We start from the raw sequence: 270,000 nt of genomic DNA on the forward strand, positions 1-270,000 counted from the left end.
ACTGATAAACAGCACAATAAGTTTCCAAGAGCTTTTGTGCTTCTGAAGGGTTATGGAGCATTTTCCCCCGCTGTCCCTGTGTTCAGTTTTCTTATTTTTTTTTCTGTTCACCAGTTTCTAGGTCAAGGGCTCCCCCTATGGCAGACTGCCAGTTGTAACCCAGTCTCACATAATTCAGCACAATAAATCAAGCCTGCAGCCCTACCCTAGCAACCTGAACTTGACACATAGTGTAGGCACACACTTTATTACTCGTAACTGCTAATAGATAAAGAATGTGTGTGTGTGTGTGTGTGTGTGTGTGTGTGTGTGTGTGTGTGTGTGTGTGTGTGTGTGTGTATTTACAATGCATGTCTTTCTCCTTGCCCTCTGGCGAGTTGCATAATGTGGTTGCTCACCGTCTGGTTGAGTAACTGGTTTAACTTACGACTGGATTCTCTTCAGGGAATTTGTGAGTGCTTATGTCAGATGTTTGTTGAACAATAGGTAAATAAACAAGAGGCAGATTGAATCCAGTGTGATTACTTGGGCCGTTCTATGAGGCGGGTGTATTTTTTGAATTTTAAACGGTTTTCTTTTTTTTCTTTTTTTTTTTTTTTGTATATTTTATGATTTTTAAACAATTCTTTTAACATTGATACTATAATCAGAAATGTTTCTTTGGAGTCATGACTACTGAAAATTCAACTTCAGGCCATCACAGGAATATTTATATTTGTAATAATTACATTTGAAAACATATTAGGATAGAAAATAGTTATTTTACATGATATTAATAGTACACATAAAAGTCTACATCTAGACAAATATTACTATTTTACTATTTTTATATCAGGAGAGTTTGACTCCTAACCCTAGGGTTATGGGTTCAAGTCTTGAGCTGGCAACACCACGACTTAGGTGCCCTTGAGCAAGTCATCGACCCCCAACTGCTCCCGGGCACCACAGCATAAATGGCTGCCCACTGCTCCGGGTGTGTGTTCACAGTGTGTGTGTGTCTGTGTGTTCACTGCTGTGTGTGTGTGTGTGTGTGTGTGTGTGTTCACTGCTGTGTGTGTGTGTGTGCACTTTGTATGGGTTAAATGCAGAGTACGAATTCTGAGTATGGGTAACCATACTTGGCTGAATGTCACATCACTTTCACTTTCAAATGTTTGAATGTCTGTCTTAAATACGTATGGCATATAGCATTGAAAATACAATTTTAATCCTTTTTTTTAACACCTTTTATTTCAATAAATTTATCCATAAATCTGGATTATAGAGGCAGATCATGATGAAAAAAGTAAGCATGAAAATAAGAGTTTTGTTTGTATTGAAAATAAACAACACAGTAAAAGTTGCAATCAGCTATTCACTGTTAAAGTCATTTTTTTTCTCATGTTCCCATTTAGGCCCTTTATGAGGATGAAGCATCTGTGAGACAGAGAGCAGAGAATAAACAAGGCTTGGAACTACAGCTGAGCGCAATGAAGAGATGTGGACTGACACTGTCCTCGCAGAGGTCACACACAGACATGCTCGCTCACACGCGCACACACACTACTGCTCCCCTGAGATGTACAGTTAATGTGTGTGAATGCCATCTGAACAACTACCGATTCTTTCAAGCCCCTGTCAGGCCTGTTCTCACCAGTTGCTTTCCCTTCTCCCCCAGAGACTCCTGACATTCTGCTGTGTACTTGTGTCCAGTCAGCCGTTCACCTCACACTCACCTTAAACCACACACACACACACACACACACACACTCTCTCTCTCTCCCAAATAACAGCATCTGCTGAATAATGCTCTGTGAGGAAAAACAGCGCTAATTAAGCAAACTAAGCTGCTATCGTTCCTGTCGTCAGACAGAGTAGAGACTACGGTCCTACAGGCCTTCTGTGGCGCTGCAGTTTGCACTTTAGATCAGTGTTTTTAATGGTTTCTTGTAGTGAATCTCTAGTCATCTACAACACAGGCGTGACATTTATGGCTATTATATCTCCAAAGACGTGACTGAAAGTGATTTCAAAGCTATTTTAATCTAAATATGCTGAGTGTAAGCTGTAGCATTTATCATTATCTTGAATGAGCTTTGAAGCTCGCATTAGACAACACTGTCATGACTATTTTTAGTGGTGTGTAATCACCTCTGCTGGGTTACACTATAAAACCTAGTGCTTCTAGAGATACATCTCTGCATGTTCTACCCCCTTTAAAGGGACAGTCCACGAAAAAACCTTTTTGTCATTGCTGACCCGCATTATTCATGTAAAACGAAAGCTGCAGTCTATATATTATCTATTTATTTTACGTTTATGTGTTTAATGAAATAAAGATGCAAAAAATAAATAAATAGATACTGACCAAGATTACAATTATTTGTGAATAAACTCTTTTTCCTTTACATTAAGTATAAAATGAAAACATTCCGTCAGAAATAATCATGTCACTTTGGCTGCACTGGAGACGCAAGTTTTTCACAAGTTTTCAATAAAACCAATTCAAATTTAATATATAAAAATAAAAACATATATTAATACCATAAAAGTATATAAAAGGATAATAGCTTTATTTTGATATATATATAAGAACTTATGGGAACAAACATGACAAATTAAGAGAAAAATACATTGTTGAAAAATTACTGTTTGACTTTTAAAGTTAAAGTTACTGAATTTTTGTTGATTTGTAGAAAAATGGCTATACGATATGTGTTATTATATATGTATAATAACACATTTCAATAATAAATTATATTCATATATTAAATCAGTTTAAGGGGGAAATAAAAATTAAATAAGATATGTCAGTGCAGGCTGTTAGATACTACAACCGTTGGTGAAATAGCAAATCTTTTCCTGGTTAAATATTCCTTTAACAAAAACTCCCAGCATCACCATTAGATAAATCTGTGATGTGTGCAGAGCTATTATTGGTAAATGTACACTATTAAGGTGCAGTTTCTCTTATTACAGCTGGGAGCCATGAGTCAGAGTAACTACTGCATCCTTCAAATGACTTCTGCCACACGTTGCAGAGCCAGGGTTACAGAGACAAGACAACACTCCCACACCAACTCATACAGCCACACACAGATGGCTGGCCTCTGCTGGGGTGTATTGTTTGTGTGATCCCTCAGTCCATCTTTGCCGGGCTATTTTTAAAAACCCTAGCAGCGCGTGGCCATGCTTAAATGCATGCTGTCAGTCAGCAGGTTCACAGATTAGGCTGTTTTTCTACCATCTGTGGCTGTATCTCATGTCACGTATACAGTATCATCTTGTGCTGCATGAATCCGGGGGCAAGAACACTAGGTTGTGTTGTGAGGAAAGCGGTGGGCAGCGCCAGTAAAGTCATGAAGCTGTGGGTTATCAAATTAAAAACATATGGCTATTGATCATGTAGACACGAAGCATATCATATTTATACTAATACATAATGATACACAATATATTGATAATGGTGACCCTATAGGCACTTGCCAAAACTGTATGTATGTTTGTACTGTTTGTTTGTATTTTCTGTTCCACATTTAAAAAGAACTAAACAGTGATATCGCTTTTCTATTTAGTATTTACATTATCCAAATTCAGAGTATCTATTTACACGAAGTGCCTTGTTGGCAGTGGCTATTTACACTAACTCCGCCCACCAACGTGTGATTGGGCTAGTCAATATAACAGAAGATGGTTAGTTGTCAGTTTTAGGAGATGGTAAAACCTGTGCTGTGCTGTTTTTGATGTGATTGACCCGGGTTCAAATCCACCTTTTGGCTAAATGTTTTCTCCCTTATCAAATTTCAAATCACATCAGAAAAGCATTTATTTTCAATAAAAATGAAGGAAAAAATCAAAAAGTTGAAAATAAAGTAACATGTAGGATTAGGGTACAGTAGGTGTAGGGAGGGCTTTATTGTCCCAATATGGTGGCATTCATTTAAAAATGTTTAATTAAAATGTACACTCAATAAGTTATTATTGCATACTGTTTTATAAAAATACTGAGGTGCAGATAATTGCCACTATTTGCAATTAGTAGTAGCTATAATTAGCAGAAAATTCTGCTATTTTTACAGTATAAATAGAATCGATAACACTTAGTGTAAATAGCATTTTCGCATTTTCATTTAGTGTAATTATCATCTATTGCTAGGAAAATATGCTATTTTCAATTAGAGTAAATAGCATCTAATTGCTATTTACACTTAGGGTTAATAGTATCCATTGCTATTTGGGCTTAGTGTAAATAGCCTCTATCACTATTTGCACTTAGTGCAAATAGCCGCTGCCTTATAAATTAGCTGCCTGATTTCATCTGAAGAATATGAAATTCTACATTGCTGCATAAGTGCATAAATAAATGAATGAATAAAATTAAATATAACTGCAAGAAAGTTTACAGAGTAGATGAAGAATGTTACTGTCATGGTTCAGGGTGCTTCATCTGCTTCCCTGTTGTCTGTGTTGTCCTGTCTGTGTTTTATTTTTTTTTATATATATATGTCTATATAGTTTTTATAAATTTTTATATCAGTTTTATTTTTAGTTATCTTAGTACAAGGTAAATTAAAATGTGAAATGTTGCTTTTGATACCTAGCTTTATGAGCTAGGTACCAAAAGCAACATTTCACTTTTAAAAATACTTTTTTTTTACATTTTTTTTTTCAGTTAATGATTATTTTAATGCAAGTAAAAAGTTTTTTTATATATATTTAGTTACAGTTAATATTAACACTACTTTTTAAAGATGCTCTTCTTTCCATTGAAGCACAAGCTCTTTGGATCTTCTCAAATCATGCCAAAGAACATGGTCAACAAAGCTATGAAAAAAATAAAAACAATTTATTAAATTAATTTTCAATTAAATTAATTATTTTCACTTAAATTGTTATGTAATTCATATAATGTGTCATTAATAAAATTGTATATAATCAGAAAAAAGCTAAACAAAAGGTGTTCTTTTTTTTTTTTTTACTATAGGTCTCAGACTATTGTAGCCCATTGTATACACACACATACAGTAGTTATTCAAACATTCAAAACACATAGTAACTGAATTACACACAGGAATGTGTGAGCACACAGACGGAGCTACTGAAGGTCAGCTGCAATAATGTATGTTGTATGTGAAGCATGTCTCTTTAAACCTGCTCCTACTGCTGGTGATTATTTTGGAGGTATGAGCCCAGGCCTCTCGGCATACAGTACATACCTCATCCGGCTGGACTAGGTACACTGCCTGCTGAGGCCCCATTGTGGGCACTTGTCCTGGGGTAAAGCAGCAGTATGTGTCTCCCTGAGCCTGGGTCGCATGCCAGAACATCCAGCTTAAGTTGTTCATTAACTGGTCTAAACTGGTTATTAAATGGCCTAAGTCAGAGTTATTAAAGCTCTGCATTTTAATTTCATGTTTGTTTAAAGTTTGTATTTTCAGGGCTGCCAAAGCTGAACTAAATATACTAACTGTGTTTTTTTCATATTATTGATATACGAAAGTTGTGGTTATTATTCAATTTTATTTTAAATTTAAAGTTTTGGTGTTTTTTTTTATTTCGTAGTAACAAATATAAATAGTTTTAGTTTTGGTTAGTTATATTTGTACTTCAGCTTAAACAACAATAAGAAATTATGTATTTGCATCTAGCTGAAATAAAATAGGTTTTGTATATTAATTTTTTTTTATTGCATCTAATGTTTATTTTATTTCATGGTTTAGTTTTAGTTGTAGTGACAAAAAGGGGACAAAGTGTTATCATTTTAGATCATCTTGGACCAGCTAGGAACCAGCTATATTCTAACCATTATATCATCTTATGCTGGGTTTTCCAAAAGGGAAGTTCAGCAATTGTTACACAGGTGGGGAGATTTCATGCAGTCTCTGCTTTGATGTTTAGTAATTCCCAGGGTCACTTAAGCCTTACAGAGGGGGGTTGTGCCTGGGTACATGGCCTGTGAGTCCCCAGCACTTGTCTTTTCCCACACAGAGAGCGTTGTGTTTGTGCAGAGAGACACAATCACGAGAAGTTGGGCTATAGCCCATACTTTTATAGGGAGTGAAGGAGAGGCCAGCCAAGCCAGCAGAGAAGCTTTGAGTGAGGGGCTCTAATGGCTATGTAAACAAGATTATCGGTAGCTGAGCTTGTTCCAGTAATATGATACCAGTTACCACACACCCGCACACACATACATATATCCAATGCTAAATCTCAGACATACATTCATTCTTTAGATACACACATAAAGCAACTGCAAAAGGTCATGCTTGGTCAGACAAACAGAAATACAGACTGAAATACTGGTCTGTTTTCTGTATTTTTCACATGTGGTTAAAGCTATGACACACAGAACTCAGAGTTGGTCACTGTCTACTGTCTGCTTGTCTCATCTAGCCAGTCTAGAGCAACAGGTGCCTTTAACGAGTTACATCAATGTGTGTGATGTTGAAAAACATGAACAGGAATTTTCCATCGACTCACTAACACAGGTAAACAACAACAAAACTGAACAAATTAATAGATATGTTTATACATCGCCAACTAGTCAGACAAGTAGATAGAAAGACAGATGTACAGATAATTGGACAGAGAGACAGACGAACCAGATGACCTGCTCTTATCACCTAATTGTGGTTGTATCTCACTATTAGTGCTACTGGATCTTAACGCTGCGTTTGACACTATCAACCACAACATTCTTTTAAATGGACTAGAAAATGATGTTGGCATTAGTGGAATTGCATTGGTATGGTTCAAATCATACTTATCTGACCATTATCAATTCGAAGCAGTATATGAAGACATATCGAATAATTTACAAGTGCAGTATGGAGTACCATTAGGCTCAGTTCTAGGACCGTTGCTTTTCACTCTTTACATGACACTTTTGGGAGATATCATCAGGAAACATTATGTTAGCTTTCACTGCTATGCTGACAACACTCAGCTCTTTATTTCTTCGAGGCTTAATGAAACATACCAATTTGTGAAACTAACGAAATGCATAGCTGATATAAAAAAAATAACTGGATGACTAGTCATTTCCTACTGCTAAATTCTGAAGAAGAAAAAAAAGTGTTATTTTTGGGCCAAAGACCTCTACATGTAATAGTCTAGAACACTGTCTAACACTTGAAGGCTGTGCTGTAAATTCTTTGTCATCATTTAGAAACCTAGGTGTGCTATTTGATAGCGACCTTCCTTTTAAAGTCATGCTTTTAGCATTTGTAAAATCACATTTATTTTTGTCACTCTGTACAAAATTTCGATACCCTAATGTGTTAATCAGGCTGTGCAGACTAATCGGTGAATGACATCAAAGTACCATGAGAGCAAATCGAAAGTTTTCGGAGCAGTCTGCTGTCCAGAGGCGTCGTGCCCATTCGAAGTGAGGGGGCACGTGCCCCCTCAGATTTCTGAGCCAATTGGATTTTAAATGCAGCTTCCAAACGAAAAAAAAAATTGCAGAATAATATTTTTTATATATTTGATACAATCACAGCGGTGTAATTAGATCGTTCAGTGCACAGCATCAGCTGCTAAATTCAAATCTGCGTTCGCTGGCTGGCGCTGAGCCAGAGACAGACGCGTTAGTAACAACGCTTCATGATAACCAATCAGAAACTATTCTGTTGCGCTTATGGATGCAATGGCCAAACAGAGACGTCCAGAAGAGTCATCACTGAAACGCAGTGTTTTGTTCACTTGCTCGCTGACTGAATTATTTAGCGAATTCTCTCATCAGAAACAACAAAAAGTGCAGATGTGCGTAAGAATGTAAGTAAGATATTCGTTTCATAATGTAAAGTGCTTCAGTGATTTTAATGGGAGTTTTTGAGAGTGCCTGAACTCTGGCTAGACTGAATGAAAATGTTTTTTGATAATGTAAATGTTCTTTACTCTCTGTAAAATGAAAGTGTTAAAATAAGTATCTTACAATATTGTTATTAAAATTTACATTAAATGCAAATTCAGTCGTATTAAAAATATTTTATGGCATGATATGGCACTTAAGTAAAAAGTCAGGTTCCCTTTCGAGAGTACTCTCGTACTGCGTAAGCTAGCTTACGCTATGGGAAAAGGTCCCCTTTTCTCGAGAATATGAAGCCAAAAATTATCCTTAATTTTTAAATAATGTAAAACGCAGTGCTGCAGCACAGCAGACCCAAGCGAAGCGGCTCGCGCGCTTATTGGCTGTGCTGCGGCAACTGCAGCAACCTATGGTGAGGCGGCGGAGAGTAACGAACCAATGGGGGCGCTTCGCGCCCATTGGACGTCAGAGCGCGCCAAAATAGGCGTGGCTGGAACTATATAAGCCACCGCTTCACCATAGGGATCAGATTTCATCTCCTTCAGCGATCTCACCTGCACTTCGCTGTCTTCTCCGGAGAAGCCTCTACACGCCGTCGAAAAGCCTCTCAGCGGGATAGCACTGCAACGCAGATCTGAGGTCTTCATCTCGACGCCGCCTTCAGCACTCGCTTCCTGCTGCGCCATCCGGCGTGACTATATCCTTTTCAAAGCTAGTGTGTTTGCCGCTGCATCACACTTTTTTCCTCCAGAATTCGAGGCGTTGTTTCAAATGCCTCGGGCCTGCGCTTCCTGCCGAGGCCCTCTGCCCAGCGAGGACCGCCACATCATCTGTGTCTTCTGCCTGGGCCGCGAGCATGCTGAGAGCGCACTCTTCAAGGGCGGCTGCCCTGAGTGCGACGACATGGCTATATCGACCCTGCGGGCTCGATTAGCTCAAACCAGCCACGATGCTCCACCCGCTCCGCCTCTTCTCTCTCAAGTGCCGCGTTAGAAACGCCGCGATCAGAGAATGCCTGAGCATACTGTTACACGCGAGCTCACGCCGGAACACTCCCCGCGTGCCTCGCCCGCTCTCGCTCCTTCGCCTGTCCTCTTCGTGGACGAGCAGCGCCAGTCCCTGCTCACCAGCGCCCCCTTCTCCTTCGGAGCGCCTGAGGCGGAAGAGGACAGACACGACAGCCTTTCTCTCGCCGCGTCCAGTAGTGAGGAATGGTCGGGCTCCATTGCGGACCCCCCCCCCTCTACAGCACCCAGCTGCACCGGACAACGCGCCGATATCGACGCGGAGCTTACTCGCGTGCTTACAAGGGCTGTCAGCGACCTTCAGCTCGACTGGTCTCCTCCAGACGAGCCCGCTAAAAGCAGGCTGGATGAATGGTTCCTGCAGGGGCGCCCTTCGGCCCCTCCGCAAAGAAACGCCCCCTTCTTCCCGGAAGTTCACAATGAACTCACGAAGTCGTGGAAAGCCCCATTCTCCGCACGCTTGAAGACTTCTGTCTCGTCAGCGCTCTCCTCTGTCGACGGCGCCCGAGACCACGGTTACGAGAGCCTCCCCCCTCTCGAGGAGGCTATTGCTGCACACCTCTGCCCGCCCTCTGCCGAAACGCTCTAGCTCTGCTGCGGGACGCCGTAGAAACGCGCCGCCCCCTCAGACCTCGAAGCCATCGCAGCCAGACTTACAGTCTCGCCCAGCGACCAAAACCCAGCACCGCTCTCGCTCTACGAGCCGCAAACCGCCAGAGAGACGGGGACCTCGGCCCAGGATTGTGCTGAACCCCGAGCCTCCGAAGCCCTCCTGACCTTCGGGCTGAAAAGACCGTGGTTAAGTCCCGCTGCGGCCGGACCACCACACAAGAAACCTCACATGCTTCCTCCAATCCCCTCACTAAAGGCGGTTGGAGATGTCTATACTGCAGTAAACGAGCCTGTTACAATGCACGCACGCCTGCACACAAACGCCGTTTTTACGGCGACCTCAATAAAGCACAAAAAGAGCTTTTTCTATGTAGGCAGTGTGCCCACTACACAGTACGCACCCCTACATGTATACACACTCCCCCAAGTGTCACAAAGACTCACTCGGGTATCCTTTCATGCCCACCTTCCCGCTCGCGCCGGAGGTGCTCTAAATGTAGCGCGCGTGCCCACTTCTCAGTGCGCAACCCTACAAATAAGCACTGTCACCACAGTGTCACAAGCACAGCATACTCGAGCTACTGGTCCCCTCATAACAGGCGGCCAGTGCCCGAAGCACATTCAACCCATAGCCGCACGAGCCGCTGCATGGCAGGCCATCCCCGGCATATCAGATTGGGTTTTGAATATAATAAAACGAGGTTACTCGCTCCGGTTCGCTCGCAGACCGCCGCGCTTTCGCGCCGTGGTCGAAACGAAAGTGAAATGCGAAATGACACACGTCCTTCGCGCCGAACTGATAAACCTTCTTGCAAAAGGGGCGATAGAAACTGTCCCCCCTGCGCAGCACGAGTCAGGCTTTTACAGCCGCTACTTCCTCGTACCAAAAAAGGATGGCGGTCTCAGACCCATCCTAGATCTCAGACGTTTGAACAAAGCGCTTATGACGCGATCGTTCAAAATGTTAACTACCAAACAAATACTCGCGCAAATTCGCCCGAGGGATTGGTTTTTCTCAGTGGATCTGAAAGACGCTTACTTTCACATTCAAATAGCACCCCATCACAGGCCATTCTTGAGATTCGCCTTCGAGGGGCAGACTTATCAGTACATGGTTCTTCCATTCGGCCTCTCCGTAGCGCCCCGTACGTTTACGCGGTGCATGGATGCCGCTCTCGCACCTCTGAGAATGCGGGGAGTGCGAGTATTGAACTACCTCGACGACTGGCTAGTTTTAGCCCATTCCGAGGAACTACTGACGACACACAGATCCTGGATCCTCAGCCATTTAGAATGCCTGGGTCTCACGATCAACACTGTCAAGAGCGCTCTGTCTCCCAGCCAAAGGATTTCCTTTTTGGGGATAGACATAGACTCTGTGACATGTACAGCGCGTCTGACGTCACAGCGCGCTCTCACTATTCAGCATTTAGCCGTGTCGTTCAAAGACGGGTCTCTTTACCCGCTCAAACGATTTCAGGAAATGCTAGGTCTGATGGCATCAGCCTCTGCGGTTCTCAAACTGGGCCTGCTGCGCATGCGCCCACTACAGCGCTGGCTGAGAGACCGTGTTCCAGCGCGCGCCTGGATTTCCGGCCGCGCGCGCATCAGGGTGACCCACGGCTGCATCGCAGCTCTGGCCCCTTGGAAAATAGCCAACTGGTATCAGTTAGGCGTAAGCACGGGCGCTGTCTCGAAATGGAAAGTAGTCTCGACAGATGCATCCAACCTCGGTTGGGGCGCCCTGTACGAGGGCAGGTCTGCCTCCGGCCTCTGGTCGAGCCCGGAGCGACAGTTACACATAAACTGTCTGGAGATGATAGCGGTCGAACTATCCCTGAAAGCTTTCCTCCCATTTTTAAAGGGCCATCACGTTCTAGTCAGATCAGACAGCATGTCAGTGGTGGCCTACATAAATCGCCAGGGTGGTGTCAGGTCAGAAACCTTGCACACCCTGACCGAGCGTCTTCTGACATGGGCACATTGCAATCTGCGCTCGCTAAAGGCAGCGCATGTACCTGGCATCCTGAACCGGGGCCCGGACATGCTTTCCAGGGCGAATGTTCCCCCTGGGGAGTGGTCTCTTCACCCACAGACGGTTCAGTTGATGTGGAGCATCTTCGGCAGGGCAGAGGTCGACCTCTTCGCCTCAGAAGACAACGCTCATTGCCCAATATATTTTTCAAAGAGCAGGGACGCGTTGGCCCTCGATTGGCCCAGACGCCCGCTTTATGCCTTCCCACCGGTCGCGATGCTGCCGCAGGTCATCGATCGGGTCAGGAAGAGCAGATGTGCTATGCTGCTAGTAGCCCCACTCTGGACGACCCAACCTTGGTTCTCCGAGCTGATGCAGCTGTCCAGTACAGCCCCATGGCCAATACCGCTGCGGAAAGATCTCCTCACGCAGCTGAAGGGCGCGCTCTGGCATCCCCACCCCGAACTTTGGGCCCTTCATGTATGGCCCCTCAACGGGTACCCGGGAACCTCCCTGAGGGAGTGTTAAAGACCATTACGGAAGCCAGAGCGCCCTCAACCAGGCGCCTATACGCGCAGAAATGGTCAGTGTTCTCCACCTGGTGCGGGACACGGAACCTAGACCCTCACTTATGTGACGTGTCGGAGATACTCTCCTTCCTACAGGAGCGTTTAGATGCGGGCAGATCCCCGCAAAGCGACGAAAGCAACGCGAGCTTCATCTGCCCCGTCAGGGCTCTTAAAACCTATATTGCGTGCTCCGCCTTATTCAGGAGGTCGGACCAGCTCTTCATATGCTTTGGTGGGCGCACCCGAGGTCTCGCCACCACGAAGCAAAGCCTATTGCGATGGATAGTAGACACTATCTCGCTGGCTTACAAATCTAAGGGCCTTCACTGCCCGTTCGGCATCAGAGCCCATTCCACCCGAGGTATGGCCTCGTCATGGGCGTGGTCCTGCGGGATACCACTGGATGATATCTGTGCGGCGGCAGGCTGGGCCTCTCCGTCCACATTTATTAGATTCTATAATCTGCAAGTCCCTGCCCTGCAGGCCAGGGTACTTTCTATATAGACGTGCTAAGCCTTATCACGTCCCCCTTTTTTCGTTCCCTATATAAAGCTCACTAAGGTTGGCTGTTGGGACTGGGATTTCTCCTGCTATAAAGCCCCGAGCTCTCGCCTTGGGCTGTGACAGGTCGAAGTTCCCGAGCACGCACGGCGTTTTACATTGTGTTCCCATAGCGTAAGCTAGCTTACGCAGTACGAGAGTACTCTCGAAAGGGAACGTACTCGGTTACTGACGTAACCTCGGTTCCCTGAGATGAGGGAACGAGTACTGCGTAACCTGCCGTGCTATGTGCTCGGACCGGGTGATCGCTTCAGTCGATTTAAAACCTGATCCCTATGGTGAAGCGGTGGCTTATATAGTTCCAGCCACGCCTATTTTGGCGCGCTCTGACGTCCAATGGTTCGTTACTCTCCGCCGCCTCACCATAGGTTGCTGCAGTTGCCGCAGCACAGCCAATAAGCGCGCGAGCCGCTTCGCTTGGGTCTGCTGTGCTGCAGCACTGCGTTTTACATTATTTAAAAATTAAGGATAATTTTTGGCTTCATATTCTCGAGAAAAGGGGACCTTTTCCCATAGCGTAAGCTAGCTTACGCAGTACTCGTTCCCTCATCTCAGGGAACCGAGGTTACGTTAGTAACCGAGTACGTTTTTATGTGTAGTTAATAGATTACACTACATTTCCATATATTGATCAAATAACAATCTATCATATTTGAGAAACTAGATATTTCCTGATATATTAAGCATGTATGGAATTGTTTTGAATAAAAAGGAAAAAAATATATATCAGTTATACAGTGCTTTCGTAGAATGACTTATACCCCCGACCGCCACCCCCCCCCCCCAAAATGAGCCCCCTAAAAAATCATGAATGCATGACGCCCCTGCTGCTGTCTATAGCTCTCGAGGTACTTTGATTTCAAACACCTGCATCAAGTCGAACACACCTACAAGTTTACACCAATGCACAGAGACATGGCTGACAAGTGTCCGACTCCCATAGACATAAGGCTACATTTACACTAGTTCGGTTTGTTTTAAAACAGCTTTTTAAATTAAAGTGTTCCTTGTCCAGTCTGGCATTTCCACTAATGTTGTGTTTCAGAAAAGATCTCCGTCCACACTACATGACCTAAAACCACCATCGAGTGTTTCTAAAAACTTACCCGGTTTCTAAAACTTAAATAACTGTAATAACTGTAAACTAACCGATTGCGATCTGATGTACTCTTTGGCCATATAATGTTGCTGAAATATGTTAATTATAGCTTATATCAAGCTAATCCGCATCAGGCTTCACCTGCTTAGCTTTTCTCATGTAAACACCCTGTATTGGTATGAAAATAGGCAGAATCTCACGAATTTTGCAAATACAAATCATATACTGTCTTAACTGTGTGTTTATTAGGATCAAGTTTCATCTGTAATGTTTTTCTGGGTTTCCTTTGTACAGAACTTAATGGGGTAGTGTAATGGACATTCATCTCGGAAGACAGGACATGTTATAAACACGTTATGTATTTGACATATGAGCAGTGAATGAGCTTCCTCTGAGTCAAAACAGAGATCACAAAAGAGAAAACACAGGCAGACAGCACTAGAAGCAGGTAGCTAATGCTCATTAACGCTCATTAATACAAATTATGATTCTGTCTGAGCTATTCATTTTAAAAGGGAAACTCACTAGTGTAAACGAACCCTAAAATATGTGGGAACTGAAAACTATTTGAACTTTAAAACTATTTGCACTGATTTATTGTGTTGGTTACAGTTTGTGCTTTTTTTGTTCCTTTGTGCAGTGGCTCAGGAGATTAGTCTTTGAATCTGTCAACAAGCTGAAAAAATAAAAGGTTTTTCTTAATTAATTTATTTATTTTTTTGAGGTAATGTGCAATGTAATCTTGTTAAAACAAATTTCATAAAATTGGTATCGAAAAAATTAATTGTTCAGGAACTAGTCTCGAAGGTATCAATATCGGTATCAATACTGACAATTTTTGAATAATACCCAGCCCAAATGATTACATCACTGAATCAATGATGAAATAACTTTAACAGAAAAACTGAATGTTTTCTATTGTCCTTTTGCATTATCAGCAAACTTTTTTTCCCTGTTTAACACTGTAAATGTAACGTGGGAGGCGTGACAACAGAGTTCTGGATCCAAATGCAGCTTTTATTCACAAGAGTGGTCAAAACAGGCAAGGTTAAACACCAGCAAAGAGGTACAATCCAGGGCGAGACAAGAGTAATCCGATAAACAGTCAAAGGTCAAACAACAAGAAGGCAAAGCAAGGCAAGGAAACACTGAGACAAGGAACAGGATACAGGCTAAACAGTAATCAGCAATGTGTGTGTGGATAAGTGTAACCTTTATAGTGTCACTGATGGGAACCAGGTGTGGTGTGATAATGAGTTCCTAGGCAGGGGTTATGGGAAATGGAGTCCGGAGAAAACAAAGAAGAGACCCACTATCATGAACGAAACCAAGCAGTTTGTAAGCAGACTGTTGAAAACACACACAGTTGGACACCTATTCAGTGCTAAACTCTTTAGATTTAGTGGAGGCTGTTCCGTCACTTTATGCATTACTGTAATAATAGTACACCTGAAGAACCCAAGTGCAGCTTTTATTTTGTCCCAAAAGTGAGCAGGTACAGAAGACAAAGAAACAGCATGGCTTGGCATGGCGTAGCTTAACCTGAATTGACTGAACGTAACTAAACAAGAATTCAGACATGAATAAACTCACCAACACAGTAAATTACATGAACAATACACAACCAGATACAAAGGCAACATAAGGGCTACTCATACCAAACAATAAGGGTCACATGGCACAAACCATCCAATGGGGAACAAGACACATGAATAAACCAACCAATCAGAACTTGACACATTGAACAAAGGAACCAATAGCAGGATCACATGAGGGCAAGGGAACCACATGACCAGACTACTAGACACAGTTGTTATTCACTGACAGGCTGCACAAAATATGAATGCACAGCGTATCAGTGAACAACGGCTCTGTATAGTAAATTCTGCTCAATATCAAGTCAAGTCACCTTTATTTATATAGTCCTTTAGACAAAAAAAGATTGTGTCAAAGCAACTGAACAACATTCATTAGGAAAACAGTGTGTCAATAATGCAAAATGACAGTTAAAGGCATCATCATTGAATTCAGTGATGTCATCATCTCAATTCAGTTTAAATAGTATCTGTGCAATAATTTGGAATCAAGTCAACGATATCGCTGTAAATGAAGTGACCCCAACTAAGCAAGCCAGAGGCGACAGCGGCAAGGAACCGAAACTCCATCGGTGACAGAATGGAGAAAAAACCTTGGGAGAAACCAGGCTCAGTCAGGGGGCCAGTTGTTGCCACCACCTCCATGTCGTACAGATACTGTGTGTTTGGTGGAGAAAAGAGAGAAAGCGAAACTACCTTGTTTGGCCTTCCAAAAGAGGAATTTGTCATGTCTGGAGCTGATCCGTGCTGGTCACTGAAGAAATACATCAACTTTACACTGTGGATCGCCAGATTGGCTTTCATCGTGGGCGAAGAGGAGTCCAGCCCAGGGTCGTCAGGGTTGCTGCAAGCCCAACGAACACTCCTTTCGTAGAATCTCACTCTAGGCCTCCAGCCTTCGGTCACTCAAGGCCACGGTGTGTGATGCTGTTTTGTTGAGAAAGTGAAACTACTTTGTTTGGTCTTCCAAAAGTGGTCATGACTAGAAATCATGTTTATTTCGTTTATAATGAGTTTTAAAGTTTATGTCTCGTCACTCCGGCTAAGGGGAGTAACATTTCAGTCACATGCTTGAGGTATTCGGCCAATCACAACACACTGGATAGGTGGCCAATCACAGCACACCTCACTTTCTTTTCAAACCGATGAGCTTTGTAAAAATCTACGTTTCAGAAGGCTTCATAGAGGAGATACAATAATGAACATTATGTGGAAAATAATGTGTTTTTGGAACCCTAAACTGCATAAAAACATTTCATTACACCAAATACACAAAATAATTTTCTTTTTAGCAGCATATATGACCCCTTTAAACAATAGGTCTACATAATATTCACATATGCAGTTTATAGGGGACATTTTGTATTAGCCCTACAGTTACAGCATGAAATAGTCAACTATTTAAACCTAACGTTTACCTATTTTATCTCACAATTCTGACTTTTTTATATCGCAAATGCAAGTTTACATCTCCTAGTTCGACTTTAGAACTCAATTTAACCCTTTAACAATTGCGAGTTTTTCAATTCTGAGGGGAAAAACCCCCAAGAAGAGTGAGATTATAAACTCATGATTCTGAGCTGAGGGCAAAAGAGAAAATAACGAGTTGATTTTACTTATCAGAATAGTAAAATATAATTTCGCAATTGCAAAAAAAACCCCCCAAAGAATTGTGAAATACAAACTCAAAATTACCTTTTTTTATTCTTTTATTCCATGGCTTGACCACTACTTTAAAACGGTAATTTTCTGCCACCATATAGACTCCACCCACAAAAAAACATCATCACTGTTTACAAACTTGGTCTATTAGTAATGTAAACATTATTTGTTTAGTTATGTTTTGTGTATTTTTTTCCGCCAACTGAAATATTTCCAGTTAACGCAGACTACAACTACAGACAATAATTTAAATTAGTTAAGTTGTTTATTTGCTTCACATAGGCACTATATTTTTATTATTAACTATATCCCTCTTATTAAAATAATGCTTTGTCTGACTGTACACCTTAACCGTAATAAACAAATCGGTAACACTTTAAAATAAGGTTCATTAGTTGACTACATTAATTAACATGAACTAACAATGAACTGCACTTAAACAGCAATTGTTCATGTTTGTTCATGTTAATTTCCACATTTAATAACACTTTATTAAAATCTTGTTATTAATGAACCGTGAACTAACATGAACAAACAATGAACAGCTTTATTTCTATTAACTAACATTAACAAAGATTAATAAATACTGTAACAAATGTATTACTACTCATTGTTAGTTCATGTGTTGCCAACAAATCATACCATAACATAATTCATTAACATTTTAAACATTATTTCTTAACAAATAGGCAACCTATGAAATCTAATGTAATCAACCAGAAAAAGATTGAGGTGATAAAAAAAACTGGAAAAAAACTGCCTCAGGAGATGATTGAGTTCTCCCGAGGCATGCTGTCGCATATTTGACAAGCCACCGTGCGCAACAGAGAACACTCGCCGACAAATTGACCCGCCCTCCTCTGACTCTGATTGGCCGTGAACCTGAAACAAACCAATCAATCCAACGATGGCAGCGAGTCTTACCCAATCAGGTGCAGAATAGGACGATTCTTCTCAGAATGCCGGTAGGATGATTTGTATGGGATGCTGCATTGAAGACAACTCCGAAATACGGACAAACCCCGTGCCGTATTGATTCAAAACGGGACGCGCTATTTTATTCTCAAATACGGGACGATTCCGTAATTTAAGGAACGGGTGTGGCAACCCTATATAAATATATGTATATATATATGTATATATATATATGTATCACTAATATAATATAATAAAACAAAAAATATTATCTTTAAAGAAATAGTTAAGATGTAAATGAGTTTGTTTCCTCATTGGAACAGATTCTGAGAAATAGAATGACATCACTTGCTCACCAATGAATCCTATGCAGTGAATGGGTGCCGTAAGAATGAGAGTCCAATATTATCCTTATCCATATTACATTCTCTCGTGAAGAGAGAAATATGCACAAATCAAGCAATGTTTACAAGCAAAAACAGTACATGCTAAATTTCTCCAGATATGTTCCTGATGAAGAAACAAACTCATTTACATCTTTAGTGACCTGAGGGTAAGGATATCTTTAGTGAATTAAAATTTTTGGTTGAACTACTCCTTCAGCTACATGTTACAACAACAGGATAACTTTGTGTCAAAACTGGGTTTATGGCCCTTATAGAGCAGATAGCATTAAATAAGTGTCTTATATGTAACTCCAGGCTTAGTAAAAGTCTGAATCTTAATGGATTCCTGCAGGAAATTTTCATTAACCAAATTCCATGTCTAAACATCAGAAAGAATATGCAATGATTCTGCAATTCTCCTTTCAATTTGCATTCGGCCCACTCGAGACTCAGTTCCGATTAAAACCTTTACGTATCTCATTGTGCAGAAGACAACAACTGCAGATCCTCCTCTCCAGGAACTTCACAGAGCTCAGTGGGACCTCATGAATATCAAACTTGAATAAAGCTGTTTAGCACACCACATGTGTCTTGGGAAAATACTGACTCTCACCGGTTTGGAAAATCACACTAAATAAGGTCACTCAATTCAAACTTCACCACAGCTGTGTCAGCATACAGCAGCAGTGCGGTTCTTTCAGACACAGCATGACTCCTGTTTGAAAGACTCTCTAATTCTCCTTCTGTCCCACTGTAGGAAACCCGATTAGACCTCATCTTAACAACTCTTGCCTTTCAGTTTCTGCAAAAGATGGGCTGCTTGTAATTTATGGCTTTGACTTCATTGGTGATTGCAACTTTTAAGAGTGATAAAATAGCAGAGAGCTGATGATTATGTATGCATAAGGATTAATGGAGGCTATTTAAAGACTCCACGCAGAGCAGAGAAGACAGGGACACAATTTTCCATTCTGAAAGGAATCCATGGATTATCCTCAAAATGACTGTGCTGTGTTGTTCATTCATCAAACTTGGAACTATGCCACAGTACTGATACCAGAGGAAGCTTTTTACTCCACTGTGGTTGTTGGATATTGATCAGTCATTGGTTGGTTGGTAGTAGCAGCTGGTGGTGAACCGGAATGAATGCAACCAGGGTCATAAACCCTCTTTGCCTGGGACTGTGCATTACATATTGGTTTTCAGGAGCAGCACCATTTCTAACAATGAACTCAATACATGCTTGTGTATATAAATGTACACTACTGTTCAAAAGTTAGTGACAGTGAGAGAGAGAGTTAGAGAGAGGGAGATTGATATTTTTTATTTAGCAAGGACATTTCATTATATTGAAATAAATGCTGCTCTTCTGAACTTTCTTTTCATCAAAGAATCCTGACAAAAATGTATCACTGTTTTGACAAAAACACTGAGAAACTGTTTTCAGCATTTTTTTAATGATAACAAATGTGACACTAAAGACTGCATTAATGACTGCTGAGAATACCGCTTTGCTTTGATTGTTGTAATTAAAATATATTATGTGTGTTTTAAGCCTGTGAGATATCTCTGCACAAAGACAAAGAACTAACATAACTAAAAGTAAGAAATATGGTTTCTTTTACACTGAAACTACTTAACACTACTGCATGTTTTTGTATGTATATTGTATATGCATATCTATATGTATATGCACATAATGTGCATATCACACATACATTATTAAATGAATCCTTATGCAAAACCACTTAATTAAATTGAGTGTAGTAACGTTTTACAACCTTGTGCTCTGTTTCGGCAGATATGCACTTGTCAATAAGAGTGTGATTAAAAATGATACTTTGTGCACTTTTTGAATCAGAAGAAAGCAGCTAAATGTAACCTATTGTAAACAAAGGTGGTTGTTCTGTATTACTCCCCAAACAGGCCTCATTAAGTCAAGGCATTAATACTTTGCTGTGCTTTCAGTGCTGTGGATCACTGTGGGATCAGCTCAGGAGAGGTCCTTCCTGTCGACAGGGCTCTTTATTGTCACATGGATCCTCACTAGCTCCTCTCACTGTGAAGTCCCTAATTAGTCACCTCACCGCAGCGCTCGTTTCTCCTGATTCACAGAGAGAAGCACACAATACACAAAGCACAAAAGCAGTCATTTTAATAAGGCCGTTTTTTTCAGGTGTACTAGAGATTTAATAAAGTAATTTTGTTTCACAGGTAGTGGGTCACATTAAAACAATGATTCTTGGTTACTGGGATAAAAACAGAATGCAAAAATGAGACACATGAAAGTTTGTGTAGCAAGAAATGATTTCGGATTATTCTGTTCAACATCAGAGACATTCACCTTTGTTAGAGCGCATCTGCTTTTTCTCACAAAATGTGTGTATGTGTGCATTCAAGTACACCACCAGACACAAAATTATTTTTCAAATATTTATTATAACGGGTCTTTAAATTGTAGTTCAGTTTAATGTTTCAAACTGATTTTCAGCTTTACCTATGTCAGAGTTTTCTTGTTAATTGTCAGTACTGTAGCTACCAACAGGACCTTTTTATTATGAATCAACATATCTAAAAAATCCCCAAAACTTTTTTTTTCCAATTTATTTGAAATCGGACTTAAAAAAAAAAAGACTTCCTTCTAAACCATGAAAAATTGTACTGATCCCAAGCTTCTAGATGGTAATGTTTTATATAATAAATAATGGTTAAATTCGTCAGAGACTGTGTGATGTTTTTGAATCATTATAATTTCAGCTGAAGAATCACAGAAAACCAAAACACATTCATAGTAATCAAGGCCAAGGTCAAGGTCAACTTTGTTATCCCCGAAGGGCAATTTAATTCACAGCCAACAGTTAACCATATGCAAACAACGAAACAAGCAACCGCAACACACAAACAAAAACAACAAAAACAATGACTACCATTAATAATGTACATACAATTATTTGTAATTTATAGAAAGAATGGCAGCTGGTATAAAATAATTTTTAAATCTATTGGTCCTACATAAAGGCAAATAATATCTGAGAGTAGAAGGAAGCAACTTAAAAACATTCTGCAAGGGATGACTGGGATCATTCATAATTATCTCAGCCTTCTTCAAAGTCCTAGCCTCATACAAGTCGTTCAAATTATTTAAAGTGGTTCCAACAATCTTACCACACACTTTAACAATACCCTGCAATCTGTTTCTGACCCATACCAACACATAAATGAGAAAGTAATGACAGATTCAATACAACAAGAGTAAAACATCTTCATGAAAGTACAGTCCATTTAAAAAATGGACAGCTTCTGCAGGTAGAACATGCGCTGGTGGGCTTGATGATCAAGATCTTCACTTTTTAAAAGGGAAACATTCACTGAATTATCCGCAAACTTGATAATATGACACCTCTCTAGTTGTGTTTGACACTCATTCATATAAAGCACAAATAAAAGAGGTGAAAGAACTCATCCTTGTGTTGTCCCAGTCGAAGAAAAAAGATACATGGATGGATACAGTTAAAGTCAGATAAAAAATCAATAAAAACTAATTGTACAGAAATCTTTGCACCCTCAAGATGTGCTAAAACCATGTTTAATAGAGTGCCTATCACATCATTAACTCCCCAACAGAACAGTTGGTAAACTGAAATGGATTAAAAATTTCATGTACCATGTTCAAAAACGTATCCTTCACAACCATCTCAAATGTTTTCATAATCAAAGAGGTAAGTGCTACTGGCTGTAACTCATTTAAACATTGTGGAACATTATTCTCAGGCACAGGTGCAATAACAGATTCCTTCCAGAGACAAGGATCCTTATGAAGGTGCAGTGACATACTAAAAATGAAACAAAAAAAAATCTGCCAATTGATCTGCACAATTTTTAATAACACGGCATCCAATACCATCAGGGCCTGGACTTTTCCTCTCTTTAACACCCCGGAAAATTTTTAAGACTGTATCCCTATCAACCTTTACGCTATTTTGCTCAGAGGAAGCTGCCAATTCCTGACTAAAATTATACAAGTTAAAACGATTATAAAACTATAAAAAGAAATTTTTTAGAATGCATCTCCATCACAGACTTGCCCTCCCATGCAGAACGAGAATTTCCAGTATTAAATAAATACTCAAGTTTGTCCTTATAATTAAGCCTTGCCAATTTAAGATCCTTCTTAACTTGTTTTTGTAAAGGGTTGGCAACCTACGGCACGCGTGCCAACAGTGGCACGCAGAGGGATAATCGCTGGCACGCAAGCAATAAGGAAAACTGTATAATGACGTACAGTTTGATGTAATAACTTCTCATAGTCACACAGCCTGTTAGGAGCTACAAATACTATTAAAGTGTGAGAATTAACTTGCATGGATGCACGTGCAAACACTGCACATACTAGGTGCTTCAGATCAAAGCCTCGGTCTAACAGCACTCGTCAATGTCAAAATGACTGAGATGGCCAATCAGATCAAAGTAGGCGGGGTTGACTGTTCACAGAAGCAGAGCGCGAAGCGTCAGTTTAACGTTAAAGAGAGTGAGGTAAGATGAAGCTGCAAATCAATTAACATTAGTCAACTTTTAATAATACGTTTTACCATAGAAATGTTAAATGACCTAAAGCTATATCCAGTGATGAAAAATTTTCTGAAATATGGCCATTTACAGAGAAAGAAAGTGGGGGGGGGGGGGGGGGGGGTAAATTGTCTCTCTCTGCAGACAATGAAGCGATTTTGCCTCTTTGTTGTTGAGAAATATAATGTAGCGATTCAGTATCGATTAATAAAAGTAGCGTGACAACACTCTGAATGCTACTTTTTGCACAGCACGATGGTGTGTGTTGTGTGTGTGTGTGTGTGTGTGTCTGTGTGTGCACGTTCATCAATTAAAGCAGTGCATTAACGTTGATTAAACGTTAAAAAACTTTTTTTTTATCGTATAATAAAAAATTGTGTATGTACCGTTTAAATACAGAATTATATCGGGGTGTGTGGGGGGCTGTGTTGGCACAGTGGTTAACCATAAAAATAAAAAATGGCACGTCATGCCGAAAAGGTTGCTGATCCCTGCCTTATACAAAATAGTGAGCTATAACTCTTTATTGCTATCCTATGTTAATATGACTCTCATATAACATTCTCACTGAGAAATCAGCTTTTTAATATGCCATATGCTACAAGTAAGGTTCAAATCAGCAGTGGAAACCCCAGTCAGTTCCAGGCTGGGCCACGCTGAGGCTCAGTGGCAAACAAAACAACCGTATCAAGTTGTCTTGGGCCAATCATTCCTCTCAGCAGGGTGAAGCACTATCCATGGGGACTGCTTCACCAGAATCCCGGCTGAAGAGGATGTGGGAAGAGCCAGCAGCTGTGAACCCAGTGGCCTTGCCAAGCACTGCTGGACAGCCAAACCAGATGTGCAACCCAGTAAAATTCATATTAGAGATGAAGGGCAGACAGATGGGTGGTGCTGTGGGTGAGTAAAGATACGTTGTCTCTGAGGAAAGCTGGCAAACCGCACAAAAAATAACAGCGAGATATTCTCTTAAATGAAACACAGAATACCGCATGCTTCCGATGATATTTACATTTTTTATATTTATTTTTTTTAACTGTGAAAGTACGTAAAAGCATGGTGTGTGTCTGTGATCCTGAGTTTGACTTAAACTGACACCTAGTGGTGTGGATGCATCTTTGTGAAAAAGTGATTTGGTTGTAAACATCCACCGAACTACCAATTTATAGTGTATTTTCAGATTAACTTGTATCATCTCGTGGTATTTGTTCAAAACCAGCCAAAACTTTGGTTTATCATTAAATGTGTGAAGTTGGGTTGTACATTCATGTCCTAAGACAACCCTTGTCTGTTTTCAGGTTTTGATTAGAGGAACTGCCCCTGGGACTCCAAGACCTCCAGAGACCAGAAAGGGCAAGCAACAAAAAATAAATTTAAAAAAAAAACAGAAACTATTGCTATAGATGTAATATTTATTTCAAAGAACTAAATCAATGAGGAGTTATTCTTACCAGAACAGTGCAATCTCGCAGTTTTTGCCTGATTGACATGTGATCAGCTTAAAAACATTTTCTGCTTGTGAGAATGTCACTAGTATCTGTGGAATGTGATTGTGTAACTGAAGCGTTTCGAAAAACTCACCACTGTGATTGTCAAATTAGGGTTTCAACTTGCGTTTACGAACACGTATCACCACCTAGTGTTTATCAAGAAGTGTTTTTTTTTTTTTATTATGCAAGGGTCCATACTTAACCCATTATATCATGCTTAACCCTATACTGAGATGATACGAGCAGTTATTATATTAACTATATATGACTAAAACCAATAAAAAAAAAAACTTTAGTTACTCGAAATAAAATAAATGTTAAGATAAATAACAAAACTTTATTTCAGCTACAACCCGAATTCCGGAAAAGTTGGGAAGTTTTTTAAATTTTAATAAAATGAAAACTAAAGGAATTTCAAATCACATGAGCCAATATTTTATTCACAATAGAACATAGATAACGTAGCAAATGTTTAAACTGAGAAATTTTACACTTTCATCCACTTAATTAGCTCATTTAAAATTTAATGCCTGCTACAGGTCTCAAAAAAGTTGGCACGGGGGCAACAAATGGCTAAAAAAGCAAGCAGTTTTGAAAAGATTCAGCTGGGAGAACATCTAGTGATTAATTAAGTTAATTGATATCAGGTCTGTAACATGATTAGCTATAAAAGCTTTGTCTTAGAGAAGCAGAGTCTCTCAGAAGTAAAGATGGGCAGAGGCTCTCCAATCTGTGAAAGACTGCGTAAAAAAATTGTTGAAAACTTAAAAAAACAATGTTCCTCAACGTCAAATTGCAAAGGCTTTGCAAATCTCATCATCTACAGTGCATAACATCATCAAAAGATTCAGAGAAACTGGAGAAATCTCTGTGCGTAAGGGACAAGGCCGGAGACCTTTATTGGATGCCCGTGGTCTTCGGGCTCTCAGACGACACTGCATCACTCATCGGCATGATTGTGTCAATGACATTACTAAATGGGCCCAGGAATACTTTCAGAAACCACTGTCGGTAAACACAATCCGCCGTGCCATCAGCAGATGCCAACTAAAGCTCTATCATGCAAAAAGGAAGCCATATGTGAACATGGTCCAGAAGCGCCGTCGTGTCCTGTGGGCCAAGGCTCATTTAATCACGGACGCCGTGTCCTCCGGGCTAAAGAGGAGGGAGACCTTCCAGCATGTTATCAGCGTTCAGTTCAAAAGCCAGCATCTCTGATGGTATGGGGGTGCATAAGTGCATACGGTATGGGCAGCTTGCATGTTTTGGAAGGCTCTGTGAATGCTGAAAGGTATATAAAGGTTTTAGAGCAACATATGCTTCCCTCCAAACAACGTCTATTTCAGGGAAGGCCTTGTTTATTTCAGCAGGACAATGCAAAACCACATACTGCAGCTATAACAACAGCATGGCTTCGTCGTAGAAGAGTCCGGGTGCTAACCTGGCCTGCCTGCAGTCCAGATCTTTCACCTATAGAGAACATTTGGCGCATCATTAAACGAAAACTACGTCAAAGACGACCACGAACTCTTCAGCAGCTGGAAATCTATATAAGGCAAGAATGGGACCAAATTCCAACAGCAAAACTCCAGCAACTCATAGCCTCAATGCCCAGACGTCTTCAAACTGTTTTGAAAAGAAAAGGAGATGCTACACCATGGTAAACATGCCCCGTCCCAACTATTTTGAGACCTGTAGCAGAAATCAAAATTGAAATGAGCTCATTTTGTGCATAAAATTGTAAACTTTCTCAGTTTAAACATTTGCTACGTTATCTATGTTCTATTGTGAATAAAATATTGGCTCATGTGATTTGAAAGTCTTTTAGTTTTCATTTTATTAAAATTTAAAAAACGTCCCAACTTTTCCGGAATTCGGGTTGTAGTTGCCAAGGCAACATTTTTCATTTTCATTTAGATTAATGTGATGCGTGAAAATAACTAAAGTTGAAATAAACATTTAATACTACAGACATATTTGTTAAAAATAAATAAATTACTAAAAAACAATAATTAATACAATGACAAAAATAACAAACTAAAATGAAAACAAAACTGGGGGGAAAAAAACTAATTCAAAATATTAATGATAAATATAACAGTATCTAAAATAACACTAGTTAGAACATGAGAAAGATAATGTATCTCAGAGAAGTTCATTTAATTTAGCCACAGACCAGATAAATTTGATAATATTTGTGCATAAAATACATGTGATACCAAATCTGGTTTTAAAATTATTTGAATTTATGAACCATGCACAATGATGATTTTAGCATGCTGAATGATGTGAATTTCAAAATACAGTTCTTAACGCTTTGCATATACAAGATCAGAACTGAAACATACGCCACATAAAACAGGTTTTTTAAGAAATCCTGAGAAATGTAGTGAGGCATATCAGCCTCTGACTGAATTGACAAAAGGAATGGAACATTCCGGACGTCTGTGTGCATGTGTGGAAGGATACGCAGTGAATGCCGAGCTCAATTCCCTGCCTTTAGTAAGATTAATAACAGACCCATCTGGGCCGTAAAGGTTGAATCTGAGGAGAAGTTGATGAAATTTCCAAGTATGTCTAGATAAAACACATGTCTTGAGCTTGATATCACTCATCATTCAACATTAAATACTGTCTGTTGAAGGATCATTTTTCTAAGAAGGTAGATATTTCTCAGTGCTGTAAACAATATCTATGTGATCAGACTTTAATACATGGATCATTAGTGCAAATCTGCAGGAAATACTATATGGATATCATTAGAAAAAAGTACTGAGAACATTTGAAAGCACTTGATGCTTGACAGGAGCTGCTTTCACATGATTTTGACACACGCAGGCTGGTCATCTAGCTCTTCTCCTCTGAACCACGATGGTTCCAGCCACAACGTCATAAACAGTTCTGTTGTGCTGGAAAAATAGTAACGTGATAAAGATAGGGAACAGGAAGGCGATGGAGAGGTTTTTGTTTAAAGCCCGTACAGTGGAGCTGCAAAAAAAAAAAAACATTTGCATTATTATACTACCTATGAAACTGTTATATATATATATATATATGCTTCTTTTTCTCTCTCTCTCTCTGTCTCTCCAGGTGATTTTAAGGCTGATGATACACAGGGCAACTTTTTGAGCAATGTTTCTGGGCAAACCGGTGAGACACAGGACCCCCTGGACCGATTTAAATTATTCAGATAGAAATTTGATACCCATTCTCAATGGGAAAGTGCCCGAGCAACATTGCTCAAAAAAAGTTGCCCTGGGTATCATCAGTTTTAATTTTAGTTTTAGTATAACATTATAATAACATGGATATATATATATATATATTTCTTTTTTTTATATATAAGAAACCAATCTAATGTATAGCTGACATTTGAAGCTTGATACCATAGAAAAGCAATAAAAGTTTTTCAGTTAGTGTTTTCAGTTTGTTTATTTCCATATAATTTAAAGGAAATTTTGTCCTAATTGTTCAGCCATTATATATATATATATATATATATATATATATATACATACATATATATATATATATACATACATATATATATATATATACATACATATATATATATATATACATACATATATATATACATACATATATATATATATACATACATACAGTACAGACCAAAAGTTTGGAAACATTACTATTTTTAATGTTTTTGAAAGAAGTTTCTTCTGCTCATCAAGCCTGCATTTATTTGATCAAAAATACAGAAAAAAATGTAATATTGTGAAATATTATTACAACTTAAAATATTAGTTTTCTATTTGAACATACTTTTAAAAAAATAATTTATTCCTGTGATGCAAAGCTGAATTTTCCGCATCATTACTCCAGCCTTCAGTGTCACATGTAACATCCAGTCTATCACATGATCATTTAGAAATCATTCTAATATTCTGATTTATTATGAGTGTTGGAAACAGTTCTGCTGTCTAATATATTTGATGAATAAAAGGTTAAAAAGAACTGCATTTATTCAAAATAAAAAAAAATTCTAATAATTTATATTCCAATAATATATTTTCTTTACTATCACTTTTTATCAATTTAACACATCCTTGCTGAATAAAAGTATTGATTTTATTTAAAAAAAAAGAAAAAAAAATTACTGACCCCAAATTGACCAGTAGTGTATATTGTTATTACAAAATATTTATATTTTAAAAACATAGCTTCTTTTTTTCTTTTTACTTTTTATTCATCAAAGTATCCTAAAAAGTATCACATGTTCTGAAAAAATATTAAGCAGCAGAACTGTTTCCAACTTTGATAATGAATCATCATATTAGAATAATTTCTAAAGGATCATGTGATAATGATCCTAAAAATTCAGCTTTGCATCACAGAAATAAATGATAATTTAAAATTATTTTAAATTGTAATAATATTTCACAATATTACATTTTTTTCTGTATTTTTGATCAAATAAATGCAGGCTTGATGAGCAGAAGAAACTTCTTTCAAAAACATAAAAAATAGTAATGTTTCCAAACTTTTGGTCTGTACTGTATATATATATATATATACCGGTATATACACAGTATATACAGTGCCCTCCATAAGTAAACAGAAGACAAAATAGTTCTGTTTGCTTTGGAGTCAAGACATCTGTAAATATGATTCAAATATGAATATGAGACAAAACTACAGGGTGTCACATTTTATTATTGGGTGATTCAACACAAAATTCTAAGTCTTGGATTTGACAATGACACACACAAACCAGGATGAAGACGAGGAAGCCGACTCTGAAAGAAAAGCAAGCAATTTGGATGCTAAAAGAAAAGAGGAAGTCAATAAGAACTATAAGAAAAACAAAGGGCATGGAGAAATCAAGAGTTTGGAAACTACCGGCGATATCAGCAACCAACATTTGTCTTGATGACAGACAAATCATAAAAGCTGTGAAAATGAACCATAAAATACATGCCTGTTAAATCACCAACAACCTCCAGAAAGCTGGGGTGGTGCTCTGTCAATCTACAGTCCGCAGGAGAATTTGACACAATTACAGAAGCTACACAGCAAGATGGAAACCTCTGATCAGCACCAAAAATAGAAAGGCAAGATTCTTAATAAATGTGAGCCAGTAGAGTTTTGGAACTGAGTTGATGGACAGATGAGACAAAGATTAACCTTTATCTAAGTGATTGGAAAGCAAAAGTGTGGAGAAAAAGAAGAACTGCAAATGATCCTAAGCATACAGCCTCATCTGTAAAGATTGGTGGAGGTGGTGTCATGGCATGGGCATGCATGGCTGTCAATAGAACAGGACATCTTTATTTTAATGAGGACTTAATGTATGATGGCAATAGCAGAATGAATTTGGAAGGGTACAAATTAAATCATCTTGGCTACCAATATTCAAGAAAATGTCACCAAACTCATTAGAAGGCACTTAAGATTGGATCAGGACAATGACCCAAAACACCCTGCCAGTTCAGTCAAGGACTTTATCAGGGCAAAGAAATGTAAGTCTTAGATCGCCCAAATCAATCTCCAGATTTAAATCTGACTGAACATTAATTTCACCAGCTGAAGAGGAGACTAAAGTCTCCAAAACAAGAAACAGTTGGAATTGGATGCATTAAAGGCTGGAGAAAAGCATTTCAAAGCATAAGACCAAGGGTCTGGTGATGTCTATGGGTTGCAGACTCACTGCTCTGACTGCATGCAAGGGATCTGCTACTGAATATTAGCTTTTACTCTTTTACATCTGCCTTAATTTCAACTGTTCCAATACAATGCTGACATCAAAGAGTGGGATGAACTCTGAAAGTGCTGTCCTCTTTATTTGGTTAAACATGTATATGTCAAAAGACCTAATAATAAAATGTGACATTCTGTAGTTTTGTCGCATATTCATCTTTTAATCATATTTACAAATGTCTTGACCCCACAGCAGAGAAAGCAATTTTGTCTTTACTGTTCCAATACTTATGGTGGAAACTGTACATATATATGTATATATAGGCACAGCATTATAAATATACAGATAACTCACGAAGATAAGCTGACATTGGATGCCGGTACCACAAAAACCCGATTCGGCTGCACTAGGACTGTCGTATCACATGTGACGACTCGAAGCCCCAGCAGGAACTTTCCAGGAGTGGCACCACCAGCTCCCCAAATACAGATGATCTGCAGATGAAGACAGAACATAAAAACATAAACTCATATAGCATTCATATCACTTTTTCTTCCAAATGCTGCTACTAAGTGAAAATATGACATGGCTAAAATTACTGATTATTTTTTTGATTAATTATTTTTTCTGATTAAACTGATCTAAAAATGTCAATTAAAAACAGACTGAGAGACAAGGCTTGTGATTGTGGCTTTCACAACATGAAAGATGTTCACTCACTTCATAGACACACACTAGGACTCTGTATGCTAAAGCCACGGCCATCATCTTCTGCAGGTCCTCCAGTGATGTGTTCTCATCAATCTCTTCCACGATAAACTGCATCATGAACTTGGAGACATCTCTGTTCACAAGATCAAAGTTACACAAGCTGTCATACGATATACTTTTTATACACCATGTTCAAAAGTATGGATTCTGTAAGATTTTTTGATGGTTATGAAAGAAGTCTCTTTTTACAAGAATACAGTAAAAATAGTAAAACTATGTGAAAGTATTTGCATTTAATAAAAAAAATTATAGTTTATTGTAATTTTTTCAGCATCAATAAACCAGTCTTTAGTGTCACATGATCCTTCAGAAATAATTCTTATATGCTGAACTGAAAAAAACATCAATGTTGTGTTACTTAATATCTTGTGGAAACTGTGATATTATATATACAAAAGTACATCTATAACTGTACATGATTCAAGAAGAAGAATTCATACTGGATCAATTCCTTTCTTGTTCTCAGCGCATTCTTGACTCACTTTATTCCACTGAGATGCATGATCCACAACACTATGGTTGCCTTAACACAGAAGAGAATGAAGAAATCCACAGTTTCAGCCAGAAATCTACGGAGAGGGGAGGGGATGGTGTACTCTCTACCTGAAAGAACAAAAGATGAAGTCAGGACCATGAAGTTAAAGGCACAGAAGAGCTTCTAAACTGGCAGTTAGGTGTCTTTAAAGACTATCCGCTGCTGCTCAGAGGTGGGATAAATGCATTTACACTGCAAATTTCCATATATTTCAGGAATGAATATATAATACTAATAGTACAGAGATGTGGGATTATGGAGATACATAATACTAAAGTGTCATAAAAGTAAATTAATTTAGCCAATTTCTTTATTAGCGTTTGTTAACGTGTGTAATGAGCAAAGTACTCCGTCTCCTCGGAGCAGTGGATTGACAGCTACCTGCAGGCTGTGCTGGGCCTCGGTCAGCAGTGCTGGGTGAGGCAGGGGCTGCTGGGCTGCTCGTCTGGTTAAACCAAGCGGCGATATCAGCGGGCGTCGCGGCACACACAGATGTGGAGCTGCCGCCGGGTGTCTGACACCCGAGCTGAGGAGGAAAGAGCGGCGCGGACATGAGCACCCAGCTCTGCCAGCTCACATAACCACTGTGATAGCGCCACATCCACTGCTGCAGCCGCTGGCAGTACTCTGTCGTTGTCATGTTGTCTTTGTCATGTGACCCTTGACTGTTTTCGACCGTTTCTTCCGCACTGTTCTTCGTCGCCATGTTTACTTATTTACTTATACAAGCCTTATTTAGAGTTCCACTTGTTCCGGGGAATTCAGTTCCCCTGTTTGTGCTTCAGTGCGTCTGCGCCGCATCGTCCTCATGATTTCGCGCATGCTCTGTCCGTCGAGCTGATCGTGTGCTTCTGCCGTCGCGTGTCTTCTTTTGAATTTTTGGCGTATTCCGCATCATATAGGCACGTACCGCCACCGACTGTTTGATAGTGCCGCCCTCATCATCGAGTGTCAGTTTATAGTTAATAGTACCTTTATACAGTCTATAGTTTATACCTTTATCTCCGTCAGCATAGTGAATTCATTTGAGCTTATACATTTTTACATAACGTATTTTTTATTTTATTTTTTTGTGAAACAAAATTTAAATGTGTCCGGATCTACTTACTAATCTCATATAACTGTGATGTTCTACAAAACATTTTTTTTTCTTACTGCTGACAACAGAAATGTATCTTGACTTATGTAGTTATTTTGCAAAAACAGTAGGGGGCATTTTACCCCAAGGGGAAGTTTTCCTCCACTCTACCCATATGTTAATGTGATCCCTCTTTTTTGTTCCAGTAAGGAGCATCGCTGTAGCATTTTGGACAATTTGCGGACGAGCCAAATTGTGGCAGGCCACAGTAAAGGGAATTACAGTCTCCAGATCTTTGTGACGCAAAATCTGTTTCAGTTTAGCAATTGATCTCAGATGGAAGAAGCTGCCCTTTACCACTGTGCTAATTTGTTTCACAAAGTTGAGTAACGAATCAAATGTAACACCAAGATTTCTTACATAGGTTTGAATATTGGCGGAAAGAGACACTAAATTAATAACAGATGAAGTCCTAGAGTGGCCTAAAATCAGAATTGCGCTTTTGCTGTCATTTAATTGCAAACAATTATTTGCCATCCAACCTTTTATCTCCTCAAAACAGTCATAGTGCACATCTAAAAAAATCACTGCAGTCAGTTTTTGCTGGAAGATAGAACTGTGTATCGTCAGCATAGCAGTTGTATGAAATCTTATATTTCTTTAAAGTGGCACCCAGGGGAAGCATGTAAAGTGGAAAAAGAAGAGGGCCTAAAATGGACCCTTGGGGCACTCCGCATGACGAAGGAGCTGATGAAGAAGAAAACTTCCCATTGCTCACTGAGAAGGTGCTGTTTTTAAGATAAGAGACCAAACACTGCAGAGCGACACCCTGAATAGCCACCAACTTTTCCAACAGATGTAACAGAATACTATGATCAACTGTATCGAAAGCCGCACTTAAATTCAACAAAATAAGCACCATATATGAACCAGTATCAAACACTTGCAAAAGGTCATTGATTACTTTCAACGGGTGCAGTTTCTATGCTGTGCTGTGATCTAAAACCCAACTGAAAAGTATCTAAAACATTGGCCATACTGATATAGGAATTCAACTGACAATAAACAACTCTCTTCTAATAACTTTGAGATAAAAGGCTTCTTATAAATTTAAATTAATATAAATACAATTTGTCTTGATTGTAATGAGTCTACACATTATTCCTCAAAAACCATTTACATGTTTTAAAGCGAAACCTGTCGAGACTCATCACTAGGTGGCGACAATGTCTTTCACATGATTTTGGTTATGGCAATGAACTGATTTATTCTCAATAAGATAATATTGAGTTCGGAATGTTCAAATAAAGACAAAAATAAACGTAATTACACAAATTTTCAAACTTAAACGTTCTTTATTTTAAATGGGGGGTCGAGAAATACAAAGGAATTGTAAACACTTGAGTAGCAGTCTCAAATTCAGTTTCTGCATGTAAGCAGGTGTACTGAAATAAATTGTGCTTATTTAGACATCCACATCAGTGCAAAAGGACTTCAAAAACTGCCCACCAGAAACAACCCTGTTTTGTCCCTGGATGCTTGTTGTGGTGGCCAGCTGTTAAAAACTGTGATGTATTTATGTCTCTGTGTTGCTCTCATTCTCTTTTGATGCTGTATTTGCTGACTGGGCTGCCCTGAGCCTGTGAGTAAGGTCTGGCCGGCCTAGTGACTGTGCTGGGCCCTGAATGGAGGCCCCCAGGCGGAACAGAATCAGCCAATGTGAGGATGATCACCTCTGACAGGACGAGAGGTGACTTGCACACCAATAATCAGGGGCAAATAAAAGCTGTGTCTAGCAAACGCTGACCTGCATGGAACTTGCCACCAGCTGAGGATTACAAGCTAGGTGTCGAAATGAAATCACAAATTCAGAGAACACACTAATACACTTTAATTCTATCTAAATTGTCTTACGCTTGAACTGTTACTATTGCATTTGTGTCAGGATTCTGTGCCGCATCTGTTCAGGGAGGGTGGAGGCGAAAATTGACTCAAAACCTTAGCTGACCTCTGTGTCATACACATTGTCAAATAATCTGTGAATTAAAGAACATTTAAATGTAAAATGCCAATTTTGGATTATTATTTCATGGTTAATTCAAAGCATGCCCTAAAGAAATCCCTACCATAACAAGCCTCGTCACGGCCCATACAAGCTAAGAGAAAACAAAGAGGAATTAAATAGAGGAATCAACTTTCCTGCATGTAATAACAACACAAACCCTCCCAATCTTCAGCTGCCGTCTCAAAACTAACTTTTTTTTTAAATGAAAATGTATTAATTCTGTACTACAATGGTATAATGAATTTAAAAACCTGAGTAAATGATTTCAGATGACTTTAAGGTTAAAAGTTCATCCTGCGGTGATATGCATACATCTTTACTTTGCTGATTTGATATCTTATAAGCTCATATCTCTATAAAGTCTAACTGTTTATTGAATAAAAGCCAGTCTTCAGTGTTGATGTTAAGAAAATGTGATGACAGCACACTGACTCATAGGGCAGGAAATCATGTGATACCAGCACACTCACACAGAGATTTAACCTCAGAGATGTAACACGAGACTAACACATTTAGACATGGTATTTACTTCAGAAACATCTAATATCATTGTATTACTTTTTTTAAATGACAAACTATTTCCCTGATAAACACTTTATTGTTAAATCTGGGTATGGGTAGTAGATGCATAACATATCCATAAGCCTTAATATGAAAGTTGTTTAAAACTGATAAATAAGGAAAAGTAATAAAAGTCACCTGTTTCTACATGTTCCTTCTTTTAAGCTTTCGTTTCATTTTAAATGGTCTGACGGTGTGACAAATTATTTATTTATTTATAAAAAGTCATGACGTGTTTGTATTTTATTTATTTATCTGTTCTCTTTAGTTTTTTTCTGTGTTTAGTTTTGTTTAAAAATATAAAAATTCCATTTATTTATTTTTGTTTGTTTTATTTTGTTATCTTCTGTTTTGTTCTGTTTTGTTTAAAAGTACAACAATTCTGTGTACTGTTTTGTTTGTTTGTTTGTTTGTTTGTTTTTGTTGCTCTCCCCACCCTGTTTTTGTTTTTGTTTTGCTTAAAAGTACAAAAATTCTGTATTTTGTTTTGTTTTGTTTTGTTTTGTCACACAGTCTCTCAACTGACTCAAAAGTGTTTAATGACTTCTCCCCATATATCATAAAAAGAAAACGAATCTAAAGGGGCTCTGGGATTTGTTCCTTTACTTCTTCCTTGTACGTCGACTGCTTATGTACTTTAGTACCTTAACTGAGTACGAAGATCTAGCAAATCATTTTTTCATAAAATTTTTGACCATTTGTTGACACAGAAACCCTATTAAGTTAATTATGCCAGCTTCCCAACATTTCAGAGTTGATCACTGATGTGAGGGGACGGCGTCATGCGGTCAGAGCTCATATACATCCCACCTCCTCCCTTTCTGTGACCCATTCAGAGCACCTCTCAGCCCTATATGTGGCCCTGTCTGTCTGATCACATGAGCCACTTCCCCCTCTGCTTTACTGGATCAAAAGTTAGCTGTGGGAAAATACATAAAGCATTCCAGAACATCTAACCCATTGGAAATGTTTGTTTGCTATACTTGCAGGTGTGTGAAGACAAAGCCTATAAGCGGCCATCACTTCAAAGCTGCTTTGTATTCCACATTTAGACAATGTATTGAGCACTGAGCAACAATTGTAACGGGTTAAATTTGTCATTCTTGAAATAGCACTGGTCTGAGGTGTGACTTGGTGGTGATATCTTGGTGAATTTTTTACTAAATTACCCCAAATCCTGTGTGGTGTTTCAAATAAATCTCAATCCTTGAGGTTTCAGGGGTTAAATACAAGTACAATCATAAGTGGTTTGTTTACAAGCAGTAAGAAGAAAGGTCAGTGAAAGACTTATTGCTTCCCTTTCCTCAGAGCCATCACAAACCGGTGTTATCTCAAAGCGTGGAAGTACGTGTTTGAAAGTAATTAAAGGGTGTTCACAGATCTATTGTTCTCCAGACTCATGCTCTTAGACATATTTTTTTATATATAAACTAGGATTAAACACAAGATAGTACTAATGACGCTCAAACGTCAAATCCTCTCACTCCCCTTCAACAGGAAAAAAGTACTTTTTCATTGCTTGACATGCATTGAAATTGATCAGCTGAAAACAAAGACGCTGACAGAAAGAGTTTAGAGAACTTTGTTCATTCAGAAAATAAGTTTTAATCTAACTTACAATTAACATACTGTAGCTTAAAAATGTATCTCATTATAAACACACTGAAAGCACCTTTTGATTTTGGCAACTCAGTTGTAACCTATTTTATTTAAATTCATTCAATGTGATTTGAAATGTTGAAAGAACAAAAACAAAGGAAAACTAATGGGCTAATTAACTGAACTTCCTTTCATGCTTTATCTGGTCCCAAATTTGAAGATTCACAGTTTTCCCTGCTGAGCAACAGTTTCAAACACAAAAACATTTCTCAAATTTCCACGTAGCGTTAAAGACAGTCATAGATATGATGGCATGCTGAACAGAAATTGTGATGGGGAACTTTACATTGTGGATTCAGCATTCAATAATCAAGAGTTTAAGGTCACAATTGTGCTCTGTTACCATTGTGCCCTTGAGAAACCCCTGTACAGTCATGTAGGATGAACATCTGTGACTGTTTTGACTGGCCCCTTTTTTGATGTTGTACTATAAAGGCTCCATACTGAGCAGGGCTCTGCCTGGGAATACAGATCACATGCCCTCACTGAATCCAGAGGAGGAGGAAGGAACTCAGCTGAAACAGTCTTCAAGGCGCATCCCACCTTATTAAGGTTAAAAGGGTAGTTTGGACAGGTTGGAGTGTTCTTAAATACAGCTGAGCTCATGCTTTATCCTGCTTGAGTGATGATGGAAAATGCAAGAAAGTTTTTTTTTAAATCCAAAAGCAAATGTAACATATAAGTCAATATTAACAAATAAACATAAATATTAATGAAATGATCTGTGTTTGATTTAAAAAAAAATAAAAAAAAAAAAAAATAAATAAATATATATATATATATATATATATATATATATATATATATATATATATATATATATATATATATATATATATATATATATATATATATATATATATATATATACACTTTTTTTAAATTAAAAACCATAAGGGACAGAGTTTTCATTTATTTGTCCTATTTAATTCATTTTAAATGTTTGTTTGTTTGTTTAGTTAGAAAGCTATTTAGTTAGATTAGTTTAATTAGTTAGATTAGTTCATAGCTAGTAATTTAGATTATTTTAGTTTTATAGTTTTTAGTTTAACATGTATTCTGTCTCATTTAGTTCAGTATTTAATATTTATTATTCTCAACAATATTCTTTTGCAAAAAAATGTTTTCCTGAAACACAAAAGGAGAATCATATATCACAGTTCACACATTGTGCAAAATGTCTAATTTTCTGTTCTATAGATACCATGTTCCAGTGTTTATACACACACACACACACGGGAAATAAAATAATTATAGAATCTTTCTTTATTTCTCTTTATGCATTCAATCTTTTTTTATAAAACAGAATAATTTCATGAATGGTCTCACTATTACCATGCACTCTTTCTCAATCTTGTTTTGTAATTTATTGTTGGACTATAAGAGGAAGTTTTCTTGAATTTGCAGCCATTTCTCAAGACTGCTAATGCATGAGATTAGCTGTGCACTCCAATCTTCCTGCCCAGTTTCTTACAAACATGTAATACTGGACTCTTTAGCCACAGACGTCCCTCCTTCAGTGAACATTGTAGCTCTTTATGTTTCAAACTGGATTTGGAGCCCAATAGGCTATAGTTGCATAGCAACATGCTTCCCAGAAGCCCCTGCTGATATCAGCCCTGACTCAACTGACACATAGCAACCCTGATTCCCGCCAGGCAACCGGATGAACCCAAAACCCTTTTAGCTGCCATGTCGACAGATTGATTTGCATATCAAAGCATTTTGCAATAACATATCAGCTACTGTTGTGCAGGCATAAATTGACAAATTAAAACACTGAGGTCATGGTAGGCCTCAGGAAGAATAACACTGATAAACTATAAAACATTACAAACATGCCAAACATGCAATGACTATTATTGGATTAGCGTGTAGGTCTCTTTAGGTTTTTTAACCTTGAGAGTGTGTAAGAGGCTCTACTGATATGTGAATAAGAGAGGAAACTGTTTTATTGCAGTTTGAGGGACTGTAACCTTGGCTCCGGTCTCAGACACAGGCCCATACTGATGTACACCAGCATTGTCCGTTCCAGTGAAGGAAAGTGAGCGGAAGGGAGCGATCCCTGTCCTGCAGTGCAGCTTTCCAGATGTTACTCAAAGGATATGATTTCATTCCTGCAGTGTTATCTGCACAAGCAAAACAGTCTGTGGGTCAACATACTGAGACAGGACCCCTGTGAATATGACACACAATACTGAAACATCCCGCAAGCAGTGCACACCCATAATGCATTACACAGACACGCACAAGATCTTCTGCTCTAGCCAGTCAATAATGACCAGTTTACAGGTTACATCGCTACTCGCCATGTTGCCAATTAAAAATGATCAATCTTTGGACATACAATATGATTTTTTTTATCTGAAATTTTTTTAAAAGCTTACTTGTAGTATATGAGCTGAGTTGTATGTCCGAATTCATAGTGTTCATAAAACAGAAGGCATAAAGTGATCAACTATTTTTGGTGAGACTATATGAAATGCTCATCTGATGGACACTTTGTGAATGACAGTGAAGCAACCCAACTGACACCAGAGGTCACATGATAGTTACAACATGGTGGATGTACTGTTGTATATCTGAATTTCATTCATGCTACACACATTCATATATTAAACATATTTTAAGTCACAAAGCAAGTTTCAAAACAAATAGTACATGCTATACATTATTTTATTTCAGATAGAGCATAGCCTATGCCTTAAACATGGGAGATTGACCAGGTTTTTTTTTTTTTTTTTTTTTTTTAGAGGGTGGTGGTGGGGGGTGGTAATGGTCTTTAAAGTATTTAAACAATTAAATGGTTTTAGTTTATTTAAGGGAATAAAGGATTAAAAAGAAGAACAGTGAAAGAACAATATTTTTTCTAATCAAAGTTAACTTTTTGCGCTATTTGGCTCACATATATTCGTATGCTTGATATGTAGAAATTTTTTTTTTTTTTCATTAACATCAGTTATGAATTAAATGAATAGTGTAAAACTTTTTATGTTTTTTGGCCATTCATTTACAGTTTTGAGGACCTTAAAAAAGTAAAACTTTTGAAAATGGGTTTCAAAGCGCATGTTTGTGAAAACAATACCATTATCACAAATTTTAAATTCATTTTAAGTCTTTTAAATAAATGTTTTAATCACTTTCAAAGTTTTAAAATTCCTTGTTTTATTGTTGTGATCATTTTTTTTATTATTATTATTTTCTTTTCTTTTATGTACAGCACTTTGAATTACCATTATATCAAATGTGCTTTATAAATAAACATGCCTTGCCTATCATCTCCGTGTAAACTACGAAGACTCAAATGAGTGAAAATGTTAACGTCATGTGCATATCTATTACGTGTTCAGTATATAGGCGCCTAGTGTTTCTTTAAAAAGTTACATCACCAACCAATAGCCTGAGATGAATAGTAATACAGCATTTTTAGTTGTTTTTGCAGATCCGGATCATTCTCACAACGTTGAAGACTGTACGTGAAATCGTTCAAAAATGCAAAGGAAAAACTTTTCTGTTTTTAGTATATCATTGTAGTCATGTAATTACTGTTAAGTGTTTCTATGAGGCAGTACCAATCTGGGGCGGTCAGGTGGTACAGTGGTTACATGGCATGGTAAACCGTGGCTCACAGTATTCACAGTTTACAAATTGTACTTTCAAATTCTATGAGGATGTGAATGCTTTTTACAAGTTGTAATCTCATAATGATGGTAATGGCGTGAATGCACATTTAAGCTCCAACTCTAATTAAACGCACCTGAACCGGCTAGTCAAGGTCTTCAAGATCATTTGAAAACTAAAGGTAGCTGTGTTGGAGCAGGTTGAAGCTAAACTCTGCAGGACTGTAATGTTTTAATCTTCCAACTCTTACATAAAACTGAAGCAACAGCACTTTTCTCTAAACTCTGTAGCTAATAACAAACATGAAACCTATTGCTTGTAATCTAACTTCCCTGAGCTCTGGCTCCTTCATTATGATAATAAACATCTTTTTATGAAGTAAATCATTCCATATGCTCAACTCTTCTGATCTCAGCATGGCAATGACAGCGCATCAGACCAACTCAAGTCAGACGAGATAGGAACGGCTGTGTTAGAATTAGAATGTGATAGTATGTATCTGAAAAATAGCCCATGATAAAATCTACATGCATGCAAAGCATATTTTCAGTACCACCTTTCTCCTTATAAACTTTGTTCAGGTTGGGTAATAGGAAAATGCATTGTTTTTATTGAATAGGCTGTACAGAGAGAGCTGACCTGTAACCCACCTGTTTCAGCTGTTTTTGCAGTCAATTTCAATCAGTGTATCTCTACACTTTCCTGTTCTGGGAAAGTAGCCACTGGTGGAACATTCTCTACTCTTTGTGTAGGTCAGAAGGAATGACTCTGGGGACCCGCTGTGTTCCAGTTTCGTTACACATGCTAAAACTATGTTCAGAAAGGGAAATGTTCTACTAAAAGGAGGAAAGAAATACATATCCTCTGTAACCTTGAACACAGTCCACCGTAACAGTTTAACTCTTGTTGTCTTCATTCTACTGAGGTGAAGTGCTAAAGACATGGGCACGCAAAAGCTATTTTGAATAGTTTAATGAAGATAAATGACATGATCAGCTGAGTTCACCAAGATGTTAATTTTTAGAGAAGCGTGTTTCAAAAAGACAGAACAGTTACAGTTAGATATCACAACCTTGTTTATTGATTTCCAGAGATTAACAATGGCCAGAAACATCATATCATGAAGTAACAGACTCTACATAATTTATTGCCGTGAGAAAATACTTTCTTTGTTGCTCCTTAAGGAGGGCTTTATCCTTTTGATTCATAGCCAAGATCTTAAAAAATGTGAGTAATTAAACCGTTATTAATATTTTATCATGTTTTGAGAAATGTTAACAAATGTAAGTGTTCCAAAAGATGGAAGACTATGCTTGCAGGGAAACTCAAGGGTTAATTTAGGGAGATCTTGGATGTTTTTATGGATGTGATATATTTGACAGTTCAGAAAACATCATCATGTTATTCGTTAGAAGGAGTGGCCTTACCCTCTCACGCCTTGTATTATGTGATATATCTTTCATAGCAAACACACCTTAATGTGAACGTTAAATCTCTGGCCTTGATTTTTTGAAACTGTTCACACATGCGTTTTGACAAAGCAAATGTTAAAACAGAAGGGATCAACAAACCACAACTCAGCTGAAGGCAAATAAAAACAACTTTATTCAAAGCACCATAAAGACTGATAATAAATGCATTTTCAAATGGTCAGCACGCATTTGCTTTGGTGTCAAAAATAAGAGATTTTCAGTAGAGGAATAACGTTTCACTTTGGCTTTATGCTCATTGAACTGAGCCTGGCATCTTCAAATCCAGATCGGATAACTTCATGCCTCCTTCACATATGTCCTCACAGCCACTACATCACCCATTATACATTTCTGTGAAAAAAGAGGAATATGGTTATAACAATTAACTGAGAAAGCACTCAAATAATGGTTAAAACCTAACATTCTGTACATTTACACATCATTTACAACTATATTATATTGCTGACTTTAATTTAAGGCTAACAGCCTTAAAATTTCTATATTTGAACAATTGAGAAAATTATAATTTGATGATAACCTTAAAAAAAAGTCAGATTCATGTTCAGTTATATATTCAGGGATTTTCCATTATATATTTAATTGTAAATTCTGCTAATTCTATCATAAGAAATCATTTAAAATGAAGAATATATATATATATATATATATACATACAATGCAGAAGCTTCTATTACCTTTCTGCCCTGATATCTCACCATTTAAAATATTGTTTTTGCTGAATATTATTAATAGTATTATAATAATAATTAGAAATTAATAAAAGTATCGTTGTTCTTCTTGTTGATATAAAATATAATACTATATTTAAAAATATTTTTTATTTCATTACAATCTTAATAAAAGTGCAAACTGTAATTTCCATAGAATTAGAATCAAATTTAAAAAATGAAATATGAAGATCACTTTCTGTCCAATATTCTGTGAATATTGCAAAAATGCGTTTAGTTTAACAATAACACATTTGAATGTGCATGGGCAGTTATCTTATCAGCCTTACATGATGTAATGACATTTGTATGATGAAAATATTATTACATTATTTTATTATAAATAAAAGAGCATCCTTACAGCTATTAATTTCCCATCCGTCACCTCCCTCTCTATCGTCGACTCTTTGCCATCCCAGGTCTGTTTCTGCACAAGTTTGCCGTTCTCTAGAGTAATGACAGTCTGCAGATAAAGAGAGAGAAGAGCCCGTTAACTTAATAAGATAAACCGCTTCACACCCGCATGCAGCCGTCTATTTCACCACAAACCGTAGTCTTTCTGTCATCCGCCGTGATCTCCTCGAATGACTCGCTGAGTTTGAATTTGACCTCAGTAGTTTTGAAGGTGCTCTGCGACTTCATGCATATTTGCCCCTGATCATCCACACACACGATCAGGTTTGGCTTGGTCCGGTTTCCCACCTGACGAGTGGCGAAACCCACACCTGAGAAAACAGATGCCATTCTTTCAGTCACGAAACACCTTTGATTAATGACCATCAAAAACAGTATGAGACGCCTAAACAAATGATGCGTATGTTAAATCTTCATAAAAAATTATATTAAAAAAGTTTGCTTTTAGCAAATTGAAGAGATTTGCTAAATAGAATCCACTTGCATTGTTAATAAGTTTTAAATGATTAAGAATGGTACCTAGAGCCTTCATGTACTCGTCAAAGTTTTCGCTGGCGGTCATCTTCCATGTTCCCACGAATTTGTCAACCATTTTTCCGGACGAGGATCGTTGTCATTCAAGCAACAGATTTGCTCTGATCTGATCGAATGACTGCGGGCTTTTTCAACAGCTCGTCCAGCACGTGAATGTCCACAGCAGCCAATCAGATGACGAGCAGCGTCACTGCGCGGAGATGCTCAACCTCCCGCCCGCTAACGCATCTGAGGAAGGCTTCGCATTTCTCGGACCACAAAAAAAGGTAAAAAAAAAAAAAAAAAAAAAAAAATTTTTGATATATATATATATATATATATATATATATATATATATAAATAAAAATAAAATAAAAACCTTTCAGAGGACAGAAATCAGAAAACAGCAATCGCACATGCTTAGAGTCAATTTTTTACAATTACGTGTTTGACCAAATATGAGACAAAACCTTCCCTGAATGAAATGAAGGCCTTTCCTCACAGTCACAGTGTCTGAATGAACACACGAGATGTGTTTTTACGTTAATAACTACGAAATAATGTAATTAGCCCATAACTAGGAAAATAGGCTCTGAATTTTACCTTCAAAATGTTTTAAGAAAAACAAGCATCCGAGAATAATTTTATAGCAAATTAATTCATAGGCATATTTTCCCACGTAAATATATAATATAATCATATATTTATATATCATATAATATGATTTGGATATTTTAACTTCTCTCAAGTGGCTACAAGTGAACTATGGGATAAAATATAAACTCTTTTGTATGTTTTTAAAGCAGTGCATGGGATGTCTGAGCTCACTGATGTTCGTCAAGTACCTAGGTCTCTAAGATCCAATAAGTTATTGCTTACTGTCCCTCGCACTCATTTAAAGTTAAAAGGGGATCAGGCCTTAGCGGTTGCTCAGGAACTAGAGAGCTCTCATCTTTAAATGTTTTTAAAGTTCGAGTCAAAAACTACTTCTTGTCTTTAGCCTTTGAGAGGTTGGGCTAGTCTTTGTTGTTAAATAGGATTTGTGTTGTTTTAAGTTGTGTGTTTTAATTAAGTGTTTCTTGATTGTACAGCACTTTGGTCTGCAGGTATATTTGTGAAGTGCTCTATAAATAAAAGTGGGGGGAAAAATATTGGACCAGAAACCTATGAGTTCAGCTTCAAATACTACGCATATCTGAACACATTCAGAATGTAATATGAACATCCTATTTACTAGATACTGTGTGGATACTATTCTTTAAAAGTAATGAAAGGTATGTAATAATAACATATCAGTTAGCATCCTTTCAGCATTTTGCAGGTTTTACAAAATCCAGCAGCAGAAAATCTTCAACACTAAATGTTATGCATTAACTACCTGAATAACCTACAGATGTGTTTGCTCAAATCTTCATTTTCACACAAAATTTGTCATATTGGGATTGAGCATAAATAGAGATTTTCCTGTGTGTGAATATAGAGGCCTGTTGATTTACTTCAGACATCCCACCAAAACTGTTGAGGACAAAGTGAGTCGACTCACAAAGACATGACAGATAACAATTTTATTACGCATACACAGACATATTAATACATAATACAGAACAGATTACTTCTTGTCTGCTGTTTTAGCTTGAGGATGTTTAGCACTGCATCGGGTCTGTAAGGCTGAGAGCATTTCTTGTGTGGTTATTTTGGATCCCTTCATCACCAGCCTCTCTCCATCCACTGCAAGAGACCTCAAAAACATGCATTATACGTCATAAAATGACACTATGTACATGTATGCTCCTCTGCAATATTGGATTTACAGTTCAGAAACTCACTAAATGTGATGTCAATCACAGGCTCTGATCGGTCATGCTTTACTTCTGTGATAACTTCACAGTTCATATTAGTGGCTCTGGCTTTTTCAGACCCGACCAGGATGAGAAACTCTCTGCAGAAAGGAAGCGGGTATAAGAAATGCAAGAGATGTGATGGAATGAAGATCTGACAGTTATACAGTGTTGCTGACTTCTAATACTTTCATTAATTCACATTTCATTCCTAAAACTAACACTTGAGGAATGAGGGATAAGAACCACTGTCGTGACAGCTCACAATAAATATGTCATCGATACGAAGTGAGCAGTTTGTCATCAAAAACAGATCAAAGAGTCATTTCGGATAGCTTTCCACAATCTTTTAGAATAATTTCATGGCACATGATTATACTGACATAATTGCACACTAAATCACTATTTGGAGCCAGAAAAGAAAATCTGGAATTGCTATGAATCAGATATTATGCATATTTGGAACGGCATACTAGCTTGCAATTTAAAAAAGCAATATACAGAATAAACTATATGCTGTATTCTTCTTAGTATAAAGCAAGTAAAACATTTAAAGCATTAGTAGGCTACGCGTCATCATCACATTATTTGCAAATGGAATATATCAATTTCAATACAATTGGCAAACTGTTCAGAGGTTACAAAGTATATTTTGCAAAAATAGTACGAAAACTCTAGTCCGACCGGTGGATGAAGTTCAAAACAGTTTGACAGCCTTCTGCAATTACCGCGTTCAGTCTGACGGGGGCGCCAGAAGACAAGAGCTCACATTAGACTACATTTATGCTGTTTCTAAGCAGTATCATTAGCGCGTTCGTAGAACGTTTAACAACTATTTTGCGTTTTATCGCACATAATCTGCGTATGCTGGTGCATAATAAATGCACGAGTGTTGCACGCATGTTAAATTTCGAGTGAGGAGAACAGTGGAAGCACAGAAGTGGAAACACAGTGCTGCTGTGAACGCTGAAAGCAAATGTCTAAAATCCTAAAAAGTGTAATGTGGATTATATACATAGTCCTTATGACAGTTACAGGATAAAACTGCTCCTGAAGTCATGGTCAGGCACAAGATTTAAGTTACTTTACCAGACAGACCCGTTCAACATCACTAAAAGTACCTCGAGGTATGTACGGTAGTCTTACCTTGTGGAGCGAACATTAGAATAAAAGGGGCAAAACTGTACAATTATTTTCTTAACTGTCTTTAACACTACTGCTCCCCCGGACGCCGCCATTTTTCCCTACATGACCTTTCACCTGCTGATGACGTATGCAGCCGAGCTCGTCAACATAAAATATGAAAAATATAAAAACTATGACAAAATACGAAGCATTGTGTCAGAGGGGAATGTGTTCATTTTCGCTAAAGCAATAGATTTTTTCCCAAGGAAAAAATAAAAATAAAAAAGTTTCAAAATTAAGTATATGCTTTCACATATACTTTTTGTAATTGATTTTCTATTATGTTTTCTATGACATTTAATATTTTACGTAATTTAATCATTTATTTATCTATTTACATGTTTAAATTATTATATAAATGTTTTAAAAATATATAAAACATTCTTTTTCCGTCAGTATAACATCTACATATAGTATGTACTTTTCTATTAAAAGCAGCTGTGTCTATTAAATCAAATGCATTAAAATGATTTCATTAAATTATCTGAAATTCTAGGTTCCCTTTCGAGAGTACTCTCGTACTGCGTAAGCTAGCTTACGCTATGGGAAAAGGTCCCCTCTTCTCGAGAATATGAAGCCAAAAATTATCCTTAATTTTTAAATAATGTAAAACGCAGTGCTGCAGCACAGCAGACCCAAGCGAAGCGGCTCGCGCGCTTATTGGCTGTGCTGCGGCAACTGCAGCAACCTATGGTGAGGCGGCGGAGAGTAACGAACCAATGGGGGCGCTTCGCGCCCATTGGACGTCAGAGCGCGCCAAAATAGGCGTGGCTGGAACTATATAAGCCACCGCTTCACCATAGGGATCAGATTTCATCTCCTTCAGCGATCTCACCTGCACTTCGCTGTCTATTCCGGAGAAGCCTCTACACGCCGTCGAAAAGCCTCTCAGCGGGATAGCACTGCAACGCAGATCTGAGGACGCCGGCTCGTGCTTCGTCTCGACGCCGCCTTCAGCACTCGCTTCCTGCTGCGCCATCCGGCGTGACTATATCCTTTTCAAAGCTAGTGTGTTTGCCGCTGCATCACACTTTTTTTCCTCCAGAATTCGAGGCGTTGTTTCAAATGCCTCGGGCCTGCGCTTCCTGCCGAGGCCCTCTGCCCAGCGAGGACCGCCACATCATCTGTGTCTCCTGCCTGGGCCGCGAGCATGCTGAGAGCGCACTCTTCAAGGGCGGCTGCCCTGAGTGCGACGACATGGCTATATCGACCCTGCGGGCTCGATTAGCTCAAACCAGCCACGATGCTCCTCCCGCTCCGCCTCTTCTCTCTCAAGTGCCGCGTAAGAAACGCCGCGATCAGAGAATGCCTGAGCATACTGCTACACGCGAGCTCACGCCGGAAACACTCCCCGCGTGCCTCGCCCGCTCTCTCTCCTTTGCCTGTCCTCTTCGTGGACGAGCAGTGCCAGTCCCTGCTCACCAGCGCCCCCTTCTCCTTCGGAGCGCCTGAGGCGGAAGAGGACAGACACGACAGCCTTTCTCTCACCGCGTCCAGTAGTGAGGAATGGTCGGGCTCCATTGCGGACCCCCCCCCCTCTACAGCACCCAGCTGCACCGGACAACGCGCCGATATCGACGCGGAGCTTACTCGCGTGCTTACAAGGGCTGTCAGCGACCTTCAGCTCGACTGGTCTCCTCCAGACGAGCCCGCTAAAAGCAGGCTGGATGAATGGTTCCTGCAGGGGCGCCCTTCGGCCCCTCCGCAAAGAAACGCCCCCTTCTTCCCGGAAGTTCACAATGAACTCACGAAGTCGTGGAAAGCCCCATTCTCCGCACCCTTGAAGACTTCTGTCTCGTCAGCGCTCTCCTCTGTCGACGGCGCCCGAGACCACGGTTACGAGAGCCTCCCCCCTCTCGAGGAGGCTATTGCTGCACACCTCTGCCCGCCCTCAGCCGCTGGATGGCGGTCGAAGCCTGTGCATCCATCCAAGCCGTGCCGCACCACCTCAGCTCTCGCTGGCCGAGCTTACACCTCCGCTGGTCAAGCTGCTTCGGCTCTACACACCATGGCTGTGCTGCAGGTTTTTCAGGCCAGACTTCTCCGTAACCTGGACGAGTCTGCCCCAGATACCTATGACTTTAAAGATCTCCGCAGCGCTACTTATCTTGCCCTGCGTGCGACAAAGACCACAGCACAAGCGATCGGCCGAAGCATGGCAAGCCTCGCTGTTTTAGAGCGACACCTCTGGCTCACGCTCACGGAGATGAAAGACGCCGACAAATCCGCCTTTCTCGACTCTCCTATCTCGCCTTCCGGCCTCTTTGGCCAGTCGGTTAAGGGTTTCGCTGAACGCTTCACTGAGGCTCAGAAAACGTCACAGGCAATGAGACACTTCCTGCCGAAACGCTCTAGCTCTGCTGCGGGACGCCGTAGAAATGCGCCGCCCCCTCAGAACTCGAAGCCATCGCAGCCAGACTTACAGTCTCGCCCAGCGACCAAAACCCAGCACCGCTCTCGCTCTACGAGCCGCAAACTGCCAGAGAGACGGGGACCTCGGCCCAGGATTGTGCTGAACCCCGAGCCTCCGAAGCCCTCCTGACCTTCGGGCTGAAAAGACCGTGGTTAAGTCCCGCTGCGGCCGGACCACCACACAAGAAACCTCACATGCTTCCTCCAATCCCCTCACTAAAGGCGGTTGGAGATGTCTATACTGCAGTAAACGAGCCTGTTACAATGCACGCACGCCTGCACACAAACGCCGTTTTCACGGCGACCTCAATAAAGCACAAAAAGAGCTTTTTCTATGTAGGGAGTGTGCCCACTACTCAGTACGCACCCCTACATGTATACACACTCCCCCAAGTGTCACAAAGACTCACTCGGGTCTCCTTTCATGCCCACCTTCCCGCTCGCGCCGGAGGTGCTCTAAATGTAGCGCGCGTGCCCACTTCTCAGTGCGCAACCCTACAAATAAGCGCTGTCACCACAGTGTCACAAGCACAGCATACTCGAGCTACTGGTCCCCTTTATAACCGGCGGCCAGTGCCCGAAGCACATTCAACCCATAGCCGCACGAGCCGCTGCATGGCAGGCCATCCCCGGCATATCAAATTGGGTTTTGAATATAATAAAACGAGGTTACTCGCTCCAGTTCGCTCGCAGACCGCCGCGCTTTCGCGCCGTGGTCAAAACGAAAGTGAAAAGCGAAATGACACACGTCCTTCGCGCCGAACTGATAAACCTTCTTGCAAAAGGGGCGATAGAAACTGTCCCCCCTGCGCAGCGCGAGTCAGGCTTTTACAGCCGCTACTTCCTCGTACCAAAAAAGGATGGCGGTCTCAGACCCATCCTAGATCTCAGACGTTTGAACAAAGCGCTTATGACGCGATCGTTCAAAATGTTAACTACCAAACAAATACTCGCGCAAATTCGCCCGAGGGATTGGTTTTTCTCAGTGGATCTGAAAGACGCTTACTTTCACATTCAAATAGCACCCCATCACAGGCCATTCTTGAGATTCGCCTTCGAGGGGCAGACTTATCAGTACATGGTTCTTCCATTCGGCCTCTCCGTAGCGCCCCGTACGTTTGCATTTAGCCGTGTCGTTCAAAGCCGGGTCTCTTTACCCGCTCAAACGATTTCAGGAAATGCTAGGTCTGATGGCATCAGCCTATGCGGTTCTCAAACTGGGCCTGCTGCGCATGCGCCCACTACAGCGCTGGCTGAGAGACCGTGTTCCAGCGCGCGCCTGGATTTCCGGCCGCGCGCGCATCAGGGTGACCCACGGCTGCATCACAGCTCTGGCCCCTTGGAAAATAGCCAACTGGTATCAGTTAGGCGTAAGCACGGGCGCTGTCTCGAAATGGAAAGTAGTCTCGACAGATGCATCCAACCTCGGTTGGGGCGCCCTGTACGAGGGCAGGTCTGCCTCCGGCCTCTGGTCGAGCCCGGAGCGACTGTTACACATAAACTGTCTGGAGATGATAGCGGTCGAACTATCCCTGAAAGCTTTCCTCCCATTTTTAAAGGGCCACCACGTTCTGGTCAGATCAGACAGCATGTCAGTGGTGGCCTACATAAATCGCCAGGGTGGTGTCAGGTCAGAAACCTTGCACACCCTGACCGAGCGTCTTCTGACATGGGCACATTACAATCTGCGCTCGCTAAAGGCAGCGCATGTACCTGGCATCCTGAACCGGGGCCCGGACATGCTTTCCAGGGCGAATGTTCCCCCTGGGGAGTGGTCTCTTCACCCACAGACGGTTCAGTTGATGTGGAGCATCTTCGGCAGGGCAGAGGTCGACCTCTTCGCCTCAGAAGACAACGCTCATTGCCCAATATATTTTTCAAAGAGCAGGGACGCGCTGGCCCTCGATTGGCCCAGACGCCCGCTTTATGCCTTCCCACCGGTCGCGATGCTACCGCAGGTCATCGATCGGGTCAGGAAGAGCAGATGTGCTATGCTGCTAGTAGCCCCACTCTGGACGACCCAACCTTGGTTCTCCGAGCTGATGCAGCTGTCCAGTACAGCCCCATGGCCAATACCGCTGTGGAAAGATCTCCTCACGCAGCTGAAGGGCGCGCTCTGGCATCCCCACCCCGAACTTTGGGCCCTTCATGTATGGCCCCTCAACGGGTACCCGGGAACCTCCCTGAGGGAGTGTTAAAGACCATTACGGAAGCCAGAGCGCCCTCAACCAGGCGCCTATAGGCGCAGAAATGGTCAGTGTTCTCCACCTGGTGCGGGACACGGAACCTAGACCCTCACTTATGTGACGTGACGGAGATACTCTCCTTCCTACAGGAGCGTTTAGATGCGGGCAGATCCCCGTCTACGCTCAAAGTGTATGTGGCAGCCATTGCAGCTTCTCATGCTCCGGTGGCCGGCCTATCACTGGGAAAAAACGAACTGGTCATTCGTTTCCTTAAGGGAGCTCGTCGGATGAACCCTCCCCGACCCCCTTCAATCCCTTCCTGGGACCTGTCTACGGTCCTGGAGGCCTTAAAGGGCCCCCCTTTTGAACCGCTTCAGTCTGTCGATATGAAGCTTCTTTCGTTCAAAACCGCTTTTCTACTGGCTCTGGCCTCAGTCAAGCGAGTGGGGGATTTACATGCGCTATCTGTAAGCGCTGACTGTTTCGAGTTTGGGCCTAATGACTCCAGAGTCATTCTCAGACCAAGACACGGCTATGTCCCCAAGGTGCTCTCAACACCGTTCAGAGCGCAGGTCATCTCGCTGTCAGCCCTTTCCTCGCAAAGCGACGAAAGCAACGCGAGCTTCATCTGCCCCGTCAGGGCTCTTAAAACCTATATTGCGCGCTCCGCCTTATTCAGGAGGTCGGACCAGCTCTTCATATGCTTTGGTGGGCGCACCCGAGGTCTCGCCACCACGAAGCAAAGCCTATCGCGATGGATAGTAGACACTATCTCGCTGGCTTACAAATCTAAGGGCCTTCACTGCCCGTTCGGCATCAGAGCCCATTCCACCCGAGGTATGGCCTCGTCATGGGCGTGGTCCTGCGGGATACCACTGGATGATATCTGTGCGGCGGCAGGCTGGGCCTCTCCGTCCACATTTATTAGATTCTATAATCTGCAAGTCCCTGCCCTGCAGGCCAGGGTACTTTCTATATAGACGTGCTAAGCCTTATCACGTCCCCCTTTTTTCGTTCCCTATATAAAGCTCACTAAGGTTGGCTGTTGGGACTGGGATTTCTCCTGCTATAAAGCCCCGAGCTCTCGCCTCGGGCTGTGACAGGTCGAAGTTCCCGAGCACGCACGGCGTTTTACATTGTGTTCCCATAGCGTAAGCTAGCTTACGCAGTACGAGAGTACTCTCGAAAGGGAACGTACTCGGTTACTAGCGTAACCTCGGTTCCCTGAGATGAGGGAACGAGTACTGCGTAACCTGCCGTGCTATGTGCTCGGACCGGGTGATCGCTTCAGTCGATTTAAAACCTGATCCCTATGGTGAAGCGGTGGCTTATATAGTTCCAGCCACGCCTATTTTGGCGCGCTCTGACGTCCAATGGGCGCGAAGCGCCCCCATTGGTTCGTTACTCTCCGCCGCCTCACCATAGGTTGCTGCAGTTGCCGCAGCACAGCCAATAAGCGCGCGAGCCGCTTCGCTTGGGTCTGCTGTGCTGCAGCACTGCGTCTTACATTATTTAAAAATTAAGGATAATTTTTGGCTTCATATTCTCGAGAAAAGGGGACCTTTTCCCATAGCGTAAGCTAGCTTACGCAGTACTCGTTCCCTCATCTCAGGGAACCGAGGTTACGCTAGTAACCGAGTACGATTTCTGCTTGCTAAACATGTTGACAAAACACGGAACACATCCAGTAGATGGCGCACGCGGATAGTGTATTATTTAGAATGCCACTTGGAAGGTTCCTTCCATATCATTTTCTATTAAGTTCATTCAGTTCATTTCCATAGATCTATCTTGCTAAATCTTCTTTCACACCCATGCATAATCTGTTGTGCAGTCGTCAATATTAATTTGTTAAAATGCACTTTCAGGAAGAAATCATGTTGATCCTGTCATATCAATAATCAACCAAACAGCCTAATGTAGTATCAAGATGATATCCACAACCTTTTGCAATTACGTGCAATCAATAATTGCTTTTTACAGAACATACTCTTACTGTGACATTTTGTACACTCCCACTGAGATGTTGTAAGAACAGAAACATGACAGAGTTGAAACTGAATGCCCTGTCCTTTTGAATTGATTGCTATAGGGGTTTGAAAACTCAAACCAAGGAGCACAACAAAATACTTGTAGCTATTTCTGACACAGATGGGTAGTTAAAGTTACATCATGCTGAAGACCATCTAAGCTGAGCTAAATTTCAGAAGTATATATAGATATAAGCTGTGTATGCCCTAAAACTTAAGTTATGAATATTTTATTATGCTCATACGACTATGAGTGTTTACTTATCAATTCTAACAGTAAAATTAACAATATTTCAACCAGCACACACATATGAAACAAATTTAACAGAGATAATTTATATATATATAGTATATTAATACTTTTATTTACAGGCCTACACAACTTCTATATATTCGTCCAATATAAATTATGTACTTTATCATGAACAATGTAAATATTTGTGCCTTAGGGCTATTTATTATTGTGACACTTCTGCAGCTAATAAATAAATGTGCACACTAGAGATAAATATGTGTATATCGTCAGCACTGAGTCAGCATGCAGTTTTTCAAGTAACAAATCAATGTTAATGTTTGAGGAACTAACAAGTCGACTTCTGGTGGTGCCAAAAATGTCTTGTCTCTTTCATATGCACCAGTGTTTACTAAGCCCCCCCTCTCACACTTCTGATGACCAAAGCGTTTCTTTCCTGAACAACTAAGCACACAGTTCTGCTCACACATTAGAACTATATTTAGGCTCTAGCTTGAAGGGTGAACTTCCTATCAAGCCCTTTCTAAAAACAAGTTTCTCTTTTCCTTACTGAAACAATGACAATGAATACTCCTGCCACCCTTTAATCAAAAATAAAGAAAGCTACAAGCACCGAAACACAAACAATAAGGTAGAATGCTCAAGGGAGGGGAATGCATGTTAAAAGTAATTTTGGTATTGCTTTTCATTGCTTCTTGTTCTAAGTATAATTGTGGATATTTTCCAGGAAGTCAGACAACAAGTATTGGGTACCTTGTTTAGAAAACAAGCACTAAATGAACTGAATAACAATGTATAATTATTATTACTATTATTATTATTATTATCCTATAACCCCATACTTTCCTGCAATCCTATTCCTTTTGAACTGTTCAAACTATATATTTTAAAAAATATGCTAAATCTATTATATAAAACACAATATGCAATAAATTATAATATACAATATGAAGTTAACTGTTCAGGTAAATGTTTCTCTTTTCTTATTAACATATACTAAGTCAAGTTAACATGTAATGTACAAGGGCAGGCGTAATTTCACCAAGTACAGCATGTTCCTGGATCAGCATCCCTCAGAATTGAGATGTAACTTTTCAGAAAATATCAGTTTTAGGCTTACAATCAGGATTAGGTGCTTCTACAGCCTTGTTAATCAGCTATAATTTCACACTGATTTTAGGAATAAATTATCATGGTCATATGATGCTTTTTTAAAAATCATTATTTTGTGTATTTGGTGTAAAAAATAAATAAATAAAACATTATTTTTTAAATACTGTACACTATTGTAGGTCCTCTATACCCAGCCTCTCTCAAACGCAGCATTGTCTACAAAGTCCCTCCTTCTGACAAGCACAGTCTGCTCTGATTGGCCAACTGACCCATTGCATTGTGATTGGCCGAACACTGCAAGCACTAGTTGGAAATGTAATTCCCCTTTCCATAATCGTGAGCTTCATCTTTCAAAATAAATGTAAAGACAGTTAATAATGTCCTTAGTTTTACCATCAGTTCAAGCCTGAAAGGGGAACAGAGTCGCGTGACCGACACAGTGATGAAGCTCCTATGTATTTGCAGTACACTAGCCACCGATAAGACGGCTGACTCCTCTGTGAATTGACAAAGCTGCAACCTCCCGCTCTCTCTCGTGAAGCCCATATGGAAGTTAGTGATGTCCGGTTGGCAAACGAATACATATACAGTACAGACCAAAAGGTTGGAAATTACTATTTTTAATGTTTTTGAAAGAAGTTTCTTCCGCTCATCAAGCCTGCATTTATTTGATCAAAAATACAGAAAAAAATGAAATATTGTGATATATTATTAGGGGTGTAACGGTATGTGTATTCGTACCGGACCGTTTTGGTACAGGGCTTTCGGTACGATGCACGTGTGTACCGAATGACCGAATGCAATATTTTGTGTGTGGAACATAACTACATTTTCGTGTTTCCAAACTAACATATTCAGGGGCGCTGCACAAGATCCCGGGCCCTAGTCCCAGTCCTAATGCCCCCCCCTGAAAATATGTATTACAGACTTTTCAAGGGCCCTCTCTTCCTTTGGGGCCCTGGTAATCAGTACTGGTGTTACCCCCATTCCGACGCCCCTGAACATATTAAGTGGTGGAAGTCTCCGCGTTCAGAGCAAATCCCGCCCTGCAGCTGATTCTAAGGCCGGTGACACACTGGCTGCGTGGCGCGTTTCTGCTGCGTGTGAGTTACGTGACGGCTGCTTCGCGTTTTCTGTGTCTTTACACACCAGAATCGTGCCTGACGCGGCGCTGGCGTGCTGCTGCTACTGTAGGTGACATAGAGGGAGGCCGCCGACAGCAACACAACAACAATATCTATACTTCATGTTGAGCATAAATATAAAGCCTACTGATAAAGGACACCGTCAACAGTATTGACGGCAAAATAGACTATGTTTGACAGGTGCAATATGCCAGTGTGTCACCGGCCTAAGGTTTTCAAAAGGCATCACGCGAGTGTGAACATCACTACAACTAGGAAAAAAACTATTGTAATTCAAACGCAGCTCCCGTTGGCCTTTAAACAGACCTTTGCTCTTAATTCCGATCGGTCCAACGCAATAACGAAATCTGAGCAGGTCTAAAAACTGAAACTGTTGATGCTGCACTTTACACTTTGGAAAAGTTATATATATTTTTATAATATGAGCAGGCCTACAAGCTGGGATTGATAATGCTGCACTGTAATCATAGTTATTTATTTATATTTTTCATTATATTTTATTATATGATATTGGTTTGAGACTGAAAGTATTTTATTTAGTGGAGAACTTTGCAGCAGTATTTCATTTCTTATTCTTTTTTTATTTAATATATATTTTATTAAAAAGTATTTAAAAAAGAGTGTAAACAAGTGGTAAAAAAAAAAAGTTTATAGTAATAAACAACCTGCAGTTTAATGTTTGCATTTCTTTCCCTTACTGTACCGAAAATTGACCGAACAATGACTTTAAAACCGCGGTATGTACCGAACCATGATTTTTGCATACCGTTACACCCCTAATATATATATATATATATATATATATTCAAAGATGAATGTATCTAATCTGTATATTTTGTTAAATTGTAGATTATGTTAGATTAAAGGCCAAAGGTGTAATGAGTGTGGAGAGAAAGATGACCCAAGAGTGATATGCAGCAATACAGTCTTAAAGTTAAAGACTGTTAAAGTTTAATTAACAGAATTAACAGAATCTGAAGTCCAGAGGTAAGAACAGAAATCCTCAGAAATGACAACGAAAAGCTTCCGGTTAAACAGCTGCCGGGAAACTTAACATAAATCCTCCGTCTAGGCAGCGGAGCGTCTCTGGTAGTCGAGGGAACCTGCCAGCCAACTCCGAGATCGCCAGGTGATCAGAAGGCAAAGGGCGCAGTCACAGGTACTCTGTAACAAGCAAAGCTTAGAAGCAAATCACTGTGGTAGGTCAATTCCCCTTACGTGCTCAGGACAGGACTAGACAAGACAAGACAGGAGAGGGTATATCGCAGAGAATTCGTAAGCATAGCTTCTGAAATAATCTGGCAAAGAGACAGGGGAAAAGCAGGGCTACAAGAAGTAGTGATAATTAGGGAAAGTGATAACAGGTGTGGAACTGATGATGAGGATAACAAGTAAAGAGTGGGAACACCTGGGGATGAGAGCGATGTATGTGTGTAATGACAGATGCAGTAATCAGGGGTGTGTGTGCGAACATATGAGTGTGTGTGTGTGTGACAGAGTGAGGCCAGAGGAGGGAGACAAAGGAAAGGGAGAAACAGGATCATTACAGTACCCCTCCCTCAACGAGCGCCCCCTGGCGCTCCCGAGGAAGGAGACTGACGAGACCGGAGAAAATCATCAACCAGCAAATGGTCCAGGATGTCCCGGGTAGATACCCAACTCCTCTCCTCCAGGCCGTATCCCTCCCAGTCCACTAAAAATTGATGTCCACGGCCTCGGCGGCGCATGTCTAAGAGCCGGCGGACCCTGTACACAGGAGACACTTCGACACGAATAGAAGGAATAGAGGGGCACGAGAGCGCGCAAATCGCCGGTTTAATGCAAGAGACATGGAAAATGGGGGAAGTGACAGCTTGACCGCGACTGGATTAATGACTTTACAAATGCGGAATGGTCCGATGAAACGAGGGACCAATTTACGAGACTCAGAGTGAAGTGGCAAGTTAGATGAAGAGAGCCAAACCCTTTGGCCGCGAACGTAGCGGGGGCTCTTAACGCGACGCTTGTTGGCAGTGGCGCTCATGCGTCTCCTCAAACGACAAAGAGCTGACGGACTTAGAAAAACGATCGACGACCGTTAGGATGACCGTGTTCCACGCGGAAGGGGGAAGACCGGTGATAAAGTCAAGTCCAATATGGGACCACGGATGCCTCAAAGAGGCGAGAAAGAGCGTCAGGCTTAAGATTCTTTGACCCGGGGCGATACAAGATGGAGAAATTAAAACGTGTAAAAAACAGAGCCCAGCGAGCCTGACGAGCATTTAATCTCTTAGCAGAACGAATGTATTCTAAATTTCTGTGATCAGTCCAGACTATGAATGGAACCGGAGCTCCCTCTAACCATTGACGCCACTCCCCCAGTGCCAAACGAATGGCGAGTAGTTCACGGTTACCGACGTCATAGTTGCGTTCAGAGGGAGGGAGACGATGAGAGAAGAAGGCACAGGGGTGTACCTTCTCATCAGCAGGTGAGCGCTGAGAAAGAACAGCCCCGACCACCACCTCCGAGGCGTCGACCTCGACGACAAATTGTCTCGAGATGTCCGGAGTGAGTAAAATAGGAGCCGTAGTGAATAGAGACTTAAGGCGATCAAAGGCGCGTTGAGCGGAATCGGACCATTTGAATTTAGACTTGATAGAGGTTAGGTCGGTGAGAGGGGCGGCCACCTGGCTAAAGTTGTGTATAAAGCGGCGGTAAAATTTTGCGAAACCAAGAAATCACTGGAGCGCGACACGAGAGTCGGGGATGGGCCAATCGGTAACTGCCAGGACCTTATTAAGATCCATAGTGACCCCCTCAGCAGAAACGATCGAACCGAGAAATGAGACAGAGGGGACGTGAAACGAGCACTTCTCAGCTTTAACAAAGAGTCGATTCTCCAGTAAGCGTTGGAGGACTTGTCGAACGTGTTGGACATGCACTTGGAGAGAGGGAGAAAAGATCAGAATGTCGTCGAGATAGACGAAGACGAAAACATTGAGCATGTCCCGGAGGACATCATTTACGAGGGCCTGAAACACGGCAGGTGCGTTGACTAGACCGAACGGGAGAACACGGTATTCAAAGTGACCGAGGGGCGTATTAAAAGCGGTTTTCCACTCGTCACCCTTCTTGATGCGCACGAGATGGTAGGCATTACGGAGATCGAGTTTAGTTAAAATCTTTGCTCCCTGCAATAATTCAAAGGCAGATGACATCAGTGGTAGGGGATAGCGATTCTTAACTGTGATGTCATTCAGCCCTCGATAGTCTATGCAGGGACGCAAAGAACCGTCCTTCTTTTTAACAAAGAAAAAACCAGCGCCGGCTGGAGATGAAGATGGAACAATAGTCCCCGCATTTAAAGATTCAGAGAGATAATTCTCAAGTGCTTCGCGTTCAGGGGCTGACAGGGAATAGAGTCTGCCGCGCGGAGGAGTGGTACCTGGGAGGAGGTCTATGCTACAGTCATACGGCCGATGAGGAGGGAGAGAGGTTGCCCAGGACCGACTGAAAACCTCCTGCAGATCAAGATACTCCTCCGGGACTCCAGACAAATCACCTGGCTCGACCTGTGAAACAGAGACAGAAGAGACAGGAGGGATGGCAGAGGTTAAACAATCAACATGACAAGACAATTTCCATGATAGAATCGAATTATTAGACCAATCAATAAGGGGATTATGTTTGACCAGCCAGGGGTGTCCTAAGACCACCGGACAAAAAGGGGAAGAGAAAATTAAAAAAGAAATAGTCTCCTTATGGTTCCCCGAGACAGTGAGAGAGAGGGGGATAGTCTTCCTTTGTATCCTAGGAAGTGAACTTCCATCTAAGGCAAACAGGGGGGTGGAGTCTCTTAAGTCTATCAGGGGAATACCTTGTTCTAGAGCCCACGTCTCGTCGAGGAAGTTCCCTTCAGCGCCAGAGTCTATAAGGGCAGAACAAAAGACTGAAGAGTCAGGCCAGCGGATAGAGATAGGGAGAGAGGTACATGATCCTGATGGAGAGTCCTTGGAGTAAGCGCCCGCCAGTAGCCCTCAGTTCACTGGCGAGTCCTGGCTTTTACTGGACATTTGCTGACGAAGTGGTTAGGGGAGGCACAGTACATACACAGGCGATTAATAATTCTGCGCTCTCGTTCCCTTGCAGAGATGCACAGTCCTCCGAGCTGCATCGCCTCCGGCTCCGGACCAGCAGGGGGCGAAGTAGTGAAGTCAGGCGGAGCAGATAGCCGGGACGCTTCCCAGTGGCGCGCCCGGTGGCGTAATTCAAGGCGCTTCTCTATGCGGATCGCCAGATCGATAAGGGAGTCGAGACGAGCAGGCACTTCCCGAGCGAAGATCTCGTCCTTGAGTTCCGGACAGAGCCCCTCCAGGAAGCGGGCCACCAAAGCTGGCTCATTCCAGCCACTAGTGGTAGCTAGAGTGCGGAATTCGATCGAGAAGTCCGCTGCGGAGCGCCCTCCCTGGCGAAGGATGGAAAGTAATCATGAAGCCTCCTCTCCATAAGCCGAGCGATCGAAAACTCGGATCATCTCAGCCTTAAACTGGGGAAAATTAAACACACAGTCCGTGTCGACCTCCCAGTTAGCAGCTCCCCATTTCTCGGGCACGTCCGGCAAGGTGTGAAATGACAAAGGCGACTCGAGCTCGATCAGTGGCGTAGGTCGAGGGCTGCAGAGAGAAGACAACTTCACATTGCATCAGGAAGGCGCGACATTGAGTAGGCTCACCGGAGTAGCACAGGGGGGTTGTTAATCCGGGGTTCCGGCCTCTCATGGTGATCTTGGGGAACAGGTGCTTCAGGGCGCAGACGATGAAAACGGGTGGAGAGGTCCGATACCTGAGAAGACAGGGACTCGACAGCCTGTCTAGCAGCAGAGAGTTCCTCCTGATGTCGGCCCAGCATCGCACCCTGGAGTTCAACAGCTGCCTGAAAGGGGTTGCTGCTCGCTGGGTCCATTTGGCCAGATTATTCTGTAATGAGTGTGGAGAGAAAGATGACCCAAGAGCGATATGCAGCAATACAGTCTTTAATTAACAGAATCTGAAGTCCAGAGGTAAGAACATAAATCCTCAGAAATGACAATGAAAATCTTCCGGTTAAACAGCTGCCGGGAAACTTAACATAAATCCTCCGTCTAGGCAGCGGAGCGTCTCTGGTAGTCGAGGGAACCTGCCAGCCAACTCCGAGATCGCCAGGTGATCAGAAGGCAACGGGCGCAGTCACAGGTACTCTGTAACAAGCAAAGCTTAGAAGCAAATCACTGTGGTAGGTCAATTCCCCTTACGTGCTCAGGACAGGACTAGACAAGACAAGACAGGAGAGGGTATATCGCAGAGAATTCGTAAGCATAGCTTCTGAAATAATCTGGCAAAGAGACAGGGGAAAAGCAGGACTAGAAGAAGTAGTGATAATTAGGGAAAGCGATAACAGGTGTGGAACTGATGATGAGGATAACAAGTAAAGAGTGGGAACACCTGGGGATGAGAGCGATGTATGTGTGTAATGACAGATGCAGTAATCAGGGGTGTGTGTGCAAACATATGAGTGAGTGTGTGTGTGTGTGTGTGTGTGTGTGTGTGACAGAGTGAGGCCAGAGGAGGGAGACAAAGGAAAGGGAGAAACAGGATCATGACAAAAGGGGTTTTCAGGGAAGTTGGACAATAATTAAGACTCTAAAGACTCTATGTTTAATAGGAATAAGGGATGATTTATGAAATATCTGTACTGTATTTATAGTTAATGATGACACATTCACAAATTGAGTTTGTAGTAAACAGAACATGAACACGAGTAGAGCAGCTGATGAAACTGAACTGCAGCTCGTGCCGGTTAGAGCAGTTCTCGTTCTCGAGTCAAGAACCGGTTGCATCGGTTTTCGAATCAGCAGTACATTGAACCAAAAACCGTTTCTTTCGGACGCATCCGATTCGAGAACCGAGGAGCTGATGATACTGCGCATGTGTGATTCAGCGTGAAGCAGACTGACACACAGAGCATCTGAACCAAACTGATTCTTTTGGTGATTGATTCTGAACTTATTCCGTGCTAATGTTATGAGCGCGGGTAAACCAAGGGCTTGAATGAAGGGCAATCTGGTGAAACGTAAGTTCATTTAATAACAAATACATCGCAATGGATTATGTATAGTAAGTGGATCATGGTTTCTGCGCTGATGACACCTAATTTATTTACTTTATATCTTCAAGACTTAAATCCTCCTATGCACATTATTGCTGTTACTGTATTTGGGCGCATTGTTGCAAAACTTAATTGTGAACTTTTCATGATTATGAGGTTTTTAACTGACTAAAGTTATGATTACTGACTTTATATATTTGAATTTTTGATAGACTTAACGTCATTACGTCATCAGCAAAGACGTCATTACGTTGAGCATAAAAGAACCAGTGACCCGGTCTTTTCAACCAGTTTATTGAATCGAACCGTCCGAAAGAACCAGTTCACGGAAAAGAACCGAACTTCCCATCACTAATGGAAGTAACTTAAACTGTAATTCATCGACTGGCCGCTAGAGGCTGGCTGCAAAAGGGAGTTAATCCCATAGACCCCCCCATGTTAAAATGCCCAACTTTACAGCAGAAAAAAATGTTTACAGCCTGGTTCAAAACATGATTTTGGTCTATAAAGCTAATTTTGTCCTTCAATGCCACTGTGAGGGGGGTGAATTATTTTTTTATAACTCATCCGTTTAAATTATATTAAGCCTTAAAGTTCTGCATAATTAAGGGCACGGCTACTTGAGTGACAGGTCGATTGCCGCCGCTGTCACCGCCGTCGAGCTAGGTGGGCGTGGTTTCAGCAACAAGCTCCCACATTTTTGCCCATTTTCCATTATCTGGGAGTGACGCACTGCCAAGATGGTGATGGCCGGCTCGGCCTACTTTAAGCTTCAAAAATGCTTTTCGAAAACCTATGGATGACATCACGAACACTACGTCCATGTTTTTATACAGTCTATGAATTTGATATTATCTCTCTCTCTTTCTCTCTCTCTAACACACACACACAAGTGTGCGCACGTCATGCAAAACTCTGCATTTGAACATTCAATAGCAAATACTTAATCTAATAACAAAACATACATACAGTAGCTGATTCAGAAGTGCCAGATTGTCGTAGTAAAGTCAGAATAACCTCTTCTCCTAGGTTCATGAAACGGTCGTCCATAAAATGCATTGTTGTTCTGTTGTAAGTAATCTTAAAGATTTCTAAATGCATCTAATAAGGCCAAATAAAGTGCTTTTGCTTTTGTCTATACACATAGCATCTCCCTGACATGGCTGCTTCAACACTAACTGCGTTTACTGAAACCACACCTTCTTTCTTTGCGTAGTGATATATACATAGTGATGTAGATGTGGGGGCGTGGCAAAATCTTAATTTTGATAAAGAATATCTCTTTGAATTTGAGATTTTAATCTGTGCAATTTTACAGATCTTCTTCATGCACCAAGAGCTTGTAACACTCCAAAGAGAAAGGAAAAATTTTAATCGCTTCATATGACCCCTTTAATGGCCTTGCAGTGTAAGCAATTAAGTATGAAAATAAATTAATAAATCAAAATTTGCTGAAAATGTACTCACCCTCATGACATTCAAGAAGTAGATGAGTTTGTTTCATCATCAGAACAGATTTGGAGAAATGTACTGTAGCATTACATCACTTGTTCAACAATAGTGAAGTGAGTGAAGTGACATTCAGCCAAGTATGGTGACCCATACTCAGAATTTGTGCTCTGCATTTAACCAGAGGTGGGTACCCAGCAAACACAGAACGTTGTGAGGACGTCGCCAGTTAGTCGTCATTTGGTCAGCGCGACATTATGGCGACGTTGTGAGGACGTCGTGGTAAAGTTCCATTTTTTGGAATCTCGGCTAACTTCCCAGAAACGTCGTGGGCACGTCCTCAAAAGACGTCGCTAGTTAGTTCCTTTGGGGACGTTGTAGCGACGTGGTCAGTTGGTCTTCAGATAACTTTTAATATTATTGCACTACATGTATTATTATTATTAAGATACCATTTGAACAGCCTATTTTTTGGGAAATAAGTTATACAAAAAATTCATCAAGCTTGTTAAAAGATGGCATGAATTAATATATATATATATATATATATATATATATATATATATATATATATATATATATATATATATATATATATATATATGCCATTAGTTTTAAGAACAAAAAAAAATTTACTTAGCGAATGGTGATAATGTTTGTTAATGAAAGAGTACAGGACAAATGAACATTTAAACCTTAAACTAGCAGCGCACGTCACTTTCTAAATGAAGTGCGCGACGTGCGCGTGCCCGTCATTTTGTAACGGTCAACTTCCAGCGGACGGACACGGAGGAAAGGTAAGCGCTATAAATCTACTTTTATTCATAGATTTTAACTGATATAACGTTAAATGCCATCAAAGAGGAGTAGTGTTTTGTATTTTTGTAGGTTTTCTTATTCAATTTAATAAATAAATGCTCTGTTTCGTTAATTAGCTAAAAATCAGTCTCAGAGGTGGTCTAAGGTAACGTTAACTGTTAAAATCTAGTATAACCTTTCCTGTTTTAAATTATTTGAAATTTAACACGATAAACTATACAGTATTCACTTTCTAATTATATATATTTTTTTAACGTAGTAACTTAACGTTAATTAGTTTGTTTGAATGTCTGCTGCTCGCTCTTGATGATGCTCATGCTAGCCATGCTGTGAACTTGAATATAAACCGCTGTATGAAGTTTAACGTTAATTAGACCGAGGCTGCCGAAATCATGTTCAGTGTATGTGGGATTAATAATTTCCCCTTTTCTCCCTCAAGTGGCAGGCTTGTAAATTCTGTCATCTGTTCATTATTGGTGTTGATGGTGTTTTTCACATGCACGCTTTTTAATGCTAGTTTAATTCTCAAATAGATCTGATACTTTCGTTTCACAAAAAGTAAACAAATTGTTCACTTTTTTAGGGCCTGGCTGCCACCAGTTGAGTCAATGATTCAGTGAGTTCCTTATGGGGAAATATATTTGTTACCACCTAGTAATTTAAATGTATTACTTATTGCTTTAAAATGAACACATATATTTATCATCAGGTGAAGAGACAGTTTGGGCAGCAGCAACAAGACAACTATTACAAGTAGAGATGGGTTTCAAGAACTGGTACTAATTTGGTTCCTGACTTGTTCGGTACTGAAAACATTTATATAAGTTACAGGATCAATAGTGCTGGTATCAGTATTCTTGTAACATTGATTCATTACCCTTTAGACACAACCACATATCATGTAAATCATCTCAGAGTGGATGGCAGCAAGGATCCAGGATCAAGAGATCATTCATCATGGAGACTGTTCCACAGGAAGCAGTTTATCCTGGGTGAAAAACTAAACCTGGTTGTTTCAGCATCACTCAGGCAAGACTAAATACATTTAAATTGATTTCAGTTGGTTATGTGTTTCAGGTCATCCTGACCATTCTGCTGTTCTGGATGTAAGGCCGTGCTGGATATACATTTCTCATGGGTGAAAGATTTGTGCAGCGGTATCCAGACATATAACGCCCCATTCACACGGGGAGTCAACGCCTCTCGTTTACTTTTAAATGGAGTGACGTCAAGCATGGTGAAATTAGTTCTGGGTCCGTTGGTCGTGGCAGAAGTTGAAAACTTTCAAGCGCCAATGCAGCCGTCCTCCAGTCAGAACGTCTTATGCAAATACCCTAGCGCAGACGCAAGCCAATCGAGTGCATGCAATACCAGAAAACTAATGTGATTGGCTGTCACTATGAGAAGAGACAGTAATTCCGATCCGATATCAGTGTCGTTTTTTTGCATTTTTTTTTTTAAATCAATGTAGAATTTCTATACTTCATTGTAGGGATGTCAATTTTCATCGTTTAAATTAACGATCAATTAATCGATTAATCGTTAACCTTAATGCTGCAAAATGAGTCTATTGCAGCAACATCCAGTCACTGGTATGACAGGATGTGCAAAAGTGTGTGTGTGTTTATTTATGTATATATATATATATATGTATGTGTGTGTGTGTAAAATACATTTCTTTTAAATGTATAGCACAGTAATGAAGGCAGCAACGTGTGGTAGATGGGACAGAACAAGAAAGACTTAATAATCTTTCATTGTGCTAATGTATTATAATACGAAAGGGTATGGCTCTTATACAGTGCGCAGTGCTTATACACAACCAGTGCGCAGAATGATGCACTTGAAGCAACACAGAGTCACAGCGTGTAGCATTACTCATAGAAATGTTCAAAATGCCAAGGGAAGAGATATTGATGTTGTGTATTATATGTGTGCAATATTTTGAGCATTTTCTTTTAACAGTTTTAAATCTTAGTTATTGTGCGCTCTTGAAGAGAGTTTCATTGTTTTGACTATAGTAACTAGAGCTGGAATGATATGCTAATCTGCCAATTCAATACTATCCCGATACTTGGGATTTAATATATATTTATAATTATTATATATATAATTGAGTATTGTGATTATAGTTATATAACTATTGCAATTCGTGACTTATCCAAATTGTCTATAAAATTATTTGTTTGTTTCTGTAGATTTGAGGGAAAGATTAAAAACAAGGAGGTCTGGGAATGACTGAAGGGAACTGACAGCAGTGAGGGAAGGAAGTAATCACCAGAATGTAAGTTCTTTGAGAATGTGTGCATTGTTTATTACAAGTTGAGTTTTCATTTAAATGTAGCAATGTACACAATGGTCAAACGTTTTAAAAGTATAGTTTATTTCTATAATGCACAGCTATATTTTCAGCATTAATTAGTCCAGTCTTCAGTGTCACATGATCTTCAGAAATCATTCTAATATGATGATTTACTGCTCAATAAATTTTTCTGATTATTATCAGTGTTGAAAACAGTTATGCTGCCCAAAATTTTTGTCTAAACTACAGTTACATTTATTTATTTATTTTTTTTTGGGGGGGGGGGGGGCAATAAAAAAAATTGAATACCAGTGGTAAAGAAGACTTTTGTAATTTTACAAAAGATTACCTTTTTTTTTTTCCAATGTTTTGAACTTTGTCATGTAATCATGAAGAAAAAATTTGACTCTCCAGAAGTTTTCTTCCCCATCATTTCTATTATGGGGAGCGTTTCCCAAAACAAAATATTGGTCACAAGTTCCATCGTTACCAATAGAGTTCAGCGGACCTAATGACCGTAGTAAGCTAACTGCAGATGTGATTCACATCATGTACGTCATGAGCAGATGTACACTTTGATCAAAATGTTTTTACCCTTTTGAGTAAAGTTACTGAAAAATTCAGCTTTGCCTCATAATTATTTCGATAAATAAATTTTAAAGTATATTTCGAAAAAGAGTATGAAAACTGTTATTTGTTTTTACAATTTTTTTTTTTGTAATTTTGATTAAATTAATTTTTAAGCAGAAGAGCAGAAGAGACTTGTCTTGAAAACCATAAAGAAAAGATTCCAGATTTTGACTGGTTGTGAACATACATGAGCAACATTAACAAGATGATTCTTCCTTTCAGCTGCCAGAGAAGGATATTGACCGTGCAGGCCCAGGATGAAGAAGAGGAGGAAGAAAACATTTAACAATTTTCTCATAAACTTTCCATGTGTTATAATAAAAACAATGAACATGACTACAATAATATGCTAAATGTTATTAAAAGATTCCAGTTTGCAAGAAATATGAGTGTCTGACTCTACACTAGAGGAACTCTTTTCTGAAGAACATCAGGTGCTGAGAAGAAGCATTGTTATTACAGCAAAACACTGCATCAAGCCTCCTGTCCTTCCCTCAGAAGAGCCTGTCTTCTGCTGCTGGGGTAAGACACTCTTCCTCGTCTCTATCGGCTGTCCAACACCTAACTCTGCCTCCTCAGCTCTGTCTGAAAGAGTCTCCTCCACAGTCAGTAATCAGAGATCACAGATTCTTCTGAGAAAGTCAATACGCTCATTCTCTTAAAAAACTTTGTTTTTTCGGGTGGGACAAATAATACAGGAGAGATGCTAGAAATCTCTATATTGTTCATTTTTCATATCTTTATGCTTTATGAATGTTTTTCTTCTGAGAAACTCAAAAATTATGGTTCTTTGGTAATTGCTATATTGTTTAGGTTTATCCTCTGATAGTGAGCACAGAGCCCTGATCATGACATAAAAGAAAAAAAATAATGTCCATGATTTACTAATTTGTTCCCTCGATGTACTAAAACGTGCATGATTACTTTTACATTTCATTGATTTGCTTAATCTTATGCACAATTTACTAATTCGTTCTCTTGATGTATAAATAGTGTACATGATTTAGCAAATCGAGGGAATGAAATAGAAAATCGTGCGCATGAATTAGCCTATATTTTTTCCTGCATGCCGTGTAATTAAAGCACATCACCACCAGACATTTATACCAGGAGCCTCATATACGACGCTCACTGCAGTATCTGCTGAATTGTTTCATATCTATTTATCATGTATTTTTTTGTTGCACCAAATTATGTAGAGTTGTATCAATAAGTGTACTGATAATTATATATCATTTTCACTGATAACGTCATTAACTATCCCCATCCTTAATAAGACAAACATTTTCTATTGTTTATATTGTGTAATCTGTGAATTGATGTGTTTTCTGTGCTCATGACTTAGAAACACTTTGCATGGTTAAAGAACAGGTGCAATGTTCAAAATGTTTTGGCTTAGTATTTGTAGAACATACTGCTGAATAAATGTTGATTTGTGAATGAATGCAGTGTGTTTTTTTATATTAGAATGTAATGTTTTTGTATTGGTTTGCATTTCATGTATGTAATTGATGTATTTACTATGAATCCCCTATAATTAGATTACGGTTCGATTTCATAAGGTTTATTTTTTGCACCAGAGATGGATTGAGTTTATTAGTTTTTTATGTATTTCAAGGTAATGGTGAGGTGAAAATACGTTGCTGCGACCAATATGATCCGGTAATGTCACGTCCTCATAACGTGCCAGTTTGGTCGTTAGGACATACTCATAACGTCCCAGCGACGTTCCACTATAACGTCCCCACGACGGATATGGGAATCACAAAGTTACGTCACTGGAACGTTATTTGGTATGTCGCTGCGACCGATATGGTACTTTATAGTAACGTTCTCATAACGTGCCAGTTTGGTCGTTAGGACGTACTCATCACGTTCCAGCGACGTTCCACTATAACGTCGCCACGACGGATATGGGAATCACAAAGTTACGTCGCTGGAACGTTATTTGGGACGTCTCTGCGACGAATATGGTCTGGTCCAGTTACGTCGTCACGACGTAACTGTGTTAGCTGGGTAGTAACGAGTTACATTTACTTCGTTACATTTACTTGAGTAATTATTTGGGGTAACTAATACTTTTCGGAGTATATTTAAAGATGGGTACTTTATACTCTTACTTGAGTAAATTTTTTGGGGAAAATCTGTACTTTTACTCCGTTACTGTGGGCGACGCTCCTCTCGTTACTTTATCTTAATGCAATAAATGTTATAAATGCTTCAGTTTATTCCAAGCGTGCCGTCTACTTTTCTCTGGGCAATGAGCGATGCCCAGTCGCGAATGATTCATTCTTTTGAGTCAATTCTGTTCAAAGGCTTGATCAAACCAATTGGCAAACGAGTGAATTGGTTCATGAATCAGTTTGAATGAGTTGTTCAGTTCCCTGCCGCACGCGCTGAGCATCAGCGGTTCACTCAGAGTTGTAACGTGTCTGGAACTGCACTGAATTGAAAGCAAATCTGCAAAGGCTATTATTTGCTAGCGATGGAGATCCTTATAAGATGAACACCGCGTGTGCTGTCTACTGTTTAACAGGTAATAACTTGGGCTACATTCGATTACAGTACACGATAGCACTGTGACATTAGTTTGTTGTACGTGTGTGGCTTATAACAGAGGGGAGTCAAGTTGAATGCAGATTCTAAAAGAGAAAAAATAGCCGATGAAGATTTTATTAATTTTAATACAATCACACCGGTGCAAGTACGTTCAGCAAGTCATAGCAACAGCTGCTGAATTCAGATCTGTGATCGCTGGCTGGCGGTGAGCCAGAGATAGATGCGTTTTTACAGCGCTGCGCATTATAACCAATCACACATGATTCTTTTGAGCTTATTAAAGCATTGGCCAATCAGAGGTGTTCAGATGAGTCATCGCTAAAATGCCAGTGCTTCCTTCACTCGCTAACTGACTGACAGTGTTGGGGAGTAACTAGTTACATGTAACGGCGTTACGTAATTTAATTACAAAATAAATGTAACAGTAATCAGTTACAGTTACTAAGAAAAAATGAGTAATTAAATTACAGTTACTTATGAAAATTGTAACGATTACAAAGAGGATTACATTTGAATATTTACACACATCCAAATACAGTTTATTTCTTTCCCAAATTGCACTAAGACATATGGCCCATAATCTCCGAGAAGCGGAAAACACATTCGTAGAATCCAGTCATAAAAATGGAATTCAGCCTATAACGCGGACGAAATATGCCACATTTTGGACGAATAAATCAAAAGTAGGTCAGTACACTTGAATCAAAACCCGATATGGACTGATGTCTGTTAATATTAAGCCGCAAAAAGACTGAATATGAATCCTGCACATTCTGCGTGTCTGTGGAAATCAGGCGCTGACTGGACATCGGGAGAACCGGGACTATTCCCGGTGGCCTGGCAGACGATTTGGCCCTCTACTTTAATATTGTTGTTGTATAATTGCAGGCCGAATATACTAAAGCGATTATTTCCGAATCCGCCATTCGATAATTAAATCTCTAATAAATCATGAATCGGTTAGTCGTGACTGGCAATGGTTGGGCTCGCGCGCTCTCCGCGCCTCCGCCGAGCGGTTTGGATCAGACTCCGAGTAATCAATACGAGAGAGAGACCGGAGTGAACTGTGTAAGCGCACAGCTGGAGCAGAGAAGCGACACTTCTGTTCAGGGTTTCAGGTGCAGGTCAGTTTCATCTGTAAATATGCTAATGTAGTTTTGTCTTTGTTTACTTAGTCAAGCAGCAGCAGCACATTGCTCGCAATCACTCAAAATACTGTATAAACGACGTCATTATTATCTTTTGTAATGTTACAGTAGTAAGTTAGCAGACAAATCATCATATCTTATCATAGGTTTAGGGGGAGCTAGTGCATACAAAAACACAACCTTTAGGAAAATTAATGCCTATGGTATGGCACTAACCGTGGTTTAACTATGGAATTTGTAGTAAAAATAAATACAAGTGGTAATTCATTTGCCAAAAAAACAAAATTGCACTTACAAAACATGGTAAAAGTCAAATAAAAATCTTCAGTATTAAAGTCATGAGAGAGATGGATGGATAATGGAAGTGAAGGTGCAGTTCAGGAGAGAACTCTTAATTACGTTGCAAGTCCCCCAACCTAAGGATTCAAATCTTTTTCATGTCAGGTCCATACACAAAATAGGGTTGTCCATGTAACAGAATGGGTTGTGGGTGTATGAGTGTGAGATTTCCCAGCCTATTTTTTTTCCCAGTCCGCCCCTCATGGAAATTAATCTCTAGAACAGTCACTTCATGAGCATTTTTTACTTATTTTGAGAAACTATCATCATATCATATACAAAGAGACAGCAGTGTTTCAAAAATACACCAATGTTTCAGGAGTTTAGTACACAAAATAGGACACATGCTTATTAGATAACCGTATTTGAGTTGATGTATATGCTTTTATTTTTTTATTAACTATTTTGCCCCAAACCATTGTTAGATGCAGTTAGATGCCTGTAGTTATGCAAAGATTTGGTTTCAAAAACAGTATCTATAAACTATTTCTTTTGATTTTAAATCTGCTTTGAACTTCAGATCAATCTCTAAGTAAAAGGCACTACTAAAGTCTGATTGTGTGGTGGATGTGTTCAAATGTGATCATCTTAATTCAGGTGATGAAGAATGATGAAAGTCTGACAGTATTGAGCTCTACTGTAAGGTTAAACCTGCATGGTGTAAAATGGTTGAAGATGATTAACTGTTGCAAATTAACATTCATTAGAAATTTATAAAAGTAATCAAAATGTACTCAAAAGTAATTAGTTACATTACTTTATTAAAGTAATTAAAAAAGTTACACTACTATTACATTTTAAATAGGGTAACTTGTAATCTGTAACCTATTACATTTCCAAAGTAACCTTCCCAACACTGCTGACTGAATACCTCTTTCTGGCGAATTCTCTCGTCAGAAACAACAAAGTGCAAATGTGTGTACGAATCTTTAATTAAGATATTGATTTCACAGTGTTAACAGTTTCAGTGATTTTAATGGGAGTTTCTGAGAGTGATTGAAATCTAGACTGTCAGTGAAAATGATCTTTGATAATGTAAATGTTATTTGCTCTCTTTCTGAACAATGAAAGATTAGTAGAAATATTTATATCACATTAACTTTCAATGTTAAATTCACATTTAATATAAAGTCAGTCGTATTAAAAATATGTTATGGCATGACACCTATATCTGTTACTTAAGTAAACAGACAGGGTTTTATAATAAATTACATAAATTGGAGTAAAGGCTGATGAAATATATACATTTATACACGCACACATACATTACATACATTTTATCTATATATCTAAATAAAAATAGGCTCAGTATATATGACCCAAAGTACCTAGTAACTAACTACTTGAGTAGATTTTTTATCCGATACTCTTTTACTCTTACTCAAGTAACTATTCAAGACTAGTACTTTTACTTTTACTTGAGTAAATATTTCTAGAAGTACTTTTACTTTTACTTGAGTACAGTTTTTGGGTACTCTACCCACCTCTGCATTTAACCCAACCAAAGTGCACACACACAGAGCAGTGAACACACACACACACACACTGTGAGCACACACCCAGAGCAGTGGGCAGCCATTTATGCTGCGGCGCCCGGGGAGCAGTTGGGGGTTCGATGCCTTGCTCAAGGGCACCTAAGTCATGGTATTGAGGGTGGAGAGACCATTGTACATGCACTCCCCCCACCCACAATTCCTGCCGGCCCAGGACTCGAACTCACAACCTTTCGATTGGGAGTCTGACTCTCTAACCATTAGGCCACGACTTCCCCTAGATCATCTACGGTGAATCGGCGACATCAGAAGGAGAGTTCAAACAACTGATAAAAACATCACAATAATCCAAAAGTAATCCACACAACGTCAGTTCATCAATTAACATCTGTTTGTAAGAAACAAATCCATCAAGATGTTTTTAATTGTTTCTTCTGACCAAAATATGAACCCTGTATCTATAATATTGCATTCTCCAGTCAAAAAGTTGTTTCATCTGACTCAGGAGAGAACTATGCACAGACCAAACACCATTTACAAGCACAAATGATCCAAAACAATTCTAAATAAATCTGGAGATGGATTTTTTTCACTGGAGGAACTGTTATTATGGATTATGGACTTATTTTTTTAGCCAGAAACAACAGTCGTATTGGGTTATTGTGGACTCTCATTCTGATGGCACCCATAATAATCCATTGTTGAGTAAATTATGTGATACAAACTTTCTTCAAATTCCTTCCGAAAAAAGAAACTACCTCCTCTACTTCTCAGAAGGCCCAAGATTGAGTAAATTTCAGAAGATTTTCACTGTTGGGTGAACAATTCTTTCAAATTCAAAATGCAGCACTCAATTTGAAAAGTGCAGAGAGGATTAAAGATCCCTGCTCCAAACTACCTTATAACATAAAATATTGTTATTTTAAAAACATAGCCCTATTTATTTATTTTCACATGCCATCCACACAACCACAAACTGAAAGCAGCTACATGCGCTGATTTGTTGCAGTGGCTGTACAGCTCCCATGACACATTACACTGCTGGGATCTGTCACCCCACCCCTCTGCATCTAGCGACACAGAGTCACAGCAGCACTGGACCGGTGTTACAGTGTTGCTGCAAAAACATGTTGCTAAAATGTCTTCTTTTTATTCTGTTTCCAGTGTAAAATAGTTAAACATTTTTACAAACAAATGTAAATGTACCCATTAAGATTAAAATAAATGTTCTTGCTCTATCAGTGCAGTTACGAGAGAAACTTGTTAAGTTAATTTATACATTTGAAAATATGTAGTGATAGAGACTCGAACATGTACAGGTGCATTTCCATAAATTAGAATGCAGTGGAAAAGTAAATTTATTTCAGTAATTCAACTCAAATTGTGAAACTTTTTTATTAAATAAATTAAATGCACACAGACTGAAGTAGATTAAGTCTTTGGTTCTTTTAATTGTGATGATATTGGCTCACATTTAACAAAGATCTCAACAAATTAGAATATGATGACATGCCAATCAGGTAATCAACTCAAAACACCCGCAAAGGTTTCCTGAGCCTTCAAAATGGTCTCTCAGTTTGATTCACTAAGCTACACAATCATGGGGAAGACTACTGATCTGACAGTTGTCCAGAAGACAATCATTGACACCCTGCACTAGGAGGGGTAGCCAAAAACATTCATTGCCAAAGAAGCTGGCTGTTCACAGAGTGCTGTATCCAAGCATGTTAACAGAAAGTTGAGTGGAAGGAAAAAGTGTGGAAGAAAAAGAATCACAACCAACCGAGATAACTGCAGCCTTATGTGGATTGTCAAGAAAAATCGATTCAAGAATTTGAGTGAACTTTACAAGGAATGGACTGAGGCTGGGGTCAAGGCATCAAGGGCCACTACACACAGACATGTCAAGGAATTTGGCTACAGTTGTCGTATTCCTCTTGTTAAGTCACTCCTGAACCACAGACAACGTCAGAGGCGTCTTACCTGGGCTAAGGAGAAGAAGAACTGGACTGATGCCATTGGTCCAAAGTCCTCTTTTCAGATGAGAGCAAGTTTTGTATTTCATTTGGAAACCAAGGAGTTCTTGGGGAAAGATGGAGAAGCTCATAGCCCAAGTTGCTTTAAGTCCAGTGTTAAGTTTCCACAGTCTGTGATGATTTGGGGTGCAATGTCATCTGCTGGTGTTGGTCCATTGTGTTTTTTGAAAACCAAAGTCACTGCACCCGTTTACCAAGAAATTTTGGAGCACTTAATGCTTCCTTCTGCTGACCAGCTTTTTGAAGATGCTGATTTAATTTTCCAGCAGGATTTGGCACCTGCCCACACTGCCAAAAGCACCAAAAGTTTGTTAAATGACCTGGCCAGCAAACTCACCAGACCTTTTTTTTTTTTTATTGATCTTATGAAGTATTCTAATTTGTTGAGATAGTGAATTGGTGGGTTTTTGTTAAATGTGAGCAAAAATAATCACAATTAAAAGAACCAAAGACTTAAACTACTTCAGTCTGTGTGCATTGAATTGATCTAATACACGAGTTTCACAATTTGAGTTGAATTACTGAATAAATGAACTTTTCCACGACATTCTAATTTAATGGGATGCACCTATAAGGTCACATGTAAGATAAGGTCATTTTTAAAATAGTGTTATCTATTGATACTACAGCTCATGTATATTACATGATCTGTATACATTAATATATTTTTAAAATAAATGATTTATATTAACTGTTAAACTAAAATTGCTTGTCTGTAATGGATTAATAATAATATAACCCATATTATAATTATATAAATCATGTAAAATAACTTTTAAGAAATTATCATTAAAGCCAGACATTTTTCCTGTGAGGGTTTATTATTTTTTTTAAATATTAGTGACCTTTAATTTGGAGCAAGAGAAACTGATGGAGTGACTTTTTGTGTCAGACATGTGTCACTTTGCTCACATCTGATTGGTCCAACTTACATAACCTGCCATGGAGTGTAAATTAGTGAAAGTGACATGACATTCAGCCACGTATGGTGACCCAAACTCAGGATTTGTGCTCTGCATTTAACCCATCCGAAGTGCACACACACAGAGCAGTGAACACACACACACACTGTGAGCACACACCCGGAGCAGTGGGCAGCCATTTATGCTGCGGCGCCCGGGGAGCAGTTGGGGGTTCAATGCCTTGCTCAAGGGCACCTAAGTCGTGGTATTGAGGGTGGAGAGAGCTTTGTACATGCACTCCCCCCACCCACAATTCCTGCCGGCCCAAGACTCGAACTCACAACCCTTCGATTGGGAGTCTGACTCTCTAGCCATTAGGCCACGACTTCCCTGCCAATTACTATGGCAATGAACACCACTAAAAGCCAAGCCACTTCCATGGTACCTAAAACCCATAGATATACATAATAAAGGCCTTTATTATGTATATCTATGCCTAAAACCCAGGATTGGTTCAAACTAAACTGAAATTTACCTAGCTATAGCAGCTAATCCAGCTTCATGGTACATGCCACAGGATAGATGAAAAATGATTAGTTCACAAATACATGTTTATTTCAGCTGTTGAACTCTCTTGATTACAACTAACAACATACACCGTTTTAAAGCATTGCAAGGTACAGGTACGAACTGAAATCAAAGTAATTTATACATTTATGTCTGCAATCACTCAGTGAAGACTGCACAAAACGTGCTGACTAATAAAAACATTATAAACTGTTACAAAATGATGAACAAATGTAGTTTAGGCATAGGTTTGTGCATCGCTGTAAATATATTTACCTCTTTTAAAACATTCCATTAAACCTGCTGAGACATAAGGAGCGTGAACTGAAATTCTTAGTTACACGCGCATGTCCGGGAAACTCATGAATATTCAAGTATGCTCCGCCCACTGCAACCTAAAATCTCGAAACACCGGTGTGGTAGGCTATGTGTGTGTTAGTGGTACGCACTGCAGCTCTCCAGACTCACGGGCACTGTGCTTGGCAGTGATCTGTTCGGTTTCAAATACGGCATGTTGTTTGAGTCCTGCTGTGAGCTCGCGGAACCTGCGCTGATCATATGAACTCGAGAGCGGAGAAACAGCGGATCAACGGATGGTCGTCTGAGGTAAGTGGTCCTTTAACATCAGCCCACCCGAACATTACATGACTGGAAAAGTTGCGCAGAGAAATAAGTATCTGTACTGAGATCGAGCCCGTGAAGACTGTGAACTTCTCTCCTGTGTTTTGTGTGGCGCGCGTGATAGAGGACAGACTGACACTGAGTGCTGCTTATTTATATGACGAAATTCCCTGCATACCGATTGAGGGAAAAGAGGAATGTAACGGAATGATATTAATGGCATGTGTAAGTCTCAGATTTTTAAGCATATTAAAGACGGGAGTCATCTGTTGATTTCTCAGTTATGCACCTGCATAAGAGATATGGGATATTTACATTTTGACTTGACAACTAACATGTGATTTACAAGATTGAATCCAACATGTTAACAATAACCTAAAGACAGTGAGAGCCATAGTTCCACAGATTAAATCATTTACCTAGGCAAATAACTTATATATTTAGTATAGTATGAGCGTACTTTTTATTATAATTTTGATTCAATGTCCAGTGGTGTAATCATCCAGTAAACAAATACCCTTAAATACATGAGTGTATGGTTCAGAAATGTTTTCATATTTTTCAAGATAATTACAAAAACACTTAAAAAAAATCACATTTTTAATTTTATTATTTTAATATCTATCTATCTATCTATCTATCTATCTATCTATCAAATCAAAATTTCAAATTGTCAAAATTACTTTACTTATTATTATTTATTTTTCTTCAGAATTACAACACGTTCATTGTTCATCAGTTGTATATTAAAGTAATATTTAGCCCGGTAAAAACAAAAGAGCATCACGTCATATTTATACTTTTATGATTTGATCATTTTTGTTTGTGTAATTAGTAACATGTGTAAATAAAATGTCAAACATATAGAAATACCTTTGCTAAGGAAACAGCACTGGTCACATTCTAGTCTTCTCCAACTTTATCTTAAACAAATAAACAGATCTTTTTTCCGAATGCTCACTTTATACAACTGATCTTTAACCTTTAATTTTCCTGGTAAGAATAGTGCTAAAGGTGATGCCCTCAGTTAGATTCATGAGATGACAAAGGCTAAACACATCACACATAACTTATTATTAAATAGTTTATGTGGCAGATGGTTATCTGCTAGTCAGCAAAGTCTGTAAATATCAGTGCACTGTAAATGTACTCTCTCAGCACAAAATAAAGCCCATTGCGACATGACGGCTATGAAGGCAGACAAAGCAGGTTTAAGCAGGATCACAGTGTATTGTCTTAAATCCATTGGTTTCCCAGCATCTAAGAGGCATCTACACACAAAACAGTTGGATTGAGGTCAAACACTCGGGACAGAAGCCCTGCCTCACATATTTATTAGACCGATAGTGTTTTCCTGGTTGGCTGAGTGTAGCTTCAGGCTCCGTTCCACTGCTAGCACTCTCAGCTCTGCAGCAGTGGCAGGTTTTACTCCGTCTGCACCTGTCCTTTACACTGGAGTTTCCCCAGACGGATTATTGTATAGCAGAATTCAGATTTCATGCTTTAGTACAACAAAGCATTGTCAGAAACATTTCTATTGTTGGTTCTGACCTTGGAGCTGTTTCTCAAATCTGAAGCAAATAAGCACCAGTAAAAAAGGCCTCTGAATTCAGGATATATCTGTTAGCATGGCTCCGGTGCTTCATGGAGGTTTGATCATAAATGTCAAAAGAATGGGTTGGGAGGGTTGGAATCTTAGATGGAATAGAACTAGTTTGAGCTGTGAAGTCTGAAGTGGTTTTTGCAATTGAGAAACATCTGATTGGATTCATGGATGTTTCTACAGCTGTGGCTGAGTTCTGTAGGGGGTTGTGCTAAATCCTGTCAAATGGGGCTTTTGGGATACAATGGTGATACCGTGATCTAATGGAATATAATCCCCAATGCATAAACTGATATTCTGTACATTATCATTGAGCTTAAAGGAATAGTTCATCCAAAAATGAAAATTTGCTGAAAATGTTCTCACACTCAGGTCCTCCAAGATATAGATTACTCTGATTGTTCATCAGAACAGATTTGAAAAAATTCAGCATTACATCACTTGCTCACCAACGGATCCTCTGCAGTGAATGGGTGCCGTCAGAATGAGAGTCCAAACATCTCAGTTATCCACACAACACCAGTCCAACTAATGTTTTGTGAAGTTAAAATGTGTATTTGTAAGAAACAAATCATCATAAAATTTACTGTTACTGTTGCTTCAAGCTGAAATATGAGTCATCTATCCATATTATTGCTTTCTCTAAATTGTCTCATCTGAATCAGAAGTGAAATAATATGTTGCAAATATGTATAACTAATATGTTGGTGGATTTTGCTGTGAGAAGACAACCGGGGATGAACGTTTTCACTGATGGGAGCTTACTTGTGTGTATTATTGTGCAGCTGTTTGAATTATCATTCTGACGGCACCCATTCACTGCAGAGGATCCATTGGTGAGCAAGTCACGTACTGCTAAATTTCTCCAAATCTGTTCTAATGAAGAAACAAACAAATGAAGTCTGAAGATGAGCACATTTTTGGCAAATGTTCATTTTTGTGCAAATGTTTTTTTTTTATGTTATTGCTCAGCACTCGTTGCTAAGATACACAGCAGGAGATCAGATGTTATGTTCAGTGTGAGTAAATGGAATAAAACCAGATGTTCTGCTAAGAAAGAAAAGAAAAGAAAGTGAAGTGACATTCAGCCAAGTATGGTGACCCATACTCAGAATTTGTGCTCTGCATTTAACCCATCCGAAATGCACACACACAGAGCAGTGAACACACACACACACTGTGAGCACACACCCGGAGCAGTGGGCAGCCATTTATGCTGCGGCGCCCAGGGAGCAGTTGGGGGTTCAGTGCCTTGCTCAAGGGCACGTAAGTCGTGGTATTGAAGGTGGAGAGAGAACTGTACATGCACTCCCCCCACCCACAATTCCTGCCGGCCCGGGACTCGAACTCACAACCTTTCGATTGGGAGTCCAACTCTCTAACCATTAGGCCACGACTTCCCCAAAATGATCATAATGATCATTAAGTAACAAACAAGCAGGATGCAAACATCTGAGCTGCTATTACTCAGTACGAATAGAAAACGTTCGTGCAGGTAAGTCAGGGATGCGAATGTCAGTGACCCAAGTATATCTGTAGTCAAGGAAACAGGAGGAAGCACCAGAATTCAGCGTTTCTTAAAAGTATTGAGAAAACGTTTGCAGACTGAAACACTTTGAAATTCCTGTTGGTCAATGTTGTCTGCTGTCAAACAGATTTTGTCAAGGCTGTAAAAAGCTGTAAATCATCATGGCAGATGGATAATAAATGTTATGTAATAATAATGTTGCTCTAACTTAGCTCTACACAAAATTATGCAAATGATAAAGGCTAATTCAAAGACTATCATCAGCTTCCTGATGATAATGTTTCTGAGAACAGCATACCAACAGGAGCTGAAATGATTCCTTGAGCTGTAAGAAATGCTCTGATGAACCAGTTTTGCATCCTTAACAAAAGCACTAAACAAACATCAGTATAATTATGGTTTCACATTAACTGTGATTATTTATTAAGTGGAACTTTCTTGTGCACTATGAGGATTAAAAAATTAAATAATCATTCTAGTTTTGAATCGCTTTCAGCCATTTAATGTGTTGTTTTATTCGCTTTTACCTATGTTGTAAGTGTTGCAGGGTACATTTTTATCAGAATTTTGTACTTGTCCTCCACAAGAATTTTTAGCTTCCATTTTATATTTCTAAAAAGTGTAGAAGAAATCTACTTACTTCATTTTCTGCAGGTTTCCTGTTTTTTTTTGTTTGTTTGTTTGTTTTAATTGTGAATAATCACAGTACCAAAAACTGCTGTTGCATGGCAAGCATTTTAGAGAACTGTTTTGTTTCTTCGTAAAAACATTTATTTTTAGTTCTGTTGGGAAATGATAAGTGATGAGGGCAGCAGAGTGACGTGAGAAATATCATTGCTTTTATGATTTTTACATCATGATCTGAATGTACAGTAGTTTTATTAGATTACCAAATAGAATAGCATTTAAGTATTTTACTTTTTATGCATATTTTTAACTATGCATAAAGTTAAACTTGTTTACTTTTCCTACAAAACTGAAAAATGTCATTAAGATCACATATAATTTTCATCACAATCACAGATTGTTTTTAGAATAATTTGTGATCAGATCTTTATTTCATGTGGTAATTATCTCTTAAAAGTAGTTTGAAACTTTTCTTTTTCTTTTCTAGATTTAAAGTCAGAAGTGCTTCTAATTGAAGAATCACCCTGCACAGCAAACCTAATTGGCTTAACATAGTAAAACATTTATTGAACATGTTTTAATTGACCCAAGACCCATGTGAGATAAGTGATGGTTAATGCTGTTTGTCCTGAAATATTTTAGTCCAATGTTGTTGATTAGGGCTGCCATCTTTACTGACAAGATGCGCATTAAATATTAAATTAAATTAAATTTATGCATTTAGCAGACACTTTTATCCAAAGCGACTTACAGTGCATTCAGGCTATAAATTTTTACCTATAATGTGTTCCTGGGGAATCGAACCCCCAACCTTGCTCTTCATAAAGCAATGCTCCACCAATTGAGCTACAGGAACACTTGTAAATATGGCATGCGAATTATCGTGCAGCCCTATTGTCATTATAATTTTATTTTCTAGGTCATACAATAGCAAAATGGTTTCATTCTTGAAATGTAAAGCCATTGTGAATTTTGTTTTTATGTACAAACTTTCCTTTGTAGGTGTGTAATATATATATATATATATATATATATATATATATATAATATATATATATATAATATATTGCTGTAGTGACACACAAATCATGAAATTATGGGAAGACGTTGTTTCACTCCTGAATCACAAAATAAATGTGGCCAATTTCTCTTGAATGCCGTGTCGATAAAATGTAACTTTGGAATGTCGATTCACCACTTCGATCTGTTTTTTTTTTACGTGGAGCTGACAGCGTTTGGCCAGTCTCGGACGCAACAGGGCTTGTCTGATCTTGTCACACTCTGTTATCGAATGAGAGGGCAATTGCAATTTTGTCAGGATAACAGGGAGGTATGTTTGATTGTTGTTTTGTTGACTGGACTCACTCGCTCTATGCCGCTCAAATAGAAATTGCTTCCTGCTGAGGAAGTATCTGATTCTTTCTCGTAAACAGAGCAAATTTAATTAAACCAAATTATCAGAGTGGTGCTGGGAAATCAAGCTCACCCTGCGTGTCATTTGCCTCTGTCCCATAGTGGGTGGTCAGATAACTGGACTATTAGAATAATGTCACATCCACTCATGACTTCAGTCAGCCGTATGACAAAGCCACAGGAAATCACAGATTATATTCTTGTTGTTATGATGATTAACGTTTTGTATTCACAAGATTCATAGAGGCAATATAAACAAACAGCATCCATTCAAGTGGAATACTGTACAACATTTTTTTTTTTTTTTTTTTTTTTAATAAAAACGCTTTTGAATAATCAATTTGTAAGATTCCCTTTTTGAATTTCTGATTTTGGAATAGTGTTCTTGGTTTCATGAGTAAAATAGGAGTTGTTTATTATTAGTTGAAGAGATTTACACATTTTCTTTTGCACCATAAATTAGATACAGTCATACTCTGAATGTGTTTCAAAACCATTGTGTGCTTTAAAATGTAAGCTTCTACAACAGTTGTCTGTTTCATCAAATATATCAATTCACAACCCTTTAGTAGTTGTAGTGCTTCTGTAGAAAATAACATTTACGTTATGTAAAGGATATGTAATGATTTAAAATGTACGTAATTTCTGTTGTATAGCAAAACAGGAAATTCTAATTGTCCTCTGGGTTTTAGGATTACATACTGAACCGTTGTTTAATAAAAACAATAGATTAATCATAGTCTAATGTTTCTGGCACTGTTGAATCTGTTCCACCACTGCTAAATGTACAGTATCATGGCTAAATAAATCCCATTTTACAAAAGTTGTCAATGTAAATAAGTGCATGAGATAAAAAAAGACCTTGTACTTCTAAATAATAATGGCAAGAAATCATATCTTTCTGTTTACGTTACAAAATACATACTTTTGCAACAAATGTCCAAATCAAAAGTCTTGTTCTTTTATTGAATAATTCAAAAAGGCTCAGAAACTCACGAGTTCCTGGTTTGAATTTGGTTTACTAAACTCTTTGAATCATTCAGATTGGTTACTAAATCAACATTTGGCATGCTTATTGAGTAGTAAATTATTATCATCTTGAAATTGTTAAAGGGTTGTGAGACTTAAACCAGCGTCATTACTGACTAGTTGTTCATATGACATCCTTCAGTTCAAATTACACATTTGCAACAGTTTTTTTTTCTTTCTGTGTTGCAAAGGACCAACCCATTGATGCTCATGTAGTACTGCTGTTTATGGGCGATCATTCAAATATGTTCTTGCAACAACTGCTGTGAATGGTTGTAGGCAGTGTCTACCTTCCTGTTTATGGTAGATTTCATGGAGAGAGAGTTTTCAACTGAACGTTGGGTCTGTGGGGACATCTGAAGAGCTGTAGACCAGGTTTAGTTTGGCATGCTGCCCATGGGTTTATATGGCACACAGAGGGGTTTCAGCCTCTCTGTCTCTAACCATTCAGCCGTATACAGAGCATGCAGAACACTGCTGCCTGTTTGAGAGCAGCCTCAGAATGAAGCTGGGCTGTTTATGGGAAATGAAAAATGATGGGGTACACTATACACGTTTTTCTCCCCCTTCTGCTTATGATTTTATTTCAGGTGTGATGGTCATGTGGACACTGTGATCAAAAGATTACAGCGTGTGTCCTGTGGGCTGTGGCTTATGACCGAGCCATACAAATGGTTCTCCGTTTAGTCGTCTTCAGAAGAAATGAAGTCAGCCATATTTACTCACTGGCCGCAAGCAGACAGTGTTTGTTTTGTTGAAGAGAAATGTGTGAAGTCAGGTTTCTGATGGGCTGCTGAAATGGCAGGAACATAAAAGAAGGAAAACTGCAATGAAAAGCCATTCCTGCTCATTTATTGAGCATGGTTTGTGAGTAGGGTTGCTAGAATCAGCAGAGAAAAATCAAGTTTTCTCTATTTTTTGTGCGACGTACACCATTTAAAAATTAAGTCAACAATTTATGGCCTATCTTATACAAATTATAATTCAGTTACTTTACTGTAAGTGGCTCAATAACAATTGCATCATATTTGGATAAAATGCTGATCAGCAAAAGTCGCTAAGGTAGGATTGGCCAGTAACATTTTTAAGGCGGGGCCTGACAAAGATTTGGTTTGTAAATGTACACAAATGTTTTTCTACTCTCATCTGCACTTCTTATCACTTACAGTTGTAGTGTTGTCAAAAATATACATATTTTGATGCATATAGCTGTGCTTCTGTGCTCTTTTTCTCACTCTCGTTGTTGACATGCACAGTGATAACAGCGGAACTCTGAGCATTTTACACACGGGCAGCTCATGATCCAGTGTTTCCAGTGTTTCAGAGCAGCTCGGTTCACAGTGAATTCTGCAAACTCCTTCACTGCATGTGCATCCAACATCCAATGTGTGCAACATGCACCAATCACTCTTTATTTTCACATTTGCATAATTTAATTTTGTGGACGATGATGATTACAGCATTTCATGAGATTTGTAATGAGAAGCATTTGTAAACCTGTTGTCAGAAACGTAAAGGTCTAGTAGTGTAGTTTTCTGCCCAAAACTCTTGGAACTGTGCCCTGTAGGGATGGGCGAATCGATCCTGAGGTGTTGATATATCAATACTGATGCGAGTATCGAAAGTATCGATACTCAAATAAAAAATATCGATACTAAGGTGTTTTTATTTAGCAGTGATTTTGTTTATTAAAATTATGCCTACAATATTCCTTAAATTGGATGAATAACCTATGTTAGCAAATAATTGTATGGAAGGGAGTTTCCTGCTCATCTGAAGACACACAAATCTTGCAAGGCAGAATCAATTACAGAGAGTGTTTACTCACTTCTGACAGTGCATTTTAATAAAGCTGCATTTCCCAAGAGTAGCCTATAATAAAAAAGCATTTATGTTTTTGGAAAAGGCAGCCCAGAACAATGCAGAAAAACATAGGCTGTATGGTTGAGTTATTTCACAATAAACCTATTGAAATTGTACCCTAGTTTGTGCAGTACATTTATTTAAATTTGAATGTTAAAAGTTCATATTGCTCATGTTCTATTCTGTATTGTTATTATAAATCATACACTCTCAGAAAAAAAAGGTTGCATTTTATGCATGCAACAGCCTATTACTGGCAGTCCATTATGACAGTGAACCATGGTAAAGTGAATATACTTTAACTACAGTATTTGTAGATTTCCTTGGTTACCACTACAGTAAACATGTTTTAACCATGTGTAAACAAAAATATAACCTAATAAGTTGCAATTAAGGCGTATTGAATGTTAAAATGCATTTCAAATATAAAGTAGGTATTAATACCCATTGTACTCATAAAAATTAAATAAATATAATAATCTAAAAGTTCAGTTTAGAAGTATCGTATCTATATCGACGATACTGGCCATTAAAAGTATCTGTATTATTGCAAAAAAAAAAATGTGGTATCGCCCATCCCTAGTGCCCTGTATTAATCATTTTTAAATACTGACAGTTCTGTATCATGCATGGCGGCTGGCAACCCTATTTGCACGATTTGTGCTCAGATTATTTCTTTGTCCTGGGGGACATAAACTTCCTGATCACTGTGATCTGGTGGCCGCCATCCTGCATGGGTGAAGGAAGATGGGGAGACCATATCTGAAATGTTATATTGTAATAACTTCCATGCAAACAAGACTTTTCTTATTAACTGGCCCTCCCCTTTTCTTTTCCTTTCGGAAATGTGCCGTTATCAACAGAGGGCATATTTATAAAAGGCCTTGAAAAACAATGGCTAGCTAACAGACAGCTGCTCTAGCCACCTCTGTGCCCATTCTGGCCAAATAACTTCAAAGAAATACTGTGGTAGTTTGGAGCGACATTGGATCAGTAGTTCTGAGAACAGGAAATAAATAAGAGTTTGGGAGTGGTGCAGGCTGAATACCTTTACTGGATTTGATGCATCAACATTGCACTGGGTAGCATAAGTAGTTGAGCTGCTAAGTATTTCAGAAATGACTTGCAGAAGTGAAACTAGAAGGATTTTCCATTGGCTAGTGAGACTGTGAAATGTTGTGTGATCGAGACACAGTAAACAAAATATTATAAGTGAGTGTCGTGTTTAAATGCAGAAGATAGAGGTTGTAAGTGTGAGATCTGTATCTGGATCTGTTTTGTTTTTCTTGTTGTTACAGACAGAGATGGTAGCTCTGTTCTAAAGCCTGTTGCACACTACACTACATGCTTCCTAACCGAAACACAACCTCATATGTGACTGATTTGGAAAGCTCCACACAGACAGGAAGTTTTTAAATCTTACTTATGACACAGACATTGCTCTTCAACTGTAGTGCTCATAGTTTATTATAGTAGAGTTTGCTGTTAAGCTAAAAGTGTGATACCTGAGGTGAGATGAACGAGTCATAGAAACTTTCAATATGGCAGATGTAGGAACGGAGGCCCCACCTTTTATTTAAATGACCAAATACCCATTTTGACCATTTTCACAATGGCAGGATCTTTTTTTTTATTATTATTATTTTTTTTTTAAGTTTGTCAGTTAAAAAATTTGGGTTCAGTAAGGCTGAAAAAAAGCAAGTATGCATTAAATTGGTCAAAAGTGACAGTAAAGACAGTTGTAGTGTTAAAAAAGATTCCAATAAATGCTGTTCTTTTAAACTTTATATATTAATCAAAGACTTCACAAAGACTTCACAATGTTGCACAGTTTTCAGAAAAATATTAAGACGCAAAGCTGTTTTCAACATTGATAATGACATGAAATGTTTCTTGAGCAGCAAATCAGCATATTATAATGATTCTTTTAATCAAATTAATGTAGTCTTGGTGAGCCTAAGAGAATCTTTTAAAAACTTTTTTTTTAACCAATCCTACACTTTTAAATAGTGTAAGATCTCTACTTTTATGTCTGTTACCTATAGAAAATCAATCTGAGTGTTACCCAAGATGGCAAAGGATGCATGTGATGCCAGTTTAATGTAATGTGTCCGTGGTACCTGAAAATTCTGTCTAGTTCTGTTTAGCCTGAATCCTTTCCAGGATGAAACCGGACAGCACAATAATGTCACTTGTTCTGATAATGGCCCTGTAATAAGAATAAGCCACCTCATTGAATTTCCCTCATCTCTTTGCTTTCAGCAGTGTACAGTATGTCAAAGCAAATCAATAATGGGAGCACAACAGCATGGTAAAATGATGCGATTAGGGCCATTACCCATGTTATTCCATTATTTCTTACCACTGTACCCATCTGAGGGGTTGTTTTCCGTCAAAGCAAGTAGGACATTAACTCTGTTCAAAGAAAGTGTTTGTAAGCAGTGGAAAAACCAGCGGCTGGTGGCTTGCCAGGCCTAGACAATATGGAAATGTGCAGTGCTCCATGTCGGACAATAGCTTGGGGCTCTATTGTGAATCAGGCATTGGCATAAGCCCCCCCCTCTGAAAGATCATGTGACTGACAGCACTGTCATGCTTTGGTTTGGCTACTTCTTAAAGAATTGTATTATTATCTGAAGCAGGTTCCCAGACCCACGTTTCAGTCTTGAGGTTACTAGGAATGGCCAAGGGTTGTGAACAGGGGGCTACCCTCCAGGGAAAAGAGTCCTTCATTGTGTTTTTTTTTTGAGTGAGGGCTGATTAGTGTGACAGGCAATGATAATGTCCTCCGCTTTTCATGCCTTCATAATGTCTGCTAAACAAAACAATTACTGGTCATGCGAAAGGAATAGTGCTGAGGATTATGCTAATTCATACCAATGTGATTATATGAATGAGTAATACTCTATAACGCCTTCGAATTAATCCCTCTCCGGGTCCCACATGCTTGTATGGCAGGATAATCTGTCCAAATGATACCAGTGATTGTCAGCGATTGGCTTAATGGAGCAGCCCTCTCTCATAGACAAATAGGACCTGAAGAATTGCAGTTGCCCCGCTCATGTTGGTGGATTTGAAATAATATGGCATCTTTTATCAGACGAGACTCTTTTAAGACTAGTTGCTGTGGTCTGTTTGGCTATTTTCTTTAATCATTGTGTCAGAGCTGCTATAAAATGCAGTTTGAAAGTTTAACTGCAAGAAAATTCCAGCACAAAAATTTAGATTCAACCAGTTTCTCATATTCCACTGTTTTAAGCTTGAAGATGATCATTCAAAAGAAACCAAAATTGAGATATACTGAATGGATTTCTCCGCATCCTATCAGAATTCAGTATTTCTTAGTCTTGTTTTCCAGTAAAAAAATAAAATAAAATAAAATTCAACACCTTTTCAAAACAATATAAATTTACTTCAAGTATTGGATTTAACTTTCAAATTTGAATCCACTTTGTCTCAGTGAAAAACAAAAAAATCACTCTGAAATTGCTAGTAAATTGTTATTACATGTAATTGTAATTAAACTCCAGTAATCTTAGTTTTATTTTTTTTAAATGTGCATGTAATACAAGTGTATTGTGTCAAAATGCCAGTGCCATGAGTTAAAACACGCCTATATAAAAAAATTCTATGGGTAGCATATCTCAGATTACTTAATGAAAAATCGGCTCATATTGAAATGTCTGATTTCTGATTTTAGAAGTCCAGGTCTGGGTTTAATGCAGGCCAGTCAGAATCTTCCAGACCAGACTCAGTAAACCCTATTACTAGTGGAATTTTATAACCGAGCCATGTTAAAAGCCACTGAGAATCCTAATAGAGAGCTGAGAACAATAATCAAGTAGGGAGGAAGCAAATGCTCAAGCAGAACAGACAAAAAAACAGAAGAATACCGGAGAACTGTTTTGTCCTAATATAATGAGAACTTCAAATCAGGATGTTCCTTGCCTTCACATAATCCACACTAACACATGTAAAGTTTGATATTTGACAAGTAGTTTAAAAGAAACATTTAGGGGAAGAGAAAGGAAGAATAAGGGGAGGGAGAAGTATGTGACTGTTTTTTGAATATGTGGCAGCAAATGGAGAACAATTTGGTGGTAGCAAGAAATCAAGGTGAAGTAAAAAAAAGAAGCGGACTGCTGTGCTGAGGGAGTTTTCAGATTGTACAATAATCACACACCAGGAGATAACTGAGAAGACCTGAGGGTTATTTACTATGAGACATGTTGTGTAAGACATTGTTCAACTGTTAGTTTCATCTTATGCCTGCTTTAAACGATTTTTGATGCCTTTATCCATCACTTCCCTCTACAATATCATTGGAGATTTTCATGCGTATGCATTCATGCATTTTAAGTAATTCGACCAGCATTGTGTTGTGTTTTTTTTTTTAGCAAACGAAAAATACATTCTTTGAAAAAGAATCTTAATAGATAAGGATTTTTAGATACACTTACTGAAAAAAAAATGGTGTAAAAGATCCATTAAAAAGTCATTTTTTGTTGCATAAATAGCTGCATCGGTCACATTAACCAGTAGCCTGCGGCCACAATGGTGCCAAGAAAGGCATTTCAGACACGGAGCAAGTTTTTACATTACAAAGACAGTCCCTTGGAAGAATATACACCGATGGATTGTGCATAATAAGAACAGAAACCCCTATTGAGGTCCATTCTGATTTCATGTTGGCTTCAAGTAGCCCTCAGATTTGAACAGATTCCTGCCAATGGGGCTTAAAGAGTTTCTCTTTCATTTCCCCCTCATTTTCAATCCCATTCCTCCAAATATGTGACCGGCCGTTTGAGAGCATCTCTTTTCATTGCTCCAACACCTTCTAGACAGGATGCCAGTACTACAAGAAGAAGACTTGTGGTTTGTAAGTGAAGAAGTACTTAAAGAACAGAGGCAAGTAAATCTTCAGCTAACCTGTATGCCGTGGTTTCTGTGAGACCAGTAAAATCTGTAAATGTCATTTTTCCATCCTGACCCTCATTTGTCATTGGGCCTGCAAGCTAACAGACCCCTAAATCACACTCAAGTATGTACAATAATGCACACTCCCCCAAGGCATCAAACTTCCACCCCAGCTGTTCCTGCCGTTTAACTGCCGCGGGCAGAAATAATTGCTGCAGAACGTTCCTGAGAATGACTTTGCGACCGAATCTCGGTGAGAGCCGAGAGGCCAGAAAAAGGCTCAGACCATCAAAACAGATGCTTCATGTTCCCTCCAAAATTGTTAAGAAGCCTTTATGGTTTGGACTGGTGATAGGATTTCTCACATTACACTTGCTCTGTCTCTTCACCTCACACACCACAGTTCTCCATCTCTTCAAGGGAAATAATCAAGGTTTTTTCACACATACTCAAGCAGCATGATAATGAAGAAGCAGATATGTGACTGCAATAGAAGGATGAACTGCAGGTTAATGCTGAAGAAAAAGAAAAATTCATTTATTTTAAAATAATAATATTTACATCCAAATGATAATTAATCTACCTTAAATTGGAACCCAAACCCCAAACTGTGGCTATTAACTGCTCAAATCATCTGAATAGAAACTGCATAATTAACACCTATGCTTCTTGTTTTGCTTGGGCGGATTGTGTGAATACTGTTCCCTGTCATTATGGGCGGTAAAATAAATATGCACTCATATGCACTTTAAAGTTCTTTTACTTGCACTTTTAGAATCCTTTAGTATGACTGCTAATGTCTTACACTAAGAAGCTTGCCTCATTTTTTGTTTATTTATAGCTTTTTCTTTTGATCTCTCTTATTACTTAGCCTGTCTGTGCTGGGATTTTGGGAGGATGTTGCATTTTTGGTGCCATGACCCGAGCATTCTATATTTTAATGCATTGGAGTGGGCAGAGAGGTGCCTGTCGTCTGCCAGATGGGCACTTAGAGTCTCCATTGGCTTTAAATCCCAGAGTTAGCATTCATTCATAAAATTGCCCAAGTGTGGGATTTCGGCCAAAGGCAGAGAGTTTTGGGATAATTTTTACCTAAATAAACTGTCATTTGAAATATTATGTTATTGTAGGCTGGAAATGTTATATGTTTGAGAATATTTGGCAAGCACTGTAAAGTGATCTTCTCTTTTTTTGTGGCTAGAGGAAGTTTCCATATCCACTTTAGCATTTAGTTGAGAAGACAAGTTTACATTAAGATGAAAAGAGAAATATTTGAAACTATAATGTGCATGGGAACCATCAGGCCACATGTGTTGATGTGGTCTCTCTGAGGTTTTCTTTTCACCGACAGTAAGGATAATGCCGGCAGCTGTGACGGCCATAAAGCTATAGGTTTTGGGATAATAATAAGAAATGAGCAGAGGTGCCCACCCAGAGTGTGCTACATCTTTGTCTGAATCAATTCTGTTGCAGTGATTAGACACAGATGTGGAGTATGGAAATTGACTGTTGCAATTCAGTATATGTACTTCCACCAATTACAATTGTTGGAAAGGGTTTGGGTCTTAAAGTTTATTAAGCCTTATGCACATCCAGGATTTATTTATTTGATGAAAAATGCATTAAAATATTCTGAAAGAAGTTTTCTACTTTTAATATATTTTTAAATTTAATATTCCTGTGATGCAAAGCTCAGTTTTTAGCATCATTTCTTCAGTCTCACATGATCCTTCACAAATCATTCAAATATGGTGGCTTGCCACAAAAAAAATACAAAATAAAATAATATTTCTTATTATTATCAATTAAAAAAAAAAATTGTCCTGCTTAACATTTCTGTGCAATCCATGAGTTTTTTTTCTGGATTCTTTTGATGAATAGAAAGTAAAAAAAACAGCATTTATTTGAAATAGAAAACTTTTGTAACTAACAAAATGACTACTGCCACGTTTGATCGATTTATTGTATTCTTGCTGAATAAAAGTATTAATTTCCTTCAAAAAGAAAAATCTTACCGAGCCTGAACTTTTGAACGGTAGTGTATTCACTAAGGTGTATTGTCTTGAAATACCCTTTCAAGGCTCAGTCAAACTGTTTTACTTGAAGCTTAATTTTACGATGTAATGTATCTGAGAGGTAAAGTGGTTGTCATATGGAACAGTACGTACCTCTGAGGACAGAACAGAAGGAAGAAAGAATTAAATCAACAGCCAGACTCCATCACTAGTGATTATAGTATCACAGCTTTGATGCACTGTGTCGTAACTTCATTAAAGGTCCTTTGTGTGCTGTCATCTCTACAAACCGACTCCTCACTCAGAGAGAAAACAATGGATTGTCTGAACAGCTGTGACAAATACAAGATTGTCCAAAGAATGGAACGCATTAAACAGAAGCTGTTCTAGTGAGCAACAACTTCTAGTGAAACTAGTTTTAGCCAAATTAGACAAAGGGAACATTTACTGAAAAGGCAAAAAGTGTCAATATTAATGTCAAATTGAAAATTGATGAATTTACCCAGTATTTGTATGTGCTGTGCATTTTTAAAGGGTTCATCGGATGCTACATGTACTTTTACACGTTGTTTGAACTGAAATGTGTGTTGGCAGTGTGTGTACACAACCACACTGGAATGATTAAAAACCCACACAGTGTTTTTTTTTTTATCTACTAAAATCTTTACACCTTTCTCAAATCACCCCAAACTCAGATGTCTTTTCTTTGTGACATCACACAGTCAGGCCCCTCCCACAATCGTTTGATTGACAGTAGCGTTTCAGCACAGACTGGAGTCTGACCTTAGACTCGCCCTGAGTAAGCTGACATCAGACATGAGCGATTGAAGTGTTCTGTTGTTAGACGTAATAATGAACATATCAGTTGTCCTTTACTCTTGTCATCTGAGCCGCTGAAGAAACTGGATTACGTTGGATTTAGAAAAGAAAGCTCCCCCAGTCTACATAAATGTGTCAATGTTCGCACAAATCATTCGTGATCCAACTTTACCTAAAGAAGTGAAAGTTTTTTTTTTTAAGGAATCTTTGCGAACCGCTTTTCCTAATAATGTGCTAATTAGTAAGTTTCATGATAAATGCAGCTGAACCAACCGAGATAACTGCGGCCTTATGAGGATTGTCAAGCAAAATCGATTTAAGAATTTGAGTGAGCTTCACAAGGAATGGACTGAGGCTGGGGTCGAGGCATACAGACGTGTTAAGAAATTTGGCTACAGTTGTCGTACTCCTCTTGTTAAGTCACTCCTGAATTTGACTCACTCATTTTCCAGCATGATTTGGCACCTGCCCACACTGCCAAAAGCACAAAAAGTTGGTTGAATGACCATGGTATTGGTGTGCTTGACTGGCCAGCAAACTCACCAGACCTGAACCCCATAGAGAATCTATGGGTTATTGTCAAGAGGAAAATGAGAAACAAGAGACCAGAAAATGCAGATGAGCTGAAGACCACTGTAAAAGAAACCTGGGCTTCCATACCACCTCAGCAGTGCCACAAACTGATCAGCTCCATGCCACGCCAAACTGAGGCAGTAATTAAAGCAAAAGTAGCCCCTACCAAGTATTGTAAATTAACATACTTTCCAGAAGTACTACTTCAGTCTGTGTGCACTGAATTTATTTAATACACAAGTTTCACAATTTGAGTTGAATTACTGAAAAAAAAATGAACTTTTCCATGACATAATTGTTGAGTTGTTTTATTGGGTTTAATGTCAACTAGTTATTGCGTGCATGGTTTCTTATACACCTACACTTAGTGTTGTCAAAAGACCCGGTACTTCGGTACCAAGTCGGTACTAAAAAAATGTAAATGTGACGGTACCAGGTTTCTTTAAGTACCGGTAGTACCGAGGTCCCGTTCAAACCCGGTTCAGCGCTATGATTTCCGCGAAGCAGAAAACGAGGACGGAATCTCAAAATCCAGTCATGAAAATGAAACAAATCTCCATATGGACCAGTATCTGTAAATGTAAAGCCGCAAAAGTTGTTTGAAATATGAATCCGTGTTCTGCGCGTCTCTGTGTGAATTAATGAATGGCATAGACGTGCGGATTTGTTTACTACATAGACTGAAGCGCATGACGCTTGCATTAATTTTAGCATCTGAGCTTCAGAGTTCTCTCTCCATCAAGCGATCTGAACTTTGCAGTTCATCTCAATGGACGCACAGCGCACCTGATGCTCTTTAAACTCTTTGTGAAGGCGCACGACTCACCATCGCTTTACTGATAGCCTGTTTCTCACACATGCAAAGAGAGAGAGAGCGAGAGTCTTACCACGCTGAATCGACACGCTATATGTAAACTATTCTTTGTTGTCTTCTCCAGTCAAAATAATGGAGTTCATATAGAATTATTCATATTCATTTTCGAACAAGCAGAAGACATACCGGTTTCTCCGGTAGTGGGCGGAGCTAATGCACACATGGCAATTTCATTGGCTGGCGCTGATCTAGTAACATCCCTGTTTTGATTTCAGCAAATCAGTTTGACCGAACGCAGACAACGTGATTAATATTCATGAACCCAGCAGCTCATCAATTCATAGTGCATTGTATATACTACATTAGTATGATAGTAGAATTAGTAGTAGTATTATCTTTTAATAATAATTAATATGATCTATTACTATTTTTTTACAGAAAACCCTCAATGACCAAAAATATCTTAAGCATCACCACCAGTCTTAAGTTCAGTTAGAATGACAAATATGCATTCATTAGGCCTAAAAGTCAATTTTTACATAAAGGCATTGTGCTAGAAATATTACTATTATTTAGTAAAATGTATGTGATACTGCTACTAATGTTGAATTTTTTTTAGAAATAAATCACAATATTTCTTCCATGTTTTAATTTTAATAGCAAATCCCCTTTATTTACCAAAAATAAAATGTGTTTAAATTTCATAAATTAAATTTGGGTGAAACTTGTTTACTGTTTTTCATAATTATATAACTTGTAGAAAAACTTTAAACACAATTGTAAATAAGTATAAATAATGGCATTGGTTTTATTTTTAGTGATAAAAAGTATTTTTTTTTAATTAGCATATTATTGTGTTTTGCTTTGGTACCGAAATTGGTACCGAGAACCGTGGATTTTCACTGGTATCGTTACCGAATACTGAAATTTTGGTACCGTGACAACACTACCTACACTATACTGTTTTGAAAAGTTCACTAAGGCTGCATTTATTTGATCAAAAATACTGTAAAATAGTAATATTGTGAAAAATTATTACAATTTAAAAACTGTTTTCTGTTTGAATATTATTTTAAAATGTAATTTATTCCTTTGATGTAAAGCTGAATTGTCAGCATCATTACTCCAGTCTTCAGTGTCACATGTATCCTACAGTAATTATTCAGATATATTGATTTTATGCTCAAAAATATTTCATATTATTATCAATGTTAAAAACTGTTTTGCTGTGTATCATTTTAGAGGAAATTGCAATGATTTTTTTTGCTAAGTTCAAATTGAGCAGCATTTATTTGTAAGAGAAAAAAATCTTACTGACACACTAGATCAAGGTTTTGTTTTTCTTTTTTGTAGACAGGTTTCAGAAGATGTATTTCCTCTCTTACTGTATGTCAACAACTGCTTCACTTGTGTCTGTTTTTATTTATCCTAAGGATTTTTAATCTCCTAAGCAATGAAAGGAGGACTTTAGAGAAATAGCATGTTCCTTTGTGTCTATATATACGAAAATGAGGCACAGACACTTTTGAGCTGAGTAAAGGTGTGGTTTGTGTTATGGACAGTTTCATATCTGTTTTCTAGCTAAGAACACTTCCGAAGGTCTAAAGATGACATGCTCAGCAGAAGGGAGTTTCACTCTTTCTCCTTCCCTTATTCTCTCCTTGTTTCTTGTTGTACACTCGCTCTCATCTTAAAGGAGCCCACATCAAGGCACCCGTTTAGTGCTGGTTGGTAGGTGTAGGGTTTTTTATGACAGCATAATGATTTTCTGTCAAAAACACCCCTCACATGGTCTTGATTTGTGGGCTCATAAAGCAGAGGGGTGTACCTTTGCGGTGTTACTTATTGTTAAATTTAATCCTTAAAGAAAAGATGGTTAATAAATTACTTTAGATGTTAACTCAGGCGTTTATGGTGGCTGAATGTTTGCACTAGATGCAAATCTTTAAAAAGTTAATCATCAGCTTTTAACATCTGTTCTTTTTAAATATATACCCAAACAGTATATTCCTATTTTTTTCTTGCTCATGATCACAAGGGACAATATGAGAAACAGAAACTTTTAAATCGAACCACAAAAACAGTTTAAAACGACACAAGAAAAGAGGAAGTTGTAGTTCTCTCTTTTTAACTTCAGCTCATACCAGAGTCCCTTGTTTCTTTCCTTTGCTGACAGAGTTTGACCCGTTTGAGACCTCATTCATCCCTGCTCTGAGATGCTGTGCTAATTTCTTATTGACCTACAAATTCATTGTCCCAAGCAGAATGTCAAGTACAAGTGTCCCACAAGCTGGAGTGCCACTGATGTGTAGTGAGAACTTTTAAGGAAAGCGAAAGCAGCAGGCTTGTATATTTTTTTTAATCTCTCGTACAATTGCTTGTTTCGGTGTTCAAGCAGATGCAACAACGTGTTAATCCACTACAGATTTGCGTTTAGCTCACAGACATACATCTGAGGTCATAAACCTCATTTCATCACCTGAGGCATCTTTGTGGAGTCAGGAGTCTCTGTAGGGCCGCATACCTGTCCGTATTCTTCTGTTATTGCTCATGCTTGTGCATTTTTAGTTATTTCTATACTGCTGAATTTATGCTTCCTGTGGCCTTGTGCTCTGCCTGGTTTATTTAAGGCCCTTGAGGGTCCCAGGGCCTAGGCACTAGCCTTGAAAGAGTCCCGAGAAATACCTCCTGGTGGTGTGGCATTAGGACTGGATTTGCTTTCTCTTTAATTATGAGGGGCTGTACATACTCTGTTTACTGCGAAGGCTCAGAGAGGAACCAATCCATCATCCTGTTTGTCAACTCCAGCGGGAGTCTCAGCCTGATATGTTGGAGAGCGCTTTCTGAGAATACAGTCCTGAGAATGTGAACACCAGGCAATGGTGTATAGCCCTGTAGAAATACTGCATTGGATCTCAGAGGATTGCAAAATACTCCTTTTGTAGCATTGCAGAAAGTGTAGGAAAAAACTGCAATGTCTTCCTAATTATTACTGTATTCGTAAAGGGATAATTCACCCAAAAGGACCGAATGTTCCCTTAAATTTCTACAACATATTTTCCCAATTTTTTAAAATATTATATATGATATGAGATATGATATTATATTTTAGTGCTGTCAATGGATTAAAGACAACTAATCACACATTTTTCTAAAATTATTCACCTAATTAAACGCAATTAAATTCACCTATATAATTTTATTTTGCAACAATTTCCCACTCAATCATCAAATAATGAATTTAGAAACAACATAAAGACCATATATTTGAAATGTTTGTTTAATTACATCTTTTTATGAAGACGAGTATCACTGATACCAATATTACTGATGTCTCTATGAATTTTATTTTCTAATATTTATCGATTAACTATAGCCATTCAACATTACAGTATAATTAAGAGCTATCCATTTTAACATTTATTAGACCTTAAAAAAATACTTCTAATTTAAGTAAACTTAAAACAATCTTCACATAAACCCATTTTAATAAATGTAAGCAAGTAAGAAACATACAGAAATTGATTAAAGTTAAAGAGATTATTAGGTTTTTTGACTGCTATTACTTTAAGAGCTGCCACTCCAGAACATGATGCAGATCTGACACGCATCATATTTTCTCAAAACTCTTTACCTTTTCTGACCCACTTCAGGGTTTAAAGTCTCTACTAATGAGCTGACCGCATTAGTGCATGCATTTGAAGAGTATTTGCAAGCCCGGACTGGAACATTTGTTTTTATTGACATATGGCCTGACAACATCTCATCTGATCGCAGTTACCTGTTGCTTACTGAAGCGCTTACTATTTCAATATGTTAATAAATAATCATTATTATTATTATTATTATTATTATTATTAGTTATTTTCTTTCTTTTCTGTTTGGTGACATTAGTGGAGTTTAAATGACACCCTTCACCTTTAACCAGGCTCATGTCTGCTAATTTAATATTTACTTGATTTTTTTTTTTTTTTTTATCAGCCCAGCTTTAGCCCAGCCTGTCATTCAGAAGGTTATTGTTCATACAGGATTGAGGTCAGGGCCTAGCAGTGGATGTGAGGAAAAAAATATGATAGCCATTATAGAACCATTTGAACAGAATAATTAATGACCCTGAAGGATTGAGGGAAATATGAAAAGCGAGCTGCCGGACAGTGCTCTGGGATTCGGGTGCTTCATCATATTTCATGCTAATGACTTGGGCTTTGAACAGCTGCTCAAATTACATCCTGATAGAGTGATCAGGCAGAAAGCCAGACCAACATGATGGGCAATATGTCAGTGCTGAAGAATGAAGAGCGAGGGCGATGGTGTGTATAAATGTGTGTGTGGATGAGCTTTACTTGCTGGGCTGTTAGCAACGAGGGAATTAATGCACTGATAGGGGGAAGTTAAGGCAGTCAATTGATATGTAATTGCCACTAATGGAAGGTGGTTTTTCAAAACCTTTCAAGCCAGCTTTAAGTACAAACACTAATGATGTGAAGAGCCGTGTTGCTTCTGTGTGGAGTAGAGTAACACTAGCCTGATTAGCCTACTAAAAACAAACTACATTTGCTTTTCTCATATATATAAAATTGTGTGAATTATCCTTTTATTTAAACATTTATTTTCCTTTAAAACTATTATATTATAAGTAAATTAAATGCTGCAACATAAAATAAAAATTGCAATTGTCATTGCTATCAGTTAAATTTTGAATTTGAAATATTCCATCTGTGACAGGGAGATTTCAGAATTTTATTTAGCTTAAGGCCTTGTTTACACTAGTGCGTTTTCGTTTTAAAACCTCATTTGAAAATGAAAATGAAACCTCGTCTACACTGGCGTTTCCGATGCATTTCAGAAACGTTTTCGGTCCACACTACATAACCGAAAATGCATGTCATGACCATTCATGCAGGTACAACCATATATATGTATACAGGTACAACAAGGAGCATGAAGTTATGGTTTACACAGTCATCAAGGACACGCCGAGCCAATGTGGGCAGCCACGCCATTGTTTTCAAAAGTCTCGGTTTCGGTCCATTTACACTGAAACACAACCCCAGAGTTTTCAAACTAAAACAGGGTCTGCAGTGTTTTCGAAAGTCTCCGTTTTCGAGGGTTGAAAATGCCGGGGTAGTGTACAGGTGTTACCGTACAAAAAGTTTAGTGTAAAATGTCTGAATGGAAACTGTAAGTTAGGCGGTTCAGGTTGAATTAATATCAGAAGTGTAATATTTGTGGTTAGGAATCAGAATAAACCCTAAACAAGAATTATTTAGCATATCAATGCAATGCTGCCTTACAAACACCGCAATTATAAGCTGCATTCATGTCAACTCTGAGATTCCACTAAAAGCTGTTCACATCCTTGATCTCAGAAATGATTTGTTTCTATGGCAATGATGGCTGAACATTTCAACACATAAATTCACCTTGATACCTTCTTGCTAAAAATATAAAAACAAACTAGTCAACACTGGCTGTAATAAAATGATGTACAGTATAGAGGCTGCTGATTTATTAAAGCTGATGCCACTTTGGTGGTTTTTAAATGAAGTCCCAGCGGTCAAATGAGAGAAGAAAGAGCTTTTATATTAATTCAGAGTTTCAAATTTGTAATTATAACATGAAAGGTTTGAAAAGTGTAATTCTGACATGATGTGTAAAAGCAACAAAAGCTCCCAAGAGAATGCAATAACACATCGCATGCATATTTATTAATTACTTTCATGACACGGAAATAGAATTAAACATGCCTTAAAGAGACAACAAATGTCTTTGTTATTTTTAAAAAATCTTTTATTAATATTTCAGAATTATTTTCATATTTTAACAAGTACACTAAGTTGTGCCAACTTCCAATTTATCTAAAGACCTCCAAACAGGCTTCTTATAGCTAATTGTTATACCAGTCTGAATCAACATGCATATACAATCTGTAGCACTAAAGAGAGGCAGAGACGGTTAGTATGCTTTCTGCTAGATAATCCACTGCTTTCAAATCTGTGGCATTGACTACTGCCAACTGAGCACCTAAAAGTGTCTGCAGATACAGCTTCACAGCTTGCTAATGTATTCTCATACTGAGCTCCGAAGGGGCAGACAGCCGCTCTAATTGGTTCTTTTCTATTCTGTTAGCAGACATCTCAGCTGAGTCGCCCAGTATTGCGGATTCAAAGCTGTTTTGATTCATTCACTGTGATAAAATACTGCTTTTAATCAGATGCTTTATTCAAATTAGAATTATGAGCCCAATAAGAGACGCACAAAATATTTTAAAGAATGATAATAATTGGCACCCAAAAGCAGCATCGGACCCCATTGACTCTCATTGAATAGACAAACAGAACACTACTGGGACATTTATCAAAATATCATCTTCTCTTGTTTTCAGCAAGTAAATGATGACAGAATTTTCATGTTCGGGTGAATTCTCCTTTTAAATCATTAGCATTATTTGTACTATGTAAATGTTAAAATGACAGCCCTAAAAATGAGACCCACTAAATTAAATTGACAATTTCTTAAATCTGATGCAACTCAAAATAGTATGTTATTAAAATAGCATATGCAGTATGATACTAACCAGGCCTTGTTGGTACATTTTCCCCATTATAACCTTCACTGTCATTAACATGACCCTTCAGAGAGACAGCTTTCAAATGTCCCATCTTTATATGCTGATGAAAAGTATATTGCTTGATGATACATAATGTGGATCAGAGGATATGATGGGACGGAGAGAAAAAGACATCCTAACAAAAGCGTTGTACTGGAAAGGTCAGTGTAAATGTCAGCAGAGCTATGTGCTAACCTCCCATCTACACACATACATACACAAACACGCAACAGACACACACTTGTTTAAACCAGCACCCCCACTCCAAGTGCACTAAATCAAATAAATCAGGTGGAGGAGTGACGGTGTCCTGAGGAGCTCCCCCTCCCCCACCACCAAATAAATCAGACAGAGGTGCAGCCCAATCCTGCAGACACCCTCTCTGTCCTCTCTGCTCGCATGTCAAGGAAACCACAAGGAAGGGCGGAGGGTAGAAAGCATTTGATGCTAATATGATGCAAAGGAAAATCATAAAGACCTAAATCATAAAGACCTATAATATCATTATTAAATATTGTGAAGACAACATGTTGTTTCTGAAAATCTATTACCGTTTTGACTTAACCCTTTTCTTTATTAAAAGGCTGAAATGCGAGGGTTACCATTTTATGAAACCTTAAAAAAAAAAATCTTTATTAGGTTTTATTTATTAAATAAACTTCAATAAATCTGGACATCATTGGTAATGTTATTGTTTATAGTCTTCATGCAAACAAAAAGTGATTTTATTATTTAGTTTGTTGATTTTAAATCTAAAACCTGGTGAAACGATTTATATGTCAGTACTTTTTGAAGATTTCCAGCACATTTTAACACTAACGTGATAACTAATAACCTTGATCATTTTGGTCACTATAATCGTGATAAGAAATGTTCACAATGTTTCATCTCTCTCTCTCTCTCTCTCTTTCTAGTTCATTTACAGTGAACTATCCCTTTATCATATAATGTATTTGTGACGAGTGGGGCGGGGCCGAGGGACATGGGAACAGGAGCGAGGCCGGTGGAGTGATTGGAGATGAGCGACACCTGCTCGACCCACCGGTCTCGAGTCCAACGGAGGAGATGGAGGGATATAAAACCGGAGTTTTGTGATATAATGACAGTAATATAATGTTTGCAGAGTCATTAACCCTGAGATTCATTGGTAGAGTTTTCTGTCACTGAAGGACTTGTTAGGGTGGAACTCACTACTTGACAGTTTCACATCTCACTTTCTACACAACATCAGACAAGTCATCAGTTCAGATGAGGCTAAACAGTGCATGTTAATGGGCTGGGTTGAGTTTAGTCCAGGCATTTACAGCCAGCTTTTAGTAAATCAATTTGAACTTAAGAGCGCTTATAAAGAAATCTGATACTCCCATGTCATGTTGTCCAGTGTTTTCCTTGTTTGCTGCATTAAGACCTCATTACCCTGCAGTAACTCATCTGATAGGCTGAGATGTGTAGAAGCTGGACTGGTGATTGGGTGTGGTCATGTGCTCGCTTCAGAGGTTTTAATACAGTATGTGACTATGATGGGATACTCACTGGTGTGCTGCACTGATGATCTGTATTGGGATTAATCCCTTCAAAGATGCTACACTTGTACCTTCCCTGCAGAGCAGATGGAGAGCAGGGCAGGAGTTATTCTCATGCTGTGAACTAATCCCTTTATCTGCATAGCAATGCCTCTCACTGGAGCTCGATGTCAGACAGCAATGTTATCGGTATCTCTATCAATCTAAGTTATGTGGTCTCTCATTGAGAGGCTTGTTCAACCTGTTAATCTAATAAACATCGTCTCACTAAGACAAACTTTTCTCCTTTTCCACCCCCTCACACTCTCTCAGACTCTCTCAGTTTCAGTTTAGTGTGTTTTATTGGCATATGCAAATTTCTGTTATATCGTATGATAGTTTTAAATTTAATTCAAATTAAATAAAATGAAAATAACTAAAATTATATTTCTGAAAATATTTTAAAGTAATATTTTCTCATTTGATTTACTTGTATTTTAATATTTAAATTCATTTAATTAATTATGCTTTGACAATTATTTTAATAGTATTTTTATTATTTTATTTATAAATATTTTATTTTATTATTTTAATAGAAATTCTCAGTCAGCAAAATTCTGTATGTTTCTATTATAAAGTTCATAGTTAAAATTAAGTTAAAATAATTCAAATAATATGTCTGAAATTAAAATATTTTTAAATTTGATTTACTTGTATTTTGATTCATTTTATTTTTTTAATATCTAATTGATTTTATTACTTTTTAAATTTAACAGAAAGTATATACATAAGAGTTATTGGAATTAGAATATGTTTCTGTTTCTGAAGCTCAACTGTAGATGGGTTCAATTCCTAGGCAGAAAATATATAGTTCAGATGTATTCCTTGCATATACTGTAAGTTGCTTTGGATGCGTTTAATATCCTTCACGATAATTAACATGTTACCACCAATTATATCAAAATATCATACATATAGATAAATTTATTAAATTCATATTTTATAATAACTTCATCATCATTTACAGTTTTGCTAAATGTGTGAGGAAATGGAAATGGTAACTTGGCTCTAACCCATCACACATATTTACAGTAATGTGTGCAGAGTGCTGGCATTGTTTAGTTGCCTGTTGTCAACACAGTTCAGTGGTTCAGTTCTGGTCTAAATGTGTTCAGGAATGAGATAAAGCTCAAGAATAATCTGGGACGCTCCCTGTAACTGTGGAAACACATCACTGTTCATCTGTCAGCGATGAATGTGTGTAGCATTTTAAAATAATGCAGCCAAATCTCTGCATCTGTGTGCGACACAGTGATCATTTTCCGACTCTGCTTGATCAGCACCTGACCATTTCTTATCTCCAACCCCGATGAAATGTGATGTCTCTTTGTTTATGCTGAATAAAAAGAAGGGGAAATTCAGTAAGATTCAATTGTGCCCATGAACTGATCATTTATTTGCACAAGCTTTAGTGTTCAGTTCACTCTAGGAATTAGCAAATGAGGTAACTGGCGAAATCTGTGCTCAATGCAATTTTTTTTTGTGCTTAATTAATCTTCAGATCTTCTAGTGAAACATTAGCTGCTTATTACAAAATAAAACGGCATGCCTGGCTTAATAGTTATACAGTTTAGCATTAATATCCCTTAAATAGATTTATATTAGCAAATGATTAATCAGGGTTGTGTATGAGTCAGTGTTCAGGTGTACAAGATGTTTGTACTTAATCCTGCTCTAGCTTGTGTATTACTGCTTACACTTGGCATTGTGTACTGTATATATTGTGGCTCTTATGATAAATTCACTGAACGATCATAACAGGAAAAACTGCCATATTGTCTAACAAACAAACTAGACAGGAGAGTAGATTAATTTTTCATTGTGTGAGAACATGATGTGTGTTGTAAGAGTGCCATGGCTTGTCGGACGTAGCAACAGTAACTAAGAGGGCAGGTCTTTGCGAAAGGTCAGTTGATTATTACATTGTTCCTCATATGTATTGTACACTAAGCCCTCATGATGATTAAATCATTATGTTTTAATAATTGTTTGTCGTGCTTTAAAGAAGTACACTTGTTTTGTTTTGTTGACATGTAAGCTAACTGATTATAATTTTTACTGTAATCTGTTATTGGATATTAAATTTGCAGCTAATAAATTTCAACTTAATAATTACAAATGTGTCATTACAAATATATTTAAATACATAAAAATACAACTTTCAATAGAAATTACGTAGTTTACCGTAAATAGTTGTCAGTACATTCAGCAGTAAACTTGAAAAATATTGAAAGAAAAAAGTTGCATATAAAGATGTGTATTTAAGTCCTCCTTAAGTGGTTAAAAAAATAAATTTTTGAAAAAGAAAAAGAACTAAACCTAAACTATTTGTGTTTAATATACTATAGTGAATTTTCATTGAATTTCATTTTCAATGAAATTAAGTGACTGAAAACATTATATAAATTTTTTACAAGGAAATGTAAATGGGTAAAAATAGATGCACTGAGTACACAAATGACCTGTTGCATGTGCTAAACTAGTCTGATGGTCTCCCAACATGGTCAAGCTGGACCTGGTCTAGCTAGTTTTAGAAGGATTGCAGTCACTTTTCAGCTCAGACTAGACCATTTTATACCAGCTACGACCAGCAAACCAGCATTTTAGTACATACCATATACTATTACATACATTATTAAGTGTAGATTTGAGGGAGGTCAAGGCAGGCCTGTGGTACGTGAAGTAGGAAATGACTGTCTCTGGAGACTCTTGTCTGTTGGAGAATGGAGAGGCACAGCTGTTGCATACACACTCCAACACACTGCACAGGAAGCTGAGACTGTTGTTTCATAACTCATGGCCAGAAACATCTGTCACATTTCCAAAATGTATGTCAATCCTAACAGACGCTCTCACTCTGTGTGTAGATTGTAGAAGTGTTCAGTAAATATTCACTTCCTCTGATGTGTGTTTTTAAAGTCCGTCTGTGGTGATGCAGCAATTCTAGACGTCTGACCCTAGCACTGATTGTTAGTAGTGGGGCATTAGTAAATAACACTGCAAGTGCAAACCATCAGGGGATTGATTTCCATGCTGGCTGGTTAACCCTTGGGATGAGTGCGGTTTCCATAGGGACACAAAGTCAATTGATCAAAAGTGAATTTGACCCAGGGAATTTGCTTCCTGTTCATCTGCCCCCAAGACCTATCATAATGAAACCCTACACAGTTCATTAGCTATCTGTAAAGGGTATTATTTGATCATGGGGGGCACCTTCATCTCACAGGAATATATGGAAACTGTTAGGATCAGTTTTTCTCTTCAGAACAGGCTGATGGCCTTGTAGCATCCAGACTCAAGAAGGCCAGCTTTCTCTTCTTTTCTCACTATGAATTGGCCTCAGTCTGGTGATGAGGAGGGGGTTGGGCAGAAAACTGTGTCCTGATTGTTGTCATATTGAAGTTTTTGCAGAATGTTGTTGCACGTAAACTGGAGTGTTGCATTTAAAAATACTTCTGTCCAGATTTAAATCTCTAGTTTAGCCAAAATCTAATGCTCTGTGATCATTTCGCTTACATATTTTATTTTTTGAATCATGTATTTAATAAAAAAAAAATCAGTTATAATGAATGGGGTACTAGAGCTTTTAAGCATCAAAAAGGATAAAAAAAAAAAAAAGCATCATAAAAACAGTGTATAGTACTGTTCAAAGGTTTGGGGTCAAAATGTTTTTGAAAGAAGTCTCCCATGTTCACCAAGGCCTCATTTTTTATATCAAAAATCAGTAATATTGTGAAATATTATTACAATAACAAATATTTGATTCCTATTTATTTCATTTTTCAGAATTTTCAGCAGCCATTACTCAGTCATCAGTTTTGGCTTTATGTAACCAGTTTAAGAAAACATTAAGAAAATGCTGATTTGTTGTGCAAGAAACATTTTTTTAACATTTGTGTTGCATATTTGATGAATAGCAGGTTTAAAAGCACAGCATTTTAAATAGAAATCCTTTCTAACAGTATGAATGTCCTTGCTGTCACTTTTGAAGAATTTAATGTCACTGGTGAATAAAAGTATTAATTAATTTTATTTTTTTTACTTTTAAACGGTAGTGTTTGACTCAAGTCTTCTGCCACCACATCATTGATTCATGGAGAAGGAATCATTCAGACTGCATTTCTAAAAGGGATCACTTGATTCGTTCATTCAACAGTTCATTCATAAATATGAAATTGCTAATTCTCTCATGAACTCCTCATGAACTTGGGCAAATGGCAAAATTTTCAGTAAACAGTGGTCTGTTTATTACATAAAGCTATCACATGATTTCAGATGGAGATCTTGAAATCTAGTGCATGAGCTTCCTGTCACAGCGAGTGCAGTGTAGCAACAGACGACATGCAACCTCGTGTCCAGCTAAGAGCCAGGACGCGCCATATGTTGAATGTGTCATTCGCCCCTAACGTGGCCAAAGAGAAGCTGTGAAACTGTCTGTGTTTTATACGCTAATGGCCTCTTGATTGACACCTATGAAAGCTTTATTATTCTAACCAAATATTTCAGCATTTTATGCTACACAGAATGCCGACGATTTCTAGAAGGGGTTACAAAATGCTGCTGTATTACAATGTTCTTTTTTTAGAGCGTGCTCCTGGAGATGAGGTATTATCAAAGCTTCTGTCAGCAGGAAAACTTATAATAACAGAGCATCCACAAAATTCTTTATTGCATTACTGCTGCTCCGGTGCAATTATTTATTCAGGAGATGCCGCTGGCATTCGCATGAGAATCTTTTACTGGATGCGTTCTCAGCAGCAGCCCAGCTGTGCTTTTCCACAAAGTCCCGCCCTCTCTGTGACCCCTGGGGAGGAAAGTCTTTGCGGAATGGCTCTCTGTAACTATAAAGTAACTTTAAGGCAAATATCTATAGGTATGGTATTTTTTTCCACACTTTTTTTCCTGTCCTTTGGCAGCCAGATGCTGTGAATTTATGGGCTCAGTTCTTACACGTGATCTGGATCTTCATCCATGATGACTCTGGCAAAGAAGTGACCAGTGGCTTGCCCAAAGTGTTGCCAAGGACCACAGTTGCTCATCTAGATCTAGAACTACAGTCTTTCCAAACACATTCCCCCATCAAATGGCTTTTCCAGTGCTTTATATTATATGGCATTACACATTCAATCCTGACATTCCTTGCAAAGGAATCGCTTCCTTTTGGGTCCCATATTTCTTAAACTACAGTTATATAAGAAGTGCTCGATTTGGGTATTCTCATTATATTTAGAAGGTTAGATATTTTATTGATGATAGACGATGAAAATAGACAATGAAATGTGTACCAAAATCCCTTGGTTGAAAGTTGTAGAGACTTAAGGGTGGGAACTTTCAAAATAGTCTAGTAATCTTGTTGAACACCAATTATCACCTTAACAAATGCATGGCAACCCTTGGCTTTTTGTGGCTTTTACTTCTCTTCATCTGCATCTTATACTTCCTGAAATTCCATGAAAAACAATCATTAGAGCAAATCATTGCACAAACTATCTTCAGGGTTGCTATAGTAACTCTGGAGCACATTTGTGAGGATCTAGATACAGTTCTTGCTGCTTGTTCCTCAGACAGAAATGGATGCTGGTGCTCCCATGCATTTTAGCAGATGCTTGACATGAGCTCATGCTGAGAGACTCATAAGTGCAGTTCTACTGAACCTATGACACATAGTCTTCATTAGACCATGAATGCAGAATTTATCATCGCTTAGAAGAGTTACTTTGGCTTGCTGTGGGTTTTTCCATAATATGATGCTTATCTAACTAATCCTTTCCTCGATCTAATCGCCCGCTCTCTCTTTTTCCCTGCAGGCAACAATCACCCGAGCCAAACCAGTGTTCAGGTAGGACTCGTTTGTCATTTTTGATACTGTGAAATGTACAAGACTTGATTTCTAATAATATGCATGTGCTTTAACACCTTTTTCCCTCCAAGTGTACTGACATATTTGAGGTTTTTGCGGTAGGTATTTTCCAGTTGAATCTAATATAAAAAGATTTGTAGGGAATGTTTTATTATGATATCCATATTTTTATCTTACTACGACACATACAGAAAGCTCAGAAATCATATTTGACTCACAGGCCTATCAAGGTTTTAGATTATGCTTTGGAAGGAGGAAATAATTTAGCATTAGATGCTGGTAAAGGAAGGTTAGACCACAATTGGATTTCTATAATAGCATGCAGATAATGCTACACTTTCAATGATTGTTTCTTAAATTAATAAAATAAAATTAATAAAACAGTATCATTAATAACATTTATTATTCTTATTATCATCATCACCATCATAAGGGATATATAAATTATAGTTTGCCAATTTAAAAACAAAAGGTATTTAATTCAGGTAAAGGTAAAAATGTTTAAGTCAAAGTGAATCAAAGTTTGTGAATCCCTTTTATAGATAACTTTTTATAAAATATGATGTTCATGTTATTATATAGTATGTACAGATATCTTTATTATTTATTTTTGTTGATATGATTATTCATCATCTATCCCTCAGTATTCAAATGAAACCTCTACTACAGAAACCAGTGCTGAGGAGATATTCTGCACTGTTCAGCAGGCATTAGTTATGAAGTTTGAGAATCATTTAATATGTTAATGCCTACGCTTCAGTCACATTTGCATAGTTTCTGTCATTGCACAATTGGCTTTTTCATCTCATACAAACCTACAGTTCTTCTTCTGTTATGTATTAACCATGCATTTCAAGAGTAGGATGATAATATTTGGACTGAGGAGAAAAAGTGAAAGGCCTGAATAATTCCAACATAAAGATCAGAAGCGCTGCCCGGGCCTCAGTCACCACTGGGATGCCAGCCCTTTGATTGTTATCTGTCTATTCAGCTTGTGGAGGCGGGGCCCACCATCACACACCATCCTGGTCCAGGACTCTGTTTAATCTGGCTTGCTGTCAAATGAAACTAGCCTACATGTTTGGGTTACTGAGTGAAATGTCCAAGAGCCATTTGTTCTGAAGAAGCCTCAGGCTGGTTTCACTGCGCCAGCATGTCAGGATTCTGCATCTGTACTCTCCTGCCCCCTTGTGGCTATGAATCAGCAAAACTCTTGTGGACAAAGAGCTCTACCACAGTTAGGGATGCTTTCAAGTTTGTTCCATGACGTCATTTGGATCTGAGATCATCTGATTAATTAGTATACAGAATTTCAATCTGACTCTAGAACAAAAACGAATGAGGTTTAAAGTTTTTCTTGGCTTGCTCAAGTGCAAAGGTCTTTAAGAGAACCATTCCATATTAAAAACTATTATTCTTCTCTCCTCCCCTAATTCTTTTTTTAATGGCTCTATCCATTTTTGTGTCCAGCCTCTGCAGTGAGGTGCATTTGGTTGATGAAGGCGACTCATCATAGTGATGTATAATGGCTCCTGCGCTGAGTGCTATGTTGGGGTCAGAGGTCGCGGGGGCAGCGGTGCTGGCTAAAGGGGAGCTGGCACTTGTAGGCACGCTCACAGCACTCACGACTTTCCTGCTGCTTTCTGTCCTGCTGTTGCTGTGTGCAAGCTGCCAGGGGTGAGTATCAGTAAAACAAATACTTTGGTACATCTGATATTTTTAATTTATGCCTTTTTTTCCCTTTTTTTTGGAAGAAGAAGAAAATTACATAATGTTGTTTTAAAATATAGAGCAGACTTAATCATACCTGATACCAATATATGAAAATATGCTATCAGTATAATAATTGGAAATCTATCAATAACAAAATTCAACACATCCCTCATCTCTGTTATTACATATTTTGTTAATTACATATTCATTTAATTATGCTTTCTAAAATATTATGCTTTCCCCTACTAATATTATTGTTATGCTCTAATCTTTATTTAACACATTTTACCACAAATCCATTCTGTAGCATTCCACAGTTTCTCCCCAAATTGCCATGGAAAATATAAAAAATACCCCATGGACCTGTAAATGAGATGTGCAAAAATTTTTAATTAAATGAACCTTTATTTTACACAATATTTACAAAAAATTTACAAAATTCAGTCTATCACAAACGTTTAGTAGGCCTACATGTTGTGGTATTTATTTGCCATGATGAATTTCTTCAAAAGAAATCAGCTGTAATTTTCCTTTTTTCTTTTTATTTAAATTTTTTTTATACAATAATTAGAAATTATGTAAGTATTCTCTTAATAAAAAATATAACCATATAACTGGTAGAAAACTCCCAATGGTGGTTTCTTTTGGAGCAGATTTGAAGATTCAGTACTTTATTAAATGTGATTTTAAATCCTTTGCTGTCTAGAACACATATTAGATTGCATCTTGTAATATGATATTAAATGTTGCCAATTGTCATACTTAATTCAAAATTCTCAGTAATTCTCTCCCTCTGACTCAACAGGAAGAAAAAAGTGGGGCCGCCGGGAGACCATGAAAACCTGATGAATGGGGTAAGAATTGTGCTTCAGTGATGCTTTCCATCCAAGAGATTTAAGCCTGTGCTGCCTCATTGTGGCTCAAACAGAGCCTTACAGAGTCCCTCTGAACCAATCCTTATTTTTCATTTCAAAAGACATTTTTAATCACAGAGAGTCCCAAGATGACATGAACCATCTTGAGAGTGTTTTAGTCACGAGAATGTGTGACCGCTGTGCTTGAGGGCCTGGTAAAGATGGGAGAACAGAGAAGAGAATGGATGTCATTGTGAGACCCGGGACTTGGGGGAGAGAAGCATGAAGCAGACAGATTAACATTTCTGTTTGGCCACAGGGAGATGAGAAACTTCATGCATGAGATGCCTTTCTCTCTGGGTTTGTTGCATCTGAGTGAGTGTTTTCTGTGAAATGATCAGCCAAGGACAGAGTTCAGGAGATGTTTAGCAGTCAGGAGATTAGTGTGATCTACTGGGGGCATAACTGACTGCTAAAACACACACACACACACAAATTCATGCATTTGCACATAAACAGTTGTATAGGCAGGGTCTGTGGGTTTGTTTTATGCTTGAATCGTTCATTGTAACATTAAACAGCTGTAAAAATGTCAAAATTTTCCTTAATGTAAATGGTGTTAATATGCCATTGGTTATGCATACAGTATGACAGAAACTGTTACATCAAGGGCTCTCAACGTTTTGAGGTTTACGACTCATTTTGAATTCCTCAGGAGTAGTTAAATGGCTTGTAAGAATAACAACACATTTTACAACTCAGTCAGGTTTAATTGTTATTGACTGTACAAGAACTTAAATAAATCATTTGGACACAGGGATGTAGCGGTGAAAAAGAGGTGGACACCACTATAAAACTTGAATGCAACAACAAGAGTGCATTTAACTGAAGACTTTTACATTGTTACAAAAGATTTTATTTAAAATTAAATGCCGTTCAGCTGAACTTTCTATTAATCAAGAGTCAAAAGAAAAAGAAACGTATAACTGGCTCCACAAAAGTATTAAGCAGTGACACACAGCAGTGTTTTCAACATTGATAATAACAAAACAAATGTCACCTGAGCAGCAAATCAGCATGTTAAAATTATTTCTGAAGGATCATGGGGCACTGATGACAAAAACATTGAAATCTTATTGTCCCTAAATTTTAAATTGAAAAATGCTATTGAAATACCGTATTTTCCGGACTATAAGTCGCACTTTTTTTCATAGTTTGGCTGTTCCTGCGACTTATAGTCAGGTGCGACTTATTTATCAAAATTACCGTATTTTTCGGACTATAAGTCGCACCTGAGTATAAGCAGAGATGTATAAAGGACTAGAGACCCAGACTTGAGTAAAAGTACAAGTGCTCTATCAAAAAAATGACTTGAGTAGAAGTTGAAGTGCTCTTTAAGCACCACACTTAAGTAGAAGTACTAAAGTATTCAACATTTTTTGTACTTAAGTATTGCAAGTAGTCTATTTGAAAGTTTACTACTCAAGTACTGAAAGTAAAAGTACAAGTATTGTGTTATGTAGTTATTAAAGAAAGTAGTCAAAAGTTTGAACATATTGTTTTTACTATTTCAAATGATTAACCTAAAGGACAATCACAATTCCTTTGACTGTAACTTTTTGTAAACAAAAAAACAGATTAAAGGGTTAGTTCGCCCAATTTGCAAAATTATGTCATTAATAACTTACCCTCATGTTGTTTCAAACCCGTAAGACCTCCGTTTATCTTCAGAACACAGTTTAAGATGTTTTAGATTTAGTCCGAGAGCTCTCAGTCCCTCCATTGAAACTGTGTGTACGGTATACTGTCCATGTCCAGAAAGGTAAGAAAAACATCATCAAAGGTATCAGAGGGTCAGTTAGAATTTTTTGAAGCATCGAAAATACATTTTGGTCCAAAAATAGCAAAAACTACGACTTTATTCAGCATTGTCTTCTCTTCCGTGTCTGTTGTAAGACAGTTCAAAACAAAGCAGTTTGTGATAAGCGGTTCGCGAACGAATCATTCGATGTAACCGGATCTTTTTGAAACAGTTCACCAAATCGAACTGAATCATTTTAAACGGTTCACGTCTCCAATACGCATTAATCCACAAATGACTTAAGCTGTTAACTTTTTTAATGTGGCTGACACTCCCTCTGAATTAAAACAAACCAATATCCCGGAGTAATTCATTTACTCAAACAGTACACTGACTGAACTGCTGTGAAGAGAGAACTGAAGAGGAACACCGAGCCAGATAACGAACAACAGACTGACTCGTTCACGAGTCAAGAACACTGATCTATATATATAACTTATAGATCAGTGGTCAAGAACCGTTTCTGTCAGACGTGTCCGATTCGAGAACCGGGGAGCTGATGATACTGCGCATGTGTGATTCAGCGTGAAAGCAAACCGACACACAGAGCGTCTGAACTGAACTGATTCTTTTGGTGATTGATTCTGAACTGATTCTGTGCTAATGTTATGAGCCCAGGTAAACCGAAGGCTTGCAGTCAACGCCAATGACGCCATTACGTCGAGCGCAAAAGAACCGGTGAACTGTTTTCTTCAACTGGTTTATTGAATCGAACTGTCAGAAAGAACTACTGGTGATCCGAAAACCGATGCAACCGGTTCTTGACTCGTGAACGAGTCATTATCTGGCTCGGCTCGGTGTTCATCTCTCTCTTCACAGCAGTTCAGTCAGCACGCGCAGTCTTCTTAATCGCTTGATTCGCTCAATGATGTGCCAGCTTCATCAAACCTGCCATCTACAGTTCTGTTTGTAATGGAATGATTCGTAACATTTTTATAATTGTAACGAGTAACGATGCAGCACATAAAAAAAATATCGGAGTAAAAGTATTAAACTCATCGAAAATATGTACTGAAGTAAAAGTGGAAGTAGGAGAAAAAAATAATACTCTAGTAAAGTACAGATACCGCCTTTTAGTACTTGAGTACAGTAGTGAAGTAGTTCTACTTCGTTACTACACATCTCTGAGTATAAGTCGCATCAGTCCAAAAATACGTCATGATGAGGAAAAAAACATATATAAGTCGCACTGGACTATAAGTAGCATTTATTTAGAACCAAGAACCAAGAGAAAACATTACCATCTACAGCCGCGAGAGGGCACTCTATGTCTTCAGTGTAGACTACAGGAGCACTGAGCAGCATAGAGCGCCCTCTCGCGGCTGGAGACGGTAATGTTTTATATTGGTTCATTTCTCTTGGCTCATATCTCTCGGTTCATGTCAAATTACTGTATTTTCCGGACTATAAGTCGCACTTTTTTTCATAGTTTGGCTGGTCCTGCGACTTATAGTCAGGTGCGACTTATTTATCAAAATTAATTTGACATGAACCGAGAGAAATGAATAGTTATTAATTTATTAGAATTTAAATCGGAGCAATTCATAGTTTGAAAAATAAATTTGTTTTACTATTGAACTGTTTTAATGTTAAATGTTTTACTGTTTTAAACAACTTTGTAGCTTTGCATTGTAGCCAATATTTCTAATTCTAATAGTTCTAATAGTAATTGATTTATTAGAATTTAAATCAGAGCAATTCTTAGTTTGAAAAAACGTTTTTTTTAAATTGTTTTACTATTGAACTGTTTTACTGTTAACGGTTTAACTGTTTTAAACAACTTTGTAGCTTTGCATTGTAGCCAATATTTCTTACATAACATTTTAAACTCAAGAGGTGCTTCCTATTTATAAATAGTTGAGTTTGAAATTTGAAAGTTAAGTGATTCGGCGACAACACATGGAGCTGAGACCTCAAGGTTGATACCCTCTGTATTATAAAGTGAGTATGAAATGATTAAGCAAATGCATGACATTATCTCTCTGTTAACACTGTAAACCTCTGTAGTTTTGATGGATATCTGAAGGCTAACCTTTACACGATGATGTACATCTTGCCTGTCAATATATTGAGGAGGGTTTCGTTTAAATGGTGGTGTCTGTCACAGCCTGACAGGTTAAATGGGGTCTTTGTCTTGCTGTGACAATCTGAGAGTGGCTCTCAGATTTACCCTCCTGTATCTAAGGACTTCATCACCCTGGCAACAGACATTTCAATGACCTGCCACTAGGTTGTCCCATAGTAACACTGCACAGTGTTTTTGCTATGGTTTAAAGATGCAAACAATGAGCTCAATCCAAGTGTCTTTGTCTTCGGTCTCTTCATAACAGGGGTTCTCAACCTCTTTTGGTCCATGACCCTTTTTTTTTTTTTTTTTAATTCCTGCACCCCTCTAGTGTCATAGAATCAAGCGATGCATGTTACAATCTCACAAGTGACATTTACAGTCAGTTTTATTATTTACTCTGTAACTATAAGAAATAATCAGAAGTCCAGCACGTATCTCATCTTGACCCCTCAATCTATGACAACCCTGTGTGTTTTTGTGACCCCAAGGTAGTATTTTATAGTATTTAACTTATATATATAGTGCATAGGCAACATTTTCTATTCTATTTCCCTGCAGGTGTCAGAAAAAGAAGTATGCAGCCAGTCAGTAGAGAGCCATGGTACTGACTTGGCGGTCAGCAGCTCTCATAATGGGCCTCTTACCAGTGGTACAGGTAACAGTTCTACAGCAGCGTTTTACTGACACTGTTTGTAACCGACTATAGCAGATAGTCACACTCTTTCCACTTACCTTTATCCTCAGTACTAACAGACACAATAGACACAAGTCCCCAGCCTTCAGAAGACATGCTGTCCAGCCAGTCAGAAATCAGGTCCTCTAAGTATCACCAGGACCGTGAATTACCCAGCATTCCACACACCGATACCCTCAAAGCAGCTATCGATGCTCAAGCTCCCTCAGGAGAAGGCACGTATGAGGTGGTGAAGGACAGCGCCTCCCGTGATGTCAGTGTTGAGGACTGTCTGTACGAGACGGTGAAAGAACTCAAGGACACTGGCCTCCCCAACGGTACACTAAGCCCAGAGGAATCACCTGCACCTCCTCTTAACTGCCACCCAAGCCCCGCTACACCAGATTACACCATGCTGCCCAATGGTGTGGAGTATGCCTCTGTCAACCTTAGCAAGAAGAGCCGCTACAGCGCTGACATGGAGGCCAGGCACTCAGCCACCATTGTGAATTACGAAGAGCCCGAGGACGAAAAACCACCTCCTGTACCAGACAAGGTACTGGATGAGAATGACAACCAGCAGATTCTGAACGGACAGGTGGGGCTAACAAACTCTCTTTCTTATAAAAGTACCATTGTTGTCCTGTAGAGTTAACTGTAGAGTACATTTCAATTCATTTCAAGGCATAACATACCTGCATCTGTTTTGCCTGGCAGAAGCTGTACAGGTACTGGATTTTGTCAATAGTTAGTGCTACCGATACTTTAGAAGGACTGTTAGCATTTCTTTTACGTATCATCTATGCAAAGTACCAGTAAGTTGGTATCCCTATACCTTAGGGGTAGTGTAGTGTCCAATCCTCTTCCTGAAGGGCACCTTCCTGCTGGGTTTAGCTCCAGCACACATCCTTGGAAGTTTTTTTTGTTGCTGCACTACATTTGGATAAATTACTTTGTGATGTCTGGACGCACTACATCCACCACTGTCCTATGACTACAACTTCAGTCATTTCACTTCTCCAACTTTTATGAATCCTCTCTCACCACGTTTTGCTTAATACAGTATATGGCAGGGAACAGGGGTGTTGCAATATATTAATATTGACAATTGACTTTTTTTTTTTCAACGTTTGTGATATCGTGACAACCCCATAGGAAAATGTTTCATATTTGTATGTGACAAGTAGTCTAAAAAATCAATTAGGGTTGAAACTAAGAGCTAATGGCCTTGCAGGAGCATGATAGGACACCCCTGGAATAGCGTGCAAGTGTCATGGTAAATGAGTACCATTTTAGAGTACCATCATAGTAGTATTTGATACCATTACCCTGGCACCTCCACAGTACTGTATTTGTAATGTTCATTAAGGAGTTAAAATTGTTTATACAGCATCAGTTGCTGTCCTGCAGTAATCATTTCCTTTAGCAGAGTGAACCCTTTGACAAGTATAATTGAGAACAAAGAAGAATAATCTCAGAAACAAACCAAAAAGAGCTGCACCAGAATTCTCCAGTGCCAGCTAAACTTAAAGACTGCAAGGGAACAATAGAGAACAGTGTGTTTCCAGTTTAATTACAGTCTTTTAGGATATGTGCTGTGGTTGACGGTGATACGTATGTGTCCCTGTAGCATACAAATGAAGCCATCTGTAGAGGAGAGCAGACAGGCTGCTGTTGCGCCCGCACTCAATGTCTGCACACGGTGTGAGCATCCACTACAGCCACACGTCACTGTCACCAGTCGAGGACGCCCTGCCCCTCTTTTGTTCATCACTGCCTCTTGCACCTTTGCTCTGTCAATCTCTCTCTCTCTTATGCTCTAATGTATGCTTTCTCTGTCCTTTTGTTGTTCTCATTGGGTGTTTTTTTTTTGCCATGTATTTCTGCATTTTTGTCCTTGTACTCAAGATCAATTATGTGTCTTTTCCACCAAAAACAGTGCTAGATCTCATGCTCGGGTGCATTATGACACAATGTATTATGTTTAGATAAGCATAACACATCACAGTCCGTTTAAAAGATTTGAGAACACACTTTAACATTCAAAATGCATCGTTAAAATTTATAATGAATAAAATTACAATCAAGCAATCAGTATCCACATTTGATATTTGTGAACAAAATAATTGTAGTCAGATTGAGAAGTAAAGAGTCTGATGTGACACAACATACAGTACATGGGAATGGGGCGTTCACCAACTGAACAAATTTGAATGCTTACAGAAAGCAATTAAGTTTTGTTGTGCATCAGATTTGCCCAAAGTGATTTTCCAAAACTTGCCAGCCCTTGGGCTTCTGATGTCAATAGTTTCTGATTTTAGGAGCCAGTGCAGAACAAATTTTGCCCAACCTTTCTACAATGGAAATGTGTTTAATAGCTCCAGATTGGCCAATGCACTGGCATCAACACAAGATTTGGCAACAGCACTGGCACTCTTGCAGTTGTACGAAGTCAAATGTTGAATCACTTGCACTCTTTGGGGAAAAGTTTCTCCTGCTACATTGTGGGTTTAAACTTGACACCTTTCAATCCAAATCCCATTCACTGCGGCCTGATGTAGAAGTGTAATGGGGCAGCAGTCACATTTGTGTGTAACGTGCGCATGTGGATCAGTGGATTCCAGCTGTCCACTGTCTGACAGCTCACCCTCATGATGAATGAGACGGCAGAGCATGTTTACAGGTACATCGGTCTGTGTTAAAGCAAGAGAATCATTCAGTTAAAGCTGGGACAGCCAAACTGACAAGTGCATGCTGTAACACATGCACACACATTGCCTCATTAGTTCACGGGGCGGACTGCACTGTACTTTATGTTTGGTTATTTGAGTGAAGCACGCCAGCCTGGCTTGAGTGGAGTGCCATGTGTGTCATTATGCATTGGTGCCAGTGACTGTCACTATGCTAGCGTGGCGGACTGAGGGCAGCTGTCTTTGAGAAACTGTGATTTCAGCACATCAACACTCAGAATCTTCTGCTGAAGGGAAGGGCTTTTATTGTTAGCACTGATGCCTTGTCATGAGATGTGTGGGCACATGCTGACAACTGTGTAAAAGCAAATACTAATCGACACCACTAAGAGCAGCGCTACAGGTCATTGCCCCACACCCTGGCCGTACTGTCAGCATCCTGTCACAGTCAGGGTATGATCTAATGTGAACTTCACAGGGAATTCAGCCACTGTGGTATTCAAGGGGAATGTATGTGTTCAGTATGAAGGGCACTACAAACTGATATTATTAGGGAAACAAATCACCCAATAGTCATTGCATTCCACCTCAGTACAATGCAACATTTGGCTAAAATAAATGAAATTTTTACGCAGGTGTTTGTGGGTGTAGTTAAAGTCCCTTCAAGGAGAGTCGGTTCACTCTGTGGCCATATTTGCAACACCTCCAGGCCGCTATTTCGGTCATGCAAGACCAACTTCTGTCTACTTGAATGAAGAAATAGCAAAACTGCTTGCCAAACTCACATTTAAAAAATGTATTTCAATTGAGCAATAATAACTGATATGAACTGTCCAATATGCTGTTTCTAATGCTCAAATAGCGCAAAAAAAGTGCATGTTTCAAGGTTGGTTTTGCAAATGTGCATGTACAGTCCTATGCAGACTGTTTTTATGGGAACTGAAGCTTCTAACAACAACTGCTGTGATGCAATGAGTTTATCAATCAGGTTCTTTTATTTATAAGCCAGGACTTGTTCCACTATATTTCGCATTGCACTTTCTCAAACTCATAGTAATATGTGTGAATTGTCTCAGTGTGTGTGTGTGTGTATGTGTGTGTTTTGATAGGGCATGAGATGTGACTGTTATGATACTGTTTTCATAAGCATGAGTGATATAATAGTTATGAAAATCCATATATTCTCGTATTAAAAATTATCACTAAATTTACATTTCAATATATAATTAATGCAAATACACTGTATGTATGCATATGTGTGTGTAATGATGTCATCACAAACAAACATCCTAATCTTTGTGACTGTCTGTGTGATGATGTTGCCGTGTGTTTTAAACACATCTGATAATTATTAATTTCTTATATGGACAAATCAATGGAAGAGACATTCTAATTGATATAGAGGGCTGGATAGTGAATTAGCAGATAAGCCTTATTGTAAGAGATATTTGTTAGTTGTGATGAGGTCAGGGGTGCCTTTGCGGAGCCACACGGATGGGCTATTAAAATAATTGCTTTGCTAATTAAACCAATATCAAAGCACATCTGGAGAGTCCCTGATGCACATTCTGTGCAATCATATCAAAGCAAAGCAAACGTCAAGTTCACGGGGTGACATGGCTTCATCAAAGCAGGCTTGAATGGGTTATAGCAAATGTCCCGCTTGACTGTAATCTCTCTGTCTGTGAGGTGGCTAAAATAGGGATTGATATTCTTCTCCAACAGCCAAGGTGTCTGTTATTGATCTTCTGTAGGATTTACTTTGTTAATTTAATGACCCTATTATTGATTCTCTTTGTAAATATACAACCGCTCTTGCTAGGAGAGGAACTGTACATTTGATTTCAATCAGTAACTCTTAAGTAATGAATGAGTGGCTTCATTTTTTCATCAATCAGTCCTTGACACTAGCAAGTGCCAGCTGAAGTGAGCCATTTCCTCTGCTGCTGTATGTTTAACCTGATTAAATACGAAACGTCTCTAACCTAATGGTCTTGTTTTAATCCTTGTCCTACAGTTACACTCCCCGCTGATGACTGCAGCGCCTCTGGACAATGTGTCTCCGGACAGTGAGGTAGGCTCAGCATCAGCATCTTTTAAAGATCAACTTCAAGTCTTTTTGCAGTTTTTACCAATACTAATATTTGCAAATTAATATTGCACTGAATCAAGTCTGTGGAGTAAAGATATCTAATTAGCTGTAATTTCAGTTATCAGACGTGTACTCCAAGGTAGTGAAGAATACGATAAAGGAAACTGAGAATGACTACAGCAGCATTGGGGAGATCAAGGGAATGGTGGCGGAGTCGACTTCCAGTGATCTTTACGCCACAGTTGGGGAAGAAAGCCCAATGGCTCTTGGCTCCCAGCCTCCAGAGGGGCTTACAGAGAATGCAGACCCTGGGTACGAGACCATCAAGACCTCCAAAGCATCTGAAGAAGCTCATCAGGGCAATGGGATAGTGGAACCTGACTATGAGAGTGTGGGGGAACTGTGTCTCAACGTGGAGATCTCCCGTCTCTGATTACTCAACTAAGGGACTGTGGATACTGAGAAATCACTTCTCTGAGGTTTAGAAGTGGAAGTTGGGGTGGTATCATGAGTATAATGCACTTAGCCTTTCCTGATTGAATGTTTTTGAGCATAGCATTTATGCACCCGCATTGTTTTTGAATATTATAAATTAAAGGGTTCATTCAGACCTGTGACCCAGCACAGGAAATGAAACACTCTATAGTCTCTCAGAAAAGGGCAACTATTCTGTCCTAGCATTTGTTATTTTTAATGTTTTGCTGGGCTGTCGATGTGTGCAACGATAGCAGTTCATCTCCAATACACAAACCTGCTCGAATCGCTTTCCACGGCTTGTTCTTATTCTAGTGTAATCACAAAACAAAATGCTAACAAAAGTGTCCCACTACTGATATCCACTTATATACAGCTGTAATTATGGTTTATTAAAAATAAGGAGTTACATTAGGACGAATTAGAACCCAAACACCTCATACACAAAGGAATACTTTTTGCTAGACCAAAGATTAAACATTTACATATGTATGAATATTAAGCCAGAATAACAGCAGTATTGTGAGAATGTAACAGTACAAATGTGACTGAAATGAGTTAAGACATTTATAATGCGAATGTTATTTCAGACTACTTATCAGAATAGTAAATGATCATGTTTAATTATCTTTGCATATCCTAATTAATATTACATGAGCTAAGCCTTCACCATTTTGTGACATAACAAGCAGCACATCTGTGTAACCCCCTTCCCACGTCTCCACCATTTTTCAAAACAAAGTGACACCAATGACTGTGCTCTTACTAGAAATATTTTATTCATAATGTGTACTAGTAGCTTCCATGCTTTTGCATGCTGCACCTGCTGTGAGCTCCATTCTGCCTGTTTTCATGTGATACTAGTTGAGCAACTGACAGAGTTGTGTCCTTATATAACCCCCAGGAGAGAACCAATCAGAACCTGTTAACAGCAGACATCTCATCTCAGTCCATTAAAGAAATACACTCATTCTAATCATTCGGAACTGCTGGAGCATTTACTTTCACAAGTAGTTAGCAAACGATGTTCACATAACGCACATCAAAATATAAAAGACGAACATTTAAATGTTGCCATCATTCTGAGATGTTTAACTTGTTTATAATATGTATATGTCTATGTATATGTATAATATAATATCAATATGTCAAATCACAGGCTCTGGTGAGGAAGTGACCTTTTAGGTACGCAAAGTTAAGCACACTAATTTATGAGTGTACTAAAAGGGTATTAATGAAAAGTTGGCCATTATCTATCTATTGCTGGCGTGAGTTCACATCTTTTTAATTCTTCATTTATTGCCATTTCTGATGTAATTGAGCTATGTTATATCAATATGTATGTGTGATTTTATTTTTTTATTTTTTTAATTGATGCAGCTGTATTGGTTGAGTATCAGATACAGTATATATTTCAGATATTGTTTGGTTTTTACATGTAATAGGTACGCAACATTTCAAAAGGCTGAAAAGAGACATCTATTCAAGGTACTTCCACACTGCAGCTTTGCCTGGCAGCTTAGTAAATGTATTTTATTATCAGGTATGCATTTAGCTGCTTATACATTCATGTAGCAGTATAATCAAAAAGCATAGCGCATCCAGACACTGCATGGGACAACTTCATGCCAAGAGACATTTGTAAATATTCAAAAGACTATTTTAATCTGTTAAATTATGTCAATATTTCATTATAGTTCTGTAATAATTGGCAGCAGCTCTCAAGTGACAGCACGTGGAACTTTTATAGTTTGTTTGTATTGAGGAGCTAACAAAACTTTTAAGAGTCAGTGGAGTATATGCTGTTTTCTAGATGCATTTTTAATTAAAGAAAATTTAAAGGAGGTTTATTAACATTTAAAAGGCTAATTACAGGAATATGCATTGCTTTGTAGTTCTTTAGCACTATTTAAAATGTGAGGTTTAATTGAGAACTGTGGATGGAGTCTAGATGTTGTCCGTGTTTGTTTGTAATGGTACATTGTGTTGGTACAGGTTTCATATTGAGAAGATCCTTGTTTTATTTAATATCATGGTGAAACATTAAACATTTGGTTTCTTCCTCTAACCAAATTCAGTGTATTAAGTTGTAAATAAGAATTAATTTTGCATTTGTTTATTTCATCATAATCTTTGCATTGTGGTATTCGCTTATTAAACAATATAGTCATGCTTATAAAATAATGTGTGTGCATGGTTATTTGTGTGTGTGTGTGTATATATATATATATATATATATATATACATTAGTATATTTTCTTAATAGTGCTATATTTACATGGCAATCTCGTCTGAAAAGAAAGAACATTTATATTGATTTGTGCTCAAAAAAACAATATAATCTCTTCATATTTAATGTCAATTCTACTAAACTAAATTCTCAAGTGTAGAAAAACAACCTTTAATAAGGTGGTTTTATTATCATGTCAGTACAGTGGTATATTAGTGGACAAATATATTTTACTGTACAGCCAGCCAGCTATTGATTGAATCTGTGGTCAAAGCAACATGCATTTTCAATGCAAGCACTCCATAAGAGAGCGGTAGCAAACGTGGGCATTGAATTGATTTTTTATCTTCACTTCATAAAGATAAATTGTTTCTTAAAAGATTAAATCTTTTCAGTCATGTCTTAAGGGGTTATTCCTATAGACAGTGTGTTATAAGCAAATCATTACCACAAGCACAATTACCACAAGGTAATTATGTTATACTTTGAGAGGTTATGTGAGAGGTGCAGTTTTTTTGATCAATGCTACAATCGATTCAGAACTTAAACTGACAACCATATACAACATGTACATGTTTGTGTTTAACCACACAAAGGTAAAAATGTTCTATTGAGGCTTATAAAGTATATAATCCACAAAAGCAGGTGGATTACTTCTAAAATATAATCAATGCAAATTACCCTTAAAACTGTCAGTAAGTTACGTCTACTGCTATTTTTACTATTTTAACAAAAAACTTCTTAAGCTACTTCTATCAACATTAAGAGACTTAATTTCTAACTGTATGTTTTAAATGAAAAAAAAATTACCCATTTTGCTCATTTAATAATTTTAGCATGTGCTGATAAAAAATATATATCTGCTCTCTGAGTCACTGAATGAATGTAAAATACATAAAACTGAAATAAAACATTATTTAAATAAAATTTGAGTAAAAGATTAGTTAATTATAGCCTTTCTTAACTGCAAACATGACATTTTTTAAATGATTGAAACATGGTGATTTTTTCCATGTGACTGCATGAGTTATTTCAGTACAGTATGTAGTCAAATAAGGAAAGAGACAGATCTCTCTTCATTTTATAGTTCCTGTTTGGGATACAGTTACTTTCAGTTTATGTGCCAATATCTGTTTTTGATTAGTTTGCTACTAACAGTGGTCTACGTTACACTGATATTATTTGTCATAATACATTGAGTAACATGTTAGTCTGAATGATAAAGTCATTTTCTCTTCCCAAACAGACCTAAACTGTACCTCAAAATATTAGTCCAAATGCATGTTATTCAGAAGGTGAAAAGCAACTGGCTACCTTAATGACCTACTTCAGACAAGATTCTCAAACTCACATCTAATGGACATCCCATAAGATGAGGCCATGGGAGAGGAGTTGTGCATGGCAGTGAAGCGATTACAACATGAGGAATTTAGTATTGATTACATTCATACTGCACACATTTACAATATATAGAATATTATTTTTTTAAAGGTTGCTATTACATTTGGAATTTAAGATCATTTAAGCATGCATTAAAGAGAGAGGTTCAGCCAGAAATAATAATCACATTAATATAGCGAGAGAGGCTGTTATTCTGCCATCTCTTGTTGTGTTCTATGGAAGTATAGAAATAGGTTTGGAACAACATGAGAACGACTAAGGCACGTTCACACCAAGAATGATAACTTAGGATCCACAGCAGCGGCTGATATCGTCTGTTTATTTCAAGTGTACACTTGTCTGCCACTTTAAATTCTCAGGCTCGTTATAGCAGGATTGATTCTGATTGGCTGTCAATGTTTTTATCATTCATCAGCTAGAAAAAATAGTTTTGAAAGTGATTCCAACGATATTGTTTCTCTGTGCCTTTATCGTTATAGTTGTGGTCTGCTATTCTTTAATACTGAGAACGATTTTTAGAACTATATTTTTATTGTTTTCTGTATAGCTATCGTTCTTGGTGTGAACAGTGGCGTGACATTTCCCAACCAGGCTCCGAGAGGAGCCAATCACAACACACACTGGCCCAGCTAACCAATCACAACACATTTCGTATTTCAGAAGGCGGGCCTGGGGAGATAGGCGTTGTAATAATGTAAAATATATGAAAAATGTGTTTTCCGAACAACCTAGTATGAGAGCCTGTTCTAGTACACCCCTAAAACTAAATCAAGACTTTGTAAAAGAGCATAAAAGGGCCCCATTAACTGAAGATTTTTATCCTAATTTTGTGGTAAACTACCCCTTTAAGACATCAAAAATACAAATAAGTCAACAGCCTTTCCTTCTTCAACATAACAAATCCCGTTTAAATATTTGCATTATGGTTAGAGTCAGACAGGCTTATGTTTTGGTCTGTGACGACAACTAGTGATTTCCATAAACAGTTATTCTGCTACTGACAGGTCCCACCCGTCCCACCACAGAGGACCCTCGGGATCCCTGCCGCCTGTCAATCATTCGCGTCGGGTCACCCACTCTCACTCTAAACTCATAACCCTGCTTTGATCGGATATTATCATCACTGTTATTAATGTTATAAACACTAACTGGCTACCTAAATAATAACTACATAAAGACGCTCTTCTCTTCATCCTTGCGTCATTGTTTTAATCGCAGCAGCGCCCGTTGCTTTTGTTTGGAGGGAAACTGCAGGAGAGCGCGCGCGTTAGCGACTGGAGGCGTGTGTGCCGCCAGCCAATGAAAGCGCACACTGGCTGCGCGAGCGCACATGTTCACAGGCAACATTCCGCCGGTAGAGCCAGCGGCTTCTAAAAACCCGGATGGATTTTTCGGAATGGAGTCTATCTCACACGAAACCGGATTTACGGTGATGGGGGGGCGGCTGGCTGGCTAATAAAACAGCATCCTCGACACTGGGGACGACAGTTTAGATTATTATATTAATCACATTTCTGGAGGTGTGCTCTTCTGTGATTTATCACATAAATGACCGTGGTGTTTCTTGTGAGAAATACATCGTGTTTATCGATCCAAAACTGCCGCTCCGCGCCGTGTCTTACCACAACCCGTCAGCTATAAGGGAACGGCAAGCAAAACAAACAGGTCGACAGAAGAAAGATATTGCCGGTCGGTGCTTCGGTCAGACGGACAGAGAGCTTATCAAGCTTATCAAGCGTAGCTCATTTGCATTTTGTAACGGTTCGCTGGTCTCGCGTCCCGACCATGCGCGCTCACGCCGGTGAAATATGTGGACGCGGTTATGATCTGTGGTAATTATGTCGTATTTTTCGCACGATCGGCCCATTATGACGGTCAGTCCGCTCGGGTATTGTCAGCGTGACATTTCTTGTTTTTGAAGCGACATTGCAGTGCAAAGATCCAAGTAACTGTATTCGCGCATTTTATTGATATATCAACTATGCATACGCGGCGGCTGGTGAAGCGCTCGGTCATTGGGAGCCGCGTGTACGCGCCGGGTTTAACGGGAGACGCGGCTCCGCTCACGGGAGTGATCCAGGCTGTCAAACAAGACAACAGAGATGCTTCGACCGGCCATCGGCGCAACCTGTACACGGTGCTCATGCAAGACGGGAGCATGAAAGACTACTCCGAGGAAGAGATTGCACAGATGACTGCGAAAGCGCCGCTAAAGTCGAGCTTGAAGGTGTGTGTGCTCAGCTGGGCTTGTTGTTGTTGTGCTGCTTGTCGTATACGGAGAAATTGATTGTTTGATGGTTCAAATAGTTCTAATATGAATGTGTGAGAGTATACATTGCAGTAATGATGCAGATGCTACTACGTAGTCTTTGGCTCCATATGGAACATTTTGGGGCCAAATTACTTCTTAGTTGCAATATTAATAGTTAATTGTAGAATCGCTCGATACAGATGGTCGTTTAGAAGCGCCGGTGTCCGTGCACACAATCTAGTGCATTAAAGTCTGACACTTTTGGTCTCTCCATTGTTAGTTGCAGTAAAAGACTGTGAACTACACATGAATTGGAAATGTACTTTGATTGCATATCGTCTTACTTTTTAACATTTTAAGTTTAGTTAAGTTTGACGTTCACTACTGTGATGAAGGGTCTATCTATATATAAAAAGGTGCTTTGGTCACAAAAATGGCCTAAATTAGTTAAACTGGTATTTTTCTTTATTTAGGATAAGTTTGTTTTTGGAATGATTTCATTGTATTTGTGCAATATAAATATCATGCTATTTTATCAGAATATTTCGGAAATTAATATGTATTGAAAAAAAACATGCCTCTTTTAGACTTGCACTATTTATTTACTAACAGCTTGTTTTCTTTAAAAACAAGCTTCTCTGTTGTTTTTTTGTATTCTATGTATTATTTTTTATTTATTTATTATACAATTAACAAAAGCAAAAAAAAACCTAGTTTGCTTATTTTCTATTCATATTCTATCTTTTTTCGTTTTCTTTTTATTTCGGCTATTATATGATTTAAAAAACCTTTCTACATACTGCATTCAGTTAACTGAGACTTGTTATAGCACTGGAAACATTATTGCTCTTTTGTTGATTTTGATTGCCTCCATTGTCCTCATTTGTAAGTCGCTTTGGATAAAAGTGTCTGCTTAATGACTAAATGTAAACGAAACAATACTTGTGGAATATATATATATATATATATATATATATATATATATATATATATATTGCAGTATGTTAGAAAAAATAAACTTAATTATTTATTTTGGAATGTATTAATTTAATAAGAACGATAAATAATAGCTGGTGTTCGAGGGAGTCAACTCAGTGACGGCTCTGAATGATTCACTATGTATTCAAATCGCGACGCTAACTCGCTCGGAAACTCAACTCTTCTGCTTCGTGAATCTTTTAACTAAAAAGAACCGGTTCATAAAAGACATTTGTTGGAGAATCGGACATCTCGCGCTGTGTTGTTCAATGCATTCAGCGAAGACAACGCAACAGAAGATGCGAAATATCGGTTTTGTAAACACTGACTAAATAGATGTAATTAAACTATGGGCGATATCACGTCATGACAAACACAAAGTTTATCCGACTGACTAGATTTAAAAATATGCTTGTCGTAAATGAGGCTTGTTTTGTTGCATTTGTGGCCGTTGTAGTCGATGTCTATAAGAGGGCTGTGTAAGGCTACATTCACACTGCAGGGCTTAATGCTCAATTCCGATTTTTTGAAAAAATGCGATTTTTTTTTGCAAGGCCGTTCACATTTCCAATTAAATGCGATCTTTTGTGATCTCCTGTGTGAACGTGAAATGACCCAGAAGTGACCCGCATGCGCAGAAGAGTACTCAACGCTCAACGACGTCACTCGTTGTTTGCGGAAGTAGCTAACGTTAAACATGAATGTCAACAACAGTGTAGTCAACAGCGGAGCTCTTTTTGCAATATTAAAGTTATTTTCCCAACGGAGCCAGCACAATTACAATCTTCTCATTTTAAGAAGAAAATCAAAAATAAGGAGGAGAGCAAGGCTTTTGGCCATGGCGTTTTGTGGAGCAGTGTTAGCAACGTCGGTACAGAGAAACGTGTGGGTGCGGAGTCGCAGCCAGGAGTGGTGGGATACTGATGTAAGTGGCTTCATTAATACATATTTCATCAGTTTATCTTCTTGTTCCCGCCTACTTCAACGCAGACGTATGACATTTGTAGCGTATAAATGACGTACGGGTCGGATACATGTGGCCTGGGCGTTCAGACGGAGGTCGCATTTCAAAAGATCGGATACGTATCGGATTTCAGCCTGCAGTGTGAACGTAGCCTAAGTCGCTGATTCTCAGAGTTTAGTGGGTGGAAAAAGTGGCAAACAAATAGGCTCTGCAGCATTCACGCGCCAGCAGAGGCATCTGTGCAACAGCCTCCACCCCTCTGCTGCAACCGGCTCTTTATAGTGCCTTTTTTGGACTGTTTTCGACATTTATGGCTTGAGAAGTGATCGTATTATCGTGAATGTCTTTTGACATTTACTTAATGCTCAGATCAAGCTCCCTTTATTCACTGAACTCCACGTGATTGCACACTTGGATGAGTGAGTTGCTTGCACGTAATTGCAAAATACGTTTTTTTTTTTTTTTTTAAATAATAACCTAATTGCAGTCATCAAGTTATACAGCCTGAGGTGCCATATCAAAACAAAGAGGGTCAAAATGACAAGAACTGCACCAGCTCTATTACATTCTTTAACAACCAGAGCTTCAAGACTTGCATGGAAATTATTAAAACTAATTAGAATAAATAACCAAATAAGTATAATACGTGAAATTTGCATGCTATATTTGCATACACATTTTATTTGTTTGCTGCTGTACATTTGATGTTTGTATGTGCTTGTTTTTGGCGAGTATATGGCTCCCAATCCGTGCCACGCTTTACTCGAGCAACTATTATATTCATCACATGCTAACTATTCTCTGGTGACATATGATGGGAAAAAAAGTTAAGATGTAAGCAATGCAAGTAAGAAGGGATGTGAAACTAAAGTGGGGGCTAATGGTCCCAGAGCAGCTGCTCCATAATGGCAGCAAATCAGCGCTCTAGAGAGGGTCATGCTCCTAGAATCTGGGGCTTTGGCAAGGCGCCTGAATTCCCAAACAAGTGCCTTGGGGGAAAGCCACTTGTTGACTTGCATAGTAAGGAGGGGCTTCGCGTTAAATGCTTACAGTGTGGCATTTTCAGACAAAGGCAGACTGGATTGTTTTCATTGCCCTGTTGTTCCCACTGCTTAATATCAAAATGTAATTAACACACAGGCTGCCTAACAGTCTTAACTCTTTATGCACCAAGGCTCTGTTGCTGATTTACAGTTTATTCACATTAAATTGTTGAGGATTTGGTCATGATGAATGCAAGCTGAGATGTTTTTGGTTTTTATGAAGAGCTTCATAATTCCTTTTATAGTATATATCTCAAACCTTAAAGTGCAGCATCTCTCTCGCGTATGAACATGCATTGTGTGTTTGTTTTTCTTGTGAATGCGTCCTGCTCTCAAATTGAATTAATTCTGTTATTAGATCAGTCGAGATCTGTTTAAATTTATTAAAATCCTCTTAACACTTCAGCAAAAACAAGATCTCTTTTGAATAGTTTGACTGGCACATAAATTGTGGCCCATATTTGATCAGTTTGGAGTCTACTCCACATGAGGTGAGAGCTTTGGTTGTTAAAAAAAACAAGCACGCAAAGCAAGGGCGAGTGTTTGTGTCTTGAGAGAGAGACTTAATAGTGTGTGAAATTTAAATTTGAACTTGTCAGCTGTGCAGTTTTGATTTGACGCTTGAAAGTCTTACACAACATGATACCGCTTTAACAAATCTGTTCATCTCATGAAAATATGACAAAGCCTAGCATTCATCTTGTACATGGAATAGTATTATTCCTGCCCTATGGGAGGTTTAAAGAAAGATTTCACCAAATTCATTCACTCTTTTAGTCGGTTTTGGGAGGCACCAGTATTAAAATTGTGACTGATTCAGATTAAGCTGATAATTTATTTAATGCTATGGCTGATATCTGATAAATGGCAGATTAGAAGTCTACAGTATTTTGGGTAAAATAAATAATAAACAAAACACAAACTAAAATCATAAATTTTTAATGCTACAAGTGAATTTACACATCAGTATAATGGTTATTTATTTTGAGATTTGTTAAAGATTACAATTTTAACAGTGTTATTAAAGGGGACATAACACAGTGTTTCACCTAATCTCATGTTAATCTTGAGTACCTATAGAGTAGTACTGCATCCTTCATATCTCCAAAAAGTCTTTAGTTTTAACATATTTATAAAAGAAAGATACAGCTTTACGATTCTCTGCAGAAAAAGCAGAGCTCCTGGAGGTGCGCTGTGGGCTGAGCTAAAGAGTGACGAGCACTTGAGCGCCAAATGCCAACAAAACAGACATTTGATGCCGTTTCACTTATCGTTTGCAGTTCTGTATCATGACTGGGATCTTTTATAGCTGGGATGTCTCCATCTTTCAGTATCAAACAATGTGCAAATCCAGCGTCGAACTGGGCCTTGTTTATAAAATGTTCAACAACATCAACAAACACACTTGTGAAACTCCATTGCTTTTCCAGAGAAAAAAAAAACTGTATCCACTGTTTACATGATGCTGGGTTCTTTAGGAAGCTGAACAAAGTTATCTTTCCCTTACAACCAAAAACACACTTCTTTGGAGACATTCTTCTTGAGAAAGTCCCATGCAGTGCTGCCGCCGGATGAAGCTCGTTGATGGGCGCGATCTCGCTCTCGCTCTGGTCGAGTGCGTGAGTGATTTTCCGGTAGAAATGCCCATACAAGTAGTTTCACCCTCTTCTATGTCATGAATAGCCTAGTAGAGAACCCGGAAGTAAGATTTTTGGGCACAGAAATACATCCAAATTGTTTTTTTGAAACTTTGTGCATGAGAATCCAACTCTTTAACAGTGTAAACAACTCTGAATGCATGAAACAGTGTTGTACCATTCAACCCCCCCACCATAAAAAAATTATTAGCATTGTAAAAGTGAGTGAAGTGACATGTGGTCAAGTATAGTTAGTTACCCATACTCTGAATTTGTGCTCTGCATTTAACCCATCCAAGTGCACACACACACACACACACACACACACACCCGGAGTAGTTGGCAGCCATATTGCTGTGGCTCCTGGGAAGCAGTTGGGGGTTCGGTGCCTTGCTCAAGAGTCTCCACTTGTCATGGTATTGAGGGTGGAAGAAAGCGCTGGACATTCACTCGCCCCACCTACAATCCCTGCTGGACCTGAGACTTTTTGATGTTAAATGTTGTTTTTAAATGTTAAATGAGTGGTACATAACAGCAAAATGTAAAATTAAGGAAAATTATATTCACAATTTCATATCCAATTTTATAATCAATCATATGAATGTAAATGTATAATATAAAATCTCTAATATTGGCTGATATCCAAAGCTTATTTTTTGGCAGCAGAAGATTTGGAATATCATGCGTACAGAACAAGTTTTCTTTTTTCTTTTTTTTCAGTTTGAAAGCTTAATCCTAATTGATATGTATAGCATGGAAACGAGCACTTCTGTGTGTTCCACAGAAGAATGAAAGTCATATGGGTTTAGAACAACATGACCGTGGTGAATAATGACAGTTGGCACATAAATGAAGAAAAGAATGTATAAAAAAACACACTTTACTACTAGTGAGTAGGGCTGTCAACGAATATTCTAAATTTGAATATGTATTCGAATAGTTTTAAAAAAACGTCTTCATGGAAGATGCCAGCAAGTGCAGAGCCCAACTCGACCGCAGCAGAGAAAATGAGGCAAAATTGTTGACCCGCGAGATACAGTTGTATGCAAGCTATTTAAGATACAGTTAGCATACCATTCGACCACTAGCAACATGAGGTCACATCTCAAAAATGTGCACCCAAATGAGCATGGCATAATGTGTGGAACTCAAGCTAAACAGTCACGTCTTGACACTTAACGTTACTTTGCATCGCCCGCCGCCAGCACGACAAGAGGCCATAACGGATAAAATAATTTCGTTCATTTGTAAGGACATGAGACCGATCAGTATCGCGGATGGGGCAGGCTTCGGGGAGTTCTGTCAACCAATGGGTCCGAGGTTTGATTATTTATCGTTTCATGTCAAGGAAAAGTTCCATGTTTACCACAGCACAGCTCGCTCGGAGCATTCAATGTCAGTTCTATATGCTGTAAAACTTCAATTAATATTAATAATATTTGTTTCAATCACTGAATGAAGCCTGCTATATTTGGGACAACAGTCGTGACCTTAAATTGCTTGCACAAAAATTTGTTTGTTCATTTAAACCATTATGCGCGGAGAACGTGAGGGTGAGAGAGCGTGAGGTCTGCAGTCTTGGCCATTAGTTGATTTCCTTGTTTTTGTGTAGGTAATACGTTGTCATATGTTTAAACTTAAATAGACTATCTATACAAGTAGTTATGTCTCTTTGTATTATTTTTGCCTGTTATTGACGTAATGCGCGTCATTGACAACATGTGCAACCAGATGTTCGAATAGTTCGAATATTCGTGTATTTTTTAGAGGGAATATTCGAACATCAATTTTGAGCAATTTTGACAGCCCTAATAGTGAGTAGGGCTGCAGGATAAATCGCACGCGATATTTAATTCGCATCTTGTCAGTAAAGCCGGTTCTGTAATCAGCTGGAGATCTCCATCACCTGCACGCTTACACATGGAGCAGAATTTACTACACAGAGCCGTTGTACACTGACAAGCTGCACAAAACATGAGCAAAATATGATCGTGTTTTTGCGCAGCTTGTCAGTGAACATTTACTACTCTCCTGTGTAGTAAATGCTGCTCCATGTGAACGCGCAGGTGATGGAGATCTATTATCAGTTTTATTTTTACATCCATTATTAGTGCGTAAACTCACAGCTGCTCAAAGCCCAGCATTGTGGCCATTTACTCTCTCTTCGGTCAAATTAATCACTTTACGGTAAGATAATGATCTGGATTCCACACCGCTCACTATTAGATCATGCTCTTCACTGGTGCATGGGGTGATGTGCGTCATCTTGGCCCCTGTTTGCCCTCTCTTTAGCGTGAGGTTTAGTGTACTGCAGCTTTAGTCACAGTGCAATAGAAAACTTTATGGCTGCTGTGCAGATGAGACATGCAAGAGGAAAAGCTGCTCGTCTTTTCAATAGTGTGGTCACGGATGGTTTATGCTGTTTTGCTAAGGGGGAAATGGCAGAGCGAGAGGGATTTATTTTTCTTTTGTCAGCAGCGCAGTGATCTTATAAACAGGAGCCTGCAAATGAGTGAATAGGATTTCTCTATCCAAAGCATTGTTCAGGTGTTTGTATTGACTGATGCAATATTGTATTACCAACAGCTTAAATACAGCCTAATGCTCTGTGACTGCAAGCAAACAAGCTAATGGCCGTTAATGGTCTGTACCATTAACGGCACATGTAGGTGTAAATAGGGCTTCATTAACAGGAGCCACATGGAAAGACTATAAACACAGTTAAGACTGAAGAAACTCAAATGCGTTTCCCTCTGCAGAGCTCCTGTAATGGTGGCCAGCGGGACGGGCCCACGCAGGGCCAGAATGGGGGCATGCAGAAAGGAGAGGTGCCCTCCCTCAGTCCAGAGAGGACAGAAGAGCCACGGGTGCTGGAGCACAAGCGATCGGGCCGAGCGCTGGAGCCAGAGAAGGATCACACCCGCTCCGTTTCTCTGCTGGAACAAAAACGCAAGGTGGTTTCTTCCAGCATCGACGTACCACAAGCCAGGTAAGACTACGGCATGAGCGCCCCTCACAGGCACCGATGAGAACTAACGGAATGATGTATGTTATTGTTTACTTCATTTTTGTTTTCATGTTGTATGCTTTAACTAAGAAGAACTGGACAGTAGTACTGGTGAGATGTTTGTTTTCACATTATTTATCAGCTGTTCTCTGTAAAGTTACATCAGTCCCCATATAAACTAACATTAGAAGAATCTAGACAAGTTATACATGTTTAATTTTTTTCATAAATAGATTGATTTGGTCTTTTATAATTCGATTTTTTTTTTTTTTAGCAAAAGTGACATTTGGGCAAAATTATGTTTACCATTACAGGGTTTTTCCTGAATAGAGAATTATGAGGCGGCCGCCTCCACCAAATTTGGTGCGGTTCAGTTTACTACACACACTTAAGTGCGCACAATGCTCGCGGTGATTTTAGCATCTGTCATCTCACTAAATGAGGACATAAATACAAAAACAACATCTCCAGAACTGCTCTGAGAGCCACTTCAAAGAAAATAAAATATTTAATCGGGCCCTAAACATGTAATTTTTGTCAAACTTTTAATAAACTGATGTGACATTGCATAAGGTCCATGATTTTAATTAATTAGACATGTTTTTGACAATAAAATGTAATTTAACCATTAAAAAGGATTCTAGAAAAATTTAAATAGAACTTGGGAAAATATTTAACCGATTTCATGGGGTCCTATATTTAACACATTTAAAATAGTATATTGTTTGTATGTTATTTTAATGATATTTGGGGTGTTTTCTTAACAAATAAAGATAGTTGTCATGAGAAATGCCAAGCTGGTAGCTTAGTATATAAACTATAAATAAGTTATTACAAACGCTCAATGCTGGATTGAAGTAAACTGAATAGTAAGTAAAAACTTACTATTCCTTTTATAAAAAGTCTTAGCTTTGTGCTAATGTTAGCTCTAATGCACCTGTTACCCTGCTGTGAAGAATTCACCTAAGGTTGTAAGAAAATATTTTGTTTTCTAGAAAGACACTTTAAGTGTATAAATGTATATTGGATCAGTGCAGTGTGGACCAGGAGATTATAAGGAGTGGATAAAGATTTTCAGTTTTATGAAATGTTTAACAACCTAATGTTATTTGTTCACCTATACAAAAGCGCCCCTTTTAGTTGGTATGTTTAATTTAATTTCAAACATTTAATTATTGTAGCACCTAAAATGTTGCGTGTAAATAAGTGTTTGTTTCAGCCAGTTAAAGGGTGTGCACATGATCAGGATGGTACCACCTCATTTTGAGCCAGGAAAATCCCTGAATTACAATCAATAATGTTTTATTTTTATTTTCATAAGTTACTGAAATTGTCAGGGTTTGTGGAAGGGATGAGGCGAGGACTCAATTGCAGGAAGTTTGGACTCTTTATTAGCAGAAATAAAACAAAAACAAACAACAAAATCTACCCTGTGGGGAAAAAACACAACTGGCAACTTGGCGGAACAGGCAAGATACATAATGCCAAACATTAGATAAAGAACTGGCACAGGACTGCAAACACAAGGAGAATAAATAGGGAGCAAACAAGGCAGGTAACGAGGTGGGGCAAGTGAACCAATAATCAGGTAACAAGTGGGCGAGTTAGACAATAGACATAAGAGCACATGGCACACAGAAACAAACAAAACAAAAGCCATGTGATTTACACAAAACAAAAACACAAGCACATGGCTAGTGAAAACAATCCGAGGCATGTGCTCACACAAAACAAGATGTGAAAACACAGCTAGCAAGAACACTCATAAGCTGCTTGTTCATACAAAACAACATGAAAGCATGTGACACATAAAAGAATTAACATGAAAGCATGCGGCCAATGTAAAGACGAACTGTGTGCTAAACAGAACACAGCGACACAAGTGCTCACACGTGAAACAAGACATGGAGCGTGAGTGTTCAAACCCCGACAACAGACTGAAACCAATCTAGACATGGGTGCCGGAATCCAAACACCATGTTTGAAACATGAAACAAGGCATGTGGACGAGAGCCCATGGCTTAAGAATACTTGAGACTGCACGCTCACACAAGGACAAGACAATACTGGGGTGTCAGGGCTCTGTCACAAAACCAAGACTAAACTGGACTGAATTGACAGAACCCTCAACATGCATATTACAAATACAAGAACATGGTAGTCATTTAGTAGTAATGTAGTATTTACACCACCGGTTAAAAGATTGGTGTCAGTAAGATTTTAATGTCTTTTAAAGTTTCTATTGCTCACCAAGGCTGCAATTGATTAATCAAAAATACAGTAAAAACCGTAATAGTGTGATATATTATTACAATTTCAAATAAATGCTTTCTGTTTTTATATATTTTGTAATTTATTCCTGTGATAGCAAAGCTGAAAAAGCTGAGCACGCTAAGTGAAGTGCACATCATGAGTATATTGATACATGCTTATTTGTGGTTTGTGAATCCTGTGGTCTGAACACTTTACAGCATTTGCACTTTCTTTTTTGACACATCTAGCATGCAGTAAGATGTAGATCTACAAAAACATTGTAACAGCTATTTTTCTTTTGTTAAATGTAATTTGAAGCAGGTTTTAAGACTCACACACAAACATACAGTCTTTTTAGTGTGACCTTTTAGTTTTTAGATCCCAAAAATCATTTGACTGTTCAACTGACATGAAGCATCTGCTGTCTGATAGCTCTTTTACTACACTGAGGCCTGATATCGACTCAATATTTAATTGTTGATGAATTATTGATCTCTTAGCTCAATTTGTATTCTTCATCTCTTCAGGAAAAAAAATTCACATTGAACACAATTTATTTTATGGATGAGGAAGAGTTTTATGATTTCTGCCTGTGTTAATTGGCCTTGCATGTTTGATTTGCTATAGGTTGACTATTCGATATCCCTACAGTAGGTGTTATATTAATCACCTCAGTGGTGCTCCATTTATGAAGCTCATTAGTTGGCAATTAATCCTCCATGTACAACAAATTATGTACTTTGTCTAGGAACATCTCCATCTTGAGAATTTGCACTGTTGGTTGTGCTCTGGTTCTATAGAAATAGTTTTCTGAAACCATTATTAATATTAAAATGAAATAGTAATAAAACAGTTATATTTAGTTGTAATAAAAAGAAATGTTTATTGAGCACACAAATCATCATATTCGTGGAACATGTCACACTGAAGACAAAAAAAATCTTACCAACTCCAAACTTTTGAATGGTATAATGAACCTCTAGGCAGAGCAATTCATCATGATCATATCTTGGCTAAAATCGAACACATTTTTAAGATTTGTGTGCTTGAGTTGATTTAATCTCACAGTGCGTTTGCTCCAGAATGTTATCCATGTTTGCTCATGTATTTTCTTTTCTGTTTCTTTTGGAGAACTCAAACCTCAAAAACGTGTACGTTAAGTTCTGAGGACTATTAGTCACGACTTTGGACAAGAAGCAGCCGCAAGTTTAAATATCTCAAAATAATTAAGGAGCCTTTCTCTTGGCAGGGCTGGTCAGTTTAGACAAACACAAACAAAGGTCTGGATAATGTGCTTAGGTTTCTTTCGCATTTCTCAGCTCCAAGATAGTTGATCAATCCCATGTGTCAAAGTAACATGAGGATTAGCTTCAGTGTTATTGTGGAAACTGTTTCCAACATGTCAAAATCAATATACAGAGCCTTTGCAACAAATTATTTTTACAAAGTGCCATGGAAGACCATTTGATACCATGGGCCAAGAGTGCATTTTATAAAAATCACAAATAACAAGCACTTAAGTAGATGAACACTGGACACTTTGACAAAAGAAAAGGTCAGATATAGGTTCAACTTCCTTAAATTCAGGAGTGGGGTATGAGCGTCATTACTCTAAGATAGTGTTGTCACTGTACCAAAATTTCAGTATTCGGTACCGATACCAGTGAAAATCCAAAGTCTTTTGACAACACTACTCTGAGATTGTGATTGATTGCTCTGAAAGAGTCACTGGTCTACCTAAATGGGAAAAGGTGACATAAGCAAGAAAATGGAACATTTAAAACTAAATTGTTGTAAGGAAGGAGATCCAGGTACTTGATTGTGATTGGAGACCAGGCCGCACGCTCTTGAAGTTGTGATGGCAAACAACAGTGTCCTAGATGCAGTAACACTTTAATATCACAAGACTGGAGCTTGTAAGTAGCCATTTGGTTTGTGTTCAATCAGTGTACAGTCGTGGGCAAAGGTTTCGGAAAATTTTTTCGGAAAAACAATCGGAAAGGGGCTTCATCGGAGAATATGACTTTGCCCCAGTCCTCAGCAGTCCATTCACTATACTTTCTGCAGAAGATCAATCTGTCCCTGATGTTTTTTTTGGAGAGAAGTTTGGCTTCTTTGCTGCCCTTCTTGACACCAGGCCATCTTCCAAAAGTCTTCGCCTCACTGTTTGTGCAGATGCGCTCACACCTGCCTGCTGCCATTCCTGAGCAAGCTCTGCACTGGTGGCACTCCGATCCCGCAGCTGAATCCTCTTTAGGAGACGATCCTGGCGCTTGCTGGACTTTCTTGGACACCCTGAAGCCTTCTTTACAAGAATTGAACCTCTTTCCTTGAAGTTCTTGATGATCCTATAAATTGTTGATTTAGGTGCAATCTTAGTAGCCGCAATATCCTTGCCTGTGAAGCCATTTTTATGCAACGCAATGATGGCTGCACACGTTTCTTTGTAGGTCACCATGGTTAACAATGGAAGAACAATGATTTCAAGCATCACCCTTCTTTTAACATGTCAAGTCTGCCATTTTAACCCAATCAGCCTGACATAATGATCTCCAGCCTTGTGCTTGTCAACATTCTCATCTGAGTTAACAAGACGATTACTGAAATGATCTCAGCAGGTCCTTTAATGACAGCAATGAAATGCAGTGGAAAGGTTTTTTTGGGATTAAGTTCATTTTCATGGCAAAGAAGGACTATGCAATTCATCTGATCACTCTTCATAACATTCTGGAGTATATGCAAATTGCTATTATAAAAACTTAAGCAGCAACTTTTCCAATTTCCAATATTTAAGTAATTCTCAAAACTTTTGGCCACGACTGTACAATGGAGATTGTGCTGGGGTTTGTTTGGTGACCGGCAGTTCAGGGAGGATCACACGTTTCCGTGTTATCTCGTGTCAGCTGTTTTAGTGTTCATTATTGGATACTGAATAGCTTAGTTCATCATTTTTGTTTACGGAGTTAACAAAACCACAAGCATTCTGTGTCTAGTATATTAGTTGACCCAACGTGATTATTGACCTCTTTTTCCCCCGTCAGCTTTGCTGAAAGAGAGGTTTATTAAAAATGCTGGAATGTGGAAACCATTGGGTTTCTCTTTCTGTTAGTGTACAATACGAAACTACAGCAGATTTATTATTTTAGCAGGAAATAACCTATTTGAACAGGAACAGTCTGACCTTTAATGTTGCAGGCCTTGACAGATAGGTCCACCAGACTGATTGTGAGCAGGAAATGAATGATTGTGTTTTGTGTTTGTGTTTTGTGAATTGTCACTTTAAAATAATAGTTCAGCCCAAAAAAGAAAATTTGGACATTATTTACTCACCCTTAAATTGATGATCTATCTTCTGTGTATAGAATGTCCTTCCCGCTCTTTTCCATTACTCATGCACCAAAATGAACATTTTTGGGAAAAAATACTTCTAAATGAAACCTTTTCATAGTAATTTAAATATTTGTGAGCCTAATTACAGGTTCCACTAACTTAAAAAAAAAATTATATATATATATATATATATATATATATATAATTATTATTTTGTTTTTTTAAATATAACACGTTATAGATGTAATTTTATGGGATTTTTGGATGGAAACATTTTCTTTTTTTTCTCCATAATTTAAAAAGAGAATGGGAACTGGTTTTGTCAAGCAAAGTGACTGAAATTGAAGTTGTTCATTTAAAATGTTCCCCACTACAATCTCCACTTTAAAATCAAATATGGTGCCAATGACGTCAACAATGTTTGGTCACAAGATGCCTGCAAATCATTGGCTATAGGGCTGTGTTTACATGCACCTAATAATACGTTAGTAATCAAATTGATGGCTCAATCAGACTGAAAAGCCTTAATTTCAGGGCAGTGGCGTTGCCAGGGGAGGGGCCATGGGGGCACTGGCCCCTCCTGAAAACTGATTGGTCCCCCAGTGTGCCCCCACACTTCTACTTGTCTGCCACTCACAAATTAAAATCATAATCTTTCAGTTTAGTAAATAACTCATGATTGCGTCGCGATGCTTCTCAACGAGGACCAAGAATAGCGAGCTGCTGTTTTCCAGCGAAAAAAAAGCACACGGTAAGTGGATCTATTTTATACAGCTTATGTTTTTCGATTAGCAAATTGTTGCAGTGCAAGAAGTGTTTGGTACTAACGTTAACGTCTTTCGGTGTTAGACAGACCAGGTTCGATGACGATGTTATCTCCTAGAGCAGACCAAGATGCTAATCATTATATTTACTATGCTCCTCTGATGCTGAATGTAAAAGGGATTTACTGCGTTATGATTTACTTATTTTTTGGCCGAAAGCGCCGATATAGGCAACAACGCAATTAAAAGCAATGGTTTAAAAAAAGTATAATTGCAATTCTAATAAAGTCATTATTAAATCATGCAGTCGATTAGCAACTTTTTTCACTTAAGTGAGGTGACGAAACAAAACGTATGATGTTTATGTAACGCTCCACACTTGAGACTTTTTTTTTTTTTACAGTCTATGGGTGAGACACATGCAAAAACATCGTTTTTTTTTTACTGGTGAATTTTGAGATTTGGGGCTGTTTGTTTTCAATAACATGTCTTTCAGACTTGTGGTGAAAAAAAAGTCCAAAATACACATATAGGTATTTATTTTACTACACCTTTAGTCTATTTGCGTCTGTAGATTTCTCATAAATTCAGTTGGCGTTCTAAATCACAATGGTGCTCAGCGATTGCTGTCTGCACCCTGGAAAGCTCTCTCTCTAGCTCTCTCTCCCGTAAAATGTTCTCGGATCCAAATATGTTAATAATTAGCTAAAATAATTAGCTTTTACATTACAAATCTTTAAATGCCGTTTTCTCAAAATGAGTTTTTTGTCATTCTTCGGTACAAACATCTTAGCCTATGTAGCAGCTATGTGCACCAAACTCACTAGTTATACACTTATATTCTGTATTCTGAAGATAATAAATCCTTACTGGCCTGATTAATGAGACATTTTAATAAAAATAAAAAAATATGCCGAAAATATATAAATATGCTGAAATCCCTCTGAACATCTTTTTTCATCTTGTGTGTAATCAAAATGAAAAAAATAATTTGGCACTTAGCTTTATCATATGTTCATCATATGTCCTCAAATATCATACATAAATATTTAATGCATAATTAAATAGCAAAATAAATAACTAATACTAAAATAACACTGGACTAATTAAGCTATTCTAAACTGTTTCTATTGGATCCACATATTTTACATGTTAAACTAAAGCTACCTTTTTGAACAAGTAGCTATCTAACAAAGTATGGATATATGATATTTTTAAATCAATATGCTCAAGATTAATTAGCCTTGACATAAGTAGATTTTGTTTATTCATCAATGCAAATTTACTGCAACTGCTGCTATGCAAGTTGAATGGGATGTGGATAATAAACAAAAACAATTATATTAAATTTATATTAGTTATATTAATTCATTAATTGTGTATTTATTTCTATGAATTATTAATGTTATTCTGCATTTATATAAATAAGGCTTTTATATATATTATATAAGGCTATTATAAATCAATTCTATTATTATTATTATTATTTGTGAGTTGTACACTGTTCATACAATGGATTCTTTTTATTTATTACAGTTTTTCTTTCACTTTTGTAAAGTGAAAAGTTAATACAAATTGTATTTGTTTTGATTTAGAGCAGTGTATAACTGCTATTAAAATATAATAGGGTATCACTGTTTATTACTGATTTTAAAGGTTACTGAACTCTTGAAATGATTTGGATATACAGTTCAAACAACACAAGATTGGCCCCTCTGTATTAATCGTGGCCCCTCTTTTGCCCCCCAGTTGAAAAAATCCTAGAATCGCCCCTGTTTCAGGGTATACAGTTTCTGCATTCTTTTATGTCTCGTGCACAACTGCACAGCTTTTAGAGTATACTCAACCACGGATGGATGAGCTTGACACATGCCCATTACTCGAGACTTGTTCTATCTCAACATTCACCTCACGCCTGCGCTGTTGCATGCGGTGTACTACACCGAATCGACCCGGACCCGTCTAATATTTCAAAAGCTGGACCCGGACCCGTGTAGATCAGAGAAATGCCTACCCGGACCCGACTCGGACCTGTATATTATTTGAAATCTGGACCCAAACCCCCCGGGAAGACACAGACCCATCTGGACCCGATTGTCACATATTCCACCTTAAATTGCTATTACAATCAATAAACCTGTTGCGAAAAATACAGCTTTTTGTCTTACCTAATTTAAGGAGCCGTAGTCACTCTTCCATGTACCTGACTGCCTGTGATGCATTACAAACCTCCGACAAGAAAGTTATCCATGTTATTCCAAGTCCAAGCTTAATCCACTCATTATTTCAGCTTCAAAAGTCCACTTGATGTCACGGTGACGGATGACAAATGCAACTGTGCACCTGTACATTCTGACTCGAGTTAAGTCGCATAATAACTTATACCCTTTTGAACTGTAATAACAATCGCTCGCTTACTTTATTTATTTGCTAACATCTCTGCTCTCTGCTCTGCGTCGAGTCTGAATCTGACCACTAAAACTTTAAGATTAAACGGTTCATTTATATTATTATAATAATGGGAGAAAATGTAAAGCGCGGTTTGGCGGTCCCGACCCGGACCCGACTGATCATTTAAAATATAGACCCGTACGGGTCCCGGGTCGATAGGTCTCGGGTGCACTGTGAAGACCTCTAGTCACAATTAAATACTTGTTCAAAGCGGCAATTAATGGTTTAAAGTCCACATATGTTATTCTGCATGCTTAAGATGTTTTTTTTTATACAGGTTTTCTTCAGGGTTTTTCAGTTATTTTAATTTTAGTTTAAGTATTAAATTCACAGTACTTGTATACTTTTGCTCTCTTGTTGGTCTGATTGCTTCTATTGTTTTCCTCATTTGTAAGTCACTTTGGATAAATGCATCTGCTAAATGATTAAATACGTTTCAAAGGTTTTATCGACAATTACATGACATTTATGCAAAGAGTCAGTATTTGCAGTGTTGGCCCTTCTTTTTCAGGACCTCTGCAATTCGACTGGGCATGCTCTCAATCAACTTCTGGGCCAAATCCTGACTGATAGCAACCCATTCTTTTATAATCACTTCTTGGAGTTTGTCAGAATTAGTGGGTTTTTGTTTGTCCACCCGCCTCGTAAGGATTGACCACAAGTTCTCAATGGGATTAAGATCTGGGGAGTTTCCAGGCCATGGACCCAAAATTTCAACATTCTGGTCCCCGAGCCACTTAGTTATAACTTTTGCCTTATGGCACGGTGCTCCATCGTGCTGGAAAATGCATTGTTCTTCACCAAACTGTTGTTGGATTGTTGGAAGAAGTTGCTGTTGGAGGGTGTTTTGGTACCATTCTTTATTCATGGCTGTGTTTTGGGGCAGAATTGTGAGTGAGCCCACTCCCTTGGATGAGAAGCAACCCCACACATGAATGGTGTCAGGATGCTTTACTGTTGGCATGACACAGGACTGAAGGTAGCGCTTAACTTTTCTTCTCCGGAGAAGCCTTTTTCCAGATGCCCCAAACAATCGGAAAGGGGCTTCATCGGAGAATATGACTTTGCCCCAGTCCTCAGCAGTCCATTCACTATACTTTCTGCAGAAGATCAATCTGTCCTTGATGTTTTTTTTGGAGAGAAGTGGCTTCTTTGCTGCCCTTCCTGACACCAGGCCATCTTCCAAAAGTCTTCGCCTCACTGTTTGTGCAGATGCGCTCACACCTGCCTGCTGCTATTCCTGAGCAAGCTCTGCTCTGGTGGCACTCCGATCCCGCAGCTGAATCCTCTTTAGGAGACGATCCTGGCGCTTGCTGGACTTTCTTGGACGCCCTGAAGCCTTCTTTAAAAGAATTGAACCTCTTTCCTTGAAGTTCTTGATGATCCTATAAATTGTTGATTTAGGTGCAATCTTAGTAGCCACAATATCCTTGCCTGTGAAGCCATTTTTATGCAACGCAATGATGGCTGCACACGTTTCTTTGTAGGTCACCATGATTAACAATGGAAGAACAATGATTTCAAGCATGACCCTCCTTTTAACATGTCAAGTCTGCCATTCTAACCCAATCAGCCTGATATAATGATCTCCAGCCTTGTGCTCGTCAACATTCTCACCTGAGTTAACAAGACGATTTCTGAAATGATCTCACCAGGTCCTTTAATGACAGCAATGAAATGCAGTGGAAAGGTTTTTTTGGGATTAAGTTAATTTTCATGGAAAAGAAGGACTATGCAATTCATCTGATCACTCTTCATAACATTCTGGAGTATATGCAAATTGCTATTATAAAAACTTAAGCAGCAACTTTTCCAATTTCCAATATTTATGTAATTCTCAAAACTTTTGGCCACAACTGTAGCTTAATACTATAGAAAAGGAATAAAAGTTTACATAATTCAATGTAAATTGTAGGGATGGGAATCACCAGAGACCTTACGATATGATATTATCACGATACTTGTGTCACGATACAATATTATTGTGATTTTAAATATATTGCGATTAGGAATGTCCCAATACCACTTTTTCACTAGCGATACCGATGCTGCAGCTTTGCCTATTTGCCGGTTCCGATATCAATCCGATATTTTTATTTTGTTCTTGAACTAATACTAATAATAATAATAATAAATGGAAGCACTTTGCTCAAATAGCCACCTAAAAACTTCTCACTCAAATGGAGAACAAATACTTCTCCAGTATATAGTTCACAACAACAGTTGATTTAAGAAAGACTGCCACCCTTTATTCAAGTACTACAAAAAAAAAAAAAAAATACAGGTACGTCAGTACTTAAAGCTACCAACAGGTTTAAAGTGAAAACAGTTTAAACAGCAGCATGGTTGGGTGATGGGTAAGGGTGAATTTGTTTGTTCGGGTTGCCGATATGGCAAAAATGAGAATTCTAAAAAATAATTTTTTTTGTCAAAGTCATGATTTTATCATGATTGTGTCATGTTGATTTTTCTATTTTGCAAGCTGTTTGAGCATTCTAGACAAACTAATATCCCTATAAAAAAGCCAAAGCTTGTTACATTAAGGTAACAAAATATGAAAAAGAAACAAATTTCTCCTTGTGTTCTGTGTTTTATTAACATTAAAGGAATGATTCACCCCAAAATGTAAATAGGTTAGTGTTTGTTTTTTATATCTTCATGTACCCACACAAAAATAGTTTTAAACCTGAATGAGTTTTCATCTTCTGCTAAATATAAACACTATTTTGAAGAAAGTTGAAAACGTACTCGGTTACTAAACGTAACCTCGGTTCTCTCTAGAAGAGCGAACGAGTACTGCGTCTTAGCTAAGACGCTACGGGAAAAGTCTCTTTTCACGAAATACTGAAGCAAAAAATTATCCTTAATTTTGTATTTTTGTAAAGCGCATTTGCAGCAGTACACAGCCATAAGCGAGACGGCTCGTTCGCTCATTGGCTTGTTCTGCGGCAACTGCACAGCCTATCGCGCGCGGGCTGATGCAACATCAGACCAATAAGGGCGCTTCGCGCCCTTCTTGCCACTTCCCTGCCGAAACGGGTGTGGCCCAACCTTTAAAAGGAGCTCGAAAAGGCTGACTCACCTGATTTATTTCATCGCCGAAGCGAACCAGAGTGAATCGTGCGCACGGCAGAGAACGCAGTACTCGTTCGCTCTTCTAGAGAGAACCGAGGTTACGTTTAGTAACAGAGTACGTTCTCTTACGAGAGCTCTCTCGTACTGCGTCTTAGCTAAGACGCTACGGGAACCCAATGTAAAACGCCGTGCGCGCAGGGATCACACACCAATAAACCTGAAGCAACGCCCAGGATTTACAGTGCACAGTCACCTGAGGGACTCACAGAGAGTCCAGGACAGAAAAGGGAAAAAGCCCTCCGTCCCATATCTAGCAGCATCCGTAGATGCGGCAATATGACGTCACACAGCCGAGGCAAGGCCTGACCAATGTGGCAATGCGGGTCTTACGCAATACTGCCCATATAACAGTCGGCAGCGCATAGCGCTCGTGAACTCAGAATTCCCCTCAGGGCCCTGATTCGCCTATGCCGACAGCAGCCTTGCTTGCAAGGCGGGAACCTCCAGGTTATAGAACCTGATAAATGTAGACGGCAAGGCCCAACCTGCCGCCATACATATATCCTGCAAGGAGATCCCAGTAGACCACGCCCACGACGAGGCGATGCCTCTTGTAGAGTGTGCTTTGACGCCCAACGGGCACTGAAGTCCCCTGGAAGCGTAAGCTAACGCTATGGCGTCAACTATCCATCTGGATAGAGTCTGTCTCGAAACAGCCATTCCCTTGGAACGCCCACCGAACGAGACAAATAGCTGCTCCGTCTGCCGAAAGGCAGCAGAGCGAGACACATAAGCTCTTAAAACCCTGACAGGGCAAAGAAGACTCGAGTCTCCATCCTCCCCTGACACCGGCAGGGCAGGCAGGGCAATAACCTGAGCCCGAAACGGTGTGTTGAGGGATTTCGGCACATAACCGTGCCTAGGTTTGAGTATGACTCTTGAGTCATTGGGCCCAAACTCCAAGCACGACTGGCTCACCGAGAGCGCGTGCAAATCACCCACACGCTTCACAGAAGCGAGAGCCAACAAGAATACTGTCTTGAACGACAGATGCTGAAGGCTAATCGATTGGATAGGCTTGAAAAGGGGACCTTTCAAGGCCTCCAAAACCGCCGCGAGGTCCCACATAGGGACTGACGGAGGTCTGGGAGGATTCAGCCTCCTAGCTCCTCTGAGGAACCGGTTGACTAAATCATTCCTTCCTATTGACTGACCGGACGCCGTTTCAGAAAACGCCGCGATGGCAGCCACATAAACTTTGAGCGTGGATGGGGCTCTGCCCTTATCCAACAGCTCCTGAAGGAAGGAGAGGACCTCCGTCACCTCACAACTAAGGGGTGAATAACCTCGAGCTGTGCACCAGCTGGAGAACACCGACCACTTCGAGGCATACAGACGTCGTGTCGACGGAGCTCTAGCCTGAGTGATGGTATTTAGCACTCCCACTGCAAGATCAGCGGGTAACCATTGAGTGCCCATACATAGAGGGACCACAACTCCGGTTGAGGGTGCCAAATCGAGCCCCTGGCCTGCGAGAGGAGGTCTCTCCTCAACGGTACCGGCCACGGGGCGACATCTGCTAACTGCATCAAATCTGGGAACCATGGTTGGTTCTTCCAAAGAGGTGCTACAAGCAGTATTGAACATCTCGTTTCTCTCACCCGTTCTATCACCTGCGGAAGGAGGGAGACGGGAGGGAACGCATAAAGCGGGCAGCACGGCCATCTCCGTGACAGCGCGCTTTCGTTCTTGGAAAAGAACGCGGGGCAGTGAGCGTTTTCGTGGGACGCAAAGAGGTCCACCTCCGCCATGCCAAATCTCTCCCACAACAGCCGGACTGTTTGCGGGTGTAGAGACCATTCGCCCGTAGGAACATTGCCTCTGGACAGCCTGTCTGGACCCAGATTCTGCAGTCCAGGCACATGCACTGCTCTCAGCGAGCGCACGTTGTGCTGAGCCCAAATCAGGAGGCGTTCCGTCAGCCTGCACAGGTTTCGGGACCCGAGACCGACCTGGCGATTTATGTAGGACACCACGGACATGTTGTCCGAACGGACTATGACGTGGTGATCCTTGATATGGGGACAAAAGCGCGTCAGCGCGTTCTCCACTGCCAGCATTTCCAGGCAGTTGATATGATGGAGCTTTTCCCGTTCTGACCATAGGCCAAAGGACGGTCTGCCTTCGAGCAGCGCTCCCCATCCCGAAGTGGAGGCATCCGTCGACACCATTTTCACACTCGGGGAAGTCCCCAGGCTTACACCTGATCGGTACCAGCCGTTCGCTGTCCAAGGTGCTAGAGCCGCAACACAGCTCTGATCGACCTTGAAATGCAGCCGGCCAGACGCCCACGCTCTGCGCGGCACCCGAGCCTTCAGCCAGAACTGCAGGGGGCGCATGCGGAGCAGGCCCAGCCGCAGAACCGGAGATGCTGAGGCCATGAAACCCAGCATCTTTTGACAGTGTTTGAGCGACACAGTCGCGCCACAGCGGAAAGAACTCGCTGCACACTGAATGCCCATCGCGCGCTGTGGTGACAGCCGCGCCGTCATGGAACACGAGTTCAGAACTATACCCAGAAACAGGATCGTCTGACTGGGGTTCAGCGAACTCTTCACCCAATTGACACTGAGGCCGAGCTTCTCGAGGTGATCGAGTAAAACGGCTCTGTGGTCCATGAGCTCTGCTCATGATCGGGCCAGAACCAGCCAGTCGTCCAAATAATTCAGCACTCGTGTGCCTCTGAGTCTAAGAGGAGCGAGCGCTGCATCCATGCACCTCGTAAGCATACGAGGAGCTACGGACAAGCCGAATGGCAGGACTGCAAACTGGTATGCCTGGCCCTCGAAGGCGAATCTCAAATATCGCCAGTGTTTTGACGCTATCTGTATTTGAAAATACGCGTCCTTCAGATCTATTGACATGAACCAGTCCCCTCTGCGAATCTGCGCGAGGAGCTTCCTGGTCGTGAACATTTTGAAACTGTGTTTCATCAATGCCTGTTCAGCTGTCTTAGATCCAGTATGGGCCGGAGACCCCCGTCTCTCTTGGGCACCAGAAAGTATCTGCTGTACAGCCCCCCCTCGCTTTGAGACACAGGCTCTACAGCCCCTTTGCTCAACAGTTTTGATATTTCGGCCCGAAGTATGTGTGCTACTTCTGTTTTGACCGTAGTTTCGACGCGCGCTGAAAAGCACGGTGGGCGTCGAGAAAACTGTAGCGAGTAGCCTCTCTTTATAATGCCTAGCACCCAATCCGAAACCCCTGGAAGCACTGACCATGCATCTGCATGAATGGCTAAGGGCTGGATGCGAAACGCGCTCTGTTGACTGGGCAACGGCGGCGCTCGAGTGTGCTGCGCATCTGAGGCGGGGAGCGCGCTGATCACAGCGGGCAGATCGCTCTTCCTCGACCACGTTCCGGCGCTTAACCGACTGGAGGGAGGCTGAGCGGGTCCCGTGGGACTCGATATATCTGCGAGTAACCGTGGGCTGCATGTGTGCACTTTTACCACTTTCAACTCGCTGTCTGCCTGTGCAGAATGTACGTGCACGGGCCTCGTTTTTACAGAAGCCCCGCGCTTTTAGCATCATCAGTGTGGAGAATGCTAGTGAGACAGACGAACGAGTTCGTGCTGAATATGGAGCGTTCCAAGCCTTCGCCACCTCTTCGTGAAGCTCAGGAAGAAATGAGGCGGGCTTTGAGAAGTACGCTCATCCGAAAGGGAAATACCATCCAGCCGGGAACGAGAGGGGGGGGGCGCTGGTGCAAACCACTCGCGGCCGAGACTCATCGCGGCCAACACGAGCATTCGCCCCGGCTCCTTCTCGATGTCAGCTCGTCTGCTGGGCTTCTGAGCAGAAGGCGCGAGATCCTCGGAGCTCGCCCAGCCCTCACTGCCTGAAGCTAGCAGAGAGCGCGTGTCCTCTTCCCCCGACGCGGCCCTGAGATCGACTTCCTCGGACGCCGCGCCGGCAAACAGCGGGCGCTGCCCACCGGGAAGCGATGCAGGGGGGGCCGGTGAAGCAGGGCGAACCGGCGAGCTCGGTTGAGCTGAAGACGGTTCCGGAATCCGCTGGAAGCGATGCTTTTACGGCGCCTCAGCGCAAGCGGGCAACCGTACAGGCTTGCGCATTGCAAACAACGCTGAAACAGTCACAATCTCTGGAAACTGAAACAGCGGCGCGCTTAGGTGACATTTTGGCCGCAGCGGAACTCGTACACCGGCGCTTCGATGAAGCAGCCATCGTGTGTAGTGCCGACGCAGCGTCATGCAGCATGCGTAGCTTATAGCCACAAACCACTCGCGGCCGAGACTCATCGCGGCCAACACGAGCATTCGCCCCGGCTCCTTCTCGATGTCAGCTCGTCTGCTGGGCTTCTGAGCAGAAGGCGCGAGATCCTCGGAGCTCGCCCAGCCCTCACTGCCTGAAGCTAGCAGAGAGCGCGTGTCCTCTTCCCCCGACGCGGCCCTGAGATCGACTTCCTCGGACGCCGCGCCGGCAAACAGCGGGCGCTGCCCACCGGGAAGCGATGCAGGGGGGGCCGGTGAAGCAGGGCGAACCGGCGAGCTCGGTTGAGCTGAAGACGGTTCCGGAATCCGCTGGAAGCGATGCTTTTACGGCGCCTCAGCGCAGCGGAGAATGCATGCTCAGAGAAAAAGGCCAGGCGAGTCCTCAGAGTCACCATGGCAACAGCTCGCAGTGGGGGCATCCGCCGTCAGCGAGCGAGCGCTGCATGATCTTCACCCAGGCAGGAGACACAGATGACGTACCGGTCTCCCTCGCTGAGTGGGGCTCTGACGAGCCGCAGGAAGGCATCTTAAAAAAGACGCGAGCTCTTTTACGAGTGTGTGTCGCAGGGCGAACACACACACACACATAAAGAACAGCTTGTATATAACAGGATTGAAAGGATATAGGCGCCGGATAGCGCAGCAGGAACGGCAATGGAAGGCGGCGATGCCAGCAGCTTCAGAATGGCTCGTCCTGCTGATGTGCTTTCTCAGACGGCGCTTGCTTCCTCCGTGATCCAGCGATGCGTAAGCTTCGCTGAAGAGATGAAAAATCAGGTGAGTCAGCCTTTTCGAGCTCCTTTTAAAGGTTGGGCCACACCCGTTTCGGCGGGAAGTGGCAAGAAGGGCGCGAAGCGCCCTTATTGGTCTGATGTTGCATCAGCCCGCGCTCGATAGGCTGTGCAGTTGCCGCAGAACAAGCCAATGAGCGAACGAGCCGTCTCGCCTATGGCTGTGTACTGCTGCAAATGCGCTTTACAAAAATACAAAATTAAGGATAATTTTTTGCTTCAGTATTTCGTGAAAAGAGACTTTTCCCGTAGCGTCTTAGCTAAGACGCAGTACGAGAGAGCTCTCGTAAGAGAACCAAACAGTTATTGGTTCACAGTGACTTCTAGAGTATTTTCCCCCTACTATCAAAGTTAATGTGGACCAGCAACTGTTTGGTTATCAGCTTCTTCAAAATATATTTTTTGTGTGCTGCACAAGAAAGAAATTAATATAATGTAGGTTTGGGACAACATGTGAGTGAATAAAAAATGACAGAAATTAAATTTTAGGGTGAACTATCCCTTTAAAGTCGACGGCATGTAGCCTATTGTCCCTTTAAGACCTGTACGCATATACAGACATGTATCCATTAATTTCAGTTGTTTACTTTCATTTTAGACATAACTAACTGAGGCTATACATAAACCTTGTGTTTTTTGACAGTATTAACACAAAACATAACTTAGTGTGAAACGCATGTCAGAACAGCACATTTAAATAACCAGTAGGACTTTCTACAAAATTAGATCATGGGGACATTTTTATCATCCACGATCAAAAATATTCATATCGTACACCCCTTTCCTTTGGAAGAAATCACAGACCGGACCGCAAGAGCACTTTAGCATCAGATCTCAAAGGGGCAGTGGCTCAAGCCCCCTGTGCACGCCACTGACAGCACTGCCACCCCTCGAAACATTTGCGTTGCAAATTTAGCATTCTACTGTTGGACTTTTTTCCTCTTAAAGGTTAAAATACTTCCACATCGCTGACATGGCTATTCTGTAAGTTAGCTAACTCTCATACTCATGTGACTATAATTGGCTACTACTGTTATCACGTGACAGGCTGTGCACTAAATTGGATGTCGCAGCAAGGGAAATGCTAATATTCAAGCATTTAGGCGATGGTTTAAGCTAGATTTCCCCATGGTTTGTGTTGGAAAGGTATCGGATCATATTTTTTTTTCTCTCCTCTGATCTCTGATCCAGCATTCTGGGCTAGTATCTGCTCGATACCGATGTTGTGGATCGGATCGGGACATCCCTAATTGCGATATAACAGTGCAACTTGAACCTGTACAAAAAGTTCAGCAATTGGGGTATTTGAAAGTAAATTACTGTTAAATTTAAATTAAATTAAATAAAACATTTAGTCTTGCATCTAGGGATGCACTGAAAATTTGGGCCAAAACGGAAACCCAAAATTCTGGATGCACTTGGCCAAAAGCTGAAAATTCTTTGTAATTATTTAATATTTTATTAAATAATATAAAGTAATTTTGGAAGACTTTTTAAATTTAACTCAATTTTAATGATCCTGAATAAAAAAAAGACACACACACAAGCCAACAAAATAACAACTCTGACTTAAAGTAACACAAAACTGGACAGAATTTATATTAATATTGGTAACACTTTACAATAAGGTTCGTTAGTTAACATTAACTACTTTAGTTAACGATCTAAGAACGAACAATAGTTCTTTAGCATTTATTAATCTTAGTTCATGTTAATTTCAACATTTACTAATTAATTGTTAAAATCAACAGTTGTGCTAGTTAACAGTTAATGCACTTTGAATTAACATGAACTAAAAATGAACAACTGTATTCTCATTAACTAACATTAAGATTAATAAATACTGTAATATATTGTTCATGCTAGTTAATACATTAACTAACATTAACTAATGGAACATTACTGTAAAGTGTTACCATGATATTAAATATCAATATATTATTTTTATTCACTTCTATGTAACAGAATCAGATACAAGTTGTTGTTGTTGTTTTTCTTAGACTAATTATCCAAATAATATATAGTCCTTCAAAGCTATTACTATCAGATCATAGGCATCATTTTACCAGCGTTGCCCAGTACAGCTGAACTAGCCTACAACATGTTACAGCACAGTAGCGCTACTGCAAACAGGAGCAAGTATACTGCATAGAAAATTTCTTTCTGCGATTTATTTGAGCAGACTTTCTTTCCGTGTGAGCATGAGCAGTACACAAGTGGAACGCACCTTCATAGAGCGGAATACAGAGCAGAGCGTCAAACACTGAACATGGCCGGTGTCATGAGAAATCGAGTCCCCCCTCGAAATCGGGTCCACTTAGGACCCTGAGTGATCCCATTGGCTCAACAAACTTTTAATGGGTTTTTTTTTTTAGTGCCTGATTACAATTCCTGCAAAATTGCGCTTTGATTTATGTCATTTGAACTTCGTTATAATGACCATTAATGTCTTTTAAATGACATGTTTCATACGCTAGTATATAACCGAAGATAAAGGTTCTGAAATCAAACTTTTTTTTTATTTTTTTATTTATTTATTTTTTTTTTTTTACAGATTACATTCTGTATGTTGCTTTTACAAAACTATTTTAGCTTGAAAAAACATGCTAAATTGTGTTAATCGTAATTAATAATCACAATTACATTTTCAAGGTAATAGTCGATAATTATGATTTTTGTGAAAGTGACATGACATACAGCCAAGTATGGTGACCCATACTCCGAATCCGTGCTCTGCATTTAAAGGTGCCATGTGCAAAAATTGAGGTAAAAATATCCAAAAAATGACCTACATGCATCAAAAGAATGAGAAGAAATAAGGGCGATGATGTCATTAAAAAAATGTCAAGTTATAGTGCTGCAGAGATATCAACCTTAATTAGCATTAGCATTACTAGCCCCGGCCCGACAGGTGTCGTAATACCAGTTTCGGCCATGGGAGGCGGTATGCGGGCAACATAACCACCAGCCAACCTGCAATACACGAATAACTCGCACGGCTTGTGGGCGTAATCTAACCTGATGTCAATCGTGTGGAAAGTACAGCCCACTACTTCATTTCAGTTCAGGGAAGAGAGCGGAAGGATAACTGAAGCCCTTGGCAAGAGACCACCACCCGCTACAGGGAAACAACCGCGCTCGGAATCACAAATCAAATCCGATAAGAAAAGGAGCCGAACCAGAGTAAACATCTGCACTGCTTTCAATCGCTGGAGACAACTGATGGACTTGAAAGAAATGAGGTTCGACACCGAACTTGCAACATTTCTTTTGGATTGGTAAGTTAGATGCTGTTAGTATTTCGCTAGAAGTTTGTTTTATATGTTTGTGTATTTTTTTTTCTAACCGTAGCTGCGTTTGATAATTAGCTAGCTATAACTTACCCATTTTTTTATATCATAAGTAACCTGCTCTGTCTAGTCTGTTGGTCTCCGTGTCCTCTTTGCTTCATGGTTTTTCTGTACGTGAGAAAATTGATGTGTGGCGTGAAAGCGTGTGAAAAGAGTCAATTGCGTGTGTCTCACGGTGAATGCTTGAGAGTTGGCAGCTCTGGTTACATTGGTTGGCGCTAGCTTGGTCAACATCAGCTGTCTGATGTTGACCAATGATGTTGACAGAATGCTGTCTGTCAAATTAATTTAATTCAAATAATGTGTTGTTGACCAATGATGTTGACAGAATGCTGTCTGTCAAATTAATTTAATTCAAATAATGTGTATATACAACTCAATGTAATATGAACAAAATGAATATGAACATATTAACTGGTAAAGGTGAAGGGGAGTAGCTTGAAGATGTCATGTTTCAAAATCACTTGACATCACCCAACGTTCCTCTGGAGGCAAAACGTCCTCTTATAGCAGCGGTTCTCAATTCCAGTCCTCGCGCCCCACTGCTCTGCATATTTTGCACGTTTCTCTTTGTTAACACACCTGATTCAGATAATCAGCTCGTTAGAAATGAACTCCGTGCATGAACTGTGTTCCAATTGTTCATTGCTCCCTACTCCCTGAGCAGGGGAAATCTGTTGAAGTTTACCTCACATCGAAACATTCATTCACTGTTTTGTGCTGTGCAGCGTCTTTAATCATGGACAACTGTGACATCATATACCTCTGTAAATCAATACAATTTAAATTCACATCTTGCACACTTCAATGAACTTTGATTGGAACATATAGCTACGTTCGCTTCGAACTGGAATCATGGCTGAATATCCTGTGATGTCCACTTCGCAGGGCACGTATATTCGAATAGAACAAATGTCTGAAGCGCTAAGAGAAACGTTCAAAATGTACAGAGCAGTGGGGCGCGAGGACTGCAATTGAGAACCGCCGTCTTATAGGCTTCGGCTATGGCTGTAGGGTTGTTGTTGTGAAGGTGGGGCGGAGCATAGAGACTATGCCGTTTCTCGTTTGTTACTCTAGAGTATACCAATTCACTTTATTGAGGCATACTGCCCCCATCTGGTATGGAATGTGGAGTATGACTTGATTTTTTTGCCAGACATGACGGATGGCACCTTTAACCCATCCAAGGTGCACACACACAGCAGTGAACACACACCCGGGGCAGTGGGCAGCCATTTATGCTGCGGCGCCAGGGGAGCAGTTGAGGGTTCAGTGCCTTGCTCAAGGGCACCTCAGTCGTGGTATTACTGGCCAGAGACTCGAACCCACAACCCTAGGGTAAGGAGTCAGCCTCTCTAACCATTAGGCCATGACTTCCCCTGTCATAATCATGCAGCCCTAGTGTTCATGTAAACATAGCTTGGTGTTGAATTTTGTTGTCCATTTGAGAGGAAGATCAGTGGGTTAGTGACTTAATTTTGCCTTACTTATATTTGTCTCTGCACAGTAAACGAATTAAGTGCGTTATAATGGTGATCCTGAATCATTGTTCATGGGTCCTGAAATATATCTTATGTTTACCTGTGGGAGACTAGCAGAGACAGTGGTCAGAAACCCACGTTGGAGGATTCTCCAAATGAACATATTGCTTTGAGAGCTCAGTCCCCTGTGTCCATCAAAATAAGCCTTTACATTACTGTGGTAAAGCTACGAAAATAAATGCAACAAAATTACTAGGTTTCCTATAACCTCTCATATAGCCATATGCTTGAAATATGGGTGTGACCTTTGTCTTTTTTTTTTTTAACAACAAGCTTTTTCCTGCCTCTAACCCTGTAAATGTGGTGGGTGGATAAACCTGGGAGGGGGCTGATCTGGTCAAACAGTATGCTTTCTCAGTGGAGCAGCTTTACTGGCTGCCAATGAAAACAAGTTCCCTCAAAGCGGATGGTGGTTGGGCTGCAACTTTAGAGAGCATGTGATTACCATCTGAAAAGCGCTACTCTTTGCAAAAGCTGGAGTTCTGCAGTGCTGGATTCTTTCCAGCACTCTCACTGTAAACAACACCACGCCTGGTGTTGGTCCTGGGTGTCTTATCAGACTGGACATAGCGTGTTGTTTTCTTTTTTCAGACTTCCATGAACTTCACGATAATTGAAATAGTTTTGAAATAGTAGTTCCATTCGTGTCTGACATGCAGCAAGCTACAAAATACATACCTGAATGTGTGCCATCCTACAAGAATGAAAGAATCTACGGTGTTAAAATGGGATGTGGTTGTTTTAGTAGTCAATGAATGAAGGGTATAAACTCGCTGTTCCTAGAAGCATCTAGAAGCATGTAATAAAAATAGACTGACATAACAGGAATACAGATAAATCTGCACTGCAAGTGCAAAGTTTAATGTCATAACAAATGAAGTTTTAACGCTGTAAAGCCTATTTGATATGCAAATTTCTAAAGCCTCTAAATTATTAACATGATCAAACTTTAATAAACCTGTTGTACATGATTACTATATTACCTTCTGTTATCTGATTGATATTTTAAACTTTTTTTTTTTTTTTAGCAACTGTGGTGTACTTATATATGTATAAATATCCCTCTTCAGGTTCTTTTTGCTGTGAAATATTTTCATAAAGTAAATGTAAAAATAACTTAAAAATTCTTTGTAATTTTTCAAAATAAACATATACTGGACTGGGCTTTAATCATAAATCTAAACATGTAAATATCATTTTACGAAGACATCGGTTCGGTACATACCTCGGTTTTAAAGTCACGGTTCGGTTCATTTTCGGTACAGTAAGGGAAAGAAAGGCAAACATTAAACTGCAGGTTCTTTATTACTATAAACTTTTTTTTAACAATTTGTTTACACTTTTAAAAAAAAAAAAAACTTTTTAATAAAGTATATATAAAATAAAAAAAAGAATAAGAAATAAAATACTGCTGCAAAGTTCTCCACTAAATAAAATACTCTGTCTCAAACCAATATCATATAATAAAATATAATAAAAAATATAAATAAATAACTGATTACAGTGCAGCATTACCAATCCCATCTTGTATGCCTGCTCATATTTAAAAAATATATATAACTTTTCTAAAGTGTAAAGTGCAGCATCAACAGTTTCAGTTTTTAGACCTGCTCAGATTTCGTTATTGCGTTGGACCGATCGGAATTAAGAGCAAAGGTCTGTTTAAATGCAGACGGGAGCTGCGTTTGAGTTACAATCGTTTTTTCCTAGTTGTAGTGATGTTCACACTCGCGTCATGCCTTTTGAAAACCTTAGGCCGATGACACACTGGCATATTGCACCTGTCAAACATAGTTTATTTTGCCGTCAATACTGTTGACGGTGTCCTTTATCAGTAGACTTTATAATTATGCTCAACATGAAGTATAGATATTGTCATGAAGACAAGACCCTTGTCTGTCAGCGGCCTCCCTCTATTGCCGCGTTTCCACCGCAGGAACTTTACCCAGGAACTAGGGACTTTGGGCTGGTACTCGATGTGTGTTTCCACCGCAGGAACCAGGAACTAAATAAAGTTCCGGGTAAAAAAATGCCCCTCAGAAAGTCCCTGCTGGCGAGGTAATACTTTTTCAAAGTTCCGGAACTTTCGGGGGGGGGGGACTTGGGCGCTAAACATCCTGATTGGTTGAGTTCACGCAGCATTGGTTGAGTTCAACCCACCATTTATTCAGATCAACATTTTCAAAATGTTACTGTTATTGTGTCTCTTTAGTGGTTAAACATAAAATATAATTCAGCTGCGGGGTAAATCTAACAGGTTTTCTTTGGTCTGTATTCAATTTATCTATATGTTAAAATGAAAATAAAGGCAAATTGCTAACATTTTGTTTCATTGTAATGGCTGTATATATACACATATCCCTGAACTAAGTACATTTCTGCAGCTGTTCTTATGTTTAAATGAAAACGAAAGGAGGCAGTGGTATTTGATATCCTATTTCGTTTTATTGTAAATATACAGAGAGGAAAATTGCAGTAGCCAAAGCGAGCTGAGTTCACGCAGCATTGTTTGGGTTCAACCACCATTTATTCGGATCATTTTCAAAATATTAATGTTATTGTGTCATGAAATGTAATTTTTAAAGTATTTCAGGCGAGAATGTAGTTGTTTAAAACTCAAATCTGTGGTTTATTTATAAAGACAGCGCCTATTTAAAAATGTGTTTCGCCGATCTCGAGACGGTGAGCTCCACGCGATCAGCGGAAGCTCAGTGCTTATGTATCCGCAGAGAGCAGCCTCACCACGGCTAGACCTTCTGATATGTGCCGCTGGCTCTGATGTCTCTTTAGTGGTTAAACATAAAATATAATTCGTTTTGGGTAAATCTAACAGGTTCTCTTTGGTCTGTATTAAATTTATCTATATCTTAAAATGAAAATAAAAAAGGCAAATTCATAACATATTTCGTTTCATTGTAATGACTGTATATACACATTTCCCTGAACTAAGTACATTTCTGCAGCTGTTATTATGTTTAAATGAAAACTAAAGGAGGCAGTGGTATTTGATATCATAATTCGTTTTATTGTAAATATACAGAGAGGAAAATTGCAGTAGCCAAAGCGAGCTGACTGAAGTTATCAAGTATGCTGCTGTTTGCAGATTTACCGAATTTGCGTATTCGCGGACATCACACTCCCGAGACGAATGCACAAAGTCTGAACTACCGAGGATGCACGCCCAAAATCAGCGTACTTCTCTCTCTCTGAGAGAGAGCGCGCGCGAGAGAGACAGACAGAGAGTACATTAGAAGTACCATCAATGTTTATAGAAATGTATATATGGATTTATTTTGCATGTAATTTTTTTTTTCTTATGAATATATATGCATTTTTGTTTTGTTTGTTTCTATTCTGCTATGTACAATGGTTTGGCAATATGTACCTTTGTATGTCATGCCAATAAAGCAATATGAATTGAATTGAGAGAGAGAGAGAGAGACCGAGAGAGAGCGAGCCGTTTTCAAACAACACAAAATGAGAATGTAAGTGTGCTCACCCCATTTTTGTTTGTAAGAAAAAATATCGCAATATATATCGCAGAAAAATAAAATATCGCAATGTCATTTTTTCCCAATATCGTGCAGCCCTACTCCACGAAAGGTACAACAACATTATAAAGCACCATGAAGTTTTTGTGCATTATATCCCAAGTCATTTGAAGCCATTCCATAGTTTAATGTAGGGTTCAGATGAATATTTAAGTTAAACTCTTCTTTCTGCTGCGCCTGTTCTGTCATCCTCCATTTATCTCCGTGTCATTTTTGGTTACAAAATGAAAGACGATGAAACTCTCTCTAAGATGATTCAATGTTCCTATTATTAAACTTGATCTGTAGATGAAGATCAGTGGTTTTGCATAAAAGGACTTTATCTTGCTGATGTGTAGTGCTATTGCTACATCATGTTACTTTCTAACGGGGCTCTGTTAGATCACAACACTAGAGTCCAGATCTCTTTTAATTGTTCTTCACACACACACTAACTGAAATGTAAAACTGTTAACTCTATCACAGATATCATACACTACGCATCAGTATCTCTTCCCTTGATGATATTGGTTAGGATGAAACTAAGCAATTCACACAGAACACACATTCAGCGTCTCATGAAACTTTTGCTGTTGAATAACCTAGTTTATAATAGTATTTTTTGTCATAGATCATGATTTATGTATTTTTTTCATTTGTTTTTCTTTATAATGAAGTTGTCTGTATTCAGTAGATTCTGTTTAACACTCAAAAGAGTGTGATATATATGCATTTTATGTAAGTATTCTGTTATACTGTGATAGATGTCACTGATTAAATTGCAAGCTGTCAAAACTTCATCTTTCTTTTTGGCCATATAAATATAAGCATCTGCACCAAATTGCATATCCTTGCTTAATTTGAGCCTTTGATTAAAACGATACATACTGCTAAAGCAATTTACTAAAGGAATTTACTAACAATGTGTTTCCGTAGCAGGTGGTCAGTGTCTAACACAGGTTTTTATCACTCAAGTCAATAAAACTACATTATTATTTTGTTTTTCCGTTTAAATGAAATAATTAGGTCTAATTAAATGGCAAAGTAAATTCAAAAGCATTTAAGCACAAACTATAAAATCAGTCATCTGGAAATGGTGTACAAAAAGGCCATCCATGAATAGTTTCTCTTTCAGCTAAGCAATAATATCCTTTTCCATAAGAAACTTTAAAACACTGGACACTTGCATGTCACAGTTTTGGAAAATTGGACCACCTGTGATGGTTTGGAATGAAATGTGCTTGAATTTTATGCAAATTAGTACTTTTAATTGAAAATCGCTGAATATCAGTGAGGAGGAGCGACTAAGAATGGATTGTCTTTAAAAGAGTCATGACCCACAATTTGCACTTTTCCACAAGAATCAATGTATGTTATGATTGCCTAACGATTATACACTGGCCGGGAAGCCGATATTTAAAAGTGAAGCGTTTGTTTACCTCAGGGTTTATAAACCAGCGCGTGTGCACGCGCACTCAAATACGAGATTTTGATTTCAGCCCCGAGTTGACGTCAAGACGGGGGGAGGATATACCAAATATGGACACCGCAGCAGGAAGCCGCGCCGTGCCGCTCTCCCCCTCATATTCATTCGACAAAGATGGAGAAACGTAGTGCACACCGGAGTTGCTCTGTGGTTGACTGCCATAAACAACATGCAAATGTGTTTTCTATACCAAAAACGGACGAAACTATCAAGGACCAGTGGATGAAATTCATTTTTAAGGACGCGGTTCCTTCAACCCTTTCAACCGGCGTATCGTTTGGTGTCTGCGCTAAACATTTTACACAGGATTCATTCACAAATTTTGGGCAATATCAGGCTAAGTTGGCCTCGAAGCTCCGTTTGGGAAAAGGTGCCATCCCCACCATCAGAGACTTGCCTGAAATTGAAACGGTAAGACTGTGTTTTATTGCTCTACTGTGTGTAACAAACAACAGCTAACTGCTAATGCGGCTATTGTATGTAACGTTAGCTTCGAGGTAAACACGGGGAATGGACTCTATGAATGCTAGCCACTGTAGCCATACACCATACACGACAGCCAAAACATCGCATCAGATCTCGCGAGACAATAATGCCTTTAGAAATAAGGGTCTGAGGAGCTCTGTTTATTTTTTTTTCAAATTTTCTTTTTTAAAAGTGCCTGAAAGACTATAATAGAGCATTGGGTATCCAAGATAACACGAGGTGATGACTCCTTTAAAAGCAATAATACAAGCTGTTTGTGTTGAAGCTCGATACAAATAAACTAGATCAGAAATGGCTTCCCAGCCTCCCTAAAGATGCCTGTCTGAAGAGAGTCATTTGTTTAAAAGATCAAAGCGTGATTCTGTCAGCCTTTATAGTTATGATAATTTGTGTACAAGTCTAATACAATGCATTCAATTATGACAATCCCTGATGTGTTGCCAGCCTGTAAATTTTGAAGCTGTCAACACGAGTCTGTTTACATTTATTGATGTTGTAAAGAATGAAGTATCACCTTGTTTTATGAGTTTAACACTTCTATACACTACAGTCATGGGAGTTCTCTGACAGTCACGTTACTGTAAATTACAGTGTAAATCAGCCAGCGGTGCTGGAACTACTTCAAATGTAATCACAACATAGCTTCTCATTGCATGCCACCATTTTTGCAGGTGTGTTAAGAGTGCCAGTGGCATTTTCAGCAGTATGATGAAAAAAAAATCACATCAATACTGAGATCGTTTACGGTGTATGAGTCTGAATCATTGTTGGAAGCTTTGAAATGGGTTGTCTCATTATTTTAAGAGGCTGCAACCCAGATTGATTTTAATTTGGTCTCTAAGATTTGATTTTAAATGACCCAGAGATATATATATATATATATATATCTTTTTTTTAAATTGGAATTTCACAAACAGGGATTCACAATGACATTACAGCGGGTTTGTGAGATTTTAAAAGAAATGCCAAACATTTAGAAACGATTTACAATAAGGTCCCATTAGTTTATGTTAGTTGCATTACCTAAAAATGAGAAATAGATTTTTTTTAGTTAACAAAAATAAATACAATAATAATTATTAAAAAATTGTTAGTTCATGTTAGCCCAGGTCCATTAAATAATAATAAGAGATACAACTTTTGATTTCAATGTTGTATTAGTAAATGTTAACATTATTTAAGATTAATTAATGCTTTTTCATTGTCAGCATTTTCCTAGTGTTGACTGTTAACAAATGAAACCTTATTGTGAAGGATTACTGAAGATTTAAATTTTTTGAATGAACATAAGTCTTTCTGAATAAAAAATTTAATATGAAACTACTAGAATTATGAATTAGTTTAGCTTTTTTTGAAAATTGAAAGGAATTAAATCAATAGGTTAAGTCTATATTTACGGTTTATTAAGAAAATATTGACAGGTTCGTATTAATTAAAATCACAATGCTTCATTACAAATGATTTAAGCCATAGGAGTTAGTCTGACAAAAAATGCTTGGTTATAGGTTAAAGACTAGATATAAATGTCTATTGCTCTGTTTCGTAAGCTAATTATAGTCTTGTCTTCAGGCATCTTCTCTTATGGTTACTGAGAGGAACTAATTTAGCTTGAGTTGATGTTTGGGGCCAAGATTCTCTGGCGGGGGGCATCATGATGTCAAGTTACTGAAGTGTGTCCTATTAAAATAAACCTGCGTAACATGCATTTCTAATTATACCTATCAGTTTGTAGTTGGTCACATAAATTATTGATCTCTTATGAACTGAAATACTTTAATTAAAATGGAGATGTACTAATTAAGCTCTCTGCATGGGGCTGTCATAATTTTCTCCAATTTAATTTGGGTGGCACTCACCAGTTTGTGTCATAGTTGAGAGAGATGAGAACAGGGAGACTCTAGGGTACAGATGTGATGGTGATGGTGGGAAAGAGTAATAGAAATGCACAAGTCACTAAACAGCAGAAGGACAGAAACCCCCCCCCCCCCCCACTGTTAAAATACATTACTGTCTCCTAATCAAGTTGAATGTGTGTGGACTAAACCATTCTTAGGCTGACTTCCTGGAAGAGCATAAACAATATGGCTCAGTGAAGTTTTCAAAATATTGTTATTTTTATAAGGTTCAGTATGTCGTTGTATAGAGCAACTGATGGCGTGAGTTTGAGGCAGTACTTCCTGTTTGACCAAACAATGCGTGACAGGGCCATGACAAAATGTAGGGTTCACTTAAATTTACCTATAAAAAAGCATACAATTTTAAAAACGTATTTTATTTTAGTAATTATAATAGTTCTAATTTTCATTTACGTTTTCATACAGTGTTTATATAAGTAAAATAAAATATAAAAATGTATGAATGAACGTATGAAAACGTAAATGAAAATTAGAATTATTATAATTACTAAAATTAGTTGAAATACCACATTTTTTTAATTAAACTAATATATCAGTGTTTGTATATGCATATAAACATATAGCTAAATAGACATATAAATGAATGCAATTAAGAAAACAAAATGATTTTAACTGAAAATATTAATGAATAATATAACAGTATAGTGTGGCGGGGTGAAGAAGGACATGACGAGTAGGTACAGGTGAGTTCCCCAAAGGGTGGATTTTATTGACAAAGAGTGGGGCAGTAGGCGGTGGCGTGAGGTGGTTTGGTGCAGGGTGCTCGGCTTCCTCTTCGGTCGGTGCGCTGTGGCGGTGTGGGTCCGTTGTGCTCTCCCGTGTGCGGTGGGGCTGGCGGTCACACACTGCTCTCTGTAATCAAGACAGATAGTTAGGATTAGCCGAGTCTCGTGGAGACATCTCTCACCTCTGTGTTCGTTTGCTGTGCTTAAGTAGGCAGCTCTTGATGGGGCGCAGGTGTGGCCGCTCAGCCCAGGTTTCCAGGGCAACGCTGATGAGAGCTCGGGACACGTGTCACAATATAAATAATAGTCAAATATAACACTGCTAGAGTTGTTGTTTTTCATACTGTAACTTTACTTTGGCCTATTAGAGTTGATTTTTAAAACTACCCAAAATTATTCCCATATAGTCTGATATCAATATATATTTGTAAAAAAAAAAAAAAAAAGAAAGGGAGTGAACTCATATTATTCTTTTACAACTTCTCATACAACTAATATGATTAATGTGATTACAAAGGTTGTTTGCAAAATCTATATCCCTCTCCCTCAGGTTTAGGGCTTAGAAAACTAATATTACTGAGTGTAAACCAAAACAACAATGTATGGATTAAATGTTAAGACTTTGATTTATTCCTGCATACAGTAATACTGTCTTCTTATTCTCACCCTTTACATAACACATTTTCATTTGGAAGGTCTTTACTGACCACAGACACTGTTGTGGGAAAAAACTAACCACTTTAAAGGGCTCGGCTCCTGCTCAAGTTGAGGTTAGCTCACACTATTCTTGGTCTCTTGCTGATCTTTCAACAATGCTGTGTACTAGAGAGCAAATGTTCCAGATGTTGAAAGAATGTCTGCAGAAACACCATATGTATTAGATGTTGCAAAGCCTTTGCACTGTGGTTTCGTTATTATTGCTCAAGGATGGAGTATCTTTGTTCTAGCTAGCTCTCATTCAAACTCAGGAGCTTCATATTATGCCTGTTGCACAGTGGCACAGCAACTTCCCATTTGCACTAGTTAATATAACCTTTTTTTTTCTTTCTGATCAACAACATTTAGAAAATTCATTTATTCGATTTTGTGTTATGACATCTTTTATGCTTCCCAAAGCTTCATTTAAAATAAAAAATACAGTTAATACAGTAATATTATTACAATTTCAAATGACTGTTTTCTATTTTAATATATATGAATTTGTGATCAAAGCTGAATTTTCAGCATCATTACTCCAGTCTTCAGTGTTGCATGATCCTTCAGAAATATTCTAGTATGCTGATTTGATGTTCAAGAAACATTATTATTATTATTATTATTATTATTATCATTGTTGATGCTGCTTCATATTTTTGTGGAAACAAAATATGAATATAAAAGTTACAAATAATTAATTTTGAACTTTTAGATTATTATTTTAAGCATTTATTTGAAATATCAATCTATTATAACATAAATGACTTTACTATCAATTTTTCTATTTTTAATGCATCCTTGCTGAATAAAAGTATTTTTCTTTTTTTTATCTTACTTGCCCCAGACTTGTCAACAGTAAAGTAAATATCAATGTCAAATATTAAATTCAAATCAACAAAATGTAGAAACAATGAAATAAGAGCATGAGTGGTTTTCTATTTTTTTATTTTATTTATTTTTTGTCAGGTCTGCTTACATTCACTTAAGACATAATCAGCACGCACAGCTTCATTACTGCAATGTGAAAGGGATCTTCACGGAGTATTGGCACAAGTCCAGATGTGAGCATTCAAAGCAGCAGCCTGTCAGTCAGGGTAGCAAACTCAGTAACACGTTTTTTTTTATTTTAGTATGGACTTGATGCCAAAGTACTTGCCATGCTTTTAAAACAACACTTAGCAAACAGTACTTCAATATGAGTAAAATATTATGATTATGAAGCTGCTGCTTCTGCTGATCTCCACATTTTGTGAACAGCTCAGAACCTTTTTTCTAGGCTCTAACTACAGGAAAAGTCTCTTCTCAGCCCCCCTTCAAGGGCCATGTGGGCCATGTTGTGTTTTTCTTCCCTACAAAGACTTGACACACAGTCTCCTCTGAATGCCTGTGGCTGGAGCTGTGTGCTGGAGTAAACAATAAGGCGGTCATGTGAGGGGCAGCAGCAGCGGATCTGCAGCATCTGTGGGAGCGGTAGGGGCTGCTCCTCCTCTCTGTGCTCAGAGGCTTGTGTGTGTATTGAAGTCTCTCATGTAACTCGAGGAACTGTGAAAGCGAGGGGTTAGGGTTTGGCACTACTTCACAGCACATAGCGACAGGAAACACTGCACAAATGACTTGGCCAACTCCCCCTTCCCGCCCTCTCTCTTGCTTTGTCTCAGTCATTCTTTACTCAAACCCTGTTGCTCATTTGCTTGACAGCTGTCTGCCTATACAAGGGATCTGCAAAACAACATATTTAAATCAGCTAGTCTTTGAATAGGCTGTTTATTTGATATATGTAAAAAGTACGATTATTAAAATTACAATCATTGTGTTATTATTGATGAAACGTCATATTTAATAACAATTGCTTTTTAAGTTATCAGCAACATATACAATTAAAATGTTTAATTATACTGTGCAATGCCTTTCTAAAAAAACATTTTAAAAGACAAGTCTTTTTATTATTATTATTAATTTCATTTAATAAAAATATTAAACATTTCAATGTGTTGTGCTATTTATGAGCTTCAATATGATGAGGCATTTTTTAATGTTAAACAGCTCATTTTTATTTTTATTATATATTTCTATAATACATAATTTTTAATAAACAGCTAAATATAATTAAAAAAGATAACAAAATGGACGGTAAAATTACTTTCTAAAAAAAAAATATATATATTTTTTACTAGAGGAGTTGACTTTTTAATGTTTTATTTATATATGAAAGTGAAAGTGACATGACATACAGCCAAGTATGTTGACCCATACTCAGAATTCGTGCTCTGGAAGTCATGGCCTAATGGTTAGAGAGTATGACTCCTAACCTTAGGCCACGACTTCCCATATATATATATATATATATATATATATATGTGTGTGTGTGTGTGTGTGTGTGTGTGTGTGTGTGTGTGTGTGTGTGTGTGTTTTATATATATATATATATATATATATATATATATATATATATATATATATATATATATATATGTATGTATGTATGTATGTATATATGTATATGTATATGTATATATATATATATATATATATGTGTGTGTCTGTGTGTGTGTGTTTTATATATATATATATATATATATATGTGTATATATATATATATATGTATATGTTTATATTTACATCACATTTTCATGATGTCATTATTGTTATTTTGTAATAAAGTTCAGCAGTTTAAATTTTTACATTCTTATTATTATATGATATTACTATAAATCAAAAATAATTAAAAACATTGTTGTATTTTCCAGATTTCCGCTGAATATTAACACTAAAAAGGCCCACTGGCATAAAAAAGCACTATAATGCATTTCACCGGTGATTAAATGAGGTTAAAGCCCTCTTGAGACTACATTTGGTTAACTTAACCCCCCTTTCAGCAGCTCACTGTCATTCCCGGCGAGGTTAGAGCGCTACGTGACGGCCATAAATACAGCAGCGGCCCTCCCGCAGCCACTCAGAAACAATGAGAGCTCCGTCCCCCTCCTCCTTGCATTCTTCCACCACACTCTCAGGTGTGGCCAAGACCCCTCTCCATCTTGCTGTGATGCTGTCTTTCTCTCTCACCTTCTCTTTTCTGTTTGTACTCTTGCTCCTTGCTCTCCCCCTTTGTCTCTGTGGCTTCTGTTGTTCTGCACTGTAAGAGAGCGGCTCGTCCACTGCTGTGCAGGGCATTGAGCTACACCTCCTCTTGCTTTCACATTTACATAAGGAACAGTAGCCTGGCGCCATCTCTACCTTAACCCTGGCATCTTCTGCTGTTTACCAAGTGTGCGTAGCTTATGCACCCAGAAAGTGACCATGCACAGAATCAACATGCCATGACCGAAACAAAGGAAAATGAGTGCTGTTATATTGCTGTTATAGTCTTGTTTACCGTTTTGAAGATGCAGCCATTTCAATTATTTGCTAAATCGCAATGTGACTCATGTATAAATCAAGAAAATGTTAGCAATATACAGAACAACAGATTTTTACATTTTGAGAATTTAAATTAGGATAATTTGAGAATTTGCTAATGCTTCAAAGGTCATTATTACTAAAAAATAGTTTTGTTTACAACCCATTAGACTTTGTTTTTTTGTTATAATGAGAGACTCTCGAGTGTGCAATTTTGAGTGGAGAGTGGATTCTAACATAAATGGCTCTGCTTGGCCACTGTGTTCAAGGAATCAACAGAAAATGTTGGTGTTTAGCTACATTGCTCAATGCAACAAAAACAGAAAATAGAAATCTTTGAAACTCTCCAGAGTTCAAACACAAATGCACACTGGAGTGTTTGGAAAATATATTTTCCCCAAAAATATTTAAAATATATTTAGCCAATATTTTATTTCTACAGCTTCAACTGAGGTGCCCTTGCGTTTGTTTCGTTCTCTTTTGCACCACCGTTTAGTTTTTAGTGTTAAATTGCTGATTATTATTATTATTATTATTATTATTATTATTATTATTATTATATTTTATCCTTCACAAGGCAGTGTTATTCTTAACTAAAAAAAATATTTAAAATATTTTGCTTAACTAGGAGATAAATATATATTATATATATAAATACTAGATGAAAAACTTAAACTTTAGAAAATGTAAATGAAAACTAGAAATGTTGCCGTGGTAACTAATTGATGTAAATATTTAAAGTACTAAAAATAGATATAGCTAAAAATATATCTATAATATATCTCTATGAATATATCTATATATCTAAGTATTTCTATAAATATATATAACTAAAACTGGAAAACAGCTAAATAAATATTTTACTCAAATTTATAAAATGACAAAACTACATAAAACTACTAAAACTAAAATTTAATATCAAAATATAAACTTAAAAGCTAATTCAAAATATTAAACAATTATTAAAGATAATAATAACAATACTAATAGCACTGTTTCTCCCTGTTTGATACTTATTGATAGGGGTTTGTTCAAATCTCTAATCTTACTGTGAATATTAGCAATAGTAATATTTATGCTACCTTGGCAAACATCTTCTAATATTCTTCAAGCATGCCTTTGTATTGTCTAGCAAATATATTGTGTATTGTTGTTCTACAGGCTCTGCAGCAGAAGGTTGATGGTTTCTGCTCTCTCTATGCATAATGGTGGTAAACAGATCACATATTAATGGAAGCGGTGTTCCTTTGAGCTTCTAACCAGTCAACTTCTCACTGTTAACCATGCACCTGCCATTTTAATTATACCCCTCAGGCGGCTTTGTGTGGAGTCCACCAATGTATTAAACCTGTGGAAACCACCATAACTGTCCATAACGCACTTTCCAAGTGACAGGATCTTTGTCCTGGCCTGAGGCAGTTAGGACATGATTTTCAGGGGAAGACGACTACCCCCACAACACCCCACGCACACACTCTTACCCATCAGCCCCATCTCGTGAAGTAGGGAGATTTATGAGGCACTCCAATACCCCCCACAATGTGTAATTGGGAGTGTCTCTGTCGCAGTGATGGCTCCCTGGGGAACGTGGGTGATGCTGGCGGGGGGATGGACAGAGGTCACGTGCCGGCTCGAGGGATGGTGGGCATGGGATAGGGACACTCTGCCTTTGACGCAAAGACTTTAAAAGATACATCATTAGCCATTGTAGGCAGCCGGCATCCATTCTGTTACCATTCATCATAAACAATCTTGTGCAATGCAAAACATGAAAGGTTTGTAGCATTCAACATGTTCTTACTGATGTGTCCAACACTACAAGAAATAATTCTCTACAAATCCTATTTAGATTAGATTATCTTGGTGAAAAATGTTTAGTGAGTTTGGTCCTCACAGTTATTATGGCTTTTTATTATGGCTTGATAAATTGGTGAATTAAGGCACAGTTTTTTCTAAATCTATTTAGAAATTATACTATATGTATTTTGAAAGGTGCTATAGAAAAAAAATGGACTTCAATTTATCAATTTAAATGGACTTTTCAATTAATCAATACCAACTACTTTCCATCCGGGGTGGTTCTGAAATTATTCAGTAAGGAAACACCAGTTTGTTGCTGCAGACAACATCGCTTTGTTTGGAACCATTTTCATCAGCAAAATAGAGTAAGGATGCACCAATCCGAAACTCAGGATTGATATCGGCTCTGATACTGCCATTTTCTGCTTGATCGGGTATCGTTCAGACGAGTCCGATCCAATTCCGATACTGTGTGTATACTATTCTGTGTTATTAATTAAGCCCCACGAAAGACACAACTACATTATAAAGCACCATAAAGTTTTAGTGCATTAAATCCCAAGTCATTTGAAGCCATTCCATAGTTTAATGTAGGGTTCAGATGAATATTTAAGTTAAACTTTTCTTTCTGCTGCAGCTGTCTGTCATCCTCCATTTATCTGCGTGTCATTTTTGCTTACAAGATGAAAGACGATGAAACTCTCTCTAAGATGATTCAATGTTCCTATTATTAAACTTGATCTGTAGATGAAGATCAGAGGTTTTGCATAAAAGGACTTTATCTTGCTGATGTGTAGTGCTATTGCTACATCATGTTATACCGGGTCTCTGTTAGATCACAACACTGGAGTCCAGATCTCTTTTAATTGTTCTTCACACGCACACTAACTGAAATGTAAAACTGTTCAAAGAAAAGACTCTCTCACAGATAACATACTGTACACTACGCATCAATATCTCTTCCATTTGTGCTTTGAACTTTTCTATGTGGCGCACTGTGCGCTGAGACTGTTGCTTCATTCTGCATCATTCTGTGCATGGGATGTGCATAAAACGCTTTGTGTTGCTCTGTATTGGAGCCTTTCATATTATAATAGTCTTGCACAATGAAACATTAATAGCCTTTGTTCTGTCCTATAGATTATCATACTGTATGTTGCTGCTTCGTTACTGTGCTATACATTTAAAATAAATGTCTTATTTTATAGTATATATTTATATATAAATATACTGTTTTTCATAAATGTATTTTACAACAATACAAAGAGCAATGTGTAATATTTTACCAGATTTAGTCCTACACTTATTCACTTTTATTTGTTCCCCACAAAAAAATTTTTCACTGAATGTTTTGATTTTGTAAAATTATTGTGGACTCTTAACTTTTGCTGCTGAATTACCCACAAACCTAGTTTATTATAGTATTTTTGTCATCGATTATGATTATTTTATTTTTTCATTTGTTATTTTTCTTTATAATGAAGTTGTATATATTTAGTAGATTGTGTTTAACACAAAAGAGTGATGATCAGGTCAACACAGAGTGGTATAGAAGGTCTTTATCGGATCTGTATATGTATTGGCCGATACTCAGAATTTTTGGTATCGGATTGGTTCTGAAAAAATGGTATCGATGCATCCCTAAAATAGAGCAAAAAAGACAATATTGTCTCTACAATTTAAATCACTAAATATTTATTTATTGTTCATCGAATTGTTGCCATGAAACAAAGAAAACTCTGCCTTGCTAAAGCAGACTATGCTAACCAAACTATTCATATAATCGCATTCATATAATCGTGTGTCCTAGGAAGACTACATACAATTCTGTGATTAAATATCTATATTTTTTGCTTTACAGTGACAGTGCTAGGTAACAAATAACCTAAATTGACAAGTTATAATGTAAGTCACAGATACCCGAAGCAGCTGTTAAAGCTTCTGATTGCTGGTTGGCCAGTTTACGGTGAGCCTCATTGGGCAGTTCTTGTCAGGAGTGAATGACAATGTGACTAGATTCAATCGGATGTGAGCAAATCCGTGGTCTAATAGAAATTATTTTATGTGTATGAAAACTCAGAGCTGATGTGTACAGGGTAATAATAAAAATATTCAGGGTTTAAGTCTCCTTAGCCCATCCTTGGAATGCCCCTACTTTAAATTATGATTCTCTGAACTGACACTGCCTCATCTCAAAAAGTTAACTTATGGGACAGTTCACCCAAAACAATTGTCGCCATTTACTCGCCATCATGTCATCTCAAACCTCTACCACTTTTCTTTATTGAAGAATAAAGACAGATATTTTATTAAATGCTTTAACTGCAAAAAACAAGACTGAACTCCTTTGAAATTCATAGAAGGAATAAAAACATGACATGAAATTGAGCAAATGACAGAATTTTCCTTTACCAGATGGTTAATACAACACTGTAGCCTCCCATCTCATAAATATGATCATTGCAATGTGACTTGAAGACAACATCTGAATCTGGCAGGTAGCCAGCAGGAACACACAGGCATTGATGTGAGTTTAGTTTTCAGGGAATAGAAGAGATGAAGTGTGATCAGCAGTCATTGTTGCTGCTCTCTCTCTCTCTCTCTCTCTCTCTCTCTCTCTCTCTCACACACATTGATGCCGCCTCCTTTCACTATCACCTCGCTGTTTTCCTGACAAAAGGGGCGGCTAAATGAATTGCTTGCAGCAGCAACAAGCTCTGTATTCCCATCGCTCATTAGGTCAGACAAAAACATCAAGTCCATCAAAGCAGTTGCTATGCCTGTCACTCGATGCAGCTCTTAAACATCCCAGTGCTGGCTTTGTGAATGCAGTTCAGGTACTCCTTTATAGTGCCTCTCAGCTGGGGGAGGTGATGCAAAGTCTACGGTGGGTCTTTTGCCGGTTCTTTTTGTGGGTCATATCTTTGTCTGACCTATACTGTGGAATGTAGACTATAAAAGTACCGTAGGGCACCAATGCCACATCTCATAGATGCACACAACCATATTTCACGTTAATTTCTCCTGAGGTGGGACTATGTTTGAAGCTTGAAGTATATAGGTTAATTTACATCACTGATTCCCAACCTGGGACATCTAAGCAGTTTCCAGGGAGGACTTGTAACAATTTAGCTTTTGTTTTGTTTAGCCTATCATACAGGAAAAAGTTAAATGATAAATACAAGTACTTGTGATATTGTGGTCCATACTTCTGTATTGAATTTAAGTAGGTATAATGTACATCCAGCTGGTTGTTAATAACAACAGGTTGATCAGGATCCCAACACAGTGAGATTCACTGCTATATACAGTTCAGAACAAAAACGTTCACCTGCAACTGCAGCCTGGCGTTTTTCTTTGATATGCTTGTAAGAAGCTTGTTGTATGAAGCATACTTGCATTTTATTTTATTTTTTTTACCCAACAGCATGAATGACAGAGATTGTTCTCCTTTTCTTTCTTTCATGTGGGCTCTTTTACAGTGGAACTGTGTGACAGAGTCAGATAAAGCCTTCTTTTCTCTTTTCCTTGACAAACGTGATCTGGTTCTGCTGGTGGAAAAGAGTGCTATCCGAGGTTGATGTTCAACGTAAATACCTCAGCTCTTACACAGCCCATGTTTAGCTGGAATGTGGAAATCTCCTTCTTTGTGAGCATGTTTACCCTCCTCACATCAAGAAATGCACATGAACACTGCTGGGGACTGTAAAAACTCGACCCAAGAGTGCAGGGTGGGTGCAGGGGAGGCTATAAATGGCACACGAGTGGCCAATGTAGCCGAAACACTGCGCTGTATTTTGTCTGTTTGCAGATTAGCAAGTAAACAAGGCTGTCCAATATTAAGGGAAATCATTGTGTGACTCCTCTGGCTGTGGGCCAGGCTTCCCAGGCACAATGTTTATCTATACTACAGGGAGCTGGACCATGTGTGTGAGGTAAGAGGAGGCTGGCTTTGGTTCGATGCCAACCACTGTGATTTCTGGAGTGCTTCGAGCATCCCTGTGTTGACCAACAATAACCCCTCGAGCCTCTGAACCTGGTGTAGCCCACTCATTCAGCTCATCCTGTGCGAGTGGGCGTGAGGAGAGCTGAGGCAGAGGGGTCTAGATGAAACAAGCTTGGCATCGACAGGGCTCCAGACTAATTCTTCCCACTGGTCGCTCTTTGGGACTAACTTTCTCAGATGGTTGAATGAGCACATGATTTGGTCACAATTGTTTTGTTTTTGTTTAATCAATTAATTAATCAATGCATGCTGATGAACTTTCATTATGGTTCATAGTTATATGGAAACGAAAGTGGATACATTCAGCCTGTTTTATTCATTAGTAGTAGTATTTGTGATTAGATTTTTTTTTTAATGGGAGTTCCTCTTTTGCTATGTTATAAGCCGCTGTCATCTTTTTGGGTCTCTTGTTTCTCATTTTCCTCTTGACAATACCCTATAGATTCTCTTTGGGGTTCAGGTCTGGTGAGTTTGCTGGCCAGTCAAGCACACCAACACCATGGTCATTTAACCAACTTTTGGTGCTTTTAGTAGTGTGGGCAGGTGCCAAATCCTGCTGGGAAATGAAATCAACATCTTTAAAAAAAACTGGTCAGCAGAAGGAAGCATGAAGTGGTCCAAAATTATTGGTAAACGGGTACAGTGACTTTGGTATTCAAAAAACACAATGGACCAACACCAGCAGATAACATTGCACCCCAAATCATCACATACTGTGGAAACTTAACACTGGACTTCAAGCAACTTGGGCTATTAGCTTCTCTATTTTCTCTCCAGACTCTAGGACCTTGGTTGCCAAATAAAATGCAAAACTTGCTCTCATCTGAAAAGAGGACTTTGGACCACTGGGCAACAGTCCAGTTCTTCTTCTCCTTAGCCCAGGTAAGACGCTGTCTGTGGTCCAGCAAATTCCTTGACACGTCTGTGTGTGGTGGCTCTTGATGCCTTGACCCCAGCCTCAGTCCATTCCTTGTGAACTTCACTTAAATTCTTGAATCGATTTTGCTTGACAATCCTCATAAGGCTGCAGTTATCTCGGTTGGTTGTGCATCTTTTTCTTCCACACTTTTTCCTTCCACTCAACCTATGCTTGGATACAGCACTCTGTGAACATGCAGCTTCTTTGGCAATGAATGTTTGTGGCTTACCCTCCTTGTGAAGGGTGTCAGTGATGGACAACTGTCAGATTAGCAGTCTTCCCCATAAATGTGTAGCCTAGTGAACCAAACTGAGAGACCATTTTGAAGGCTCAGGAAAACTTTGTAGGTGTTTTGGGTTGATTGGCATATGCCAACATATTCTAATTTGTTGAGATATTGAATTGGTGGGTTTTTGTTAAATGTGAGCCAAAATCATCACAGTTAAAAGAACCAGAGACTTAAACTACTTCAGTCTGTGTCCAGTGAATTTATTTAATACACAGGTTTCAAAATTTGAGTCAAATTACCACAACATTCTAATTTGTTGAGCTGCACCTGTACATTACTTTTCTTTGTTGGGCCGATTAACTCATATATTACATAACCATGAAACTTTTTTTTTTTAATCTGTAATCTAGTGATTTATAACATACTTTAAAAAAGAAAAGGGCCTTAGCACTTGATAGATGCAGCTCAAACAGTAAGATTATTAATAACACAGCTTCACATTACATAACACAAGTGAAAATAAGGCAGTAATACATTACAAATCTGTTTTAAATGTTTGGAAAATGGCTGCTATATGCACTTGTGACTGTGTGACCACACATCAGTTCTATTTTAATGCATCAAGTTGCATCATTGCTCCGTAACCATAAACAACCTAAATTGCTCCATAGTCAATGAAGCTGTCTACATTGGTTGCATTCAGCAACACAGTTTACAGATTGCTGTTTTCTGTTGAGTGCATTTTATTTATTTTTTTTAATCACACCGCAACTATAAACTGTACAGCACATCACATTTGTACCATCGATATATACAGTCAAACCACCCAGCCCTACATGTTTACAGCAGGTTAACATTTATATTGGCTCAGTGTCTCTCATGCATATTTGTCCTGTGTTCAATGCAGATTTTTATATGGATGCCAGTGATAAGAATGCAGGAGCTCACGCCGGGAGGCTGGAGGTGTCTGATTTATTGCCCTTTATTCAGAAGGAAATGAGCATCATACGTTAGTGACCGTAATAAACGATGGACGGCCCAGCTCAAGCCAACTTCAAATGCATCTCTCTGCTCCCTCCTGCTCTTGATCAAAACCAAATGGGAAGAGGAGGGTAACGGGAGGAGCTGTGTGCTCGGGTTTTCCGGGGAATTCCCGTGACTTCCCCTGTGTTATTTCAGAGTTATCAGTGTTTACTGACTCTGAAATGTCCTCTGAATTCTGAATGGAGTGCAATTAGTTGTCGATCGTTTTGCTAAGTTAAAGTGACGTTTTTGTGCCACTGTTGTAAGGTCAGAAAGCGACTACATTAAACACAAAAAGACTGATATTGTGTTTGGAAAAAAGACTGTAATCCAATTACATTGTATTCCCCTAAACCACTGTGATTTTAAAACTGGAAACCTCTTTTCCAGTTTCTGCCAATATGGGCACAGGCCTCCTGGGATGGTCTCAGTAAATACAAAAGGTCCAGATGTCTGAAGGTACGTAGGATAGCCTTTCTCAAGCTACCAGCTCTCTCATTTGTCTTGCGAGATTAAACGGCCACAAAAAGTTGGCACATCTCTCCATTGAATCACAACAGATGTCCGTAAACTGTTTAAACTGCCTGATTAAAAATTAGCTGAAAGAGCATTAATATATTGTCCTGCTTGAGAAAGCCAAAAACGTCAACTGAGATGGGAGATGAGAGTGAGCCAACAGCAAATGAGATGCAGCACTGGTTTAGTCCACTGCAGAGCATCTGTTTGTCTGTTCTTGTCTACTTGAGAAAAGTAACTCCCATAATGTGTTTTTCCAGCTTCGTGGTTGGAGACATTCCAGTGATGATGGGAAGAGGCCATGATTAGAGATGTGCAAAATTACATCTTTTCATAATCAACTGGTTAGAAGCTCTTTGTAATTAGGCTGGTTTATGATCATGACCACCACAGACTGATCAGACATGTTTCTTAAGGGTGTTCACATAGGACATGCCTCAAAATTAATCAAAACAAAATAAAAGTAAATAATAAATCCGCTTTTTTATAGTCACTGTACTAAAGAGAAACAAAAATATTAAAAACTATATATATATATATATATATATATATATATATATATATATATATATATATATATATATAAAATTATTATTAATTTTTTTTTCCTTCTCTTATTGTCTGTTAAATCTTATGGTCTTTAGAAAGCATTTTTAACAGTATTAAAACCTATTTAAACTATTATTTAAAATAATTAAACACATAATTTAACACTTTATGGTAGTATTTTGTCTTTTATAAACCAAACTATGCATTTTCGGCCGACCCCTAAGCACCCCTTTGTGGCCTCTTTAATATACTAATTGGCTGATGGTTGACCAGTTGATCATTCTGTCCCATACAAACGCCACAGCGATTTCAAAAATAACATTTGCAAATGCATTATGCTATATAAAGCAACCCTTATGTAGCGTTTATGTAGAATGGGTCATAATGGGCAAATGATGTAAACAACTAAAGACGACACTTTTGTCTTTTGTCTTGTCTTTTGTCAAATTTGAGTTTTGCAGGTGTACGTATCACTCACATTCTCGTTTAATTACCATTCATAAAGTACCCCCAGCTTCACTCCCGTGGCTTGATAAGGACACTAATGACTCATGATTTGGGACTTCAGAGATCCTTTTTTGTTCAAGAGTGGTAATATATCACATGTTAATTACAAAGGTTTTAATGCGTTGAAATCAATTTTACAGTTTTACGCTGGAGGAGAGATATTAAAGCTCTTAATTAGCTACCGTCCAGAAGCACCAGTGTGGCATTATCCGGAGAGCTCCATCAAGCACAACGTGCTTTCCCAAGGTGACCAGGAAGTACCTATAATTGTAGGGTCTTGGGGAAAAGTGGCATCTGAAGAGGATGGCAGCCTACCGTGATTTATCCGAAAACCATAATGACATCATTCTCACCACATGAGAAACATAAATTTGGCCTATCTCTAATGGAGATCCCGGGCTTCTCTGTCAGCCAGAGGTCTCTCACTTTCTCTGTCTTTCTCGCTCATGAGATTTCATGCTGCGCTATTGGCAGGGCGGCTCAGGTTTTCCCAGGAGAGAATGAGCTGACGGATAAGAAAATTTAGTACTACTTCCACACGTCAACGCATTCATCGTCCATCCTTCAATCACAGGCGCAAAATAACTATTTAAGATTTTACCGATGTCCTTTGCTATATGAAAACTGGCCCTTCTTATGTTGAAAAAGAAGAAGAAGAAAAAACCTGTCGCAAGATCACCTGGTCTATTCCCATTGCAGAAACGGGCTGCATTGAGATATCATCATACGCCATCTTGCTATCATAAAGAGACATGTACACTTCATCTGTGAGTGAGTCATCTGTCACGACAGATGTTCCTGTTCGGTCCATCATAGGAACACTGTGCGGTGCAGGTTTGGCGATCCCACAACAATGAACGCAGCAGCTGGCATGAAAGCTCAAAGCAACTTTTGTAAAAGCATTTTTGTGGCCTGAATCAAGGAAGTCTGTAATAATTGGAGAGAGCTTACATAATCTCATCTCGGGAGGCTTGGTGGCATGAATGATCATCATTGACCATTGGATTATGGCAGAAAGAACTTTAAATGGATATTCTGTTTAGTGAGTGATTTAGAAATGTCTTTTTAATTATGTATAATAGTATCTAAACAAATCTACAAATTGTGAAAGTTTTCTTAACAGTAACTTAGCACATAGATAGCTGATAAGCTTGTTAGCTTAGCCGATATCTTACCTAAATATTCAATTGAACATTTTTGTATGTGCAGCCATATTGTCTTAAAACAATCCCCTGACCTGTAAATGTCATGTGATTTAATAATCCCATTCAAAGTAGTCAGATGTTTGAATTGCAAAAATGTAGTCTCTCTCTATTGAGTGAATTGTTTAGATCATTGACATTTACTAATTGTTGTGGTTTTATGATCATCTGGTGTTGGAGGGGACGGATTATAGGAATGAAAATTGTCATTTTTGATTTCATGGTGACTTCAAGTATTGTGTCTTGCTCTTACAGGAAATCAGAGGAGGAGGTGGACATGGACAAAGTGACAGCTGCCATGGTGTTGACCAGCCTGTCCACTAGTCCTCTGGTGCGGAGCCCTCCTGTAAAAGTTAGTGGTAAGTAACTTTAGATCACAAACACACCATGATCTCAGCCTTGAAGTCTTTTTCAAAGTATTAGCTTTGAGCTGCAGAAACAGCTTGCTCTTCACTCAGCGATTTCCTGTTTTCACTGTCACATGTGTATGAAAAACTGTCACATGAGACAGCAGTGCATTAGTTCAGCTGTCATGAGACTGGCTTTTGCTGTCTTGTCTTAAAGCTATCTTCTACTACTAACTTGAAGGGGTGATATTCTGTACTTCTGTAGCATTTTAGTCCCCAAAGTACTTTTTATGTTTGGTTTTGCACCAAGAGTCATATTTCTCTCTGACCTCCAACACTGTTTTCAATTCTATACCTTTAAGACTTCTATATTTATGACTTTGTTTACCATTGATTGTACTATTTTGTATTTAAAATTAAAACCTTTATGTGTAAATGACCTCTGGTATGATTGAGTTTCCACTTTGCATATGATATATAGTAAGGATTATTTTATCTCACAATACTTTTATTTCCATATTCATTTTAGTAATTTTAGTACTTGTTTTTTTTCTGTTAGTTCATATGATTGAGTTTCCACTTTGCATATGATATATAGTAAGGATTATTTTATCTCACAATACTTTTATTTCCATATTCATTTTAGTAATTTTAGTACTTGTTTTTTTTCTGTTAGTTCAAAAGGCAACATTTCTAAGTTGAAAATGTCAATTTTTATTTAATAGTTTGTTTTAGTTGACAATAACAATACTGATCTGAATGATTTGCGAAATAACAGCCCCTCAAAGTTAATAAATAGGTGTTGATATAAAAACATGGTTGGTCATTTGCTAATGTGCTCCATTCTGTGATGACAATCATGTTTCACATCATGCAGCCCCTTTAAGACCTTGATGAGGATGTGTTGTAACTTTTGAAGGGCTTTAATGGAATACTATAATTGTGGCTTTTATGTAATATGATTAGGATTTTAACTTTCTGTTATTACAGTGTGTTACAGCAACGCTGCACACTGAGAGTTTCATAAACATAACGTTTATGTCTTTTTACTCCTCATTACACTTAATTGAAAGTTTAGTGTACTATAAAGAAGTATATATTTCGGGATGATGGTAATTACTGCACTTAATGTGTCTTTATGCATTCACTGTATCCCATTCTCTACTTACAGAGGGTCTAAACGGCTCTTGGAAGGACGGAGGCTTTACTCCATCCAGCTACAGCAGCAGTGGATGTTGGAGTTGGAGTGCGCCCAGTGACCAGTCAAATCCGTCCACCCCGTCCCCACCCCTGTCTGCTGACAGCTTCAAACCCTTTCGGATGCCCAGCCTCAGCGGCCCACCAGACGACAACATCGATGAGCATGATGGGAACAGCTTGCTGTTCGACGAACCCATCCCCCGCAAACGCAAGGTGAGCTGCTGTCATCTCACCTTCACTTATGGAGATTTGATCAGGCATAACTTAGTTAATCGTTACTATACGAATAATGGGTAAGGGAGGATATTAGATTTACAACAAGGGGCACAAAAATCCACTGCCACTCTGCCGCCCATGTTTCTGTCAGGGTTTGTGATCCTTGAAGTGAAATTTAAATGCAGTTTGTGAAACAAAGACTCATTTGTGAGTGCTGAATTCTAGAGGTTGATTTGCATATGCATCAGTAATACATTTTTTTTAAATATATATTTGCAAAAAAAATAAAATAAATAATAAATACTAGTATTATAGATTTGTTTTATATTATTGGTGGTATACAGTAAATCGTGTGTTGTTTGCACAAACTACAGCCTAGAATTCCATACATTTTATACTCCTTTAGAAAAATGAAATTTTTTGATATATTAATCTTAAAATTATTGGCTGATTCAGATCAGGCCAATCAGAAATTGGGTTTTTAAACTAGAGTTATGAAATTTTTGAAAGCTGTGTATGTGTGTATTTTTAAGGGTGCTAAAGTTGATGTATGTGATTCAAGTGATTTGATTAATTCCAATTTATTTAAAATATAAATTATATACTGAATCTTTAGGACCCAAACCATGCATTTCAATCGCTATTTATTTTACCAGATATGAAACTGCAACCTTCTAACCCTAATCAAAGAACTGCACTCGCAAACCACTGCAAAAACAACTTTTATCAGTGCATTGTATTTGTGTATTTCAATGCAGTAGAAGAAATATGCTGTTTGAGAGCTGAAACATGATTCGATTATTTTAATTGATTGGCAGCCCTTGTAATTTGTATTTTATTCCTGAATGTGAAATGACTATTTCCTGAATTTAGAGGAAAATTTGCAAAAGCTAATTATATGTGTTATTATATGATATATTATATTAGCCTCTTCTATAAGATTATTTGAGAAGTTGTGGGCACATATTTCTTAACTTTTAATAACATGCTATCCTCTCTAGGATGTAGCTCATTTGGAGGTGCCGTTACCTGGCATGATGATGCTGTGTAGAGAAGCAATTTACTTGTCTTATGAAGATAAGTTACCAGTGCACTAGGCTGCTCACAGACACCAATCTACTTTATCTTCCAGTTCATCAGGCTCATGTCAGGTGCATCCCAGATTCTGTCAGTCTTCCCTCATTTGTGGGAATGAATAGACCTCCTTTACCTCTGTTATTGTCTCTCCAGCTTAGGATTCCAGGACAACAGCAGTGCCAGTGTTTGTCTGTGCCCTGTTTTCACTATCACTAACATGTACAATATGCATTTCATGGACATATTATACAGAAATAATTAAGCAATTTGTCAGCATATTGTTACTAATATTTTAGTTGCATATCAGAGTTTTTCTTCTGAAAATATTAATATGTAATCCAATTTCCAGTCCTTACAAAACATATTGTGACAGTACCATGGTGTAATTATAATGATCATAATATTAGATGGTGAAATGATACTTTGGTGCTATGATAATCACATCACTTGGTACTACCATCGTGAATATTAAGTAGTGCCATGTTAGTACTTAGTACTTTTTGTGTGCTGATAAGTGGTGATATTTCAGTGAATATTATGTCTATATAACATGGTATTACCATGTTTTCTTTTATGTATGTCATGTCACTCAATCATTTATTTACTATTTCATTTACACAACACTCTATTTTTACAAAAATATCTAATAACTCTGTTGATAATAAAGAAGTGCCATTCCTTTTAGAATAATTTCTAGGATTGCTGTGGAATAATTAGCTGCATCCCAACCCATCAATCAGTCATATCTCAGTGTCATTCCTGGCAGCGTTCTCTAAAGTGCCTTTCCTAAAAGAAGACAAATGCCAAAGCTTTCTGCTTTGACCTTCAGCTGCCTTCTAGAGAGTTGAGTTCAACACGAGGACTCCAGGCAGCCGGTTTGAACTGTTATTAATTAGAAGCTGGTTTATAGCACTGGGAATTGCGGTGCTGTTGTCATCCAGGGACATGACGAACTGATTAAGCGGGAAGGAGCTGCTGTGTTTGCCAGATCAACAGAATGGCTATCTAGTGAAAATTAAATAAGCGTCATGACAATGGTAAACAAACTACCGCATGCCACTGGCATAATAGCATATGTTGAGAGATCGAAGTATCTTCACTTATGCTCACTTGTGTTTTCAACCAGAGTGCAGTTTTGACACGGGAGCTGCAGCTCTCAAATGACAATCGTGTAATTAGTGCAGATACATTGTGTGAAAGATGACATGAGCTTTGAAAGACTGTGCTATAGTGTCACTCTCAATGCCGACCAATTACCAGCCTCAGAATAAAGCAAGAGAGACGTCTAAAGGTGCGTGTCCTGCTGAGGCTCTGGGCTCCGATCGCTCCTCTTGCATCCCTCCTGTGTCAGTCCTTTGTGATCGTCTGAATGCTGGGTACAAGTGGTCTGCTGATTGATGTGGATAAGTGTACTCACTGTGCACCTGTGTCCCTGACAGAACTCCATGAAGGTGATGTTCAAGTGTCTGTGGAAGAACTGTGGGAAGGTCTTGAGCACAGCTGCCAGGATCCAGAGGCACATTCGAACCGTCCATCTGGGGTAAGGCATGAAAAAATGTGTTAATCACTAACCACCCACAATACATTTTAACTAGGCATTAATGTAATGCAGTGCACCATATTTAAATAGTTATAGTTATTATTTTCAGTACAAACATGCCTCCTTTTTATGTCAGTTATATTATAGAATCTGCCTTATTTGCCTTGTGCATTAAGGCAAATATAAACAGTTGATGAGAGGGGTGTTTGTTACACTGCTGTTCAAATGTTTTGGGTCAGTATTATTTATACTACCAGTAGAGAACAAAAAGTATCATTAGAGACATTAATAATAATAATAATAATAATAATAATAATATATTAAATACTTTTCTATTCATCAAGGAATTCTGAAACAAAAAGTAGCCTATTGTGGTTCCACAAAAGTATGAAGCAGCACAACTGTTTTCAATAATATAAAAAAAAATTTTGAGCAGCAAATCATCATATTAGAATGATTTCTGAAGGATCATGTGATTGACATTTATTGTTAAAGAAAACTTTTCCAAAATATGTTTCACATCAGACAGAAACCCATGCATATTTTATGGTGTTACACCATCTCAGCTGACATCCATCACAGTGAACCCTGTAGTGAGAGATAAGAGACTGCAACCTGCTCCTGAGTCAATGTCAGAGCATGAGACTAATTCCAGCAGGAATTCCACGCGTCGCTTACATTATTACTGCTGGGCACAAAGTAATGACAGCAAAGGCCAGATGATTGTGAAGGAAGGTTTATGTTGTTTTTGGCTGAAGTCTAATTAAAGCGCACAAGTGTAAGTACTGCTGGAAGATACGGGAGGATTTCTATTGTCTCATCTTTCAGAAATATCGTTCAGTACAAGGACATGAGAAACAGTTATGCATTCTGTAACTGTTGGACCATTTAAGTTCACCATTAATGTTGTTTAGTATGGTATGTCCAGTTATTGTATGTGAAGTATAATATTGTACAACATTTTACTATGGTAGTGTCAAAATTAAGTTATGGAATCAGTCTGAGTGTATGATCTGTCCTGTAACAGACAGGTTTGGCTGTTTAAATCATTCTTAAAATCAATATGAAATCAATCAAAATGTATATTTTTTTATTATATAAATTAGTTATTCTCAGCTTTGCCTTTGTATGATTGTACAGTATGTAAAATATAGTGCTGAATTATTATAGTGTCGGACTATATAGTATAGTGCAGAACTTTGTAAAGGTTATGTTAGAGGTGCACATTAAATGAAAGCAAATCACAGAGTCCGTATTAAAATGTTTCAGTGGTCTTGTCTCTTTTCAGGAGAAACTGTGACTCCGAGTGCAGTGACGGCGAAGAGGATTTCTACTACACTGAGATAAAGCTGAACACCGACTCTGTGGCGGACGGTTTGAGCAGTCTGTCTCCTGTGTCCCCGTCTGTGCTGTCCCCCCCGCCAGGTTTGGACCAGAGACAGCCGGATGGCACTAACGGTGCAAAGAGTGAGAACGGCACCACCACCCCTCTTAGCCGCTCCGCTCCCAGCGCACTCTACCTAGTTCACACAGACCACGCCTACCAGGTACAGACAGCCCATCCAATCACCATGAGCTATGCACATTTACATAACATTACATCACTCGAGAGATTCACTCTAATGCTCTCAGAACACAAACACTAGACAAATACAATATGGATATGACCTAATATTTGTATGCAAATACAGAAAGCAAGCAGAACATTTTATATCAGATCATCCTCTTAATATGAAGACAGGTCAAGCTGTGCACAAAAATGCCCCTCGATCACAATATAAAGCATGAAAAGGTCACACTTGAGGAGAATTATTATGAGAAATTACATGTTCCTTTTAATGGGATCACATATCAATGGTTTACCACAGTTTTTGGAATAAGTGTCTTACGGCGCTGATCCACTTGTCCGACACGACTGTCGCGTGGTGTCGCGACGCCTCCCCACATCTGTACGTTGATGGGCGTTCCTCTGTTTGCCGCTATGGGCGTGGTTTTGACCAAGCGGGAAATGTTGCTTATTTAAAGCATTTGTTCGAGGAAGTGATGTGTTTTGTGGATTTCAGTCATGAATCGAATAAGAGAATGATCATTGTAGCTGCTCTGCTCCACGCGGAACTGCGTAGCTCGTTGTCCCTATATGACAATAAAGTCGGATCATATAAATTAGGGAATCCTGCGACAGCCACAATCAGTTTCTCCTCCATTTTGTACTCTGGAACTAAAGTTTCCGCGCATTTTTGAAGTAGGATGTGACCTGCGAAGAGACTTCCCTCCGTCACCATATGCTCTACTTCTATTGGATAGACGCGCCGCGTTTGACGGACTTCATTTGCATAAAGATGGGCATCGGCCAGCTTTTTGACGCGCAGCACTTTTTCAAATGAAGCGCCGCCTTCCCGGAATGCTTTGCGGGTGCGACAAAGTCGCGTAACGTCACCCATAGGAATATAGTGGAGCGCGGCGCGACAGAAGTGTCGCACGGACAAGTGGATCAGCGCCGTTACGCGTACTAAGGCTGCATTTATTTGATCAACAATAGAGCAGAAACAGTCAAATTGTGAAATGTTTGTAATTTTTTTTATACATTTTAAAATGTAATTCATGCTGAATTTTCAGCATTATTACTGCAGTCAAGAGAATGCCAAGAGTGTGCAAAGCAGTAATCAAAGCAAAAGGTGGCTACTTTGAAGAACCTAGAATATAACATATTTTCAGTTGTTTCACACTTTTTTGTTATGTATATAATTCCACATGTGTTAATTCATAGTTTTGATGCCTTCAGTGTGAATCTACAATTTTCATAGTCATGGAAATAAAGAAAAATCTCTGAATGAGAAGGTGTGTCCAAACTTTTGGTCTGTACTGTATATATATATATATATATATATTTATTTATTATTAATAAATAGCCCTATACGAGAAATATGTGTACTTAAATATAGTTTCTTAAATAATAAATTTAGAAAATGAACAAAAACTTGTGCAACGAGTGGCTATGCAGAGTTTCGAATCATTTTTGTGCTGCGCAAAAGGAAACCAGATGGCACAAAGTGGCATCATATTTTTCTTTAGGCTTATTTTACAAAAGCACAAAGATTAATTTTTATTGTGAATGTACACAAATAAAGGCAAACATTTTACAATTCGGATTATCTTTGACTAAAAGGAGAAGTTGCTTCCACTGTTAGAAGGAAAAAATTTAAGTGATTTCCCCGGCGCTGCATGCACGCTCACAGTGCAATGCTCACAATGCAGCCCTGTTCATTATCATGATAAAATACAGGAAGCCAAAAAAACACACTGCTCAGTTTAAATATGAAGTAAAATCTGTGCCATTAAGTGTTATCACAGTACCGCCGTGATGTTATGCAAAACATTTTGTTTTATGTGGATATTGGAACGCAAGTGAAGTACATAATAAATAATAATTTGGCATTCAAATACATTGCGAATATGGAAACATTTGATTTTGTGTTGAATGAGAGACCCTGGTTTCAGTTTCGTTTCAGCTTAAATGAATTTTTTTTCCCTTGTTGTTTATATCGCTATACTGTAGCTGCTTATTTTTAATTATTGGTCTTTTCTGTTAATTGAAAGGATTTGTTGTTGAGTGAGGGGAACTAAAATAGCATAGCTATGTTTACAGTGTTTATTTTAATGTTTGTTAACATTTCACGCCGGCATCAGGCCTATTTCTGAATTAAATAAAAAAAGTGTGACATGCAACAATTTTTTTTTTTTCTCTAAAAAAAAACAACAAAAAAAACCTAAATATTTTGATAATGACTTTTTAAACCGTTTAACTGATTGTATTAATCGGTCAAAATTCTTAACAGTCAGTTAACGGTTAACTGGTTAAAATGAACATCCCTAGTACAAATAAAAATGTAATACCATATGTACAGGTCCTTCTCAAAAAATTAGCATATTGTGATAAAAGTTCATTATTTTCCATAATGTAATGATAAAAATTAAACTTTCATATATTTTAGATTCATTGCACACCAACTGAAATATTTCAGGTCTTTAATTGTTTGAGTATGAAAACCCAAAATTCCTATCTCACAAAATTAGCATATTTCATCCGACCAATAAAAGAAAAGTGTTTTTAATACAAAAAAAGTCAACCTTCAAATAATTATGTTCAGTTATGCACTCAATACTTAGTCGGGAATCCTTTTGCAGAAATGACTGCTTCAATGCGGCGTGGCATGGAGGCAATCAGCCTGTGGCACTGCTGAGGTGTTATGGAGGCCCAGGATGCTTCGATAGCGGCCTTAAGTTCATCCAGAGTGTTGGGTCTTGCGTCTCTCAACTTTCTCTTCACAATATCCCACAGATTCTCTATGGGGTTCAGGTCAGGAGAGTTGGCAGGCCAATTGAGCACAGTAATACCATGGTCAGTAAACCATTTACCAGTGGTTTTGGCACTGTGAGCAGGTGCCATGTCGTGCTGAAAAACGAAATCTTCATCTCCATAATGCTTTTCAGCAGATGGAAGCATGAAGTGCTCCAAAATCTCCTGATAACTAGCTGCATTGACCCTGCCCTTGATAAACACAGTGGACCAACACCAGCAGCTGACATGGCACCCCAGACCATCACTGACTGTGGGTACTTGACACTGGACTTCAGGCATTTTGGCATTTCCTTCTCCCCAGTCTTCCTCCAGACTCTGGCACCTTGATTTCCAAATGACATGCAAAATTTGCTTTCATCCGAAAAAAGTACTTTGGACCACTGAGCAACAGTCCAGTGCTGCTTCTCTGTAGCCCATTTCCTGCACACGCCTGTGCATGGTGGCTCTGGATTTTTCTACTCCAGACTCAGTCCACTGCTTCCGCAGGTCCCCCAAGGTCTGGAATCGGTCCTTCTCCACAATCTTCCTCAGGGTCCGGTCACCTCTTCTCGTTGTGCAGCGTTTTTTGCCACACTTTTTCCTTCCCACAGACTTCCCAATGAGGTGCCTTGATACAGCACTCTGGGAACAGCCTGTTCGTTCAGAAATTTCTTTCTGTGTCTTGCCCTCTCGCTTGAGGGTGTCAATGATGGCCTTCTGGACAGCAGTCTTACCCCATGATTGCGGTTTCGAGTAATGAACCAGGCTGGGAGTTTTTAAAAGCCTCAGGAATCTTTTGCAGGTGTTTAGAGTTAATTCGTTGATTCAGATGATTAGGTTAATAGCTCGTTTAGAGAACCTTTTCATGATATGCTAATTTTTTGAGATAGGAATTTTGGGTTTTCATGAGCTGTATGCCAAAATCATCAGTATTAAAACAATAAAAGAACTGAAATATTTCAGTTGGTGTGCAATGAATCTAAAATATATGAAAGTTTAATTTTTATCATTATATCATGGAAAATAATGAACTTTTATCACAATATGCTAATTTTTTGAGAAGGACCTGTATAGTTCAGTTACAACTTGTCACACAATTAAAAAAGTTTTTAAGGAAAGGTAAAACAAACTATTTTTAAGGAAAGGTATGAGTCAAAAGTATCAATTAGCTTATTACATTAATTTAAACCATTGTTACCAATCAATTATTATTTTAATTTAATAACATAAATATATCTTAATTTCTTAATTGTTCAGATTTTAAAAATGCATTAATATTAGCTTGTTGATCCAACGATTCACATTTACAGCATAAAAACATGGATCAATTTTCACAATGGTCTGCACAAAAACAGCAGGGCTTATTGAAAATGCAGCAGTGGCAGAATATAGCAGTTTCCACGGTAATGGCAGAACAGCAGCACCTGACTATTAATTCAATGAAATCACAGCCTTTTGAAGTTTAATCATCACATTAAGCCATATTGCAATTCTTGTCTTTCCATCCCCAGATTTAAGCCCTCTTGAAATAATAATTAAGACTTTGTTGTACCATTTAAGACTTTTATGGGCTTAAATGTGATATAACTGAATTTAAGATGTTGGTGGGATCAAAGTGCATGATGTTAGGAGAGTTCAGCTGGAAAGTAAGAAAATCACAATGTCTGAGACTTCGTGTGCCATTCATTATTTGTTGCGTAGTGAATGGTATGTACAGGTAAGCTATGTATGCGCAAGTATGCACAGATGCTGGGTCATTAGGCTGCATTTAATAAATCATGATGACTCACAAGTTCAGTATTGGCACTAAATCTGTGCAAATTTGGCTTATATTAACTTCCCCAAGAATTGAATGAGTGAAGAAAAGTAACCCACCAAATTGGATATAGTGATTTGACAACATCACATGCCACAGCTGATTTTTACCCACATTTGGCGGGTGTTAATTTCAATCCCTGAATATAATATAATATAATATTTATTTAATATAAGATGCTGTCAAAATGGTTATTACATACATATAGCCCAATCATAATCGCAGGTCCGTAGAGACTACAGTATATCAGTGTGACTGTCACTCCACAGGCCACAGCCCCTGTCACCATCCCCTCCACCAGCTCCACTGGCTTCACCCCCTCCAGCAGCAGTTTCAGTATCTCCTGGCAGTCCCCACCCTTCACTTTTACTGGCACCCCTGTGAGTACACACACACACCCACACACACACTCCTGTGCCCATCACACACATGCACACACTGAACTCCAGTGTGCCTTGCATTAGGCTGTCCCTTTTGGTACTGACCGATCATGTCTCATAATTGCCTACTGATCTACCACAGTTTGGGCTTTTATTCAATGACAGTGAAGTCAGGTAAATCAAATGTGCAAACACAACTGCGAGATGTGAGTCAGTCTGACAAACATATCAATACTGACACATAACCGAATACACAAATGCTCACAAAACATGCTAAACAGACAGCATTTTATGTTCAGTGTCAAATTGTGCTTTATGAATGGGAATGGATGAATGATGACTTTGGCCTTGTGTGAAGGATGTTAAATCTCTCTCTGTCTGTCTGCAGGCTTCTCCCACTCACAGCCGGACGCAGGGCTTTGGGGAGCAGCGCTCTCAAACCATTGCAGTGCTCTCGTCTCCCCCCAGAACTGCAGGCTCATTCAGGTACAGTCTTAACTACACTTCCTTTCACTCTTAAAGTAAGAGTTTTACGCTTGAAGGAATGAAAATAGTACTTTAAAATGGCTCTGTAAAATGGTTAGACTTCGGGAATGCTGGAGGTGTGGCTCCTGTAAAGGATATTCGTACATTATTTACAGTGTCTAGATGTAAGAATCTATTTGCACGTCATAAACTCGAAGTACTGTGGTAAAGTATAATTCTCAATTAGTTCCAGTTTCTTGGTGTGATGCTAGAATCATGTGAAAAGTATGTAAACCCAGTGGTGTTGTGTAAATAGGAATACTCCACCCAAAATGAAAATTTTGTCATTAACCCTCTGGAGTCGATTAACGCGGATACGCGTTATGAGTCATTTTCTCCTGATAACCCCGAAAAGAACTTAAATAACACTTTCAGTTTTAATCGTACAGATAAGAGCAATTAATCAATCTACTTTTTTTGGATAAAGACATAATAACAAAAAAACTTTGTTCACTTATAAAATAAAGATAACAAACAAGGTGAGCTGTCTGCAGCCTTTGTCTGCGCTGATCTTCATTTACAAACACGTCATTAAAATGAACTGTAACTCCTGAATACTCAACGAAGAGACATGAGAGATATATCTATAGAAAGCTTGACATGTCTACTTTTAAACTAAATAAGTGCTGCCAAAAACAATTATTCTGTGATAAAGTAATCCATATGAAAACAACGTGATGTCCGTTTTTCACGACTCCCTTCATTATCTTCTAATGTGACCACGCCCCCGCGCTGAACGTGCTATTCAGATTCAAACTGAAGTGCGCGGCTTGAATATGCCCATAACAGAAGAAAAAGCAGCGAGACTGTTCTTCAAGTTCTTTTATTTTACTGTTTGCTTCGCAATGAGAGGAATAAGACATAATTCACCCCAAAAAGATGTAATGTGGTTGAGGATTTGAGAAATGGATTTCCTCAGAAAAAAAAGAATGAAGCACTTTATTCAGCAGAGATCATAAACATGAGTGAGTCTCTTTTTATTTATTTATATATTTGAACTAGTTTTCACATAACGTGTAAACATTTTACTAGTTAGACTTTTTCCAAACTATAATTCCTGATTAAATGTATAATCAAGTGAAATATTATGAAGTTTCAGTAACAATATACAATACTATACCATTCAAAAGCTTGATGTAAATAATATAAATGTAACTGTAACAAATGTAACACAAAATGGTGTTTTTAATTTATCCCCCATAAAAAACCTGAAAAATATTCTCAGCTCTATTCAACATTAATAATAATAATAATGATAATAAAAATAACAATAAATGTGTTTTATTTTTATTTATTTTTTTTGTAGAAAATAAGATTGTTAAAAGGATTTCTGAAGGATTGTGTGAGGATTGTAATGATGCAAAACAATTAGTTTGAAAGTCAGCTTTAATTGTTCCTGATAAACTGTTTAACTGCTCCCCTGAGTGGATATTAAATTATGTTGTGGGATAATTAAATATATATTAAAAAAACTACAAACATAAAATTACATAGATTTATTTTGTTCTCACATTCTTTCTTGTAACTCTTCCCTCTCAGTGACACAGCTGACTGAGAGGCTCATTATGCAGCTCATTATGTGGCCCTTTGTCTTCTCAGGTGTAAATCACAATGATATTCATGATAGTTGACGCCTACTCGCATATGACTTTTACCAACAAAAATTGTCTTTAGAAAATTTAAATCAATATATGGTTTTCTGTAAGTGAGTAAACAAGATGATTTTCACATAATTTAGAAAGAAAAATTCTAGGCTACAAGCTCCCGTTCTCAAAAATCCCGGGAACCATTGTTCTTTATGTGTTTTATGGCCTTATTCAAGTGTTTTAACATTTTTAGTTTTTCACTAACCACTCATAACATTTTTTTCTAAAAAACACAATCATGTACATACATGCATTTCACATATTATTATAGCCCAGTTTGTGCTGATTACAGTGAGATTAGACTTTACCCATTTAGATATTTATAAGAAACTGAAAAAAGCACAAATGTCAGGGCATGACAAAACTTCTCCAGGCCCCAAAAATACCCTTAGACTCCAGAGGGTTAATCACTTACACTCATGTCGTTCCAAACCCATAAAAGCTTTGTTCGTTTTCAGATCACAATTATTAAGATATTTTGAATGAAAACCGGCAGTCCCATAGACTACCAACTAAAATACATTTCAGAAAAGTATGAAAGACATCGTCAGAATAGTCCATCTGCCATCAGTGGCTCAACCGTAACGTTATAAAGCGACCAGAATACTTTATGTATGTGAAGAAAAACAATGACTTTATTCAACAATTTGTCTCCTCTGTGTCTCTCCGTATACCATGTGCTATTTTGGAAAACATCTACTGAACGCAAGCATGTACACTCTTCTGTGTCAGTTGCGACACTGCTTGCGTTCAGCTCTTAAAAGATTAACTGTAACCATGTGAAATTAAAGGCAACAACTGCATAGTTCTACAATCACACAACACAATCAACACACATTCAATAAGAGGTTTCTTAATCAGCATTCAGTATTTGTTTTAGTTTTTAAATTTGGTTTTAAATTTAAAAAAGGTCTTTACCAGTGAGACTAAATAAAAGTATGCTATATAAATAAATGATTCCAAAATGTTAAAATCAAATAATGTTGGTGCGAATAAAACAAAATGCAAAGTGTTTCATTCATCCAAAAAAAAAAAAAATTAGGGTAATGATTCACATCTATATTTTTGTACTTGAACAAATGAAATATGTATAACTATTGTCTCAAGTTAAACAATATAGATGTGAATCACTACCCTAATGTAAATTTAAGGTAAAATAAAAATAATCATCCTATACAGAACTGACGTTTACCTCTGGCTTTTCAAACGTGTATGCAAGTTCTAAAAAAAAAAAAAAGCATTTCAGTTTTTTCACAGTTTAGTCTGTTTTGTTTCTCATCCAACATGTGAGAAGTTGAGCTGAACATCCCTTCACAGGGCTCGGACAGATACAGTACGCTCGCAGCCTCAGTGAGCAGGAAAGGCTCTTATTTGTGCGCCAGTACACCAACGGCTGTTCACTTCCCGCTATCTGTGCTTCAGACGTGTAGCTCTGCACTCCCAGTGCTGAACGGCTGCCCGTGTCCTACGCACAGATTTCGAAATACTTCCTCACAAACGAAATGATAGTGAATGATTTCAATGTAGTCTGTGCACACGCGGGCGCACTTCCAGAAAAATCGGGCCGAAAAAAGACCAAAAAACGGATTTATGGCCGGTCCACCGGTGCATCCCTAACAAACAGTATTCTCGTTGCTTCATGATGTTACGGTTGAACTACTGATGGCAGATGGACTATTCTGACGATGTCTTTCATACTTTTCTGGACCTTGAACGTGTAACTTACTTGGCAGTCTATGGGACAGTCACAAGCCTCCCGGTTGTCATCCAAAATATCTTAAATTGTGTTCCGAAGATGAACAAAGCTTTTATGCTTTTGGAAGTAATTATTGACAAAATTTTCATTTTGGGGTGGAGTATCTCTTTAATAGGTGGTATGATCATACTCGGATACTGGAATATACCATATTGGTTATCTGATATTAGATATTTTTTAAACTTATTGCAATTGGTTGATATTGTATATTTAATTATGAATGCTCATTTCTCTGTTTTTACATTTTAGATTACAGTTATCATCTTCTAATGCTCAACTTAATAACACTGTACATAATACTTACTGTACATTTATAATTTTGAGATGCCTAAATTCACTTGTAGCATTTGGAAATTGATTTTGGTTTTTAGTACTTTATTTGAATTTTAGACAAAATAGAAAATGAAATATTAGTTGCGGTCCATGACATGAAAATAATTATCAGCCAGAACTTGATTGTTGCATCCCTAATTGTATTATTTGTATCTTGTTTCGCATTTTTTTTTTATTGGATTTGATTAGATATTGCTTGTATAATAGTATAAAGATTATTAGTTTTTTATTATTATTAAAATGATGTACACTCACATGAAAAAATTCCAGTCATATTAGTGACCTCAAAAAATCTGTTATTCTCCTATGATCATGATTTTAAGATCACTTTATCCATGTCTTAACGTAAAAATCACAAGCTTCAAATGAACTTGTCTTGAGCTCCAGATGTGGCACAATAAGATCCAGCAACAACTAATTATTCAACCAAATTGTTTTTATGGAAGTACACTTTAAAAAAAAAAATACTGTTTGCTTTTATATGTTGAACATTTTTTGTAAAACTGCTTTTGTGTTTTGTCATGTGCTGCGCAGTAGGAAGTCACGAGGCGAGGGAAAGAAGTGTCGTAAGGTGTACGGCATGGAAAACAGAGACATGTGGTGCACGGCCTGTCGCTGGAAGAAAGCCTGCCAGAGATTTGTTGACTGAAACCGCTGCAACAACTTACACACAAAAACAGGGTGGGCTTCCTTTGCATGTATTGCATAATGAAATGCGTCCCTTCTCTTTGTTACTGAGCACAGCCCCAGCCTGCTTCACCTTAAACCCACATGGACTTCGAGGGTTAAACCCTTATGCATTTCCTCCTAAACCAACGGATGCACTCCCAATCTTTGCAGATTTCCATCTCTTCCTTTGAGGAGAGTTGCTTTACACTGCAAAAATGAAAAAAGACTTGTGGTCCATCTCTTTTTATTTGTGTTCAGTATACTGCTTAAAAACATTTTGTCAGCTCCGTAAGGACCAGCCAAGGCAAGACCGGTCTCTGTCTTTGCTCTTTTTAAAAGAGAAAAAAGCTCTCTTTCAGACTTTTTAAATGCTATAAAACACAACTGGAGAAAGTGTTTCTTTTTCCATGGGCACTTTTTGGCATTCCTCCTGCCCATTTTATTAAAGGTTAAGGGTTGGACAGCCAGAAAACCCTGTCTTTCAAGAATGTACCACCACAGGGGTTTGTTTTGGGATGTTGACTGGACCGCTCCCCTGAATGGAAATCCATCAATGCAAAAAAAAAAAAAAAATTATGGGAAGAGAAGGACTTTCAGCCGTGCCAAACCAAGCAATTTCACCTACATAGGATGGATTTTATATCTCTGGATTTATATTTGCGTTTACCAATAGGACATTTCTTTCAGGGATGCGATCAATAAAAGCAAAACCAGCAGTTAGATTAAACCGCAAAGAACTCAGTGCTTTTTGTCACAGGAATATCTTCTTGCTACCAAAAAGTTTTTTTTATGTGCCATTTTCCTTTTCTTTTTTTTTTTTTTGCTTTGTGTGTAACTGACTTCAGCAGAATGGCACAGACACGCATCAAAGTTAGCGATTGCAAAAAAACAGTCATACAGGTGAACCCGCTGTTTCCATGCCACAGTCTGTTGCCTAGAGAGGTTCGACCAACAAACCCAAGTAAAGAAACTCTACAAAGTGGTTCATTTTACCTCTGAGAACTGAAGAGCTCTTTTCCTCTCACCTTTTTCCTGACCTCACAGGTTCAAGTAGGAAGTCATAGAAATAGCAAATGCCACATCTACTCCAGCACAGGAGCTGGGAAGCACTCAGATGTGGTTTTGTTATTCTTCAATATTTGGTACAGTATTGTGTAACACGGCAGAACATTGGTCACAGGAGGATGGATGTCTTTTCACAATGGGCTTCTTTGCAAAGGATGACCAGGATGAAATGAAAATTGTTAAGTCCTGCAACATTGACACTTATGGAATACGACAACTCTGTTGGCAATTGTTATCTGGCACTTTTTTGGTGTCTACATAACATCAATACAAGCTAATTAACTCATCATATACATGCAAACAGCGCTTATTGTGATCAGCTCATTGGCTGTATCTGTTTTGTTCATCACATGGTTCCCCTTTTCTCTTACTATCAATGTGTGTGTGTGTGTGTGTGTGTATATTGAATTCCTAAAAAACAGTGTTTCATGCCCAGAATAACACTTGGTTATATTGGTAGAATGAAGTAACTGCACTCACACTGCACACTAATCCCATTTAAATTTAGATCCATTTGTTTGCACAATGTAATCGATATCCTATTATCTACATGGGTTATTTAGGAATGTTATAACCAACATCCTGACAAGTGATGAAAAGATACTCACAAACATCTAAAACTACAGTAAACTACTTGGAACCTGATTTGACAATTTACGCTAAAATGCATTAAAGATTTATGATTTAATCTGATTTCACACCTATGGATGTGGTTTGGATCTGGTTCATTGCTGTTTCAGCATTTTGATCTGTAATTTTAATTTTTACATTCTGTTGACACGATTCAACAGATCTTGCAAGTAAAAGGTCTCCAGGGTCTTGCATTTTCCATATGACTGGAGGCAAGCTGTTTGTGAAAGCACAGCTATGCTGAAGCCACACACCAGTACCCAAGGGCTCTAGCACTCCAATGTTTATTGAAACTTTTTGTGATCTCATGCCAGAGATGAAGATGAGGTTTAATAATTAAAAGCTGCATATTTGGCCCCTCCGCTGGTTTGAGTAACATCTCAGAGGCTGCTGCTTGTCCCTCCGTTCCCTTCCTGGTGCTATTATAGACCAAAGGGTCTGAGAGATCTCACAGGCGTTTTACATAAGCTGATGTCTACAGTTGTTTACACCCGGAATATACTTGGGGAAACTCCTTCCATCACGTTTCCTACAAATAAAAACCTTTAGGAATTAGTTTTGGGAATAGATTTCGAAATCTTGCGTAAAAGTTACCTAAAAATGTGCCCTTGCCTCGGATAAGCTGTTAAGTGTAGTTAAGATCACAGTGCATTGGGTTTTCTAATGATGTTTCACACACCTGTCACCATGGTGCTTATGTATTGGCTGCAGTTTTGTCAACTAGATCACGGCGTAGTACTCTTATTCATTAGGGGTGCTAGTTTACTTGTGCACATGCCTTTGTTTTGTTGTACAATGAGAAATTTAACAGACACGGTGCATATCAAGCTGTAACATGAGCATGTCTTTTTTTCACAATTTACTTTCTTTATTGCCAACTTTGTTCACAACAGTATATCATGTACCTACAATACCCATATAAGCTAACTAGTATACAGTATTTAGGACTAGTGGTGTTCATAAATGCCTATCTTGGTCCATTTCTCATAGTAACACAGTACAAAGCTTTCATTGTTCAGATCCAGAAGGATGCTGAGGTGTTAGCTGTCTTTAACCTAAGTAGTCTTCTCTGGTTCTGTGTAAACATACCATATAGGTAATTAACAATTACTAATAATACTATTGTATTACTCCAAATGTGTAACTATTTTGATCCATATTCTAAGCTACTTTAACACAGATCCTGAGGAACATATTAAGATGCTTCCTGTTCTGAACTTTAACCACACAGCGCCATCTCTTTTCCCACTAACTGATGTGAGGAAACCCCAAAAGTGCTATCTTAATTAGATACACATATGTCTTTGGTTGGTATTAGTGTTGGATCTGTGCCGATGTTTAGAGTTGGTGTGCATATCCCATGTCAGACTGACCCAATCTGATTGTCTTTGCGTAGACTGAATCGTTTGTGTAACTCCAAACCGTCACTCCGCTATAGCCAGATGGCAGATGGGCCACTCAGTAGTCTACATACATAAGTGATGTGTTATTGTCGAGCCACAAACAAGCAAGAACGATTAGAGGCACGAGTGACAGGACTGAGTCTGCAAGCAAAAAAAAAAAAAGCCTGTAGTCGAGAGGAACATTCCAGACTTCACATTTAAATCTTTTTGTTATGAAACCGCACCATCAGGATGGAACTTCCTCTCTCTTAGAGGGCTTATAATCACTGCTGTCATTCTTCTGCAATGCATACTACCGATGGAATGGCTGCCGGGTTCCTGTGGTACATGTTCCTAGGCGGAAAGGGGCCCTGAGAGGTTTTGTTTTTGTTTTCCGTGGAGGAAGCCAGTCCCTCTGACTGCTTTCAGGAATGTATTTGTATGAGGATTTATAGGAGTCTGACTGTGCCTTGGTGAGGTCTGAGATTGTGCGTGGAGATGCACAGAAAAGCAAAGGAATGTTTCTGGTGTCGGCCTGTCTGAGTTCATCATTTTGTCTGGACTTAAATGTGTGGGAGAGGAGGCCCCTTTTTTACTGATTTGAGGACTAGCTCTTGCTTTTTATGAATAGCTTTTGAAGAATTTGGTGGGGTGGGGTGGGGGGGGGGGGGGGTCCTTTCCAAGTTGTGCTTTAACGATTTTTAGCTACAATATCGTAGTTGTTTTTGTCTTGTTTTCATCTCCAGTTTTGGAAACGCAGCGGGAAACGTTTAATCAACATTTCAAACAGGGGTTTGTTGAATACACCTGCGTTTTAAGGACTGGGGAGTGTTTCTCTTACAAGATGCTTATACAGTGAGATCATCCATTATTGTAAGAGAATAGAACTCCAGCCTAACAGATAGGACCATGCACAAAAGAGCTTAGCATTATGAATTGCAAGCTTGGTTGGATCCAAATACCAATTTATGATTTCCATCATCTTTCAAAGTAGGGCTGCATGATTTGGGGAAACAGGTTTTCTGTGCTTGTTTGTCATTATGAGAAGATGTGAGCTGCATATTGACTTCACAAATGCATGTTATAAGCGACTCAAGCTTAGGAGTAGATGCAGAGATGTTTATGTGGAGCAGCGTTTACTGCAAAAGGCACTGAAAACACCAGATCATGAGCTGCTCATGTGTTAACAAATTCACAAACTCTGAAACATGCACTTCATATATTTTTTTAAATCACAGCCTTTGTGATTCGATTATTATTTGATGGTTTTATTTTGATTAATCATGCAGCCCTATCTCAAAGGATATCAGAGAATAACCAGGACATTATGTGACACATTTCAGTCTCAAGCCTTGCTGTTGTCAGCAAAAAATAAATAAATAAATAACCAATCCAAAAATCCTAAACAAGTTGCTTTACATCTTGAAAATAAGATCCCAAAAGACACTATGGGAATGTAGGCTCAGTGCTCTGAATGGATTATCTCACTGCTGACCTTCGTCAATCAAGAACCATGTTAACCTCAAGAACTCAAAGACTGTCGCACTGGATTTTTACACTTTTTCAAGTAATTTGCTGATCTAACTGTATTTTTTAATACTGCATGTGCATGCTGAAGAAAAGAAACAAAAAAAAATATGATCTGGGTTTATGAATGTGTTGTTTGTGATGTTTTATCTGTAAAAACGGGCACAGGGCAGGCAGGCTGCTGTTACTATAGGAATGACTTGCAAAATCCACTTCCTCTGGAAATGTATTTTCATCATGTGATTTCAGCATTTTTTCATAGTCGCCCATTTTCACGCTATGTTCTGAAACCCAGAAAGTCTTTAAAAGAGTGATTGGCTGAAGCGATGATAGAAAGTGCCACATTCTGTAATCATTCCACTTCTTAGACCTGTTCTATACTTAGCGTCATGTGCTCATATCTGGTGATTTTATAGTCCATTGAGAGGAGGGGGACTACCATAAAAACAAACAGATGCAGATGATAAAACAACCAACTTCTGACCATCGTAACACAAGTGATAATAACAAACACCTGCTGGATACTACACAAGTACTTCAAAATGATATGATATAATGAGTGGATCGGTTCACCTCAAGGACCAATGTAGTCAGCCCAAACTGTGCTTTTTGTTTTTAGTTCACAGATGTCTGTCCCATTGTCTGTTCTTTTGACATTCCTGATTTTATAAGTATTGTTTGATGTTAAGAACGGGTATCTGATGCCCTGTGCACATGATGGAAGTCTACTGTGTAAAGAGAAAAAGGGAAAACTCAGGATGTCTTCATCTTTCCATGCTGCTGCTAGCAGAAAAGGAAAAAAAAATAATAATAATAATGCAGCAGTCGAGTTGTAAAGCCATAAAGGAAAATAGGTGTTTGGGTGACCCATGCCATTTACCAAAATTATTTTGATGAGTAAGCAATGTCTAGATTATATTCAATAACTGTGTACTATTCATTATTGCACACTGTCTGTATATTAAAGCTGTTCATTGAAGAAGGTACTTGATGTCTCTATGCCAATGTGAGGGATAAAGTCATTGATGGGGGACAGATTTTATTGTACAAGCAATAGCTATGAATGTAGCTATGAATAAATGGATGGTATATTTATATGCTCATAAATTACAATATTGTTATTCTGAAGAGGGACAACCTTGAAATTGGCAGGTTTTCAAAAAGTTAAACTTGATTGTACCATATTATGTATATACATTTGTGACATTAACACTAACGAACGGAGGATTAGGCCTACAAATTGTAGGCTACAATTGAAATTATGAAAGGTTCAAAATCAAGAAACCCAAAGATTATTTTTTCTTTCTCCTAAAATTAGACATACCACATCAAATGACAAATAAGATATATACATGTCACAATGTAAAATTAAGACGATAATCCGTACAACTAGAGTTTTATTAATCCAATATTAAGGTCTGTTCACATTTGCAAAACAAGCTAATTTTTGCAGGAAAAAGAAGGTCCATCGTCAAAAGTGGCGTTACCACAGAGCTCGCTTCCAAACCAAACCGCTTTATGGGTAAACTCTGTACATTTCAGTGTTAGTTCAAATCTAGAGGAAATTTTTCACCCCTATACAAAATTCCCAAATGCTTGGGTTGCTATTGAAATTCCTGCGTTCCTGCATTTCAGAGGGTTTTCTTAATAATGAAGATTGCTGCTGAAGGCCGTTAGCCAGAAACATTTAACTCTAATGGAACGTACACAAATGTAGCCTAATTGTTAAACTTTGTCAAGTATCCGCAGAAACGAGGGCCTTAATTAGAGAGTATTTTTGCGGCTTCTGCCACTATATTTTGCCATTGTGAGTGTCTAGTCTGTGTTCACTCAATTATGCAATTTTATGCGTTAGTACAGTCTATGGTTAGTTCATAGGTTCACGCGAAAAACCTGAAAAATATAACATAATAGACGGAAATAAGTTATTTTTACACTTCTTGCATTTACGCACTAGTCTGGATATATGACCAGAGAGGGAGCTGATATTTCATTATCTGGACTGGATCAAATATCGCAATACATTAACTGAAAGCACTTGCTTTATGTACAATGACTTATGTTTATCTTAATTGCACCGTTTTATTTCTTTTCCCAACGTTCAGTAGATTTAAATCTCCCGTCCTTCTGAGGGCGAAACGCTTGGTGACTGTTATTATTATCTATCTATCTATCTATCTCTATGTTTTTACTCTGAGCTGTGTGTAAATAGAAACGGTCATTGTTATTGTGCTCTGGTGATAATGTGGTGCTCGTCAGTGCCGCGCTCGTTGTTTTCTTTGGTGTAAAGACCTTTCCAAGGTGCCTGTGTTCATATGAGCTCCAGGTTAATGGTCATGGAAAAATAAAAAGATTTTTTTCGGCAGCTGTTTTTCTATACAATATCTGCTGGTGTGTGTTTATTAATCTAATTATAACATGGCGTAATGTGCTTATTTCAGAAACTATAAGAGCTAATTAACAGCCTTATCACTGTGTTTACAAACAGAAAAAACTGCACACAAAGCTTCCATGTTTTTGAGTGTTTGCAGAACCTGTGGTAGACTCATTAAAGTAGTCTTTAGGATATTATGTAGGAGTCTAACGACTGGCAAACGGTTTGAGCTAATAATAGATTTACATACGTTTAATAAAAAAAACGATTTTGTTTTCTATGGAAGCATATGGGTAACAATATTCAATTTGGGATGTAATTTGCAAAAGCACAATGCAATATGTAAAATGACAATGCATTTCTGTATTTACATTTACATTTTCCAATACATTTGTGTAACGTTTGGTGCAAAATGAAAATTAAATTACATAATTTTCATTTGCCATTTCATTCACCAGTTTTAATATGTAAAATGAATACTAATTTTAACGCTTTGTAGGTTGCAAAATTAAAATGTATTACAGAAATGTTTAGATGTGTTTAACATGTTCAAGCAAAAACTGTGGCAAAATTATAATTTAAATGCTATTTTTCTTAAATGCATTAACACTCACAGTCAAGACACTTACGATTGCATTTTCATTCAATGTCCCGCAATGAATGTAGCAAAATTCAATGTGCACATTGAAAATGCAATCCGAGCCGATCACGTTTCCGCCCCCTCCCGCTATGTCAATCACTTCGTGAACAAGGCGGGGCTTGCAGAAGGTCAAGAGACTCAAATCTCAAGAAGAGGATTCAAGTGAGAGAACATGGATAAGACACTTGGCCCGTGTGCGTTTTGATCATTTCTGTTTATGGCTTCAATATTTCATACGCACTTGTGGGCGGAGCTGAAACGCTGCTTTCATCTGATTGGTCGAATCGCTCCACCTTCAGCTCGGTCTTTTCATTCTTTCAGGCAGAATAAGAGTCAGTGCGAGTGAAGCACTTTAAAGTGTAACTAAACCCCTGCTCAGAGCCTGACTCCACCCACTGACAATATTTGAAAAATGCTGAAAAGTGGGCAGATCACAGCGGAGATAGAGGGGACGAACCGAGGGCGGGGCTGAGCGAGAGCGGCGTGATCCTGAGACTCGCAGTGACTGATTGATTGACAGCTGCTGTCAGAGACTCTAAAATGGAGAGTGACTGTAATGACACAAGTAGCTTTGCAACAGAGCGATCATTTGAAGTAGATGACTTTTCTCCCCCACTTTCGCCTGAAGTGGAGGGTGTCGAGGTGTCTGTTCATATCAATTTGAGCAACTGGCTCAAACTGCGGTCTTAACTCCCGCATCGCGCCACTTTTCAGCGCGAGCTGTGTGGAGAAGCCCATTTCCACCTCCATTGCGTTGGAGAAGCAATCCCGTGTAAAATGCAGTTTGCACACTCGAGCTTTAGGCGGGAACTCGCGGTCTTCCAGGCCAAGTGCATGCAATCACTGGCGCTTAATTTTAAAGTCTGCTGGTAAACTATGCCGTCCAGCAGTGCTGTCGCAACTACCAACACACCTCCGTACCATCCTGACCACTGTACTAAATACAGATAAATCTACGCTAACTTGAAGATCTAAATAACTATATAATTGATATGCTAAATAGATGCTATAATAGTCTATCCTGATCGTTACCAATACTCGCAATTCCAGCTCCTGACTCACTACAGTGATTTTGATGGTTTTATACTGCCAAGGGCGTGGTAGCTTGTACCAAAGGGCGTGGTGAGCTGGAAACTGCTTACGTCACCTGCCACCGCTTATGTCACTTGCCACCGCAACATCCAATAGGAAAAATCAACTGCAGTAGCCACCGTTCAACCTGAAGAGGGCAGCACTCACACGTTTATACACCATTGTAGAATTAAAACACTTTATACTGAAATGTCAAAAAAGTTACTCGAATCAATGAACAGCACTAATAAAGCCCCATTCTTATAGATCATTAACTAAAAAAAGTTGGTTTAGGGTTTAGTTACTCTTCAATGTCTGAAACCACCACTCACTGTTAATTAGCATAATATTTGAATCAGATGTAGCTGGGCACATAATTCATGCTGCTGAGACCCGCAAGAGACTCCGTTAAATTATTTCTAGGTTGTATATACTGTATTGTATAAATATTGTCCCACTGATAAAAAACAGTGCAAATAGTTCTGTCTCCTTGGATAACAGTGAAGTGGAAATAAATATAGTTAAATTTATGAAATAAAATTAAATAGGATCTTTTGGGAAGGTAAGTCTGGCCAGTTATACAGCAACACGAGTCAGACGAGTCTGAAGATCTGATCTGAATTTGGTGAAACATTAAAGTTCTAGTCTTTGTCAATTTCCCTCATAATAAATAATAAAAATAATAATGTTACCCGTATTTTTCGGTATAAGTTGCATCAGTCCAAAAATACGTCATGACGAGGAAAAAAAACATATAAGTCGCACTGGACTAAGTCGCATTTATTCAGAACCAAGAGAAAACATTACCGTCTACAGCCACGAGAGGGCGCTCTGGGGTAGGCTACAGGAGCACTGAGCAGCATAGAGCTAATTTTACTATTTTTATTTAGAAATGTAACTATGTTAATTTTTTACAATTATTTATTAATGTCACGCACACATACCTAGTGCCTTATGACTTAAAAGATGAGAGTGGTAAATGTTACAGACATGGAACCGTTCAGTCTATTATTGATTTTTATTTCCACTTCACTTTTATCCAAAGAGAGAGAACTATTTGCACTGGATTTATCAGTGGGAAAATATTCATACAATACTAAAACCTAGAAATAATTTGCAGGTCTCAGCAGCATGAATTATGTGCCCAGCTACATCTGATTCAAATATTATGCTAATTAACAGTGAGCGGTGGTTTCAGGCATTAAAGTGCTTCACTTGCACTGACTCTTATTCTTCCTGAAAGAATGAAAAGACCGAGCTGAAGCTGGAGCGATTCGACCAATCAGATGAAAGCAGCGTTTCAGCTCCGCCCACAAGTGCGAATGAAATATTGAAACCGAAATGATCGAAACGTACACGGACCAACTGTCTTGTCCATGTTCTCTCACTTGAATCCTCTTCTTGAGTCTTGAGTCTCTTGACCTTCTGCAAGCCCCGCCTTGTTCACGAAGTGATTGACATAGCGGGAGGGGGCAGACAGGTGATCGGCTCGGATTGCATTTTCAATGTGCACATTGAATTTTGCTACATTCATTGCGGGACATTGACTGAAAATGCAATCGTAAGTGTCTTGAATGCGAGTGTTAATGCATTTAAGAAAAATAGCATTTAAATGATAATTTTGCCACAGTTTTTGCTTGAACATGTTATACATATCTAATCATTTCTGTAATACATTTTCATTTTAATTTTGCAACTTATAAAGCGTTAAAATTAGTATTCATTTTACATATTAAAACTGGTGTATGAAATGGCAAATGAAAATTATGTAATTTAATTTTCATTTTGCACCAAACGTTGCACAAATGTATTGGAAAATGTAAATGTAAATACAGAAATGCATTGTCATTTTACATATTGCATTGTCATTTTGCATATTACATCCCAAATTGAATATTGCTACCCATATGCTTCCATACTTTTACCCCACATTCTGTAAAAATTCCTAAAAATATAATACATTGACGTGTATTAAAGTCACCTTGAGAAAGTAAGCGTTAGTGTGCCATCTAGTGTTCAGTTGCAACATTGAAAAAAAAGACTTCTTGAAAAGAACAGTGTGTCATGTGCTTTATTAGGCATCAGACATACAAAGGAACAAATGTTTCAATATATATATATATATATTATATTTTACTCAAAATAGTTCTAGTTTCAGGATGTTAATTATAAATGAACAAAACAGCAGATTCAACTACCACAAAAGCCCATTAGAGACATTGACTATAAAGCAACATTCATATTCAAAAGATGATGTGAGGAAATATGAAACAAACACCCCCTGAGCTGCAGTATGACATCAGTGAAGCAGAAGGGGGAGAAATTAAAAAAAATTTGGTCCCGCTGGGGATTCCCACTCTCCATCTATAAAATCAACACAAATAAAACATTGTTTTAAACAGAAAAATCTTAGCAATATTTTCCACAGTAGTATTATTTTATTTTGGATATCAACACTAGGTCTAGAGTGATAGATCATACATGCTGAACCTAAACCTCTGTAAACATTTTGATTTCTATTCTCTGAATATTTCTTGCAGCAGCGTAGCAGAAAGTACCATCTAAATGGGCACAAGCAGAAACCCCTGCACACCAAAGCCTTTAGCAACCACTACCAAATCATAAATGTTACACCTTTTTATCTATAGTTCAGAAACTATATCAATATAAATATAGTTTTTAATTTTGCAGTCTTGAAGATGCCACAACATTACAGTAGGTACTAGTGTAAGCGGCTACACAAACAATACTAGATTTAGTGTTTGTAAATATTATGGACTGCATTAGATCTAAAGCTAGTTTTTTCACACTGCTTTACAACTGTGTTAGTCAGTTTAAAACAACAGGGAAGAAGTGCTGTCTAGGAGACTATGATGTCTGTCCCTCTCATAATATGTCCTGTTTTCTGTCACACACACACACAAAAAAAAATACAGCAGTGATCAAATGACAAAGCTATCAGAAACACCCTTCCCAGTTTTAGCAACAGAAAGCACTGGGATCTCAGTGGTGCGACTATACTCACGACATAAAAATAAAGAGAAATCAAATCACAAAGCACACTGTTACCTCAAGTCTGCTCATTTTATGACAAACTCTCTAAAGCTAAATCTAATGAAATAAGTAATAAAGTTATAACTAACATCTAACTACATCTAACATCACTACTGTTTGATCATTATTTGGTATTAATGCTAATAATACAATCAATAAACTTTCTATGCAAAAATATTTCAGTTCAAAGTTCACACTTAGAGACAGAACTCATGTTCTGAGTTTTTGGCATTTGTTTTAAAAACGGAAAATGAACTATATATACAGAGAAATCTGGCAATTTTAAGTAGCTGGATGTGCTACAGAGAATTTACACAAACAAGAAGTCAAATTCAAATACATCTTTAAACTTTGTATAATGCCTTAAGGAGGATATATTCTTCAAAAGAGTAAATGGAAATGTTTAGGGACTTCTAAAGGACAGCCTGAGCCTCTCAGGAGGCTAGAACAACACAGACCTGAAGGTAGGGGTCAAAGGTCAATGCTCTAGTGTGACAGTGCATGAAGGAACATACAGTACATCTCACATTCGGACACACATCTGCTCCAGTGTAGGACTACCATGTCCTGTCTGGAGATGACCCAGACTTCAGTGGACAAATAGAGCCACAAAACAAAGCTCACAGTGACTATGTAGAGGGACCACAGTGGAATGAAAGAAGGGGAACAGGAGGTAAAAAGAGAGAAGAGGGGAGCGTTTGAGGGTGGATCCTCAGTGTGGTTTTTGATCTGGTGGACACGTTCCCTCTGGCTGTTCAACCACTGGCTTTCCATCAGGTGTGGATTCTGAAACCTCTTCAGTAACCCCTGTTGATGGTGTTGGGTTCATCTTGGTCTGCAAAGGCAGAAATGAAGTCAGGGTTTTTAGCATTTTCAAATCAAATGCACGGTGTTGATATTATCAGTGCTGCTTTACCTTTATGGTTTCCACCTTCTCCTCAAATGACTTGAAGGTGGGTGTGTTTCTGCGGGAGACACGATAATGATGTAAAACAGACTGATTTCACAAACAATATCAGGGCTGGGCAACTTCAGTCAACAATGAACGAGACCACAGTTTGTCCTAAGAATGCGCTGCAGGGTTTATCATCTGCGGCTTTAAATGCGCCCAATCTTTAAAGTGGAATGGATTCTGATTGGCTGTCAATGCTTTTATCATTTTATCATATTGGCTTAAGATGTATTCTTTTATGAGAATGACCAATCAGAATCAAGCATTCCTGTGAAATACAGAGGCTTATGTGGGCCTTTCACAACACATTCTTACCTCATCAGCGGCATGCTAGCCGAATGCTGAATGGAGTGTATACTATCCGTTAGCAGTAAAGAAGAGCAGACAGCAGTTAGCCAAAGTGAGTATTACAAGAGAAGAAATAAAGCCATGCACCTACACATGTCTACGAGTTCATAACCAGCATGAAAAAGCAGCTCAGCCCTTCATGCTGTGTGAAACGGAGTAAGAGTACAAGGCTTTAATCCATCAGGGGTTTAAAGACTATATTACCAGTATTACTGACACAGATTCACACCACAGCTGGGGCGCCTCAGTCTGGCTGAATAGGGTGTGTGAGAGAATTAGCAGGGAATAAACTTGGTTTAAGAACATCTGAATCACTGCATCACAGGGGATGATATGTTCAGCAGAGCTACAGCCAGAAGATCGATAGATTTGTGGTGGACACGAGAACATACACTATGAAGAACGCTGAGAAACATTGAGAAATTAAGCTGCTTTTTGGGCAGGGAGCAGGAGGAAAATCAGAAGAATCTATTTCTTAAAGTATAATACTTAGCTTTTAAGATACAGCAATAGTTCACCCAAAATGAAAATTGTTATCCTTAGCTCCAAACCAGTATGACTGTTCTTCTTCTGAAGACAAAAAGTAGATATTTTGTACTAAGGGGGTTTGTCCATGCAGTTAAAAGTCAATGAGCTCAAATGTCATATTTGTACTTTTACAGAAATATCTTCATGTTCAGCAGAAGAAAAACAGTCATATGAGCTTGGAGTAAATGACAATTTTCGTTTTCCGTTGACCGATTTTAAACAAAAATCCTCAAAAAGTCTGAAAGAAAAGGTATGCATGCACAGAAACAAAGTGGATGAAATGGAGACTAGCACTACCTCTAAGTGCATGCCACACTAGAAAACCATTCATCACACTACCGAGAGGTGTAGAAGGCAAAATAACCGGCTTTAGTTTGAAGCCACTGTAAACATCTTACCCAAAAGAATTGGAAAATGACTGTAATCTGTAAATGGCAGAGGGGTCATTAGCGAAAACGGTTAACAATGTTGCCAGCGTTGCAGCAAGAGTGTCGTAAGATGGTGAAACTGAGCAAATGTCAGTTCCTTTGACTTCAGAGTATGATGTGGGTGTCTGTCTGTGAAATGGTTTTATTCCACCTCAATTTTTGTAATTTCACTGTATGTGGGAGTAAAATTCAGTCTTTTGCCATTTTGTCCAGTATTGTTATACTAAAGGCACATGTATGTGCAAGTGGTGATCACAATGACTACGTTCACACAGTCTGTGTTTGGGATTGACGAATGTAGTGGCAAAATGTCCTACAGAAAATCAACCTCAAATAATGCTGTGAATTATCAAAATGTTCAGTTAAGTCTTCAAAGAATAGACTTTCAGTTGAGAGACATAAATATCTCATTAAATATCTTCAGTTGTTTTCCAAAGATGAACAAAAGTCATGAGGGTGAGTAAATCATGTTTTTTGGTTAACTATCCCTTTAAGGGTTTAGTTTTAGAACCCTTTTTAGAGCCACTGTGGAACTCTGGAGAATTCCTGCAGCTCATCCTCGAAGACGTGTTTAAAATCTCCACCTAACATATTTCTGGAGTTTTGGCTCATTCTCTGACCACATAATCTCCAAATTTAGCTATGAAAATGCAGTTGACTCCTTGAGATATTCACCTTGATTATTAAATGCAATCTTCACGCTGTATAACATAGCCCTGTTTTGAACTCCAAAAAAAGTCACAACTGTTAGATGTATTCGCTCAATGAATTAAAAATCATTTTAAAATGATCTGAAATATGGTTTATCTGATTACAAATCTTACGACCAATAACTACAGCTGCTGTTTGAGTTGACTGCAATGTTAAATTTTGTTGTTTTTATGTATTGTGTCTCACTTTGTGTCATTACCTGTGCTTGGCAAAGAAGACAAGCACTCTTGATAAAATAAATAAAGAGTTTTTATATTCCTGGTAAAATAAAGCTTGAATAAATCTGCTGCTGCGTGAACGTAACCAGAGTGGTTTGGAAAAGACATTATTAACAGGTATTAGTGAGTATTCATTCATGCGATACAAGGTCAAAAGGGTACAAGGGACAGTTTGATCAAAGGATGATAAGTTGGACAAGGACTTCATTTTCCCATCTCACCTCACGTCCTCTAGCTTTCTGCCAATGGCTGAGCCCACATTGGAGAACGCTGTCGTCGCCTTCTGACCCACTTGAGACAGGGTCTCTGAGGTCTTCTTATACCTGTACAGCACAGATGGGGGACAGATGGGTACAGAAATGTATACAACATAACTTTAAATCCCAAGATCATGTAATTCTAACAGCTGGAGTGAGCTAGTAAAATCAAGCATGTTCACAACTGAGTCTTTAATGCAATTCAACCAAATGTCAAGTGTGAACTGCTCAGCAGCAGTATGACAGATGGAGCCGCTTCTCTGCAGCAGTACGAGAGGCGAGAGGCGGCACACAGATGCCCGAGGCGAGTGAGGGCACATACGCAGTGGAGGTGGTGACTTCATGCCAGCCTTTGCTCAGGTTCTGTTTGAACTCGTTGAGTGGAGTGATGCCCAGTTTCCGCTTGATCTCGGCCACCTGCTTCTCTTTGGCTGCTAGCACCTGAGAAAGAGTCTGGATCTCATCTTCCACCTGTAGGGAAACAGGATAGAAGAATTCACCTGACATGGAAAATATGGTTAAGGGTGGTGGTTCATTAAGGTTTCATTCAAAAAAAAAAGAAAAAAAATTCACTTATGGGTTTATCCATAAGGTCCAGTTAGAAGATACAGCAACTTAAAATAGTGAAGAAAGTATGCACTGCAAAATGACTTCAGCCTTGAGAATAAACCACGCTTGCTCCTTAATCTCATCCACTGAATCTGAAAATGTAACAGAATTGAAGGATGTTGACCTTTGCTAGTTCACTGCTGAGTTCTGCTTGCTCTTCCTCAGTTAGGGCCATGCAGGGTGAACTGGGCACTGCATACACTGCATTCACATCTTCACCGACTTCTGGGAAGATGTCTGGACTCTTGGGCCCTACAAAAACAAAAACAAACACGCGCTATAAAACATTTTAAAGTGATGTAGGATGCTGATAGATCTACTCTAAGAAAAGGTTGCATGAGAAAAGCTACAAATTATGAGAAATGAATGAATGAATGAATGAATGAAGGTTTATTCGGTTACAAAACTTGGGACAAAATGTATGTACAACAACTACAATACAAACAAACGGTAAACGAAAAGGTGAAAGCTGAAGCCGATGGCTTATTATGCCTACCCTATTTAAAAACAACATCTACCCATCAGAAATTAAGGATAAACAATATACACACACACACACACACACACATATATATATACTCATATACTGTACATACATATATAATGTTTGTTTGTTACTTGTGTTGTTTCAATTTATGCACAACAATTATACATAAACTTATCTTATACATTTTTTCTTGGACATCCATGTATTTGTCAAAAATTAGGATTTTAAACAGTTTTTTGAAATAATAAATGGAATTGCTTCTCTTAAGATCATCAGTGAGACCATTTCACAAGTCGACCCCTTTTACCGAAATAGTGTTCATTTTAAAGTTTGTTCTGAACATTTGTTTTTTAAACATGTTCTCTCCTCTTAGGTTATATTTCTGTTCCCTGTTTTCAAACAAACATAGTATGTTTTCCGGCAATATTTTCCTATTGACTTTGAACATAAAGACAACGGTATTCAGACTGACTAGATCGGAAAATATTATTGCTTTAAACTTGAGGAATATTGAGTTTGTCGGTTCATTATACGGTGAATGATTGACTATCCTTATGGCTTTTTTTTTGTAGAATAAAAATAGGTTTTGTTTGTGGTGTAGGCATGCCCCAGATGTATGGAACAATAAGAGAATGATACAGAATATACAGAGAGGGTGTATTTAAAAAATACTTGGTTTTATGTAATATAGCTATTGTTTTGGACAGTTTTGATTGAACATGAGCGATGTGTGGTGTCCAGGATAATTTATGATATAATATTATTCCAAGAAATTTGTTTTCATTCACCCTTTCTAGTACCACATCATCAATCTTTAAGCTCATGTTGGTCTTAATTTGTCGATTACGGAATATAATATATTTGGTTTTACTTGGATTTAAGATTTAAAGTTTATTTCGGTCAAACCATTGCTTGATTCTGGATAGTTCTCTGGTCACATCAGTAATTAGATAGTGAAGGCTATCCCCAGATACATACAGTGTTGTGTCATCTGCAAATAAAACACATTTTAACAAATCGGATACCTTACAGATGTCATTAATATATAAAATAAACAACTTCGGACCAATCAAAGAACCCTGGGGCACCCCACAAGTTAATTTACACATTTCTGATTGATGATCATTAAAATGTACATACTGGTATCTATTGTCAAGATAGCTTTCTAACCATGAGTAAGCACGGCCCCTAATACCATACTTGTTCACTTGTTTATGAATAGTTTATTCATTAACACTTTATGATCTATTCTATGGTATCGAAGGCTTTTTTGAGGTCGACAAAAATGCCCAAAGTAAAATACTTTTTGTCTAATGCAGATGCTATATAATCAACTAATTTAATAACTGCCATTGAATTCGATCGACCACTCCTGAATCCATACTGATCGTCACTCAATATCATGCATTTTTCTATGAAACTATCAAGCCCCTTCAGAAAACGAAAATGAAATCACACTGAGAGATATAAAATTACAATTAGAAGACAAAAGTCACAATTACCAGAAATAACAACCACAGTGTGCCATATAAATTTAGAATAGCATGTAACAAGATGTATAAAAGTCAATTTCCCTTCCCTTTTAGTTGTGGAAACAAATTCCATACATATTTTGTGATTCTTTGACAGAATCAGCATTTCTGTGCTATTTGGCAAAAAATCATGTCAATGTCCATTTGTTGGTGGTAACTGTATGCCTACATTCTACTGAGGTCAAACCTGAGGTTCAGCTTGCAGTGTTTCAGGAAGAAACTCAAAGGTTGCATCACATGAAGAGGGTGTGCAACTCATTTGTAAGCTGCTTGCTGGGTATTTATGGAAAAACGGGTAGGTCTGCCTCCCACTTTAACTTACCACAAAGATAATTAGGGACAGAAGTTAGGATCTTGTATAGCTTGTTTGACAACAAATCTATAACAAAATATTTTGTAGCGTGTTTGTTTTAAAGTCTCTTGGCACTTAAAATATGCAGGATAGCATACTTAACCATATATTGTTACACTACATCTAATACAATGAGAAATGAGGTGATTAAAGTGCACTGAACATAGTTTACATTAACTGGTTACTTTGTTATTTTGGCTTCAGTTCACATCTCTAATATGCACAGTTTGAATTCAGTACAAATAAAGTTCTGGCTCAGTAAAAGGTTGAATGTTCTTAAATTAGATGTGGTTTGAATACAATTAAAGTGCTGTCCCACTAATGTCTAATTTAATACACCATTTTCTGCCCATCAAACCACATTTCCTTTAATACTACATCCAGTTACAGTACGGGTTACCTGGCTGCCAGGGCACACTGACACTGGTGTGTAAAGTTCATTCATCATGGGAAATGAACATTGATGAACAACATAATGAACAACTTTTCAAATCTCTGAACACATGCGGACAATTTTGGCAGAGATGTCCTTGCGTTATCCTGTGGGTGACAAACTAATGCTGATTGACAGGCTCGGAGAACACACATAAAATGCTGTATTATAATTGCTTTAAGAAAACATTTATCACCTCTGAATGTTGAATTTTACAAGTTGTGGTGTAATTCAGGTGAGGAAAGACGATCATATGTCCATTCTCGGAATAATAATAAAACAAACAGAATATAGCCATATAAAGAACAGAATATAGCCATATAAAGGCTATTCATGTGAGCACATTTAAACTAAAGGATTTATACTTCGTTAATTTGATCCACTACTCCAAGTAGAAAAAACAGACTAGTTACTGCCAACTAATGCCAACTAGTTACTGACCTGATGCAGACACATTGCTGAAGCGGATTGATATCGTCTTGGTGGAGCGAGGTTCATGTAAGAAAACATGAAAATAAGCGGGGTGATCTCAAATCTGCCCCAATGGCTCTCAATTAGAGCGTGCTGCAGTTCCCCTTTTCTCCACAGATTTACAGTGCAAAATTGTGGGGCGCTTTTGAGCTCGGGAGGGCTCAGGCACCATCTGCCCCGCTTATATCACGTATACATGCCTGCTGAAGCCATGCATGGGATTTTAATATATACTGCTTACTTTACAACTTAAAATAGTATCGAAAACCTGAAAAATATTTGTTGCAGAATGCTGAACACTTTTACTATTTATTTTTGTTTCAGTTTATATAGAGGTCTATGTACTCATATAGACGAGCAGAGCCTGTTGACAGTGTCCAAGTTTAACAGTCGATTTGAAACTGTTGAGTGGTTTACACATGGACTCATAACATTGCTTGCATGGAAATTAATATTGGTTTTAAAAAAAAAATTTACCTTTTTTTTGTTAAAAAATAACTTTAGTAAAGTCATCTGACACACTGGCGTAAACACGTTTTTGTTCAGTCATCCCTGATTTAAACCACCAGCTTTAATAAAGCAATTCCCATTTATATCCACATCTGTCCTCTAGTCAAATCGATTTCTCCACACATGGACTTCCAAATACACAAGATTTCGAACAGCTGCCATCTTACGAATCACCATGTAAAATAAGCATTTCCAACCCTGATGTGCCATGACGGTTCACAGGCTTGATCAATGACCTCTCTGTATCGGTATAATTAGATTGAGGGCCCTGTGTAAACATGCTCACTGCTCTTCCATTTAGTGATTAACATCTTAACTGAATTAGAGTAGCACTGTTGGCCATGGAATAATTTATAGATACAGTTTTACTGAACAGAATGGTTAAACGTTTCAGTACCTGCCAGTTTAGACTAGTCCTGTTGCGCTGTTAATTCAATCAATGTCTGTTAAAGGGGTTTGATAAATTGATTTAATATAATATGAAAACAAACACAATACAACAATAACATCAGTTATAAGTTGGTACTGGAGATTTTTTTTTATCCATATGGGATGATTATTGTAATTACTATTTTAATTAACATTGTTAAAGGCCATTTTTACCAAATCTCAAAAGAAACATCAATTAATCATACTGCTGTGAAGCATTAATTAACTTGCAGGATTTGAAACAACTGATTTTAGTTTTTAGTGTTGCAATTCATTTAGATAAATCAGAATATAATTGTAAAAAAATATATATAAAATAAAAAATAGTAAAAAGATTTTGAATATCTGTGCATCCTATTTAAAGAACTCAAAACTTTCTCCTGGATGCAAAAATTATATTTACTAAAACTAACCTACATAAATGTAACACTTACACATCAGTGTGTCCAGTGTCCAATTGGGTGATCAGAAACGTGGCCTGTCCAGTCTTTGTAAAGTGATAAGGAGAAAGCTGCAGAGATACCATTAGTCTTAAGCAGAAGAACTGGCTGTGTAGCAGAGCGTTGTAAAGCTCAAGATCGGACAAAACCAGACTGAATAAAGTCTGTCTCAAGTCTAAGATCAGATTTTCTATGACTAGTCAAGAAAGACCAACTAACTTGAGTCTGAGTCCAGGCCGGTTCCAGATATTCCTGAATAGGGCTGCAATATATATCGAAATTATCGAAATATCGCAAATGTAAATATCGCAATATGCATATCGCAATGGCGTGCGATATCTGAATCACTTAATAACAGGCTACTTAGATATTGCGTTTCTCAATACAAAGTACGCTGATTTTGGATGTGCATCCTCCTCGGTAGTTGAGACTTTGTGCATTCGTCTCGGAGTGTGATGTCCGCGACGAGCAAGTCCGGTAAATCTGTAAACAGCAGTGTACTTGATAACTTCAGTCAACTGACCATGGCTACTGCAATTTTCCTCTCTGTATATTTACAATAAAAAGAAATAGGATATCAAATACCACTGCCTCCTTTCGTTTTCATTTTAACATAAGAACAGCTGCAGAAATGTAATTAGTTCAGGGATATGTGTGTGTATATATATATATATATACAGCCATTACAATGAAAAAGAAATTTGCCTTTTTATTTTCATTTTAACATATAGATAAATTGAATACAGACCAAAGAAAACCTGTTAGATTTACCCCGCAGCTGAATTATATTTTATGTTTAACCACTAAAGAGACATCAGAGCCAGCGGCACATATCAGAAGGTCTAGCCGTGGTGAGGCTGCTCTCTGCGGATACATAAGCACTGAGCTTCCGCTGATCGCGTGGAGCTCACCGTCTCCGAGATCAGCAAAACACATTTTTAAATAGGCGCGGTCTTTATAAATAAACCACAGATTTGAGTTTTAAACAACTACATTCTCGCCTGAAATACTTTTAAAATTACATTTCATGACACAATAACAGTAATATTTAGAAAATGTTTATCCGAATAAATGGTGGTTTACTCAACCAATGCTGCGTGAACTCAACCAATCAGGATGTTTAGCGCCAAAGTCCTGCCCCCGAAAGTTCCGGAACTTTGAAAAAGTAATACCTCGCCAGCAGGGACTTTCTGAGGGGCATTTTTTTACCCGGAGCTTTATTTAGTTCCTGGTTCCTGCGGTGGAAACACACCGAGTACCAGCCCAAAGTCCCTAGTTCCTGGGTAAAGTTCCTGCGGTGGAAACGGGGCATAAGTATAAATCGCATCAGTCCAAAAATACGTCACGACGAGGAAAAAAACATATATAAGTCGCACTGGACTAGAAGTCGCATTTATTTAGAACCAAGAGAAAACATTACGCCCTCTCGCGGCTGTATACGGTAATGTTTCTCTTGGTTCATGTCAAATTAATTTTGATAAATAAGTCGCACCTGACTATAAGTTGCAGGACCACTAACTATGAAAAAAGTGCGGAAAGTCCGGAAAATACGGTAAGTGCAATAAGTTGCAGAAAACAACTCTTTGCCGTCTTGTCTTGCTGTCGGACTCACACCTGAAGCACACGCACAAGCCGCATCTCACACAGCGTCTTTTCAGTTCTGCCGCACACGTGAAACGCACACATACACACAGAATTATGTCAACAGTACCCGACTCGACGATCACTCTTGTTAACGCAGTCAGTTATGTTTTAAATTAATGTTAACAGCTGAGAAAGAAATCGGATGTGTATCATTATACTGGATCCGTGCAGTTGGATTTAAATGGACATCAGCCTACAAATATGTGCTGCTGAAAATCTCACTAATGTTAATCAAACAACAAATCAGCTATAACAAAGATTAATTTGAATTTAATTCATACAGTGAACACAATGCAGTGTTATCTTACACTTAATTATTAAATGTACCTGAATACTACTGTTTATTTTATCTTCCCCCCCACCCCCTTTTCTCTCTCTTTCTTTTTTTTTTACTGTTTGTTTGCCTTAAATCATGTTTGAATTTTCTCAGACTATAGTTTTTGCTGTAGTATATGAAGAAGTACCTAAAGAGTAGGCTATGGAAAACAAAGTCACAATGATATAAAATTAATGTCATTAAAGTTTTTTGTTTGTATGTTCACATTGATGTTAACATTACATTTTCTGATACAAGACATAACTTTTTATGTAATGCTAAAACACTGCCAGTCACTTTCAGAAGTTGTAGTGATTCTTTCTTTTCCTAGAAAGAATGTGAAAAAAAATTTGTTATAGAATTTTAAAAAATATTTAAAAATATAAGTTAAACAGATTTGTCAAACTTTAAGCAATATCGTATTGCATATCGAATACTGAATTTTTTTAACAAGGTATCGCATATCGCATTTCTCTTCAATATTGCACAGCCCTATACCTGAAAACATTGTCTTAGACTCAAACCTGAGATGGAGTAAAGTCAGAGTCAGGTCTTGACTATTACTACACTGGTGTAGCACCTACAGCTCTGCATGTCCTCCTGCAGCATCCCAATGTTAGAAATGAGGAGCTAGATGTTATCAATAAATGAGTACAAAACACTGACTGACTGTTTGGAATTATAAATATGAACAGTTCATCTGTTAATATTATGGTTTTTTTTGTGCACTGCATGAGAAAAAAAGGTAATATAGCTAAAACCACCGTATAGCTGCTCAACATGCATCTACTGTACATGCATGTTGATTTTTTTCAGACAATGTCGCAATTATAAATCAGAGTGACTCCTGGTTAACATGTATTGTTACTATTTAGAGTGGAATTTTTCTACAGTATTCACTCAAACACTGATATTATTAGAGGAAAAGCTCTTCAGCGTATGTATTTTCTAAGGAAACTTCGATCCTTCAACATGGATGTTTCTTTCATGAAAATGTTTTATACTTGTTTTATTGAAGCGGTTTTAAGTTTTTCTATTGTTTGTTGGTATGGTAATCTTAATGTTAAGAATAGGAGGAAGTTGTCAAGCATAGTTACAATGTGCAGTAAGATAGTGGGGATCGAATTAAGGACTATCACACAAATTTATGAGCATAGGACGACTAGGAAGGGCCAGTTAGTCCTTTCCGATGTCACTCATCCTCTGTGTGTTGATCTTCAATTACTTCCTTCAGGACCGAGATTTAAACTCCCCTTGTGTAAATCAAATAGATATAGAAATTCATTTATACCTGCTGCAATTAGGTTTTTAAATGAGTTATTGTAATTTGTGTGTTGTGTTGTTATATGTATGTGTATACTGCTGTCTACACAAAGAATTGCCCTTGAGGACAATAAAGTTTAATCAATCAATCAATCATCATGACAGTAGAAAATAGGCATTATAAGTCAATCTACTGCAGTAGCCTATTTCCCCTCTCAGTCAGAAGAAAATGTGTTTTACACCCGGTCATGCTTGGGGAAAAAATTACTAAATACCGTCATAAACTGTGAAACCAGTATAAATTTGAAAAATACCATGAAATTATTTTTTGGTCATACTACCCGTCATTCATTTTAATTATATTTAACATGACAGGACTGTTGATCACTACACATCTGAAAGAGATGTGAATGGCACATCAAAACACAAAAATCAACCAGACACAAAAAAAGGCCTTTTACCGCTAACAGGCAGAGAACTGGCATGAAAAATTAAAACATGACAAAAAACTACTATCTACTAGCCTGGTAATACCAAACTCAGCTACTTTGCTTTGCTTCGTAGACAGAGTCTGGAAGGGCATAATTGACAAGCGTTTACTTTCTCATGGGGGGGTGGGGGGAGTGCTTGTTTGAAGTTTAAAATCATTGGTTACCCGTAAGGCAATCACATAACGTTTGGTTATGACGTGTGTTATTTGCCGGCTCAGTCGCCTCAAACTTCCAATGTAAACACAGGAATTATGCGAAAACAAAACCATCGAGCGAAATACCGGAGTGAACATGACAGTTCACAATCACAATTATCACCTTGCTGGACTTTAGCCTCCCCAGTTTCTCGCTGACAATCGGTAACAGTGGATAAATTTCACTTTTCCCAAAACCTGTCGGGACTCTGGAGTAGGGCCACAACATCACATCCATTCACTAAGTGATCCTCAAAATTATTACAAATGACTAAATCTGCACTAGTCGGATGTTTGGCAGTTATTCTACAACCTTATTGCCCACCTGAACAGCACCTGCTCCTGGCGGATGAGCTTCTTCAAAACATCAGCACTTGACAGGAAGAGGACTCTCCCATTAGATAACAATCTCTGTATGTTGCTGTTATACTGTGACAAACACCAGTCCACACCTTTACACACACACACTCTACTGAGCACCTGAGCAAACACGGTTACCTCTGAGTGGCAGTACCGGTGAACCAGGGGGAGTGAAACTCTCTTCAGGTGACAGGTAGAGGTAGCTGCTGTTCACTCCCTGCTCAAAGTTGAACAGAGACTTGTACTCCTCTACAGGTTCATCCATAATGCCCATGAACTGAAAGCTCCCAGGACACTAAGTGATGCATGTGACTGAGCCTGTTAGGATATCACTGTGCTGATTGTCCCATCTTCTAGCTACGGTTGCAAGTATAAGCGTGTTGCGGATTCTGCAGTGCTAGCAGGGATCACATGAGGTCCTGCTTGAGACAACAATGTCTGCAAGTTAATAAGTTACCTCTCCATAGCGTCCGATTTCCGTCGCGAGCCAACACTCCCAACTGTAATCTCAGTGGTCCTTGTAAGTATTGTTGACAATCCTGTAAAAATGTTCTTAAAGACCGAAAAAAAGCAATCGTCTTCAGCTTCCTGTGCTGGACTAGCTTATGCTCAGCTCCTCCATTCATTTTATCATCCATGGGAAATGGAGATCCATTTGTCCCCTGGTCACATGACTCTGGGGCAAGCCCACAAAACGAAGCTGTAATCTGCGGTGGCCTAGATTACAACATTAATCCATTACAAAGGGCCTTCACACCGCTTCAGATACACACCGGCTGCAAAAACCATTACCCACCGAAATGGATTCAGCCAAGCGCAAGACAATCAGAAGTGATGACACACTCAGGCATCTACAGTACCATTATACTGTAAGATTTTACATCTCTGCTGAATTATATTGCAAATATTATAGGTCCTGTCAAATGGTGGAAGATCAGGATTTAAAATGCATAAATATTTTATAAATATAATCTATAAATATTGGCTTTATTGCTTCTTAAATAAAAATTTTTTCTATATATATATATATATATATATATATAATTGCATAGGTATAGTGGTCAGATAAATCACCTGAGAGAACTCTAAATGCTCATGTTTGCAACCATAATGGAAAATCTGCATCACAGTTCATCCACACGAAATAACACACATTTTATTTTAAATCAGCATGAATCATAAACTGCAACTGTAAACTGACTTTTTTTCTTATTATGACATATATACCAGTGAAATGGCTTCTTGATAGGGGTGTTACAATTATTGGCTGAAGCGGGAGAAATAATTATAATGCTGAAGTTGAGGTACTCGCATGAGTGAATCACCGCGCGTGCTCAGTCTCGCTTTTGGTCTCGGTCTCTCTCATTCTCTCTCAAAATATGCAAATGGATTCAAATCACCACACATCGCGTCGGTCTATAAGCAAGCTCAAAAAAATTGCCTGCATATGGACAACATGACAATGCGGATGGTGCACGGATGTGGATGGCCTAAGAATACTTTTGCCTTTATCAGTGGTGCACGAGATGCGGTGACGATGTAAGTGTCATTACATTATAATGTTTCTGTTAGCCTATGCAGTTGAAGCCACTAGATGCAGCGCTGCTGCATTGCTCATTCAAAATATTGTGAAAAAGAGAACATCGATGTGGAGAAGATCTTGTTTACATCAAACTGAAACCAAGCAGTTCACACAGAATGCATATTTTGCGCATTTTCTAGAGGGACATCTTCTATCACCATTGCACTCCCATCTCGCACAAGAGAGCCATGTGTTTAGAAAGCCAAACTGATGGAAGTTCAACTTTTTAAAAAACATATCTTGAGACTTCATTGGGTGGTTTTTTTCCCATCCCTCTGTATCTCATGTTTTTCAATTAAAAAAAAAATTACTGTGTGATTGGCTTTCCGGCATTTGTATTAAACTATGCATGCATACATGATGCCGTTTTGTTTACAGTTGTTTAAGCAACTTCATTATAATTGGTTTATTATTATTATTATTTTAAATACTATGCACTTTTTTCAGTCATGTTTTCTTATGCTTTGAATAAATGTACATTAGTAATATTTTGCTCGATGCGCCCTCTAAATCATCAGCTCATTAGTAGAGACTGCAAAACCTGATTTGGGTGTGTCTAATAAGGGAGACATACAAAATGTGTAGGGCAGGGGTGCCTCCAGGACCGGTTTGAAAAACACAATGCATTTTAAATTCGAATATAATTCAAATTTTGATATTTAAATTTAGTGTTTCAGCCATTTTGACAGCCCTAAAGGGAAAGAGCACTTTTAGGTAAAGAAGGCAATAATAGATGGCATTCATGGAGGTAGGAAAACCACGTTTTTATGAACCGCAGGATTGCTTGTAATAAAGATTAAAGAAAAGTAGTTTACATTTTTGCCACTTGCTTGAGCAACTTAATATATAAATCTAGATGTAAATGTAAAAGTAAAAAGTATTGAATAATTTGATGCTTATATTTAATTGTTTAAATGTTTAAGCATGTCTATGAAAGACTATTACTGTTCTTTGTATACCCACCATTTTCAAAAATTAAGTTTAGGCCCTGAGTAAAAGTAAAAAAAAATCCTGATTGGAGTATCACTATAAACTGTTAAAAATGATAAAAAGAAGGCTTTAAAAAGATTGGTATAGTGGACCGGCATCGCCAGATACTGCTTTCTGTGATCGGCGATCAGCCTTAAAAATCCTGATCGGAGCATCCATATTCTAGAATAAGAAAAAAGCAAAACAGACTTGATTTTGTTCTTCAGGATTCAGGAAATGTTTGGAACGCCGGATCGTCATTTGCATCAGAGAAGTCATTGTGAGGTGGAGGGGACATTCATTTTTTTTATTAAAGATTACAAGGGTACATTAATTAAAAAAATTTGAAATGGATAAAATTAAAATAAAAATGCATGGATAATTCACTTAAAATACGGTAGCACTTTATTTTACATTCCTGTTCCTCATGTACATACTATATACTTATAGTAATTACAATAACTATGTAATAACTAGGTACTTACCCTAAACCTAACCCTACCCCATGTAGTTACCTTGTATTACCAGAACTTTCTTAGATAAGTACACTATAAGTACATGTAAGTACATGTACTGTAAAACAAAGTGCAACCTAAAATACACACCACACAATTTCAACTAAAAATAACAATAGTCAATTTTGATTTCATAGAGCCTTTAAAAAAACATTTAACTTTATAATTATTATAGTAAAGTGTATATTGTTACTATTAATATTTTATATTATTATTAATTTTATTGTTTTTTCATATTTGATACTTAATTGTGTATCCTTGTTTCCTATTAATAAACCCATCTCAAAATCATCTCAATATTCATGATTTTGCCAATAATATCAATTGGAATTCCATTTGGTGCCACTAGTGGTGCAGGAACACAAGATATAAGCGCATCGCTGCTCATTCCCAATTCATTTCCTCAGGTTTTAAAATGCACACATGCTATTCATGACACACCCTCTACAGAGTTTGTCCCAGAGTAGCTGGAATTACACATCACTGCCAGACTACAGTAGCTGTCTAGTGTGGGACGGCTACTGTCTCCAGTAGAGAACAGTGAGAACAGCCAACGACACAAAGAGTCAGGTTATAATGAGAGTCATTGTGACTCTATTAAGCCATTTTCACATGGGTGTACAAGAGCCGGGCAGTGACAAACACATATTTGTGCTTTTGTATGTGTGAGCTTGTGAATTAACATACTAACTACATTCATCTCACATGTCTAGAATGGCAGAAACTTGACGTCTCCAAGCTGCTGCATGCAGGTTAGTACCCGGATATTTGTCTTTCACCAAAGTCCTTGTTGGCTTCCATCCAGACTAGATTGCACAACAAAAGCATGCAGATGTACAAATAGAGACTTGAATGCAATCCACAGCCATTGACAAAATTGAATTTATGTTCCTTTGAATCCCAAATCATTTTCACACAAAAATAATACTATGGATTTTTATTAAAACTTCATACCTGTTGGCAAGTTCAAACAAAGCTTTTTTTTCTGTGTGGGGAGAGTTTCACATCATGTGATGGGCTCCCAAAGTAAACCTCCATGTTAGGAGGGACTGTGTATGGGAAAATAAAGAAAACTGCAGAAATAGAACAGAGAGATTTCACTGAAGGAAGATGCCCAACTTCGCATTTTAACAAATGGAATGGAAGTATTGTTTAGAAATAGGAAATAAACAATCACACATTTATTTTAATCTTTTAAACAACACATATTTACCAGTTACATCTCAACTTCTGCCTTTGGCCCACTAACATTCACATGGCCCCACAAGGGGCGGCTGTGATGGAAACCCATGACCTCCTATAGAGTTGGACAAGCCTTTCAATGGCCTTGTGTCTCAACATCAGGAATCCTTGTGAACTTGATATTGTATGACTTGGGTTTAAACTCGGAGCTCAAGAACATAAACACCTCAGTAAAAAAAACAAAGAGGACATTTGAAGCACCTAATAAACCACAGCATCTAATCAATTACTGGTTTATTCCAAGCCCATTGTGTCCCGTGACTGGTACAAAATGAGAATCATGGGTCGGAGTGCAACTCCAGCGTGCCTGATGGACATGTACACAGGGGAATAATGGGTGGGAAATGGAGAAGGTCTATATGCCAACCAACACTAGAAAAAGGCAACTTGGTTTCTGGAAACTTGAGTATAAAAATTGATAAAAGACTATTTGTGACCCTAGACCACAAAACCAGTCTTAAGTGTAAATTTTTCTGAAATAATCTGAAAGCTAAATAAATACATTTTCCATTGATGTATGGTTTATTAGGATCGGACAATATTTGTCCAAGATACAACTATTTGAAAATCTGGAATCTGATGGTGTAAAAACATCTATATACTGAGAAAATCGCCTTTAAGGTTGTCCAAATGAATTCTTAGCAAGGCATATTACTAATCAGAAGTTTTGATATATTAACAGTAGGAAATTTACAAAATATCTATGGAACATGATCTTTCCTTAATATCCTAATGATTTTTGGCATAAAATAAAAATCTATAATTTTGACCCATACATTGTTTTTTTGGCTATTGCTAAAAATATACCCCAGCAACTTAAGACTGGTTTTGTGGTCCAGGGTCACATTTTAGTGGAGCACATTACTGACATGATATTATGCGAAACCACTCGATCCACAACGTTTACATCAGCAAACCACTCACCCATACGAGTTGTTGTTAAATGAAGAGATTACGCAATACGTTTGAGATAATTTTACTTTGTTGAACATTTCCTATCCCGCACGGAGACTGCTGCACCTCTTTAAATGGTTTTGTGGTGCTCACATCATGTCATTTAAAATGAAATTATCCCAAACGTAACTGTGGCGCGAGTGTGACTGCGCTGCGCAGTAAGTGAACTGCTTTCATCGACGCTGATGCAGCAAAACACACTGCTGCTCACATTAAATCTTGTGATTGTGATTAAAATGTGATTATTATGACCAGTACTTAATTTGATCCTGCTCGATTCTGTTCTGGAAAATGTCAGATTTTGAATGTGTGTGTTCCGGTAGGCCTATTTGTTTTTAAAAATCCAGTATACAGTGCATTAGATCGTGACAGTGAATGCGTACAAGGACGAGTGAGCGGGGCTTGGCTGGATTTGTTTGGAGGTAACTGCTCATGTCTCAGGCTGCACAAATCCAAATGTTTCCATATTCGCAATGTATTTGAATGTTAAACTATTATTTATAATGTAAACTAGGCTTGTACATTACACGCATTCGCATATAGACGGAAAAGATAATCCTCTTCATATGAGCAAAAATGTCCTTGGCATGACAGCAGAGAGAGATACTACAGTCTATTTAAACTGACTAGTGTAACCTTTTAAATGTTTGGTTGACTATTTTATTTTGATAATGAACAGACTGTGATGTAAGTTTGAATTGCTGGAATACGTGTTAGCCAGGCTCCGGCGCGATCGAAACAGCTGAGACATACAAAATGAAAAAAATAAAAATATAAATAAAAAAAAAAAAACTTTTCCGCAAAAAAGTGTTTACTTTCCTGTAGCTCAATTGGTAGAACACTGCGCTAACAACCGCAAGGTTGGGGGTTCAATTCCCCGAGAGCACATGATAGGTAAAAATTGATAGCCTGAATGCACTGTAAGTCGCTTTGGATAAAAGCGTCTGCTAAATACATCAATTTAATTTAAATTTAATTTAATTTGTGCATACTCACAATAAAAACAGAAGATTTGTTCCCTTGTAAAATAAAGCAAACAAACAGAATGAGCGTTGCCATCCTTTTCTTTCCTTTAGGGCTGCAACAAACAATTATTTTGATAATCAATTAATCTAACGATTATTAGAAAGATTAATCGACTAGTCATCGATTATTTTGCTGATTAATCAGTAGACATTTATTGATTATTCAGCTTTTGCAATTACTTAAAATATTGAGTTATACATTTTCTAACAAATAAATTAAGGAAATCACTTCAGCTTTTATAAGTCATTATGTAATTACAGTTATACAATTAATTTATACAAATAAATATATTTGGCACACAATATGAGATTTAGAGCTGAAACAACGAATCGATTTAATCGATTAAAATCGATTATTAAAATAGTTGTCAACTAATTTAGTCATCGATTCGTTGCTAAATAATTTATTTGCCGTAAGCGGCTCATTTCGTGCATATTTCAAATCTGCGGTGACCAAAGTGTGGCAGTAATGAGCCACCGGAGGTTTTACTCAGCCAGTACAACAGGAGAAGTAGCGAATATCCAATAGCTGGCCTCGTTTTATGTCACGTGCTTCCCGAACAGCGTCTCTGCAGCATTCAGCGTGATGTGGGAGTATTTTACTTTGAGCCTTCAAAAAAGAAGAGTAACCTGTAAACTCTGCACTACTGCACTGTTTAAGGGGACGTTCACATATTGCGTCTTTGGCGCGCTCAAGTTCGTTATTTCCAACACCGCACCGCATCGAGTTAAAACATTTCAACTTTTCAGAATGCGGCAAGCGCACCGCGGGTCATGTGACAAGAACTAACCAATCAGCTTCATCCTTTCCCGTAACAACGTTAAAAGCTCAGTCAAGATGAAAGGAACAGCTGATCATAGTTGTATATCGATTTCCATTTTGAAATAAATTTAGTAGCAGAGCTACTGCAAGCGATTTTTTGAGCTGCAAATCCATTTATCCTTTGCTGAAATTTCCGCGTCTTCTAGGAGAGAGCACGTCATGGTTGCTTAGCAAAGGCAGCCTCAGGGGCGCTTCTGCACGAGCGCTTTGGAAAGGAGGAGAAAGCGGTGCGCCTAGCGTTTTCCACGCGTTTTTAGGCGCGATTTGTGAACGGCCCCTAAGACTTTCATTTGTGCAGATTCTCCAGTACAATGTTGTTTGCAAATGTTTAGTCGTAAAAGCTGATAACATTGCTTTTTAACAGTTAACATTTAAAGCTTTACAAACATGTTCTGTGATCAGTTTGTCGTTTACCAGTTCATAATTCAGTCGTGCAGCCTAATTATGACTGAATGAGAGAGGTAAATGTTTAAAGATATTTGAAATGCAAGTATTCACTGCTCTTTTTCACACAGCAGGTTTTTTGTGTGTGTCCAATTTTTTTTTCTGGACAACCTTCTGATGGATTTTACTTTAAATTGTGAGTTCCATTCAGGTTTCATGCCATTGGCACTTTTTCGAGGGTTGTTTACAATTTCACAGCATAAGCTATAAAGCTGTTTCCCAGTAAATAATAAAATACAATGCACTGCAATTTTATTCTGTTTTATCCTTATTCTTCGTGAAAATATGTTCTGAAAGATTGCTTAAGCTTTGTTCGGGATGTTAAACTACTTTAGGAGCTCTAAGGACTGCCATGGTGAAAACATTATTTGAAATCTCCTTGTGAAATTTGCTAGAGTATGGGTCAGTGTTCTGATTGCAGAAGAGTTCGACAAAGGATTACTAACACAATAACACAACTCCAGGTATATTTTTGATGAGGATATGACCGTGCAAAATGGTTAAAATCTCTTAAAAAATCTATGCTGAAGGATAAAGACCATTTATTAATAATTTACTTGGGGGGAAAAATGGAAAAAACTAAAATATAAGTACATAAACCGATTAATCGATTAACAAATTTTTCGATTAACAAATCGATTATCAAAATAATCGTTAGTTGCAGCCCTAATGAGATTGCAGTGAAACTCTATTATTTACCATTTAATTATCTAACATATATTTTTGTAAGAAACAAAAAGGTTAAGTGATAACATGTTTAATTATTTTGATAAACTAATATTCACAACATAATCTCTCTTAAAATACCTTATAGGGTTATGATAATCAAAACAGTTAGATCAAGTTTTGATCTCTGCAAACTAGGGCTGGGACAACGCGTCGAGGTCATCTTTGAAGTCGACGCAAAAAATACGTTGACGCAAAATATGCGCATCGATTCGTCGACCTGTTTTTATTTCTCTAAAAAACGATTGCAAAACGTTTACCTTATGTTCGCTGAATATACGCGATGGCCGGATCAACATTCTGTCCAACGTTATATAACCAATCCAGGGGTTTTTCTGCATTGATCTTTTTTTTTGGCGGCTGTCAAAGCCTTATTTGATCGGTGAGTGACAGTGACAGGGCGCGTACGAGAGAGAGCCCCGGCTGCGCACGCAATCACAGTCTTCAAACAACATGAGCGCTTCTTACTCTCTCTCTCCCTTGTGTATATTAATCAAAATCATTAAACACGATAGAAAAAGGGCGAAACACCAAAGTTTCACGCGCGCTCGCGCACTCACAGTCTTCAAACTACATGAGCGCTGTCTTGCTCTCTCTCTCTCTCCCTCGTGCAAATTAACCAAAATCATTAGACACGATAGAAAAAGGGCGGAACGCCAAAGTTTCACTTGGAGCATTCGGAGATTTTTTTTTCTACATGACAGGCTGCTGGCTCCCACTGTAAATTTTTTTTTTTTTTTTGGAAAAGCACTCTCTGTATTAGCTTAAAGCCCTCAAGTTTACATTTACATACTGTATTCTTTCAATATTGTATTTTGGGTGACCTTTTTTATTGAATGCTAGACATCAAGTTGTTGTTATTTTCATCTGAAAGAACTTCTTTTTTCAGTAAGCTAGGCCCTATGTGTTCAGTAAGCTTGTTTCAGTAAGCTATGTGTTTTCAAGGTTTCAAGGTTTTATTGAATGCTATCTCTATACAACTGCAAAGTAATGCATTCTTAGTCAGTCTTTTATTTTGTAATTTTAAGAGCAATAAACATATATTGCAATGTTAAGGAATTGATGTTTTTTTCATTCAGATATGTAAATCAACATGTATAAATTGTTAGTAGTCAATTAATGGGGAGATAATCGAAATCAAATCGGTCTGAAAAAATTTATCGTTAGATTAATCAATGCATCGAAAAATAATCGCTAGATTAATCGTTTAAAAAATAATCGTTTATCCCAGCCCTACTGCAAACCAAACTATACCTTTAATTAAATGTTTTATTTAAATAAATGTTTTCCCCACTAATAAAAAAGATTTTTATCATTAGCTAACTTCACACTGGAGAGCTGCTTTATAGCAGGAAATCAATTTGTAACTCTAACTGAAAGCAACACTGACTCTGGTTTTTTATGTTTAATAACACTGTAAAGCTGCTTGACTTAATGCTGTGTTCCAGGCAGGTTTTTGAGCCTGTAAGTCACGACTTCAAACCACGACTCATGACTTTGTAGCGTTCTAGGCAAGTCACGCCAAACTTCCTGAGTGCAAGGAATTGTAGCTAGATTATTCATTTTACTGCAATGTTATATTGTCTTAAATCGTTTTTTCAAAGTGTACCACTTGCATAAACACTGCATCCATACGCAATATTATCCGTAGGGGCTGCCATCATTGTTTTGCGTGCTGTGTGACGTCAGAGCTCGGAACTGGCAGTAAATCAATCTAGTACGAGTTCACGGGTGGGAATTCACGGGTTTGACTGCTGTTCCAGTGCACTTTCGCGTGCATAAGGAAAAACACGGGTTACCTGGAATGCGGCATAAGGCTATCTATAGTACTAAAGTATTAAATAAATAAATGTGATGTGAGTGGACTTTACTGGAGGACTGTATAGAGCTCGTGCAAACATCCACATCTCTGTAATCAGATGCATTTTAAACTGCTGCCTTCTCACTGCTGTCAGTTTTTGATGTGTTTATTTTGTTATTGAGAGGTAAGCACATAGTATATATTTACATATTAATCCAAATGCCGCTCAGCAGCCTCAGGTTGCCTTCACTCTGAATGCTGTTTGACATCTTCTCTTGAATTGCATCAGGAGAGCTGATTTACAGTCTCATGCTACAGCACCACACTGGTCAAACCGCGTTTGCAGGCTCTTACATTAGGTCATATGACATAAAATGACTACTCGACAACAAAAAGATTTGTCGACAATTTTTTGTTGTTGATAATGTCAACTAACCGTTTCAGCCCGTTTCTGTTTTTTTAATCCGTTATCTTAATTAAGTCAGATATATTTTGCATATTAAAAAAAAATATATATATATGTTAGGCCTATTACTTATACAGGCTATACATATTCCTTAAAGCATCCCATTTTGTCCTAGGGCTTGAGAACCTGTGTCCTAGTTAGGTCCATGCAGAAACTTGTGAACGATGCTTGTTGTGGCGTCACCGTTTAGTGACATCATTGAAATGCTCCGGGAAAACGTATTGTCAGTGTCTGTCACAGTGCCTATTGATTTCTGTTTTGAATTCAGCAATTATTTATTTACAAATTTAAAGCTCTGATTATGACAAGTGTGGTATAAACTCTTTGTTTATTAGAGGAATAATATGTTAACTGGAAAATGTTAGATCACGACCATGGCTCTGGATGCCGTTTGAGCCTATAGTCTTAATTTCTGTGACTTTGTTCTGGTTTGCTGGTTGGTCACGAATTTCCACAAATTCAATAACATTTAGGCATTGTTTCTTTTCCTAAATCTTCACAGTCTAACCATCTAATTTCACAGGTTTATTTTATTATCTTTCACTTTTAAATCACTCTCTTACTCTGGTAAACATGAGAAGGGAAATTAAAGGTGCTCTAAGTGATGCCGGGAGTCTTGTCAACTTCTTGTTGACATTAAAATTGTTGTCAAACAAAACGGAGGCTAGCTAGATCCTCCCTCCTCCTCATCCGTGCACTAACCCCCCAAACCCCACCCCCAAATCTTTCTTGTCGGTTATTGGCTGGAACAGTTTGTTATGTTTTGTGGTGCGGGTGAGCCCAGTTTGTTTTTCTTGTTGTTTGTGGAGCCTGTGGTGTCTAGAGAGACCCCGTTTTTTTTTACAGTGTGCTCAGGGGACAAGCAGCTAGCGGATAGTGAGGAGATGTTTGCTGGATGTGACAAAAAATGTTTTGCCCTAAAAAATGTGTGATATCACTTAGAGCACCCTTAAAGATTTAATGAATTAAGAATTAGTTCGATTTATTAATTTGTCCTCTTATTTCAGTTAAATCATGGGTTATTTAGGGAACAAAATTAATTAAACATAGACAGTTGCCACAAATTAATAAGTCATAGGAACCAATTAACAAGTTGCAGGATAGCCTTTCTGTCCTGTGTCTCACAGCCCTGCAAAGTGCACGATATGAAACAATTATCTATTGCTTTCCATGTTGAAGATCCATGTTTTGTGTTGTTTCTATTTTAATGTACTTTTAAAGTTTGAATCACATTAAAAGCTTAATTTGTACATTGTGATTGAATGATGATGTGTTTATATACCGTCACCATCACACAGCCGCACACAACCCAACATTAAATCGGTTAACCGACCATCAACAGCTTTAATCGATTGCATCTCTTATTAAAAATTAATCGATCATAGATTAATCGCGGACATCCTTAATGTGGAGGTCCTGGGCTGCTATGGTTACACGTGGTCCGGTTGTGAGGCCAGTTGGATGTACTGCCAAATTCTCTGAAACGCCTTTGGAGACGGCTTATGGTAGAGAAATGAACGTTCAATTCATGGGCAACAGCTCTGGTTGACATTCCTGCAGTCAGCATGCCAATTTCTTGCTCATTCAAAACTTGCGATATCTGCGGCATTGTGCTGTGTAAAAAAACGGCACATTTTAGAGTGGCCTTTTATTGTGGCCAGCCTGAGGCACACCTATGCAATAATCATGCTGTCTATTCAGCATCTTGATATGCCACACCTGTGAGGTGAATGGATTATCTTTGCAAAGGAGAAGTGCTCACTAACAAAGATTTAGACAGATTTATGAACAATATTTGGGGGAAATAGGCCTTTTGTGTACATAGAAAAAATCTTAGATCTTAGAGTTTAGCTCGTGACAAATGGGGGAAAAAAACAAAAGTGTTGCGTTTATAATTTTGTTCAGTGTATAATGGATGACTGTGGTAGTGTAATATATGTTATGTGAGCACACGGCCATTACACACAGACTGATATATTTCAAATGTTTATTTCGTTTAATTTTGATGATTATAACTGACAACTAAGGAAAATCCCAAATCAGTATCTCAGAAAATTAGAATATTCACTCTAATCAGCTAATTAACTCAAAACACCTGCAAAGTCTTTTAAATGGTCTCTCAGTCTAGTTCTGTAGGCTACACAATCATGGGGAAGACTGCTGACTTGACCAAAAGACGACCAGTGACACCTTGCACAAGAAGGGCAAGAACAAAAGGTCATTGCAAAAGAGGCTGGCTGTTCACAAAGCTCTGTGTTCAAGCACATTAATAGAGAGGTGAAGGGAAGGAAAAGGTGTGGTAGAAAAAAAAGTGTACAAGCAATAGGGATAACCACACCCTGGTGAGGATTGTGAAACAAAACCCATTCAAAAATGTGGGGGAGATTCACAAAGAGTATGCAAGACATGGGTTTCAGTTGTGGCATTCCTTGTGTCAAGCCACTCTTGAACAACAAACAGCGTCAGAAGTGTCTCGCCTGGGCTAAAGACAAAAAGGACTGGACTGCTGCTGAGTGGTCCGAAGTTATGTTCTCTGATGAAAGTACATTTTGCATTTCCTTTGGAAATCAGGGTCCTAGAGTCCGGAGGAAGAGAGGACTGGCACACAATCCACGTTGCTTGAGGTCCAGTGTTTCCGCAGTCAGTAGCCGCGTTTCGACTGCCGAGCTTAAACTGGGCGTGCTAGTGTGTTCTAGGGCTAGTTACGTTTCCACTGTTACTTTCGGGGCTTTGTCGTGCCTCGTCAGGGCTTCCTCGGGCCAATGGTAAACATGACCGGTTGAAGAAATCAGACGTCAGCTTCTTATTCTCCATCACAATCGTGTATTCATTTAGTAACATTTTATCTGTCATAAGTCTAGTCTCGAGAGTTTAGTTCCACGTAGCCTATCATAAAAATATAATAATGTTTTTTGTTTGGGAGCTTTTATAAAAATAGAGAAATTATCATTAATTCTAAATGTGATGTATGTGACTACAAATACACAGAAACAGTCTCGACTGAATAAGCAGGCCATTTTCATAATGCTTCAGTGATAAAAATAAATAAATAAAATATAAATACATTTCTGGGACAAATTTTCAAGCCTGATAAATTAATTCATTTTTCTTAATGTATCACTTATAGTAAAAAACGTACAAAATTACTGCACGATCCACTTTTTCAGAAAAATCGTTGTATCGCCATATGTAGTGCACAACACGTTATATCCTTAGCAGTTCGATAGACGGCGCCAGGTTAACAATCTCGTATATGTTGCTCATAAATTCAGTGAGATTAAGTGACGGAGTCCGTGACAATGGAGGGAAACACGGAGGAGTTGGTTCCTAAAAAAAATGCAACTTCTGTAATATGGAAATGGTTCGGATTTTTGCTAACAGACACAGCGCAAACAACAGTTATTTGCAAATGTTGCAATGATAAGATTCGCACGACGGATAGCAACACAACTAACCTTTTTAACCACCTTAAGAGAAAGCACCCGAAAGAATATGCAGAGAGTCTAATTTTAAAAGGACCCCACGCGAGTACATCACCAGGTACAACCAAGCAGCCAGAAACAACAAGGCTTAAACAAACAACTCTAACGAAAGAAATATATCAGAAAGGAACTCCGTATGAGAGGACGAGCAAGCGCTGGAAAGACGTAACTGATGCCGTGACATTTTACCTGACCAAAGACATGATTCCTATAAAGACTGTGGAAAATGAGGGCTTTAAAAGACTGTTCAAAGTCGTAGATCCACGTTACGAAATACCCAGTCGCAAATATTTTTCCTCCACTGCCATTCCACAGCTTTATTCAGAGTGCCGCAGCAAGATTCAAAATAAAATTCAAAACGTAGCCTAAAGTTTTTTGCTACAACGGCTGATTTATGGTCTAGCCGTACGTCAGAGCCGTATTTAAGTCTGACGATTCACTTTATTCATGAGTGGAAGTTGTGCAGTGCGTGTCTAGAAACAACATATTTTCCACAAGACCACACAGGCGAGCTCATAGCGCAAGGTCTTAGGGACGCGCTTGAATGTTGGGGACTGAAAGAAGCAAACATGACCTGTATGACGACTCGTCTGCAGTGTTTTGGGCACAGACTCCACCTAGCCATCGGTAAGTGCAACTAAAAATAATAATGGTCTCCGATATTCAAGTGATTATATTATTATTATAGCTATTATAATAAATCTATTATAGCTATTATAATAAATCATTGCAAATTACATTAAGAACTTTGAACATAGTAAAATCATGAGATTAGTTTGCTATAATAATTGCACTGGCATGAGTAAATGTTTTGTAAATGAAATGTTATATATACATTTAAACATTTTATATACATTTTTACATTGTGTTGTGCATTTGGTTAAATCTAATTGATACATTGTTCTTTTTTTTTTTTTTTAGAAAAAAGTGTCAAAGACCCTCGTGTTGAACGTGCAACATCTGTCTGCAAGAAAGTTGTCAGCACATTCTCCTTCAGCTGGAAGAAAAAGAGGAAACTAAGCAATGCTCAAGCTGAGCTAAAGCTACCTCAACAGAAGCTCATCACTGAGTCCCCAACGCGCTGGGGTTCGAGGCTCAGCATGATTGAGTGAGTGCTTGACCAGGAAAAGGCGATTTCTCAGGTCCTGGAGGCAGACAAGAAGGTAAGGCATTTGGTCCCATCATGGCAAGATGTTGACGTGATGGAGTCTGTGAAAAAGGCACTGAGTCCACTGAGAGACTTTACTGATGCACTCTCAGGTGAGGACTATGTGAGTGTATCTTATGTCAAGCCAGTGCTTCACATGTTGAAAGTCAACATTTTGAGCCTGAATGATGAAGACACTGAACTAACAAAAACAATGAAGACAACCATTCTCAATTACCTCACTGACAAATATCAGGACCCCACCACTGATGACCTGCTGGATATGGCTTCGCTTTTCGATCCCAGATTCAAAACACAATTCATTGCCAAAGACAAGGTAGAGGGAATACAAACCAGAGCTGTGGCTGAGCTAGAGTCTTTGATGACCATACACATACAGGATCCAATATCAGATCAGCAGCCCACATCTAGTACCTCAGCCTCCACATCACAAATCCTTGATGAGGATCAGACACCACCCAAGAAAGCAAAGAAATCACTTTCCAGCTTTTTAAAAGCCTTCGGTGTTGCAAGTGCATCTGCAACCACATCAGTTTCCTCATCAGTGAAAGAGGCAATAGAAGGAGAATTGAAGGGATACTTGTCAATGCCAAATGCAGAAAGTGAGGTGGATCCGCTGGAATGGTGGAAAGTCCATGAGGCAAACTTTCCCAGAATTAGCCAGCTTGCTAGAAAGTATCTCTGCATTCCAGCCACAAGTGCTCTCTCAGAAAGGGCTTTCAGCACTGGTGGCAATATCGTCACCTGCCAAAGGGCATCTCTTAAGCCTGAGAAAGTGAATCAGCTGGTCTTCCTTTCTAAGAATTTGTGATTGTGATTTGTCATACTTTGTAATCTTCAGAAATGTATATGTTCCAAAGCTGCTAAGTTTACAAGACTCAGGAATGAGGTCAGGAAATATTTTTGTATCTTTATTTAATTTGTTTTGTTTTTGAAACATGTTGCACAAAAATCTATGGTACTTAGAGTACAAAAGGTTGTTTACAGTTTGTATGTTTATTTTTTTTTCTAAGCCAATGTTTATTTTGGGAGTTATGCTAAAGTCTGTGCACTTGCATTGACAGTTAATATTTTTATTTAAACTTTATTTAACTTTGTAAAAAAAAAAAAAAAAAAAAAAGCCATTTACATTTTTGAAGGTGTTGCTGAGGATCTATGTCTAATAAGCTATCTGATTTGTAAGACTTGTTAAACTAAGATTTGTTAGATTTGTTAAACAAATGTTCATTTTGATGGTACAGTAATTGTAATGCAAGTCTTGTTGAATGTTCTTTCTTTGCAGAATAGCACTTGCATTAAATCTTCACTTGATTAAAATATTCTTAAACATACATGGTAAGAGTATATTTTTTATATGGGGACATTAGTTTGGTTGTATTGTACCTTTGTAATTTGCAAAATAGTCTTAAAAAACAAACTTGAAAAAGAATCGGGATAAAAATCGTAAATCGTGATATACCCAGAAAAAATCGTGATATGATATTTTTTACATATCGCCCACCCCTAGTTCCAGTGATTTCTTTCTTATTAGTTTTCTGATAACTTCTCTATGTTTGGTGAAATTATGGGATTGTGTGACGTTGTTCTAGAGGGGCATGTAAAGGTCGGGTTTTAGTGAAGCGCAGCAGAGCTTCAGGACCGACTGTGGAAACTAGGGCTGCAACTAACGATTATTTTGATAATCGATTAATCTGTCGATTATTTTTACGATTAATCGATTAGTCGGTTTATGTACTTATATTTTAGTTTTTTCCATTTTTCCCCCAAAGTAAATTAGAAACAGTCGAGCTACAGAGAAGGACAGCAGCTTGTGAGTGTTTTGCCTTGTTTTCTCATCAGACTAGTGTGTGATAGTCATTGCTAGGAAAGTTTTTGGTTTAAATTGTGTGTGTCTTACCCTGGTTAATACGTGCTGAAAGTGGCGCTTGGTTTTGTGTTTGCCTATCACGGGACTGCCTGGTTTCGATCTGCTAAATAGTGAGGCGTGGCCAAAGCCAGTGAAAGTACTTAATTAGCTGTTTAGAAAGCACTTGTCAGAAGAAACAGTCGAGCTACAGAGAAGGACAGCAGCTTGTGAGTGTTTTGCCTTGTTTTCTCATCAGACTAGTGTGTGATCGTCATTGCTAGGAAAGTTTTTGGTTTAAATTGTGTGTGTCTTACCCTGGTTAATACGTGCTGAAAGTGGCGCTTGGTTTTGCGTTTGCCTATCGCAGGACTGCCTGGTTTCGATCTGCTATATAGTGAGGCGTGGCCAGCTGACTTCAATCACAGGTAATCAGGCTAATACAAAAGCGCTAAGTTTCACCGCGGCAGCGGTCGCGGCAGCCCTCGTGTGAAGACGGACGAGTGTAAAGACGATCGACTCTACCTGCGCGACTCCACCGAGCAAGGACACCGACTGGGCACTTGAGTATTGCTTTTCTCCTCTTTCGTTACTTTTTGTATACCTTGTTCTCAAATATCTTACACTTGTAGTCACTATGTGCTTTCAGATCTCTACTATCACTACTAACACTCGGAGAGCACGCTATGGACGTCGCAGGAAGGCCTGTCTGACAAACCTACGGCCTGTCCCTCTGACCTCTACTACTACGCTCTCTATTCCAGTTGGTCTCTGGAACTGCCAGTCTGCAGTTAACAAAGCAGACTTCATTTCTTCTCTTGCTACTCATTCCGGTCTCAACCTCATGGCACTGACAGAGACTTGGATCAAACCTGAAGATACTGCCACCCCTGCAGCCCTCTCCACTAATTTCACTTGTTCCCACACTCCTCGTACCACTGGGAGGGGTGGAGGGACAGGTCTCCTTATATCAAAAGAATGGAAATTTGATCTTCAGCCATCACCTACAGGTACTGGTTCATTTGAATCACATGCCATTACTGTAACCCACCCTGTTAAAATCCACTTTGTGGTCATTTATCGTCCCCCAGGTCAATTGGGAAACTTCTTGGAGGAGTTGGATGTGCTGCTATCAAACTTTCCTGAAGATGGTACTCCTCTGGTACTGCTTGGTGACTTCAACATCCACCTAGATAAACCCCAGGCTGCTGACTTCAAAACTCTGCTCGCCTCATTTGATCTCAAGCTAGTGTCTACTACAGCGACTCACAAATCAGGCAACCAACTGGACCTCATCTACACGCGCTGTTGCTCTGTGGACAACTCTTCAGTTACTCCACTGCACACCTCAGACCACTTCCTCATTACTGCTAACCTAGCACTTACTCCTGAAGTGCCTCACACTCCAACGCAGGTCACCTTTCGACGGAACCTACGCTCACTCTCTCCATCTCTACTATCTTCTGTGGTTTCATCCTCGCTTCCTGCACTCTCTCAGTTCTCTGCTCTGGACACAAACAGCGCTACGGACACTCTTTGCTCCACTTTAACATCTTGCTTGGACAACTTTTGCCCACTGTTATCTAGACCAGCACGCACTGCCCCATCTGCCCCCTGGCTGTCTGAGGTTCTCCGTGAACATCGCTCTAAACTCAGGGCTGCAGAGAGGAAATGGCAGAAATCAAGAAACTCTACAGACCTCAGTGTGTATCAGTCTCTCCTCTCTTCCTTCTCTGCAAATGTCTTCACGGCTAAAACATCCTACTACCACAACAAAATTAACAGCTGTTGTGACGCTCGGACACTCTTCAAGACTTTCTCTTCTCTTCTTAATCCGCCGCCACCACCTCCTCCATCGACTCTTACAGCGGACGACTTTGCAGTTTTCTTCACAAATAAGACGAGATCCATCAGCGGCCAATTCTCCACACCGCAGACTGAGGACAACTTCACAATGACCGATGCACACTCTTTCTCCTTGTTCTCCCCACTCTCAGAGATGGACGTCTCCGAACTTCTCCTGTCCAATCATCCTACTACTTGTCCACTTGATCCGATCCCCACTCACCTCCTTCAAGCGATCTCTTCTTCAGTCATACCTTCGCTTACTCACGTTATCAACTCCTCTCTTCACTCTGGAACATTTCCCTCAGCATTCAAGCAGGCTCGGGTAAGCCCACTGCTCAAGAAACCATCTCTAAATCCAGCGCTTCTTGAAAACTACAGACCGGTATCCCTTCTTCCATTCATTGCAAAGACACTTGAGCGAGCGGTGTTCAACCAGTTTTCTATGTTCCTTGTACAGAACAACCTCCTGGACAGCAACCAATCTGGCTTCAAAAGTGGCCACTCAACTGAGACTGCTCTGCTCTCGGTTACTGAAGCCCTGCGACTAGCAAGAGCAGCTTCAAAATCCTCGGTACTCATCTTACTGGACCTTTCTGCTGCTTTTGACACTGTTAATCACCAGATTCTCCTGTCCACCCTCAGAAAGATGGGCATCTCTGGAACAGCACTCCTGTGGGTTAAGTCCTACCTCTCTGACAGATCCTTCAGTGTGTCTTGGAGGGGTGATGTTTCAAAGTCACACCACCTTGCTACTAGGGTTCCTCAAGGCTCAGTACTTGGACCACTTCTCTTCTCAATCTACATGACATCATTAGGATCTGTCATTCAGAAGCATGGCTTTTCTTATCACTGCTACGCTGATGACACCCAACTCTACCTCTCATTCCAACCAGATGACCCGACGGTAGCTGCTCGCATTTCAGCCTGTCTGAGTGACATCTCTAGCTGGATGAATGACCATCACCTTCAGCTTAACCTTACGAAGACAGAACTCCTGGTGATTCCAGTTAACCCTCTGGAGTCTAAGGGTATTTTTGGGGCCTGGAGAAGTTTTGTCATGCCTTGACATTTGTGCTTTTTTCAGTTTCTTATAAATATCTAAATGGGTAAAGACTAATCTCACTGTAATCAGCACAAAATGGGCTGTAATAATATGTGAAATGCATGTATGTACATGATTGTGTTTTTGAGAAAAAAAATATTATGCGTGGTTAGTGAAAAACTAAAAATGTTAAAACGCTTGAATAAGGCAAAAAAACACAAAGAACAATGGTTCCCGGGATTTTTGAGAACTGGAGCTTGTAGCCTAGAATTTTTCTTTCTAAATGATGTGAAAATCATCTTGTTTACTCACTCACAGAAAACAATATATTGATTTAAATTTTCTAAGACACTTTTTGTTGGTAAAAGTCATATGCGAGTAGGCGTCAACTACCATGAATATCATTGTGATTTACACCTGAGAAGACAAAGGGCCGCATAATGAGCTGCATAATGAGCCATTCAGTCATCTGTGCCACTGTGAGTGAGGAGTTACAAGAGAGAATGTGAGAACAAAATAAATCTATATAATTTTATGTTTGTAGTTTATTAAGAATATATTTAATTATCCCACAACATAATTTAATATCCACTTGGGGGAGCAGTTAAACAGTTTATTAGAAACAATCAAAGCTGACTTTCAAACAAATTGTTTGGCATGCTTACTCCAGTCACACAATCCTTCAGAAATCCTTTTAACAATCTTATTTTCTACAAAAAAAAAAAAAAAAAACGTTTGTTGTTATTATTATCATCATTATTATTAATGTTGAAAAGAGCTGAGAATATTTTTCTGGGTTTTTAGGGGGAATAAATGGAAAGAAAAGCATTGTTTTTACATTTGTTACAGTTATCTATTTGTTACATTTATATTATTTACATCAAGCTTTCGAAGGGTATAGTGTTGTATATTGTTATTGAAACTTCATAATGTTTCACTTGATTATACATTTAGTCAGGAATTATAATTTGGAAAAAGTCTAACTAGTAAAATGTTTACACGTTATGTGAAAACTAGTACAAGTATATAAATAAATAAAAAGAGACTTACTCATGTTTATGATCTCTGCTGAATAAAGTGCTTCATTCTTTTTTTCTGAGGAAATCCATTTCTCAAATCCTCAACCACATCACATCTTTTTGGGGTGAATTATGTGTTATTCCTCTCATCGCGAAGCAAACAGTAAAATAAAAAAAACTTGAACAGTCTCGCTGCTTTTTCTTCTGTTATGGGCGTATTCAAGCCGCGCGCTTCAGTTTGAATCTGAATAGCGCGTTCGGCGCGGGGGCGTGGTCACATTAGATATAATGAAGGGAGACATGAAAAACAGACATCGCGTTGTTTTCATATGGATTACTTTATCACAGAATATCTGTTTTCGGTGGCACTTGTTTAGTTTAAAAATAGACATGTCAAGCTTTCTATAGATATCTCTCTCATGTATTTTCGTTGAGTATTCACGGAGTTACAGTTCATTTAAATGACGTGTTTGTAAAAGAAGATCAGCGCAGACAAAGGCTGCAGACAGCGCACCTTGTTTGTTATCTTTATTTTATAAGTGCACAAAGTTTTGTTGTTATTATGTCTGTATCCAAAAAAAAGTAGACCCTTTACAGATTCGATTGATGTATTGCTCTTATCTGTACGATTAAAACTGAAAGTGTAATTTAAGTTCTTTTCGGGGTTATCAGGAGAAAATGACTCAAAACGCGTATATGCGTTAATCGACTCCAAAGGGTTAACCCATTGCTTCATCAGAACTTCTCTATACAGCTGGGCTCATCAACCATTACTCCTTCGAGGACAGCTAGAAACCTAGGAGTTGTGATGGATCATCAGTTAAGCTTCACAGACCACATTGCTACAACTACCCGGTCCTGCAGGTTTGCCTTATACAACATTAGGAAGATTAGACCCTTCCTGTCAGAGCAAGCAACCCAACTTCTTGTCCAGGCTCTTGTTCTCTCCAGACTGGACTATTGTAATGCTCTCCTGGCGGGCCTTCCTGCATGTACTGTCAAGCCCCTGCAATTGATCCAGAATGCAGCAGCGAGGGTTGTCTTCAATAAGCCAAAAAAAGCTCACGTTACTCTGCTCCTCATCAGGTTACACTGGCTACCAGTAGCTGCTCGCATCAAATTCAAGGTACTGATGCTAGCCTACAAGACGACCACTGGCACGGCACCAACTTACCTAAACTCATTGGTTAAATCTTATTTGCCCTCCAGAAGTTTGTGCTCTGCAAGTGATCGACGCCTTGTGGTACCATCCCAAAGAAGTTCAAAATCACTCTCAAGGACCTTTTCCTGGACTGTGCCCAGCTGGTGGAATGACCTCCCAATCTCAATTCGTACAGCTGAGTCTTTACTCATTTTCAAGAAACAGCTAAAGACTCATCTTTTTCGCCTGCACTTAACCAACTAACACTTTTCCTTTTCTTGTCTTTTTATTAAAAAAAAAAAAAACCTACCTATGCGTTCTATACTAGACTAACTGAGACTTGTCATGGCACTTGTACACTGTTGTTGTTCTCTTGTTGACCTGACTGCTACTATTGTTCTCATTTGTAAGTCGCTTTGGATAAAAGCGTCTGCTAAATGATTAAATGTAAATGTATTAATAAAGGGTCTTTATCATTCAGCATAGATTTTTAAGAGATTTTAATAATTTTGCATTGTCATATCCTCATCACAAATATACCTGGAGTTGTTTTATTATGTGTTAGTGATCCCTTGTCAAACTCTTCTGCAATCAAAACACTGACCCATACTCTATCAAATTTCACAAGGAGATTTCAAATAATGTTTTCACCATGGCAGTCCTTAGAGCTCCTAAAGTAGTTTAACATCCCGAACAAAGCTTATTAAGGAATCTTTCAGAACATATTTTCACGAAGAATAAGGATAAAACAGAATAAGATTGCAGTGCGTTGTATTTTATTATTTACTGGGAAACAGCTTTATAGCTTATGCTGTGAAATTGTAAACAATCCTTCGAATAAAGTGCCAATGGCATGAAACCTGAATGGAACTCACAATTTAAAGTAAAATCCATCAGAAGGTTGTCCAGAAAAAACGGACACACAAAAACCTGCTGTGTGAAAAAGAGCAGTGAATACTTAGAAAAAAAAGTGCATTTCAAATATCTTTAAACATTTACCTCTCTCATTCAGTCATAATTAGGCTGCACGACTGAATTATGAACTGGTAAACGACAAACTGATCACAGAACATGTTTGTAAAGCTTTAAATGTTAACTGTTAAAAAGCAATGTTATCAGCTTTTACAACTAAACATTTGCAAACAACATTGTACTGGAGAATCTGCACAAATAAAAGGCTTAGGGGCCGTTTACATATCGCGCCTAAAACGCTAGGCGCACCCATAGACTGTGCGCACCGCTTTCTCCTCCTTTCCAAAGCGCTCGTGCAGAAGCGCCCCTGGGGCGTCTGCCTTTGCTAAGCAACCATGACGTGCTCTCTCCTTGAAGACGCGGAAATTTCAGCAAAGGATAAATGGATTTGCAGCTCTAAAAATCGCTTGCAGTAGCTCTGCTACTAAATTTATTTCAAAATGGGAATCCATATACAGCTATGATCAGCTGTTCCTTCATCTTGGCTGAGCTTTTAACGTTGTTACAGGAAAGGATGAAGCTGAATATTTAGTTCTTGTCACATGACCCGCGGTGCGGTTGCTGCATTCTGAAAAGTTGAAATGTTTTTAACTCGATGCGGTGTGCACGCGCCTGGAAAAACGGGTGCGTCGCGACCGCGTCGCTTCCATTATGAGCGCACATACTGCGCGCCTACATTGGAAATAACGAACATGAGCGCGCAAAAGACGCGATATGTGAACGGTCCCTTAAACAGTTCAGTAGTGCAGAGTTTACAGGTTAATCTTCTTTTTTGAAGGCTCAAAATAAAGTACTCCCACATCCTGCTGAATGCTGCAGAGACGCCGTTCGGGAAGCACGTGACATAAAATGAGGCCAACTATTGGCTATTCGCTACTTCTCCTGTTGTACTGGCTGAGTAAATCCTCCGGTGGCTCATAACTGCCACACTTTGGTCACCGCAGATCTGAAATATGCACGAAATAAGCCGCTTACGGCAAATAAATTATTTAGCAACGAATCGATGACTAAATTAGTTGACAACTATTTTAATAATCGATTTTAATCGATTAAATCGATTCGTTGTTTCAGCTCTAGTGGAGACGCAGCGCTATTTTGGCCTCAGTGCTACAGGTCCGAGGCTATTAGCTCTGCCCGGCCCATTTGAAGCACTGGCTCGCACTGGCCCGACAGTGGAAAAACGGCTAGTGATGGTTTGAGGTGCCATGTCATCTGCTGGTGTTGGTCCACTGTGTTTTTTGAGGTCCAAGGTCAACGCAGTCGTATACCAAGAAGTTTTAGAGCACTTCATGCTTCCTGCTGCTGACCAACTTTATGGAGATGCAGATTTCATTTTCCAACAGGACTTAGCACCTGCACACAGTGCCAAAACTACCAGTACCTGGTTTAAGGACCATGGTATCCCTGTTCTTATTTGGCCAGCAAACTCGCCTGATCTTAACCTCATAGAAAATCTATGGGGTATTGGGAAGAGGAAGATGTGATATGCCAGATCCAACAATGAAGAAGAGCTGAAGGCCACTATCAGAACAACTTGGGCTCTCATAACACCTGAGCAGTGCCACAGACTGATCGACTCCATAAAGTTGGTTTCAAAAGTAGAGCTGAAACAACGAATCGATTTAATCGATTAAAATCGATTATTAAAATAGTTGTCAACTAATTTAGTCATCGATTCGTTGCTAAATAACTTTTATTTGCCGTAAGCGGCTCATTTCGTGCATATTTCAAATCTGCGGTGACCAAAGTGTGGCAGTAATGAGCCACCGGAGGTTTTACTCAGCCAGTACAACAGGAGAAGTAGCGAATAGCCAATAGCTGGCCTTGTTTTATGTCACGTGCTTCCCGAGCAGCGTCTCTGCAGCCATAGACATCATATGATGTCTATGTCTGCAGCATTCAGCGTGATGTGGGAGTACTTTACATTGAGCCTTTAAAAAAGAAGAGTAACCTGTAAACTCTGCACTACTGAACTGTTTAAGGGGACGTTCACATATCGCGTCTTTTGCGCGCTCAAGTTCGTTATTTCCAACACCGCACCGCATCGAGTTAAAAACATTTTAACTTTTCAGAATGCCGCAACCGCACCGCGGGTCATGTGACAAGAACTAACCAATCAGCTTCATCCTTTCCCGTAACAACGTTAAAAGCTCAGTCAAGATGAAAGGAACAGCTGATCATAGTTGTATATCGATTTCCATTTTGAAATAAATTTAGTAGCAGAGCTACTGCAAGCGATTTTTTTGAGCTGCAAATCCATTTATCCTTTGCTGAACTTTCCGCGTCTTCAAGGAGAGAGCAAGGAGGTTGCTTAGCAAAGGCAGACGCCTCAGGGGAGCTTCTGCGCGAGCGCTTTGGAAAGAAGGGTTTCAGACGCGTTTTAGGTGCGATATGTGAACGGCCCCCAAGACTTTCATTTGTGCAGATTCTCCAGTACAATGTTGTTTGCAAATGTTTAGTCGTAAAAGCTGATAACATTGCTTTTTAACAGTTAACATTTAAAGCTTTACAAACATGTTCTGTGATCAGTTTGTCGTTTACCAGTTCAAAATTCAGTCGTGCAGCCTAATTATGACTGAATGAGAGAGGTAAATGTAGATATTTGAAATGCTCTTTTTCACACAGCAGGTTTTTTGTGTGTGTCCTGTTTTTTTTCTGGACAACCTTCTGATGGATTTTACTTTAAATTGTGAGTTCCATTCAGGTTTCATGCCATTGGCACTTTTTTTGAAGGATTGTTTACAATTTCACAGCAAAAGCTATAAAGCTGTTTCCCAGTAAATAATAAAATACAATGCACTGCAATTTTATTGTTTTATCCTTATTCTTCGTGAAAATATGTTCTGAAAGATTCCTTAATAAGCTTTGTTCAGGATGTTAAACTACTTTAGGAGCTCTAAGGACTGCCATGGTGAAAACATTATTTGAAATCTCCTTGTGAAATTTGCTAGAGTATGGGTCAGTGTTCTGATTGCAGAAGAGTTCAACAAAAGAATTACTAACACAATAAAACAACTCCAGGTATATTTTTGATGAGGATATGACAGTGCAAAATGGTTAAAATCTCTTAAATCTATGCTGAATGATAAAGACCATTTATTAATAATTTACTTGGGGAAAAAATGAAAAAAACTAAAATATAAGTACATAAACCGATTAATCGAAAAAATAATCGACAGATTAATCGATTATCAAAATAATCGTTAGTTGCAGCCCTATTCAAAAGAAGCCCCAACTAAGTATTGAGTGCTGTACATGATCATACTTTTCAGGTTCATATTTTTCAGTTGCCCAAGATTTCTAAAAATCTTTTCTTTGTATTGGTCTTAGGTTATAAACAAATTTTCTGAAATACTGAATTTGGGATTTTGCTTAGTTGTCAGTTATAATCATCAAAATTAAAAGAAATAAACATTTGAAATATATCAGTCTGTGTGTAATGAATGAATATAATATACAAGTTTCACTTTTTGAATGGAATTAGAGAAATCAACTTTTTGATGATATTCTAATTATATGACCAGCACCTGTATGTAGATAACAGTATAACTATCATAACATGCAGACTGGAATTTAAACACTACAGCGCACCAACACACACTAGGAGTGAAAATTTCCACCAATGAGATCAAAATAATTCTCTTTAAGGTTTTTGCCAGTCATGTAAACTTTTAATCTTGAGTTGCTGAACAGTCCACCAAACTGATTCAAGCAAAATGTGCAATCCTCACATAAATAACTATGGCTATAGAGGATTTGATAGAAGCTTCCTCATTCCACCCTGTAGTTCTATTAGTCTTTCAACTTTTTTATTTTTCCTGTGTTGCCATGACAGCAAAAAGATAGCAGAATGCAGATCTACCTGAGCAAACATGAACAAGTAATGACTGCTGAGGCAACAGTTAAAATCCTATACTGAATTTCGCACTGTTAGAGCTGATGTCCTAATCCACAGGTTTGTCCATCACTAGACAAGGACATAAGGCTACACCCATCGTTGTTACTTATGGGTGAAAGGTCTCTCATTGATGACTCACTCACTGATGCAATAGAACTAAATCACTTATTACCACAGATCAGACAATTCAGTTCTTGCCACTTGATCCAAAGTAATATAATAAAAGATGTATACCTAGACTAAGTAAGCAAACAAATGGTATCTTAGATTTTGTCCCGCATTCTGCCTGTCAGATCACACAATGGACCGTGGGCACCAGCTTCAGAGAGACATGGGCATGCAGAAAAGAGGAATGAGCAGATGGCAGCCCTGCGTGAGAAAGATGAGGGGAAGGGAACAGAAGATTCAGACAGGAAGGCTCTGGCTCCAGGGGAGGCTGCTCATCGACTCACTGCAGCCCAGGAGGGATGAGAGTGAACAGGGACCTGGGTGGACACGAGATGACCAGAATGAAGATAAGATGGTCAGGAGGTCAGAAAGGACTATGAAAACAAGCACGGTGTGACATTCAGTGGCGTCAATGGTATTTCTCCAAGACGTAAACACAAATGTCTGCCAAAAGACTGTATCCACCAGGCCTTAATTATATAGTTAAAAAAGGCAACGTTTTAAAATGTAACATTGTTTTTAGAAGAATTAATAGACTTGTGATCATCCTAACAAGAACTAGATTTGAGAAACACTTTGTATTATAGACTTTAAATATGCATGGCCTGAGAAGCTGGAAAAGGCTCCAGCATTCCTGCAACCACTGCAAATATATTATGGAAATATTTTACATGCTCTCTAGCGCTCTATACATATATCCTAAAATATTTCCAAAAGATTCATTAAAAATGGTGGTGTTATGTGACGTTAATCAATGGTAGTGGAAGAACAATATCATTCTAATGACATGAAAAATAGCACACTCCAGAAAGAAAAAAAAAACGATACAATCTTAGCTCTCTATGTAATGATGCAGTGGCTGTACAGTAAACCAATCTGACCAGATCACATCAGAAGGAATAGACCACGTTGCCAAAATCTTACATTATAGTGACAAGGCGTGATGCATATGATCCTGCGAATCACCACACCATCAATTCTCATTTCTGGATTTAAAACTCATATATGAATTACATCACACAAACGGAAAAAGGTAGAAAGTTGCCAAACTTGTGACTACTAAACAAAACTTGTGTTCCATAAACTGTATTGCATTTAAATTCTAGACTTTCCAGGACACGCGGTTATAACTTAAAATAGACGGTTTATCTGCAAGACATTAAAAGAGAATACTCTTAAAAAATAACAAATTAATGGAATTGGCACGATTTAAAAAAACTAAAATAATAGAGGGACTCAAAGAGAGGTTTCATTTGAAGCAGCACATGAACAGCAGGTGTTTACTGCTAACATATGGTTCAACGATGCTGAGAGTCAAGCGCGAGCAAGTTAAATAAATGATTACAGACATTTCTTATCGACTAAAAAATAAATACATAACTTACATAAAATATTTTGCAGCTGAGTCCTGAGAGACTATGTTCGGGTTCAGGTTCTTTCATAAGTTTTAACAGTATGTATAGACACGAACTAATTATAATATGCAAAAGTACTCTAACCGGAATAAAATCCCTGCACACATCTATCCTGACTGACTGTCACATTACCAATGTTAATCAAAATTAAAGAAATGAACAACCACTGTTTTTATTCCAGCTGCTGGCTGCGCTAACAAACAAGCTAGCTAACTTCTGAAAGTTGAGTTTTGTTGCATTTCTAATCTGTGTCGACATGTCATGTCACGTTCTCAAAAGAATTCAGCTACCTTGATCGGCTTCGTCCATCCTGTCTTTGCGGATTCTTTATGTTGTGAGTTATTTTTGAACCTTGCGGTCCGTTTTCCAACTTCAATCCTGTGAATTTGAGCTCAAAGCTCCCACCGCAACAACTCGGCTTCTGATGCCCTAGGTGGGGTGGGGTCGTCAGTGACGTCACGACGCACAGCACGTAGACCTGTAAACAGAGAGAGAAGGGCAAGGGGTCCCACCTGACGCGTTTTAATTTAGAATCAACATTAAACGATAAATTAATGCACTGAAATAAAAGTTTTATTAGGGAAAAATCAATCCGTTTTTATTTACCATTTACATTATATTATATTTTACCAAAACTAACCGGCTAATTTAGAAATTATTTATTTACGCCGTGCTCAGGGTAGGTTATAAAAGACATACTGCTCTCTGTTTTACTCAAACAGTACACTGACTGAACTGCTGTGAAGAGAGAACTGAAGATGAACACCGAACCGAGCCAGATAACGAACAAAACATTGACTCGTTCACGAGTCAAGAACCGTTTCTCTCAGACGCGTCCGATTCGAGAACTGAGGAGCTGATGATACTGCGCATGTGTGATTCAGTGTGAAGCAGACCGACACACAGAGCGTCTGAACCGAACTGGTTGCGTCTGAACTGAACTGATTCTATGGTGATTGACTCTGAACTGATTCTGTAGTGTTATGAGCGCGGGTAAACCGAAGGCTTGAATCAAGGGCAATCATCGCAACTGAAGTCATTAGGTCAAGCGCAAAAGAACCGGTGAACCGTTTTCTTGAACCGGTTTATCGAATCAAACTGTTCGAAAGAACTACTGGTGATCCGAAAACCGATGCAACCAGTTCTTGACTCGAGAAAGAGTCGATCTTTCGTTCATTGTCTGTCTCGGCTCTGTGTTCATCTTCAGTTCTCTCTTCACAGCAGTTCAGTCAGTGTGCTGTTTGAGTAAATGAATAACTCCGGGATATTGGTTTGTTTGAACTCAGAGGGAGTGTCGGCCACATTAAAAAAAGTTAACAGCTTAAGTCATTTGTGGATTAATGCGTATTGGAGACACGAACTGTTTTAAACGATTCAGTTCGATTTGGTGAACTGGTTCAAGAAGATCCGGTTACATCGAGTGATTCGTTCGCGAACCGGATATCACTAAACTGCAGTGTTTTGAACTCTCTCACAACAGACACGGAAGAGAAGACAATGCTGGATAAAGTCGTAGTATTTGCTATTTTTGGACCAAAATGTATTTTCGATGCTTCAAAAAATTCTAACTGACCCTCTGATGTCACATGGACTACTTTGATGATGTTTTTCTTACCTTTCTGGACATGGACAGTATACCATGCACACAGTTTCAATGGAGGGACAGAAAGCTCTCGGACTAAATCTAAAATATCTTAAACTGTGTTCCGAAGATAAACGGAGGTCTTACGGGTTTGGAACGACATGAGGGTGAATTATTAATGACATAATTTTTATTATTGGGTGAACTAACCCTTTAAGTATTAAAGGTAAAACAAACAACTTTTATTTCTGAAATGAAGTGCAGTTAAAAGTATGGAATTGCTTTGGAATGTAGTGAAGTGGAGTTTTCCAAAGAAAAACACTCTGATAAACTACAGATACTTTTTAAATTTACTTCAGTAAAGTAAAAATACTTCACTACTGTCTGCCTCTGCTTTTACTCCACTACATTCTTCTAATTAAAATTTAAACTTTTTCCCCGAAGCATATTCGTTGCTTACTACAAAATAGAAGTCAGAAGAACATGGACTGCAGGAAAGCAGGTTTGACGAATCAATGGTATGGCATCTGCAAGACAGAACACCTTTGCTCAAGTAGAAACAAGCGCAACTGCGGATGATTTAATTTTCCAATTCAAGTCCAGTCTGAGGTGTGCGATAGTATGTTGTTGTAATGATGTGCGATCTGACATTATCAAGTATATCACCAAATCACACAAACAGAAACAGAGTGCATGCACTTGATTTATTGGTCTATTAAAACTCAAAATTTAAGTAATTCTAAATTGTAGATGGCAAAAATGCTTCTTTATGCTTTTTATATTTATATAATTTAATATACAACCCGAATTCCGGAAAAGTTGGGACGTTTTTAAATTTTAATAAAATGAAAACTAAAAGACTTTCAAATCACATGAGCCAATATTTTATTCACAATAAAACATAGATAACATAGCAAATGTTTAAACTAAGAAAGTTTACAATTTTATGCACAAAATGAGCTCATTTCAATTTTGAATTCTGCTACAGGTCTCAAAATAGTTGGGACGGGGCATGTTTACCATGGTGTAGCATCTCCTTTTCTTTTCAAAACAGTTTGAAGACGTCTGGGCATTGAGGCTATGAGTTGCTGGAGTTTTGCTGTTGGAATTTGGTCCCATTCTTGCCTTACATAGATTTCCAGCTGCTGAAGAGTTCGTGGTCGTCTTTGACGTATTTTTCGTTTAATGATGCGCCAAATGTTCTCTATAGGTGAAAGATCTGGACTGCAGGCAGGCCAGGTTAGCACCCGGACTCTTCTACGACGAAGCCATGCTGTTGTTATAGCTGCAGTATGTGGTTTTGCATTGTCCTGCTGAAATAAACAAGGCCTTCCCTGAAATAGATGTTGTTTGGAGGGAAGCATATGTTGCTCTAAAACCTTTATATACCTTTCAGCATTCACAGAGCCTTCCAAAACATGCAAGCTGCCCATACCGTATGCACTTATGCACCCCCATACCATCAGAGATGCTGGCTTTTGAACTGAACGCTGATAACATGCTGGAAGGTCTCCCTCCTCTTTAGCCCGGAGGACACGGCGTCCGTGATTTCCAACAAGAATGTCAAATTTGGACTCGTCTGACCATAAAACACTATTCCACTTTGAAATAGTCCATTTTAAATGAGCCTTGGCCCACAGGACACGACGGCGCTTCTGGACCATGTTCACATATGGCTTCCTTTTTGCATGATAGAGCTTTAGTTGGCATCTGCTGATGGCACGGAGGATTGTGTTTACCGACAGTGGTTTCTGAAAGTATTCCTGGGCCCATTTAGTAATGTCATTGACACAATCATGCCGATGAGTGATGCAGTGTCGTCTGAGAGCCCGAAGACCACGGGCATCCAATTAAGGTCTCCGGCCTTGTCCCTTACGCACAAAGATTTCTCCAGTTTCTCTGAATCTTTTGATGATGTTATGCACTGTAGATGATGAGATTTGCAAAGCCTTTGCAATTTGACGTTGAGGAACATTGTTTTTAAAGTTTTCCACATTTTTTTTACGCAGTCTTTCACAGATTGGAGAGCCTCTGCCCGTCTTTACTTCTGAGAGACTCTGCTTCTCTAAGACAAAGCTTTTATAGCTAATCATGTTACAGACCTGATATCAATTAACTTAATTAATTACTAGATGTTCTCCCAGTTGAATTTTTTCAAAACTGCTTGCTTTTTTAGCCATTTGTTGCCCCCGTGCCAACTTTTTTGAGACCTGTAGCAGGCATTACATTTTAAATGAACTAATTAAGTGGATAAAAGTGTAAAATTTCTCAGTTTAAACATTTGCTATGTTATCTATGTTCTATTGTGAATAAAATATTGGCTCATGTGATTTGAAATTCCTTTAGTTTTCATTTTATAAAAATTAAAAAAACGTCCCAACTTTTCCGGAATTTGGGTTGTAGTTAACAATCTATATCACACAAAGAGTACAGTTTTTCTACAAATATCAGCATAAATAATTTAATAATCATGTTATACAAGTTCAGTTAAATTAGCAATAAGGGACTTAAGTTTTAGACATAATATTTGTTTTTGCCAATGAAAATAGTTCCAAACAAAGATCACAGCACTGTTTTGCAGCAATGGACGGTGTTTACTTATTGAATGAATCAGCTTTTTGAACTAATCGGTTGAATAAATGATTTAGGGATTCATTAACAGAGTTAAATCATTAAAGGTGCAATAGGTTTGTGACAAGTGGGGCGGGGCCGAGAGCCGTGGGTTTGGGGCGAGAAATGAGCAACACCTGCTCGACCCACCGGTCTCGAGTCCCACAGAGGAGATGGAAGAATATAAAACAGGAGCGACGACAGTGAAGGACCAGGACCTGGGATTTATTTTATGTTTTGGTTTTGTTTGTGCTGTTTTGTCTTTATTTTATTATTAAAGTAATTTTGATTGTCTGCCGCTTCCCGCCTCCTTCTTCCCGATGATTGTGAAGTTTTTAATGCGTTACATTGGTGCCGAAGCCCGGGAGAAGGAGGGACATGCTGCTGAAGATCCCTCGCTGCTGTGGTGATTCCGCTGTGCCATCGAACAGGCGAGGAAGTGTGCCGCCATGGATGCTCGAGGCGGTGGGCTGGAGTGAGTTGCCAGGGACGGGCGAGCTCGCTGCGGGCCGCCCGTGATGTGGAGGGGCGGCTGCCGTCCGTGAGGGAGCGGAGGAGTCAGCGCCGTTCGCCAGGGGGCCGGAGCCTGCTGCCATCCTAGATGGAATCGGGAGGAGCAGGGAACGGGGGACTCCTGCGGGCTGCCCAAACCAGAGGAGCCGTTGCTGTCCACCGGGCGACGGAGGAGTGTTGTGCCGTCCGCCGAGGGCCGTCCAGTGCCACCGCCAGGCACCGTGGAGGAGATCACCCAGCTGGTGGAGGGGCGAGCGGCAGTGCGTCTGGGAACCGAAAAAATAATTTTTTCTCCTCTCTCCCCTCTCTCGTCTCTGTCGCTCCTCATCCTTCCTTCTTTTCTCTCGCCTCTTCTGTCCTACCCCCGGAGGAAGGCGGGGGGAGTAGAGGGCAGTCTCGAGAGTACCCCCCGGCTTGCGAGGGGCGGTGCCGAGAGCCGTGGAGTGATTGAGAAATGAGTGACACCTGCTCCACTCACCGGTCTCGAGTCCCACGGAGGAGATGGAAGGATATAAAACAGGAGCGACGACAGTGACGGACGAGAGAGGACCAGGCCTGGGATTTATTTTATGTTTTGGTTTTGTTTGTGCGCGGCAGTTGTCTGTGAGGGGCTTCTGCACTGTTTTTTACTTTATTTTGATTGTCTGCCGGTTCCCGTCTCCTTCTTCCCGATGATTGTGAAGTTTTTAATACGTTACAAGGTTATTGTCTTCAGAAACATTTTTTGTTATGCTGGTTGAAAGTCTCTTCACATCCCGATAGCAATCATTAAGTTAAGTGGTGTAAATATATTTATCTGTATTAATATTTTCTGTGGAAGGCGTAGGACCAAGAAATGTTTGTCCAATCAAAACACTGGGTTCAAATGTTTTAATTTGCCTTCCTACCTGCCTGACAACGTTTATCTCCATACCTCTGCACACCCGGTTCACACAGACAAGATGCATCATCACCGCGTTCACATACGCTGTGCAGACAGAGCAAGAATGGCAGACCAACATCAACAACCCGATCCCTGGTAATGTAGTACTTTTAAAGTTTTCTCGCCGGCGGTGAATGACACATGATGTAGCCCAACGGTTCTCAACTGTTTAAACACCATGTTCATTGCTACCTACTATGTATGTCTATGCATTCAGGGGGCGTAGCTTTGGACAGTGATTGCAGGGAGGGTGGTATATTCGCTTTCAGTGCTATCAGGCTAAAGTTAGCATTTAGCAAAGATCTCCTACTGAACCTTTAAATGCTTTGTTCCTGAATGAATTAGCCATTTGAGCTACATTAAACTGTATAAATACATCTAAATGCTATTTCAGATGCAGATTCTAGAAATATTTTCTAATGTTGGAATGAAAGACATTACCGGATGAAGTGCTTCTTATTCTTACCCAAAAATATAAAATGGAAGAAAGGGTTAAAACTGAACACAGTCTTGCTACAAGCTGTGTATGATTTTTTTTATATATATTTATTTGCTTCTTTTCCATTTTGCATTTACTTGTACTTTTACTTTCAATATTTAAGTACATTTAAGATTTTAAAAATACTTTTCGTACTTAAGTACAATAAATATCACACACTTTAAGACTTTTACCTCAAGTAAAATTCTAAACGTTGACTTCAGCTTCTACCAAAGTCATTTTCTGGTAAGATATCTGTACTTTTACTTGAGTATGGCTTTCAGGTGCTTTTATACACCACTGATTAAATTGCTTCTTTTAATAAACACATTTTACTTTTCTAATTTCGACCAAAGTATACCAGTAGAGCAATTTATGGAGGTAAACCTGGTCTTTCACTTCCACGGGTGGGCTCAAAGTTTCTAATTTAAATACAGTCAAACAAGAGGAGCCTGGAGGAAATAGATGAAATGATTGTTGCAGACTTATAAATTTTCTATCATCTCGGTACTGTAGGAAATTACGCCACCCACTGGATGACAGGATTTAATAATCCTCCAGTAAAGTGTATTTTAAACAATTTGTATAATATCCGTTTTGTGTTTTGGGGCGTTTTTTGAACCTCTAGCACTTTTAACTCGATTCCCTTCTTCAGTAATAAATTCCAAAGTGATTGGAAAAAGTGCAGTGAACATGTCCATGGACGTTTGTTACGAGCCACACTGATTTACTTGATAACTTTAATTTGCAGCAAGACTGTTAATGAATATTACTCCATATTTGATTTCTCTACACTGGCTTCCAGTACTGTATAGGATGGGTTTTAAGCTTCTTTTATTAGTTTATAAGTCTTTGCATGGCCTAGCACCTACTTATCTATCAGAGCTGCTAACTGAGTATCAGAGTGGAAGAACACTGAGATCAACAACTCTGAATTTTCTTAAATTCCAAGGACAAAATTGAGCTAGAAGAGAGATTGTGCATTTGTGGCAGTAGCGCCAAGACTTTGGAATAACTGACCTTTACATGTCAGGGATGCTGACTCTGTACATGTTTTCAAAGTACAGCTAGACATATTTGTAAGACATATTTGTTTGCCATGGCGCATTCTTCTTGTTGATACTTTTTGTATTATTATTATTATTAATTGTTGTTGTTTTAGGTGACTTTTCTTTTCTTTATTTGATTGGTATATATATATATATATATATATATATATATATTTTTTTTTTTTTTTTTTTAATATAAATTATAAATACAAATTAAAAGACAATTCAATACAGACAAGTGACAGCCAATACAATAGTGTACTTGTGCCAAAAAAAAAATGTTCATTCAAATGAAAACAAATGTAGTTTGTAGTTTCTAGATTTTTGTAAAAAAAAAAAAAAAATATATATATATATATAATGTTGTGACTCAAGAAGACTTGATATCAAAAAGCCAATGCATCCATCTCCGTCACCACCTGTAAAATACACCTATGCGGGCGTTCATCGCGAGCGAACCCACCTGTCCCGACCATCACGACTCGAGCCACAGACATGGAGCGACGTCTTTAATGTCACGCTCAGCGGAGGGCGTGAAAGGGATACAAGGACCTATCGGTTCGAGACGTGTAGTTCTATAGATGAAAAAGCATGCGGAAAATGGGTGCAGTCACCGACACAAAAGACCCCTGACTGTTCGGCGTCACCCCCATCTTCCTTTAACACGAGCCTCCCCCCACCCCCCCACCCCCCGACCGAGATGCATTGTGGGGGAAGTCGTTGCCATTCGACCTCTGCGGGGCCTGCGCGGACGCAGACAGAACCCTCAAATTCATTATGCCTTTAAAACCCCTATTTATTTCCGCATAACCTACATACTCTCACCAGGAGGCCAGAGCGCGGTAAAACGGCTCGTTTCATGCGGAATACTTTATTTAAGAGAGCCGCGATCGGATATTTGTTTTGTTGAGAACGTGTAGATTGTAATTTATTTCAAGAAAATGTCCGGTGAGCGAAACCGCAGGTCGCTGGCTTTCCGAGGAGGTGGATTAGCCGTCACCGGTGCCAGCGCCGTCGGAGCAGACAGCAACGGGAACAGCTGTGAGGCCCCGGCCTGTCAAGACCGACATCTGAACGGGAACAGGCAGGATCGAGAGGACGACGGGGATTTGGGGGCGAAAGGACCATCGCTGGGGAAAGTCGAGGGCGGGGGGTCCGTGAGCGACAGCACGGAGCCGGAGGAGGACGAGGACCCGGAAGGGGGCAGTTGGACAGCGGGGAACGATCATGACAGAGGCGTTTTAAACAGCGCGATGGTAAAAACCGAGGGCTGTAAGTGGGCGACCGGCAACGGCGTGAACCGAGAGGATTGTAGCACGGGAGAAGCGAGAAAGCCGCTGCTGGAGATGAGACCTCAGACGCTGCTGCTCCAGAAACACTCGCTCTTCCAGAACTCCTGGCTGCAGGAGTTTCCCTGGCTCAAGTTCAGCCAGGAAACAGGACTGATGTCTTGCTCCTGGTGCCATAACATCGCCACCAACAACAGCGACGAGCTGATTAAAGGCAGCCGGAATTACAAGCGGGCCTTGCTGCTGAGACATCACCTGTCCTCGGAGCACGGCAGGAATGACCCGACCAGACAGGTACGTCCACACCGCGGTATCACGGGGCCGGGGACATGAGGATACGCGACGGAGCCGACCCATGCTGTGCTGTACAGTCTTAAGTTAACAAATGTCGATGTATTTCCTGCTGTATTGCGGTGAGAATGCAGTTTGTAAAGCTGTTTAGCGAGCTAACAGGTCTGTTAGCTACAGACTCGGTTCGTAACGTTAGCAGGTTAGCATGTGTGAGCTAACTGGATCAGCGCTGTCAGTTGGTGAGATGCGCTGATAAACAAACCCTCGACTGAGTTATTTAAAGTATAAAATTATTTTTCTGTGTGTTTTACGCTCATTTGAAGCCTTAACGAAACTATACCGCGGATTATATGTGAGCTATCGCTTTTTACGTGATGATTTTTTATTTACATGCTTTTGTAGGATGATCTATCAGATAATCGTTATTAAACAGACCAAAAGTACTATAAAGGCTGTGGCTCAGAATGTATGTCCTTGTTTGCCTGACTGTTTCCTGCACTGCACTGCACTGTAATTATCAACCCTGGTTGTCATGGTTACTAACCTGATTGCTACAGAGGTCACACAATAATGGCAAGGGTTTGACCCTGCTACCTTTGGGGAGCCACACCCCTTCCCAACCCCCCTGGCTGTAAAAACTGACCTCTGGCACATCTTACCCTCCCCTTTTAGGGCACCTAAATTAGAGGCATTGTGTTAGGTGACTCCCCAAGATCCAGAGATAGTGTGTGTCAATGCTACATTGGGTCAGAGTGAATTATGTCGCCTGTTGAGCAGAATAAGATTAGGTTTTAATAAATCTTATCAGCAGCTGAGAAACACTTTTGTGATTTAAAATTCACTGTAACAGTGAAATTTAATTAATATTTGATACTTCTGCATTCTATATCCAACTGAACTGTACAATTCCAAGAGACTTCGTTTAAGATAAATAGTTATTGATTTAAAAAAAAAATATATGCTTTTGATTCCTTGTCCATTATCAAGCCATACAATGATTGATTCATGTACTAAATCCTATCTGTTGCTGCAGAAGATGTCGTGTTACTGGTTTGCCTGTAAAGTCCTTTAGGATTGTGTGGTATGATAATATCCAGTCAGTCTAATTAGGATGACACAAAGTCTTCCACTAACTCAATTTATACCCCTCGTTAATTAGGAAGGAAAGGAGGAGGAGAGATTATCGCTGCCTCCCTAGCAACAGAGGGGTTAAATGGGTCAATGCTACATGCACTTTTACATTTACATTTATTCATTTAGCAGACGCTTTTATCCAAAGCAAGTTGTTTGAACTGAAATATGTGTTGGCAGTGTGTGTACACAACCACCCTATAATGATAAAAACCCACCCAGTGTTTTTTTTTTTTATCTACTAAAATATTTACCCCTTTCTCTAAACGATCTGATCTTAGATGAGCTGATGTCACAAAGACAGGCTCCTCCCACGATAGTTTAATTGACAGTAGTGTTCCAGCACAGACTGGACTGGTGTCTTACAGACCCCGCCCTGAGCTGACAGCAGTCTGCCATTGTTTCACCATCAGAGCAGATGTAAAAAAAAGAATGACTTCTAAGTGATTGAGGTGTTCTGTTGTTGGATGTAATAATGAACAAAGCAGCCATCATTTACTCCTGACACAGCTGAAGACGCAGTGGATTACATTTGTTTTTGTATGTAATGCGCTCCCGATCTACCTAAATGTATCTATCTTTGCGCAAAACATTCGTGGTCCAGCTTCACCAACAGAAAACGTTGAGTGTAAGGTTTTTTTAATGAATCTTTGAAAATCGCCTTTCCTAATAATGTGCTAATTGGCAAGTTTCACGATGAATGCGGCTGAAGTAAACATTCCCTCAGAGAGAAGCTGGAAGAGAGGGGTGGGGTCAGCAGAGCTCATTAACATTTAAAGGAAAATGCCACAAAACGGCTTGCTCTGAAAAGAGCCTTTTTTGACAGGGTAAAAAAAGGTGTTTTTTACACTACCAGTGATAAATTTTTAACCAAACTATATTACAGACTTTTCTTTAAGACCCCAAAGAGTCATATCATCTTGTGCAAAATGGGCATCCGATGACCCCTTTAAGAAGATGCTAGAAGGTCTGTTATGCTATGGTGTAGGGTTGCACCGAATATTTGGCAACTGAAATTATTCGGACGAAAATTGCAAAACAAATCTCTTTAGGTGTTTTGCCGAATAATATAATATGCACCGAACAATGATTAACACAATCAAATAGAGGCATGCACGAATGCAGCAAACATGTCAGCAGTGTGAAAGTATTTAAAACTATTAGAGAAAGATGCAGAAATCATTACAAGCATGATGCGCCAACAACGAGAGACTGTTTAGTGCTGCATCACGTCTCTGATGAGAAGAAGAGGTGGCTAATACTTGTGGTTAGGTTACTGTATGATGATTGAAATCTGGAAATTACCTCAAATGATTAGTAAATAAACTGCAGAATGTTATATTTTCTAATGCATGCACAAATTGCATGTATTCTGACAGTGCTGTACGATCTCATGGCGCCAGGGTTCAAAGTCCAAAGCACGTGGAAAATCTGTGCTAAACTTGTTACTCGTCAGTTGCTCAGTAACATTATTGTGAATTTTTTTTTAGGCATGTGACAGTGTGATACATTTATAAATCTGCATGCTGTTGTCAACCAGCACTGAGATCTTCGTGCGTGAATGTTCAGTGTTAAGTAAATCATTTTTAAAATTGTTGTTTTGTAATTGATTTTTTTTTTAAAAGCTGGACAAAATAGAATAATTTTGGCCCAGTGTTTCATTTTGTTTGGCTTCAGCCAAGAATTCCCATATCGGTGCATCCCATATCCTGTTCAATCACTTTCCTCTGTCATTCAACCTTTTTACAATATTTAGCTTTTTTCTTTATTTTTATGGAAAACTGTATGTTCTGTAATTTGTGGAGTAGTCTAAATGTGCTATGCTACATTTATTGCATGTATAGTATTTGTGATCTAGCCTACACTATAAAATAAAGGCTTCAAAAGGGGGTTTTCACAGTGATGCCGAAAAGGAACCGTTTTGGGTTTCCCAAAAAATCTTTCAGTGAGCAGTTCTTTTTTTTCATAGTGCGACAAATATTTGAACACTCTGAAGAACTTTTTTTTTCCCCACTGTAAAGAATCTTTTAGTTCCATGCAGTGTAGGTTTCTTATTTATGTGGATGGTTCCATGAAGATCCTTTAACATCCATGGAACCTTTTCAATGCCAAAAAGATTCTTCATAAAGGAAAAAGGTTGTTTAGATTGTCAAAATGTCCTTCACGACACGTTAAGAACCAAAATGATAATTTTAAAAACTGATCACTGAAAGTTTTTTTTTTTAGGAACTAAAAAATGTTTTCTATGGCATCACTGCAAAACCCCCCTTTTGGAACGTGTAGATGTTAAAGGTTCTTGATGGAATCATCAATGCTAATAAAGAATCATTATATTTTCATTGACATTTCAGAAATAAGAGTAGTGAACATGGAGATCACGAGACTATGGAAGAATAGTATCTGCCTTAAAGTAGCCTAATTGGCCAAAACATAAGGACGTCTGCTGTCTGAGTAAAGAAAGGCTGTTCTGATAGGCTACATCCTCCAATAGCCAATTTCATAATTGTGATCAATTATGTTCTTCAGTGCAGCAACTGTCTGTCGTAATGGGCTAAATGTCTTCACTGGTCCATATCAAACTGCTGTAATTGAATTACCCCTAAAGAAGGGTATCTGGGTTTCCTCATTCTCCAGATTAGACTTTGCCCTCTATTGCCATTATTAGTGAGCTGCAATGAAGCCGAGGGTCTCCACCCCTGTACTGTCTGCCGCTGTGAGATATGTGTGTATTGGGGGGCTGTTGTGGTGTTGGTGCTGGTGGGGGAGAATTCACTGGAATTTTGTATCGATGAGCCCTGCTCTTTGTTGGGAGGCCCAGATCCTGGCATTCCCCTCCCACACCTTGGGTCAAGCACACTGCTGCATTGTTCATGCATCTGGATGAGGGGACCAAGCGCTGGCCTCAGGGGCTGGGATGGCTCAGGAAGACTATGCGCAAGGAAAACAAAACCGCTGTCCTTGTTGTCTGAGGCACAATGTCCCTCTGACATGGTACTTGTGTAGTGTATTCTCACTGTGGCCCTGGTAGGTGATAAAGGCATGGCTCTCTGTTGCTGAAGGCTATGTGTTTCAATTTTGGGGAGCTATTGTTGGTTTACGGTGAATGGAACATGTTGGAAGTGAATAATAGAATAATGGGTGTTGGCAGCTCATCGCCTGAAGAGAGTTAGGTGACTGTCTGTTCAACTGCAGCGCAGGAGAAGGGCAGTGGTATTGGTGGTGGTTGTATAATGTTCCTGTTTCGCATCAAAATGAAAGTCTGGGGTGGGAAACCAGAGAGAGAAACCACTGCAAGTTTCGTTTATAACACGTTTTTTTTTTTATCAGAAACACCCCGTTTCCTATTTTCTTTCATCTGTCATATTCTGAATGATACTTTTTTTTCTTTTATATAAGCTACCATTCAAAGGTTTAGGGTCGATTTGGGGTAAAATGTTTTAAATGTTTTTTAAGGAAGTCTATGTATTTGTTTAACTAAAAGTACAGTAAAACGGTTATATATATATATATATATATATATATATATATATACAAATAAAATACAACTGAAAATAGCCTTTCTGTTTTAACTTTTATTTTAATATATTTTTAAATGTTTTTTTTTCTTATGATGAAAAAGCTGAATTTCCAGCATTGTTGTTCCAGTCTTCAGTGTCGCATGATCCTTCATGATCCACTTTTTTATTATCATTGTTTCTTTGATTAATTATAAAGTCCAAAAGAACAGCATTTATTTGAAATGTAAATCTTTTGAAACATTGTAATTTGTCTTTAGTTTCACTTTTGTTTAATGTAATGCATTCTTTCTAAATAAAAGTATTCCTTTTTTATTTTTTAATCTTACTAATTCCAAACTTTTGAACGTAGTGTAAATGAAATCCAAACATATAAGGGTTTTGTGAGTAAAAAAAAAAATTAAAAAAAATGTTTGAGAAACACAATTGGCATCAACCATCTGGGATCATAATTTTGGCATTTATAGATCTTCTAAAAGTAATGTATTTTCCTTTCGTTGTTTAGTTGTACAGTTTGCACAGGCAAAATGGCTTACAAAATGAGGACACAAATGACCCAGCAGCAGAGCTGTAGACAATAATAATAACAAACATTCAATTAAGAAAAAGACCATGCCAAATGTCAAACGGTCACCACAGACTCATTTTGACAAGGTTTAATGGGAAATCTTTGAAAAGCATGTGTTGTCTTGAATATGTTACACGTGGCACGTCTGGAGAGAGGATGAACTCTGAGCGAGTGTATATGAGAGAAAGAAAGGGAGAGAAAGAAAAAGTAAATTCTGAACTAGCATTTCCTGACACCAGCTTTCGACTGCCACCTCATCTGTCCTTTCTTTATAGCTTGGCTTGGCCCACAGTCAGGCTCCTTCTTGATAGATAGAGGCAAACAATAGTGGGGACACCACGAACGGACGTTCATTCTCGTCTAACACCCCCGTTCCTCATCCTCATTCTTCAAACCTTCTCTTAACTAGATTTTATTTTCTTTATTTTAAGAGTACTTTATTTAAAAAAAATAGATACTATAAAATTTTTCTCATTAAAATCCTTTGCTCACCCTCATGTCTTTTCAAACCTCTTAATACTTCAGTTTAACCCAAAAGGAGATTTTTGAAGGATTACTCTTTTTACTACTTCCTTTTACTCATTCATGCTTGTCATACCTCTTTTTTTATCCGAGAAACACACCTAAAAAGCGGTTTTTAAATGGGCTTCTCAAAGCATGACCATGTCTGCCATTGTTTGTCTAACAGTTAGTCCTATAACAAACCTTTTCCTCACTATAATTTGACTTCAGAAGACTTGAAATACCCTGCAAATCATATGAACTACTTTTAAGGTCTTTATTATTATTATTATTGGCAGTTCAGTTCGATATTTATTAAACAAAAATTTGACTAATATTTATTTTCCTAAGGGATACATTAAACTGATCAAAAGTTACAGTAAAGACATGAAAAAATGTGTCACAGTTTCTACTAAAAGTATCAAAACTGTTTTGAACATTGACAATAATAGTAAATGTTTCTTGAGCAGCAAATCAGCAGATTAGAATGTTTTCTGAATAATTTTTTTCATGGGAATAAATCGCATATTAAAAGAAATCTAATCAAATGAATTTAGCCTTAGTGAGCATAAGGGGTGTCTTTTGAAAACATGAAAAAATCGTACTGATCCATCTCTTTATCTTATTGCAAAGAGCAGTTGGAACATTCTTCAAAATATCTGAAGAAAAATGTATGTGTGTTCAAATGAGTACAGGTTTTAAACAACATGAGATGACAGAATTTTATTCCAGCTCTGGTTTTGTAATTCCAGCTGTTTTTTTGTAAGTCTTTTGCAACCTTCACCAGTAAGTTTGTTAGGGAATTGTAAGTGCCTTCTTCACAAAGCTTCAGTGTAGCACTAAAGCAACAGTAGTGAACGAGGAGCCTGGAGGAAAGGACTGGCATTGTGTGGAGAAATGGGGTTGCATTTTCTCTCCCTATCTCTATCCCTCTGACTACTGGTTGGGCCTTCGGTAGCTGGATCAGGCTACAGTAATAACCCCATCTAGCAGGACAAGCCCAGCAGTGTGGAGGAGGGGAGCTGGGAAGGCCTCCGCCCTGAGAAATAGATTTAATCCGAATTACTCCAGCAAAAAACCCAGCTGTGTGGTAGGAGGGGAAAAATGTAGGGTGGTATAAATTTCTGCATGGATTAGGACATCTGCTTTGCAATCCAGAAATATGTTGTGTAGGTTTACTCCCATTGGCGGTAGGTACCAGCTGGTTCTCTCTCTCTCTTAATTGTGAGAGCAGATGATGGAAGCTGATTGTGGGATGGGATAATGGCCAAATATTTAACATCTTAAAGAGCATTAACAAGGGCACAGAGCTCACGTCCTGTGAGTGGAGAGTTTACCACCACTGTAGTTCCCACAGTACTGCAGCTTTTGAGCCTGTTCAACCAGTTCTCTAGTCAGAGTTGTCACCGTACACCTGCCCTTGACCTTATGTTTACACTGTAGACTAATGCTGATTGTCATTTTTGTTTGTTGTCGCTCCACTAGGAGATGGAAAGGCCAGAGGACGCGGAGGGCCCAGAGGTGGATGACTATAGAAACAAGCCCAATGAGAACTCGTACTGCTACCAGCTGCTGCAGGAGCTGGATAAGCAGCGCAAGAGCGGCATCCTCTGCGACGTCAACATCGTGGTGGGCGACCAGGTGTTCAAGGCACACAAGAACATCCTGGTTGCTGGGAGCCGCTACTTCAAGACCCTCTACTGCCTGACGAAGAGCGAGAACTGCGACCAAACTACTATCACGCACTTGGACGTGGCGGCCGTGCAGGGCTTCTCCGTCATCTTGGACTTTCTGTACTCCGGCAACCTCTTGCTCACCAGCCATAATGCCATCGAGGTGATGTCCGTGGCGAGTTACCTCCAGATGACCGAAGTGGTCCAGTCCTGTCGCGCCTTCATCAAAGACGCCCTCAACATCAGCATCAAGCAGGAAGCCCCTGATTCTGTGGTGGTCGACTACAACAAGCGGCGGACAGTGGCGAAAGATTGCCAGAGTGCCGACAAGAAGCCCATCAACTTTTGGGCCACCAGCATCCTGTCCAAGCTGTCCATCAAGGCCAGTGGGCAAGTGAAGGATGAACCCAGTGACGTGGAGGTGTCCGGGGGAGAAGGCTGTGCTTTGGGAAGCTCTGGTTGGGGTGGAGAGAACTCGTCAGAGTCCACAGAGACAGAGCCACAGGTTCCGGGGCCGGTGTTCGTCTGGAACGAGCCGCACCCTGGTACTGGGGTCGCCGTCAAGAGAGAGGTGCTTCCTGAGCCGGGCAGCGGAAGGCGGAAAAAACAGGCTGCCAAGCGCTTTGTCTACAATATCCCGCCTGAGCCAGAAGAGGGTTTTGACGAGGGCATGTTCATCCAACCGTCTGCCTCCTACACCAGAGAGGACTTCTCTTACCTCTCAGAGAATGCCGGTATGTCACCCATCATGCCTTTCTCTCCTGTTCAGGTACCATAATGGCTTTTCAAACCAAGTCCAATTCAAATGGTCACAACTAATTCATGTGTCATTAAAAACACCCACCAAGTTCAAAAGAAAAATTTTATCATTTCCTTGTGTGCTGGAAGTGTCTATTGAGCTCTTTCAGGTTGTGGGAGTTTGGTTATTTAAATAACGTTGCCGAACTTGCCGCCCTATTATGTAGACTCATCAGCATACTCCAGTGCTGTCATTAGGATTGTCATGACAATTATGTTTTTGACACCTCTCTCTCACACTCACACAAAGGCTAGTATGCATTTCCGTCAAGCCTTTGGTAGTAGCATAATCAGTGTTTGTCAGAGACCGAATACACAGCCTTGAGGAAGAGGTCATGCCATGTTCCAAACAGCATGTTATCATACTACTAGCACTACTTGTTAATTTGATATGCCGAGTACATACTGTGCAAATTTTCAGCATGCAAATGGTTTACATGCGGCTTTAAATTTCCATATAAGTTGATTAGAAAAATGGCTCATATTTAGGAATGAGATTAGATCTTAGGTTGTTTACATCAATTTGAATATGGTTATGCAATGTTTAATATATTGTGGACCGTATTAAAAAAACAGCATGCTGTATACAGTATGTAATTTGGTAGTAGGCCTGATCAAAGCTTGATATATATACTGGCATTGCTTTGAATAGGAGATTCATAGGAGATTCACGCAATATGACTAAATGAAATTGCCAGTCGCCAGCTGGTAAAGGTGGAGCATCACTGCAGCTGCCATTAAAAGCTTTGATTCCCATAGAAGCAGATAGTGTCCTGATACTGGCACTTTAAACTGTACATGTGCATTCGTGCAACCAACCTCAAATGTATTACATTTTACCATTATTTGAGCATAAAAAACTTTTTATGACACCAATCAAGTTCGGTTTTATTGCTTAATTGAAGTATGTTGTTTAATTGTGAGCTTGGCAACACAAGTCAACATTAAATCAAAATCAACCTTTTTAATTTATGGATTTTTAATTGTCAGTTTTATTGTGCAAGACTGATTGATGCATGTTAAAATTATATTTGTGTTTGTAATAGGGCTGCATGATAAATCGAATGCGATATTTAATGCGCATCTTGTCATTAAAGCCGTAATTCTGTGATCAACGGTAAATCTCCATCACCTGCACGCTTTCACATGGAGCAGCATTAACTACACAGAGCCGTGGTTCACTGACAAGCAGCGCACAACATGTGCAAAATATGATTGAGTTTTTGTGCAGCTTGTCAGTGAACAACAACTTCAAATTTTTTTTTTAAAGTCGAGTCGAAGTCGACTAGTCACTGATGACGTCATTAATAAACATAAGCCTGGAGCTTTTTATAACGGCTCATTTTTATCAGTTCTTTTGTCTTTGGGTCGTAATATTTCTAACAGATTTCTGCTCTTTCTAAATCAGATAACATTACAGATAAAGTAGCACAGTAAAGATTACATTAATATTAATGCATTAGTTAGAGCAATTGCATATGTGAATTCATTCTACCTGGCAGTATCTCTCTACTAGTTGTAAGGCTGGATTTAGGATTAACTAGGATTTAGTTATTAAGAAATAATTTATTGATCTTTTCAGTTTCTTAGCTATTTTATTAAGAAATAACAGAACAGTGTTGTCAATATATTTACATGCTGAATGATCCTGTTTGGGCACGATCTGTGCGTGATGTACGATAAATATCGGTAAATATCGGCCGATAATTAATGCAAATTTACTCGTCAGTAAAGCCGGTTATCTAATCAGTGCTAAATTCCATCAGGTGCGCGATTTCACACAGAGCAGCTGTTAACTGACAGGCTGCGCAAATCCACGTTCATTATCAGTGTTGATTTGCGCAGCTTGTCAGTTAACAACAGCTCTGTTTAGTAACAGCTGCTCTATGTTAAATCTGGTTCCATGATTACCGGTAAATCGCCATCACCTGCTTTTGAATGGAGCGGCATTTTATAGACTATGCTGTAGATCACTGACAAGCTACGGAATATCGCGTTCATTATCCCAGATGAATCGCCTTCGATAATGAATGCGATATTGCGTAGCTTGTCAGTGATCTACGGCATAGTCTATTCAATGCCGCTCCATTTAAAAGCAGGTGATGGCGATTTAGCGGTAATCACAGAACCAGATTTAATCACTAGATGCGCATGATCATATCATTAGAAGTATTGCCCAGCCCTAGCACCTGATGGAATTTACAGCTGATTAGATAACCGGCTTTACTGACAAGATGCGCATTAATTATCGGCCTATATTTATCGTGCACCCCTAGTTACAGTGCAGCAGCTCATTAGATAAGAACAGCGATGAACTTACCTGTACAATAAGCGGTTTAAAACGTGCATTTTCCCATTCAGCTTCAAGCATCCAGTAATATAATTACACATGACATGTGGAGTACTTTTGGAGTATGTATTTATTTGTAATTTTAACTGTTTGGAAACGGAGCGTAAATGTGGAAGTCCTTCAAAGATTTATTATCCTGTTGCGCCCTCTACAGGACCAGAGACTAGTCGACGACAAGCTTGAAGCGTCATGGTAGAGCATTGAAGACTAATTGATTAGTCGGTGCAACCCCTAGCACACACACACACACACACGTCTTAATCTCCAGCTGAGGCAGTCGGCCAATCAGAGTCTTGGATTGTGATCGCTTCTCCTCTGGCCCTGTGTAGCTCAAGGACAAAAGATCATCTTCTCTTTTTAATTAGAGTGGCCAGTCTGTTTTCTCCTGCCCTTATTAAGGGAGTCAGCCCTCCCTTCACCTCATACCACAGAAACCTGCGTAATCTCTAGCCTGCCGAGCTGTCATGCTACAAACTCTCTGCCCCCATGAAACAGAGCAGCACGTGGTATAGTATCATGTCTTAAGTGACACGGTTCTGAGAAGAGGCTTTCTCTCACTTTCGTTGACTCCTCTAATGCAGGATAATGAAATAAAGCGGGGGAGTTGTTCTAGCCTCAGGCTTCCTAAACGCCCTCAAATGCACTTAGCTCGTATTCCTGAGGGCACTTAAATGTGCTGAGTTGACGGCTCACACCTGCACGGCATGTGTGTGTGTGTCAGTGTATTTGCCTACACATGCCTACATACGCTTACGTACTGGTACTCGCTTGTGTACTTACGTCCATGTTGACTACCCACTTCCTTTTTCACACATTGGGCTTTTTTCATGAAGGGGAATGTTTCTTATTGCTTAAACCATGTCAATTTAACATACTAATATAGTATGGTTACTTTAAAAACAAAATAATTATAACCTTATAAATAGTGTATTTCAGTAATTCAACTATTAATATGTAATGTATTCAAAAAAATGTATAAGCACAGACATCAGATATGTTTTAATGAGCTGCAGTTGTCACACTCACATTATTTTTATTTTACATGTTTTTTAATATAGTATTTATTAATAGTAGGAATTGGCTTTTATTTTTGCATATTCAGCTGTCACTGGGGTGGTAACTTTAAAAAAAAAAAAAAAAAAAAAAACCTTTTTACCCAAAAGGTGAAGGTACATGTTAGTACCTAGAAAATACAAAAGTGTATCTTCTGAAAAGGTACTGCCCCAGTGACAGATTTTGTAACTTTTTCTGAGAGTGTTTTCATTTTAATTTGTTTTAGTAATTTCGTTCATTTTTATTATTTTTAAAATAATTCTTTTCAGCTTTAATCTATTTAAATGTGATTAATTTTAGTACTTAAACCTATTTGAGTTATTTTCCATCCACAACAACATTTTATCATTTCCATTTAGGACTTTATTTCATTATTTTATTTATTTCATTTCAATTTAACTTTCAGTAAATATTAATACAACTACTACTAATAATTGAAGATTTAATTTTAGTACTTCAAACTTTACTTTTTAGTACTTCAAATTCATTTTAGTTAGTTGCCAAGGAAGCATTTCAAATTTTTGTTTAGGTTTAAGTTTTCATTTATGTCTAATTTATATTTGATTTTATTTGGATATTCATTTGATATTTATTTCAATTAATAATAATTGTTTTAGTTAACAATAACAACACTGGTGTCATGTCATGTAGCACTTTCACTTTCGGTGTGGGCAGACGAATTACTTTTCAATAAAACTTTGTTGCGCTTGGGTGAGCCCTGTCTGTTCTCTCTCACACATCACACAGCAGGATCCGTCACCATAAATGCCTGAGTTCTTTCCAGACAGGACGGCTGAATTGTTGATTTTCAGCAGTGACACACACACACTGCCCCTGATTCCCTCTTCTGAGGTGCAGCGCTGCCAGGGGCCGTTCCACCCTAATCCTGCTAATGCAGCCCAACTATCTCTGCCATTCCAAATATTGACCCAGGCAGAGTGGTCCCACTGCAGAGGTACTTACAACGGGATCTGACGGCTTTGGCCCGCCTGCCTGCTAATCCACAGTGTGTAAAATGATCCTCATCATATCTCCACTGCACACTCTTACAGACACACATTTACAGTTGTGTGTGATGTGTAGTGTGAAATTGTCAAGGATTTATCCCTGATGTGTGAGCGCAAACAGTAAGGGCCTCTTCACACTAAAATCGCTAACTATTTATATTAACTTGTTTATTATAAGCACATTGAAGTATGGTCATCTACCATTTTAAATGCTCAAGCTCTTTAAATCAGAATTTATTCTGATTGGCTGATGATGTTAATGTTGTTATTCATTAACATTTTAAAAGAGATTCCATCGCATATCCATTCCTCTGTCTTTATCAGCTGTGCTATTCCTTTAAAATTTGGAATGATTTTTAAAACTGTAACTTTTTCGTTTTTATCATCCTTGTTGTGAATGGGCCTTAAGTCTGGAAAGTACAGCAACATCAAATACCTCACCAGTGTGTTGCAAACGCTAACATCAGCTCTCAAAGGGAGGGATTGTTTTCTTCAAATGTAGTTATTTACTTAATGCTAATGCCTACAAACTCCATTTGCGTACCTGCATTTAGACACATTTCGGACAACAGCGATGTGTAGCTACTAGCTAGAAGCATTCATGTACTTGGGTAATTGAGTATATATTAGGTCTAAGAGGCAATGTAGTGTTTCCTTAGGGGTTGAGGTCAGTCTTAGCACTTAAAGGGTGGGGTCGGTTAAAACCTTGAGTCTCAGTTTGATTTCTAGCCTTGAGCAGTCTTATGACTCAGGCCTGACCATTGAGAATCCAAGTTAATCGTTAACCATTTTAGGTACCAACAAGCCCATAGTAACAGACTGATCTTTAATTTCAAGCCTGTCGACTCAAATGAACTGCACAGCTGCTGTCGGACCTTCTTTAGCCCCCAAGGTGGTGTTTAGAGCCTCGACTGAATTCCCAGGGGATCTGGCTCTTGTCACCCTCTTGGCAACCTGCTTTATGACCCTTTTGTTTTTGCCCATTTTGGCTCAAACAAGGCTGGATCCCACCCCGGTCCCACGAGCTGTAGTACAGGCAGCTCTGGTCTAATTGTCACAAGACACCGATCCAATCAGAGCTTGAGTTTT

General features: G+C 38.7%; 7 protein-coding genes and 2 long non-coding RNA genes across 18 annotated transcripts in view; 5 read left to right on the plus strand and 4 right to left on the minus strand.

Moving 5' to 3' along the window:
• Positions 1-26,937: 26,937 nt before the first annotated feature.
• fam8a1a (family with sequence similarity 8 member A1a) lies at positions 26,938-32,036 on the minus strand. Its single transcript, XM_059509782.1, has 5 exons — positions 31,594-32,036; positions 31,160-31,280; positions 30,627-30,750; positions 30,261-30,400; positions 26,938-27,232 (listed from the first exon to the last, which is right to left on the minus strand). The coding sequence occupies exons 1-5, from the start codon at positions 31,916-31,918 to the stop codon at positions 27,088-27,090; spliced, it is 855 nt and encodes a 284-aa protein (XP_059365765.1). The 5' UTR covers positions 31,919-32,036; the 3' UTR covers positions 26,938-27,087.
• Positions 32,037-41,778: 9,742 nt separating this feature from the next.
• On the minus strand, positions 41,779-43,486 carry LOC132104357 (fatty acid-binding protein, adipocyte-like). Its single transcript, XM_059509783.1, has 4 exons — positions 43,330-43,486; positions 42,946-43,121; positions 42,758-42,859; positions 41,779-42,019 (listed from the first exon to the last, which is right to left on the minus strand). The coding sequence occupies exons 1-4, from the start codon at positions 43,400-43,402 to the stop codon at positions 41,966-41,968; spliced, it is 405 nt and encodes a 134-aa protein (XP_059365766.1). The 5' UTR covers positions 43,403-43,486; the 3' UTR covers positions 41,779-41,965.
• Positions 43,487-44,869: 1,383 nt separating this feature from the next.
• On the minus strand, positions 44,870-46,451 carry LOC132104742 (large ribosomal subunit protein mL53-like). Of its 2 annotated transcripts, none has more exons than XM_059510294.1 (3): positions 46,308-46,451; positions 45,150-45,262; positions 44,870-45,042 (listed from the first exon to the last, which is right to left on the minus strand). In XM_059510294.1, the coding sequence occupies exons 1-3, from the start codon at positions 46,397-46,399 to the stop codon at positions 44,933-44,935; spliced, it is 315 nt and encodes a 104-aa protein (XP_059366277.1). In that variant the 5' UTR covers positions 46,400-46,451; the 3' UTR covers positions 44,870-44,932. The 2 variants fall into 2 exon arrangements, with proteins under 2 accessions (XP_059366277.1, XP_059366276.1); XM_059510293.1 differs by having other exon boundaries at positions 44,870-45,051.
• Positions 46,452-63,708: 17,257 nt separating this feature from the next.
• On the plus strand, positions 63,709-64,982 carry LOC132104358 (uncharacterized). Of its 2 annotated transcripts, XR_009423530.1 has the most exons (4): positions 63,709-63,855; positions 64,461-64,493; positions 64,587-64,680; positions 64,762-64,982. It is a non-coding gene; the product is annotated as an uncharacterized LOC132104358 (long non-coding RNA). The 2 variants fall into 2 exon arrangements; XR_009423529.1 differs by lacking the exon at positions 63,709-63,855 and having other exon boundaries at positions 64,151-64,493.
• A 22-nt stretch (positions 64,983-65,004) lies between these two features.
• On the plus strand, positions 65,005-67,935 carry LOC132104359 (uncharacterized). Its single transcript, XR_009423531.1, has 4 exons — positions 65,005-65,114; positions 66,076-66,161; positions 67,039-67,331; positions 67,623-67,935. It is a non-coding gene; the product is annotated as an uncharacterized LOC132104359 (long non-coding RNA).
• An 8,311-nt stretch (positions 67,936-76,246) lies between these two features.
• LOC132104360 (phosphoprotein associated with glycosphingolipid-enriched microdomains 1-like) lies at positions 76,247-121,239 on the plus strand. The gene is made up of 8 exons (XM_059509784.1): positions 76,247-76,459; positions 107,655-107,686; positions 109,178-109,384; positions 110,226-110,274; positions 114,762-114,858; positions 114,948-115,474; positions 119,584-119,640; positions 119,777-121,239. The coding sequence occupies exons 3-8, from the start codon at positions 109,233-109,235 to the stop codon at positions 120,089-120,091; spliced, it is 1,197 nt and encodes a 398-aa protein (XP_059365767.1). The 5' UTR covers positions 76,247-76,459; positions 107,655-107,686; positions 109,178-109,232; the 3' UTR covers positions 120,092-121,239.
• Positions 121,240-125,207: 3,968 nt separating this feature from the next.
• Positions 125,208-195,039, plus strand: LOC132104361 (zinc finger protein 704-like). 4 transcript variants are annotated; one of them, XM_059509785.1, is made up of 9 exons: positions 125,211-125,990; positions 133,396-133,625; positions 178,734-178,837; positions 179,997-180,238; positions 182,758-182,858; positions 184,147-184,405; positions 189,283-189,393; positions 189,782-189,879; positions 194,188-195,039. In XM_059509785.1, exons 1-9 carry the CDS (start codon positions 125,745-125,747, stop codon positions 194,300-194,302), a joined length of 1,506 nt encoding a protein of 501 aa, XP_059365768.1. In that variant the 5' UTR covers positions 125,211-125,744; the 3' UTR covers positions 194,303-195,039. The 4 variants fall into 4 exon arrangements, with proteins under 4 accessions (XP_059365770.1, XP_059365771.1, XP_059365768.1 ...); XM_059509786.1 differs by having other exon boundaries at positions 194,191-195,039; XM_059509787.1 differs by lacking the exon at positions 189,283-189,393 and having other exon boundaries at positions 125,208-125,990.
• An 11,244-nt stretch (positions 195,040-206,283) lies between these two features.
• On the minus strand, positions 206,284-248,018 carry LOC132104363 (tumor protein D52-like). Of its 5 annotated transcripts, none has more exons than XM_059509793.1 (8): positions 247,872-248,018; positions 210,241-210,368; positions 209,830-209,978; positions 209,472-209,573; positions 208,292-208,318; positions 207,333-207,374; positions 206,982-207,030; positions 206,284-206,900 (listed from the first exon to the last, which is right to left on the minus strand). In XM_059509793.1, the coding sequence occupies exons 1-8, from the start codon at positions 247,888-247,890 to the stop codon at positions 206,778-206,780; spliced, it is 639 nt and encodes a 212-aa protein (XP_059365776.1). In that variant the 5' UTR covers positions 247,891-248,018; the 3' UTR covers positions 206,284-206,777. The 5 variants fall into 5 exon arrangements, with proteins under 5 accessions (XP_059365776.1, XP_059365772.1, XP_059365773.1 ...); XM_059509789.1 differs by lacking the exon at positions 247,872-248,018 and adding an exon at positions 219,177-219,575; XM_059509790.1 differs by lacking the exons at positions 208,292-208,318; positions 247,872-248,018 and adding an exon at positions 219,177-219,573.
• Positions 248,019-255,132: 7,114 nt separating this feature from the next.
• Positions 255,133-270,000, plus strand: part of LOC132104364 (zinc finger and BTB domain-containing protein 10-like) — a 20,585-nt gene continuing 5,717 nt past the window's right edge. The window contains exons 1-2 of the mRNA XM_059509795.1: positions 255,133-256,318; positions 263,516-264,437. Of these exons, the coding sequence (XP_059365778.1) occupies positions 255,677-256,318; positions 263,516-264,437 (1,564 nt within the window). The 5' untranslated portion in view covers positions 255,133-255,676. The remainder of the gene's footprint in view (positions 256,319-263,515; positions 264,438-270,000) is intronic.

Source organism: Carassius carassius, chromosome 25 (genome assembly GCF_963082965.1).
Source record: "Carassius carassius chromosome 25, fCarCar2.1, whole genome shotgun sequence".
NCBI classification, from domain to species: domain Eukaryota; kingdom Metazoa; phylum Chordata; class Actinopteri; order Cypriniformes; family Cyprinidae; genus Carassius; species Carassius carassius.

Excerpts from the sequence above, each read along its gene's own strand:
- fam8a1a (XM_059509782.1), bottom strand. The coding sequence starts at position 31,918 with ATGGCGACGAAGAACAGTGCGGAAGAAACGGTCGAAAACAGTCAAGGG. Across the intron at positions 31,281-31,593 it reads AGGCCCAGCACAGCCTGCAG|GTAGAGAGTACACCATCCCC; the intron begins GTAGCTGTCAAT and ends TTGTTCTTTCAG. Across the intron at positions 27,233-30,260 it reads TCCAATGTCAGCTTATCTTC|CTCCACTGTACGGGCTTTAA; the intron begins GTGAGTTATCTG and ends TTTTTTTTGCAG.
- LOC132104357 (XM_059509783.1), bottom strand. The coding sequence starts at position 43,402 with ATGGTTGACAAATTCGTGGGAACATGGAAGATGACCGCCAGCGAAAAC. Across the intron at positions 43,122-43,329 it reads CGAGTACATGAAGGCTCTAG|GTGTGGGTTTCGCCACTCGT; the intron begins GTACCATTCTTA and ends CTGTTTTCTCAG. Across the intron at positions 42,860-42,945 it reads CGGATGACAGAAAGACTACG|ACTGTCATTACTCTAGAGAA; the intron begins GTTTGTGGTGAA and ends CTTTATCTGCAG.
- LOC132104742 (XM_059510293.1), bottom strand. The coding sequence starts at position 46,399 with ATGGCGGCGTCCGGGGGAGCAGTAGTGTTAAAGACAGTTAAGAAAATA. Across the intron at positions 45,263-46,307 it reads TCTAATGTTCGCTCCACAAG|AGAGTTTCTCATCCTGGTCG; the intron begins GTAAGACTACCG and ends TCCTTTCTGCAG. Across the intron at positions 45,052-45,149 it reads TGTGATTGACATCACATTTA|TGGATGGAGAGAGGCTGGTG; the intron begins GTGAGTTTCTGA and ends GGTCTCTTGCAG.
- LOC132104360 (XM_059509784.1), top strand. The coding sequence starts at position 109,233 with ATGGCTCCTGCGCTGAGTGCTATGTTGGGGTCAGAGGTCGCGGGGGCA. Across the intron at positions 109,385-110,225 it reads CTGTGTGCAAGCTGCCAGGG|GAAGAAAAAAGTGGGGCCGC; the intron begins GTGAGTATCAGT and ends CTGACTCAACAG. Across the intron at positions 110,275-114,761 it reads ATGAAAACCTGATGAATGGG|GTGTCAGAAAAAGAAGTATG; the intron begins GTAAGAATTGTG and ends ATTTCCCTGCAG.
- LOC132104361 (XM_059509785.1), top strand. The coding sequence starts at position 125,745 with ATGCATACGCGGCGGCTGGTGAAGCGCTCGGTCATTGGGAGCCGCGTG. Across the intron at positions 133,626-178,733 it reads ATCGACGTACCACAAGCCAG|GAAATCAGAGGAGGAGGTGG; the intron begins GTAAGACTACGG and ends TTGCTCTTACAG. Across the intron at positions 189,394-189,781 it reads TCACTTTTACTGGCACCCCT|GCTTCTCCCACTCACAGCCG; the intron begins GTGAGTACACAC and ends GTCTGTCTGCAG.
- LOC132104363 (XM_059509789.1), bottom strand. The coding sequence starts at position 219,312 with ATGGGCATTATGGATGAACCTGTAGAGGAGTACAAGTCTCTGTTCAAC. Across the intron at positions 210,369-219,176 it reads ACCGGTACTGCCACTCAGAG|GGCCCAAGAGTCCAGACATC; the intron begins GTAACCGTGTTT and ends TTGTTTTTGTAG. Across the intron at positions 209,574-209,829 it reads GAAGTCACCACCTCCACTGC|GTATAAGAAGACCTCAGAGA; the intron begins GTATGTGCCCTC and ends TGTGCTGTACAG.